This window comes from Populus nigra, chromosome 8 (genome assembly GCF_951802175.1).
Source record: "Populus nigra chromosome 8, ddPopNigr1.1, whole genome shotgun sequence".
Lineage (NCBI taxonomy): Eukaryota > Viridiplantae > Streptophyta > Magnoliopsida > Malpighiales > Salicaceae > Populus > Populus nigra.
In genome coordinates, this window is record NC_084859.1 from 1,622,419 (window position 1) to 1,910,776 (window position 288,358).

The 288,358-nt window shown below is 33.0% G+C and overlaps 21 protein-coding genes and 7 long non-coding RNA genes across 42 annotated transcripts; 13 read left to right on the forward strand and 15 right to left on the reverse strand.

The window, feature by feature from the left end:
- Positions 1-11,296: 11,296 nt before the first annotated feature.
- Positions 11,297-14,846, reverse strand: LOC133700331 (uncharacterized). The gene is made up of 3 exons (XR_009843381.1): positions 14,610-14,846; positions 14,414-14,482; positions 11,297-11,524 (listed from the first exon to the last, which is right to left on the reverse strand). It is a non-coding gene; the product is annotated as an uncharacterized LOC133700331 (long non-coding RNA).
- LOC133700329 (uncharacterized) lies at positions 12,382-13,171 on the forward strand. Its single transcript, XM_062123824.1, has one exon. It carries the CDS (start codon positions 12,423-12,425, stop codon positions 12,777-12,779), a length of 357 nt encoding a protein of 118 aa, XP_061979808.1. The 5' UTR covers positions 12,382-12,422; the 3' UTR covers positions 12,780-13,171.
- An 11,369-nt stretch (positions 14,847-26,215) lies between the features above and the next one.
- On the forward strand, positions 26,216-26,613 carry LOC133700932 (uncharacterized). The gene has a single exon (XM_062124664.1). It carries the CDS (start codon positions 26,216-26,218, stop codon positions 26,573-26,575), a length of 360 nt encoding a protein of 119 aa, XP_061980648.1. The 3' UTR covers positions 26,576-26,613.
- A 1,408-nt stretch (positions 26,614-28,021) lies between these two features.
- On the reverse strand, positions 28,022-29,468 carry LOC133701493 (uncharacterized). Of its 2 annotated transcripts, XR_009843583.1 has the most exons (3): positions 28,610-29,468; positions 28,348-28,483; positions 28,022-28,224 (listed from the first exon to the last, which is right to left on the reverse strand). It is a non-coding gene; the product is annotated as an uncharacterized LOC133701493 (long non-coding RNA). The 2 variants fall into 2 exon arrangements; XR_009843582.1 differs by lacking the exon at positions 28,610-29,468 and having other exon boundaries at positions 28,348-28,559.
- An 8,313-nt stretch (positions 29,469-37,781) lies between these two features.
- On the reverse strand, positions 37,782-60,714 carry LOC133701494 (uncharacterized). Of its 2 annotated transcripts, none has more exons than XR_009843585.1 (3): positions 59,843-60,714; positions 49,746-49,815; positions 37,782-37,910 (listed from the first exon to the last, which is right to left on the reverse strand). It is a non-coding gene; the product is annotated as an uncharacterized LOC133701494 (long non-coding RNA). The 2 variants fall into 2 exon arrangements; XR_009843584.1 differs by lacking the exon at positions 59,843-60,714 and adding an exon at positions 49,939-50,865.
- On the forward strand, positions 38,326-38,723 carry LOC133700917 (uncharacterized). The gene has a single exon (XM_062124648.1). The coding sequence runs from the start codon at positions 38,326-38,328 to the stop codon at positions 38,683-38,685; it is 360 nt and encodes a 119-aa protein (XP_061980632.1). The 3' UTR covers positions 38,686-38,723.
- On the forward strand, positions 48,270-48,757 carry LOC133700859 (uncharacterized). Its single transcript, XM_062124559.1, has one exon. The coding sequence runs from the start codon at positions 48,270-48,272 to the stop codon at positions 48,627-48,629; it is 360 nt and encodes a 119-aa protein (XP_061980543.1). The 3' UTR covers positions 48,630-48,757.
- On the forward strand, positions 57,805-58,326 carry LOC133700523 (uncharacterized). The gene has a single exon (XM_062124087.1). The coding sequence runs from the start codon at positions 57,820-57,822 to the stop codon at positions 58,177-58,179; it is 360 nt and encodes a 119-aa protein (XP_061980071.1). The 5' UTR covers positions 57,805-57,819; the 3' UTR covers positions 58,180-58,326.
- Positions 60,715-67,695: 6,981 nt separating the features above from the next.
- On the reverse strand, positions 67,696-71,641 carry LOC133701489 (uncharacterized). Of its 2 annotated transcripts, XR_009843580.1 has the most exons (4): positions 70,763-71,641; positions 70,501-70,636; positions 70,308-70,377; positions 67,696-67,924 (listed from the first exon to the last, which is right to left on the reverse strand). It is a non-coding gene; the product is annotated as an uncharacterized LOC133701489 (long non-coding RNA). The 2 variants fall into 2 exon arrangements; XR_009843579.1 differs by lacking the exon at positions 70,763-71,641 and having other exon boundaries at positions 70,501-70,726.
- Positions 68,753-69,504, forward strand: LOC133701487 (uncharacterized). Its single transcript, XM_062125422.1, has one exon. It carries the CDS (start codon positions 68,815-68,817, stop codon positions 69,172-69,174), a length of 360 nt encoding a protein of 119 aa, XP_061981406.1. The 5' UTR covers positions 68,753-68,814; the 3' UTR covers positions 69,175-69,504.
- A 7,743-nt stretch (positions 71,642-79,384) lies between the features above and the next one.
- LOC133700609 (uncharacterized) lies at positions 79,385-82,557 on the reverse strand. The gene is made up of 3 exons (XR_009843445.1): positions 82,422-82,557; positions 82,229-82,298; positions 79,385-80,064 (listed from the first exon to the last, which is right to left on the reverse strand). It is a non-coding gene; the product is annotated as an uncharacterized LOC133700609 (long non-coding RNA).
- On the forward strand, positions 80,578-81,170 carry LOC133700608 (uncharacterized). Its single transcript, XM_062124183.1, has one exon. The coding sequence runs from the start codon at positions 80,603-80,605 to the stop codon at positions 80,960-80,962; it is 360 nt and encodes a 119-aa protein (XP_061980167.1). The 5' UTR covers positions 80,578-80,602; the 3' UTR covers positions 80,963-81,170.
- A 40-nt stretch (positions 82,558-82,597) lies between the features above and the next one.
- On the forward strand, positions 82,598-84,464 carry LOC133700610 (uncharacterized). Its single transcript, XR_009843446.1, has 2 exons — positions 82,598-82,723; positions 82,875-84,464. It is a non-coding gene; the product is annotated as an uncharacterized LOC133700610 (long non-coding RNA).
- On the reverse strand, positions 84,049-91,587 carry LOC133700607 (uncharacterized). Of its 3 annotated transcripts, none has more exons than XM_062124181.1 (11): positions 91,132-91,586; positions 90,037-90,161; positions 88,917-89,361; positions 88,675-88,790; positions 87,752-88,538; positions 86,952-87,410; positions 86,415-86,603; positions 86,109-86,336; positions 85,311-85,647; positions 84,937-85,111; positions 84,049-84,736 (listed from the first exon to the last, which is right to left on the reverse strand). In XM_062124181.1, exons 1-11 carry the CDS (start codon positions 91,357-91,359, stop codon positions 84,253-84,255), a joined length of 3,573 nt encoding a protein of 1,190 aa, XP_061980165.1. In that variant the 5' UTR covers positions 91,360-91,586; the 3' UTR covers positions 84,049-84,252. The 3 variants fall into 3 exon arrangements, with proteins under 3 accessions (XP_061980165.1, XP_061980164.1, XP_061980166.1); XM_062124180.1 differs by having other exon boundaries at positions 84,937-85,126; XM_062124182.1 differs by lacking the exon at positions 84,049-84,736 and having other exon boundaries at positions 84,987-85,126; positions 85,252-85,647; positions 91,132-91,587.
- Positions 91,588-102,367: 10,780 nt separating this feature from the next.
- On the reverse strand, positions 102,368-103,903 carry LOC133702304 (uncharacterized). Its single transcript, XM_062126619.1, has 2 exons — positions 103,348-103,903; positions 102,368-103,216 (listed from the first exon to the last, which is right to left on the reverse strand). Exons 1-2 carry the CDS (start codon positions 103,714-103,716, stop codon positions 102,578-102,580), a joined length of 1,008 nt encoding a protein of 335 aa, XP_061982603.1. The 5' UTR covers positions 103,717-103,903; the 3' UTR covers positions 102,368-102,577.
- A 2,502-nt stretch (positions 103,904-106,405) lies between these two features.
- On the reverse strand, positions 106,406-112,592 carry LOC133701775 (potassium channel AKT2/3). Of its 2 annotated transcripts, XM_062125858.1 has the most exons (12): positions 112,544-112,559; positions 112,145-112,442; positions 111,331-111,549; positions 110,385-110,543; positions 110,236-110,293; positions 109,759-110,076; positions 109,252-109,491; positions 108,280-108,600; positions 107,916-108,104; positions 107,427-107,502; positions 106,751-107,332; positions 106,406-106,656 (listed from the first exon to the last, which is right to left on the reverse strand). In XM_062125858.1, exons 2-12 carry the CDS (start codon positions 112,387-112,389, stop codon positions 106,511-106,513), a joined length of 2,553 nt encoding a protein of 850 aa, XP_061981842.1. In that variant the 5' UTR covers positions 112,390-112,442; positions 112,544-112,559; the 3' UTR covers positions 106,406-106,510. The 2 variants fall into 2 exon arrangements, with proteins under 2 accessions (XP_061981842.1, XP_061981841.1); XM_062125857.1 differs by having other exon boundaries at positions 112,145-112,592.
- A 5,220-nt stretch (positions 112,593-117,812) lies between these two features.
- Positions 117,813-142,360, reverse strand: LOC133701821 (UDP-glucose:glycoprotein glucosyltransferase). Its single transcript, XM_062125933.1, has 37 exons — positions 141,991-142,360; positions 140,075-140,524; positions 139,813-139,966; positions 139,198-139,369; positions 138,995-139,068; positions 137,667-137,763; positions 137,479-137,591; positions 137,237-137,352; positions 135,050-135,107; positions 133,707-133,859; positions 133,523-133,621; positions 133,272-133,430; positions 133,034-133,102; positions 131,625-131,710; positions 131,301-131,463; positions 130,889-131,023; positions 130,674-130,779; positions 130,489-130,583; positions 130,251-130,363; positions 129,954-130,164; positions 129,599-129,667; positions 129,273-129,418; positions 127,823-127,924; positions 126,968-127,115; positions 124,323-124,379; positions 124,118-124,248; positions 123,856-123,944; positions 123,397-123,743; positions 123,186-123,284; positions 122,247-122,311; positions 121,246-121,348; positions 120,990-121,148; positions 120,727-120,867; positions 120,548-120,591; positions 120,343-120,457; positions 118,752-118,904; positions 117,813-118,620 (listed from the first exon to the last, which is right to left on the reverse strand). The coding sequence occupies exons 1-37, from the start codon at positions 142,155-142,157 to the stop codon at positions 118,384-118,386; spliced, it is 4,995 nt and encodes a 1,664-aa protein (XP_061981917.1). The 5' UTR covers positions 142,158-142,360; the 3' UTR covers positions 117,813-118,383.
- Positions 142,361-145,398: 3,038 nt separating this feature from the next.
- Positions 145,399-157,967, reverse strand: LOC133702236 (pentatricopeptide repeat-containing protein At1g10910, chloroplastic-like). Of its 5 annotated transcripts, none has more exons than XM_062126528.1 (12): positions 157,594-157,733; positions 156,570-156,675; positions 156,362-156,446; positions 154,594-154,857; positions 153,740-154,042; positions 152,984-153,088; positions 152,334-152,433; positions 151,083-151,402; positions 148,728-148,904; positions 148,515-148,643; positions 147,227-147,479; positions 145,399-145,608 (listed from the first exon to the last, which is right to left on the reverse strand). In XM_062126528.1, exons 4-11 carry the CDS (start codon positions 154,843-154,845, stop codon positions 147,249-147,251), a joined length of 1,617 nt encoding a protein of 538 aa, XP_061982512.1. In that variant the 5' UTR covers positions 154,846-154,857; positions 156,362-156,446; positions 156,570-156,675; positions 157,594-157,733; the 3' UTR covers positions 145,399-145,608; positions 147,227-147,248. The 5 variants fall into 5 exon arrangements, with proteins under 5 accessions (XP_061982512.1, XP_061982513.1, XP_061982510.1 ...); XM_062126529.1 differs by lacking the exon at positions 157,594-157,733 and adding an exon at positions 157,472-157,582; XM_062126526.1 differs by lacking the exon at positions 156,570-156,675 and having other exon boundaries at positions 145,399-145,531; positions 157,594-157,967.
- Positions 157,968-161,896: 3,929 nt separating this feature from the next.
- Positions 161,897-173,140, forward strand: LOC133701825 (phosphatidylinositol 4-phosphate 5-kinase 7-like). Of its 4 annotated transcripts, none has more exons than XM_062125940.1 (10): positions 161,897-162,259; positions 162,797-162,854; positions 163,021-164,103; positions 164,995-165,162; positions 166,410-166,575; positions 169,201-169,300; positions 169,440-169,590; positions 170,683-170,858; positions 171,821-171,989; positions 172,752-173,140. In XM_062125940.1, exons 2-10 carry the CDS (start codon positions 162,811-162,813, stop codon positions 173,029-173,031), a joined length of 2,337 nt encoding a protein of 778 aa, XP_061981924.1. In that variant the 5' UTR covers positions 161,897-162,259; positions 162,797-162,810; the 3' UTR covers positions 173,032-173,140. The 4 variants fall into 4 exon arrangements, with proteins under 4 accessions (XP_061981924.1, XP_061981920.1, XP_061981921.1 ...); XM_062125936.1 differs by having other exon boundaries at positions 161,900-162,259; positions 169,201-169,311; positions 169,403-169,590; XM_062125937.1 differs by having other exon boundaries at positions 161,900-162,248; positions 169,201-169,311; positions 169,403-169,590.
- A 229-nt stretch (positions 173,141-173,369) lies between these two features.
- Positions 173,370-174,365, reverse strand: LOC133701826 (uncharacterized). The gene is made up of 2 exons (XR_009843625.1): positions 174,146-174,365; positions 173,370-174,023 (listed from the first exon to the last, which is right to left on the reverse strand). It is a non-coding gene; the product is annotated as an uncharacterized LOC133701826 (long non-coding RNA).
- An 11,812-nt stretch (positions 174,366-186,177) lies between these two features.
- LOC133702396 (transmembrane emp24 domain-containing protein p24delta3-like) lies at positions 186,178-189,070 on the forward strand. Its single transcript, XM_062126733.1, has 5 exons — positions 186,178-186,515; positions 187,408-187,614; positions 188,164-188,240; positions 188,341-188,490; positions 188,758-189,070. Exons 1-4 carry the CDS (start codon positions 186,303-186,305, stop codon positions 188,483-188,485), a joined length of 642 nt encoding a protein of 213 aa, XP_061982717.1. The 5' UTR covers positions 186,178-186,302; the 3' UTR covers positions 188,486-188,490; positions 188,758-189,070.
- Positions 189,071-189,252: 182 nt separating this feature from the next.
- On the reverse strand, positions 189,253-191,612 carry LOC133702395 (F-box protein At1g10780-like). Of its 2 annotated transcripts, none has more exons than XM_062126731.1 (4): positions 191,477-191,612; positions 190,195-191,208; positions 189,811-190,091; positions 189,253-189,697 (listed from the first exon to the last, which is right to left on the reverse strand). In XM_062126731.1, exons 2-4 carry the CDS (start codon positions 190,934-190,936, stop codon positions 189,461-189,463), a joined length of 1,260 nt encoding a protein of 419 aa, XP_061982715.1. In that variant the 5' UTR covers positions 190,937-191,208; positions 191,477-191,612; the 3' UTR covers positions 189,253-189,460. The 2 variants fall into 2 exon arrangements, with proteins under 2 accessions (XP_061982715.1, XP_061982716.1); XM_062126732.1 differs by having other exon boundaries at positions 190,195-190,946; positions 191,477-191,601.
- Positions 191,613-194,409: 2,797 nt separating this feature from the next.
- Positions 194,410-197,552, reverse strand: LOC133700832 (RHOMBOID-like protein 10, chloroplastic). The gene is made up of 9 exons (XM_062124523.1): positions 197,289-197,552; positions 196,472-196,728; positions 196,291-196,345; positions 196,125-196,205; positions 195,942-196,038; positions 195,792-195,859; positions 195,163-195,261; positions 194,902-194,943; positions 194,410-194,820 (listed from the first exon to the last, which is right to left on the reverse strand). The coding sequence occupies exons 1-9, from the start codon at positions 197,409-197,411 to the stop codon at positions 194,665-194,667; spliced, it is 978 nt and encodes a 325-aa protein (XP_061980507.1). The 5' UTR covers positions 197,412-197,552; the 3' UTR covers positions 194,410-194,664.
- A 2,853-nt stretch (positions 197,553-200,405) lies between these two features.
- LOC133702053 (protein RETICULATA-RELATED 1, chloroplastic-like) lies at positions 200,406-205,272 on the forward strand. The gene is made up of 8 exons (XM_062126229.1): positions 200,406-200,968; positions 202,441-202,605; positions 202,718-202,810; positions 202,886-203,001; positions 203,675-203,773; positions 203,869-204,171; positions 204,315-204,479; positions 204,657-205,272. The coding sequence occupies exons 1-8, from the start codon at positions 200,621-200,623 to the stop codon at positions 204,943-204,945; spliced, it is 1,578 nt and encodes a 525-aa protein (XP_061982213.1). The 5' UTR covers positions 200,406-200,620; the 3' UTR covers positions 204,946-205,272.
- A 562-nt stretch (positions 205,273-205,834) lies between these two features.
- LOC133700977 (elongation of fatty acids protein 3-like) lies at positions 205,835-206,855 on the forward strand. Its single transcript, XM_062124722.1, has one exon. The coding sequence runs from the start codon at positions 205,963-205,965 to the stop codon at positions 206,785-206,787; it is 825 nt and encodes a 274-aa protein (XP_061980706.1). The 5' UTR covers positions 205,835-205,962; the 3' UTR covers positions 206,788-206,855.
- Positions 206,856-214,519: 7,664 nt separating this feature from the next.
- Positions 214,520-215,572, forward strand: LOC133700801 (uncharacterized). The gene has a single exon (XM_062124459.1). The coding sequence runs from the start codon at positions 214,603-214,605 to the stop codon at positions 215,455-215,457; it is 855 nt and encodes a 284-aa protein (XP_061980443.1). The 5' UTR covers positions 214,520-214,602; the 3' UTR covers positions 215,458-215,572.
- Positions 215,573-264,227: 48,655 nt separating this feature from the next.
- Positions 264,228-265,897, reverse strand: LOC133702397 (methanol O-anthraniloyltransferase-like). The gene is made up of 2 exons (XM_062126734.1): positions 265,402-265,897; positions 264,228-265,300 (listed from the first exon to the last, which is right to left on the reverse strand). The coding sequence occupies exons 1-2, from the start codon at positions 265,849-265,851 to the stop codon at positions 264,386-264,388; spliced, it is 1,365 nt and encodes a 454-aa protein (XP_061982718.1). The 5' UTR covers positions 265,852-265,897; the 3' UTR covers positions 264,228-264,385.
- Positions 265,898-274,680: 8,783 nt separating this feature from the next.
- Positions 274,681-276,332, reverse strand: LOC133700338 (methanol O-anthraniloyltransferase-like). Its single transcript, XM_062123836.1, has 2 exons — positions 275,861-276,332; positions 274,681-275,759 (listed from the first exon to the last, which is right to left on the reverse strand). Exons 1-2 carry the CDS (start codon positions 276,308-276,310, stop codon positions 274,845-274,847), a joined length of 1,365 nt encoding a protein of 454 aa, XP_061979820.1. The 5' UTR covers positions 276,311-276,332; the 3' UTR covers positions 274,681-274,844.
- Positions 276,333-288,358: the final 12,026 nt, after the last annotated feature.

Sequence of the window (288,358 nt, forward strand, 5' to 3'; positions counted from 1 at the left end):
AACATATTACAAATAATGCATGAATCAAAAGGTCTTATTTTCTTGTTGTAATGGGGCTAAGGTTAAGGTGAGGTAAAAGAGAGTAAAAGAAAAGGTTCAAACCAAAGAAAGTAGAGCATTCTGAAAAATAATATTTCAAACAAGATATTCCATCAAAGCACATAAATTTTTCATCTTTAATCACCAATGCTTAACTTCTTTTGATTTCTAGCTTTTTCAACGTAAAATCTTAAGAATATAAAGGAACACCTTTTTTTTTTTTTTTTTTAACCTTTGGCAACTTTGCCCATCTTTTCATCAAGCATCACTTCTTCTTCTTTCTTTTCATATAATTTCCAACCATAATTCTATGAAATATCACTAGTATATGCTCTACTAATCCTTGGCCAAGGGAAAAGGAAAACATATATAAAGTTAAGGCTTATACATGGATAAAGCAAAGAAAAGATAAACAAGCTCAAAAGGGGTTTACTAAGGATAATTTACTTTAGGTTGGCTTTTTGGCTCAAATGGTTAAAATTTCTAATGCCTTTATCATCTTCATGTATATATGTAATGTGAATGTAATCTTAACAAGATATGAAGCAAGTTCTAGAGATACATATCATTGAAAGAAGGCATAATCAAAGAATATGATGTTGAAGGCTCAAAAGCTTACATTGGTATAACACTATAAAGTCAACATGACATATTCTAAAAGTCAATCCATAAACCAATTAAACATTAAAACTTGCATGGACACTCATTCATTTGATTTATATCTTTATCTATCTCAACTAATTCTCATACATAATACTCATATTCTTAAAAACCAATGGGAGTTCAAAAGATCGAACATAATTTTTTTTTTTGAAAAATAACAAAGAAAACCAAAATTAGAAAACCAACATTCTCCCAATACCCCCACATTTAAAACACAACATTGTCCTCAATGTTGAAATAAAAGAAAAGGAATATTGGAAAATGACAAAAATAAAGTAAAATGTGAAAAATAAAAGATAAAGGAAAAAGAAAGCAAATCTGTTTTTTTTGTGCTGGGTTGCCTCCCAGTAAGCGCTTTTATTTTATGTCTTGGCTCAACATGTTGCATGCTCATTCTTCATAGATTGGTTCAGCTAACTCCACAGAAGCGGTGAGTTCTGTCGTCCAACCTTCATAGAAAGGTTTCAAGCGATGCCCATTGACCTTTAGTACTTTGTTGGTTTCTAAACTTGTAATTTTAACTGTAATCATTCGGTCATGAAGACTCTTAGTCTTTTCTTTGTAAATCCTTGCATTCTCATAAGCATCATTTTGTATTTCTTCCAACGTAATTCCAATCTTTAGAGGCACCAAAAGGATGGGCACCACCCATTCACTGTCCGTGATGAGGTAAATGACTCCTGCATCATGGAGGACAATTTGCAAAGCTTGCAAATCCAATGTCGAGTCATGCACGTTTTGGGGAACACATACATGCCTCTCCATCTTTTCTATCTTGGTAAAATCATAGCTATAGCTCAAAGCTACGCTTAATCCATCCTCACAATCAAAATCAAAAACTTGCTGCACACACTTATCAACTTGGTCATAGCATGTGATAGAATAAACATTACTATAAGGATATTTCATTGCATCATGAAAATTAAATTCAATCTTTTCATCTCCTACTTCCATAGATGAAGTATCCTTACCACAATCAATCTTTGTATTGGCAGTTTTCAAGAATGGTCTTCCAAACAATAAGGGAGTGTTGTTTGATGAATCACAAGAATCATGTTCCATATCAAGAATATAAAAGTCGCATGGAATGACCAAACTATCAATCTTGACTAGGACATCTTCTATCACACCAAGTGGGTAAACAAAACTATGATCCGCAAGTTGAATTACAATGCTAGTTTTATTCAAAGGCTTAAGACTAAGAGAATCATAAACATGTTTGGGCATAACACTAAGAGATGCACCTAAATCACACAAGGCCCTTTTGAAACTAGCATTACCAATAACACATGGGATAGTAAACGCACTTGGGTTTTTTTGCTTCAAAGACATATTCTTTTGAACAACAACAGATACAACTTCACCCATACTTACCATTTCATGACCTTTCAGTTTGAAAGCTCTCTTAGTGGTACACAACTCCTTCAAGAATTTGGCATACTTAGGAATTTGCTTGATAACATCAAGCAAAGGAATGTTGAGTTCTAATTTCTTGAAAACCTCTAAAATCTCTTTTTCTGTGTCCTTTTTCTTTGAACTACAAGAACTCACAGAAAAGAGTGGAATTGTTTTAAAACTGGAATTCATTGAATAAGGAGTTACCTTTGGAGTGTTGGTTGATGGCTCAGTTTGTAAAGGAGGAGGATGTTCCTTCTTTGTACTCAATTCGTTTTGACCTTTTCTCTTCAAGTTCTTTCCCACTTCGTAGCATGATCACACTAACATTCTCTATTGGATTCAATGCTTGGGAGGGCAATTTTCCATTCATTTGTGCTTTAATTTCCCCACACTTGAAGCTACTTGCCCTATTTGCTTCTCTAAGTTGTGAATACTTGACCTTGTTTCCTATTGAAAAGACATGACATTTTGTTGCAAGGTCACAGTGTTAGAAGCCAAAGTTTTCATCATCTCACGAAGATCATCACTGGATGACAACCCCATAACATTGGAGTTTGTGAATGGAGGGGGTTGTCTTGCTTGATAATTCTGTTGGGGCTGAAATCCATGGGCATGGAATTATCGGCCTTGATTGCCTTGTTGAGGCTGGTTCCCATACCGTAGGTTAGGATGATCTCTCCATTCAGGATTGTACGTGTGGGAAAAGGATTTTACTTACGCTGAGGTTGTCCATTGAATGCTCCATCAACTGCATTAGCTTGTTCAATATAATCTTCTTGCATTGTTGGGCACATATCTGAAGCATGTCCTTGTAAGCAGCATATGCTACAAACTTTCACCTGCTGTACATTACCACAAGCCAAAGAACGCACAAGAGAAGTAAGATCATTAACTTTATTCTCAAGGTTAGAAATACTTACCTTATTTACTCGTTTATTTGTGAAGTCTCCATAAGTGCCAAACTATTTCAAGTTGGCTGCCATGTTTGAGATCAATTGGCGTGCAGCCTCGGGTGTCTTATCTACCAATGCCCCTCCACTTGCAGCATCAATGATACTACGGTTAGTAGGCATCAATCCTTCATAGAAATATTGAATGAGCAGCTGATCGAGTATTTGATGATGAGGGCATTGAATGCACAGTTGCTCAAATCTTTCCTAATACTCGGAAAGTGTCTCTCCATGAGATTGTCGAATCCCACACATTTCTTTCCTTATGTTGGCAACTCGAGATGCTGGGAAATACTTCTCAAGGAAGATCTTCTTCATGCCATTCCACGTTCCAATTGAACCTGGGAGAATGGAGAAAAGACATGCCTTTGCTGCCCCTTTTAAAGAGAAAGGGAAAGCTTTCAACTTAACTTATTCTTTGTCAACTCCATTCGGTTCATGCCAACGCAAACCATATGGAATTCCTTGAGATGAGTGTGAGGATCTTCTCCTGGAAGACCATTGAAAGTTGGTAGCAAATGTATAAAACCATATTTGAGCTCAAAGTTTACATTATTTTCGATGTTTATGCACAATGGTTGATTTTTCACATTAGGAGCAACAAGCTCCTTGAGTGTTTGTTGTCGTGCAACAACCATGGTGTTAAGGCGAGCTTCCTTTCGTAACCTGTGTAAAGTTTTTTTTCTATTTCGAGATCCAACTGCACTTGACTTTGATTAGTAGAACGGGTTACTGGCATAAATCATCAAGAAAACTCAAAAGAAACCAACCACACAAGAGATCAAAAACAATGCAAATTGTATGAAAATCCTATGGTAGAAAACAAAAACTGCCTAAAAACCCTAGAAAACAGTAGAATTTGGCCTCGATAGGGTGGCGCCAATGTTTTAACACTAGTCCTGTTTAGAACGTCGTTTCCCTTCAGGAAACAAAAGGCCGATACCTAATTCCACCAAAAAATCTATTTTGAACAGTACCGCTGCTGTAATGAATAGTACTGCAGCAAGCAAAAATTCTGTTTTTTTTCAGAAAAAGAAATAACAATCACAGCAAATAAAAATAATAGCACAAGAATAAACTAAAATTTCCTCCCCGGCAACGGTGCCAAAATTTGTTGCGATGTCGCGGTCGAACAAATTAATTACCCTAGCTTTAAACATAACACACAAGATAGTATAGAGCAAGCAAGGGGTCGATCCCACAAGGAAGATTCAAGTCAGATTTTTATGCTAGATGATATGCAATTTGGGGGGGGTTTGGATGTTATCTAGGCCAAAGCAAAAGAAAACAGAAAACTATCAAACAAAATTTAATAAAATCAGAAAATTATCAAGAGAACAAACCTTGATCACAATCACACATCCACCTACAAAAATCAGAACTGATCATGGAAACGAAACATCAATTTATATTCTGAATATTTATCTCTTCTTAACATTGGTTAGTTAACGGATCTGCCGTATAACTAACCCTAACCATCAAACAACCACAGTGTCCGCACTAGTAATTTAATTCAATGGCAGCCTTAAAAACTAGATAAGTTGATTAATCAAGAAAACATAACTGTCCGCAGTCTACGTTTGATTTGATTGAATGTTCTTCCTAAGATTAATAACGTAGATCCACCACAATTATTAAACTCAATTGCTTCACAAGTTCATATACCACAACTCCGGTTTTGATATCAAACTTAGCAATAGATTGTCTACAATAATAGCTTAGAGTCCGCTCTGGCAATTAAAATAAACAATCATAGGAAAAATAAGCTTAGGAGAACAAACATATTCATCGCATAAACTGAAAAGAAAAGATAAAATAAATCTCACAGTTCTTGAGGAAGGGGGCATTTTTCTCTTCTTGGCTGGCTGCCCCCCTTCTCTTCTCTCATTCTTTTTATATCCTAGGAAACCCTAGGTCTCTATTTTACAAAATAATCCACCATTAAGTAGACTGTTTACATTTAAGTACTTCAATAACTATTTTCCTAAAAAAAAGGAGAAATAGCCTTGCATGAAATCTTCAAGCTTTGACTTAGAGGAGCTAAATTGCTGAAATAAAAACTTAGATATCGGTTTAGATGCTTCAGAACGTAATTTGGACTCATTTCTTCACAAAACCTGTTTGCTGGTAGAATTTAGATGTCATCTTTGAAAACTCATATCTCCCTCATATGACATTTTTGTTGGCTGAAATTTGGATCGTTTATAGATCTTTGAGTCATGAATCCAAAACAATTGAGTTTTCATCAATTGGACTTCTGTAGCCCCAGATATTCAAGTTGGAATGGCCGAAGGTCAACACTGGCAGATTTCAAGATTTGACTTTGAAGGCTGTGATTTCCATGCTCTTCCTTATTTTATTTTCTTGCCTTAGATTTCCAGAAAGGTATGGATGTTAGCTTTTTAATGCCACTGGAATCACTTCATTTCAACCTTTCGAGCTCACGCTTTGCACAAAACATCGACTAAAGGTCAAATCTGCCAATTATCTCCAATTTACTCCTTTTTGCATCTTTCATCCAAAAGTGCCTTCAAAACATAAAACAAAAAATATCAAGGAATTTTATATATAAAAAAATAGGGAAAACACTAGTTAAATGTGGGTGAAACTATCGAATAATATGGTTACATCAATCCACACTATGGTCTGGTCGAAATCAACTCAAAAGCTAGACTCCGCAACATAAACGATGTCTTTGTTTTCGCAAAGCAATGTCAACAAGTTTATTACACATACACCCCTTCATTTAGAAAGGATCAATCAAAAGTGGATTGGTTGTCCGTTTTAAAAATGAAACCCCGGGGTCGTGTCGAGGTTGTTCAGGATGAGAACGAAGACACAAGTGTGCAAGATGAAGTCTTTCAAGTTAGTGAGTTGGTTGAACCATATCGAGTTGCTCCTTCGATTGAATTGAAAGAAAATTCAAATTTTCATGTTTTCGATGATAGTCTTGTTAATGTTGACGTAGAGGAGTTGAATTTTGTTTTGAGCTCTAGCGGACAAGCAAATGTCGATGAAGAAGATGATATCCATATTGAAGATTGCGATGAAGGTGATGACAATTCAATTGATGATGAAGAAGAAGAAAATTTTGACTAACTACCAAAATGAAGCCCTATGTAAAACCCTTTTTTTCATGTAATTTAGCTTATGGATGATATATTTTGAAACACAAAATATTTATTACTTGAAATGCCACAATTACCAAATAATTACTTGAAATAATTATTGATCATGGATGATATATTTTGTAACACGAAATAATTACTTGAAATGCCACATTCACCGACGTCCATACCGATGGACTAAGTCCGTCGGCATTTCACAGAGTTCAAAAATAATTACTTGAAATGCCACATTCACCGACGCCCATACCGACGGATTTATATCTGTCGGCATTTCACAAAGAGTTCGAAAATAATTACTTGAAATGCCACATTCACCGACGCCTATACCGACGGATTTATATCCGTCGGCATTTCACAGAGAGTTCGAAAATAATTACTTGAAATGCCATAATCATCGACGTTGTCCGTCGGTACGTTGTCGGCGGGTCAAGTTTATCGACAAAATTACCGACGGACCGCGTGAATTCCAAAGGATTGTGCATTAAATGCATCTCTGACCGCGTCAGCTTGCTGACAGAATTACCGACGGACCACCAAAAATATGGAGGGTCATTAAAAATTTTGGTGAGAAATTCAAAAGTTACCAACGGAGATTTGACACCTCACCGATGGAATAAATTAAAATAATAATTAATTTTATATCCGTCGGTGAAGCCGTCGGTAAAACTAGCATATAAGTTCCCCGATTGCCGCTTCAGTTCATTTTTTCTTCTCCTCAGTTTTTCACCGATTCTTTTCCTCTCCGTTCTTCAAAGGTTTCACCAGCAATCTCTAGCAACTTTTCTCGTGAATCTCCATTAGTTAAGGTATGTATTTCTTCTATTTCATTTTACTTTAAGGGTTTTTTTTGTGTTATGTTTTTTGTTTTGGTGTATTTTTTGTAATGTAGATAAAGTCTATAGTTTTTTTTGCATAATTCATTGCTAAAGTCTATAGTTTTTTTTTTGAATTTTTTGAATATTTTTTATTGTTGTATTGGCATAATTATTATTAGTTAATTTGTTGAATATTTATTGTTAATGTTGAATTTAATATGTTGGAATAATTATTAATTTTACTCTAGTATTGCATGATTTGTGTTTAATTTTTTCCATTTATTTTGATTGTTATTCTAGAGTTTTTTTTTAATTTATTGTTTTGTTGTATTGGCATAATTATTGAATAATTTTTTGAATTGTAATTGTTAATGTTGAATTTACCTTAGTATTAGTAATTGAATATTTTGGAATAATTGTTAATTTTACTCTATTATTGCATGATTTATGTTTAATTTTTCCATTAATTTTAATTGTTAGTCTATAGTTTTTTTTATTTATTGAATATATTTTATTGTTGTATTGGCATAATTATTATTAGTTAATTTGTTGAATATTTATTGTTAATGTTGAATTTAATATGTTGGAATAATTATTAATTTTACTCTATTATTGCATGATTTGTGTTTAATTTTTTCCATTTATTTTGATTGTTATTCTAGAGTTTTTTTTAATTTATTGTTTTGTTGTATTGACATAATTATTGAATAATTTGTTGAATTGTAATTCTTAATGTTGAATTTACTTTAGGATTAGTAATTGAATATGTTGGAATAATTAGTATAGTAGATGGGTCAATTGGTTGTGGCTTTTGTTAATATGTGCAGGTTTGTGGATTTGGGTAGTATCCAGTATAGGAGAGGTGCTGTCGAATTTTTTTTTAACATTTGAATTTAATTATATAATTATTTGTATAAAATTATGTAGATGCGTATAATGAAAATCAGAGCTGGTCGCTCACGTACGGTCGCAACTAGTTCGTATAGCAGTGATGATGATATTTCCTTAGGTACCTCTCAAGAAGAGGCACCTATACCACCTGCGCCGTCAACCGATGCTGCCTCTTACAGCGCTATTTCACAGAACAGAGGCGGGCTGCCTTCGCAGCGGAATCAATTTTCCTGCAAGTACGAGGCACAGTGGAAGGACGACCTTTCAATATAAGTTTGTTAAGGATTTATTTTTCTTTAAAAAAATTACAACATAATTTATGAAGTAATCACTATTTAATTTATTTCATTTCTTTTTAGGTTCACAAACATTGAGGCCGCTCGAGTAATATCATCGGCGTTTAAATCGTCGATGGAGATTCCAATGTTTCAATGGAGTCAGATATCCAAGCATCCTGAATGGATGCCTCAAATCAATGCATGGTTTGACAGATTTCAGGTTGGTGTTAATTTATAATTTTCAGCTTATTTCTAATAAATTATTAATATAATTGTAAATAAATTATTATTTTTATTTAAATTTGTTTATTTATACACAGCACAAATTCTGTTGGGATAGTGAGCATAACACTGTTGTGAGGAGGGTGTGGAAAAATCATACGGCAACTAGGTAAGATAAAAAACAATACAAGATTTTTTTTAGATAAAAATTTATGTTTCAAAATGTAATTTTTGGTTGCGTGAAGTAGGTTGCGTGATTTTTGGTATGAAGCACAAAAACGAGCAAAAAAAACCGCGAGGGATAGGGGTTTCCGAGGCTAGAACAATGTTGTGATTTGGAGGGATTTCAAACCGATATACATCCCGGAAGATATATGGTCACACTATTTTGAGCACGTGACATCTGAGCGATTCACACGACGCTCACAGTCCGGTTCTGGCAACCAGAATCGGCCAATTCATGGCTTGGTGACAACGCACACTGGCGGCTCCGTTCTGTTTGCTGCACATGCGAAACGGATGGTAAGATTAATTTAAATGAAATATATCGTTAAATTAAGTTATTGTTAATATATCTTTTTTCATTATAGGCTACGTCTCTTGGACGTGAGCCGAGCGCAATGGAGCTGTTTGTGGAGACACACGTGCGGAGTCAAGACCGCCAAAACGGGGCACAACAGTTCATTGATAACAGTGCTCAACATTTCGTGGTATGTTTGTTCAACCATTTTATTTTGTAAGTTATTATGTTTATTGAATTGAATATGATGATTACATTTTTTATTTTTAGGAGACCTATAATGATCGGTTGAAGGAGAGATACGGGGACGATATTTTGACCCATCCGGAATTCGATCCGGATTTGTGGATGGAGGTTGGATCGTCAGGTGGACCCAATAAAAATCGGGTTTACGGGCTCTCCAACACTACGGCCGACAACTTGCGGTCGACCCGTAGTGTTTCAACCGTTGGGAGCTCCCAATCAATATCGAGCTCCCAATTTAAGGAGTTCGTGGCCTTGCAGCAACACACGGCTCAGCTCACCGACAAATACGACCACCTATCAACGGAGTACGCACAACTCAAAGCATCTCATGCACAACAAAAAGCGGAGTTTGAGCAAATCAAAGCGTCTCAAGCACAACAAACAGCGGAGTATGAACAACAAAAAGCGGCTTATGAACAACAAAAAATGGCTTATGAACAGCTTCGCGAAATGGTCATGAACATGGCAACACATAGTGGAACATGTGCACCTAATCCTTTTTGGCCGTATAACCACCAGCCTCCTCCTCCAGGATCTCCTCCTCCTCCTCCAGCTCCACCTTTATATTAATTTGTAATAAACATTATTTACCTTTAAAACTTCATTTAATATTTTTTTTGAAACATATTCAGTTTGTAATGAATATTATTTAACTTTGATTTTTTTTATGTTTAATATAAATTTTATTTGCATAATTGGTTTTTATTACCATTAATTTATATAGTTTTATATTATATATTCTAAATAATTTTTTACAAACAAATTTAGAAAAAACTATTACCAAGGATTTTACTGACGGAATTAATCCGTCGGCATTTGACAGTAGCATTCACCGACAGTCTTACCGACGGAATTAATCTGTCGGCATTTGACAGTAGCTGCCACACTTACTGACGAATTTGCAGACAGATATATTCGGTCAGTATTTCATACACCCACTGACAGATTTACCAACGGTACGTAGCCGTCGGTAAAGCACGATATCACCGACGGAATAAAAATCTGTCAGTATATTTCAAGCGGGAATCTTTTTTTTGGCGCGCAAATTCCATCTGTAAAACCATTGGCAAACGATTTTTTTGTTTTTCCGACCAATATAGCGACGGAATAGGGAATCACCGATGAAAGGAAAGCCGACGGAAGTAATCCGTCGGTGAGGACGTCGGTAAATAAATCACCAACGAACTTCTAATCACACACCGATGGAATATATCCGTCGGTAAAACTGTGAAATCTTGTAGTGAAAAAACATGAGGCAATTATAGTTAACTTGACTAACCTATGACCCAAAATATGAAATCGAGATAACTCAATAAAAAGAAAAGAGTAAAACAATGAAGTTAAGGGTTTAATAACTGAATGTCAAAGGATAAATTAAAAAAAAAATTAATTTTCAACAAAGACCTGCCTTGTTGGGAGACAACTATAAAAAAATAGCAAAGTAAAATATGCAAGAGGATGATCATAGCATTAACGGTGAAGCACTTCCAGATGGAAGTCAAGAGTGAGTTAGAAGGTTTCAGCAGTTGCGTTTGAAGCTTAAGATGGCCAATAACTGGGCTGGTGTTTCAAGATTCAGCCGTGTAAATTGTGAAACTAATTCTGATTGGATAGTAATTGTCCGTCTAATTAATGCACTGATTATTGTTTTTAAAATAGAAAGTTGAAATATAAATATAAAACGAACAAACATGTTTCGGATTACAAGATAAGTATGCCTTTTTTTTTTTTTTGTGTCTAAACTATCTATCCTCGGAGTAAAACGTCATTGCACTCCCATAGTGCTGACGGTCTCGGTCAATGGCACAGACACCATTTATTCTTTGGGCTACCGAGCATTTCAAATCATTCGAACTCGAAATCCAAACGCGATTACTCGATGCATGCTGAGGAGATCGAGCGTAAAGAACAAGGATAAGAAACCGCTGCCTGTCAAAAAGAAATCGTATACCCTCCTCCGAGTAGAAACGTCATTGCCCACAGCGCTGACGGTCTCGGTCGGTGGTACAGACGTGATCCGGTGTGGCAAATTTTTCAAACCTCGCAAAAATCTTTGGATTACATGTATGCAACACAGACACCGAGCATTTCAAATCAGTGGAACTCGAAATCCAAAAGCGATTACTCGATGCATGCTGAGGAGATCGAGCGTAATTCTAGCATTATTATATTATAAAAAATATATCGTGGACCTTGAATTGAAAATGACTTCGAATTTTGGACACGCATGGAAGGATTTGCCCTTCAACAATATCGTGCATCTTGTTGCTTATTCGAACAAAAACCTCGCAGAAATCTCAAGAAAACGCAGGATGTAGCTCTCCCTCTCTGTGGACCTTATTGATGAAACTTTGGGCGGACTTAGAGCACACGCCTGCAAGATCAAGAACCAGCTTTATCACAAGAGCCAATAATAATGGTAAAATACAATTAACTGATAACAAATCTTATGCAATGTATTATATAAATCTCCATTTTCATTTTCAAGTCACACACTGTCAAAATTATTGAGCATGAATAATAACTCCATAAACATGTAATTATTTTATTTTATTTTGTTAATGCTCAATATTATACTGATCCTAGATAATTGAAGTGAGGGGTGAAAGCCTCGTCTCTTAAGAGGGGACATTATCCCAAGTTCATGACCAGACTTAGACTTGAAATTAATAAATAGGGATCCTAGATAAAATTATAAATTAATGAAACCTTTTAAAATATAATTTTTAAGAAATATATTTTAATTTATTATTATTCATGTATGTCTAATAATAAAAAGAACAATTTTCATTTCATAAAATATAATTGAAAAATAAACCTTATTTATTCTTGTAGTTTTTTTATTAAATGGGGTCCTTGGCCATTGCCCATGTTGCCCAAAATGCTGAAGCTCACTAAACACTTAGACAAGCATGCATGCAAGATCTTCAGCAAGTGTTTGGTTTTCGCAAGTTAGAACGAACGAGGTGCACGAGAGGCAATACGAGCGTACCTCCCGACTCATTTAGTCTTTGAAAAAGCGTAGTCATAAGCCTGCGTCTCTCTAGTTCTATCTACAAATAACCCATCAAGATTTAAATAACGCCATGCGAAATCGATCAAATGAACAAGATTTCCGAAATCTCTCGCTCGATGTCTTTCTACCGTGAATACAGTAGCTGGCTAGTTTTGATTTATTATAAATTAACAAGCTCCCCAAGAAACCATATCAATCCCAGCAGATAGCTTAAACATAACAATTTCTCTCTTTTTTCACGACCCTTGAGAAAAAAATGCAGATCTTCAGCAAAGTGTTGAGAGATACTGATGTCCATGTTCGGTTCTCGTTCCCAACTCATTGCTTACAGCATTTAGATTTTGCTGGAAATAATTATGTTGATTTGCATGTTAAAGATAGCTATGGTGAGCTTCGAGTTATTCGTTGCCTGAAGAGAAACGGAGTTTATGACAAGCCAGTGCTTTCTATGGGCTGGCTTAAATTTGTTGATGATTATGGACTGACAGTTGGTGACAAGGTTGTTCTTCATCGTGAGGATGACCATAACCTGGGGTCACAGTTCAGGATTGAAGCTAAGAGGAGAATCATGCTGCTTGGTGAGGAGGCTTGGGGTGATGTGACAAAGAGCTAACTAGCTATTATTTGCATGGAGCGTGGATGTTCGGCCAGATCCAGATATATATAGAAGAATGGATTTCCTAAGTTTGTTTGTTTTTTTTTGTGTGCGTAAATTTATGTACGTGTTTATGTTTGAGTGTTTGTAGTGATCATAATCAATGTTATCTGCATGTAATTCTCAGCAATAATGGATTTAATTATTTATATATGATCAGATTCTGTCTCTAATAGTATGAGTTATATACTATATATGTACTGATCTCAAATTCCGTTTCCAAGAGTTTTTTTTTTTTCCAGGTTTTTACATTTCCAGGTTTTTCAATTTTGTGCGCTTTTCAAGTGTCTGAAAATGAAGATTTCCATTGATTTGATGGATAAATAAATCGAAATGGATAAAAAAGAAATAGATTTAACACATATATTGTTCTTTAAATCATGGGAACTAACACATTGGTGATGCTATGAAACAAAGATCGATTGATTCAAATCCATCAATAACATATCGTAATATAATTATGTTTCTAAGACTTTGATGATATTTTGGAGACTTTTGGAAAAACTGTTATTTATAAAACTTTCGACTGATGAAATAAAATGGGATATCTAAAAATAAAAAAAGAGAGGCAATAGTTTTTTTAAAAAAATATATTGTCTAATTTTATGAAATTAATCATATCTCTTAATTCGATCATTGGATAAGATTTTATAAGAAATCTCTAGATATATTGTGATTTTTCATGTTAAATAAAACTTTAGAAAGGCATTACCAAATTGCCAATAGCATTTTTATAATTTTATTTTGAAAAGTCATCTTTTTATGTCCCTTCGAATTCTTTTTCAATTTCATTATTTAATAATAGCATAATTTATTTTCATTTGAAGTTATTATAGTCTCATGATTCAGATCAAAGATTTAAAAAGTTAACTTAGATTGACCCAGGTCGATCTAATATATTATCGTCTTAATATTTTTTTAAAAAATATATTACCTTGAATTTTTTTAGTCAAATTATATTTTTCTTAATAGTTGAAGTTGTATTTGAATTTATCAAATTAATTACATCATACCAGTTTAACTCTTAACTTTTTTTTTTACTAGAGATAGAAAATTTAAATTGAGGTTATACGTGGATTTGAGTTGAAATTACATTTGTTGAATTAATATTTTTACTTACATATAACATTTCAATCTCAAAACGATTTGTTGAAACGCTATGAAACTGAAACATTTAGTTCTAATTGAAAAAACAGAACGAAAACCGGACTGAAGCAATTGTAACATGGACTCCACCATTAGCCTGTGAACTCAAGAGTCCAACTTCCTCTGTCCTTCCTAGTTTATGTGAAGTTTGCTTACTCATTCACATGTCCTTAAAAACTTTTAGAGGTATTACGGATTGGTTTTGTGATGTCTCAAGAGTTTTTTTTTGTTTCTTTTGTAAAGAAGTTTGAAGCAAGCAACCATCAAGAAACTAGCTCAGTATTGAATTGAAACATGTCTTGTCCTTCAAAATTCACAGAATGTAATGGGAATAGTGAGAGTAATTCAATAAAGAAGCACTGAAACAAAACCCCATGTTTGGGAATCAAAATAAGTCCAGATGGAGGGATTCACAAAAGGCATCAAAATTGAGAAGAGAAACTTACTCCTTTTCTCCTCCTCTTTTGATAAGCCCAGATGGAGGGATTCACAAAGGCATCAAAATTGGCCCAAACCTGGAGCAAAACGCAAAGAAATGAAGTTGGTAGCTATACAAAACTCCTGCTTAGGAACTGGAAGAAAGAAAGCGATTTGGCATCGCTGCAGCAGCTAGAGAGATCTTCAAAGAGATGCTTAGCTTACCTCTTTACATGTATCAAAAACAAGAACACCCAATATTCCAGGCCTGGTTCACATCCAAGAGATTGAAGAGGTCAATGCTTCGGTCAATGCAGACGAGAGTGTTGAGGTCAACAGCCAAGTCTCCATGATTTGCTTATTAATTGGATCCTCAAAAACAAAGAGCAATACCATGAGAATATTCGAAAGCAATAATTGAAGGAGCTTAAGCAAAGATGCCATTCATATATATATTAAGAGATTAGGTAAAAAGATTCCCTGGAACGTAGGACGAGATTGCGTTTGAAGGAAAAGAAGCGGTATTATTTTGACTCAAAGTCTTGGAAAAGTACAAATAAGTCCTTCTCCTTTATAATCTGGCTAATCTACCCCCAGGCTTTCTTTCCAGTATAAATCATGCTCGTCTTCTGGTTTCGCAGATACAAGGCCCCAGTACTTATATTTGGAATACCATGATTAGAGGCTACTCTAAAGCCAAAATGGGCCATAGTGGCTTCTTGTTTTTCTGCCAAATGCTTCAAAATGGCGCTGAAATGGACTGTAGGAGCTTTGTTCTTGCGCTCAAAGCGTGCGAGCAGTTTTTGAGAGTTTTAGGAGGAGAAATCAGTTCAATGTGTTATTCGAAAGATGGGTTTTGCTTATGCTATGTTGTTTCAAGATGGATTGGCTCGTTTTTATGAACTGCGTGGTTGTTTGGGTTTTGCTTGACACTTGTTTGATGGAATTCCTGCTAGAGATGGACTTTCTGTCTCTGACTGATGGGTATTCTAAGCGTAACTGTTGGGATGAGACTTGGAAGCTTTTTGACTCGATGTCAGTGGAGGGCAATGTAGAGCCAGAAGAGGTCACTATGATAGCCGCTCGGTCAGCTTGCCCGCAGAAGGGGGGGTTTGAGATTAGGGAAGAGTTTTCACGAATATGTAAAACTAGAAATGTAAATCACCATGTATGTGAGATGTGGCTGCTTGGATTCTGCAAGGGGGATCTTTGATACCATGGGAGTTAGAGATGTGTTCTCTTGGACGAGTATGGTTAATGGGTATGCTAAAAGCGGTGAGCTAGTGCTGGCAAGGATGTCGTTTAATGAGATGCCGGAGAGGAATGTGGTTTCCTGGAGTGCCATGATTGCTGGGTAACCACCCAAAGGAAGCTTTAGAATGGTTTGTAACATGCTGGAGGCGGCGTTTGTTCCAATGGAGAACATTAGTTCGTGTGCTCTCTGCTTGTGGTCAATTGGATTGCTTGGAATTTGGTCAGTGAATCCATTGAAACTACATCATCGTTACAAAACACAACGAATCAGTGTGATCAGATCCATCATCAAACGCGTTCATTGACATGTATGCTAAATGTGGTGTCATACATGAAGCTGAAAAAAGGGAGTGTCAGCAGTTGAAGTCTCTTCTTGCCGAAGCAGAGAGGAATTTATCTATTTCTGATTCATCTGGGAGAAGGGTGTGGCAGTTAGAGAAGAATGAGATATTCACAGTTAAATTAGCTTGTGCTCTCATTGATGGTATTCACTAGTATCTGAGAATTTTGGTACTTCACTCTGGCAAGCTATATTTCCTCCTAAAATTGAGATGTTTTTGTGGTTGTTGTTCCAGGGTAGTAGTACCAGGGTATTTTTTTCCTACTAAAGAATTATTAGTTATGATGATGCTTGTTGTTCTTTTTATGATATGGAAACTGGGACCATTGATCACCTTTGTATTCATTTCTGTGTGACTTGGAGATTCTGGAATTGTTTTATGCAATGGGTGTATGCCAAAGACTGTCCAGCTTCTTTTGCTGGAATGGAATCATTTGTTACATGGAAAATTTCAGCGCAAAGCCATCTATATGCTTTGCTATGGTATCTTGCAGTCTATTTGGATTATCCGTAACAAATTAGTTTTTAATGTTGGCGATCCTGATTGAGATAAAGTTTATTCTCTAACAAAAATTATTGTTAGAGAAAATATAAATCATATCTTAGAACTTTATCTAATAACTTAAACTTTTAGGTTAATTTAATTCTTTGACAATTATCAATTGATATTGCCTTCCAATTATAAATTTGAAGCTTCACATTTTATGAAATTTAGGGCATCTTAAGAATTGGTTTCATGTTTTCTGGTTTGATATATTGTCAGAATGGGTTCACACAATGCAAAATAGTTTCTCTGGTGGAACTTATGGGATGGTGGCATGGTGCTGTCGACCTTGTGTACAGTTAATCCAATTTGTTGCTGTATGTTTTGTAATGGTGGAAAAATTTTGTTGGGAAAGATTTAAATTCTAGTAGGCTACCAGCTCTTTTTTTTTTTGGAATCCAGTGTACTTGTTAATTCTGCATGCAATTGAGTATAGCATTTGTGACATACTCCCTGTCTTTTACAACTGTTCACATTACAACTGTTGATTGTTCAGAATTGAGGTGCAAGTATTTGGTTCAATGATGACCACAAGCTACTAACGATTTCACCAAATTTTCCAGGAGTGTGGTCGTGCTGGCAGAGACGGTCAACACTCATCCTGTGTGTTGTATTACAGTTACAGTGACTATGTAAGCTAATGTCGCAGAATTCATGTATCTTCTCATTTCTTGTAGACCTTTTTTTTCTTTTTTTCTTTTTGCCATGTTGTCATAATAAACGTGATTTATTGACCTTTCCTGTTAATTGTTATCTTTGGTTCAATTATTTATCTATTTTCTCATCCTTTCTGGATACGAGTCAAGCACATGATTATACAAGGACAAGCAGAGCAAAGTCCCTGGACATCTGGATGCGGTCGCAATAATATGAAAAATTTAGATAGGATACTTGATAAAAACACTGAAAATCTGCTGCGAATGGTAACTGTTATGAAACTTTTTTCTGTTGTACTGTGGCTGCTGTTAGCATATCCATCTTTTTCTAACTTATAAATATGACTATTCCTGCTTCAGGTCAGTTATTCTGAAAATGGTGTTGATTGCAGACGTCTCTTACAACTTCTGCATTTTGGAGACAAGTTTGATTCTGGAAACTGTGGGAATACATGTGATAATTGCTCTGAGATCAAAACTATAGTGGAGAAGGATGTCAATGAGAGTGCAAAGCAATTGGTTTGAAACCGTTTGTTTCTTTTGAAAAAGCGTAGTCATAAGCCTGCGTTTCTCTTGTTCTATCTACAAATAATCCATCAAGATTTAAAAAACGCCATGCGAAATCGATCAAATGAACAAGATTTCCGAAATCTCTCGCTCGATGTCTTTCTACAGTGAATACACTAGCTAGCTAGTTTTGATTTATTATAAATGAACAAGCTCACTGCAAGAAACGATATCAATCCAGCAGATAGCTTAAACATAACCATTTCTAAACACCAAGCATGGTTGCTACAATTTCTTATAAAGTTACATCTATTCACATAAAAACATGAGTGCATTGCTTTAATGAGATTAGCAACATCTAATTAACTAAGATAAATCATCCATTATAGTCACAAGCAGCTTGTTAAACTACCATTCTCTATCAAAAAGTAAGAGCAAAGAACAAGTGAAATGACCTTGTCGATTTGTGTTTGTCGTGCAAAGGGTGCAACATAGTTCCATTCATTTCAATGATGGTTCGAATTACAAGCACAAAAAATTGTAATTGTAAATGGCAATGCTTAAGTACCTGGCAAAAATGAAGCAAACTCATCAAACAAATCCTAGTGGTTCTGAAAAAAGAGTTCAAACCTATAAGATGGTGAGAAGAGAACAACTAAGAATATGGAAATATTTGTACAATAAAGTTACATGAGAGTACATTAAGAAGCATAGTGTAAAAGGATAAAAAAACATATGTATTTTTCTCTTATCAAATCCCCCTACACTTATCTTTTGCACGTCCTCGGGTAAAATTTCAATTTTACTTTTTCAATGTCAAAAATAGAGACGGCAGCTGTGGTTGTCTTGGCAACAGAGAAGGAAGTAAGGGGGCTGTGGGCGTCTAGAAGTGAGTCTGGTGGAGGAGATGGTGTGTGACTTGATAGGCTAGTAATGGTCTCAAGGCTAGAAGAATAGGGTGTTGGTCGACAACGATGAAGGAACATAGATTGTCTTTAAGAAACATTGCTCTTAGTTGATTTAAATGTGTTCGTTCTTCTGTCTATAAAAAAGAGGCATTTGTTATTGCCAAATGCTAAGCATAATTTCGATCGATTTCATTGAATCATTATTTGATTATGTTTATTTGCTCTCTAACTAATCTAAATATTGTTTACATTCCCTTCTAGGATCCGCCCTATTGCCCTAACCGGTCAATTGTTCAAGGAGTGTTGAGAAATGTTGATGTCATTTTCGTTTAGGACTTTGCAAACTCGGTCCATGATTTCTTTGTTCGAGAATTTTTTCTTGTTCTAGAATCAACTCGTTCCTTTCAAAGATCATGTATATTTTGAAATGAAATTAGAGAGATGTCAACATTGAAGGTATTTTTGAAAATCAAGCTTTTTTGGTCAAAGACCCAACACACGCCACTTAACACATGCAATCATTTGATTGTCTTGTATTGTAAAAATAAAAATTAGCCCATTGTAAGATTAAAATAGTTTTCTTATAGTTTTTTGTGTCAATTTTAATATCTCATTTTGAGTATGATATTTGATGGTATGTGACAAGGTAACCTTATGTGGATTTCAACTGGTAAGAGGTTTTGAGTAAAGATTTGAGGTTCTGTTGAAAATTTATCTCTCATGAGTATCTATTTTATCAGTATGCATAATAACCGGTAACTTATTTCATGAAGCTACAACTTTTATGGAAAAACTCTTCAAGTTTTAAGAGCACCATTTATCAGTTTAAATCGCTTACTTGATTAAAAAGGGCTTTTAAAAGCACATAATGCAGGCTTATGGTTCATAACTAAGAAAGAAAGGGAAATTCATAAGCTCAAAAGTGTTTGAGGGTTTTAAATACCTAGGATCACCATCAACTATTTATTAACTCTCTTTCTTTTGTTGTCTTTGTAGAAAAGAGTGATATGTCGTATATTTCATCAATAAATCTTGTTTCCTAAAACTGGATAGGAAACTCCATCATAATTAAACAATAATCATGCCTTACTCTTAACAAGATTTTTGATCAGTCAAAAAATTTCGGTGTTATTAGTTAAGGTCAAATCTTGACATATCATTATACCACTCTTTTCATTATCAATCTTAAACTTAAAGAGAATACCAAAGCCATTGCCCATTTCTTATCTCCATATTACTCTTTTGTCTCAAATTTCAATTCATAAGAAAGGTGAAGATTCTCGTCATTTCCTTATTTGTATTTCACTATCTTTGTAGAAGAATGAAATATAACCATGTTTACCTATACGATCAAAATTCTCTTAACAGGAGCCAAAAGCAAATCCAACTATTTCTTTGATGGATACCGAAGACATGCTTTTGGTTTAATATATTTTTCTTTTTTGTTTGTTTCTTTTCTTTTCCTTTCCTTTTTTTTTGAACTCTCGCCCTCGACATCGACTTTTGGCATTTGTTGTGCCCTTCCTCAATTAAAAACCTTTTTTGCTCTTTCCATACTTGATTGGAATTTTTCCTACCTTTAGCCTTAACTTGCTTTTAAATGCGGGTGATTTTTATTTTTTTGGCTTTCACATAGCTTCCCTCAAAGTTTTCTTGGATGCCTCTCCAGTCTAGGGCTTTTTCATTTTTAGCGATTTCTCAATCTTTGGTATTCCATCAAATGATATACCTAAGATCAAAGATTGAAATTGACACAAAGAACCATAGAAAAAGCCATTTCAGTCTTACAACGAGTCAATTTCTGTTTTTAAAATACAAGACAATCAAATGACTGCATATATTGAATGGCATGTGTTTGGTCTTTGACCAAAGAAGTTTGATTTTAAAAAATACTTAAAAAAACACTTACATCTCTTTGATTTCATTTCAACAATTAGACTTGAAAAGACATGACCTTTGACATGTGAGAGTTGATTCCAGAAAAAGAAAGATTGCCAAATAAGAAGAACATCGATAAAGTTTGCGACAGAAATGACACTGACACTTCTTGATCATCCTTGAAAAGTTAAGCATTTAAGGGCAATACATTGGACCCTAGAAAGGAAATTAAACAATATTTAGATCAGCTAGGGGCAAAGAAAGAATCAAATGATGCCTTAGCAAAGTCCATCAAAGTTATGTTTAGCATCTGGCACTGACAAAAGCCTCTTGATGATAGATAGAAGAACGAGCATGTTCAGATCAACTAAAGGTGTATTGTTCAAAGGCAGTCCATGATTTAATAAACTCTAGTAGCATTTGAGAGAAATGTTGCACGTGAAGGACATCTTCAGTTGGGTTTATCCTCTAAACATGGCTACAAATCCTGGCAAATGTTATTGCACAATTGAATTTAAATAAATATCGTAAGGATGCATACCACCAAGGCTGACTGTGGGACCATTTGTTTTGAAGCTCAAGGTGCACTTCACCGCATGAATGTGAGTGATAAAATGAACATCATTGATAATGCCAATGCATTTCTTTTTCATAATCTGATTAGATTAGCTAAGAGGAATCCATTGAGAAGAACACTAAGCATACAACAAAGAACCTTTTACCGCATGCTATGAGATGCATGTTTGGATGACTTGATAGTTCCTTGACGGTTCCATGATAACATATACTTAAAGAGTATTGTTCAACTGAAGGCAAGTTTGTGGCTAATTAACAATTTATAATAGGTGTTGGCAAGATGCACACAACTAATCAAAGAAGATTTTTTGAGAGAATCCATAAGATGAATGATTGGTTAAGCTCCTTCATGATGAACCCTACAACATCACACTTAAGGGCATGGTCATGCTTGATAATCAATGAAAGCAGTAATCATCATGGACAATCTAGGATGAACACTACACTTACATTTGAGTAAAGGGCTAGCACACAAATGAGACTGTCAATCAGAAGAATAAAAAAGGCTTTGGATATCAAACAAAGGCATCCTATGACAATGGAACATCAAATTTCAAACCAGGTAAGGATATATGCATGTCATTTGACCTAGTCCAAAAAAGAAAAGAAAAATACATTTGGGCCGACACCAGCCCAACACTCTTCTAGGTCGATGTTGGCCTAACACCTTTGGACCAACCTCGACCTAATTTCTTTTGAGCCGATCTCGGCCCAACAAGAATGGGCTCAGCCTATATATTTGGGCCAGCCCATCCCAATATATATTATTAATATATAATATTTTTTGTTGTATTTTTTTGTTTAATATATAATATTATATCTTAAACAAGAAAATACAACAAAAAATTCAAAAATCCTTTCAAAAAAAATTGTGATTTTCTCGTAGAATATTCTATCAATTTTGATTAATATTGGATTGTATTTTTATACTATAAAGATACAAATCCGGTATTAAAATATCTATTTTTTTAAAAAAAAATTTTAAAATTATATAAAAAACTATCTTATTTTCATACATATGACCAAGCTTCTAAAAAATATAGAAATTTTCATATCATATTTTCATACAACAAAAATTAAAAAAAATATATGTACTAATATGCATTTTTTGTTTTAATAACCAGTTTATTAAATACACGAGAGAAGACCACTATTTCAAAAAAAAATTGTTTTCTTTTAATATTTGGGATTACAAATTTATATGTATGACGTATTTCTAATATTAAATAAGAGTTGGTTCTTCTTTTGTTGATGTTAGAATGGTTAGGTTTTACCCAAAAAGATAAGGATCTCATTACCGAGAAGGACTTTTCTTAAACCTTATCACCAACAATTAGAAAACACAATAACACCTTAGCATATATCAGAAAATTAAACAATGCAGCTTACCTTATGTAGAGCGTATTTGGGGTGTTAATACCTTCCCTATAGATAACCAGTCCTCGTACCATATCTCTAAGACCAGTTAAGGTTCCTAGTAACCAAAATACTAGGTGGAGACTCTTATTTTCTCTTTCCACTAATAAAAAATAAGAAATCCTAGTCTACCCATTTCCTGATTACTCAGATACAAGAGTGGATGCATTCACCGTGATGTTGCACCACTTGCGACACTAAACTATAAACAGACCACTAGTTAGGAACCATCAAAATCTTAAAACCACTTTTAGTCCACACAATACAGTTTACCTCATGTAGGGTGCGCAAGAGGTGTTAATACCTTCCCTTGCCATAACCAGTTCCTTACTCTTAAAATTTCTGATAAGATCAGTATACCCGGATTTTCTAGTGACCCTGAACCAAACAACTAGGTGGTGAATCTCATACCTCCCGACGCAAATGAGTACGAATTTTTAGGTCCATTAAATGATGAAATATATCATTTGCTAGATTTTCAGCGAGTGATATATACAATGTTGTTTTACACATTATTAATTATGGTGTAGTATAATCATAAGATTCCTATTGCATTAAAGCATTGTTCCTAAAATATTCTTGGTTGATGCCCTCTTAAATACTGGATATTTATTAGAGCTGTTGAGACTGATACATATTATGTTCTTTACTTTATGAAATGAAGTAGCTGTTATAACATATGTACACTGAACTGACCTGTGTGAGAATTCCATATGGAGAGATCACCAATGTCTATGGAAAGGTTCACATGATGGTTGTGTAAGTGATCTTTAAACTTGAGACCACTAAGTTATCTTATATAAAGAATGTTATACTTTTATCCTGTTACATGTTATCTTAATCGAGGTAATGAAAGGGTAGACTTTGAGTATAGCATGGACTATATGAAAGTATTTGAGTGATCAAGAGAGGATTCATTACCCTAGGTGAATTAGAGAAAATATTTCATATGTTCTCAAATAATATTGACTGAGAAATCCTTGGCCACGGTGGAATGATATTTGAAAAGAGTTTTACATCTTATTCAAACGATCAATGACTATTATATAGAGAACAAACATGATTTGATATGGCAGACATACTTCATGCTTTAATGCTAAGTCGGAACATTATTGATGAAAGGATATTAATTACACTGCAAAACCAGTCACTCAAAGGTTAAGTCAAACCACTAATGACTTTTCTAATATTTAAAGGATCATGACATGTTATTAAACGATGCACTTGATCTTTAAATATAAATTAATCATTATTCAATTGATAATAAATTAAATTATTAAATTTATTAAATTATATTTAATTAAAATTAAAATTTATATTTGGGTCAACATATTAGGAACCTAATGGGTCATATACATTAAGAACCAATAGTCAAAAATTAAAGTGGTATAATTTAATTAGGTATGACTTAATTAAAATATATTTTAGAAATTAAAGACTAGAATATAATTAATACAAATATTATATTTCTAGACTTATAAAAATCAAGAAAGGACTCAATTAAGTTAATTTTAAAAATTAAGTTAATTTTATAAATATCAAGAAAGGACTCGATTAAGTTAATTTTAAAAATTATCCTGAATTAATATATGAATATTATTCAAAGAAAAAATTGAAATGTTTTACGGTTTTAAAAGCATGTGGGCAACAAGGGTAAAGTGCCCTACTGGCGCACATGGAAGAAGAAGGGGGAGATAGAGATAGTTTTAGGGTTTTGGGTTATTTTACCTCTTTACCCCTTCCCTTTTGTGTTATGACCATATGATTTATTTTAATATAAAATACCCTTTTACCCTCCTCTTTATGCCTTTTCTAACCCCTCAAATAAAATTTTGATTTTTTTTAATTGAAACCCAAATTAAATTAATTATAGAACTATTTTTCATAATATGATTATAATTTAATTAAAAAAAATTTTAATTAAAAAAATTTTGAATTTTATACCTTATATTATTTTAATTAAATTGTTTGACCATCTAATTTCCTTCAATGACTCGAGGGAATTAGCTTAAACATGTCTATAATTATCTAATTAGAATGGCATGCTAGATGCCTATGTTTATTTATGAATTGTTATGTATGGAATATATATTTGTTATGTCTTATTTTGAATGACATGTTTAATTATTAAATCTCTCATTAAAATAATAAGTGCATGTGAAGAATATGAAAAGTTTCCTTGCAATTTTATATGCATAAAACTAGAGTTTTATTCATAGATAATTAACTTGTTAAGTCAGTCAAGGTTACCGCTAATCGAATATTTTTAATGTTATAAAATTATGTTATACTTAATCAACCTATATGATTTGGACGAGCCACTCATAAATATATAAGATTATAGACATGAATAGATGAAACATATAAGACATCTTTAGATAAAGAGTTCTTATATAATTGATAAAGAAGTTATATGGAGATGGATTGATAAACCATATTAATTTATTTTATTTTAATTTGTTGAGTCAATTGGATAAATTAGATACGATCTTAACGCACTAAAAAAAATTAAATGAGATTTCTCAAATTAAAAAAAAAAAAAAACTGAGAGATTTCCTCTACAATAATAAAGAACAAAGAAAAGAAACCGCTGCCTGTCAAGAAGATATCACATAGCCTCCTCCGAGTAGAAACGTCATTGCACGCCCGCAGTTCAAATATGATCCCGTGTGGCAAATTTATTCAAAGCCTCTTGATTTATTCTTTGGGCTACATGCACACAACACAGAAAGCAGTCAAACTCGAAATCCAAAAGCGATTACTCGATGCATGCTGCAGAGATCGAGCGTAATTCTAGAGATTATATTATAAAAAATATAGTGTGGACCCAGAATTGAAAATGACTTCAAATTTTGGACAGGCAGGGAAGGACTTGCCCTTCAACAATATCGTGCACCTTGTTGCTTATTCGAACAAAAACCTCGCAGAAATCTCCAGAAAATGCAGAATGTAGCTCTCCCTCTCTGCGGACCTTATTGATGAAACTTTGGGCGGATTTAGAGCACATGCCTGCAAGGTCAAGAAACAACCTTTTCCAAAATCACAAGAGCCAATAATAATGGGAAGGATGGCCTAGGTAAAATACGGTTAACTGATAGCAAATCTTATGCAATGTATTATATAAATCTCCATTTTCATTTTCAAGTCACACACTGTCAAAATTATTGGGCATGAATAATAACTCCATAAACATGTAATTATTTCTTTTGTTAATGCTCAATATTATACTGATCAAATTATAAGTGAAGTGAAGAGTGATATTGTCCCGAGTTCTCCCAAAGCTAGCCAGCTTAAGATGAATAAGCATTTTGGACACAATTATAAATAAGACTTTTTAAAATATTTAAGAAATATATTTTTATTATTATTTATGTATGTGGGGGGGTAATTTTCATTTCATAAAATATAATAAAAAAATATACTTGCTTATTTTTATAGTTTTGTTATTAAGTGGGGGCCTGAGCCACTATCCAAGTTGACCAAATGCTATAGTTCACTAAACACCTAAACAAGCATGCAAGATCAAGAACCGACTTTATCTTGGTTCTCGCAAGTTAGAACGAACGAGGTGCGAAATCGATCAAATGAACAAGATTTCCGAAATCTCTCGCTCGATGTCTTTCTACCGTGAATACAGTAGCTAGCTAGTTATAAATTAACAACAAGCCCCCTGCAAGAAACCATATCAATCCAGAAGATAGCTTAAACATAAGTACCATTTCTCTCTTTTTTCACGACCCTTGAGAAAAAAAATGCAGATCTTCAGCAAAGTGTTGACAGATACTGATGTCCGTGTTCGGTTCTCGTTCCCAACTCATTGCTTGCAGCATTTAGATTTTGCTGGAAATAATTATGTTGATTTGCATGTTAAAGATAGCTGTGGTGAGCTTCGAGTTATTCGTTGCCTGAAGAGAAATGGAGTTTATGACAAGCCAGTGCTTTCTGAGAGCTGGCTTAAATTTGTTGCTGATTATGGACTGAGAGTTGGTGACAAGGTTGTTCTTCATCGTGAGGATGACCATAACCTGGAGTCACAGTTCAGGATTGAAGCCAAGAGGAGTATCAAGCTGTTTGGTGAGGAGGATTGGGGTGAAGTGACAAGAGCTAACTAGCTATTATTTGCATGGAGCGCGGATGTTCGGCCATATCCAGATATATATAGAAGAACGAATTTCCCAAGTTTGGAGTTTTTTTGCGTGTAAATTTATGTATGTTTGAGTCTAATTAAATAAATATGTTGCTGTTCTTAGTTTCTTGAATATGTATTTAATTATATGTGATCAGATTCTGTTCTTAAGGTGTCATCGAGATATAAGTAAGCCTATTATTGCGGGTTTGAAAAGCGCGAAGAAGAAAGTTGGTTGCTATACAAAACTCCTGCTAAGGAACTAGAAGAAAGAAAGCGATTTGCCATTGCTGCAGCAGCAGCAAGAGAGATTTTAAAAGAGATGCTTAGCTTACCTCTTTACATGTATCAAAAACAAGAACACCCAATATTCCAAGCCTGGTGCACATCCAAGATACTGAAGAGGTCAATAACATGATTAAAACATAATGGATTTAATTAATTATATGTGATCAGATTCTGTCTCTAATTACGTTTCCAAGAGTTATGTTTTCTTTTTCTTTCAGGTTTTTCAACTTTGTAGGTTTTTTATTTTTATTTTTATTTTTTTCTATTTTGTGCGCTTTTCAAGTGTCTGAAAATGAAGATTTCCATTGATTTAAAACCTATCGTAATAACATATCATCTATAATATTATGTTCCTAAAACTTTGATGACATTTTGGAGATTTCGGGTATTTATAAAACTTCGACAGATAAAATAAAATGGGATATCTTACAATTAAAAGAGGGGCAATAATAATAATAATAATAATAGGTTGGAGGGACTGTGTAAACCTAAAAGAGGGGCAATATTTTTTTTCTTTTTTTAAAAAAAATATTATCTGTTTTTATAATATCAAATATTATATATCCCAATCTGACTATCAGATCAGATCAGGTTGAAATTTTACGAGATGTCTCCTAATTAGATATCTCAGGTTAAAAGTTTAGAAAGGACTTGTAAAATTATCAATTGCATTTTTATAATTTTGTTTTGAAAGGTCATCCTTTTATTTATTTATTTTTAGATTTGATTTTTTTTTTAATTTTTTTATTTAATAATAAATTTATTGAAAATTAAACTACATAATAATTATAGTTAAATTATATTTTTATTAATTCTTCATGTTGTCTTTAAATTTATCAAATTAATTAGGTCATACTAATTAAAACCCAACTTTTGAATTTGCGGGTATATATAGATTTGAGTTGTTCATTAAATTAATATTTTGAAATATAAACAGTTTGGAACGATACGTGAAAACGCTATGAAACTAAAACATGAAAAAACAGAACACTAACTGGAACGGATTTGTTTAAACAGAGCAATTGTAACTCAAGATTCCAACTTCCCCTTTCCTTCCTAGTTTATGTGAAGTATGCTTACTCATTCACATCAGAGGACAGTTTTCTTTTCTTTATTTTTCTTTTGTAAAGAAGTTCGAAGCATCAAGAAACTAGCTCAGTATTGAATTGAAACATGTCTAGTCCTTTAAAATTCACAGAACGTAACAGGGATAGTGAGAGTAATTCAATAAAGAAGCACTCAAACCATATCATACATAACTGAGAAGAGAAACTTACTTCGTTCCTCCTCCTCTTTTGATAAGCCCAGATGGAGGGATTCACAGAAGGCATCATAAGTGCCCCAAACCTGTAGCAAAACGCAAAGAAAGTTGGGTGGTATACAATACTCCTGCTAAGGAACTTGAAGAAAGAAAGCGATTTGGCATCGCTGCAGCAGCTAGAGAGATCTTGAAAGAGATGCTTAGCCTACCTCTTTACATGTATCAAAAACAAGAACACCCAATATTCCAATTCTGGTTCACATCCAAGATATTGAAGAGTTCAATGCTTCGGTCAATGCAGACGAGAGTGTTGAGGTCAACAGCCAAGTCTCCATGATTTGCTTACTAATTGGATCCTCAAAAACAAAGAGCAAATACCATGAGAATATTCGAAAGCAATAATTGAAGGGGCTTAAGCAAAGATGCCGTTCATATATATTCAGAGATTAGGTAAAAAGATTGGGGAACTACCTGGAACGTAGGACGAGATTGCGTTTGAAGGAAAAGAAGCGGTATTATTTTGACTCACAATCTTGGAACAAGTACAAATAAGTCCTTCTCCTTTATAGTCTGGCTAATCTACCCCTAAGCTTTGTCTTGCCTTGGCCTTTTGCCCTCTCTCACATTGCAGCTATAAATCATGCTCGTCTTCTGTTTTCGCAGATACAAAACCCCAGCACTTATATTTGGAATACCATGATTAGAGGCTACTCTGAAGCCAAAATGGGCCATAGTGGCTTCTTGTTTTTCTGCCAAATGCTTCAGAATGGCGCTGAAATGGACTGTAGGAGCTTTGTTCTTGCGCTCAAAGATGGGTTTTGCTTCTGCTATGTTGTTTCAAGATGGGTTGGCCCGGTTTTATGATCTGCTGCGTGGTTGTTTGGGTTTTGCTTGACACTTGTTTGATGGAATTCCTGCTAGAGATGGATTTTCTGTCTATGACTGATGGGTATTCTAAGCGTAAGTGTTGGGATGAGACTGGAAGCTTTTTGACTCGATGTCAGTGGAGGGCAATGTAGAGCCAGAAGAGGTCACTATGATAGCCGCTCGTTCAGCTTGCTCGCAGAAGGGGGGTTTGAGATTAGGGAAGAGTTTTCACGAATATGTAAAACTAGAAATGTAAATCACCATGAATGTGAAATGTGGCTGCTTGGATTCTGCAAGAGGGATCTTGGATACCATGGGAGTTAGATATGTGTTCTCTTGGACGATAGAAGAAGAGTGTGGCAGTTGGAGAAGAATGAGATTTTCACAGTTAAATCAGGTTGTGCTCTCATTGATGATATTTGGCATCGAGCATCTAAGAATTTAAGGGATGCTTATGTGGTTGTTGTTGCCTACAGAAAAATTATTAGTTATGATGATGATTGTTGTTCTTTTGTGATATGGAAATTGAGACTATTGATCACCTTTTTATTCATTGCTATGTTACTTAGAGGTATACTGAAGACTATTCAGCTTGAATGAAATCATTTGTTACATGGCTTAATTAGTTGCTGAAGGTTGAGAATATTTTCAAAACATGAAAAGAAATTATTTATATATGAATCATTAAGGTTTTATCTTGTTTTAAATATAAATCAACTCAAAATTTTATGAAAAATCAATAGCTAAAAAATGAGATTCAAGATTTAATAATCAAGAAAGAAATTGAAAATAAGAAAAAGGAAATAAAGAACAGATCACAAGAGGACATATTGAGGCTCTGTTTTCGACACCTCCTTTATATTTAGAAAGATCTCAAAGTGAGATGATTAATTACACGTGGAATAACACCAAACAAGGTCGTAATTAACCCCAAACAAAACACCTAATTAATTATAACCTCGTTTGGTGGACTTCCAAGGTGTGACTGAATTGTATCATCAAGATCTTTCTAACGGTACCAGATGTGTAAAAAACAAAGCTCCGGTGTGTCCCCAGTTACTCATTCCTTCTTTACTTTGTTTCTATTGTAAATAATGGATACTATTTCAAAAGGTTTTTATCTAGTGTTTATATAGTGAACTCTGATATAGGTATAGCGACCTCGATAGGCACAGGACCCTTAGGTTTGACAATTATGCTAGACCTAAAGAAATATGAGTCTGGCGAACATGCCAGATTCAAAATACGTGCGTTTGGCTATCATGTCACGCCCAAGGTAATATGGATTTGGCGAACATGCCAGATCCAAAATACTTGGGTTTGACAATCAACCTAACCCAAGGCAAACATGTTAGCACTCTATAAATACCATGCGCTCTTACAAGGTGCTAAAAAAACCGTGGTATTATTTTTCTGTGTTTGCAAGGCTTGTTGGTATTTCCTTTCTATCTTGGTCGTTGTTTTTGTAACCCTTATCTTTAGATGAGGAACTTGTTGGATCTTGGAGGATAGCCTTGTGTTGAGAAAATATCCTTAAGGACAGTGTATGTACACGCTTCAAGCTATAGTTTGTTTATGTTTGATGTATCTTGTTTTTACACCAATCTTAAGGATATTTTAGTAACATGGACGAGAACACTACTGTCGACAACGTTGTTGCCCTAAACAATGTTGTTGTTGAGAACTCAGCTGCTGCCATCTCTCATGTCGCCAGCTCTGCTGTTGTTGCCGTTATATCATTAGCTAAACCATTACTCATGTTTTACCATAGACGACATTGTTCACTTTTTTTGTTTTAGGTTTGCTATAAATTTAAGGGGGGAATATTAAACCCAGTTGAATTCATAGTCTGGGTTTACCCTAAATAAACTAAAGCATATGGGGTGAACGATATGCAGATGCACTGCTCACCCCCTCATGTTTTATTATGGACGACACTAGTTTTGTTTTTTTAAGGTTTTGCTATAAATTTAAAGGGAAAATGTGTGAGGTGAACATCGTGCAGCTGCATTATTCACTCCTTTATGTTTTACCGTGGACGACATTGTTTACTTTTTTTATGTTTATTATAAATTTAAGGGGGGGAAATATTAAACCTGGTTGAGCTCATGGTCCAGGTTCACCCCTCAAGTTTTACTATGGACGACGTTGTTCTTTTTTTTTTGTTTAGGAAAAAATATTTTCTTTTTTTTTGTTTCTATTTTTTAAAATTAATCTTATTTTTATTTTTATTTTTATTTTTAATTAGATTAATATTCTTTCTCTCTTTTATGCTTTTCAGAAAGCTTATTTGAAATGACAATTATATTTTAATTATACATTTAATATTTTAGGAGGTATTACTTATGAATCTATATTTTTTAATCTTTTATATACATGAACTTTAATTTTGAAAATAAAAAGGATATTTATTTTCAAATAATATTTCTAATATGTGCAATCTTGCATATTATTTTTTACCTTTTATTTTATTCAATTAATTTAATATGTGTGTCTATTTTTATTATCGTTTAATTGAATAAAATAATTATTTTAATTAACAAATTTAGTAAACACAGCCACGTAAATGTCACGTCTTGCAAAATTAAATATTTTAATTTACACTTGTCTCTCGAATTTTTCAGTATTTATTTTTAGTCATTGTTTATGGTTTTTTTTCACTTATTAAGACATACAGTTCTCATTGTTTTGATTGTATGTATGTATAATTTTTTTTATTTTCACTTGGAATTTTTTTAAATACAAAAAAGTATTGAAAAAGTCTATATATAAATTTTTTTGTTATCTAGTATAAACTAAAAGAGGTGGTGCTTTTATTATGCACTATCTTGTAAAATACTATTCATTTCAATAGCATTTTTTTGTCTTTTTTTTTTCTAAATATATATTTTTTCTAATTTTATACTTCAATATTTTGTTTATTGGAAATTAGGTTTTATGATTTATTGTGGTTTGCTTTATACGTGGTTAGCTCGATCTTGTAATCCGTGTCACAGGTTTGGTGGGTTGACTCCAATTTTATTTGTCTTTTTTAATTGATAATTTTTTTTTTTCAATTTCATCATTCAACAATAGGTTGATTGGAAATTAGGTTTCATGATTTATTTTGATTTGCTTGATATAAGATTATCTCGGTCTCATTACTTGAGTCGCGGGTTTGACGGGTTAACTTTGTTAATTCGAGTTTTTATTGACTTTTTTTATTGGAATTTTTTCTATTTCATCCTTCACATTTAGTTGATTATGAATTAGGCCTCATGAATTATTTTGGTTTTCTTTCAATGAGGTTATCTCGGTCTTATGCTCGGGTCACATGTTTCGTGGGTTAACCCGGATAAACTCTTATTGTTTTGTTGTATCCTATTTTTAAATTTAATTTTCTTTATTTTCAACCTTTACAATGAGCTTATTGAAAATGAGACTTCATAATTATTTTTTTATTTGCTTTTAACAGGGTTGTCATAGTCTCATGACCTTGGTCGCAAGTTTGACAGATTAATTCAGGTTGACTCCGGTCTTTTTTTTTTTATTTACTTTCTATGAGATTATCCTGAATATTTTTTTCTAATTTCATACATCAATACTTAGTTTATTAGAGATTAGGATTCATAATTTATTATGATTTGCTTTATACATGGTTAGCTCGGACTTATAACCTGTGTTGTAGGTTTGGCGGGTTACCTCGCATTTGTTTTATCTCTTTTTAATTGACCATTTTTTTTCAATTTAATCATTCAACATCAAGTTGACTGGGAATTAGACTTCATGATTTATTTTGGTTTGTTTTTTATGAGATTCTCTCGGTCTCATGACTCGAGTCGCGGGTTTGGCGAGTTAACCCTGTTGACTCGAGTTTTTTTTTAAACTTTGTCATTGGCATTTTTTATATTTCATGATTCAGCATTGGTTTTATTGTGAATTAGGCTTCATGATTTATTTTGTTTTGCTTTCTATGAGGTTATCCAGTCTTATGCTTGGGTCACTTGTTTTGTGGGTTAACCCAGGTAGACTCAAGTTGTTTCACTGTGTTCTATTTTTAAATTGATTTTTTTTAATTTGCAACCTTTAACAATGAGTTTATTAAAAATTAAGTTTCATAATTTATTTCGATTTTCTTTTAATAGGGTTATCACAATATCATGACCTTCGTCGCAGGTTCGACATATTAATCCGAGTTAAATTAAGTAATTTTTTTGTCTATTTTTCATGAGGTTATCTTGATATGATGACCCGAATCACAGGTTTGGCAGTTAACCTAGATAATTTTTTTTATTTTTTAATTAATTGTTTTCATTTACATTCTTCAACAATGAGTTGATTGGGAATTGAGCTTTGTAATTTGTTTTGATTTACTTTTTATAGGGTTATCATGGTCTTATAATCTAGGTCGTGGATTTGACAGATTAACCTGTGTTAGCCCGAATCGACTCAATATGTTGTCCTTCTAATATTATTTAAAAAAAAAAAAAGATGTTGTCTTGAATTTTTGTTAATCAAACAACATTTTTACAGGTTGTCTAGGGTTACTTATATCCATCAGGTCGATCAGCTCACATCGGCTCAACCTCCACGCAGTTTTAAAAATTATTTACTTGAAAAATATTAGCAATGTCTGGATGTTTCTTTTGTTTGCTAAAAAAAATTTATCTGACACGAAGCGTAGAGGAGTTCAACGATCTAGTCTATCAACAAAAACTAATGGAGGGAAATCATTATTCCTCTCCTTGAACGGTACTATTTAAGTACAATGTGGCCCGTGCCACACCGAGGGTGGGACCAAACTTTTTCCAACACTAAAAAAGGATATTCAACCGATGATAATCTAAGACAACTAAGTTAAATTAACTAAAACACAGCCTCGAATATGAGACCGAAAGAACCAGTAAAAAAAAAGAAAAAAGAAAATTAGAAAGTTCAAGGCCTGATAACCTAATGTCAAAGATGAAAACAAAAAAAAAACCTTCAAAAAATACAATGCCAAAAAAGAAAACCCGAGTCAACTCGAGTTAACCCTGTTGACTTGAGTTTTTTTTTTTACTTTTTCATTGGCATTTTTTATATTTCATGATTCGGCATTGGTTTGATTGTGAATTAGGCTTCATGATTTATTTTGTTTTGCTTTCTATAAGGTTATCTAGTCTTATGCTTGAGTCACGTGTTTTGCAAGTTAACCCGGGTAGACTCAAGTTGGTTTACTGTGTTCTATTTTAAAATTGATTTTTTTTTCATTTTCAACCTTTAATAATGAGTTTATTAAAAATTAGGCTTCATAATTTATTTTCTTTTCTTTTAATGGGGTTATCACAATATCATGACCTTGGTCGCAGGTTTGATAGATTAATCCGGGTTAAATCAAGTCATTTTTTGTCTACTTTTCATGAGGTTATTTTGATATCATGACCCGGGTCATAGGTTTGGCGGGTTAACCTAGACAGTTTTTTGTTATTTTTTAATTAATTGTTTTTGTTTACATTCTTCAACATTGAGTTGATTAAGATTTGAACTTCATACTTTGTTTCGATTTACTTTTTATGGGGTTACCATGGTCTTATAATCTAGGTCGTGGGTTTGATAGGTTAACCTGAGTTAGCCCGAATCAATTAATATGTTGTCATTCTAATATTATTTATATATATAAAAAAAGATGTCTTGAATTTTTGTTAATCAAACAACATTTTTACAAGTTGTCTGGGGTTACATATGGATCCATCAGGTCGATCACGTCACATCGGCTCAACTTCCATGCAGTTTTAATAAAATATTTACTAGAAAGATATTAGCAATGCCTAGATGTTTATTTTGTATGCTAAAAAAAATTGATATGACTCGAGGCGTAGCGCAGGTCAACGATCTAGTCTATCAACAAAAAATAATAGAGGGAAATCATTGTTCCTTTCCTTGAACGCTACTATTTATGTGTTTTTCATTAGAAAGAAGGTGGCATGCGCCATACCAACGGTCGGACCAAACGTTTTCCAACACTAAAAAGGAAATTCAAAAGGGAAAAAAACACAAGGCAATAAAGGACTTGACTAACCTATTACCCGGGATATGAGGCAATCATGATTAACTTGACTAACCTATTATCCGGGATATGAGATCGAGATAACTCAACAAAAAGAAAAGAGCAAAACAATGAAGTTAAGGGCTTAATAACCAAATGTCAAAGGACAAATTTTAAAAAAAAAACATTTTTCAATAAACGACTACCCTGCTAGGAGGCAACCATGAAAAAATAACAAGGTAAAATATTCAACATAATTTAAAACCCGAACAATGTAGACCAGACATGGTATAAAAAATGAAAGAAAATAATTGGGGGCTAAATTGGAAAACAAAAAAACCAAGAAAGGGATAAAAAAATTTATTGAAAGAATGAGGACCAAAACTGGATAAAAAACCAAATGAAATTAAATGTCAAGAGACAAAATTAAAAAAGAAATAAATCAAGAAAATGATAAAATATATAACAATCAAAAGAATGAGGACAAAAAATAATTTAAAAAACAAATACAATAAAATTAAAAGGGATGGAATTGCAAAAAAAAATAGTAATCAAGAAAAGTATAAAGCATAGAAATAGAGCAATTAAAAGTAGAGTTATCAAATCGGATAAAAAAATCAAATTAAAAAAATATTTATGAATGAAATTGAAAAAAATCCAAACTTCAAAAAGCATCAAAAGCCAAATAAACAGTAATTAAAAGTATGACAAAAATAAATAAGATTACAAACTAGAGGACATAATTGTTTTTTTGAAAGTTTAAACGCATTTTTCTAAGAAATGAGAGACAAAGGATAGAAGAAAGAAAAACCTCTCACCGCAACTCAATCAGACCTCCTCTTCAAGCACACGCCACACCATCGAAAAGAGGATGATGCGTCACTCCCAACGTCGTGGCGGTAGCAAGACTTTGGTCATCACACGATCCCTCACACACCACTTAAATGGCGAGGAGGCCATGACGCGCTAACGAGTGCATGAGCAATTGTTTTTAATAATATTTAAACACTTAGGATTACCTACCCACACTTGACAAAGCCTAAGAATAACAGCAAAACCAATCAAAAATGACCAAAATACCCTCGTAAGTAGCCTTTGTTTTTTTTCAAATTGCAAGGTTAGTTTCGCCTTTCTACTGTTTTTAAAAAAGGAAAAGACGAAGAAACCCTTCTATACATGTATATTGTTTTCTCTTCCAAGAGCATAATCGTAACTCCATTATTCTTTAAAAAATGACAAAAAGACCCTCACAACAAAGATTTTGTTTTTTTTTTAAGGCAAGATAGTCATTACACTAAAAAAAACATCTCCAAACTATTTTGTCCTCGATCAATTTTGTAATGACGAGTGTATCCCATGGAAAAGACATTTCTACCCTAAATTACAGGTCTAATAAGTTTTTTTGGCGAGAGCAAAATTGTATTTATGTTATTCCAATCTATGATTTTTGTGTCTAGGGCCATAATACAAAACTGAGCTCATTTAGTTTTTTTTTTTTGGTAATTTTATTTTATTTTTCATTTTCATTTTCTTGTGTTGAGTTTATTAAGAACCAAACTTTGTTATTTATCTTGTTTTTTTTTATATGAGATTATTGTGGTATCTGAAAAATGTCTCGTACTAGGTAAGTTTTGATTTTAGGTTGTGTGGTGATTATTCAGGGCTGAAAGGACATTTTTCCAATATTCAGGGCCAAGGTCAGGAAGTATGGAGATCGATTGCTTGAAACCATTGAATCTACCATTAGGGAATACAATAAGGGAGACAGAAATAGTAGCCGTAGCAACGAAAGTACTGATTCAATAAAGAGGAGAAGAGATGCAAGGAAGGCTCTGAATAGGAACATGGAAGAAGATGATGAATTCACCAGAAGCACTGGTCGGTCAAAGAAAAGGACAGCGACAAGGCAGAACAAAGGTTCCGAGGTTCATAATTCTATGGAGCCTCTTAGCTGCAACCAGTTCCTAGACGAGGACCTGGATTTCAAAGATTCCTATCATGATCTGGAAGCTGATGCTTAGAAGTAAAGGATGATCAAAGATTCCGAGGTTCATAATTCTATGGAGCCTCTTAGCTGCAACCAGTTCCTAGACGATGACCTGGATTTCAAAGATTCCTATCATGATCTGGAAGCTGATGCTTAGAAGTAAAGGATGATCAAAGATTCCGAGGTTCAGCGGCTGGTGTTTCAAGATTCAGCCGTGTAAATTGTGAAACTAATTGTGATTGGATAGTAATTGTCTGTTTAATTAATGCACTGATTATTGTTTTAAAATAGAAAGTACAAATATAAATATAAAAAGAACAAACATGTTTCGGGTTAGAGAGATAAATACAAAATATAAAAATAAATGTGATTAAGGATAAATATGTTTTTTTTTCTTTCTAAACTATCTATCCTTTCTAATATCAATAGGAACCCTTTGGGAAAAATTAAGGGATAAAAACCCGCTGCCTGTGAAAAAGAAATCACATAGCCTCCGAGTCGAAACGTCGTTGCACGCCCACGGTGCTGACGCTCTCGGTCGATCGTACAGACATGATCCCGTGTGGCAAATTTCTTCAAAACCCTTTTAATTTATTATTTGGGCTACATGTATACAACACAGACACCGAAGCATTTCAAATCAGTCGAACTCGAAATCCAAACGCGATTACTCGATGCATGCTGCAGAGATCGAGCGTAATTCTAGCATTATTATATTATAAAAAATATACTGTTGACCTTGAATTAAAAATGACTTCACAGGCATGGAAGGACTTGCCCTGATCCAACAATATCGTGCACCTTGTTGCTTATTCGAACAAAAACCTAGCAGAAATCTCAAGAAAATGCAGGATGTAGCTCTCCCTCTCTGCGGACCTTATTGATGAAACTTTGGGTGGACTTAGAGCACATGCCTGCAATATCAAGAAACAACATTAATTTTCTAAAATCACAAGAGCCAACAGGATGGACTAGAACCGACTTTATCAAGTGTTTGGTTTTCTCAAGTTAGAACGAACGAGGTGCACGAGAGGCAATATGAGCGTACCTCCCGACTCATTTAGTCTTTGAAAAAGCGTAGTCATAAGCCTGAGTTTCTCTTGTTCTATCTACAAATAATCCATCAAGATTTAAATAACGCCATGCGAAATCGATCAAATGAACAAGATTTCCGAAATCTCTCGCTCGATGTCTTTCTACCGTGAATACACTAGCTAGCTAGTTTTGATTTATTATAAATGAACAAGCCTCACTGCAAGAAACCATATCAATCCAGCAGATAGCTTAAACATACCATTTCTCTCTTTTTTCACGACCCTTGAGAAAAAAATGCAGATCTTCAGCAAAGTGTTGACAGATACTGATGTCCGTGTTCGGTTCTCGTTCCCAACTCATTGCTTGCAGCATTTAGATTTTGCTGGAAATAATTATGTTGATTTGCATGTTAAAGATAGCTGTGGTGAGCTTCGAGTTATTCGTTGCCTGAAGAGAAATGGAGTTTATGACAAGCCAGTGCTTTCTGAGAGCTGGCTTAAATTTGTTGCTGATTATGGACTGAGAGTTGGTGACAAGGTTGTTCTTCATCGTGAGGATGACCATAACCTGGAGTCACAGTTCAGGATTGAAGCCAAGAGGAGTATCAAGCTGTTTGGTGAGGAGGATTGGGGTGAAGTGACAAGAGCTAACTAGCTATTATTTGCATGGAGCGCGGATGTTCGGCCATATCCAGATATATATAGAAGAACGAATTTCCCAAGTTTGGAGTTTTTTTGCGTGTAAATTTATGTATGTTTGAGTCTAATTAAATAAATATGTTGCTGTTCTTAGTTTCTTGAATATGTATTTAATTATATGTGATCAGATTCTGTTCTTAAGGTGTCATCGAGATATAAGTAAGCCTATTATTGCGGGTTTGAAAAGCGCGAAGAAGAAAGTTGGTTGCTATACAAAACTCCTGCTAAGGAACTAGAAGAAAGAAAGCGATTTGCCATTGCTGCAGCGAGATCTTAACTCTTTACATGTATCAAAAACAAGAACACCCAATATTCCAAGCCTTTGAAGAGGTCAATAACATGATTAAAACATATGCTCAAGTGATGCAAATATTTTTAAAGAAAAAAGAAAAAAATTGAGACTTTGATCATTGATCTGACTATATTCATTATAAAAACTACTTAAACATAAACTTGAAGCAAAATAAATACATTAAAACTAAATAAAAGCTTGAAGGAAACAGATTACCTGCAATACACAAAAGTTTCAAAACAATCCATGAAGTAGTATGAATCATCGAAGAAAATATACCATGATACTTAGAATTTAGTTTTCTTCATTTTGATTTATCAATAAAAAGTACAACCTTATACTATTCAAAAACACAAATCTTTATGCATCTTTAATCAATATATATTCACTTTTAGTATTTAGCTAAATAGAATGTTTGAAGTTCCTTATGATTCACTATAAATCAAAAAATATATATAAACAATAGAGGTAGCTCAGTTGATGTGCACATGAATAAGCAAACATAAGCTTTTAGGTTCAAGTCCAAATATACACAACACATAATTCCTAGTAATGGGCTTCTGAATTCTTTATTAATATGAATATAAATCGATACATAAAAATCATACTTGAACAACAAAACCCTAAACACCAAGCATGGTTGCTATAATTTCTTATAAAGTTACATCTCTTTACACAAAAACATGAGTGCATTGCTTTAATAAGATTAGCAACATCTAATTAACTAAGATAAATCATGCATTATAGTCACAAGCAGCTTGTTAGACTACCATTGTCTATCAAAAAGTAAGAGCAAAGAACAAGTGAAATTACCTTGTTGATTTGTGTTTGTGGTGCAAAGGGTGCAACATAGTTCCATTCATTTCAATGATGGTTTGAATTCCAAGCACACAAAATTATTATCGTAAAGGGCAATGCTTAAGCACCAGGCAAAAATGAAGCAAACTCATCAAACAAATCCTAGTGGTTCTGAAAAAAGAGTTAGAACCTATAAGATGGTGAGAAGAGAACAACTAAGAATATGGAAATATTTGTACAATAAAGTTTTTCATGAGAATACATTAAGAAACATAGTGTAAAAGGAAAAAAAAATATGTTTATTTTTCTCTTATCAAATTCCCCCATACTTATCTTTTGCACGTCCTCGGGAAAAATTTCAATTTTACTTTTCCAGTGTCAAAAATGAAGACAGCAGTTGTGGTTGTCTTGACAATAAAAAAGGAAGTGAAGGGGTTGTGAGCGTCTAGAAGTGAGTCTGGTGGAGGAGATGGTGTGTGGCATGATAGGCTAGTAATGGTCTCAAGGCCAGAAGAATGGGGTGTTGGTCGGTGATGATGAAGGAGATGATGGGAACGAATGGTTCTGAAAGGTTGGAGATTTGATGGTGGGTCTGGACAAGGAATGACTCTAGAGGTTAAGGTTTGTTTTTCTTGTGTGGGGGTTGGAGTTCTTGGTGCCAGTGTTGATGGCGTGAAGGAGAAAGAAAAGGAAGTGAGGGTGAATGTTGTGGTTAGGGAGAATGGTGGATGTTATGTAGATGGAGGCCTGTGGGTAGAGAATTAAGGGGGTCCATGGTTTGTACGGTTGACTCGGGAGGAAGAAGAAAGAAAGAAAAAAATGGGAAGGGCGGCGGCTAGGCTAAAAAAAAGGTTAGTTTTTTTTTAAGTTCCCCTAATTTCTGTCCCCTTTCAAGTGTATAACCATCACCTATTTATAGGTAAAAAAGTTATTTTTAATTGCTTGGTCCCCAAGCAAACTTGATGACCAAGCAACTTGAAAAACAAATTGGTCCCTCAACTTTTTTCTTTTCATATTTGGTTCCTTGCAAATTTTGATTTTTCTTATTTATTATATTTTGAATTTTTTTGAAAAAGAGTAACTTCAACATTGACTTAAAAAGAACCTTGACAACTGAACGCATAGGAAAAAGACGCTGCAGGTGACGCAAAGACATCAAAAACATATTTTTTGGGATTTTTATTGTTTTTTTTTGCTATTTTTGGTTTTTTTTCAAAAAAAATTCAAAAATTAGGTAAAACATTTTCTATCTAAAACCTTCTTAGTTTTTTTTCTTTAATTCACTAGCTCGTCTGAGTCTTCTGTATGTCAGGCCTCTACTCAAATGCAAGTGCAGTGCCCATCCCGGGCTGTCTACGCTGATTACTACTCTCGTTGTTCATCAAGCCTGACCTTGCCCCCAGGTGTGGTGTTTTTTGATTCATCATAAAGAAGTTTGAAATAATCATTCTGCTTTTTTTATTCTTGCAAGAACTGTCCTCTAATTGGTTGTGTGCATCCTGCCAACAAATCATTAAAAAGGTTTTCTAGTGTTAGCCTCATCTTAGATTGTTAATTAGTCATGATGTTGCCTTGAGTTGAACCACCATACTCTTCAAGCATATCAAACTTTATGGAATTGTTAAGTCATCTAGACATGCATAAAAGTTCATTGATGTATGCTCAATGTTCTTTTCTATAAATTCCTCTCAATCTATCTAATCAGATTATGGAAAGAAATGCATTGGCATCATCACCGATATTCCCTTTTATCACCCACATTCATGTGCTAAATGCCACTTGAATCAATGGTCTTCAAAACAGATTATTTTACAGTCAGTCTTTGTGGCATGTAGTTATCCAAATGCACCCATGCGATCAACATCTTTCAGATGTCATAACCATACTTCAGAGGGTAAACCAAGATTTCAGACATGAATATGCCTTTTAAGTGCATCGTTACTCTCAACTACCGCTAGAGTTCACTCAATCATAGTTTTTTGTGTCAATTTTAATATCCGATTTTGGGTATTATATTTGATGGTACGTGATGAGGTAACCTTCTGTGGATTTCAACTGGTAAGAGGTTTTGAGTAAAGATTCGAGATTCTGTCGAAAATTTATCTCTCTTGAGTATCTATTTTATCAGCATGCATAATAATTAGTAACTTAGTTCATGAAGCTACGACTTTTATGGAAAAGCTCTTCAAGTTTTGAGAGTGCCATTTATCGATTCAAATCGCTTACTTGATTAAAAAGGGCTTTTAAAAGCATGTAATGCAAGCTTATGGTTCATAACTAAGAAAGAAAGGGAAATTCATAGGCTCAAAAGTGTTTGAGGGTTTTAAAGACCTAGGATCATCATCAATTATTTATTAACTCTCTTTCTCTTGTTGTCTTTGTAGAAGAGAGTGACATGCCGTATATTTCATCAATAAATCTTGTTTCTTAAAACTGGATAGGAACTCTATCATAATCAAGCAATAATCATGCCTTACTCTTAACAAGATTTTTGATCAGTCAAAAACTTTCGGTGTTCTTAATTAAGGTCAAATGTTGACATATCATCATACCACTCTTTTCATTGTCAATCTTAAACTTAAAGAGAATACCAAAGCCATTGCCCATTTCTTATCTCCATGATACTCTTTTGTCTCAAATTTCAATTCAAAAGAAAGGTCAAGATTCTCGTCATTTCCTTATTTATATTTCACTATCTTTTAGAAGAATGACATATAACCATGTTTACCTAAACGATCAAAATTTTCTTAACAGGGGCTATAAAGCAAATCCAACTATTTATTTGATGGATAACCAATCTAAACATTTTGAAGACGGGAGAGGTTTTATTACAGATACCAAAGACATGTTCATGGTTGAATATATATATTTTTTTGTTTCTTTTCCTTTCATTTCCTTTCCTTTCCTTTTTTTTTGAACTCTCACCCTCGACATCGACTTTTGGCATTAGTTGTGCCCTTCCTCAATTAAAAATCTTTTTTGCTCTTTCCAGACTCGATAGGAATTTTTCCTACCTTTAGCTTTAACTTGCTTTTAAATGCGGGTGATTTTTTTTTTTGGCTTTCACATAGCTTTCCTCAAAGTTTTCTTGGATGCCCCTCCAGTCTAGGGCTTTTTCATTTTTAGCAATTTCTTAATCGATGGTATTCTATCAAATGATATACCTAAGATCAAAGATTGAAATTGACACAAAAAACCATAGAAAAAGCCATTTTAATCTTACAACGAGTCAATTTCTGTTTTCAAAATACAAGACAATCAAATGACTGCATATATTAAATGGCATGTGTTTGGTCTTTGACCAAAGAAGTTTGATTTTCAAAAATACTTAAAAAAACACTTCCATCTCTCTGATTTCATTTCAATAATTAGACTTGAAAAGACATGATCTTTGACATGTGAGAGTTGATTCCAGAAAAAGAAAGATTGTCAAACAAGAAGAGCATCGATCAAGTTTGCAAAATCCTCGACAGAAATGACAGTGACACTTCTTGATCATCCTTGAAAAGTTGAGCATTTAAGGGCAATACATTGTACCCTGGAAAGGAAATTAAACAATATTCATATCATCTAGGGGCAAAGAAAGAATCAAATGATGAGTTAGCAAAGTCCATCAAAGTTATGTTTAGCATTTGGCACTAACTAAAGCCTCTTGATGATAGATAGAAAAACGAGCATGTTCAGATCAACGTAAGGGTGATATTGTTCAAAGATAGTCCATGGTTTAGCAAACTCCAGTAGCATTTGAGAGCAACGCTGCACTTGAAGGACATCTTCATCTGGGTTTACCCTCTGAAACATGGCTACGAATCCTGGCAGATGTTATTGCACAATTGAATTTAAATAAATATCGTAAGGATGCATACCACTAAGGCTGACTATGGGACCATCTGTTTTGAAGCTCAAGGTGCACTTCACCGCATGAATATAAGTGATAAAATGAACATCATTGATAATGCCAATGCATTTCTTTTCATAATCTGATTAGATTAGCTGAGAGGAATCCATTGAGAAGAACACTAAACATACAACAAAAAACCTTTTACCGCATGCTATGAGATGCATGTTTGGATGACTTGATAGTTCCTTGACGGTTCCATGATAACATATACTTAAAGAGTATTGTTTCAACTAAAGGCAAGTTTGTGGCTAATTAACAATTTATGATGGGTGTTGGCAAGATGGACACAACTAATCAAAGAAGAATTTTTGAGAGAATCCATAAGATGAATGATTGGTTAAGCTCCTTCATGATGAACCCATCAACATCGCACTTGGGGGCATGGTCATGCTTGATAAACAATGAAATTAGTAATCGTCGTAGATAGCTTATGATGGACACTATACTTACATTTGAGTAAAGGGCTAGCACACAAATGAGCTTGTCAATCAGAAGAATAAAAAAGGCTTTGGATATCAAACAAAGGCACCCTATGATAATGGAACATCAAAAGAGGGGGGCTATATTTCAAACGAGGTAAGGATGCATGCATGTCATATGACCTAGTCCAAAAAAAAAAAAGAAAAATACATTTTGGCCGACACCAGCCTAACACTCTTCTAGGTCGATGCTGGCCTAACACCTTTGGACCAACCTCGACCTAATTTCTTTTGAGCCGATCTCGACCTAACAAGGATGGGCTCAGCCCATATATTTGGGCTAGCCCATCCCAATATATATTATTATATTATAATATTATATATTAAACAAAAAAATACAACAAAAAAATTCAAAAATCCTTTCAAAAAAATTTATGATTTTCTCGTAGAATATTCTATCAATTTTGATTAATATTGGATTGTATTTTTATACTATAAAGATACAAATCCGGTATTAAAATACTCGTTTTTTTCAGAAATGTTTTTTTTTTAAATTATATAAAAAACTATCTTATTTTCATACATACAACCAAGTTTCTAAAAAATATAGAAATTTTCATATCATATTTTCATACAACAAAAATTAAAAAAAATATGTATTAGTATGTATTTTTTGTTTTAATAACCAGTTTATTAAATGCATGAGAGCAGTCTAAAATTTCAAAAAATACAAAAAAATATTTTATTTTCTTTTAATATTTGGGATTACAAATTTATATGTATGAGGTATTCCTAATATTAAATAAGAGTTAGTTCTTCTTTTGTTGATGTTAGAATGGTTAGGTTTTATCCAAAAAGATAAGGATCTCCTTACTAAGGAGGACTTTTCTTAAACCTTTTCACCAATTATTAGAAAATACAATAACACCTTAGCATATATCAGACAATTATACAATACAACTTAATTTATGTAGGGTGTATTTGGGGTGCTAATACCTTCCCTTTACACAACCAGTCCTCGTACCATATCTCTGTGACTAGTTAGGGTTCCTAGTAACCAAAATACTAGGTGGAGACTCTCATTTTCTCTTCCACTGATAAAAGACAAGAAATCCTAGTCTACCCATTTCTCGATTACTCAGATACAAGAGTGGACGCATTCACCGTGATGCTGCACCACTTGCGACATTAAGCTATAGACAGACCACTACTTAGGAACCCATTAAAATCTTAAAACCACTTTTAGTCCACACAATACAACTTACCTCATGTAGGGTGTCCCAGGAGTGTTAATACCTTCCCTAGCTACAACCAGTTCCTTACCCTTAAAATTTCTGATAAGACCAGTATACCCAGGTTTCCTAGTGACACTGAAGCAAATAACTAGGTGGTGACTCTCATACCTCTCGACGCAAATAACTGCAGATTTTTTGGTCCATTAAATGATGAAATATATCACTTGCTAGATTTTCAGCAAGTGATATATACAATGTTGTTTTACACATTATTAATTATGGTGTAGCATAATTATGAGATTCCTATTGCATTAAAGCATTGTTCCTAAAATATTGTTGGTTGATGCCCTTTTAAATATAAGATATTTATTAGAATTGTTGACATTGATACATATTATGTTCTTTCCTTTATGAAATGAAGCAGTTGTTATAAGACATGTACACTGAACTGACCTGCGTGAGAATTCTATATGGAAAGATTACCAATGTCTATGGAAAGGCTCACGTGATGGTTGTGTAAGTGATCTTTAAACTTGAGATCACTAAGTTATCTTATATAAAAAATGTTATGCTTTGATCCTATTACATGTTATCTTAATCGAGGTAATAAAAGGGTAAACATTGAGTATAACATGAACTATATGAAAGTATTTGAGTGATCAAGGGAGGATTCATTACCCTAGGTGAATTAGATAAAATATTTCATATGTTCTCAAATAGTATTGACTGAGAAATCCTTGGCCAAGGTGGAAAGAGATTTGAAAAAAGTTTTACATCTTATTCAAACGATCAATGACTATTATGTAGAGAACAAACATAAATTGATATGATAGACATGCTTCATGTTTTAATGCTAAATCAGAATATTATTGATGAAAGGATATTAATTACACTGCAAAACCAGTCACTCAAGGATTAAATCAAACCACTAATGACTTTTCTAATATTTAGGGGATCATGACATGTTGTTAGACGATGCACTTGATCTTTAAATATAAATTAATCATTATTAAATTGATAATAAATTAAATTATTTAATTTATTTAATTATATTTAATTAAAATTAAAATTTATATTTGGATCAACATATTAGAAACCTAATGGGTTACACACATTAAGAACCAATAGTAAAAAATTAAAGTGGTATAATTTAATTAGGTATGTCTTAATTAAAATATATTTTAGATATTAAGGACTGGAATATAATTAATATAAATATTATATTTTTAGACTTAGAAAAATCAAGAAAGGACTCGATTAAGTTAATTTTGAAAATTATCCTGAATTAATATGTAGATATTATTGAAGGAAAAAATTAAAATGTTTCAGGGTTTTAAAAGCATGTGGGCAACATGGGTACAGTGCCCTAGTGGTGGCACATGGAAGAAGAAGAAGGGGAGATAGAGATAGTTTTAGGGTTTTGGGATATTTTACATCTTTGCCCCTTTCCTTTTGTGTTATGACCATATGGTTTATTTTAATATAAAATACCCTTTTACCCTCCTCTTTATGCCTTTTTTAACCCCTCAAATAAAATTTTGATTTTATTTTAATTGAAACCCAAATTAAATTAATTATAGAATTATTTTTCGTAATATGATTATAATTTAATTAAAATTGTTTTTAATTAAATAAAATTTGGATTTTATACCTTATATTATTTTAATTAAATTATTTTGATTTATGGATAAATTAGATACAATCTTAACCCACTAAAAAGATTTAAATGAGATTTCTCGAATTTAATGAGAGATTTCCTCTACAATAAGAAAGAACAAGGATAAGAAACCGCTGCCTGTCAAAAAGAAATCACATAGCCTCCTCCGAGTAGAAACGTCATTGCACGCCCACAGTTCAAGTATGATCCCGTGTGGCAAATTTTTTCAAAGCCTCTTGATTTATTCTTTGGGCTACATGCACACAACACAGAAATCAGTCGAACTCGAAATCCAAAAGCGATTACTCGATGCATGCTGCAGAGATCGTGCTCCTTGTTGCTTATTCGAACAAAAACTATAGTGTGGACCCAGAATTGAAAATGACTTCAAATTTTGGACAGGCATGGAAGGACTTGCCCTTCAACGATATCGTGCACCTTGTTGCTTATTTGAACAAAAACCTCGCAGAAATCTCAAGAAAATGCAGGATGTAGCTCTCCCTCTGCGGAAAATGCAAGATCAAGAACCAGCTTTATCTAAAATCACAAGAGCCAATATAATAATGGGAAGGATGGCCTAGGTAAAATACGGTTAACTGATAGCAAATCTTATGCAATGTATTAAATAAATCTCCATTTTCATTTTCAAGTTACACACTGTAAAAATTATTGGGAAGAATGGGAATAATAACTCCATAAACATGTAATTATTTCTTTTTTTAATGCTCAATATTATACTGATCAAATTATAAGTGAAGTGAAGAGTGATAGCCTCATCTCTTAAGAGGGGATATTGTCCCGAGTTCTCCCAAAGCTAGCCAGCTTAAGATGAATAAGACTTTTTAAAATATTTAAGAAATATATTTTTATTATTATTTATGTATGTGAGGGGGTAATTTTCATTTCATAAAATATAATAAAAAAATATATCTTACTTATTTTTATAGTTTTGTTATTAAGTGGGGGCTATAGTTCACTAAACACCTAAACAAGCATGCAAGATCAAGAACCGACTTTATCAAGTGTTTGGTTTTCGCAAGTTAGAACGAACGAGGTGCGATATCGATCAAATGAACAAGATTTTCGGAATCTCTCGCTCAATGTCTTTCTGTGAATACAGTAGCTAGCTAGTTTTGATTTATTATAAATGAACAAGCCTCACTGCAAGAAACCATATCAATCCACCAGATAGCTTAAACATAACCATTTCTCTCTTTTTTCACGACCCTTGAGAAAAAATGCAGATCTTCAGCAAAGTGTTGAGAGATACTGATGTCCGTGTTCGGTTCTCGTTCCCAACTCATTGCTTAGAGCATTTAGATTTTGCTGGAAATAATTATGTTGATTTGCTTGTCAAAGATAGCTATGGTGAGCTTCGAGTTATTCGTTGCCTGAAGAGGAAAGAAGATTATGACAAGCCAGTGCTTTCTAAGGGCTGGCGTCAATTTGTTGCTGATTATGGACTGAGAGTTGGTGACAAGGTTGTTCTTCATCGTGAGGATGACCATAACCTGGGGTCACAGTTCAGGATTGAAGCTAAGAGGAGAATCAATCTGTTTGGTGAGGAGGTTTGGGGTGAAGTGACAAGAGCTAACTAGCTATTATTTGCATGGAGCGTGGATGTTCGGCCAGATCCAGATATATATAGAAGAATGAATTTCCTAAGTTTGGTGTTTTTTTGTGTGTAAATTTATGTATGTTTGAGTCTAATTGAATAAATATGTTGCTGTTCTTAGTCACTTGAATATGTATTACGTGCATGTAATTCTCAGCAATAATGGATTTAATTAATTATATATAGAAGAATGTTGCTGTTCTTAGTTTCTTCAGGTTTTTACATTTCCAGGTTTTTCAATTTTGTTGGTTTTTTTCATTTTATTTTGTGCGCTTTTCAAGTGTCTGAAAATAAAAATTTAGCTTTATAATTTATTTAGAAAGTTTAGAAAGGCCTTGAAGCATTTTTATAATTTTGTTTTGAAATTTCATCTTTTTATGCTTCTTTTTTAGATCGGATTTTTTTTAATTTTATTATTTAATAATAGGTTTATTGAGAATTGAACCGCATAATTTGTTTTATTTGAGATTATTATAATCTCATAACTCGAGTCATAGATTTGAAAAGTTAATCTAGGTCGATCTTATATGTTGTCGTTTTAATATTTTTTTTTTAAATATATAATTTTACAGACTATATTTTTATCAATCATCCAAATTGTTTTTAAACTTATTAAATTGATTGAGTTATATTGGTTGAACTCTAATTTTTTTATTAATGTTTGAAATTTGAATTGTATAATTTAAATTGAGGTTATACATTTCTTTAAGTTAAAATTATAATGGTTGAATTAATATTTTAAATTATATATATAAAAACAATACACTCTTAAAATAATATATTAAAATGCAGTGAAACTAAAACATTTTATTTGAATTGAAAAAACAGAACGCTAACTGGAACGGATTTGTTTAAACAGAGCAATTGTAACATGGACTCCACCATTAGCCTGTGAACTCAAGATTCCAACTTCCCCTTTCCTTCCTAGTTTATGTGAAGTTTGCTTACTCATTCACATCAGAGGACAGTTTTCTTTTCTTTATTTTTCTTTTGTAAAGAAGTTTGAAGCATCAAGAAACTAGCTCAGTATTGATATTGAGAGTAATTCAATAAAGAAGCACTCAAACCATATCATACATAACTGAGAAGAGAAACTTACTTCGTTCCTCCTCCTCTTTTGGTAAGCCCAGATGGAGGGATTCGCAGAAGGCATCAAAATTGCCCCAAACCTGTAGCAAAACGCAAAGAAAGTTGGTTGGCATACAATACTCCTGCTATGGAAATTGAAGAAAGAAAGCGATTTGGCATCGCTGCAGCAGCTAGAGAGATCTTGAAAGAGATGCTTAGCCTACCTCTTTACATTTATCAAAAACAAGAACACCCAATATTCCAAGCCTGGTTCACATCCAAGATATTGAAGAGGTCAATGCAGACGAGAGTGTTGAGGTCAACAGCCAAGTCTCCATGATTTGCTTATTAATTGGATCCTCAAAAACAAAGAGCAAATACCATGAGAATATTCGAAAGCAATAATTGAAGGGGCTTAAGCAAAGATGCCGTTCATATATATTAAGAGATTAGGTAAAAAGAATGGGGAACTACCTGGAACGTAGGACGAGATTGCGTTTGAAGGAAAAGAAGCGGTATTATTTTGACTCACAATCTTGGAACAAGTACAAATAAGTCCTTCTCCTTTATAGTCTGGCTAATCTACCCCCAAGCTTTGTCTTGCCTTGGCCTTTTGCCCTCTCTCACACTGCAGGTATAAATCATGCTCGTCTTCTGTTTTCGCAGATACCAAACCCCAGCACTTATATTTGGAATACCATGATTAGAGGCTACTCTGAAGCCAAAATGGGCTATAGTGGCTTCTTGTTTTTCTGCCAAATGCTTCAGAATGGCGCTGAAATGGACTGTAGGAGCTTTGTTCTTGCGCTCAAAGCGTGCGAGCAGTTTTTGAGAGTTTTAGGAGGGAAATCAGTTCATTGTGGTATTCGAAAGATGGGTTTTGTTTATGCTATGTTGTTTCAAGATGGGTTGGCTCGTTTTTATGATCTGCGTGGTTGTTTGGGTTTTGCTTGACACTTGTTTGATGGAATTCCTGCTAGAGATGGATTTTCTGTCTATGACTGATGGGTATTCTAAGCGTAACTGTTGGGATGAGACTGGAAGCTATTTGACTCGATGTCAGTGGAGGGCAATGTAGAGCCAGAAGAGGTCACTATGATAGCCGCTCGTTCAGCTTGCTCGCAGAAGGGGGGTTTGAGATTAGGGAAGAGTTTTCACGAATAAGTAAAACTAGAAATGTAAATCACCATGAATGAGATTTTCACAGTTAAATCAGGTTGTGCTCTCATTGATGATATTTGGCATCCAGCATCTAAGAATTTTGGTACTTTACTCTGGCAAAGTATATTTGCTCCTAGAATTAAGATGATTATGTGGTTGTTGTTGCAGGGTAGTTTGAGTATTAAGGGATTTCTTGCCTACAGAAAAATTATTAGTTATACGGAAATTGAGACCATTGATCACCTTTTTATTCATTGCTATGTTACTTAGAGGTTCTAGAATCTTTTTATGCAATGGATTGGGTATGCTGAAGACTATTCAGCTTTTTTTACAGGAATGGAATCATTTGTTACATGGCTTAATTAGTTGCTGAAGGTTGAGAATATTTTCAAAACATGAAAAGAAATTATTTATATATGAATCATTAAGGTTTGATCTTGATTTAAATATAAATCAACTCAAAATTTTATGAAAATTCAATAGCTAAAAAATGAAATTCAAATTTAATAATCAAGAAAGAAATTGAAAATAAGAAAAAGGACATAAAGAACGGATCACAAGAGGACATATTAAGGCTCTGTTTTCGACACCTCCTTTATATTTAGAAAGATCTCAAAGCGAGATGATTGTAATTACACCTGGAATAACACCAAACAAGGTCGTAATTAACCCCAAACAAAACACCTAACTAATTACAACCTCGTTTGGTGGACTTCCAAGGTGTGACTGAATTGTATCGTCAAGAACTTTCTAACGGTACCAGATGTGTAAAAAACAAAGCTCCGGTGTGTCCCCGGTTACTCATTCCTTCTTTACTTTGTTTCTGTTGTAAATAATGGATACTATTTCAAAAGGTGTTTATCTAGTGTTTATATAGTGAACTCTGATATAGGTATAGCGACCTCGATAGGCACAGGACCTTTAGGTTTGACAATCATGCTAAACCCAAAGAAATATGAGTTTGGCGAACATGCTAGATTCAAAATACTTGCGTTTGGCTATCATGTCAGGCCCAAGGTAATATGGATCTGGCGAACATGCCAGATCCAAAATACTTGGGTTTGACAATCAACCTAACCCAAGGCAAACATGTTAGCACTCTATAAATACCATGCGCTCTTACAAGGTGCTAAAAAAACCGTGGTATTATTTTTCTGTGTTTGCAAGGCTTGTTGGTATTTCCTTTCTATCTTGGTCGTTGTTTTCGTAACCCTTATCTTTAGACGAGGAACTTGTTGGATCTTGGAGGATAGCCTTGTGTTGAGGAAATATCCTTAAGGACAGTGTATGTACACGCCTCAAGTTATAGTTTGTTTATGTTCGATGTATCTAGTTTTTACACTAATCTTAAGGATATTTTATTAACATGGACGAGAACACTACTGCCGACAACGTTGTTGCCCTAAACAATGTTGTTGTTGAGAACTCAGCTGCTGCCATCTCTCATGTCACCAGCTCTGCTGTTGTTGCCGCTATATCATTAGCTAAACCATTTCTCGTGTTTTACCGTAGACGACATTGTTCACTTTTTTTTTAGGTTTGCTATAAATTTAAGGGGGGGGATATTAAACCCAGTTGAATTCATGGTCTGCGTTTACCCTAAATAAACTAAAGCATATGGGGTAAACGATATGCAGATGCACTGCTCACCCCCTCACGTTTTATTATGGACGACACTAGTTTTGTTTTTTTTTAAGGTTTTGCTATAAATTTAAAGGGAAAATGTGTGAGGTGAACATCGTGCAACTGCATTATTCACCCCTTTATGTTTTACTATGGACGACATTGTTTACTTTTTTTATGTTTACTATAAATTTAAGGGGAAAAAAATATTAAACCTGGTTGAGCTCATGGTCCGGGTTCACCCCTCAAGTTTTACTATGGACGACATTGTTCAATTTTTTTTTGTTTAGGAAAAAATATTTTCTTTTTTTTTGGTTTCTATTTTTTTAAATTAATCTTAGTTTTATTTTTATTTTTATTTTTATTTAGATTAATATTCTTTCTCTCTTTTATGCTTTTCAGAAAGCTTATTTGAAATGACAATTATATTTTAATTATGCATTTAATATTTTATTCAGAAGGTATTCCTTATGAATCTATATTTTTTAATCTTTTATATACATGAACTTTAATTTTGAAAATAAAAAGATATTTATTTTCAAATAATATTTCTAATATGTGCAACCTTGCATATTATTTTTTACCTTTTATTTTATTCAATTAATTTAATGTGTGTGTCTATTTTTATTATCATTTAATTGAATAAAACAATTATTTTAATTAACAAATTTAGTAAACACAGCCGCGTAAATGTCACGTCTTGCAAAATTAAATATTTTAATCTACACTTATCTCTCGAGTTTTTCAGTATTTATTTTTAGTCATCGTTTATGGTTTTTTTTCACTTATTAAGACATACAGTTCTCATTGTTTTGATTGTATGTATGTATAATTTTTTTTTTATTTTCACTTGGAATTTTTTTAAATACAAAAAAGTATTGAAAAAGTCTATATATAAATTTTTTTGTTATCTAGTATAAACTAAAAGAGGTGGTGCTTTTATTGTGCACTATCTTGTAAAATACTATTCATTTCAATAGCATTTTTTTTGTCTTTTTTTTCTTCTAAATATATATTTTTTTCTAATTTTATACTTCAATATTTTATTTATTGAAAATTAGGTTTTATGATTTATTGTGGTTTGCTTTATACGTGGTTAGCTCGATCTTGTAACCCATGTCACGGGTTTAGCGGGTTGACTCCAATTTTATTTGTCTTTTTTAATTGACATTTTTTTTTCAATTTCATCATTCAACATTAGGTTGATTGGAAATTAGGTTTCATGATTTATTTTGGTTTGCTTGATATAAGATTATCTCGGTCTCATTACTTGAGTCGCGGGTTTGACGGGTTAACTTTGTTAATTCGAGTTTTTATTGATTTTTTTTATTGGAATTTTTTCTATTTCATCCTTCACATTTAGTTGATTATGAATTAGGCCTCATTAATTATTTTGGTTTGCTTTCTATGAGGTTATCTCGGTCTTATGCTCGGGTCATGTGTTTCGTGGGTTAACCCGGATAAACTCTTATTGTTTTGTTGTATCCTATTTTGAAATTTAATTTTCTTTATTTTCAACCTTTAACAATGAGCTTATTGAAAATTAGGCTTCATAATTTTTTTTATTTGCTTTTAACAGGGCTATCACAGTCTCATGACCTTGATCGCGAGTTTGACAGATTAATTCAGTTTGACTCAGGTCTTTTTTTTTATTTACTTTCTATGAGATTATCCTGAATTTTTTTTTCTAATTTCATACATCAATACTTAGTTTATTGGAGATTATGATTCATAATTTATTGTGGTTTGCTTTATACATAGTTAGCTCGAACTTATAACCTGTGTTGCAGGTTTGGCGGGTTACCTCGAGTTTGTTTTATCTCTTTTTAATTGACAATGTTTTTTCAATTTAATCATTCAACATTAAGTTGACAGGGAATTAGACTTCATGATTTATTTTGGTTTATTTTTTATGAGGTTCTCTCGGCCTCATGACTCGAGTCGCGAGTTTGGCGAGTTAACCATGTTGACTTGAGTTTTTTTTTAACTTTTTCATTGCAATTTTTATATTTCATGATTCGGCATTGGTTTGATTGTGAACTAGGCTTCATGATTTATTTGGTTTTGCTATCTATGAAGTTATCCAGTCTTATGCTCGGGTCACGCGTTTTGTGAGTTAACCCAGGTAGACTCAAGTTGTTTCATTGTGTTTTATTTTGAAATTTATTTTTTTTCATTTTCAATGTTTAACAATGAGTTTATTAAAAATTAAGCTTCATAATTTATTTTGATTTTTTTAATAGGGTTATCACAATATCATGACCTTGGTCGCAGGTTCGACATATTAATCCGGGTTAAATTAAGTAATTTTTTTGTCTACTTTTCATGAGGTTATCTTGATATGATAACTCAGATCACAGGTTTGGCAGGCTAACCTAGATAATTTTTTTTATTTTTTAATTAATTGTTTTCATTTACATTCTTCAACAACGAGTTGATTAGGATTTGAGCTTCGTGGTTTATTTCGATTTACTTTTTATAGGGTTATCATGGTCTCATAATCTAGGTTGTGGATTTGATAGGTTAACCTGGGTTAGCCCGAATCAATTCAATATGTTGTCCTTCTAATACTATTTTTTATTCAAAAAAAGATGTTGTCATGAATTTTTATTAATCAAGCAACGTTATTACAGGTTGTTTGAGGTTACTTATATCCATCAGGTGGATCAGGTCACATCGGCTCAACCTCCACGCAGTTTTAAAAAAAAATGTACTTGAAAAATATTAGCAATGTCTGGATGTTTCTTTTGTATGCTAAAAAAAATTGATCTGACCCGAGACGTAGAGCAAGTCAACGATCTAGTCTATCAACAAAAACTAATGGAGAGAAATCATTGTTCCTCTCCTTGAACGCTACTATTTAAGTGTTGTTCATTGGAAAGAATGTGGCTTGTGCCACACCGAGGGTCGGACCAAACTTTTTCCAACACTAAAAAAGGATATTCAAGTGATGGTAATCTGAGACAACCAGGTTAAATTAACTAAAACGCAGTTTGATATATGAGACCGAAAGGACTAGTAAAAAGAAAAAAAAAATTAGAAAGTTCAAGGCCTAATAACCTTAGCTCGGGTAACTTGACAAACCAACAACCCATGATATGATTTTGGGATTAAAAAAAAAAGAATTTCAAAAGGATGACCTAGTAAAAAAAACCAAAGTTTGATGAAAAAAAAGTCAAAAAAACTTGATTCAATGCTGGTTAACTTACCAACCCGCTATCGAAATAACCAAACAATAAGAAAAGTGAAAAAATAAAAAAGCTCAAGGGCAAATAATTTAATGTAAAATGATGAAATTGAAAAAAAAAAGTCATAAAAAAATTCAAGGGAAAAAAATCCTAGTCAACCTGGGTTAACTTAACTAACCCATCACACACGACATGAGATATTGATGGAAAAAAAATTAGACCTCCAAAAAAGGGCTAGGCAAAAAAGGTCTAAGTTAAATAAAAAAACATTGTGAACAAAAAAGGAAGTTGACCCTAGTTAACTTGATCAACCCACTCTTGAAATAATGAAATAGAAAGAGAAGCAAGAAAATAACAAAGCTTTGGGCAAATAATTTAATGCAAAATGATAAAATTAAAAATTAAAAACAAAGACATATAAATATTAGGGAACAACGAGTCAACTCGGGTTACCTCGACTGACCCGCCACTCGCGGCATGAGATCAGGATGAAAAAAATTAGACTTCAAAAAGAAGGACCTAGCGAAAAAGACCGAAGTTAAATAAAAAGATATCGAGTAACAAAATGCAAGATAACTCGGGTTAACTTGATTAACATGTACTCGGGATAACCCAAAATAAAAAAAAAAGTGAAAAAATCACTTAGCTGAAGGACCAATAATTTAACACCAAAGTATAAAATTGTTAAAAAAAATTCATTTTCATAAAAAAATCAAGAGGAGAAAACATGAGGCAATCATGGTTAACTTGACTAATCTATTACCCGAAATATGAGATCAAGATAACTCAATAAAAAAAAAAGAGTAAAACAATGAAGTTAAGGGTTTAATAGCCAAAAGTCAAAGATAAATTAAAAAAAAAATTCAATAAAAACCTGCCATGTTGGGAGATAATTATAAAAAATTAACAAAGTAAAATATTCAAGAGAATGATCATAGCATTAACGGTGAAGCACTTCCAGAAGGAAGTCAAGAGTGAGTTAGAAGGTTTCAGCAGTTGCGTTTGAAGCTTAAGATGGCCAACAACTGGGCTGGTGTTTCAAGATTCAACCGTGTAAATTGTAAAACTAATTGTGATTGGATAGTAATTGTCCGTCTAATTAATGCACTGATTATTGTTTTTAAAATAGAAAGTTGAAATATAAATATAAATATAAAACGAACAAACATGTTTCGGATTACAAGATAAGTATGTTTTTTTTTTTTGGTGTCTAAACTATCTATCCTCGGAGTAAACGTCATTGCACGCCCCTAGTGCTGACGGTCTCGGTCGATGGCACAGACACCATTTATTCTTTGGGCTACCGAGCATTTCAAATCATTCGAACTCGAAATCCAAACGCGATTACTCGATGCATGCTGAGGAGATCGAGCGTAATTCTAGCATTATTATATTATAAAAAATATATCGTGGAGCTTGAATTGAAAATGACTTTAAATTTGGACAGGCATGGAAGGATTTGCCCTTCAACAATATCGTGCACCTTGTTGCTTATTCGAACAAAAACTTCGCAGAAATCTCAAGAAAATGCAGGATGTAGCTCTCCCTCTCTGTGGACCTTATTGATCAAACTTTGGGTGGACTTAGAGCACATGCCAGCAATATCAAGAAACAACATTTTCTAAAATCACAAGTGCCAAAAATAATGGGAAGGATGGGCTAGGTAAAATACAATTAACTGATAACAAACCTTATTTATTCTTGTAGTTTTTTTATTAAATGGGGTCCTTGGCCATTGCCCATGTTGCCCAAAATGCTCTAGCTCACTAAACACTTAGACAAGCATGCAAGATCTTCAGCAAGTGTTTGGTTTTCGCAAGTTAGAACGAACGAGGTGCACGAGAGGCAATACGAGCGTACCTCCCGACTCATTTAGTCTTTGAAAAAGCGTAGTCATATGCCTGCGTTTCTCTTGTTCTATCTACAAATAATCCATCAAGATTTAAATAACGCCATGCGAAATCGATCAAATGAACAAGATTTCCGAAATCTCTCGCTCGATGTCTTTCTACCATGAATACACTAGCTAGCTAGTATAAATTAGCAAGCTCCTTGCAAGAAACCATATCAATCCAGCTGCAGATAGCTTAAACATAACCATTTCTCTCTTTTTTCACGACCCTTGAGAAAAAAATGCAGATCTTCAGCAAAGTGTTGAGAGATACTGATGTCCATGTTCGGTTCTCGTTCCCAACTCATTGCTTAGAGCATTTAGATTTTGCTGGAAATAATTATGTTGATTTGTATGTTAAAGATAGCTGTGGTGAGCTTCGAGTTATTCGTTGCCTGAAGAGAAATGGAGTTTATGACAAGCCAGTGCTTTCTATGGGCTGGCTTAAATTTGCTGCTGATTATGGACTGAGAGTTGGTGACAAGGTTGTTCTTCATCGTGAGGATGACCAGAACCTGGGGTCACAGTTCATGATTGAAGCTAAGAGGAGAATCATGCTGCTTGGTGAGGAGGCTTGGGGTGATGTGACAAGAGCTAACTAGCTATTATTTGGATGTTCGGCCATATCCAGATATATATAGAAGAATGAATTTATGTATGTGTTTATGTTTGAGTGTTTGTAGTGATCATAATCAATGTTATCTGCGTCAGTCGAATTAAATAAATAGAAGAATGAATTCCGTTTCCAACAGTTTTTTTTTTCCACGTTTTTCAATTTTGTTGGTTTTTTATTTTTATTTTTTCTATTTTGTGCGCATTTCAAGTGTCTGAAAACGAGGATTTCCATTGATTTGATGGATAAATAAATTGAAATGGATAAAAAAGAAATATAGTTCTTTAAATCATGGGAACTAACACATGCATTGGTGATGCTATGAAACAAATATCGATTGATTCATATCCATCAATAACATATCGTAATAAAATTATGTTTCTAAAACTTCGATGACATTTTGGAGATTTTTGGAAACTCTGGTATTTATAAAACTTTCAACCGATAAAATAAAATGGGATATCTAAAAATTAAAAGAGGGGTAATACTTTTTTTAAAAAAAAAGATATTGTCTGGTTTTACGATATTAATCATATCTCTTACTTTAATCATTTTGATCATTGGATAAGACTGAAATTTTACAAGTAGTCTCCTCACATATTGTAATTTCTGAAGTTAAATTAAAGTTTGGAAAGGCCTTACAAAATTGCAAATAGCATTTTTATAATTTTATTTTGAAAGGTCATCTTTTTGTGTCCCTTTTAAATTGATTTTTTTTTAATTTTATCATTTAACAATAGATTTATTGAGAATTGAACTGCATAATTTATTTTGATTAGCTTTGTTTGAGGTTATTATAGTCTCATGATCTGAGTCAAGGATTTGAAAAGTTAACTTAGGTTGACCCGGGTCGATCTAATATGTTGTCGTCTCAATATTTTTAAAAAAAATATATCATCTTGAATTTTTTTAGTCAAATTATTTCTTATTAATTATCCAAGTTGTATTTAGATTCATCGAATTGATTAGTTCATACCCGTTTAACTCTAACTTTTTTTTTATTAGAGTTAGAAAATTTAAATTGAGGTTATATGTGGATTCGAGTTGAAATGACATTTGTTGAATTAATATTTTGAATTATATATATATATATATATATATATACACTAAAACATTTAGTTTTAATTGAAAAAACAGAACGAAAACCGGACTGAAGCAATTGTAACATGGACTCCACCATTAGCCTGTGAACTCAAGAGTCCAACTTCCTCTGTCCTTCCTAGTTTATGTGTAGTTTGCTTACTCATTCACATGTCCTTAAAAACTTTTAGAGGTATTACGGATTGGTTTTGTGATGTCTCAAGAGTTTTTTTTTGTTTCTTTTGTAAAGAAGTTTGAAGCAAGCAACCATCAAGAAACTAGCTCAGTATTGAATTGAAACATGTCTAGTCCTTCAAAATTCACAGAATGTAATGGGAATAGTGAGAATAATTCAATAAAGAAGCACTGAAACAAAACCCCATGATTGGCATCAAGATAAGTCCAGATGGAGGGATTCACAAAAGGCATCAAAATTGGCCCAAACCTGGAGCAAAACGCAAAGAAATGAAGTTGGTAGCTATACAAAACTCCTGCTTAGGAACTGGAAGAAAGAAAGCGATTTGGCATCGCTGCAGCAGCTAGAGAGATCTTCAAAGAGATGCTTAGCTTACCTCTTTACATGTATCAAAAACAAGAACACCCAATATTCCAAGCCTGGTTCACATCCAAGAGATTGAAGAGGTCAATGCTTCGGTCAATGCAGACGAGAGTGTTGAGGTCAACAGCCAAGTCTCCATGATTTGCTTATTAATTGGATCCTCAACAACAAAGAGCAATACCATGAGAATATTCGAAAGCAATAATTGAAGGAGCTTAAGCAAAGATGCCATTCATATATATTAAGAGATTAGGTAAAAAGATTCCCTAGAACGTAGGACGAGATTGCGTTTGAAGGGAAAGAAGCGGTATTATTTTGACTCACAATCTTCGAACAAGTACAAATAAGTCCTTCTCCTTTATAGTCTGGCTAATCTACCCCCATGCTTTCTTTCCATGTTAGTCTTGCCTTGGCCTTTTGCCCTCTCTCACACTGCAGAGATAAATCATGCTCGTCTTCTGTTTTCGCAGATACAAAACCCTAGTACTTATATTTGGAATACCATGATTAGAGGCTACTCTGAAGCCAAAATGGGCCATAGTGGCTTCTTGTTTTTCTGCCAAATGGTTCCAAATGGCGCTGAAATGGACTGTGGGAGCTTTGTTCTTGCGCTCAAAGCGTGCGGCGAGCAGTATTTGAGAGTTTTAGGAAGGAAATCAGTTCATTGTGGTATTCGAAAGATGGGTTTTGTTTCTGCTATGTTGTTTCAAGATGGGTTGGCTCGTTTTTAGGATCTGCTGCGTGGTTGTTTGGGTTTTGCTTGACACTTGTTTGATGGAATTCCCGCTAGAGATGGACTTTGTGTCTATGACTGATGGGTATTCTAAGCGTAACTGTTGGGATGAGACCTGGAAGCTTTTTGACTCGATGTCAGTGGAAGGCAATGTAGAGCCAGAAGAGGTCACTATGATAGCCGCTCGTTCAGCGTGCTCGCAGAAGGGGGGGTTTGAGATTAGGGAAGAGTTTTCACGAATATGTATAACTAGAAACGTAAATCACTATGTATGTGAAATGTGGCTGATTGGATTCTGCAAGAGGGATCTTTGATACCATGGGAGTTAGAGATGTTTTCTCTTGGACGAGCATGTTAATGGGTATGCTAAAAGCGGTGAGCTAGAGCTGGCAAGGATGTCGTTTAATGAGATGCCGGAGAGGAATGTGGTTTCCTGGAGTGCCATGATTGCTGGGAAACCACCCAAAGGAAGCTTTAGAATGTTTGAAGTTCCTCATGAGTTACTAAAAGTCAAAATACATGTATAAACAATAAAGGTAGCTCAATTGATGTGCACATGAATAAGCAAGCATAAGCTTTTAGGTTCGAGTCCAAATATACACAATGCATAATTCCTAGTAATGGGCTTGTGAATTCTTTATTATTATGAATATAAATCGATACATAAAAATCATACTTAAACAACAAAACTCTAAACACCAAGCATGGTTGCTATAATTTCTTATAAAGTTACATCTCTTCACATAAAAACATGAGTGCATTGCTTTAATATGATTAGCAACATCTAATTAACTAAGATAAATCATGCATTATAGTCACAAGCAGCTTGTTAAACCACCATTCTCTATCAAAAAGTAAGAGCAAAGAACAAGTGAAATTACCTTGTTGATTTGTGTTTGTCGTGCAAAGGGTGCAACATAGTTCCATTCATTTCAATGTTGGTTCAAATTCCAAGCACACAAAATTGTAATTGTAAAGGGCAATGCTTAAGTACCCGGTAAAAATGAAACAAACTCATCAAACAAATCCGAAAGAGTTAAAACCTATAAGATGGTGAGAAGAGAACAACTAAGAATACGGAAATATTTGTACAATAAAGTTTTACATTAGAATACATTAAAAAGCATAGTGTAAAAGGAAAAAAACATGTGTATTTTTCTCTTATCAAATTCCCCCACACTTATCTTTTGCACGTCCTTGGGCAAAATTTCAATTTTACTTTTCTTGAAATTTGTCAAAAATAGAGACGACAGCTATGGTTGTCTTGGCAACAGATAAGGAAGTGAGGGGGGCTGTGGGCGTTTAGAAGTGAGTCTGGTGGAGGAGATGGTGTGTGGCCTAATAGGCTAGTAATGGTCTCAAGGCCGGAAGAATGGGGTGTTGGTCGGCGACGATGAAGAAGATGATGGGAACAGATGGTTCTAAAAGGCCGGAGATTTGATGGTGGGTCTGGACAAGGAACGACTCTAGAGGTTAAGGTTTGTTTTTCTTGTGTGTGGGTTGGAGTTTTGGGTGCCGGTGTTGATGGCGTGAAGGAGAAAGAAAAGGAAGTGAGGGTGAATGTTGTGGTTAGGGAGAATGGTGGATGTTATGTAGATGGAGGCCTGTGGGTAGAGAATTAAAGGGGTCCACGGTTTGTAGGGTTGACTCGGGAGGAAGAAGAAAGAAAGAAAAAATAGGAAGGGCGGCGGCTGGGTTAAAAAAAAGGTTAGGTTTTTTTCAGTTCCCCTAATTTCTGCCCCCTTTAAGTGTGTAACCATCACCTATTTATAGGTAAAAAAGTTTGTTATTTTTAATTGCTTGGTCCCCAAGCAAACTTGATGACCAAGCAACCTAAAAAACAAATTGGTCCCTCAACTTCTTTCTTTTCATATTCGGTTCCTTGCAAATTTTGATTTTTCTTATTTTTTGTATTTTGAATTTTTTTAAAAAGAGTAACTTCAACATTGACTTAAAAAGAACCCTAACAACTGTACGCGTACGAAAAAGACGTTGCAGGTGACGCAAAAACATCAAAAACATATTTTTTTAGGGATTTTTATTGGTTTTTTTTTTTTGCTATTTTGGTTTTTTTCAAAAAATTATCAAAAATTGGGTAAAAAATTTTCTATCTAAAGCCTTCTTAGTTTTTTTCTTTAATTCACTAGCTCGTCCGAGTCTTCCGTATGTCAGCCCTCTACTCAAATGCAAGTGCAATGTCCATCCCGGGCTGTTTACGCTGATTACTACTCTCGTTGTTCATCAAGCCTGACCTTGCCCCCAGATGTGGTGTTGTTTGATTCATCATAAAGATGTTTGAAATAATCATTTTAACATCAACAAAATCATTAAAAGGTGCATCCTGCCAACAAATCATTAAAAGGTTTTATAGTGTTAACCTTATCTTAGATTGTTAATCAGCCATGATATTGCCTTCAGTTGAACCATACTCTTCAAGCATATCAAACTTTATGGAACTGTTAAGTCATCTAAACATGCATAAAAGCTCATCAATGTATGCTCAATGTTCTTGTCTATAAATTCCTCTCAATCCGTCTAATCAGATTATGGAAAGAAATGCATTATCATCATCACTGATATTCCCTTTTATCACCCACATTCATGTGGTGAGATGCCACTTAAATCAATGGGCTTTTAAACAGATTATTTTACAGTCAGTCTTTATGGCATGTAGTTATCCAAATGCACCCATGCGATCAACATCTTTCAGGTGTCATAACCATACTTCAGAGGGTAAACCAAGATTTCAGACATGAATATGCCTATTAAGTGCATCGTTACTCTCAACTGCCGCTGGAGTTCACTCAATCATAGATTGTCTTTGAGCAACATTGCTCTTAGTTAATCTGAATGTGTTCATTCTTTTGTCTATAAAAAAGAGGCGTTTGTTATTGCCAGATGCTAAATATAATTTCGATGGATTTCATTGAATCATTATTTGATTATGTTTATTTTCTCTCCAACTAATTTGAATATCGTTTACATTCCCTTATAGGATCCGCCGTATTGCCCTTGACCGGTCAACTGTTCAAGGAGTGTTGAGAAATGTTGATGTCATTTTCGTTTAGGACTTTGCAAACTCAATCCATGATTTTTTTGTTCTAGAATTTTTTCTTGTTCTAGAATCAACTCGTTCCTTTCAAAGATCATGTATATTTTGAAATGAAATTAGAGAGATGTCAACGTTGAAAGTATTTTTGAAAATCAAGCTTATTTGGTTAAAGACCCAAACACACGCCACTTAACACATGCAATCATTTGATTGTCTTGTATTTTAAAAACAAAAATTGGCCTATTGTAAGATTAAAATAGTTTTCTTATAGTTTTTTGTATCAATTTTAATATCTGATTTTAGGTATGATATTTGATGGTACGTGACGAGGTGACCTTCTGTGGATTTCAACTAGTAAGAGGTTTTGAGTAAAGATTCGAGGTTCTGTTGAAATTTTATCTCTCTTGAGTATCTATTTTATCAGTATGTATAATAATTGATAACTTAGTTCATGAAGCTATGACTTTTATGGAAAAGCTCTTGAAGTTTTGAGAGCTCCATTTATCGGTTCAAATCGCTTACTTGATTAAAAAAGGCTTTTAAAAGCACATAATGCAGGCTTATGGTTCATAACTAAGAAAGAAAGGGAAATTCATAGGCTCAAAAGTGTTTGAGGGTTTTCAAGACCTAGGATCACCATCAATTATTTATTAACTCTCTTTCTCTTGTTGTCTTTGTACAAGAGAATGACATGCCATATATTTCATCAATAAATCTTGTTTCCTAAAACTGGATAGGAAACTCCATCATAATCAAGCAATAATTATGCCCTACTCTTAACAAGATTTTTTATCATTCAAAAACTTTCGGTGTTATTAATTAAGGTCAAATGTTGACATATCATCATACCACTCTTTTCATTGTCAGTCTTAAACTTAAAGAGAATACCAAAGCTATTGCCCATTTCTTATCTCCATGATAATCTTTTGTCTTAATTTTCAATTCAAAAGAAAGGTCAAGATTCTCGTCATTTCCTTATTTATATTTCACTATCTTTATAGTAGAATGACATATAACCATGTTTACCTAAACGATCAAAATTCTCTTAACAGGAGCCATAAAGCAAATCCAACTATTTTAACCAATCTAAACATTTTGAAGACGTGGGAGGTTTTATTACAGATACCAAAGACATGTTCATGGTTTAATATATTTTTCTTTTTTTTGTTTCTTTTCTTTTCCTTCCCTTTTTTTTTGAACTCTCGCCCTCGACATCGACTTTTGGCATTTGTTGTGCCCTTCCTCAATTAAAAACCTTTTTCGCCCTTTCCAGAGTCGATATGAATTTTTCCTACCTTTAGCCTTAACTTGCTTTTAAATGCAAGTAATTTTCATTTATTTGGCTTTCACATAGCTTTCCTTAAAGTTTTCTTGGATGCCCCTTCAGTCTAGGGCTTTTTCATTTTGAGCGATTTCTTAATCGTTGGTATTCCATCAAATGATTTACCTAAGATCAAAAATTGAAATTGACACAAAGAACCATAGAAAAAGCCATTTTAATCTTACAACGAGTCAATTTTTGTTTTCAAAATACAAGACAATTAAATGACTGCATATATTGAATGGCATGTGTTTGGTCTTTGACCAAAGAAGTTTGATTTTCAAAATACTTAAAAAAACACTTACATCTCTTTGATTTCATTTCAACAATTAGACTTGAAAAGACATGATCTTTGACATGTGAGAGTTGATTCTAGAAAAAGAAAGATTGTCAAACAAGAAGAACATCAATCAAGTTTGCAAAATCCTGGACAAAAATGACACTGTCACTTCTTGATCATCCTTGAAAAGTTGAGCATTTAAGGGCAATACATTGGACCATGGAAAGGAAATTAAACAATATTCAGATGAGCTGGGGGCAAAGAAAGAATCAAATGATGAGTTATCGAAGTCCATCAAAGTTATGTTTAGCTTCTGGCACTGACAAAAACCTCTTGATGATAGATAGAAGAACGAGCATGTTCAGATCAACTAAGGATGATATTGTTCAAAGACAATCCATGATTTAGTAAACTCCAATAGCATTTGAGAGCAATGCTGCACTTGAAGGACATCTTCATCTGGGTTTACCCTCTGAAACATGGCTACGAATCCTGGCAGATGTTATTGCACAATTGAAATTAAATAAACATCATAAGGATGCATACCACCAAAGCTGACTGTGGGACCATCTATTTTGAAGCTCAAGGTGCACTTCACCGCATGAATATGAGTGATAAAATGAACATCATTGATAATGCCAATGCATTTCTTTTCATAATCTAATTAGATTACCTGAGAGAAATCCATTGAAAAGAACACTAAGCATACAACAAAGAACCTTTTACCGCATGCTATGAGATGCATGTTTGGATGACTTGATAGTTCCTTGACGGTTCCATGATAACATATACTTAAAGAGTATTGTTTCAACTGAAGGCAAGTTTGTGGCTAATTAACAATTTATGATGGGTGTTGGCAAGACACACATAACTAATCAAAGAAATTTTTTTGAGAGAATTCATAAGATGAATGATTGGTTAAGCTCCTTCATGATGAACCCAACAACATTACACTTGGGGGCATGGTCATGCTTGATAAACAATGAAAGCAGTAATCATCGTGGACAGCCTAAGATGGACACTACACATACATTTGAGTAAAGGGCTAGCACACAAATGAGCCCGTCAATCAGAAGAATAAAAAAAGGCTTTGGATATCAAACAAAGGCAGTCTATGACAATGGAACATCAAAAAGGGAGGGACCTATATTTTAAACCAAGTAAGGATGCATGCATGTCATTTGACCTAGTCCAAAAAAAAAATACATTTGGGCTGACACCAGCCTAACACTCTTCTAGGCCGATGCTGGCCTAACACCTTTGGACCAACCTCGACCTAATTTATTTTGAGCCGATCTCGGCCCAGCAAGGATGGGCTCAGCCCATATATTTGGGCCAACCCATCCCAATATATATTATTATAATATAATATTATATATTAAACAAAAAAAATTCAAAAATCCTTTCAAAACAATTTGTGATTTTCTTGTAGAATATTCTATCAATTTTGATTAATATTGGATTGTATTTTTATACTATAAAGATACAAATCTGGTATTCAAATACCTGTTTTTTCCAAAATGTTTTTTTAAAATTATATAAAAAACTATCTTAATTTCATACATGCGACCAAGCTTCTAAAAAATATAGAAATTTTCATATTACATTTTCATACAACAAAAATTAAAAAAATATGTATTAGCATGCATTTTTTGTTTTAATAACTTGTTTATTAAATGCATGAGAGCAAGCCAATATTTCAAAAAATACAAAAAAAACTATTTTGTTTTTTTAATATTTGGGATTACAAATTTATATGTATGACGTATTCATAATATTAAATAAGAGTTCGTTCTTCTTTTGTTCATGTTAGAATTGTTAGGTTTTTCCTAAAAAGATAAGGATCTCCTTGCTAAGGAGAACTTTTCTTAAACCTTATCACCAACAATTAGAAAACACAATAACATCTTAGCATATATCAGACATATTAGGAACCTAATGGGTCATACACATTAAGAACTAATAGTAAAAAAAATAAAGTGGTATAATTTAATTAGGTATGATGTAATTAAATATATTTTGGAAATTAAAAACTAAAATATAATTAATACAAATATTATATTTCTAGATTTAGAAAAATCAAGAAAGGACTCGATTAAATTAATTTTAAAAATTATCCTGAATTAATATATGAATATTATTCAAGAAAAAAATTGAAATGTTTTAGGGTTTTAAAAGCACGTGCGCAACAAGGGTAAAGTGCCCTACCGGCGACGTATGGAAGAAGAAGGGGAGATAGAGATAGTTTTAGGGTTTTGGGGTATTTTACCTCTTTACCCCTTCCCTTTTGTGTTATGACCATACGGTTTATTTTAATATAAAATACCCTTTTACCCTCCTCTTTATGCTTTTTTTAACCCCTCAAATAAAATTTTGATTTTATTTTAATTGAAACTCAAATTAAATTAATTATTAAAAGCGAACTGGAAATCAGTCGAACTCGAAATTCAAAAGCGATTACTCGATGCTTGCTGCAGAGATCGAGCGTAATTCTAGAGATTATATTATAAAAAATATAGTGTGGACCCAGGAATTGAAAATGACTTCAAATTTTGGACAGTCATGGAAGGACTTGCCCTTCAACAATATCGTGCATCTTGTTGCTTATTCGAACAAAAACCTCGCAGAAATCTCAAGAAAATGCAGGATGTAGCTCTCCCTCTCTGCGGACCTTATTGATGAAACTTTGGGCGGACTTAGAGCACATGCCTGCAAGATCAAGAACCAGCTTTATCTAAAATCACAAGAGCCAATATAATAATGGTAAAATACAATTAACTGATAACAAATCTTATGCAATGTATTATATAAATCTCCATTTTTATATTTAACTTACCCACTGTAAAAATTATTGAGCATGAATAATAACTACATAAACATGTAATTAATTTTTTTTTGTTAATGCTCAATATTATACTGATCCTAGAATAATTGAAGTGAGGAGTGAAAGCCTCGTCTCTTAAGAGGGGATATTATCCCAAGTTTATGACCCAGACTTAAAATGAATAGGGAACCTAGATAAAATTATAAATGAAACCTTTTAAAATATAATTTTTAAGAAATATATTTTAATTTATTATTATTCACGTATGTCTAATAATAAAAAGAACAATTTTCATTTCATAAAATATAATTGAAAAATAAACCTTATTTATTCTTGTAGTTTTTTATTAAATGGGGTCCTTGGCCATTGTCCAAGTTGCCCAAAATGCTCTAGCTCACTAAACACTTAGACAAGCATGCAAGATCTTCAGCAAGTGTTTGGTTTTCGCAAGTTAGAACGAACGAGGTGCACGAGAGGCAATACGAGCGTACCTCCTGGCTCATTTAGTCTTTGAAAAAGCGTAGTCATAAGCCTGCGTTTCTCTTGTTCTATCTACAAATAATCCATCAAGATTTAAATAACGCCATGCGAAATCGATCAAATGAACAAGATTTCCGAAATCTCTCGCTCAATGTCTTTCTACCATGAATACAGTAGCTAGCTAGTTTTGATTTATTATAAATCAACAACCTCCCTGCAAGCAACCATATCAATCCAGCAGCAGATAGTTTAAACATAACCATTTCTCTCTTTTTTCACGACCCTTGAGAAAAAAATGCAGATCTTCAGCAAAGTGTTGACAGATACTGATGTTCGTTTTCGGTTCTCGCTCCCAACTCATTGCTTGCAGCATTTAGATTTTGCTGGAAATAATTCTGTTGATTTGCATGTTAAAGATAGCTCTGGTGAGCTTCGAGTTATTCGTTGCCTGAAGAGAAAAGAAGATTATGACAAGCCAGTGCTTTCTAAGGGCTGGCTTAAATTTGTTGCTGATTATGGACTGAGAGTTGGTGACAAGGTTGTTCTTCATCGTGAGGATGACCAGAACCTGGGGTCACAGTTCAGGATTGAAGCTAAGAGGAGAATCAATCTGTTTGGTGAGGAAGTTTGGGGTGATGTGACAAGAGCTAACTAGCTGTTATTTGCATGGAGCGTCAATCTGTTTGTGTTTGAGTGTTTGTAGTGATAATCAATGTTCTTAGCATCAGTCTAAATAAATAAATATGTTGCTGTTCTTGGTTTCTTGAATATGTATTACGTGCATGTAATTCCCATCATTAATATATGTACTGATCTCAAATTACGTTTCCAAGAGTTATGTTTTTTTTCTTCTTCAGGTTTTTACGTACTTTTCCAGGTTTTTCAACTTTGTAGGTTTTTTGTTTTTATTTTAATTTTTTTTTCAATTTTTTGCGCTTTTCAAGTGTCTGAAAATGAAGATTTCCATTGATTTAAAACCATTTAGACTCCATATATATAGTTTTTGAAATCACGGGAACTAACTCATTGGTGATGCTAAGAAACAAAGATCGATTGATTCAAATCCTATGGCGTCAATATTGAGATATAATCCTATTGTAATAACATATCATTTATAAAATTATATTTTTTAATCTGATTATTAAATTCTGCTGAAATTTTACAAGGAATCTCCTAATATATTATGATACCTCATGTTAAAAATTTAAAAAGACCTTGCAAAACTGTCAATTCCATTTATAATTTTGTTTTGAAAGTGTATCCTTTTATCTTCTTTTTTTTTAGATTTGATTATTTTTTAATTTTTTTATTTAACAATAAATTTATTAAAAATTTATCTATATAATATTTTTAATCAAATTATATTTTTATTAGTTGTATAAAAATTATGTTCTTTAAATTAATATTTTGAATTATAAACAGTTTGGAACGATATGTGAAAACGCTATGAAACTAAAACGTGAAAAAACAGAACACTAACTGGAACGGATTTGTTTAAACAGAGCAATTGAAACATGGACTCCACCATTAGCCTGTGAACTCAAGATTCCAACTTCCCCTTTCCTTCCTAGTTTATGTGAAGTTTGCTTACTCATTCACATCAAAGGACAGTTTTCTTTTCTTTATTTTTCTTTTGTAAAGAAGTTTGAAGCATCAGGAAACTAGCTCAGTATTGAATTGAAACATGTCTAGTCCTTTAAAATTCACAGAACGTAACAGGGATATTGAGAGTAATTCAATAAAGAAGCACTCAAACCATATCATACATAACTGAGAAGAGAAACTTACTTCGTTCCTCCTCCTCTTTTGATAAGCCCAGATGGAGGGATTCACAGAAGGCATCATAAGTGCCCCAAACCTGTAGCAAAACGCAAAGAAAGTTGGTTGGTATACAATACTCCTGCTAAGGAACTTGAAGAAAGAAAGCGATTTGGCATCGCTGCAGCAGCTAGAGAGATCTTGAAAGAGATGCTTAGCCTACCTCTTTACATGTATCAAAAACAAGAACACCCAATATTCCAATTCTGGTTCACATCCAAGATATTGAAGAGTTCAATGCTTCGGTCAATGCAGACGAGAGTGTTGAGGTCAACAGCCAAGTCTCCATGATTTGCTTACTAATTGGATCCTCAAAAACAAAGAGCAAATACCATGAGAATATTCGAAAGCAATAATTGAAGGGGCTTAAGCAAAGATGCCGTTCATATATATTAAGAGATTAGGTAAAAAGATTGGGGAACTACCTGGAACGTAGGACGAGATTGCGTTTGAAGGAAAAGAAGCGGTATTATTTTGACTCACAATCTTGGAACAAGTACAAATAAGTCCTTCTCCTTTATAGTCTGGCTAATCTACCCCTAAGCTTTGTCTTGCCTTGGCCTTTTGCCCTCTCTCACATTGCAGCTATAAATCATGCTCGTCTTCTGTTTTCGCAGATACAAAACCCCAGCACTTATATTTGGAATACCATGATTAGAGGCTACTCTGAAGCCAAAATGGGCCATAGTGGCTTCTTGTTTTTCTGCCAAATGCTTCAGAATGGCGCTGAAATGGACTGTAGGAGCTTTGTTCTTGCGCTCAAAGATGGGTTTTGCTTCTGCTATGTTGTTTCAAGATGGGTTGGCTCGGTTTTATGATCTGCTGCGTGGTTGTTTGGGTTTTGCTTGACACTTGTTTGATGGAATTCCCGCTAGAGATGGATTTTCTGTCTATGACTGATGGGTATTCTAAGCGTAAGTGTTGGGATGAGACTGGAAGCTTTTTGACTCGATGTCAGTGGAGGGCAATGTAGAGCCAGAAGAGGTCACTATGATAGCCGCTCGTTCAGCTTGCTCGCAGAAGGGGGGTTTGAGATTAGGGAAGAGTTTTCACGAATATGTAAAACTAGAAATGTAAATCACCATGAATGTGAAATGTGGCTGCTTGGATTCTGCAAGAGGGACCTTGGATACCATGGGAGTTAGATATGTGTTCTCTTGGACGATAGAAGAAGAGTGTGGCAGTTGGAGAAGAATGAGATTTTCACAGTTAAATCAGGTTGTGCTCTCATTGATGATATTTGGCATCGAGCATCTAAGAATTTAAGGGATGCTTATGTGGTTGTTGTTGCCTACAGAAAAATTATTAGTTATGATGATGATTGTTGTTCTTTTGTGATATGGAAATTGAGACTATTGATCACCTTTTTATTCATTGCTATGTTACTTAGAGGTATACTGAAGACTATTCAGCTTGAATGGAATCATTTGTTACATGGCTTAATTAGTTGCTGAAGGTTGAGAATATTTTCAAAACATGAAAAGAAATTATTTATATATGAATCATTAAGGTTTTATCTTGTTTTAAATATAAATCAACTCAAAATTTTATGAAAAATCAATAGCTAAAAAATGAGATTCAAGATTTAATAATCAAGAAAGAAATTGAAAATAAGAAAAAGGAAATAAAGAACAGATCACAAGAGGACATATTGAGGCTCTGTTTTCGACACCTCCTTTATATTTAGAAAGATCTCAAAGTGAGATGATTAATTACACGTGGAATAACACCAAACAAGGTCGTAATTAACCCCAAACAAAACACCTAATTAATTACAACCTCGTTTGGTGGACTTCCAAGGTGTGACTGAATTGTATCATCAAGATCTTTCTAACGGTACCAGATGTGTAAAAAACAAAGCTCCGGTGTGTCCCCAGTTACTCATTCCTTCTTTACTTTGTTTCTATTGTAAATAATGGATACTATTTCAAAAGGTTTTTATCTAGTGTTTATATAGTGAACTCTGATATAGGTATAGCGACCTCGATAGGCACAGGACCCTTAGGTTTGACAATCATGCTAGACCTAAAGAAATATGAGTCTGGCGAACATGCCAGATTCAAAATACGTGCGTTTGGCTATCATGTCACGCCCAAGGTAATATGGATTTGGCGAACATGCCAGATCCAAAATACTTGGGTTTGACAATCAACCTAACCCAAGGCAAACATGTTAGCACTCTATAAATACCATGCGCTCTTACAAGGTGCTAAAAAAACCGTGGTATTATTTTTCTGTGTTTGCAAGGCTTGTTGGTATTTCCTTTCTATCTTGGTCGTTGTTTTTGTAACCCTTATCTTTAGATGAGGAACTTGTTGGATCTTGGAGGATAGCCTTGTGTTGAGAAAATATCCTTAAGGACAGTGTATGTACACGCTTCAAGCTATAGTTTGTTTATGTTTGATGTATCTTGTTTTTACACCAATCTTAAGGATATTTTAGTAACATGGACGAGAACACTACTGTCGACAACGTTGTTGCCCTAAACAATGTTGTTGTTGAGAACTCAGCTGCTGCCATCTCTCATGTCGCCAGCTCTGCTGTTGTTGCCGTTATATCATTAGCTAAACCATTACTCATGTTTTACCATAGACGACATTGTTCACTTTTTTTGTTTTAGGTTTGCTATAAATTTAAGGGGGGAATATTAAACCCAGTTGAATTCATAGTCTGGGTTTACCCTAAATAAACTAAAGCATATGGGGTGAACGATATGCAGATGCACTGCTCACCCCCTCATGTTTTATTATGGACGACACTAGTTTTGTTTTTTTTAAGGTTTTGCTATAAATTTAAAGGGAAAATGTGTGAGGTGAACATCGTGCAGCTGCATTATTCACTCCTTTACGTTTTACCGTGGACGACATTGTTTACTTTTTTTATGTTTATTATAAATTTAAGGGGGGGAAATATTAAACCTGGTTGAGCTCATGGTCCAGGTTCACCCCTCAAGTTTTACTATGGACGACGTTGTTCTTTTTTTTTTGTTTAGGAAAAAATATTTTCTTTTTTTTTGTTTCTATTTTTTAAAATTAATCTTATTTTTATTTTTATTTTTATTTTTAATTAGATTAATATTCTTTCTCTCTTTTATGCTTTTCAGAAAGCTTATTTGAAATGACAATTATATTTTAATTATACATTTAATATTTTAGGAGGTATTTCTTATGAATCTATATTTTTTAATCTTTTATATACATGAACTTTAATTTTGAAAATAAAAAGGATATTTATTTTCAAATAATATTTCTAATATGTGCAATCTTGCATATTATTTTTTACCTTTTATTTTATTCAATTAATTTAATGTGTGTGTCTATTTTTATTATCGTTTAATTGAATAAAATAATTATTTTAATTAACAAATTTAGTAAACACAGCCACGTAAATGTCACGTCTTGCAAAATTAAATATTTTAATTTACACTTGTCTCTCGAATTTTTCAGTATTTATTTTTAGTCATTGTTTATGGTTTTTTTTCACTTATTAAGACATACAGTTCTCATTGTTTTGATTGTATGTATGTATAATTTTTTTTATTTTCACTTGGAATTTTTTTAAATACAAAAAAGTATTGAAAAAGTCTATATATAAATTTTTTTGTTATCTAGTATAAACTAAAAGAGGTGGTGCTTTTATTATGCACTATCTTGTAAAATACTATTCATTTCAATAGCATTTTTTTGTCTTTTTTTTTCTAAATATATATTTTTTCTAATTTTATACTTCAATATTTTGTTTATTGGAAATTAGGTTTTATGATTTATTGTGGTTTGCTTTATACGTGGTTAGCTCGATCTTGTAATCCGTGTCACAGGTTTGGTGGGTTGACTCCAATTTTATTTGTCTTTTTTAATTGATAATTTTTTTTTTCAATTTCATCATTCAACAATAGGTTGATTGGAAATTAGGTTTCATGATTTATTTTGATTTACTTGATATAAGATTATCTCGGTCTCATTACTTGAGTCGCGGGTTTGACGGGTTAACTTTGTTAATTCGAGTTTTTATTGACTTTTTTTATTGGATTTTTTTCTATTTCATCCTTCACATTTAGTTGATTATGAATTAGGCCTCATGAATTATTTTGGTTTTCTTTCAATGAGGTTATTTCGGTCTTATGCTCGGGTCACATGTTTCGTGGGTTAACCCGGATAAACTCTTATTGTTTTGTTGTATCCTATTTTTAAATTTAATTTTCTTTATTTTCAACCTTTACAATGAGCTTATTGAAAATTAGACTTCATAATTATTTTTTTATTTGCTTTTAACAGGGTTATCATAGTCTCATGACCTTGGTCGCAAGTTTGACAGATTAATTCAGGTTGACTCCGGTCTTTTTTTTTTATTTACTTTCTATGAGATTATCCTGAATATTTTTTTCTAATTTCATACATCAATACTTAGTTTATTAGAGATTAGGATTCATAATTTATTATGATTTGCTTTATACATGGTTAGCTCGGACTTATAACCTGTGTTGTAGGTTTGGCGGGTTACCTCGCGTTTGTTTTATCTCTTTTTAATTGACCATTTTTTTTCAATTTAATCATTCAACATCAAGTTGACTGGGAATTAGACTTCATGATTTATTTTGGTTTGTTTTTTATGAGATTCTCTCGGTCTCATGACTCGAGTCGCGGGTTTGGCGAGTTAACCCTGTTGACTCGAGTTTTTTTTTAAACTTTTTCATTGGCATTTTTTATATTTCATGATTCAGCATTGGTTTTATTGTGAATTAGGCTTCATGATTTATTTTGTTTTGCTTTCTATGAAGTTTTCCAGTCTTATGCTTGGGTCACTTGTTTTGCGGGTTAACCCAGGTAGACTCAAGTTGTTTCACTGTGTTCTATTTTTAAATTGATTTTTTTTAATTTGCAACCTTTAACAATGAGTTTATTAAAAATTAAGTTTCATAATTTATTTCGATTTTCTTTTAATAGGGTTATCACAATATCATGACCTTCGTCGCAGGTTCGACATATTAATCCGAGTTAAATTAAGTAATTTTTTTGTCTATTTTTCATGAGGTTATCTTGATATGATGACCCGAATCACAGGTTTGGCAGTTAACCTAGATAATTTTTTTTATTTTTTAATTAATTGTTTTCATTTACATTCTTCAACAATGAGTTGATTGGGAATTGAGCTTTGTAATTTGTTTTGATTTACTTTTTATAGGGTTATCATGGTCTTATAATCTAGGTCGTGGATTTGACAGATTAACCTGTGTTAGCCCGAATCGACTCAATATGTTGTCATTCTAATATTATTTATAAAAAAAAAGATGTTGTCTTGAATTTTTGTTAATCAAACAACATTTTTACAGGTTGTCTAGGGTTACTTATATCCATCAGGTCGATCAGCTCACATCGGCTCAACCTCCACGCAGTTTTAAAAATTATTTACTTGAAAAATATTAGCAATGTCTGGATGTTTCTTTTGTTTGCTAAAAAAAATTTATCTGACACGAAGCGTAGAGGAGTTCAACGATCTAGTCTATCAACAAAAACTAATGGAGGGAAATCATTATTCCTCTCCTTGAACGGTACTATTTAAGTACAATGTGGCCCGTGCCACACCGAGGGTGGGACCAAACTTTTTCCAACACTAAAAAAGGATATTCAACCGATGATAATCTAAGACAACTAAGTTAAATTAACTAAAACACAGCCTCGAATATGAGACCGAAAGAACCAGTAAAAAAAAAGAAAAAAGAAAATTAGAAAGTTCAAGGCCTGATAACCTAATGTCAAAGATGAAAACAAAAAAAAAACCTTCAAAAAATACAATGCCAAAAAAGAAAACCTGAGTCAACTCGAGTTAACCCTGTTGACTTGAGTTTTTTTTTTTACTTTTTCATTGGCATTTTTTATATTTCATGATTCGGCATTGGTTTGATTGTGAATTAGGCTTCATGATTTATTTTGTTTTGCTTTCTATAAGGTTATCTAGTCTTATGCTTGAGTCACGTGTTTTGCAAGTTAACCCGGGTAGACTCAAGTTGGTTTACTGTGTTCTATTTTAAAATTGATTTTTTTTTCATTTTCAACCTTTAATAATGAGTTTATTAAAAATTAGGCTTCATAATTTATTTTCTTTTCTTTTAATGGGGTTATCACAATATCATGACCTTGGTCGCAGGTTTGATAGATTAATCCGGGTTAAATCAAGTCATTTTTTGTCTACTTTTCATGAGGTTATTTTGATATCATGACCCGGATCACAGGTTTGGCGGGTTAACCTAGACAGTTTTTTGTTATTTTTTAATTAATTGTTTTTGTTTACATTCTTCAACATTGAGTTGATTAAGATTTGAACTTCATACTTTGTTTCGATTTACTTTTTATGGGGTTACCATGGTCTTATAATCTAGGTCGTGGGTTTGATAGGTTAACCTGAGTTAGCCCGAATCAATTAATATGTTGTCATTCTAATATTATTTATATATATAAAAAAAGATGTCTTGAATTTTTGTTAATCAAACAACATTTTTACAAGTTGTCTGGGGTTACATATGGATCCATCAGGTCGATCACGTCACATCGGCTCAACTTCCATGCAGTTTTAATAAAATATTTACTAGAAAGATATTAGCAATGCCTAGATGTTTATTTTGTATGCTAAAAAAAATTGATATGACTCAAGGCGTAGCGCAGGTCAACGATCTAGTCTATCAACAAAAACTAATAGAGGGAAATCATTGTTCCTTTCCTTGAACGCTACTATTTATGTGTTTTTCATTAGAAAGAAGGTGGCATGCGCCATACCAACGGTCGGACCAAACGTTTTCCAACACTAAAAAGGAAATTCAAAAGGGAAAAAAACACAAGGCAATAAAGGACTTGACTAACCTATTACCCGGGATATGAGGCAATCATGATTAACTTGACTAACCTATTATCCGGGATATGAGATCGAGATAACTCAACAAAAAGAAAAGAGCAAAACAATGAAGTTAAGGGCTTAATAACCAAATGTCAAAGGACAAATTTAAAAAAAAAAACATTTTTCAATAAACGACTACCCTGCTAGGAGGCAACCATGAAAAAATAACAAGGTAAAATATTCAACATAATTTAAAACCCGAACAATGTAGACCAGACATGGTATAAAAAATGAAAGAAAATAATTGGGGGCTAAATTGGAAAACAAAAAAACCAAGAAAGGGATAAAAATATTTATTGAAAGAATGAGGACCAAAACTGGATAAAAAACCAAATGAAATTAAATGTCAAGAGACAAAATTAAAAAAGAAATAAATCAAGAAAATGATAAAATATATAACAATCAAAAGAATGAGGACAAAAAATAATTTAAAAAACAAATACAATAAAATTAAAAGGGATGGAATTGCAAAAAAAAATAGAAATCAAGAAAAGTATAAAGCATAGAAATAGAGCAATTAAAAGTAGAGTTATCAAATCGGATAAAAAAATCAAATTAAAAAAATATCTATGAATGAAATTGAAAAAAATCCAAACTTCAAAAAGCATCAAAAGCCAAATAAACAGTAATTAAAAGTATGACAAAAATAAATAAGATTACAAACTAGAGGACATAATTGTTTTTTTGAAAGTTTAAACGCATTTTTCTAAGAAATGAGAGACAAAGGATAGAAGAAAGAAAAACCTCTCACCGCAACTCAATCAGACCTCCTCTTCAAGCACACGCCACACCATCGAAAAGAGGATGATGCGTCACTCCCAACGTCGTGGCGGTAGCAAGACTTTGGTCATCACACGATCCCTCACACACCACTTAAATGGCGAGGAGGCCATGACGCGCTAACGAGTGCATGAGCAATTGTTTTTAATAATATTTAAACACTTAGGATTACCTACCCACACTTGACAAAGCCTAAGAATAACAGTAAAACCAATCAAAAATGACCAAAATACCCTCGTAAGTAGCCTTTGTTTTTTTTCAAATTGCAAGGTTAGTTTCGCCTTTCTACTGTTTTTAAAAAAGGAAAAGACGAAGAAACCCTTCTATACATGTATATTGTTTTCTCTTCCAAGAGCATAATCGTAACTCCATTATTCTTTAAAAAATGACAAAAAGACCCTCACAACAAAGATTTTGTTTTTTTTTAAGGCAAGATAGTCATTACACTATAAAAAACATCTCCAAACTATTTTGTTCTCGATCAATTTTGTAATGACGAGTGTATCCCATGGAAAAGACATTTCTACCCTAAATTACAGGTCTAATAAGTTTTTTTGGCGAGAGCAAAATTGTATTTATGTTATTCCAATCTATGATTTTTGTGTCTAGGGCCATAATACAAAACTGAGCTCATTTAGTTTTTTTTTTTTTGGTAATTTTATTTTATTTTTCATTTTCATTTTCTTGTGTTGAGTTTATTAAGAACCAAACTTTGTTATTTATCTTGTTTTTTTTTATATGAGATTATTGTGGTATCTGAAAAATGTCTCGTACTAGGTAAGTTTTGATTTTAGGTTGTGTGGTGATTATTCAGGGCTGAAAGGACATTTTTCCAATATTCAGGGCCAAGGTCAGGAAGTATGGAGATCGATTGCTTGAAACCATTGAATCTACCATTAGGGAATACAATAAGGGAGACAGAAATAGTAGCCGTAGCAACGAAAGTACTGATTCAATAAAGAGGAGAAGAGATGCAAGGAAGGCTCTGAATAGGAACATGGAAGAAGATGATGAATTCACCAGAAGCACTGGTCGGTCAAAGAAAAGGACAGCGACAAGGCAGAACAAAGGTTCCGAGGTTCATAATTCTATGGAGCCTCTTAGCTGCAACCAGTTCCTAGACGAGGACCTGGATTTCAAAGATTCCTATCATGATCTGGAAGCTGATGCTTAGAAGTAAAGGATGATCAAAGATTCCGAGGTTCATAATTCTATGGAGCCTCTTAGCTGCAACCAGTTCTTAGACGATGACCTGGATTTCAAAGATTCCTATCATGATCTGGAAGCTGATGCTTAGAAGTAAAGGATGATCAAAGATTCCGAGGTTCAGCGGCTGGTGTTTCAAGATTCAGCCGTGTAAATTGTGAAACTAATTGTGATTGGATAGTAATTGTCTGTTTAATTAATGCACTGATTATTGTTTTAAAATAGAAAGTACAAATATAAATATAAAAAGAACAAACATGTTTCGGGTTAGAGAGATAAATACAAAATATAAAAATAAATGTGATTAAGGATAAATATGTTTTTTTTTCTTTCTAAACTATCTATCCTTTCTAATATCAATAGGAACCCTTTGGGAAAAATTAAGGGATAAAAACCCGCTGCCTGTGAAAAAGAAATCACATAGCCTCCGAGTCGAAACGTCGTTGCACGCCCACGGTGCTGACGCTCTCGGTCGATCGTACAGACATGATCCCGTGTGGCAAATTTCTTCAAAACCCTTTTAATTTATTCTTTGGGCTACATGTATACAACACAGACACCGAACCATTTCAAATCAGTCGAACTCGGAATCCAAACGCGATTACTCGATGCATGCTGCAGAGGTCGAGCGTAATTCTAGCATTATTATATTATAAAAAATATATCGTGGAGCTTGAATTGAAAATGACTTCAAATTTGGACAGGCATGGAAGGACTTGCCCTTCAACAATATCGTGCACCTTGTTGCTTATTCGAACAAAAACCTCGCAGAAATCTCAAGAAAATGCAGGATGTAGCTCTCCCTCTCTGTGGACCTTATTGATGAAACTTTGGGTGGACTTAGAGCACATGCCTGCAATATCAAGAAACAACATTTTCTAAAATCACAAGTGCCAAAAATAATGGGAAGGATGGGCTAGGTAAAATACAATTAACTGATAACAAACCTTATTTATTCTTGTAGTTTTTTTATTAAATGGGGTCCTTGGCCATTGCCCATGTTGCCCAAAATGCTCTAGCTCACTAAACACTTAGACAAGCATGCAAGATCTTCAGCAAGTGTTTGGTTTTCGCAAGTTAGAACGAACGAGGTGCACGAGAGGCAATACGAGCGTACCTCCCGACTCATTTAGTCTTTGAAAAAGCGTAGTCATAAGCCTGCGTTTCTCTTGTTCTATCTACAAATAATCCATCAAGATTTAACTAACGCCATGCGAAATCGATCAAATGAACAAGATTTCCGAAATCTCTCGCTCGATGTCTTTCTACCGTGAATACACTAGCTAGCTAGTATAAATTAATTAACAAGCTCCTTGCAAGAAACCATATTAATCCAGCAGATAGCTTAAACATAACCATTTCTCTCTTTTTTCACGACCCTTGAGAAAAAAATGCAGATCTTCAGCAAAGTGTTGAGAGATACTGATGTCCATGTTCGGTTCTCGTTCCCAACTCATTGCTTAGAGCATTTAGATTTTGCTGGAAATAATTATGTTGATTTGTATGTTAAAGATAGCTGTGGTGAGCTTCGAGTTATTCGTTGCCTGAAGAGAAATGGAGTTTATGACAAGCCAGTGCTTTCTAAGGGCTGGCTTAAATTTGTTGCTGATTATGGACTGAGAGTTGGTGACAAGGTTGTTCTTCATCGTGATGATGACCAGAACCTGGGGTCACAGTTCATGATTGAAGCTAAGAGGAGAATCATGCTGCTTGGTGAGGAGGCTTGGGGTGATGTGACAAGAGATAACTAGCTATTATTTGGATGTTCGGCCATATCCAGATATATATAGAAGAATGAATTTATGTGTGTGTTTATGTTTGAGTGTTTGTAGTGATCATAATCAATGTCATCTGCGTCAGTCTAATTAAATAAATGTGTTGCTGTTCTTGGTTTCTTGAATATGTATTACGTGCATGTAATTCTCAGCAATAATGGATTTAATTAATTATATATGATCAGATTCTGTCTCTAATAAATAGTATGATTTATATAGTATATCTGTACTGATCTCAAATTACGTTTCCAAGAGTTTTTTTTTTTTTTTTTTTGTTTCTTCAAGTTTTTACATTTCCAGGATTTTCAATTTTGTTGGTTTAAATCATGGGAAATTCATTGGTGATGCTAAGAAACAAAGATAGTTGTTTCAAATCCTATGTGTCAACTCTTTTCTGTTTTGTTTGGAATGACTGATATATTTCATTTTAATTTAAAAAACAAAAAGAATTGGAATAGATTTTATTTTGTTTAAAAAAATGTTATCTAGTTTTATATTATCAATTATATCTCTCAATCCGACTATTGAATAAGACTAAAATTATATGAGGAGTCTCCAGATATATTAGATTTTTTTAAAATTTCATCATTTAACAATGAATTTATTAAGAATTGAACTGTATAATTTGTTTTGATTTGTTTTATTTGAAGTTATTATAGTCTTATGATTTGAGTCATGGATTTCAAAAGTTAATCCAGGTTGATCTAATATGTTGTCGTCTCAATATTTTTTTTTTAAATATGACATCTTGAATTTTTTTCATGTCATATTGTTCAACTCTAACTTTTTTATTAGTGTTTGGAATTTGAATTGTATAATTTGAATTATGATTATACGTGGATTTGAGTTGAAATTAAGTTTGTTGAATTATATATATATATATATATATATATATATATATATATATATATATATATATATATAAACAGTATATCCTCAAAAGGATATGTTAAAATGCTGTGAAAGTAAAACAGAACGCTAACTCATTCAAGTTTATGTGAAGTTTGCTTACTCATTCACATGTCAGTATTACGGATTGGTTTTGTGATCCTCAAAAGGACAGTTTTTTTTTTTTTCTTTTGTAAAGAAGTTTGAAGCAAGCAACCATCAAGAAACTAGCTCAGTATTGAATTGAAACATGTCTAGTCCTTTAAAATTCACAGAACGTAACAGGGATATTGAGAGTAATTCAATACAGAAGCACTCAAACCATATCATAAATAACTGAGAAGAGAAACTTACTTCGTTCCTCCTCCTCTTTTGATAAGCCCAGATGGAGGGATTCACAGAAGGCATCATAATTGCCCCAAACCTGTAGCAAAACGCAAAGAAAGCTGGTTGGTATACAACAATCCTGCTAAGGAACTCGAAGAAAGAAAGCGATTTGGCATCGCTGCAGCAGCTAGAGAGATCTTGATAGAGATGCTTAGCCTACCTCTTTACATGTATCAAAAACAAGAACACCCAATATTCCAATTCTGGTTCACATCCAAGATATTGAAGAGGTCAAGGCTGCGGTCAATGCAGACGAGAGTGTTGAGGTCAACAGCCAAGTCTCCATGATTTGCTTACTAATTGGATCCTCAAAAACAAAGAGCAAATACCATGAGAATATTCGAAAGCAATAATTGAAGGGGCTAAGCAAAGATGCCGTTCATATATATTAAGAGATCAGGTAAAAAGAATGGGGAACTACCCGGAACGGAGGACGAGATTGCGTTTGAAGGAAAAGAAGCGGTATTATTTTGACTCAAAATCTTGGAACAAGTACAAATAAGTCCTTCTCCTTTATAGTCTGGCTAATCTGCCCCCAAGCTTTGTCTTGCCTTGGCCTTTTGCCCTCTCTCACACTGCAGCTATAAATCATGCTCGTCTTCTGTTTTCGCAGATACAAAACCCCAGCACTTATATTTGGAATACCATGATTAGAGGCTACTCTAAAGCCAAAATGGGCCATAGTGGCTTCTTGTTTTTCTGCCAAATGCTTCAGAATGGCGCTGAAATGGACTGTAGGAGCTTTGTTCTTGCGCTCAAAGATGGGTTTTGCTTCTGCTATGTTGTTTCAAGATGGGTTGGCTCGGTTTTATGATCTGCTGCGTGGTTGTTTGGGTTTTGCTTGACACTTGTTTGATGGAATTCCCGCTAGAGATGGACTTTCTGTCTATGACTGATGGGTATTCTAAGCGTAAGTGTTGGGATGAGACTGGAAGCTTTTTGACTCGATGTCAGTGGAGGGCAATGTAGAGCCAGAAGAGGTCACTATGATAGCCGCTCGTTCAGCATGCTCGCAGAAGGTTGGCAAGGATGTCGTTTAATGAGATGCCGGAGAGGAATGTGGTTTCCTGGAGTGCCATGACTGCTGGGTAACCACCCAAAGGAAGCTTTAGAATGGTTTGTAACATGCTGGAGGCTGCGTTTGTTCCAATGGAGAACATGAGTTCGTGTGCTCTCTGCTTGTGTTCAATTGGATTGCTCGGAATTTGGTCAGTGAATCTCTGAAGTAGAGAGGAATTTATACATTTCTGATTCAGCTGGGAGAAGGGTGCTGCAGTCAGAGAAGAATGAGATTTTCATAGTTAAATTAAATTAGCTTGTGCTCTCATTGATGATATTCAGGATTTGAGAATTTTGGTACTTTACTCTGGCAAGGTATATTTCCTTCTAAAATTGAGATGTATTTGTGGAAGTCCGAGTACAGGATTTCTTGCCTATAAAAGTATTAGTTATGATGAGACGTGTGGTTTTTCTTTTTTATAGTGTTTTTTTTATTTGAAATTACAATTTCCGTTATTTTTTAAAATATTTTTTATTTTGAAATATAAAAAATTAAAAAACCTTATTTTTAAATTGTTTTTTCTTTGAGTAATTTTATTTTTCATTATAAGAGATGTGAACAGAACCTAACCATAGGTTTGGACAGACTTCATTACTAATTAGCCTTTGACTAGGGCTGAAGCTGGTGGCCGGCAACAGGTTCACCGGAGCAACAAACTATCTTGAAAAATAGTTGCAGTAGGACAGCGTTTTCTTACAAGCAAATACATCCATATACAGGGAAGACATCCTAAGCATACCTTTCCCATGCAGATCTTTGATATCATCTTAAATATTATTTACAGCTTCTTGTTCCCATTAAATCAAAGAATTCTCAAATTACAACGATCTACAGGCATCTACGACTGCAATTAATCATAAGCTTTACACGCATTTCTCTGTACAGTGTGCATGTATTTATTTATTCTCTTCTTACGGCATGCACAAATATATCACAGGTTATCAGTCAGATTTACATACCATGGCCTGTGAATGCCAGTGGATACGGTGGCTGCCACCACTAATACTTCAGCAGCTGCCACCACTCTTTTAGTCAGCATGACAGCTCCAATCTGCCTGAGTGCCATTTCTACTAATTTTCTTCCCCAGAGTCCACTGCCCCCAAGCACAATTCCTCTTAGAGCCAAATAGACAGCACGGGAAACTTTTTCAAAAATCGGATCCCCAGCCTGCAAGCTCTTTGCTAGCATCCTAGCCATGACTATCTTTCTTGGCTTAAGCTTCTCCTCATCAACTACCTTGTCATCACCTTGCAACAACCCACTAACTACTTCAACTATTTCTTCAATACCAGCGTCATCAACACGGTCCAGGACTTCCGACAGTTTATTGCTGCACTCTAACAGAATGCTTTCCATTTCTGCACTGCTGGTTACTGCTTGCTCCATTAGGAGTGTTTGCCGGCAAACCAGAATGCTGCAAATTGTGGAGTTTCAGATCAATTAGCAACCCACTTGCATCAAATAAAGATGCAAAGATGTCAATCACCCCCAAACAATGGAAATATGAAAATAATAATGAAGAGAAAGCATCTTTCAAACCAGTCCATCTAGTCTCCAAAGACCATTGAGTTTTTAGAAAATTAAGAAGTGGCATTCCAAAGGTGGATCACTTGCCTGGTAGAAATTACAATGATTTTCTGAATTTGAGCCTGCACAGCCCTCAACCGTAACAGGTTTAGCATAAAAGTTTCAGGCAGAGCTTCTTTTGTTAGACCAGAAACTCCACTCACTAACTTCAACAATCCTAGCCTCACCAACAAATCAACTCTTTCACCAGTGCATTCCGGTTCTGGTTGTTGGTTATCTGATTGAAACAGGAAACCAAATGAGGACATTGGGAAAAATGTAATTACTATAGAAGATAACTGAATCTTTTCTTTTTCAAGCAACTAAACAAGCATACATCATGACAAAAAAATTCCTGTCAACCTTGTAAAGAGCTTGATGTTGTGTAAAGTTTTACAGTTTTTAAGAAGTAGCTCCCATACCTGTCTCAGAAGCAACAGAAGAAGCAATTACACTTTCATTTGTTTTGACCAGAAAGCTTCCACCAGTTCTAAGGGAGGTGAGAGGTACAAAAACCCGTGATGAACTGTCATGGCTCTTCAAAGCCAAGAGAGAATTCTTGTGTTCTTCCCACTCTTGATCTTCACTACTCTTTACAGATGAAAGCCACTGCATTGTCAGTGGTAGAGAGTTACAGGCATCCGAATCAGACCCATAATGGTTGGCAAAAGCTTTCCTAAGATAATCCAATGCAGCAGGACCTGTTAACAAAGGCTCCATCATTCTTATGCGTGCTTTACTAATCTCTTGCTTAAGAGCCTGTCGAATAGGTAGATCATTCAGATAACTCTCAAAAGCTTAATAAGTTCAGCAAGAAAAGAAAATGATGGCCAAACAAGCACCAAGCAGCGAACAGGAAAAAAAACAATATAATGAATGTCAAGCAGTTGATTTTTAGCCTTTGAGCTAGTAGTGTACTTAACAAACATAAGCTATAACTTGCATTTGATGAAATGGGATAGAAAAGCTTATTAATCAACTAAATGAACAGTTTCTGCAGGGAAGTTCTTAAGAAATCACATACAGTACAGAAATAGGCAGTGGAGAGGTGCTCATATTCTTTTATATGGACATTCCAGCAGATTTTATCCACAAGATACATGCTAAATAGGAAAATTTTCATTGTCTGAAATGACCAGAATTATGTTCCGCAAAGTTGAATCAGAATAGACATACGTGAGCCAAGAGCAAGACAAAAGAGAAGGCATGAATATGCACACCTGTATCTGCTGCAGCACAAAGCGCAGACCTTTGATCATTGTGGCAATATGTGAATACTTTGATTCATCTTCGGTTTGACGAGTCTGAGCCAACTCTTTTAACATTTTCTGATGCAGGGCCTTCATTTCATCCTCATGGGCTGGAGAGGAGAGTTTCTGCAAAGTAACTAATGCGAACTCTAGAATTTTCCCACAGTAACCAACGTCCAGGTTACCTGACCTTAGAACCTAATAATAAGTGAAGGAAACTTAGTATAACAACAGAAACAAGATCCTATATTAGTAGTAGTTGAAAAAGATACCCACCTGAGCAAGAAGATCTGGATCGATACTTTCAACAATCTCTTGTTTCCAGCTCTCAGGAGCCAGCTCCTGAATTTCATCCCTCACCTCCCCCACAAGCTGAACTACCCACTCATACTTGGGCTCATCCTGTTTCATGGATTCCAGAACACTATCCCAGAAAGCTGCCTCCATTGTCTCTCTCACCTTTTCCTGAAAGTAATGAGGTAAGAAGGGAAAATTAGTTTCTAAACTCTATCTCAACTCATAACCAGCTTGGTGGAAAACTAAGAGACAGTAGTTTAGTTTTATTATCACCAGCCTATGGGTAGCATTTTCAGTGAAATCTGGACAGGGTACAAAAAAAAATTTAACAAACTTTCATAAAGCAGCATATTCCATAAAGCAACCATTATTCCCTCGGCAAGGCATGCAACTGGAAACAAAATAATTAAATAAAAAATAAGTAATGAAATCAATGGAGATATATTTATGGTAATTTCATTATCTTCAAATAGAATGATTATTGGTTAATGATCATAGTTGTGTTAATACACTAACCTTGAGGCTGTTTTCATCTTTGTCAGCAAGATTGAACCTATCCATAAAACCATGGCGTTGCTCATGGAGAAATTCATTTATGATCAATTCATTCTCTGTTGTTGGTTTCCCAACAGCAGAACCTGACTGGCCATCGAAGTGGCTGCTGCTGGTTGCAGAGGAAGCAGGTTCTTTTGCTGAGGAGGTATCTTCTCTGAATAAGGAGCGAACTACACGGCTTGGCCTCTCAATACCATCACTCATATTATTTCTATTAGTCGAGCCAGTAGCAGAAGGAGAAGATGGGGGCATGCTAGGAGATAGAAAGTGTATGATTGGAGACCCTACTGGACTTCCATTTTCCTTAGCTTGAAAGTACCTAGATCGTGTTTCAGATAGTGCAATTTCCATACGCTCAATACCAGCATCTCCACTCAGGTGTTGAACCTTTTCCCTTAATAGTTTTTGATCTTCTGTAACCTGTATCGAAACAATTAAAAGATAATTATCCAATGAAAATACCAATACACATAGGGCAGAATGCCTTATCAAAAGGCTTCACAAAAATGAATCTAAATTCAGATAATCGTTCGTTCAATTATGCAACACCCCTTTTCAATACCAAATCCAAAGGCAGTTATGGCTTGTTTCAAGACTTGAAAACACAGTGATTAATCAAAAGTATGACAAGACTGCAAAACTCCAAAAACTGAACTTTATTTTACTTCGAAAAAGTTCAAATCATTTTTAATGTGCTTGAGTTCACAAGATTTGTTCATGTCATACGTATCAGATTATATTTCCATGGATGATGGTAAGACCTGTTTCTGAATGGCTTTCATATCATGAGTAAGAGCATCAGTACTCCCTTCTAGGGTGAGCTTGCATTTTTGGATCATAGAGAGTTCAAGCTGGCACGCAGCTCTCACCAAGTCCTCCTCCAATGACTGAGCATCCTTAACCTTCCACACCACAAAGCAATTCAAGTAGGAGCACCATTCTTTATCAAAAGCTGCAAGTTGAGACCTGAACGTACAACGTTTTGGTGACATGGACTCAGAATCCTCATCAGAACTGTGCATGGGCCCATCCAGTATAATCCTTATCAACAACTCAAACTCTCGAATGAAATCTTCAGCAGACTTGGCCAGAGCAATCTCACGCTGCCCTTGACCACTGAAAACAGCATCTGGATGTCCTAAAATCATGTAGGCACAAAGAACAATTCTCACTGGATACCTTGACAATGTAGCAGCACTTCTGGCAGACTCCCTGGTGGTACCTACTCGTTTTGCCTCTCTGCTCCTCATAGAGGACCTAGGAGTAGTCCTCCTTTTCTTAGGGGTGGCAACTCTTTTGAGAAGGTGATCAATGTTTTCCAAGCTGGAGGGATGATCCATAGTAGCAACAGCCATGGAGACTCTAAAGCGGCTCTCCACACGATCAAGTAGAGCCTTCACAGTCTGAAGAGTACCTGTTGATTCAATCAGACGAGCAAGCTGTTCAAATGGCATCGACTTCACACAGTTTTCATTGATTTTCAGGGCATCATAGTCTTTTGCCAGGTCTATGGTAGTCCTCCTTGACCTCAGGAACTGCCTCCAGCACCTAAAAAAATGTAAGCAAGTATACATTGCTCAGGTAAAATTTATACTGAAGAGCAAGCCAGATGTTTTCACACAGGGCTAATGACTTGACAGATTAACCAATTTTTTTAAAAAAAAATAGCAAATGCAGATTATACCTTGCTAATTTTCTAGAAAGGAGATCAGCCTGCTTGTGCATCTTATTCCAGTTCACTCGAACAGAGCTATGCTGCCGTCCTCTCTGCCTCAAATATTCTGCTCTTTGTCTCTTTGCCTAGTTATCATAAAATTCAATGAGAAAACAAAGACATGAACAGCAACACAAAGGTTACCAATTTACAATTGAATATGAGGAAGATGCTATTAATTATTAATTTCTGGGTTCAGACAATATCTGTACCCTTTGCAGTCGATCTTCCAGCTTGTCCCTCATTCTCCTCCTCTCAATCTCACGTTGGTGAGAGACAGACCTGGCTACTCGCTGAACTTGCAACACCCTAGCACATGCCCTCCTCTTTTCAGCTTCCAGCAATCCCATACGCTTCTTTTCAGCGGCTGCACGTTTTTGGTTAATTGCAGCACGTACACGCTCCTTGTACTTACTTTCCCGAGCCATTCTTCGTGACAATGATTGGGATGTTCTCTCCTTAAGCGTGGCCCTTCTTTGTCTGTATGCCTTGAGCATGAGCATTCTATTTGCTTCAGCCTGCTGAACCCGTAACTCCACTTTTGTTCCAAGCCTCTCCCTTTCTCTCTCAAAACGCATCTCCACCCCAGTTTTAGCCGCCTGCCGCAACTCATCCAACCTAGCCAAGCGCATCTGAGCTTTTTCCAGGATGCTTAACCTGTAATATCAGAATGTGTGCTCAAACATGCAGCTTTACTAATATTTATGAATTTCAAAATAGTGTGGTTTGAAAGGAATGTATTTGCAACTTGTTTCTAATGGACAAATCTAAAACATTGCATCAACAAATGGGAAACTGAATCAGAATAAAAAAATCAAAGGAACATATGCAGAGCCATAAGCCACAGAATAGGTCTGGGGTGCAGCCAGATGGCAGCATAGAGCCAGCCAATTCCAAGATATGGAAGAAATCAAGAAATGCAAAATCTGTTTTTAATGTTAAACATTTTCAGAAAAAATTGTGAGATACAGTAGAGAAAAAAGAATAATCATTTTTAACAAGTGACAGCAATACGGATAAGTGAAAAACCTGTAAGAAAAATGTGGTGTATAACCCATGTTAAAACCTAAAGGGGATAAGGACGGAGAAATTCACAAGATATTTAATAAGTGGAAAAGAAAAACAAATAAAAAATCATAGCTAAAAAAGCAGCATCATGATCCATCATTGAAGTATATGAGGAATCAACACAATCAGGGTAAAGCTTGGACAGTAATGATAAAGCATGGCGATGCTTAAAGGTCACATGGATAGCATTCAAACCACCAGGCTTTAATACAAAAACTATTCAATTAAACATCAAGAACCCAATCAGTAACCAATAAAGACTACCTTTTTTGCTCCGCGGCATGAAGCTTTGCTTCAAGGCGTTGGGCAAGGTCTTCTTCATGAGATGAACATTGTGAGGGGCTTCTTGGCTTTGGTCTAGCCTTGCTTGACAACTTCTCATAGAATTGCTGTACTCAAAGGATTAGCCAAAATAATGTTAAAAATAAATTCCCATGAAATGAGCTGTGTGATCAAATTTTTAAAAAATAAAAGTATTCTAAAAATGAATTAATTAACCAAAAAGAAAAGGAAAAACTTTTCCAAGAAAAGAAAAAACGCGTGATGTGATTATTATCCAAAATAATTAACACACATGTTAGATAAGCAAGTGAAAGAAAATCCCATATGCTTAAAAACAAAAATCCAACAGGAAAACAAAGATATCCCCACCACCACCTACCTAACACCGGCAAAAAATAAATCAATATAAAAACCTCTTCAAATTTTGATGAAATAAAAGATATTAATCCCAATAAAAGAAAAGGAAACTATAAATTGTAATAGAAAAGTGATGAACTTTTCACAAATCAACAAAAAAAAAAACCAGAAAAAAGAAATAAAATAAAACATGGTGCCTAAAACAAGAAAAGCATAACAATTCTTGGTTACTAAGAAAGAAATTATTTCATTTCATTGCAGAATAAAATTAAAATAATTCCTTGACACCAATCAACAGTCAAAGATGATTGCTTTTTTTATTTTATTTTATTAAAAAAATTTCTTTAGTTCAGAATTCTGGCACCCAAAAAAGAATATACATTCAACACCGATTGTTAATATTCCTTCTCTAATTCAGTAGTAAAAAATCTAAATTGAAAATTAAAAAAAAAAAAAAAAACGGTAACCAAGTGCTTCTTCGTGACTTGAAAAATAACCAGAAAGAACCGAAAAAATTAATTCCGAAAATAAAAACAAATCAAAAACAGTAAAAATTACGGCAATCAATTAAAAGAGGAAAAAACAATAATTATCAATACGATTTTAAGAAAAAAAAATTAAAAAATTAGTTTTGGAATTTCAATTAAAAAAATTGATAATTAATCTTCGTTCTCTTTGAAAAGAAACGGAAAGAGTTGAGTTATAATAATAATAAAGAACCTGTCGACGGAGATGAGCGTGTCGAAGTTTAGCTTCGATTTCTTCAACACTACTAGTTGTAGGAGTCTTCGCTTCCAATAGTCTTTTTTGCAGGTTCTTCGGTATTCTCCTCGGAGACGAGAACGATACCTTATCACTCACAGGAAAATCAATAACAACTCCACCACCCACTACCCCAGTCTCCGGCGACGGCGACGACGGTGATGACGACTCCGGTCCAATATCCATAATTCACACCCAAAGCAACAGCAGGAGGAGGAGGAAGACACCAAAACGATACCGTATCTCTCTCACACAAACACTTTCTTTCTCTGTTGATGAATCTCTGGTGTTTTTTATATACATGTACAAGAAAATTCAAAGGGAAAGGCTGCGTCGATTCCTTCTTGAATTGTTTTTAAAAGAATTCTGTTAGAGAGAAAGAGAGAACAAAAAGCGTGTGTGTAAAGTGTTTATGTTGTGTTGTGTGAGATTTACTTATCTTCGTCATCTGACTCATCTCCTCTCAGTATTTTCTGCCACGTCATCTCATCACAACGGCTCTCTCTCTCTCTCTCTCTTCGGTTTTTAATTTCACATAGATTATGAACTATAGGTTAACCTCAGATCTTATAATTGTAATTAAATAATATTTATAATATAAAAAAATAAATACAAGGAAAATAAAGAGTGAGGTGAAGAGGAATTCTTATTATTTTTTAAAGAGAATGGAGAAATAAAAAAAGATAAATTATTATCACTTTTTAGTATATCCGATATAATTTATAAAAATGATTTTTAATTAAAATAATATTTTAAATTTATTTTAAATATCAATATATTAAAGAAAATAATAATTTAAACTGCATATTTAATAAGAAAAAACCTCTCGTAATATAATGAATAATAATATCTGTAATTGATAAGAATATATTCAATAACAATTCGATTATCGATGAATAATGCTTTGTAAGAGATTCAACTCCATAAGAAAAGGATATAGACTCGTCGTGCTTTGTGCAATGCCATCATAATAATCATTGCAATTAAAATCAATCAATATAATACTATTTCTTTTCAAAAAGCAAAAGTCTTTTTAAAGATTAATATTTTTTATTAAAATTATATATTTTTTTATTTTAAACACTAAAAGATATATTTGTTTTGATGTTAAAAGGTGTTTTTATAAATTTTTAATTATTTTTTTATAATTTTAAATTATTTTAATGAGCTAATATCAAAATTAATTTTAAAAAATAAAATAAAAATTATTTTGATATATTTTTAAATTAAAAATAAATATTATCACTGTATTAAACACTATTTTAATATTGGTTTGATTAAACTTGTCTAAATAAAATAAATAGCTAAAAATTCAGTTATATCAATTAAATTTTATTAAATTAATATTTTTTCAGTTAAATTTTAAACATTAGGTTTTAAACCATAATTTTTTTAAATTAACAAATCACCTAAATCAGTTTAATAAACATATTTTTTTTATCTCAAATAGTGAAGGCAACAAACTAAGAGTTTTTGTGTTCAATAGAGTGATTAATGGGATGGTTGAAGATTGGATGGATGGCATCAGCCTACTTATTTTCCACTTTCAATTATTTAAAAGAAAGTCAAATTTGTAACTTTTTCCTTACCTATACTTTACTTGCTTTCAAAACCTAACCCCCCTGTTTATGGCTTTGCAAGTAAGTAACCTCCTTGATTCTTGCTTGCCTTTTCAGTTCTAGTTCGGAAGGAAACAGAGTAAACTAGGTTTTTTTTCTTACAGGTTACATTAATTTTTTAAAATATAAAAAAATATTCAAATAACATGAGTGAGCTTGAATTAACTTTATTAACGGGCTATTTAGGATAATCTCGAAGAAAAAAATAAAAAACTCAAGGTTTAATAGCTTTATGTCAAAGGATTAATTAATTTTTTAAAAAAAATACTAAAATTAAATTGAGTTATGACATCAAGATGACTATCTAGGAGACCAAAAAAATATTGAATAAAATTCTTAACCATCAAAAAACCGAAAAGAAAAATGAATGGTAATCAAAATAATAAGAACTACATATAATATAAAAACTAATGAAATAAAATAGTGAGGAACTTAATCGAAAAATAGAATAAAAAAATTATAAAAAAAATAACAATTAAAAGAATGAAAACCAAAATTAGATGAAAATAAATAAAATAAAATGTTGAGGGAAAAAATTGAAAGATAAAACAAATCAAGAAAATAAAAAAAACAACAATCAAGAAAATAAATACCATATTTAATATAAAAACAAAACAAAATCAAATGGAAATGGATGAAACTGGAAAAAAAACAATCTAAAAAAGAATTCAAAACAAAGAAAAACAAAAAAAATCATAATTGAATTTTTTTTCATTAATTTTTTATCAAAATAATATTATTTTACTTTTTAGTAGAATAAAAAATCAATAATAGAGATTGACTCTCACACTCGGTTTAAAAGCATGATAAACAAAAATAAACATAAAATATAATATGAAAATTTAATGAAATTAAATAATAAAGAACAAAATTACACACAAAAAAGTAATTAAGAAAAGAACTCATAATAAAATAAATTACAATCATAAAAATAAAAATTAAATTCAAAAATAAATAAAATTAAAAAAATAAATAACAATCAATCCAGTATTTTAATTTTATTATTATTATTATTAACTGCCAGTCGGTCCAGGTTTCAAAGCAATAATAATATATCCTCGCAGTAAAATATTACTCAAGTGTAAAATGCACGCTGTTGCTGTCAGCCTTTATTGCTGATCAGAATGAACAAATTGTTTGGAAGACTCAAACAAGAGCATGTTGGCCTCTCCTTTCTTGGTGGAAGATGCGGTGCTGGCTCATGGCTGCTGGCTCATGGCTGATGGCTGCTGGCTGCTGGCTGATGGCTGATGGCTGCTGATCTTTTTGCCGCTTGGAATAGTTTGGTCTTCTGCTCAAAAAATAAAATAAAAAACGGTGGACGCCTTAAAATCTCAGTGTACCCACACACATATAATATATATATTATTTTCAATTAAAATATACATTGGGACCGTCCCTCTTGTCATATAGATAAAAAAAAAAAATTATAAAATTAATACCAAGTTGGAAAAGATAAAATATGAAAAAAGAATTAAGCAAAAACTTATGATAATATAGAAGTTGAATTGTGTATTATTTTCAATTAGATCTTTTTTTTAGTATTTTACTAAAATTATGAAATTTATATATTTGATATTTTTTAAAATTTTATTATTTTAGTTTTAGAATATAAATTCTCTAAATTCATCTTTGATCAATAAAAAAACCAAACATTGATGCCTGCTTGGATTTAAACTTGATATATTGCTTGTGCCACATATGTATGCAAAAGAAGAAAAAAAATCCAAGCAAGTTCTTAAGAGAGAGAAAATATAGAAACTTTTTTAAACCAAAAGTTTTAAATTTATATTTATATTTATTACAATATGCTTTTTTTTCTTGTGATGGACTATAACAATTTCAATGAAATAAAATCAAAACAACTAACAAAAATGGTAAAAAAATTATGATCTTTCAGAATTTTCTAAGAAATAAAAATATATATTTCAATGTGTTTCCAAAAAGAAAAACTCTTAATTTCGGTGTTCCCTAACATTAATTAATACGAGTTTGAATCATAGTTTGAAAATAATGTCTTGCTTGACAGGTTAACTGTAATAGCCCGGTCTAATCTGTTGTATATTGTTTGTTTTGGATCTTGCCCAGTACGAATTAAGGTTTTGATCTTCAACCAGTTGAAGATTTTCAACTCCATTCTTTTGGTATCAGACAATATATAACAGGATGGGTCAGCCTATTACGTTTAGTATTAGAGTCGAGGACGACTCGTCTTAAGGTGGGGGATTGTGATATTCCACATCAGAAGCGAGCGTCCAGAGCCAAGGCTTTATGAGTAGTACTAGTTGCTGACTTATTGTACGTGTTTTGGGGCGTCAGGCTCAGAAATAAGTTTGCGTCACCAAGAACAAAATCATAAAGACAATAAAGCCCAAAACGAATAATATACAATAGATTAGGCCATGCTATTACATTAACTTAAGACTTGAATTGGATAAAAAAAAAATTTAAAAAAAGAAAAGATGAAATTTCAAGTGATTTGGCTAAAACCTCTGTTGACATGGCAAGACACAGAAAAAAAAATTAATTGCAACTCATTAACTATTGTTTCTAACAAATATAATATTATTTTATTTTATAAAAAAATAAAAATTGATCTAATAATTCATTCAAAACTGGATAACTTAATCAAAACTTATGATCTTGGTCTTGTACCGAGTCTAACACTTTAAAAGATAATTTAAGAGTATGCTTGGTATTGTGGTAGTAGTTATTTTTTAAAGTGTTTTTTTGTTTAAAAATATATCAAAATAATATTCTTTTAAAAAAATTATTTTTGATATCAGCACATTAAAATGATCTGAAAACAAAAAAAATATTAATTTGAAGAAAAAAATAAAATAAAAATTAATTGTTTTATAAATACTCTTAAAATATAAAAATAAACAGGCTATACGTATTTTTCTATTTAACATGGAACCCACAGAAGAAACTTGTGGCAATAGAAGTAGATCGAATCACACCCAGGGAGGAAACAATATTCCACTGCTTAAATTAATTTCTGTAGGATTGTTGCTCAAGCAAGATTCTGTTCAGCCTAAAGATAATGTTGTCAACTGTACAGTTGGCAAATTAGAAAATGGATTCATGAAGCATAGAATGGCTTGCGTGGACTGGGGAAGCTTGATCCGGACGTGTGAAATTTTGTCAGCATTTTCTACAGATCTAATTTTATAATGAATTAGCTTGCCACAACTTGTTGAGGTCGGGTTGTCTCCAAATTAGCATAGTTTTTAAATCCAGTGTGGTAGCTGCCCGGTTCAAGGTTCGAGTTCAAGATTTTGATCGGGTTAATCTCTTTTTTTAAAAAATTCAAAATTGCATTGTTTTAGTAAAAAAAAATCAATGGGTTGCAACCGGGTTTTACCGGGTCACCGGGCTAACCTGCCGGATCGGTCGGGTCATGACTTTTCCTATATTTTCATCAACCTGGCTTGGTTCCAGCTCCGAGTCGACCTGTCAGGCAGGACTAGGTTTCAAAACTATACCTATTAGTATTAAAAGATATTGTTTCATAACAGGTCATTTGTTTCAGATTTTTTTTTCTAGTTATTTTTTATTTTTTTTTCCTAGGTGGGTTCCATAATTTTATTTAATTTGAGTTTCTTTCTAAGTGGTCGATTTAAGTTGTACATCTAAACAATTTATATGTTATTTTTCAGAGGAGATTATTAAAACAAAATTAAAAATTATTGATATTTGTAATTTATCAAACATAAAATTCATAATTTGATTAGTTAATTTAGATTGATCTATGTAAATTTAAATCGATCCAATACATTGTTTAAATATTAAAAAAAAAAATTCATCGATCTTTCTCTCTATTTATTACAGGATTAAGAGTATGATTATTATTGTGATAACTGTGATAACAATTATTTTTTAAAAAATATTTTTCAGTTAAAAATTTATTAAAATAATATTTTTTTATTTTTGATATCAATTTATTATAATAATTTCAAAATATATAAAAAAATAATTTCAAAAAATATTATTTTAATATATGTTAAAATTAAAAACATGTTTATTTTTTAACCTGTTTTTCAGGAGACACCTAGGACCAATAGAAGTAGACCGAATCACACCAAGGGAGGGAGCAATATCTGTCGGCCTGTTGCTCACACAATTCTTACAACAGTTCAGCCTGAAGATAATGTTGTCAACTGTTGATCTGGACGTGTAATGACAAATTCAAATCCAAGAAAACAATCAAGACAAGCTAAACAATTTTCGAAGAAAAAAAAATGAATAATTTTTAATCCTTTAAAAAACTATGGCTTGAATGCGAATCAGCTGAAAAAGTGGTGGAAGGAGTAGGGAATAATAAATCTTTAATTAAATAAAATACAGGGACAGTATATTTTAATATTTTCAAAAACTTTGGGAGGCTGCAAAAAGCAGAAGATGTGACGCTTGGTCGTGACGGCTACTCCTCCTTTCACGGGACTTGCTACGTCTTTCAAATGAGGCGTCTTCCCCCACACGCGAGCAAAAATAGGAGCATCCTCCCTCACGCTCGCGAGTACGTAAGCCAATCCCCAGTCCCTCAGATAAACACTCACGTGTCTATCAATCGATTCAGCACCGAACTTATGATTCAGACCTCCGAGAATAGTCTCAGCTCTCGTGATGCCATGTTTCAGAAAATGGTCACTCAAGCCTGATATCCATTATGGGAAGGCACGTGAATTTCATCCGATTTATATTTTATAGTGTCTGTTTTGCAAAGTGGTGTGATATATTCTTTAATAATAATTTTTAAATAAAATAATTGTATTTTTATCATTATAAAATAATAATCTCATTTTTTAAAAAAATATTAATTTTATATTTTCAATAAAAACAAATTTAAAAAGCAAAATTAATTGCAAAATCAAATGAACATCTAAAAGTTGTTTAATCTTGTAGTTGTTTTTGCTTTTTGCACAGCCACTTAAAAATTTATTTGGATAGAGTTGATTTGTGAGTACGATAGAGATTGTTTTTTAAGTATTTTTTATTTAAAATAATATTTTTTATATTAACACATCAAAACAATTTAAAAACACAAAAAAATATTAATTTGAAGTTAAAAAAATAATTAAAAAATCTTCAAAAATATGGTTAAACTAGGATCTCAAATAGAGCCTTAGTCAAATAATTTCTGCCTTTTGCACTCGATTCCACATATAGAACCTGTTTGGTATTGTTTGGTATTGTGGTTGCAGTTATTTTTCAAATTGTTTTTCATTTCAAAATACATCAAAATAATTTTTTTATTTTTTAAAATTTATTTTTGATATCAGTACATCAAAACAATAAAAGAAACACATAAAAATAATTTAAAACAAAAAAATATAAATTTTTTTAATTTTTTTAAAACAAAAACAACAGACTTCTAATTGCGTTTCAAACTTTAGTTTTATAAAAGCTAAAATAACATATTTTTCCTTCACATAAATCTGCTTTTCATTTATTTTGAAAACAAAAATATGTCCATAACAATTTTATCTAAATACATATTTTTTTTTAAATCACAGCTAAAATTATTTTTAAAAAATCTATTTTTTAAAAAAAAACCTGCAACGATAAAAGCCACACACACTTATATCCTTACATTTCTTTGTGTGGTTCAAATTTCGTTTAGTTTGAAAAAATATAAAAAGTCAAATGGCAATTTGACCTGAAAAAAATAATCAAATACAGTTTAAAACGTGATATTACAACATAGACAAACTTGCACTAAATTAAACTAATTTTCATTTTATTTGATTAAAACCAAATGCAATGGCAAGAGAGAGTCCATCCAAATTGCCCAGCACTCGGTTATTTAACACCTATGTTTTATTTTATTATTATAATTTTATTTCTTATTGTAATGTCACGCATCTCTTGATCACAATCTTTAACGTCTTCGGTTTGATTCATGAAGAAATTTTTAGTTTTAGATGTTTACTCTATGTTTTTATAGTTTTATGATTTATAAATGAAATATAATTTGACTTTTAAATATAGATTTTATTTTAAAAAATTAATCCAAAAAAATATTATAAACTCAAATATTTAATGGGTGCTCATCATGCATATTCATCAACATGGTTTGAAGATTCATTGATTTGGAATCTAATTCGAACTAGGTTTTGTTATTAAACTAGTTTAGAAGTTGATTTAATCAAATTAAAATTACAGGGCAAACTAATTTATAATTTAAATAAATTTGAGTGAGATCTACTAAAGTTAATAATAATTTTTTTTAATCATCTAGTAGGTATCTCAGTGATAAAAGCTTGAAACTAAGGGGTTTGTTCTCTTATAATCTCATGTTCGAGCCATGTGGTTGCTAATATGATAACCACTAGAGATTTATATGGTCGTTAATTTCAGATCTCGTGAAATTAGTCGAAGTACATACAAGCTGACCCGGACACTCATGTTAATAAAAAAAATATTTTTTTAAATTAATATTCTTTTAGAATAGATTCAAATAGATATATCGAGTTATAAGTTTACCCAACTAATTAATTACTCAGTCTTAAATATAATCGGATATTAGATAAGTGGTGAAATTAAATATTTAGAGTGGGAAATATGTACACAGAAAAATACGGCTCCAATTTGTGTAGCTGTGGGTTCCATCCGCCTAAAAAACGTACCTGCTTAACTGGCCCGGAGACGCGGAATGCAGGCATACCAAAAAAGAGTCAAAGTGGGGCCCAGTAGGCAGCGGCTTTTGCTGATGGTGGGCCCGTCCAGTTTATGAAAAGTGGGGCGTATTGTCGTTAAAAGATACCTGGCCCAATGTATATTTAACCTCCACGTGTGAGCAAAAATAGAGATGACAATTGTTAACCGTGGTACACTTTTAGACGCTAATCATGACCATAATCAAAATAGAGATCAATAATTATAGTCTCAACTATAATTTATGAAAATCAATAATTATAATCACAGCCATGGTAATAGTTAGGTATGAATTTTGCATAAATAGTTATCTATTCAGCAAATCGTTAACTATCTATTTTATTTTAAAAAAGTTGAAATTAATAAATAAATAAAATCATAGATATTATTCTTATTCTAGCTTTCAAATCGCAGATCATTGAGTCAATTTTAAGTTTGTTGTTTTTTTATATCAAAATAACATTATTTCATTCATTTTTTTAATAAAAAATTCCGTAATGTTGACCTAACCAGATTTGAATTGAATTTGGTCCGGAGAGAGATCTACTCCTTGAGTCACCTGGTTTAGCCAGGTTAATGTTTTTTCTTATTTGAATTGAAATCCACTCTAGATTAGGCTTATAGGTTATAAATTTTCTATATCAACTTGAAAAATCCGCGATCTATGACATGACATGAGACTGTAATTATCTCATGGAATCCAAATCAAAACAAAACAAGATAGAAAGTCCAATTCTATTCAACCAAATATTCAAGGCTGAAAATAAATAAACAATATTCAATTAAAAAAAATTATTTTACAAATATCTAAATTTAATAAAGAACATCAAATAAAAAAAACCCTGAAATAACCTAAATCATTTTTAAAATTAGTAAAAAATCCTATATAAATAAAATAAAATAATAAAAAAATCCAATCTCCAATTAAATCAAATAATGAAGGATAAAACTTAAAAAATATGAGTTTTTTTTTTAAATAAATCAAGGTGAATCTCCTAAACCTAGTCTAACCTCCCAAATTTGCAACTCGTTAAATTTTAAACTTAGACTTAATTAAGAAACTCGATGTAATCTTGAAGGGTAAAATAAAAAAATATATCAATTTAAAAAATCAATCAAAGTAAAAAAAATAGCATTAAGAAAATAGAGGATGAAATCGTAAAAATAATAAATTTTAAAAATGATATAAAATAAAAATAAATAGTGATCAAAATAATAGGGACCAAATTTAACATATTAAAAAACTTAAGGATGATGGAATTGAAAACAAATTTTAATTTTATAAAATATTTTAAATAAAAAAATATCAATTAAAAAAACATAGATAAAATTTGAAAGAAAAATATAATGAAGGGATGTTGTGAAATTTGAAAGGTTCGGTGTGAAAATTAAAAAAAAAAAACTAACTAACACTAAACTAAAACATAGATGAAATTTGAGAGAAAAATAAAATAAAGAGATGTTGTGAAATTTGAAAGGCTCGATGTGAAATTTGTGAATTATATTACACGTGCCATCTGGAGAGGTAAGCCATCATACCACATTATAGCCATTAACAAACCAAAATGAAAGTATGAATAATTAAGTCCCGGGGGCAAGGTAAGAAAATTTTAATTTTAACAGTAATAAAGTTATTTTACTGTGTAGGAAAAAGTAAAATAAAATAAAAAACCTTTAGACCTAGTTTTTTTTTTTTCTTTTATGAGCAATTAAGTAATTATACTTAACAATAATAATACCCAAAGCCCAGGCAATTGAGTATTTTTTTAAAGAGTACGAAAACATTATTTTACAATTTCAATTTATGGTAAAATCATAGTTTTGAAACTTGGCCTGTTCCGGCGGGTCAATTCAGGATTCGGTTGATTAGAAACTAGAACCGGATCGGGTGAAGAAAAAATAAAAAAAGTCATGACTCGGTGTGACCCGACCACCCAATAGGTTGACCCAGCAAAACTCTGTTGTAACCCGTTGATTTTTGTTTTATTTTTTTTATTAAAACAATGTTATTTTGAATTTTTTTAAAAATATAGATTGATCCGACCGACCTGGTGACCTGATCAAAACCCGATGACCCGGTCAAAACTTGAAATCTGGGCCAGGTTTAAAAACTAGGGGTAAAACACATCCTTTGGTTTTTTTTTTTATAATAGCCTAGTGTATTTGCTATGTATTTTTATTTTACAGACTTCTATCGTTTCATTCTCATCTAAACGGCAATTATAGACAAGAACACAAAAAAAAATGAAGGAAACCTCCCCTTTTGAGACACGTGTTCGTTTCAACGGGCACATGAGACCATATTGATTAAAGTTAGGACCAAAATTTTGGGTGTGAAATTTAACGCCAAGTTCTAGTCAAATTTGGGCCAATTGATAATAGAAGTCAAAGCTACACCGTTGGATTGAATAAGGACCATATCTGGATGGAGGAGGTTTTTGCTTGGCACTATCATGTTTTGGGTTTCTGCTTAGAGAAGAAAGCCCAACTTTACTATTAAATGAAAAGGTTTTTGATTTTTTTTTATTATTAGGGTTGATTTAGCTGAATTGAACAAAATTTAGTCATTGAGTTTTCTCATATCAATATATTTTTTAAAATTTTATTAAAAAATAATATAAATTATATCTTGAAATTCCACTAACAGTTTAACCTTTTAGGTTGAATTGATTATTTGATTTGATATCAGAGTTTTGATAACTAAGTGGTTATGAGTTCAAATCTTACTATCTTCATATTATGAAACTATGCAAGTTCCAAGCCCAAAAAACTTTTACTCGAGAAAGTCTTCACTTAGCTACTTAAGTTTTTAAATTGAATTTGTTTTTTTGACAAGTTTAAACCTAATATCTAGAAATTTACTAGACTCCAACTAATCCGGTTAAACTGGAATGATCCACTCAGAGGTAAACAACTTGAACCAACCATAATATTTTATATTATTTGATATAACTAAAAACACAACTCGAATTAATAAAGCAAAGGCTTGAAAAGAGAAAATCAAAGGAACGTGCAAGAAGAAGGTTGCCCTAATTAATGCCACAATGGAAATGATTCACACAGTTGTTGATTTTCATCATTTTAATCCCTTCGTACCTAAAAGTTGCTTCACCGACGTAGTTTGCTTACGTGCGGGGCTGACGAGAGCACATGCCCAAAAGCTTCTTCCTCCCTTCAACTATTTCATCAAAGAAATCATCAAGCTGTCCAATTATGGTCTCTACCCCACATCTCAGCAACCCAAAGCAACTCTTCAAGCTGTCAACCTTGTCTTGGATGTCCATGCCTGATTCACACTCCACAGCGCCACCACTCTCCAGCTCTGCCTTGAGCTCCTCCATTGCAATTCTTGCCTGCCTGAACTCATAAAGCATGATACCAGCTGATGAAGCCGATTGCCCACCAATTTGATCCATTCCGTTTTCCACTCTTCGCTGCAGTCTTGCTATTGAATCCATGAAGGCTGAACCAAACGTCATCTGCTCCCCCTCCCGAAACGCAGCTGCTCTTTGCCAAAAAGGTGGCCAACAATACACTAGCCCAGCAAGCAATATCAATAGAAGCAACGAGTTAACATTCCTCATTGCGTGTAGAACACCTCGAAATCCATTGAATGCATTGAACCAGCTCGACTCAATCATTACACTATTAAAAGTTCCTTCGAACTTCAGTGACAACGCTTCTACTCTTGTTTCCATCAACCTCTTGTTCTCCTCTTCCAGCACTATAACTTCCCTTTGACAACCTACGATTGCACGGATAACCTACACCATTATGATCACAACCATGCATAAATTAATACGTAAGTAATTAATCAAGCTAGCTTGAAACATCTTGTATATATCCTTCATGAGACACACACACCCACACAGAGATCAGATAGAGAGAGACTAACCTGACGTGAAACTTGTGCATTCGAATGGCGACGATAACCATCGAGAGAGGAAACTATATTGGCACCGGAGGAGTGGTGGTTTTCCATAGCTAGAACACCTGATTTGAGTACGAGACAGGCTTCCCAGAGCCTGGAGCTTTCATCCATGTACTCGTCAAGCCACTTTTCTCCCACGGGAAGGTGAAGTTCTTGAACCAGAGTGGTTAGCTGAGAATGGAAAGATTGGAGAGAGGATAGAACTTTGGAAAGGAACTGAACAGAGATGAAGTTGTGAGATAGGAAGCTCTGATCGAGGTCATCAAGTTCTCTTGAAAGCATGCTGTAGAAACCACTGACAGGAGCAAGGTTGCATGGAGGATCCATAAACATCAATATTCAAGGATATATGGTATATGGTGGTGAGAAGAAAAGATGCTGGAGATTAACTGGTTTATATTGCAAGATTGAAGACAACAAAGAAATAAAAGTACTGAATTTCAGTAGCTTTTTGTGAGCAGCACAGTACAGGCTTCTTTCTACAAGCTGGAATAGGATTATCGCTGGGTGCAATAATGTGTGTTTCCTCATGGAGTGGAGGGGATGATTAGGAATCTATTGTTATCATTGTCTAATTGGCAGAAAAGGTACAGAGAGAGAGATGACCGGGGGAGATTTCTAGCTATACAATAATAGATATCTCATAATAGTAGTTTGACAGGTCAACTTTACAAGTTATTAATTTAAAATTTAATTTAATTTAAATTTTATTTAGAATTAATGTGAAAGTTGATAGCATCATTAATTTAAAACAATATTATTAAATTTTTTTTATTGAAAACAACATTATTTTATATAAAACACCAAACATCTTGATTTTAAAATTGACTTAGAGTGTGTTTGGCATTCCATTTCAAAAGTATTTTTAAAATAATTTAATTTTTTTTGTTTTAAATTAATATTTTTTAAATGTATTTAGATTATTTTTATATGCTGATGTCAAAAATAATTTTTTAAAATAAAAAGATATTATTTTGATGTGTTTTGGAATAAAAAATATTTTAAAAAACAACTATTACCATACTTTCAAACACACTTTTAACAAACCTGTAACCTGACGCTTTTGAGTCAAATATGAGTTTGATATATATAGTCTGACATGATTTAAAATGATTTAAAAGGATCAAATTCTGGATTTGATAAGATTTGTTTTTAAAAGTATGATAATAAACTTGAAATGACTCAAAAGGATCAAGTTTTGGATTTGATAAAATTATTTTTGAATATATAATAATAATTATTTTTCAAAATTATTTTCATTTCAAAACATATCAAAATAATATATATGAAAGTATGAAACAACATGACACAATCTTTATTGAGCCTCCTCCATGTTAATGTATTATTGAAGGTATGATAAACAAGGTTGCAGCTCTTTATTCAATGAGAGGCTAGATTATGTTTCATGGGCCCTAATTAAGAGTTTGACTACTACTTTGACTGGGATTAATTCCTTTTCTCATTAATGAGAGGCTAGATTATGTTTCATGGGCCCTGATTAAGAGTTTGACTACAACTTTGACTGGGATTAATTCCTTTTCTCATTAATTCTCCTACTTCGATTTGGTTTCTCTTCTTAAGATTGTGGAGGCTCTGTCTTCTTCAGCTTTTCTATTTCAATTCTCTTGTTACAAGCTTTTGTGTTCCCATATATATATATATATATATATATATATATATATATATATATATATATGAGCATCGTCTTCTTCTAGTTATAGACTATTTTAATCAAGCAGATCGGCCATGGATGGTGAGCTTAGGATAAATTTATATATGCTGAATTGCTACAACGTAGATTCTTTTACTTTGGGACCCAACATGCATTCTATTTTAAGCATTAAATTTAGCTATCAATGTTCCTCTTGGAATATAATATTTGAATGTCCCTAGACAATCTTCACGACATGATGAATGGACGTACCATTCCCAAAAACCAAGATGTTCCTATGATATTTACGGGGTAATGTCGTTGTAGTGATTATTTTTAAAATTTTTTTTATTTTTAAAATTTTATTTTTGATATTGAAACGCTAAAATAATATAAAAATACCAAAAAATAATTTAAATTAAAAAAAATAAAAAATTTAATTTTTTTAAAACACTTTTGAAATATAAAAACAAACAAATTCTAGATCATGGAGTAAAAGGGACAAATATGCTATAGTTTTTCATCAAGTGAAAATTAACAATTAATCTCTTAACATGATGATAGGGTTCTGCAAGATTGATATCTTTTATAACATGCATGGTTGATTTTGATAGTGTTTGAGAGTGTAATAACGCGATTGATTTTTAAAATATTTTTCGCTCAGAAATGCATGAAAATATATTTTTTAAAAAATTATTTTTAATATCAACACATCAAAATGATAAAAAAAACACTAAAACAATTAACTTCAAGTAATTTTTTTTAAAAAATCACAAAACACAGTTTCAACCGTAAAAACTAGTAGCCCTTTGTAAATCAGGGATTGTCGATAATATTGACAAATGAAAACTTACCCGGTTTGAAAAACATATTTTTAGAGATTTTTTAATCATTTTTTAAAACAAGTAAAAATATAATCTTTTTTATTTTTTCAAATAAAATGAAAAATTATATGAACAACATAATTTGTTTTTATTTTATATACAAGCACTTTTTAACAACATATAATATTAAGATTATATTTTTATATTTAGCTAATGTTGTAAATTTATTTTTTACTTTAAATGTAATATAAATTTTATTAGTTAACAATATAACTTTTTTCATGGTAATTACTAATTAGATTATCAAAAACATAAAATATTAAAATATCTATGGTTTTGATTTATTTTTTTAATGAAAAACAGTTACATTATCTATTGTATATTTCTTATTTTTTATTTAGTTTGAAAAAAATCACTTGAGTTTTCAACAAATGATTAAGTTTTCTAGTTTTTGTTATCATTTTATTTCTTAAGAAGAAAAGAGGGCAAACTAACTCACAAAACGTGTTGGGCTGAATCTGATATAATATTAAACGAAGCATATATATAAACATTTGCATATATGCTAATTATTAAGTGAGATCGATCTAAGTACACTTGTCTATAAAATTATGTATGCCTGATGATCAGTATTGATTGCAACCTTAACTAGCTAGTTTCCCTCCAAATGGATTAAGCAAGTTGGATCTTCAACTATGAAAAGCTTGTCCTTGTCTCTAATCACTTCAATGGAGTCAATCTCTGAACCTTCTTCATCTGTCACCATAGCATTTCTTGCATCGAATCCAAACTTTTCACCTATTGTAGGAAGAACACGATTTTAAATACTCTAAAGGGGAAGAGGTTAGCAAAAGCGACTTGATCTGGGGGTGTGTAGAGTAGATCAATATACCTGCAATGCTCTTTAGCTCCTCTAGGGAATTTGGCAACTTGATCAATCTCCCGGCTTCCACACAGCAAGTTTGTCTCCTAACCATGGGATGTCCTCTGTATATGCTCACCCTAATACAATCTGATGACGATCCTTTGGATTTACCAGTACATGAGGTGCATTCTTGTTCCCCTTCACACCTCTTTAAAAGCAATTCATTAGCTGTCAAGACATCAGGCACCGTAATTCGGTGTCCGATCTCTCTCTTTTGAAGCATTTCATTGAGGCTCGTGGAAGAGAAGTCATGAGTGTTTGCTTCAGCAACTTCCGCGCCGTTCATTACTAGCAAGTTTACCATGTCCCCATGATTCTCTGCCATGGCTACTTGGAGTGCTGTTTTTCCATGGCGATCCTTTGAATCGACATTTAATCCTTGTTTCAGTAGTTCCTTCATCACCATCAGATCGTTTTGTTTTGCAGCGGTGCATAAGAGATCACCCGCGGCGTGAGGGTCAGAAACGGAAGCATAGTGAAAGAGAATCCTAAATATGGAATGATGCTTCGATGATATGGCTTCCCACAAAGCAGTATTACCATTAATATCTGTCAGTGATCACGGTGTTATGTTATCTACGTTAAACCTAGGAAGATCAAGCGATGTCTAGGACCACAAGAAGCTATGAAATTGTGCACTTACCTCTCAGGTGTATATCGCATCCATGCCTAAGGAGCACCACCACACACTCTTCATGTCCTTTTGATGCTGCTATGTGCTGTTGCACCACAAAACATTGAACAGAGAAATTAGCAAAAACCATGCATCTGTTGCATCTTCTACCCTTCTTTTCTAAATTAGATTATCATTCAGTACTATCTTTGGAGAGTCGACGACGAATCAGTAGGTGGGAATCAGTAGGCCATCATCTATTTCCTTTGACAGTGCAATGTTGAAGAATGAAATGGAGATGATACTCAGATAATGATAATAAACAAGATCCATCAGGCCAATGGACAGGCCCAGGAATGTCATTTCTTCTTGAAGAAAGATCCAGTTAATGCTTAAGAAAACGTTTGGAAATTCCCATACATGTTCTGATTATATAATGACATTTGAGTTCAACAAGCACGTAGATTCTGATAAAACCAATGAAGACATGGGAATTTTCTAGGCTAAGTAGGAGCATACCAATGGGGTTCTTCCTTTGGAGTCTCCAATATCAGGATCCAATTTTGCCTTGAGAAGTTCTTCAAGAAAAGCAGCATTGCCTGTGCTTGCTGTAGCTAGCAAGTTGGAAGCCATGTTTGGATCATCCTCTTCTTCTCCATTCTCAACAGTTAAATCTCCAATCTTCAAATCCTTAAGCCCTTTGTGATGCTGCGGTGTAACATATTATTTAAGTATCAAGTCCCGAGCCCATCGTGTGATATCATAAGCAGAGATATAAATATGGTATAAAAGGTCTGGCAAAAGATAGAAGAAGCATCAAGCCTTTCAAAGAATCAACATCAGAGTAGAGGATCGATTAAATCCGAACCCATGACAAACAAACCTGAAGAAAGTTCTTTATAATAGCTATGTAATCGTCTTGATTGGTATGCATTGCTTCTATAAGAGCTGTGGTTTTGATCCTCAGGAGCTGTGAGAGTGTTCTCGTTCGACATATATGGCTCTGAGGTCTGCAACAAAGCGCACCCACTTCTCCAAACATGTCCCCTGCAGAGCGCAAAGTCCCAACAACTCGTTCTTTCTCTAGATAGGATTCGATGATCTCAACCTCTCCTGATACAATTATGTAAACATCATCTGGAGCCTCATTTTGCATGACAACATCTTCTCTTGGTGGGATGTACTCAGCTTTGATCTTCGCAACCTAGTTATTTTAGTTACATTGTTTGGAATTTTAGATCTCTAATCCTGTCCTGATCTCAAAAAACCCACCAATCTAAATATTTATATGACGAAATTACTACAATCTCGTTAGGCACATAAGATCACATGCAGCTCTGATTAGGAAAACAAGAAATGCCATCAAGGGGTCACAGAATTAAAGATCTAGAAGCTATTGTCAAACAAGAAATGCACAGTTATAAACCTGTGACCCGTCGGGTAACCTGGCCAAGCTGAGTTTGACTCACCCGTTTAGAAAGTTGATTCCATCAAATTCAAGTGACATAAATAAATCAACTCGTGATGTGACACGATTGACTCGGATAAATCCAAGCGAAACTTGATAAAGTCAACTCCAAGAGTTTTTGAATTTTTGACCAAAACAACATCATTTTATTTTTTTTACTTATCTTTTTTAAACGACGTTCGCTTCTATTTGTTTTGTAAATAAAAATTATGTTGTTTTTGGATAGATTTGAGTTGACTCATTGATCCATGGACTGACATAGCTGACCTGCAATCCAGCCCTATTCAGACCCCGGACAAGATCTGATAACTATGAAGTAATGCAGGCATGGCACTAAATCATCCAGTGCTACATATTACATTGGAAAAAAAGATTACAGTTCCTTACCAGGTGCAAGAGTGTTTCCCTTGAGATACCCTTGAAAAGATAGACCTTCTTCACTGTAGGCAGAAACAAATGCTGGCAAATGCTTTTGCAGATGGATTTTGGTAGCTGTTCAATCAATTGATGCTGGTTCAAGTTCTCAGCCTTGAATCTCAAGCACATATATGCCAATATCTGATCCTTTAATCTTGGAGGCAAACGGTTTCTGCTCACAAAATTTGATGCTGCTTCAATGCTGTTCCTCTGCACCAATACGTAGCCACTAATTTCATTAAGCACATCACAACAACAACAAAATCTGCATGTATTGATATTTTTCTTGAAATCTTTTTTTAGAGGTGGTGAAAAATCGAATTTTTGAGTCGAGGGACTAACTTGGTTTTGAGAATTGTAGTTGAAGGATGGGTCATCATGGATTTTAGCAGCAAAATTTACTAGTAAAATGACAATTCTAGAGAACAAATTGAAGAGTAGAAAAACTAAGAATAAGTTGTGAACATGAACACTTACAAATTCCATGGTACGTCGAGTTCCTTCAACGACTAGATTTGTCATGTTACCGATCAAATAAGCAGTTAGACCAAGGTTGAAGAGCATGTAGAAGATGATGAAAATCATTTCCATGGAGTTTTGAGCATGGAGATCACCATAACCAACTGTAGTCATGGTGGTGACTGACCAATACATAGCTGAAATATATCTGATCCAAAGGCTTGTCTCTCTGAAATTTGGTATCACAGCACCTATCCATGTCTTCCCTTTGTGCGGGTATCTGTCAGCTAGCAAATAGTAGAGGCAACCAGCACAGTGCACAAGAAATAGTGTCACCTAAACCAAAAAAAAAAAAACATAAATAAAACAACACTTTATTACATTTAATTTTTTCCCATTATAGATTTTATATCATTTCATACATGAAACATTATGATAATATAGTTATTAAATTTGGTTCCACCCGATTCAAGATCCGGAATACATAACACTTACACATAGTAACCTAGCACACCGGACCCAAAAATAGCTAAATCTGATATCCTTCTCAAGTCTGCAAAATCCCCCAATTCAAAAGGTTAGATGCAAAGATAATTTACATGAGTTTTCTTCAATAGTTAAAAAGGAAGAGTCCTCTACTATACCTAGTGAAGAGCTGCTTAACTCTTCGAAGTCTCCAAAATCTGAGCAGGCCCAAGAGGGAATAAGAGAGCCCTACTTTTTCATTGCCTGTGAACAAGTAGGCCAGTAGTTCAAATGGGACAGTGGATGCCACATCCATCAAAAACCATGTTGAAAGGTACCTGTCACACACGCAATAGCACCACCACCACCACCACTGGCTTTAGCATCACATCTATTCCAGAATTCAACCACTTTTTTTAAAAATTAAATTCAGAAAAAGAAAGGGTGGAAAATTCTAGCCAGCATTCTTTGTGTGTAAAAGTTTTTAAGCCAGACATATATTAAAAAATTAAGAAAAAGAAGAAAGAAAAAACAAAAAAAGTTGGGACGCTTTCACGAGTCATTCCAGGGGTCTACTAAAAAAGCTAAAGAGGTGTTGGTGATGGTGAAAAAGCATGGAAGAGGCTGCCATGCCTAAAGAAAGGGACTAGCAGCACCTTATGGGCTATGGTGATGTTGCAAAAGCATGGAAGAGTCTGCCATTATTGACTCATCTCCATTTGATTCGCATTTGATTCATTTCCCATATACCAAAACAGAGACAGTACCAAGACATCAGTATCTCACTCGGCTTGATTCGATGGATTAATTCGATGATTTACTGAGTTAAATCAGATTTTAAATTAAATTAGATGGATTGATTTGATAACTCGACTTGACTCTTTTTTTTAAATAATAATAATGTTTAATTATTATTTTTTTTATTGACTTGAGTAAACCTTATCAACTTTGGCTAATAACTTGGATCAGTCAAAGTGGTTTATGATTATAAAGGAAAAGAAAAGAGCCAAGTGTTAAACGCAACGTTTTTGTAGTTTTGCCTTTGATGCATGCAGTTTTCCTTCTTTAGGGTTCAAAATACGAAGATTAATCGGGCATGCAGCGGGGTAATTAAGGATTAATTACCTCCGAGCAATCTTTCTTCTGTCACGAACAAGTAGTTGTGTTCTTGAGTCGATGTAAGCAACGAAGAATGTTAGAACGATGTCCACAGCAAAAAAGAGGTCGACAACGTTGTCGGCGATGTATAGTGCTCTATACGGCGAGGACTTCAGAAATGCAACTTCAAAAGGGTATACCCACAGAGAATAAGCTACCAAAACCGCCATAATTGTCCCCCAGCACCTGCAAACACACGATTTCTTGAGATTAATCAAGATTTGCTGCATTTAGGCAGCCCTAACAAAGCTGGAGGAGTGATCAAGGGATCAAAATCTAGAAAAAAAAAAGATAAAAAAACATAAACCCAGATTGAATTAACAGAATTTCTCGAGAGAAGTTTCGACACCCTGTCAAAAATATAGTTAAATAATATTATAAAATATAATTTATATTATTCATTACCCACCACACCACGTAGTAATAAGTCTTTTATATCACAAGAAGCATATATTATAAAATAAAGCAAATGACATCATGATTCAATCCCAAACTAATTGGAGCTAGCCAAATGATTATTTTTTGTTTATATATGTTCATATCCTAAACCTATTTTTAATTAATATCGATCGAGAGATGTTTTTCTAGTCCTGTCACATTGGCTGAGGTCTCCATCTCCCCTGGTTTTTTTTTTTCTTTGACACCACCATACCTTATCATTTCATCTCTATATATAGTATGATCATCATGCAGGATTAAAATAAAAAAAACTACAACATCGATCATAGGAGATATATATATATATATATATATATATATATATAGTAATTTGTATAATTACCTGTATCTTGAGTCCACAGGAGAGATTATCCACCCCTTGGACTGTATAGGATTCTGGTTAAAGCTGGAAACACCCAGAGGAGGAAGAATAATCTTTGACAAGCTTGAGAGAGAAAGAGGAGAGTCATCTTCTTCTTCTTCTTGGCGTGGAGTTTCAGAATCATGTTCTTGGTAGTTCTTCGAACTCCTCCTCATGCTAGAGGTACTGAGGTGAAGATTGTATGGAGTGAACTTCGTTTCCGCCATTCTCTATCCACAAATGAAGCCCTCTCTAACTTATAAATGTAAAGAGATGGTGTCTAGGTAGAAGAGAATAAAGAGACTATTAATTAGAGAAGCATTGTTGGCTTGAAGCCAAGGGAGGGCAAAGGTAGGCCAAAAAGGAGATGAGAGTACTTGCCTCATTGTTAGTGTCCAATGGTAGGTAGTCATCATATGCATGGTATTGCCTCCGGAAATACATGGATATGTCTGGAAACACGGTTTAAATTTTATTCTTTTATATTTTCAGATTATTTTAAAATATTAAAATTATTATTTTAATATATTTTTAAAAAATTATTTATTTTAAATCATAATCACTACCACATACTCAATCAGCTCGAAAACGTGGGGGGGTGTGTAGGATGGCAATTAGGCCTAATGGAAACACATGCATCGATCGATTGATTGATTGCATTTTGAGATAAGAGCATGGGTAGAGATTGTGGGGTGTGCAAATACTTGGCCTCGTGTGTGGGCAAGGATGATTGTGGCCTTTCCCTGCAATTTAATTCCAATAATAATTAATAACTTGATCATGCACGCCACCCTCAATTTGTCTACTAATTTGCAAGTGACATGGAATGCAAATATGTGGATCCAAAAGGATATGGCCCATCTTCTGCTGCCCATCTATGGCCACAAAGACTTTCCATTGACGTCCGTCCAGCATTAATAATTATTTTAATTATTGGAATTGGAATTTCTTGTGGTTATTTATTAGTTTTAGCCTAGGTATAATATAATATACAGGAAAATTAAACCCTCTAAATTAATCTGAGTCACTATTTTGTGATCTAATCTTTTTGACATATATTTTGAGATTTAATCTTTTTATTTTATTAAGGAGACGAGATTAAAAACAAAACCAAACATAAAAAAACAATACTATTTAAATAAATATTATTTTGTTAGTACGATTGTAGTGATTTGTTGAAGGGATGAAATTAAAAATAAAAATAAATACAAAAAAACAACATTATTTAAATAAATATTATGTTGTTAGTATGATTGTAGTGATTTAGCAATACACGATTTAATATTTTGTTAATAAATTAAACCTTCTAAATTAATTTGAGTCACTATTTTGTGATCTAATATTTTTGTATTTATTTATATATATTTTGTGATTTAATCTTTTTATTTTACTATGGGAACGAAACTAAAAATAAAAACAAATACAAAAAAACAACATTATTTAAATAAATATTATGTTGTTAGTACGATTGTAGTGATTTAACGATACACGATTTAATGTTTTGTTAATAAATTAAACCCTCTAAATTAATTTGAGTCACTATTTTGTTATCTAATCTTTTTGCATTTATTTACATATATTTTATGATTTAATCTTTTTATTTTATTGAGGGGACGAAACTAAAAACAAAACAAACATTAAAAAACCAAAATTATTTAAATAAATATTATTTTGTTAACAAGATTATAGTGATTTAGCGATACACAAATTAATGTTTTGTTAATAAATTTATTTTTAATATGTTGTATTGATAAAAAGTGTATATCCCAATATGATGGTTTTTTTATAGTTTTGAATTTATATTAAATCTATTGATTCGGAACTATAAAAAAAACCAAAATAATTTATACATTTTTCATAACTAATAATTTTTATTACATGAAAATAACTTTTATGAGTTGAAGATGCAGTGGTTATCATCCATGCATGCATCCAAAATAAATTGCTCCGATGGCCCACAGGAATGGCCCACAGGAATGGCCCACCTCATCGTCCTCTTCATCTGGATTCTTCTTCTTCATCAATACAACTCCCGGATTCCATTCCCCAATTATTCTTGAGGTCATGATTTTGTTTTTTAAATAAATTATAAATTATATATTTTTATAAAAGAGTTTTTTTACAAGATTTATATAAAACTATAATTTACGTTGATTAATTGAATATTTTTAAAATTATAACTAGAATAAAATATAATTTTAACCACACTGCTTTAATAAATTGTTTTTGGAGGATTTGATTTGTGGGCCTCAGTTTTTCTTTTTTCTTTTTCCTTCTTTATATAAAATAGAAATTAAAAAGAAAAAGAAAAAGAAAAAGAAGAGAGAAACTCCCATTTCTTTAATTTCTGATCACCAATGTGGAGAAAATTATTATTAATTAGTATTAAATTTAGACCCAAACATGGATGGATTTTAGATGTTCGAAGGCTTGAATATATTCTAGAATTAAATACTAAAAATTTATGTTTGATTTGGATTTGAAAATCCTTTTTAATGTCTTCCTGTTGTTTGGGAGGTGAGAATAATTGTTTGATGATTTGCTAGCCATTGAGGGGAGCCAAAAGTTATGTTCCGGTCCTTATAGTTTCAATATAGCTTAACTTGGTAGTTTTAGTTTCACTAATTTCATTTCAGTCCCTTTCAAAAAATTTAAAAAACATTTCCCACGTCACATAATCAAAATAAAACCAAGAAAAATTGTAATTTGAAATATCGTGGAGTAAAAATAAGAACCTATCACTAAAATACCGTCGAGAAAGATAAGGCTAAGCGGAACGAAAAAAGTTTTTCATGAGATGAGAAATGAAAACTATTCGCTCCACACGAGATTTCTGAATAAATGATTGTCTGATAATGATAAAGAAATACTTATCTTTCTATTAAACAGGGTGTATTGAACTCATAATTCATTAGATACTTTTAACTTGTTTGTAATGGTAATAAATTCTTGTAAATATTATTGTTATATTCAGGTTAAACTTGCACTTGTCATTGAGTTTTGAGATATTACAATTTGCATCGAGATTGAAATCAACTACCTTATCAAAATGATAAAAAATTATTCTTGATATCTTCCCTAATATCATATAGTTTAGTTGATTTTACACCTGATTTTCTTGTTTTAGGAAATTAAGATACAAACAATAATATAATAGAAGTGAAATCCATGTTTTTTTTCATTAAAAAATGCACTATAATATAACGAGTACATGCACAATTAATTCAACAAGTGAAAAACAAGAATGTATGGGAACAACATGATATCCACGCCAACAAAAAGGCATTGATTTTTCTTTTGGTCAAATTATATGCACTTTCAAGCACATCTAGGGCAAACCAGCCAAGAACAAAAGGCAAAGAAGCTTGGCCCCATAGCTTTGACTGCGACAAGCAAGTTTGTGTTACATGATGGGTACAAAGCTTGGTTCCTAGAAATGAACACATAGAGAGCTATTTCAGAACGCGTTTGAAAGGATTGTTTTTAAAATTTTAATTTTTTTTATTTAATTTTTTTTATATTATTAGATCGTTTTGATTTATTAATATAACAAATAAAAAAAATATTATTTTAATATATTTTTAAATAAAAAATACTTTAAAAAACAACTCTGGCAACATTTCCCAACTCTCGTAATTTACACGACCAACTAGCAAAAGTTGATAATTTTTCTCCAAACGTTTTTTGCAAAAGAAACGAAGCTTAAATTTGAATTTAATATTCTAAATGGGAAATTGAGCACGAATTAAAAACCAGATGGGTAATTTCTACGAGGTTTTCATGATTATTCTTTGAAATTAATGCGGTTTTCCACTTTCCCCTGTTTTCTTCAATAAAAAGCACCCACCGACAATCTTTTTAGTCATGGATACTATACAATTTGCATTATTTAGAGGACAACTCTAATTATCATTGGCATGTCAGTTCTGAGTTTGATAAATCAAATTTTTTTTCCAGATTTTTTGGTGTTTTATTTATGTTAGAATATATTTTTTTGGGAGGTCATAACTATATTCCTAGCTCGCAATTAGAATTAGATTAGCTTATGTATTTCTTGATTAATTTTACGGGTCCAAAAATAAATTATTATATAAATTTTTAGTAATTATTATATTAACAACTATAAAGCTTGAATCTAAAATCATAAAAGAAATAAATTTTTTAATTTAATATATATATATTTTTTATTTTTTAAAATTTATTTTAAATATCAGCATGTTAAAATAATATAAAAACATACAAAAACAATTTTAAACAAAGAATAACTTAAAATAAAAAAATAATTTTTTTAAAACACCTAAAAAAACACACAAACAAATCACCTATATATTCTAAAATGCATGTATCATTGGTTGCTTTTTTCACTGAATCATCAGCCTGAGGCACATTTGTTTTTACTTTTTTCTTGCTTTTCTAGGTGGGACTATTTCCGTATGTTATTTAATGGAATTTCTCTGTCGGCCACCCAGAAATTTCTGTCCTGGGAACCATTGTTTTCTGTGTGCTTTAGCTTTATAATAGAATTTTAAATTAATTTTTAATATATAAAAAGATGTTGATATTATAGGTACATTTTTAGATACCATAATCCTTTTCAATTGAGAAACTGAAGGATATTGACATAATACAATAAATCAAAAAATATATAAACTAATTAATTAAAAACAAAGTTGTTGAAGTCAATTAAATAATAAGGCAAAAACCTAATTTTTCTAGTAAAAATAAAAACAAATATGTACGTCGATTGTTTTTTTTATTTTATCTTAGAGGCAAGCTATTTTCATTTTTTTATAGATGAATCATGAAAATATAATTTAATTATAAAAAATATAAAAGAAATTATAAATACCAATTATAATAATTCTTGAAGCAATATGAAATTAAAGAAATAAAAATTTTAATTAATATTTAAAAAAAGGTGAACTAAACAATTTAAAAAAACAAGAAAGAGAGTATTAATTAAAATTTGAATAAAAAATTAATGAAAAGTAAAAAAAAAATAGAAAATTAAATATAATTTGAATAAAACCAGAAATTATTTTATCTTTTTATATAGTTTTTGAATGTCCGCTCCACATAAAAATAAAATATAGATGACATAACTCATGAACATAAAATAAAATATAGATAATTTTATATTTTATATAAAATATGAAAAGAAACAATTTAAATATAAATTGCTATAATCCATGAAAATAATCAAAAAACTTAATTACTATTTAAAAAAAACTAAACAATTTAAAAAATAAGAGAAAGGATATTAATAGGAATTTAAATAAAATAATTAATGAAAAGTAAAAAAACAAAAAAAGAGAAGAGAGAGGGCATTAATTAAAATAAAAAAAAAAATAAAAACAAAAAGAGACAAGTCTAGGTCTTGTAGGCCAGATCCATGCACCTAGTTAATTTATTTTGTGAAGGTCTACTCCACTTTATAGATGACCTCTAGTCCACTAATTTAGACAAAAACATTCTCCAGTCACTCTCTCTCTATCTCTTAATATTTAGGGACTCAAATGTAAAAAAATAAAATTTTGAATCAAAATGTAAAATTTAAAACAAGCAGGGATTACACAATAGATAATTGAAACTACCAAGACCAAATTGAAGCTTTTCATGCCTATAGAACAGATTCAAATTGTTCAATTGATTTCAAGAAAAGATTATTGAACTATTAAAAGAGAAGCCTTTAAAGCACTGTGCATGCATGATACCCTGATCAAGACTGCATGTTTACTTTTCCAGGCAAGAATTGAAGGTGAGTTGGGGTTTTGACTACAAGCTGAAATATCAAAGTAAAGCGCTAATTCTAGGCTAACATGATTCATGGCGAAGAAAATCCAGCGCTTGCTGCCATTAAAAATTGTACACCATCAAAATTCTTGGTTTACAGTGGATTAGCTATGAAACCATTTCCCACATCAAAACAGGTAAAACCTAAAGAAAACAACTCCGGCACTTACTCTTCCTTTGCGTTGAGATTATAGAACCAGGTGCAGATGGTAATGTGCTTATTCAGTTTGGGAGAAGAATAAGTAGTACATCCCTAACATGGTGCCCGTAGTTGTTGCTAGAGCTTGGGTCTCATTAAGGCATCAAGCAGACAAAACACGCTGCTAACAATTTTTGTCAAGACTTCCATGTATAAAGCAACTGCACCAGCTAGCTAGGTCCTCCAAAAAGTGATCACATGAACCGGATTCAAATTGCAAGAATAATGTTCATAATTCAGACTTGGATTCAGCGTCTTCCTCCAGTGAATTATCAGTTTGATAGTCCTGTGATTGGTTGGGGGACACAAGTTCTTGAGGATTTACTTCATCACCTAAGATTTTTGCCTGTGATTGGTTAGGGGACACAAGTTCTTGAGGATTTACTTCATCCCCTAAGATTTTTGCAGTGAATTGTCTCGCCTCAGAGTCAAGATTAACCCATTCCGAAACTATTCTTTTTGCGCCCTGAAAAAAACCGAGAAATGAATAGATTCTTGAAAACATAGAAAGTGTTGTGAGCAAATGAATGATGAAACGTGGTGTTGGTTATAGAACAAGTCATATTTGTAGAATCATGGCTCCAAAGGAAGAATCACCTGAAGCTTGGGTTCCTTTGTCATGGGATTGTTGCAAAGATCAATAGTTTTTGCTCTGGATTTCGTAGCATTACCACACCATGATTCGCACCACAACCATTCTTGAGGCAGTGAAAAGATGGGTACTGTATGCTGAGCATAGTTTGGAAGATCCTGAACAAGGAAAAGGAAGCAACCTTTTAACACAATCTAGTACGTGAAAGAATATCAGACACACAAATAAAACAGTACCCAACAGGATCCAATACTGTGTGACGATATCCATTCCAATTGCAAACTCTCATATAATTATGTATACAGCACATATACTGCCTGTTATACTACACAGGCATTAAGCAACAACTTGAATGGATATCCAAGTATTTAATGGATATACTGCCTGTTGTACTACACAGGCAATAAGTAATTAGCAACACATAAACCTGGAAGACTGTCTCTGGTAGTCAACGGTGGATAATTGAATGCTTTTGGTGATAATACAAAAACTTTTTCAAGCAGTCAACAACAATCATTAGAGTTCCAAGTATTTAATGAAGATTATAGATAATGTACCAAGTGACAATACATACAGGCAAAATTTAATAAAGCAAATTTGATGATGATTCCTCCACTAAATGGCAAGATAAAGTTTCCTCCTTGGAAAGTGGAACCCAGTAAATGGACCCATGTCCAGAAATAACAGCCTGCTAATGAATTATAGCAAAAACTGTCCATGCATAATTGCAGCCAGCTACCTCCCACGCAGCATTGCTGCCAGCAAGCAGTCAATTTTCTAAACTTGATTAGAATATATAAAATTGAGCAGCACTCCATCACCTGAAGGGTGGGCATGGACCAATTGCATGAAGTTTTATAGCCATTAGACCCACAAATCTCATGGCTAAAAACCTTCATATGACATTCATGTACCATATTTTAGGAAACCATGAGTACATTGTTTGTTTATTCCCGAATTCTCTTTTTCCTTTTTTTTCTTGTTTTATGTAGAGCAGGCTCATGCAAATGTAATGCAGGAGCAATGAAAGAACTTCAAAAAAACAATTGTTTCAGAAAAATTACATTTATTTTACTAGAGATACAATTTTATCTTATTTATAAGTTAGGTACTTAGATTTACTGTGACATTAATTAATTAGAAAGTTTACTATTTTAGGAGTTTATTCTATTTCCTACTTCGTTTTGGTCTATTTTTCTTAGATGCGTGTAAGTTGTAACTCATACCTAGGAAGATGAAGATGATGTCATGAATTGCAGAAATATTATGATGAATAACTTTAAAATGATGAATTTGCCAGAAAATCTTCTCTCCATTCTTGTCCTCTAGTGCTCCAGGTGATCTCTTATCACTCTCCCACTCAAAGCAAAATAAAGATAATTTGTGTGTGAAGTTTGAATTTGTTTACTCTTAACATTTTCTCTTCATATCCGATCAACTAAGCCAAACGAAATCATTCAAATTCAGAGAGAACAGTGACACTGGAAATTCTATACACAACAACAATTTTGACAGATCACTGAAATAGTATGGTATGCGAACTAAGTGAGCACATCAAACACAGTGATTATAAGAAAAATCAGGTTGACTAGTTACCTGATCCAAATTTGAAAGACTATTTGGATCCTTGCTCAGTGTTTCATAGAAAACCCTTAGATTATCTCCTGCAGCTGTCTCTCGAAATTTAACCAGATCAACAATGTACAAAGCACTGGATAAGGAAGAGCACATGTCAAGCTCATGGCTGGGTTTAAGAACTGAACCAACTCTGAAGAATAAATTAACAAAAAAGATTGCTTACCTGATATGATATGGTCTTCCCCGCAAATGTTCTTTCCAGAATCCCTGTACCACACAAAAGAATGGGAAAAGATAAGGAAACAGTGATTAGATGGCAAGTTGCCTAGGCCTTCCATGGCACAAAATGAATTTATGGCAAACTATCTTTAAAAGGGGGGGAGACTAATCAGTGAAGTATACTTGGCTCCAAAATCGATATCCATCCATATCCCTGTTGTTATCACAGAATGGTGTATAAGCAAGAGGTCTTCCTTTTATATCCATGTCATACAGTTCTCCCATGTCTGCTCGCACAACCTGATCAGCATCAACAAATATAACCTGCATATGGAAACATTGATGCGTTTTTAAGAAAATGTTTAGTAAATATGGAGTCAATAGCAAGAGAATACAACCAAGTTTTGACAAAAAAGAAAGAAAGAATGAAAGAAAAACTGCTATACCCTCTCCAAAGAAAGTGGAAAGATAACATCAAGGAACAAAATCTTATATGCCCAAATAATTCGCTGCTTTTCTGTCTGCTTATGCAACCATGATGGCCATTTATAAGTGACCAGTTCGTACTCAAAACCATACTCTTGTGCCATATGTGGAATCACATCCTGCGCGATTCATTAACAACCAGAGAATGCACACAAGTCAGACAATAAAATTAGAAAACAATATGCAAGTGACAACTATAGATGAAATAAATACAACCTTAAATTGCGGAGAGAGATAGTTCTTTATAAACCAAAATTTCACTGGACGCTGGGTGTTCTTCCAGACACTTAGAATCATGATTTTAAGGAAACGTTCATATCTGCCACGCCCAAAACACATAATGAAATCATTATGATATTACATTAACCAAGCATTATGAGGTGTACAAGCAGATGAGTGTGATAGTGAGACCCAGAGTGAATAGGTCCAATAAATGGGCTGCTGCAGCTCACACTTTTTTTGCTAATACAGCAATTGCATTGAACAAACAGCAAGTATGTGTGTGTGTGTTACCAGGAAGAAAACTGACAGCTATACAGGTTTATCTATGAAGCGCACAAATGAAAGTTCCTCAGTTCCACATACAAGTTCTCATTCAAAACTTTCAGCACATGGCTGTTTGAGCTTTGCTGTTTGCATTGAACAAACAGCAAAGTGTGTGTGTGTGTGTGTGTGTAGGTTTCTTTATGAAGCGCACAAATAAAAGTTCCTCAGTTCCACATAAAACTTCTCATTCAAAACTTTCAGCACATGGCTGTTTGAGCTTGTTGCTTACATTGTGATCACAGAACAGAAAACAATCTCAGAAAAGATTCACAGGGGCTAATTTTATTAAATCCAGAACAGTTAATCCTCTAAAATTTCGCTTAGCTCACTTTGGTTTTTCAAATTTCTAGAAATAAAAAAGATAAAAGTACATAATGCAGAATACATTAAGGTTCTGTTTGGATACCAGGCAGGATTGAGAATCAAGGATTCATAATCTGTTCATTTAGCAAAATTGGAAGGGAAATTGGAATTGAAATGGCTAAATGGGAACCCGAAAGAACTTTCAATACAATTCTATATCCAGGTGTTAAGCATTTCTACTATTTATAATCCCATTCCTGCATTTTCATGCTGGTAACCAAAAAGCACTAACATCACATCAGACAGCAGAAGACAACAAATAGAATAGAAAACAAGCACAAATACGGAGAGAATAAGAAAAGACTTACAGATGCCCAGAAGCAATAGAGAAGATATTAATAGTTTTTCCATGCCGTCCACGCTTCTCATGCTCCTAAAGGAATAATTTTTAAACAATCACCATCTAAAAGAATAATGAAAGCAGATGTGCACCACTGAATTTGTTTTCCAGTGCTGGTAGATGTAATAGTCAGTTTTCCATTAAACAAAGCAACTCAAGAGCTAGTTCTCATAGCCAAAGATAAAATTTTAACAGCACTCTAAAACATCAGAAAATGACTTGAGAAAATGATTGACAAAGAAGAGAACTTGGATTTTCATGACAGCAACCATTCTGATACCCTATAGACTGTAAAAAACAAAATTATCCAGTCTTCAAACAAAATTAGCTAATATTCCATCTGGACTGGAAAAACAGTCCACTATTTGATTTTTTCCCATCCCTAAATGTCAGCCCGTACTATAAAGTTGATGAATGGTTGTTTACTGCCCCATTGTATGATGCATCAACAATCTAAATATATCATTGAATCAAAAGGTGCATCTTTATTATTAGGGGCAAATTTGACACTGTGCAACACTTAACTACATTTTGAATAATTGCTGAACACAATGTGCAATACTCAAAATAAACTATTATTAGAACCAGAGGTAGTATAAAACCAGAAAGAAATGACAGGGAACCATAAAGATGCCCTTACTTGGTTGGAAAAACAATTCATTAAGAACCAAACAGAAAGCAGCAAAGAATAGCAGGGAAACAAACAATTGTCCACTGAGTACATTAAACAACCAGAAAAAGACGATGAAAGATCATATTTCTAAAATCAGCGCACTATGAATCCACAAACGCTATAGAGAGGACTATAAGTATAAAATCAGAGAGCCAGTGCAATCCACCAAGGCACTGTGAAAATCTGAATAATTTAAGTATAACAGCAGAAACAAGTGAACAAAAATTAACTCACCATTAAAGCACTCTCATTCTTCTTGGAAAGCCCGCTGCCGCCGCCAATAAAGCCAGAAGCCCATTTAAACAAATTGGAGTTCCAGCTATCATGAGTTCCCTGTAAAAATTTCCCCAAAACCATTCTAAGGATGCAAGACTTAACCAAATTATCCAGCTGTGGTTGTCCTTGAAATAAGTAATAATTATAAGCCAATATAACAAGAACTGACCTTCCTTTGTGAATTCTTATCATCATCACTTGAAATGAGCAGTTTCTCATGCTCCATGCCCTTTTTCTTCACCACTTCTAGATGAACTACCTTGCCTCGCAAATCATTAATAGTGATAAGTTTCGACAGATGCTTTTCCTGACTTCCATCACCACCTTCCCTAAAAGCATAAAGCTCAGAGCTTCGACCTGGAGCAAGTTGAAGATACCACACCCCAGGAGAGACTTTCATTTGCCAATAACCCAAATTGGCCATCACAAGTGTATCAACCAAGTGAGGATTACTCTTAGTTCCAAGAATTAGCTGAAGTCCTCGGGGGGGTTCATGATCTTTCTCTGAACAATGACCTAAATAAAACAGTGCCCAAATAAGTATGAAAGAATTGGTAGTCATATGATGAAACTTACAGGGAAACACCAAATTAGAATAAGAAATTACTCAAAAGAAACAGAATCTAACCAGTAAGAACAAGTGCTTCAAGTTCAAAAACTGCTTGCAATGTTCTAGTGTCACCCAGGTTCTCAAGCAAAATATTATCCAAATCATGGCTGAAACATTTAAAACATTCAGCAGCGACAAGAATAATAATAAGCCACTGAGACAGTAAGATTATGTTTGCAAAACTAAAATTAATCCCCTACGCTTTAGTAGAATATATACAATAAAGATGGCGACAGTATAAAGATGATTTAAAATGTATTTGACTAGGAAAGGAACATACACAGCAATAACAGGCTCAACAAGCCAGGGCTCAGGAACATCAAGGTTCATGGTAAGAGTCTTCGATAATGGCATATTTGCAAAAAATGCTTTAGGGCCATTTACTGTTAAATCAGTGCTGCTGAAATCATCCTGAAAAGTCATAGCACAACTAAGATACAATGCATTGGAACCTGAAATTACCATTCATAATCAAACATATATACCATGGTTGGGACCACATATCTATAGTAATTCTTCAGCGGAAGATCAACAAGAGAACTCTGCAAGAAACCAAAAATGTTAGTTCCTCGACATGTAGAAAGAGACAACAAAATGTTGATAAAAAGCTCATAATGAAGAAGTTCAGCTAAAAAGCATATCCCATGTAAGGCAATGTCTCAGCTAGCAGTGCAGATGCAAGCTAAGGCACTAAGCACCTAAGAAAAATGTAAAGTACATAGAAGAAAACAGCATACATGCCTTACAAATCCATCATATGTTTAGGCAATTTTGCAATTCATGATACAGAATAAAAACTAAGAAAAAGTGAGAAAAAAATAATTAGAAGCAATCTAGGAACATGAATCCAAAAAGAAAACGAGAGAGAGAGGTCATTTGCTGGCATTGTTTCTGCCATAACAAGGCCCAGCTAAGCATAATATGGAAAATTAGTCCTAATCTTTCACCAGAAAATAAAGACACAGAGGTCAATGCCTGTAAAGAAGTGGCTGCTCCCAGCCAGATGGCAATCCAAACAAACTTCTCAAGGTGCCTGTTTATATGGCAGCATCTTTCTAATAAAAGAGTGTCAGAGAGGCAAAAACCTTACTATATTGTTTGAGAAAAGAAAACCTATTTGGCCTACTTAGATCAGGTTGTCATAGCATCTATAAAGCAGACACCAATGGATTGTGATCAAATCCCAGCTTCCAAGTTAGCAGCTACTAATTTCAAAAGATTAAAAATATTCAGGGAATTAATTCAACTTGTCCTTTTTATTTTAGACTCAATCTCCAATTTGTCCCTAAATATAGAGTCCATCAATCTATCCTTCTATTAGAAATTCTATCCAAACTAACAGAAATGCACATACATGAAAAACTCAAAAGTCCAACCTGATTTACTAAAAGAAATTGAACAGAGAAAAAAGAGGAGGAATTTTAACACCATGCAACAATTCATTATTTTTCAAATTAATTTTATAAATAAATCAGGTTAGGTTTGGGTTTCTCATATAAGGGTATTTCCATCAATTTGCATGAGGACATCCACTGAAACGATAGATTGAAAAATGACCTAGAATATAAGGACAAATTAGGAGCAATTTGACTTTGAGAACAGATTGGAGGCTAGACTTAGAATATAAGGTGACTAGACTTAAACTATAAGTATAGATTAAGCTAATATCCCAAAATATTCAAATACTTTTCCACAAATCTCTAATCAGCCACAGTAATCTTCATCTACCTTCAGATGTTCACATACCACCATTTAGAGCATGTCATGCTTCAGATGTTAACATACCAACATTTATGGCATGCCATACTATTCCTTTTCTTTTCATGGTTCTTTCAGATATTATATCTCGTTGTCTACCCACAAACTGCATGCAAGATCATTCATGTGGACTTTCATAATGTGCTAGAGAGGACTATAAAAAGTCAATCAAAGCATGACTATAAAAGAGAATTTTATTCGAATTCTACAGCCACCATATCAATAATACATTCAACAAAAATAGCTTCAATTTTGCAGAATGCAATGCATGTTGTGTGGAATAGAGTTGGATAAATAATTTTATTTTGATACATGAAATCCATCATGCATATAATTAAAAAAAAAATACAGTGCTTTTTTATCTTGTAAATTCGTTCACTTCATGCAATTGCAGTAAATCACATATCATCCAACAGGTCGCCAATCAGGCCAACTGAACCATTGTTTGCATGGATTTGAATATACATGTCAGAAAACTAGCAAAACCTAAATGCCCCAATCCCAGTAATAGCACTCTCTAATTTTTACTGCTAAATACATAAACCACTAGGATTTAAAAAAAAAATATTATTATGAACTATTACTGGGTTTACATAGATACTGATGCAAACTTGCTCTTTCAATTACTTTTCCAAGTCGATTGCCTAGAAAAAACTTGGTCTGCGCTTTTATGAGTGCAATAGAGGTTTAAAGAGATATATGATATTCCTAATTCTCAAGCTTCTACAGGTTTCCTTCAATTTCTTAGTTGAACTATTGTGACGGGAGTTTAATTTTTGTCAAAATCATAAAACTTTTGGCTTTAATAGGATAAAAACAGAATCTAAACTATTCAACTATACTTTGTAGGTATAGAAATCAAAGCCCACGTTTCCAACATCCAAGTCATTGTTTCACCTTTGGCCCTTCCTACATATACAATAGAACTAATCAACATCCCCAGAAGTTGATGCAACAACTTTTTCTAACATCAGAGAACATTCATCAGTTTTCATTCACAACACCAAAACAGATCCATACACATTGGTGCAGAGGACTGGTCAGACAAGGGGTACATAAAGTCAAACTCTAAAGTGGCAGTGAAAATTCTTCATTTCATTTAAATGAGATCAAAATTGCCAATTCGAAGGGAAAAGGCCATGTCAGGTTGATCTGTGCTTAAAGCAGCAAACCACCATATGGATCCATTGGCCTCCAAATTGTATCATCTTGGTTTAATGGCTTTCAGAAACCACCAGATATGTTACAAGAAGGTATTCAAGTTATATGGTTGTAGTGGCCCAAGGCTTTCAAAACTGCAGGTTGCCAAACCAGTGTAACAAAATAAGAAATAAGAAAAGAAAAATGTACAATTTGGTAAATTTTAGCTCACCATAGGGTTTAGCACGATTCTCATGCTTGGTTGAACATATGTCCTTAGAACTCTAAGAAGTGAAGAAACCTTCTGACCAGCTGCGCTTAAAGGATCAACAACAGCATCAATATGAACACTGGAATTTTCATTATCTATAATAACAGCACTGCAAACAAGAAATGATTGTATTAGATTTCAAGAGCAATCCATTGTCGAGAAATTAAAAGATGACAATCTGTAGGAAATTACAGAATGATATATGAGAATAAACTATTACCATCATGGTGGTCTTCCATGAATCCATTACTTTCTTTTTTATTTTATCTTGAACATGCCTTTTGCATTTGAATAAGAAATCTCAGTAATTACTAATTTTGTCCATAAACTTGGGGATCCAAGAAGCAGGTGATAATCATTGCAATGTTGATGAGGCAACTCAACCAAATAGGATTTTCAAAGGTAGGTTCACAGTGATAAATTGTCAGAATTAAACATACAATTACCAAATATGAGAACAATGTTGACTGAATTATTTATCAGAAGCAAAAGAAAAAAAAACATGACAAAAAAAAAGTGTGAAATACTACAGTCTGAGAAAAGAGATGAGATAAAATTTGTGATCTAGCATTAAGTGGGATGGTGGCGAATGTACTAAGCAGAGCAATTTCTCTTTCATATTTGTCAGATACATCAGATATTTGACAAAATTTGTAATTAATGTTGAATATCACCCAATTATATATACATGGGTCACCATATATTCACCATAACAGTCATTGTCATTGCTACACAGCTCAAACAGATAACAGCGGAAGTCTTCTCCCAAAAACAGGTGGGAAAAAAACAATCTATGGGATGGCAAATAATTCTTACCTATGTTCAGCATTCAAAATCTCAAAGCGTGCACTTTCTGAACTTCTTTCCCGCATTGCCATTGCAGATGACACATACATTATAATATCACTGACAAATTTGCTGCAAGTCGCATGAGAAAAATTAACATAAAATCCCCAATGGGAATGGATAGGATATGAAATGTTTTGAGAAGGAATGTCATCTATTAAACTTCACAAATTAAAAACTAATCTTTGTTGAACAGAAACTACCAGCAATGGCATAATTGGAAGTACAGGAGAGAGCAAAAAACTTGAAGAAAAAAAGATTCAAAACATTAGTCACCAACAGTGAATGCATACCAAAATTGCCAAAGAGCTTCAGCCTCAGATATTTACTATTTTCTTCAATTTTCACCTAAATTTACAGGATCTTTTGTAGGGAGAGTTAGCTTAGTGAGTTTACATCACATTGAGTAGGGTCACACTTATCTGGACCTTATTAAGGGATGATCAACTTGTAGTCAATTGGTCAACCACAAAGCTTTCTACTAGTGGAAGCGACCTCCTTTCACTTTTCAATGAAACTTTATTCCAGTTCTCTAATACTACCTAATAAATCACTAGCTAAACCACTACATTCCTAACCCTCAAACAACGGCTGCATCACATTCTACCCTCATTCACTTGTGCATACTCCCTATACACTATCTGATATTCTCACCTACAATGATGTTGGAGCTCCTTAAGTGTTGTCTACATTTCCTCCCTCAACACTCTGTATACAATTATCGATAATACATCTCCAAATACATTGATTAATTCCATTAAAAGAACCCTACATTATCACCTATTTTAAGATCCATAAACAAGGGGGTAAAGTGTATGAAATTAAACCAGTTGGCTAGTCAAGCTGAGAGCCTAGTCACTCCAACCTTCTGCAAATGTCAAGGCAGCAGAAACACTATCTGAAGAAACTAGAATGATATGTTCTTGGAAATGCTTTAACCCGGTGTGCTGGATCAATTAGATAAATAAGATAAAAGGGGAAAAAATGTGTGGAATTTCAAATCAAAGATGTGAATTCAGCTCAACAAAACATTGTGCCAAGAATGAACACAAATGAAAAGAAAATGAAGCGAGCAAGGAAAAAAAATTCTAAAGTGTTCTAGGATACAGAACAATGGTATGTAAACAATTATAGCAACTTTCTAAAATAGCCATGGGCCATGGCAATAACTTCAATATTCCATCTAACCATTCACTAACTTCATTTTAACAACTTCCCCACCACATGCCCAACACCTCCACGCCCTAGCCATTAAAAAAAGTTTGTTCCCCTCTTGCTTTATGATGGGCAGGTATTGTTAGAAAATATATATAAGAATCTCAGCTACAATTAGAATTCTCTGAAGGGAAAAACTCAGAGACTGTGGTAGTTGGGTATGGAAGTGGGTGAAGATCCAGGAGCATAAAACAAACAAACAAACCTTGTTAGCATGTCAGGGTCTACATCCTGCCACTGCACTTCTTCAATAATTTCTCCAATGTGCTTTACTCTTTGCTTGAACTCCATCGTCTCTAGAAGATGAAAATCATGACTCAAAAAGGTGCCTTCATCACCAGGAAACATCACCTATCCAATGTTGAAGAAAAGTTAAAAACATGAAACTGCACAAAATTGACTGAAATTAAACAAATTTTGAAAAACATTGTGTGAAAAAAAATAAAACAACAGAAAGAAAAAAAGAAAAGGATGAGAAATTAAACCCATTAAACAACTTTCTGGTTATGTTTGAGAGTCTAATTAACTCACCCTTCCATTGGTAATGACCGCATTCACACCAGATTCAAGCCCAAGAAGCAGGTAAAAAAATTGTGACACCTGCATATCATTGGAAAAATTGATGATATTTTCTCTTGCTTATGGCAACAAATGCAAAATACCAACATCGGGCAAACTCAAACATAAAAAACTAAGAAATGTTAGGGAAAAAAAGATAGCAAGAATTAGTAGAAGCTAGGACTACATTTATAAAAGATCATATCTAGCAAGACCAAAATCTTCATTTAAAAGATCTATCCATTTTAGACAAACAGAAGAAGAAAATTAAGACAATTTCATGCATGCAACAAATACCAATTAGCACAAATAACAGAAATATATATACCTTATTCAATTGTTTTTTCACTTTGTCAGCAGAAAATTCAGAAAGGATGGACTTGTAGGTTTTCCGTGGTAGCTCATTTGCATCAACCAGATCATACACCTTGTCTATAAACGTTTGAGTGCTTTCAGCTGCTACAGATGATGCCAGGATGTACTTTTGCTCATAAAATGAACATAAATGCTCCAAAAAGTTCAACACATTTTTCTTATGACTGCATGACACCATAAAGAAAACAATTAGGGCTAATATCAAACAAAGTTTTATTCATGCTGTCAAAATAATTTTGACTTAACAAACCTGTAAGAGGCAGTGGTGATTTCAAAAACCTTCACAAGAAGGAGACCAGGTAAATCAGAATCTTGACTGGAACTAAAGAGAACACCCAAGCGAGCACCCTTAGACCCTTCTATCTGCATCATAATGTGAACATTAAAAGATAACCAATGGTTGTTATGGAGATTTCCAACGAAGATAAAGATAAATGACAATAAAGAAAATGAACAAATAGAAATTCGATTGTAATAAAAAGCGCAACCAGATAGCGTATTCCTTCATGAAGCAAGTTTATCCCCTTCTTTGATGTGATGTCAACAGCAAGGAGATGAGTTACAGGTTTCACATCATCTACAGCTAGAATATTAGGGTTAGAAAGAAGTTAGATTACAATAACCATTAGTGATTCAGTAAAATTTCACTGTTCTCAGCATAGATTCTGCTTACTTCCAGGGGAATGCAAGAAGTTAATATCATTCACCACAGATTTCCCTCCAAGAACTCCCGAAGTCAGAGAAATAAACCTTGGTTTGGCCTTGCCTTCAGCAATGATCTGCACAGAAACATCAGTAACAAAGTATAGAAATATGATGTATGCATAACATCATCAACAACCAAAGCAAAACAGATGAATATGCAATAGCAGTGTTTGAATGATTCACCTGTGGATTGTAGCGGCCAATACCACTTTCTGACAGGAATTTGTCCAGCACATCAGTGTGAGAATTTATTTGCCCATAATAAACTTGCTCTTGTATTCTGGGAAGCTCATCATTCATGGCGTTCATAAGAACCTCCTAATGAAAATAAAACCAAAGTTTCTTAGCAGGGAAAATAATTTCCATTACCAGAGGTCAGCATTACCACAACAACCATCTTTAACTAAACAAAAGGAGGTCAAAGAAAAATTTCCTTTAGTATTACAGATTTGCTTCTCCTCAAATAATTTTTTTTCATTCAAGCACATTTCACAATAAGATTTGGCAATGAAAACTGTGAAGCAGCATCTTATGATAATGTATTAAAAGCTGCCCGAGTGCAGGTATGCAATGCAACAGAAAATATTAGAATTACCTCACTAGAATCAAAGACAAGACCGTTCATTAAGAGGCAACACTGCAACTTGTTCAAACCCAGCTTAAACACGAACATGGAGCTTTCTTGTGACAGTTCCTTATAGGTTTGCTCCTTCGCCAGTTTTAGCAATATATCTTGAGGAGGGGTTTTTACCTTTGGTCTACACACATGGAATAATAACATGCAGTAAGGAGGTCATTGATTGAAGGAAAAGGAAGCCCAGATCTTCTAAAAGAATTTGTAATGCACATGGAGAGACATCATGATAGTGCAAAAAAGTTGAAATTGCTCCGTTAACCAGAAAAACCCATTAAAACTCACAATATGGTATCCACAAATGCTCCGTCCACATGGTGTGTTTCAGGAACATCATCTTCAGAATCTGACTCCATGCGTAATCTGTTTACCTGCCACACATATATGAAATTGCTTGTTAACAAAAATCAAAATGTACTGAATAAAAGCAACGCGCATACAACAACATGAAATATGTTTACCATCCAACAAAGACCATATGCTTCTACACTTAAAAGAATGGCAGTGAGGGAGGGAACTGTTCCGATTTAAGCTAGCAAAAAAGGAGGGTCTATTGAAACCTAAAAGAAATTAAGTAATAAGGTGGCTTGATTATTTGACTTCATCAATCAAAGTGTCTTTTGGGTCAAGCATAAGCATCCACAGTAGATTTCTTTGTTTATAGTTTAATGTATTAACTTAAGGGTAATTTTGTAAGAAGGGGCAGAATTGCAACTTCTGCAAGTTCCTGGAAAGCAGAAAGTTTTGGTCATTTTCAGGTTTAGTATAAGATTTGATGTTTATCAGAATGTGGTTTCTTAGCCTTCAATAATTTATTCCAATTCAGTTGTTTTCCTAGTCATGTTAGGATTAGCTATGCCAATTCTGTTTAGAAGTATTGGTGTGATAAGCCGTCCTAATTGTCGGGCCATTCTGTTGCACCCGACACTAATCACTATAAATAGAGATGCAATGTCTTATTTTTACTAGAGCAGAGTTATAAAATAAATTGAGTTATGTTATTTTGGAGGCTTGGTGCCTTGGGTTTTCCGTTTTGATTCTTCCTTCTTCTTATTCCTGCAGTACTTCGGGTACTTAGCCATGATTTGACCCCAAAAATCTTCTAAAACACACCAGCCATTAATCTCAAATCCGCATATGTCAAACCCTAACCTTAACACTGATCAAAAACACTAAAACTTCAACATATTCAGGGCTGTTCTGCATCAGGAAGCTAATGTTAAGTTGAAGAAGAAGAGGAAAAGGAAGAGGAAGAAGGTTGAACTATCACACTTGCATATGGACATCACCAGTGTCAAGGATTACTTAGAGAGGGGGCTGGACCCTGTCCAAAACGCTATCATTTTTTAGGGATGCGTGTGCACTCAATACTCAAACTAACTCACGTGCATTTGGCTCAAGGGTTTACTCATTACATAAACTAATAGACCCTCCCATCACTTCTTCATGTGGAAAAAACTATCCCTCACATTCTTTCTCCTTTGATTGATATTTTATCAAACTGCTCCTCGTTAGGCAAAATTGCAAAACTTTCCAACTAAAACAAACCAAGTGTATACTTCAAAAAACTAGGAAAAATACAAACCTAGTACATAGTAACCATATGAGCAGAAGGCATGTTTCTATTGCAGGAAGTTACGGTCCAGAGAAGTGCTAAAAATTGATAATATGCCAAAGTACAGAGCAAGTCTTACATTGCTCAGAAACTGGAAAGCTGTTGGTGTCCCATAGCTTTCCTTAATATATATGAAAAGACGTATGATCTGCAAAACATGTCAACAAAATTCATATGCTTATTCCATGAATCACCAATCCAAAAGTTAGAATGAAATCAGCCTGGCAAGCAGACAGCACACCATTTGTAAGGCTAGCAATAAGAGTTAATGGGAAAAGAAATGAGAAAAAGAAATGGAAACTAAAGAAAGAAAATACCAAACTGGATATATCCTCCTCAGTTTCACCATCATTCTCCTCAGCAGATAAATGTAGGCCACGACTAGTTGCTTTTTTGATAAACTTTGAAGAATATAGAATCAATCCAAATCTCATTGGGAAGTTGTTCTCATACAAAGACAAAATCATGTCGACAGACTGCAAGTATACAAAACTCAACATATGAACAGTTCAACAGGGCAGGACAGCGATGGGAGCTGTTAATCATAGACATCAGAATAAAAACTTGCCTCAAGACCACAACTAGTGGCTGGATCAAGAACATAAACAGCATGAAACAGGTTCTTGCGGATATAACGTAGCTGTCCAGGGAAGACAGGCATCAAAATCTGCACAAAAAACAAAAAATTCAAGAGATTTGAGTTTACAAAACCATCACTCTTAAAAGAAAAATGTTGAAAATAGTATATCCACCTCATTTATATTGTTCCTCCACCGCTTATACATGGCATCCTCCTCTAAGTTATTAAGATAATGAACATGACTTGAACGAAAATCAACACGGATCATACTGGATTCAGGAGGAGACGCTGTCGAAAGAAGTTTCCTTATTGTGCTGTGAGGAACCTGCAAAAATTAGCACTAGTAACTTTTTAATACAATTTGTGCTATTTTTGAAATTCACTTCATGAAATCACAGTCCAATTTGATATATTAACCTGAATTGCATGGAATGACATATATTTGCATCTACATATATGAATGTACATGCGTGCAAGCGTGTGAAGCAAATTAGATAGAACATGTTATTAAAGCAAAGACAAAATTATAATCAATGTTATTGCTAATAAGAGCACAACATGGTGGAAGTAAAACAGAGAAAAAGAGCTTCATTAACAGATGCAAATCTAAAACAATAAAGCAGAAACAATATATTGTTCCCTATACCATATTTTAGACTTTTAATTCATCTAGAGTTATAGAAAGAAGCAACTCCTCTCCCTCAAAGCCATGTTCTCTCATTACTGAAACAAAAAAGTATTGTAGGGCCTAAGAAGAGGTTGGCTGTTCTCTCAAAAGTTGAAGGATAGCTTTCCAAAATAAACTACAGCAAATTGATTAAGATGTGGAGAAAAGTTCCTTAATTATCTGGAGTATTTCTACAACTTTGCAATAAAGGGTCCTGTAGAATTCAACTGTTAGTAAATGCCAATCCATTTAGTTTTCAACTTAAATGGCTAATACAAAACCCTTTTCTTAGGACTTTGAAATTCACTTTACTTATGCTTTTGCAATAAGCACCAAAAAGCTAAGTAGGCGAATAATCCTCCCATGTTCTCCAGCAACATATACACCCTTGGATTGTGTTATTTCCTGGCTATTTGGGAGCAATTACAAATGATGTTTCCAAAACACTATGGTTGTGAGAAGTTTGTTCAACAGATTGAGCCCAGTTTCACATAGGTAATGTCAGAAACTAGGAAGTAACCAGGTGTACTTCTTACAATTTTGTCACCTCTATGCCAGTTTACTTCTCATCCAGCCATGTAACTTCGCCTTTTTTTTTCTTCTTTCTTCTCCAACAAAAAATGCTCAAAAAGAAAATCAAATATTTCCTTCTCTTCCTCTCCGACAAAATGCTCAAAAAGTAAACCAATTATTTAACCATGCTTATCAAGGTCATGCTAGTAATTTTGCTAGTCCAGAAGGGAAATGTTTAGGGGGGGGGGGGGGAGAGGAAGGGATTAAGGGTGCTCATCACCTATAGTCCTTGCTATGCAAACAGAATAAAGCAAGAGAGAATTAGCAACATTCACCTTCAATTTAGAAAATTGATCGGCCAATGATAATTCCTGCTGGACCATGTCTACCAACCTATAAAAGAATAAGAGGAAAGAAATATTAAAAGTACAATAAACTCAGTCACAAAGAACTGAAATGCTTCACTGAAGAGATCCAAATTATATTAATGTCAGGTGACAGTATATATATATATAGTGGTATTCAGAAATGAAAAAAAGTGAAATGAAGACTGTCTGGTTGTTAAAAAGTCTAAAAAGAAATATCCCTTTGAATTACATGTGCATATTTGGCTGTAACAATAAGTCTCTTGTTTACATCGGCAGAATGCTTGGCCCGCAAAGTACAAAGATTGGGTACTCTTAAGATAACAAAGTCAACTCACTAAAGCTGTTTTAAATCACAAACATCTCTTCTTTTTTTACAATAGGTTGCAGAGCAGCAAATGAAATTTAGGATATTACACTCTAAAAGTACAAATGAAATTTGGTTTAATTCTAAAAACCAGACAGCACAGTTTGTCCAGTTATCCGAAATATTTAATTTAATGTCCAGCAAATGAAAAGTCTAAACCTAAAGCTGTGTTAACCTAGAAGTTCCCCAACTAAATAAATGCTGGAACGCACTAGTAACTAGCATTAGTTTGGAGCAATTATACATCTAATTTCAGATTCTCCATTTCCAAAAAACATAGGAATAAATAATCACATGAAAAGAAAAAAAAAATTGCACCACATCAAAAATAGCACATGCATGTCAAAGTACGAATTCCAAAATGGTTGTTACAACTTACTATTCAACACAAATCTTATAATCTGTCTTGATCACATACGAAACAATGCAAATCATGGAGTGAATAGCTGACTTAAATAAATCATGCTCAGTCACAATTCAATTCGATTCATTGAATCATACAAGTCAACTCAAATAGAAAATAGAAGTAAAATGCATAATTTTAAAAGAGATAAGAATACAAATGCGATGTCTTAAAGGTCATGGATGGAAACAGCGTATAAACAATTTTCTGTGGTAAATCTTTCTATTTGAAACTTAAATAGGTTATTATTAATTCAAGTTTCACAAAGAAAGAGAAGAGTGCAAGAAAGCAAGAGTGCCAAAGACAACAAGAATGACAATGGTGATACTGACATCAATATTGAGAAAATTATTACTGTTTGTTAAAAGACTAATTATATACAAACAAATTTCTCATATAAATAAGTGCTGGTGACATTTTAATGGAAGGCCAATCATTTAAAATTTATGAGACATGCACTTTACCAATTATCAGTTGACACATCTGTTTGCAAGGAAATTTCGTATGAAGGGTTTGTAAATCATTTTCCTTATTAAAACTAGGACATTCAGTAATTTAACTAGCTAGAAGATGGCTTTTGGATATATCATAAGTTATTGAGTCATTATAATGATCAAAGTACCAAAATAATATGTTGAATTTTGAGACTTCAGGTTCAATTACCGACTTAGAACTAGAAAATTAAAATGATTTGCAGCTAGAAAATTAAAATGATTTGCAGTGCATTTGTTTAGTAAATGATCATTTATCCTTTATTTAGAAATATGTAGTATGTTATTTATATTTTATAATGTTGCTTTCATTTGTGACTGAATGTTGCAATTCTCAAACTCAAAAAGGGATGTTACAATTTTTGAACTCAAAAAGTGCTTTCTGATTCCCAATTCAAATCTCAATTTGACAACAATCTTCAGATAAGTAAACATGCACCCCAGACCAATGGTTAATGAAGATAAGCAGATGCCTGAAGCACAACCCTCCATTTTTTTCAACAATTAATGAAGCCAAAGTAAATTATGTAATATTCACCATAAATCAATATTAATATGCTCGTCGGAAACAGACAAACTACTTATGCCAATCCTCAAAAATTAACATGGAGAAGCCCAGTCCTTTAAGTTTGCAAGTTGCAGAAGTTTACAAGCATCGAAGCTAACAATAAACCATACAACTGCCAAAATTTTGCTTTGGATGGAATAAAGATATTGAATTCAAATGATTGTGTCAGGAAAGCTTTCAGAAAATAACTTCATGAACCATCACCCTAACTAGTTTGTGTATTAAAGCTTGATTGAGTTGAGCTAAATATGAGATTCAAGAACTCAAAACAGGTAGACAAAATGATCAGCAAGAGAGGGAAAAAGTTCACTGAGAGCAGAAGCATTACAGATAAAGGTCAATATCCTCAATATTGATTAAAGCACCATTCAGAGCCATTAAGGACTTGCCGGGAGGGATCATTCGCTGGTTTGCAGTTATCTCATCTTTAACAGAATCCTTGAGCTGCACGAGGCAACATTCGCGCAATTACATCAGAACAACCAACATCACAAATTTCCTTTGTAAAGATATTAACTATGAATATTTATTTCAAAATTTGTCAAATCCAAACATCATATGACAAGTTACCTTCATGCGAGACAAAGAAGAAACTACACTAGGAAAATTTTGGTTGATTTCATGCATTGATTGTAGAGGGTCAGAGGCATGAACTATTCTTTGTGCTGTTTGATGTCCTAGATCTGTTGAAAGGAAAAGAGATCAGAAAACTGCAGTTTATCTAAGCAATCATGAAGAAAGGCTTAAATTATAGATACCCTTTAGTTCCCAAACATCAAGTGTATCAGATATTGTTGACGACAATAAATAGTCTCGGAAAGCCATAATCTCTGATGTAAGCTCAGGTTTACGTTCCTGCACGTGAAAAACATAGCAATCATGATCCCTACAGTGAGCGGATAGGTGTCTTGTACTTCAAAGTATAGTCTAAAATACAAAAGTTCCATGAGGATCATCCCAATTTTAAACATCTTTGGCTTCAACAATTAGCCTTTACAGCTCATGTTTACATCTTCCATCATACAGGAAAAATGATTCATGTTATTGCATTTTACAGCTCATGTTCAGATTTAAAGATGATAAACTACTCAACAATTTATATTTTAAAATAAGAAAAAGATAATGAATTTAGAAATTTCCGAAAGAAAAAACAGAAGATGAGCATTATGGGAGGAGACAGAAACTAAACAGACACCAAAATAGGAAGCAACGGATCATGTGGTAATTTTGAGCAATAGGCCACGCCAAACTATTGAAGAACAGAAGCCAGGGAAAGAATTTTTCTAATTAACTCTTCCTTCTGGCCTCTTCCCAAGTGTTTACCGCTTTACTTTCTGGTCAGTAAGATTTTAACTTAAGCATGTCCCTCCCTACATTGCACCTGATCTTCTACTTCTTTCTTTTCTTGTAAATTCTTGTTTATACTTCAAACAGTATTTACAAATCAAGAACAGTATGAGATTTTAGCTACACTTAAAAGTTCAGAAGTTGTATGTGGTCTATTAACATTAGTGCTAATCATTGTTTCCCAAAGAGGGATTACAGTACAGAAACATATATGTAGGGCTTTCTTAATTAATTTAGTAAGCTTGGGGATATTATTACAGAGATCTCAGCACACTTATCCTGATCTTGATGAGCAGAGTTTTTCAATTGAATTGGAGTTTCTATACACTTTCCAATTACTCACTTCCATTTTAATCAACCAGCTGGAATTGTGTCAGGACTCTATTTGCATTAAGCATTTCCTAATCAATGGAAGACACACCCAAACAGCTAGCACTAGAAAAATTAAAAATCTGTGCATGCGTGCGTGCAGGAGTGTGTGTGGACGCGTGAGCACACTGCATGTGTGAGGGAGGGAGGGAGATGAATGGTTGGCAGCACGCAAGGCGGTTTCTTGTCAAGCCAAAATGAAGACAACATGCAACGTACAACCCCACCAGATTTCATTATTATAATAAGACAAAGTGCAGGTACATGCATGAACACGCACAGAAAGAGAAATAGTCAAAGACTTGTCTAAAATAAGACAAATAAGTGAAAAGAAAAGGAAGTACAGGGGCAAGTTTCAAGTATAACAAACCAGTATTTTGGAAAAAATGAACCCTCTAACTTCTTGGCTAAGATCTTCAGTCCGAGGATCCTCCAAAGTGACACCTGAAACTTACATCGTCAGTCAAAAAGAGTGTAACAAAAAAGGTAGTTTGGCTCATTCAGAATAACACTGCTCTTATAGAATTTCATCTTGGCTTTAAATTATGTACATAGAATGATTATCATTCTAACCTTTCTTTATTGCACTATCATCCATGGCCTTATATTCCATATTCTTCAGAGCAAGTTCTACACCATAACCACCTAAATTTAAGGAGTCACTCGCCCCAAGAGCAACACACCGCCCAACTTTTGATTCACAGCCAGAAGGTAAAACAGGTCTAACTACATATTTTACCTTCCCCTGAAAATTTTAGCCAACTCGTCAGCAAAAAAAAGTGAAAATAAATATTGAATATACATATCATACTCATAGTATGAGAGAAAAATAGTACCATAAATGTACACAAGTGAAACAGTAATCTCTCGAACAGCAAAACTATGGTTTGTTTTTTTCTCCAACTAAACTAAAACATTTTTCGTTCAGCTTTTAATAAAAGAAGACATTTATACTATTGTAGTTCTGGCAAACAGAGTATTTATGTCTGTAAGTGTGTTTCATATATTTTATTGTAGTTAATATACGAAATAAAGAATCCGTATCTTCTGGCCAATCTAAGAAAAAGGAGAATATATGGTTTGTTTTGGAGGGGTTTGATTGCATTAGATTTAACTGTTTGAAGTGAACGGCAAACACCCCTAGATTCCACGGCATAATAAGATCCTCTAAAACACCAAGTAACATACCTGTTTGGCAGCTTCCACCAAGGCGGAATGAAACTCCTTAAAGCAATCAGTTCCAAGAGCTCCATACAGAATAGTAACTGGACTTCCAGAAAGTGATTCAAAATGAACATGATCAAAATCAAATAGTTCGGGTTGCTGAAACGAGTCCTCTGCCCTGGCAACCATGAAAAAATATAACCAAGGTAAACCATGCAGTGTATTGGTGATACCAGATTTAGATGTACATACCAATTTATCAACCAAGAAACAAGGAAACACTCACATTCCAGTAGGGCTATGAAGCCACAATAGCAAATCCGCAACATCATAGAACAATGCCGCACCAGTATCCACCCAACAGCATTTCCCACCAGGAATTTCAGGATTTCTTCCCACAAGCAAGGGATCTGACTTTTTCATTTCACTGGTATCATTTGTTTTGGCAAGGCCCCCACTAGCATTGTTTGAGAAACTATCATCCAAAAGCGGAAAAGAAGAAAGAGACTCCTCTGCCAGCTGTCTGTAAAGCACCAATCTTGGGGATGCAGATCTTAGAATAAGAGAAAAATCAAATAGTGAGGCCAATGTGTCACTTAAAACAGCATGTCCATGTTTCATAATTTTTTTGAGGCAATCTTTAGCGGTATAAGAATCATTGTCTTCCTTCTTTGAATGAAGCCAGCTATCAATGAACTCCCAATAAATGTCTTTCCTTTCCTTAGATAGTAATTCCCTGCGCCCAGAAGTGAAACAAAAGAAGAAAAAAGTTTCACAGATTCAAGAATAATGACTTAATGTATAAAACTTGACAGGAAAAAAAAAAGAATGCCATAAAAACTCATTCTTATATTAAGGAGAGAAACTTTCATTTTTCAGGAAGGAATGCTAATGTATATGGAACTGCTAAATGAGTAAGGCCAATGACTCGTGAATGGGCAGCCCAATTTGTCCAGGGGCATTCAACACCGGTACTTACTAGTTAAAGAATCTAGATTGTCAGGGAAATAGCTGAAAAGAACATGAGTTTCCACAAGAAATTGCCTCTCAACACAGAATTTTCACACAGATTCTTGAATTTAGCTCATTCAAGCACACAAACGACCAAACAGAGTTAGATAATAGGCACCTACACATTATCTTACAATTCTATCGCTTCTTGAAACCCACTCAACAATATATCAATGAGAAATCCTCCAGCCTACGAGAGGCTACAAATTAACATATGGAGAGGACCTCGCCACAACATCCTGACTTCCAACAAGTTATTGGTGTTTCAAGACCACCATCCACTTCCTTTCTTAGAAGAGGCCTTGATGTCATTTCAAATTTCTCACTAAAAGAAAACAACAAGAAATGGTATTTAACCTAGAGACCATAGAAGGTCAATATAAATTCATCATCAAGTAATGAACTTCCCACACAAACTTAAGACACTGTTCATATTCTCCACAAGACACTCCAACATAATTAAACGATTATTGGTTCTTTTATTCCCATTTTCTTCCAAGAAAGAACCCTTATGAAGAAGCATCCTCTTTCAGCCATCCCTGATCACACCATTCGCCCATATGTTCTACCTCTATCAATGACATTCTCGCATCATTAACCTGCTTCGTATCTAGGACCGAATTCTGCCTACAGAAGCGGTTCCTTAGCGTGAAGCCTCAGTTACGCACTTCCAATCAAGAAAATTCAAGAAACCAATCAAGAAAACATGAAAACAAAAAAGAAAAGAAAAGAAATTAAATACTAATAAAAGAAACACAAGATCAACAGATAAAAACCCACATAAAAAAAAACATCCTCGAATACAAACAACGGCATCCTTGCATTTATGTATGTACGACGAACTTCTGCCTACAAAACCCCAATTATGCACTTCTATACAAACAAGAAAATTCAAGAAACTAATCAAAAAAAACATGAAAAGAAACAAAGAAAAGAAAGGAAATTTTTTACCAACAAAAGAAACACGTGATCAAAATACAAAAACCCACTTCAAAAAACCTCAAAGAAACATATGACCAACTTCTGCCTAGTTCCTTTAAACATGAAAAAAACAAAGAAAAGAACTCTCGTACAAATAAAAGAAACACAAGATCAACAGACAAAAACCCAATTCAAAAAACCTCAAAAAAAAACATTAACTCCAAATTCCCAAGACAAAACAATAGTTCAAGAAAGAAAGAGCAGATATACCCAGCTTCCAATAAAATTGGAGTGCCCTCCCATTTAGCCCGAACAGCAACCTGAACGTTTTTGGGCCTTCGATTCTCCCCACAAGAAACCGAACCAAACCCACAAAATCCTACAACACAAACTAGAATGACAAGAACACAAGAACCGGATCTAAAACGGGTCCCCATTGACAGATCTTCTAAACATATACGGGTTCAACAAGATCCAACATTACTAGTACAGAGCTCTCTCTGTGTCCCTGTGTTGTACTGATATATAAATGATAGTTATAATTGTTGGGTTTTCAAGGCAGGCGAGGCAAAGAAAGAGGGAGAGTGAGACCGCAAGAATCAACAAGGAGGAGGAGGAGACAGACGACTTCGGCAGGAAACAGTGGACTGGACTTACTTATGGCTCTTTTGGTCTTTGAGTTAATTATACTTTAGTCCCTCTAGTTTATCAAATCATATTAATTAAGGATTATAGTGTGAAAAAGAAATTAAACAATTTATTGACGAGTGTTATTCATGATTATTAGTAATATTTTTAATTTAAAAATATTATTTATTTTATAGCCAATATTTTCATCTTAGATATCTAGTTTTTCTTGTTAAAATATAATAAATTGGGAAATAAAGGATTAAGTTATAAGTGATTTAAAATTATAGGATTGCATATATAGTTTCTGAAATCATGAGTACTAGTTAAGTAATATACAATTGCTGAAATTAGGACTAATTAATTTATTATACTATAAATTTAAACGCGTTGGATTTTTATTATGTAAAATTTTATTTTTTTTAATTTGATTTTTAAATTTTTATTTTTAACAATTTAATCTTATTTAATAAGTAATTAATTTCATTTTTTTTTGAAATAGTGGGATTGGAAGAAGAAGAATCGAAATAAAAAAATGCAGCAGACATGAATAGCATACCATAAGTTTTGAAAAAAATTACTTTAAACCTCCAACTTAAATAATCACATAGATTATATAATTTCAGTTCCTCAAAATTATTTCAATTCTATTTTGATACATGAGTTTATTTTTGTTATTGTTTGATTTCTAGTTGAGAGAGAGAAAAAAAAAATCGTCAAATTCCAACGATAGAGATAGAAACTTATCATTAGTGTCGATTTAAGCTACTAAAATTAGGGATTTTTGTGTCAAATTGTTACATTCGATGAGGAGAGTTCATATTAGGTATTTCTATATCTTAAAAATTTGTGAAAAAATAGATATGAGCTTGGATTGATTTTTTGAGGGGTTTTTTTGAAGCCATATATAGGTTTGTCATGATTTCTAAGGTGTTTTATAAATATTTTGGGCCAAGAACAAGTTTTTCTATCGAAAGAATATAAGGCTCGATTTTCAAATCTGGGCAAAACAGGCGACGCATCATTTGTTTTTTATATATAAAAAAAAGGGGTAGACGACATGCCCCAGGCACAGATTAAAAAAAAAAAGGCTTGTTCATGCGGGTTTGCCTTAGTGGCCTGCACATGAGCCTTAGTTAAATAGGTTAGGTGGGCTGGCTTGGCTTTCTAGACATCACAACACCAGCACCTTACCCTTTTTTCCCCTACTTTTGTTTATTTCAATTCATGTTTTTTTTTTAAAAAAAACTTAATTATATTTACATTGATACATATTTTCTTTTTTGTTTTGTTTAGAGAGCCTTTTTTAAATAATATTGATTTTCTAGTTATGCATTTAATTTTTATAAGAGGTTTTTTTATTCATCTATTGTTTTGTTTTTATCTTTTTGAATAAACAAGCTATGTTTTTTAAAATAACAAATATTTATTTTCAAGTGATATTTTTAATATGTGTAACTTTACATATAATTTTTTTATTCAATTAATTTAATATGTTTGTCTATTTCTCTTATTGTTTGATTAATTAACAAACATGATTAGGTAAATATTGTATTTTTCAAGATTAAATATCCTGATCTATATATGTTTCTTGGTTTTTTAAATTTTATTTTTAGGTTTCATTAATGATTTTTTATTTATTTATTAGCGCATATAATTATTAGTTTATTTAATTATATGAGTGCATAAAATTTTTAATTTGTTAAATTTTTGAACTACAAAAATACGTTGAAAAAACCTGTATATATAATTTTTCATGAAAAATAAAAATATTTAACCCGCAACAAAACACGGGTCACTTAGCTAGTATTATTATGCTATAAGGACGAGGTTCTAATATTTTGATTTTGTTTGTTCTTTATTATATACGCAATTATATGATATGATGTGGTGATTTGCTATTGGATCATTTTTTTCACTAAATACATGAGTTTTATTTTTTAATGGGTGTTTTCTTTGGTATATTATAACATTTTTTAGATAATTTTCTTAAGGTCTATTACATAAAATATCTTATAAATAACAATAAATTCATTATATATATTATCATCGAATTATTTCAATTAATCCATTATATACAATATCTATTTATTTAAATTAAAGTTTTATATAAAAATCATTTTATTAAACCTTTTTATTTTCAAATATTAATTAATTTTAACTCTTTTATCCAAGTATTTTATGATGATATTTAATTTTGATTAAAAATTTTGGTTTGATGAAAAGGTGTTGATAAATTATAACAAATTAGCTAAAATTATTTTTTAAAAGATAGTAAAACTAAAATGATATAAACTCGAACTATAATGACAAGATTATAACATTATCTTTTTGGGCTAGAATTGGCAAGGACCCTCCTTTGCCACCGTGGACGATCTTGTCCATTGGAAGCTGCGGGGGAAAGATTTCAACGTTTTAAAAACATTTTTTAAATTTTTTATTTATTTCATATTAATATATATTTTTAATATTTTTAAATTATTTTAATATACTGATATCAAAAATAATTTTTAAAAAATAAATAAAAATATTATTTTAATATACTTATAAATAAAAAATAATTTAAAAAACCGTTACCATGATCTAAACACCGATAAAAAGGACAAGACTTGGCAAATTATATTTGGAAGCGGTTTTATAGGTGTAATTGTGCAGTTTGGAATGTCTCAATTCAAAGGGGAAAAAATGGTTAATTTGGTTATTATTTTACGACAGAAGAGATTACGAAAACAGTTGAGATAGAAGACTCTTCTTATCCTTCTTGTTCTATATTTTCATCTTTACCTCTCTAACCAAACACGTCTGTATCTCCTTCCGTATCCATATCACATACACTAATCAAACACATCCTTAAACATTCCTATTTATACCCTATAGTATAGTATTCGAAACCAGCCTCTATTTTATCCATTGTTAATGTCACTAGTATCATAGTAGTTATTTTTTAAATAATTTTTTATGTTAAAATATATATTAATAATATTTTTTTATTTTTAAAAAAATATTTTTAATTTCAGCACATCAAAACGATCTAAAACATACAAATTATATTAAATTTTAGTTAATTATCTAACTTAATTGTGTTCCTTATGATGGTTGTGTTCCTTCTGATGGCATTGCTTCAATTCCAGCTAGTGAAAAGACCATGTATCTTGTCCTCGTCAGCCATTTCCTCCGAAGTTCTCTAAGATATTTAGAATGGGAATCGAATCAATAAAAGAGGGAAAAGTGCCCAGTCCAAGTTCTTTGTCTAACAGTTTCCTATGAAGAGAAAGAGGTAGAAATCAATATAATGTAAAAATCAACAGTGGGACGACATGTTAGACAAAATTCAAGATAACAGAACATACATTGGAGTATACAAAGAAACTCATGAAAAATAAACTTGAAAAAAATAATACGGTGGTTCTAGAACTCAACAACATTTTGACCTGTCAAGAATACACGTAAACCCATAAACTTACAGAATCTACCTACAAGCATTAATATGCAAGACTCCTTAAGGAGATCTAACTTTGCTGACAGCTGATGTTTCTGGACCAAGCTAAGTTCCTAAATAACGAAGCTTTATTTGACACCTTAGATGCACATTTTTTTATGCAAATCCATGAATAGCAACACCACCAGGGAGGGGGGCAAAGATGGAATACTGGGTTCCACCAAAATGCTCTAGCTAGGGAAAATGCCATATCACAATAAGGTGGGATGTTGTAGAGATGTGTAAGGTAATGGATGTGCGGTAACATAAGAATGGATAAGATTAGAAGTAAATTGTGATCATATCACAAAACAGTGGGTTTATGATGGATAAGATCATATTTAAAATGTGATCCTCCATATCACAATACGGTGGGATTATGAGGAATTTTAAAAAAAAATATAAGGAATGGTTTAATGACCTATGTGGGATAATGAACCTTTTAGACAATGAAGATAAGAAGCTCAACTCAATGTTGCAATTGTAGGCAACTAATCCCCCAAGCCTAGGGTGTGACACAATGGTATCTAAGCCAATCCTAGCAAAGTGTGGAAACTAAATGCTATGTGGGCAAAATGCTACATCCTCCGAGGGGGTGAGGACCATCTCTAGAATCCCCCACTCCTGTGGTTGATCTTTGAGACCTAAATATTCCACATGGGTGGATTATGAAGAAATTGAATAAAATATAAAAATGACTCAAGGACCTATGTGTTATAAGAAGTTACTTTTAGACACCGTGGACAATAAATCCAAATCAGTGTTGTGCTTTTTGTGCAACTCTTCAGGTCTCACAACAAACCCTACCCTTAGACTTAGGGCATGGCATAAACACATCTGCCAAAAGGTGGTTTGACCATGTCTGACAAAGGACATTATAGGCCTTGGCTTCCAAGAAGTTGCCAGTGGAATGATATAGGCAAGAGGAAAAGGAAGACCAGAGATAACGTTGAAGGAAGTGGTATTGAAAAATCTGAAGTCTCTTGCTATTGTGATGGATTTGATTTAGGATTAAACTAAATGCCGCATAAGGATCCATATAGTTGACCCAGCTAGTTCGAATTAAGGCTTCATTGTTATTCTTGTACATGTACTTTAATTGCAAGATCGAGAGGTCATAACAATGGATTGTTAGGCAACTTCAATGCTTTAATAAAGTGTTGTCATCAAATATTATCGTGAACACTAATTACCTCTTTTTTTTATTTGATGGTGATGATTACTTGTCACATTACAACAGAAAAAAAATTAATCAAGTCCCATCCATGTATAGCCAGAACCAAGTGTTCAATCTAAAAGATATTCATGAAGTAAGAACAGTTCTAAACAAAATTTGGAGAGACAAATAAAATCCAATGGGTTAAACTACTAGAAAAGGATAAACTCCAAAAGTTGTATTACCTTCATCTCCTTTAGTTCTAGACTAGCCTTTTGTCATCCAATGAGATTTCAAGGCTTTTGACATCATGTGCTTCTTGGACAAGATCTCAGCAATGAGTTGCTGACCAAATAAGTGTGCACTCTTAAGGATCAGGTTTCTTGTTGATGAATCAACAACATAACCTTGGCCTCGCATCCATTGTAGCAATTGTAGAAGCAAGTCCTTCTTTTCAGGTTGAGCAATGTAACGTGACACGGCCATCTGAAATAGTCGCTGAGAAACAGAAGACAACTGATTATGCTGAAAAGTGACTTATATTATAGGATAAGAAATGGAAAAGGAGCAAGGGAAATTGGATTCTGAATTGGCATGCACATATCTACTCTAGTTATATTCCTGAAGAGTTAATGCAATTGCTGACTTTGGGAAATTGCAAGCTCTAATGTGTGCATGCCCAACTTTTGTAGTGATTCATTCTTTTACAAGTCTTTTTCTTGTAATATGTGGGATACTTAGGATATTATTGTTATTTATTAGGATATATTTCCTATTTGGCAAATTTATACATTCTATTAGGAAGGCAGTTTTAGGCTTTGATGGTCACTTTGTGAGGACCTCATCATGTTTCTCTTTGTTTTTTTTGTGGATCTTAGAAACTTGTTTCTTGTGGATTCAGAAAACACCCACTTGAGGAATTAAGGGTTTCCTAATGCATTGAAAACCTCCTCGAATTCTCTCCATCTTGTTCTACAGCACTTGGTATAAGAGCCTTTAATTTCATTGCTATAAAATTTGAGAAAACCCAATTTCTTAGCTGCTATTGGAAAGCCTTCTTTACCACTTTCTACATCATCTAGTGGAATTGACAAAAGTTTCGACCTCCTCAATTACCCAAATTAATGCCTGCCTTTTGCTTACAGATTGGACTATATTTGAAGCATGCATGGATTTACATATTTATTCATGGCATGGATTTTGTTACACACATGATTGGACTTTTGTGTGCGAGTTGTTAAAAAAACAATCTGGTTATACTATATGTATTATGTTCCGTTGGAAAAATAAAATTTAGGGAGGGAAGGAAAAAACAGATGAATTGGAATTTTGATCATGTTGAAAAGCCAACTAGCATTTACAATTCCCGAGATGCATTCATCTGTATCATAGATTCCCCACAGCCTAACATGCATCATGAGTTCAGCATAGTAATATGAATTAGAAGTAATGAACAAAACTGCAAGCTTCCCCTCAAACAAAAACAAACAAAATATTTACTGATATAATTTCGTACAAGTCCATCATAGTTACCTGATCTATCTTGTATCCAGAACCATGAATAACCTTCAGAACATCATTTATCAAATTGATGTTACCAAGCTTCACAAATGATTTTGCAAACTTCTTAATTGCAGCTGAAGAGATAAATTTTGCATTATCCTGAGAAGAAGGTTTTAAGAAAACAATCAACACAAGGACAGATCGTGCATGTATCCAATTTACTTCCAAGACAGTATAGCATACCTTAACTACTACATAAGCGTCTTTGAGAAGCTTTCCAGCAATAAGAATGTGTAAAATTTTCTCATGAAAGGCTTTACACATTGTTCTTTTGCTATACTTCAACATGCTATAAACTGAAAAGGCTTCTGAATGGGCTTTAATCTTACCAAGATGGAAAAGCAATGAAGAACAAAGCTCCTGGAAAAGAATAGATGTTAAAAGTTTCAGAGTCGCAATCCTTCACTTAAATTTATTGATTCTAAATTACAATTTGCAGCCCATTTCCGGAGGTCACTAGGAAGTATGGGATCAATTTCAAGCTCATTATAGCAATCTCTTATGTATATGTATGTATGTATGTATATGAAAGAAGAATAAGCATAACAAGATACATATACATTAAGTTCAGATCAGTTAAGATTGGAGTGGCTGTATCATACCAAAAGAAAAACTCACCTCTCTGGAAACTCAAGGCGTGTTTAATTGTTTTTTGGTCAAGGAACATGTGTCTATGATAGTCTTAGATGGATGTTTTTTGGTAAGCATGGGCAGGACAGTAATTCTGGCATGCTGCTGCAAACAGCAGTATTTTGGAAATTTTATGATTTTGTAGAAGGCCAAGGTTTTATTTTGGAAATTCACGTCTTAGTCATCAATGCATTATTATTCCCATTTAACTGTTTTTCTGATCAAGGAAATGTAGATACATTCCTCTTCAGAAGTCCTAGAGTTGCATTCTCTATAAATAGAAATACAATGTCCTATTTTTCATTATTCATAAAATAAAATTGAGTTTTTATAGTTAAGGCTTAATGATGCAGATGAAAAAAAGAAGCTGAATTTGTGTTTTCTATTGTGATTTCCATAAACAAGTTGTTTCTGTGATTTCTAGATTTTCTGGAAAATCTGGAAAGTTTTCTAGTTCTAGCTTCTATTTTCTATATAGTATTTTATTAGTGCTGAAGCAATTCGCTTTATCAAGTTTAATAGATGATTAGTATTTTCTTATACAGGAATAAGAATCCTTGTTGGACTTGAGCTATTAGTAACTTTATATTAAGGTTATGCAATGTTCAACAGAGAATCGATATATGAGTAAATTCCAACAATTTGTTGAGATTGTGGGACTCGATCTTTCCCTTAGGGTGACTCGTAAGAACCCTAGATGTGAAGCTTAGGTTTTCCACCCTCTAGGTGTGGCTTCTAGAAACACTACTAGTGTGGCTCTATTAGTTTATACAATTTTCAGAAAACAAAGTAACAAACCCCATCAATCTAACCTTAAAACACCCATCAATATTAGTCCTAACCAACCTCTGAAAGTTAGATCTAGAACAGCCCCCAAAAGCTGTCTTGCATCACTTAGTGCCTAGAGTTTTCTTCCTTCTCTTATTATCTAACTAGGAGTTAAATAGAGATGCAATGTCCTACTTTTCATATCGATGAGTTACGGAATAAAATTGAGATTTTAAAGATATTTTGAAGGCTCAATGCCTAGAGTTGTTCTTCCTCTCTTACTCTTCTATTTTACTCTTCTTCCTTCTTGCTTAAAAATCACCAGATACAATACCCCTAGTTAGTATGTTAACAGCCTTATTCCAAACCAATTTCTTCCAAAATAAGTCATAATCGACCCTAATTCCACATATAACAAACCCCAACTCACCATGAATCTTTTGTGGGACACAATGCCAAAGCTATCCTACATCCAATTCGTAAGAACTAAAGCAACCCCTTCCCTCCCCACCCCACTCACGTAATTTTCTTTCTAGCATGCACTATTTTTCCAAGTTATCATCATGGTTCCCAATACTTAGATTTTCTCAAAATTTAAGAAATTTCAAAAAAAAAATTGGAATCCTAAAAGCAAGGTTGCATCAATGGAATCAAAGATGGATGGGTTAAAAACAAAATTGGCAATGATAGATAATATAAAAACATTGGATAATCTATCTAGTCCAATTTTTGGTAAAAGAAACCTGTGGAAACTGACACTGTTCAACAGCTAGTTCTCCCTCACATATGTAAATAACATCGTTTTACCTTGTCCACAGCAGCTGCAGATTGATTTTCATATTGCTGTCCCAAGAGATAACTTTCAGCCTTATAATTCTTTGCAACTACAATGTTTTAATCGAGAGAGTGGAAGCATGATCACTGATTCAATAGTCAATAATATCAAAGACTTTTTTCGGTGCTGCATCTTTATCATTTCTATCTTGCAAGACAAGAAAGGGTAATTAATGAAGTAAACTTATGCTTTTGCATGATTATGTCTAATTCGATATCACCAACATTAAAGCCTTCCAATTGTATTAGAAAGAGACCAAATGGATAAATAGATGAAAGTTGGTTAAAAATAAAAAACAAACATACCTCTGCAGGTTGATGGCCTTTCCTATGCATGTCTTCCATGGTCTGGTAAGCAAGCATATATAACTTCTCCTTACAGAAATATTTGATCAGAATATGAAAAGTATTATAGTCAGGACTGATTGCCAATTCATCCATTTTCCTCATTGTTCGCATCACTCTCTCCATTTCACCTGCTCTACAGTAGGCACATAGAATTGCATTCGATATAGCTACATCATATTTATCATACTTGGCTTCAAACTCCTCTGCCAACTCCTTTGCCTCTTCAAAAAGCCCACCTCGGCAAAATGATGAAATCATTATACTGTAGGAATAGCCACCTGAAGGTAGGGAAAAGGATTAATGTTCACAAAGTGTAATAAAACAGCAGAATGTATAGCTTGTAGAAGCATGCACAAAATGTTCTAGCAATCTTAGAATGTAACAAAATGTAGTCATGAACAAACACAGTTCAGACAGCTTATAAAAAAAACCAAATGGTCAAACAAAGTCACACTTTAACAGTGGTGCAGGTTAATATAAACCATGCACCAAGCATCATATTGTAGTGAACTGCTTGTAGTAACCTTGGCTACTGTTAGAAAATAATATAAATCATATCTTGAGACCTTATCTAACAGCTTAAGCTATTGGGTTGAGATGGTTCTTTGACTTGGTATCAAAGTCTTGATCACCAAGTAGTCACGGGTTTGAATCTCACCACTCCCATTTATTTGATAAAATCAAGCACAAGATAATGTGGGTTTGTGCAAGTTTCAAGCACAAAGGGATTTAACTTGAGGGGGTGTGTTAGAAAATAATATAAATCATATCTTGAGACCTTACCTAACAGTTTGAGCTATTGGGTTGAGATGGTTCTTTGACAGCTACCAATCTCTAAACAGCTCAGAACTTTAGACGCTAGGGTAAAACATAAAATCAAATCCTAAAAGAATAAACCAAAAAAAAAGTAAAGTCTTTCCTGAATCCATTGCCAAATAATCTCAATCCCAAAATGATGAAACAAAATTAACCAAGATTGTCAGGATGAAAAAAACACACTCAACGAAGACCATATATATTAAGCTAAATATGATTCCACTTAGTTTAAGCCAAAACACTTACAAATTAACCCTATGGGTAAATAAATGACATTTAAGCTTTTCATTCAAACTAACATAACCAGCATGCCAAATTCATAATCACAGACGTTTTGGGTATGTAACTGATAAGAATTGTAAAATGCCCAACAATATCACATAGATTATATACCAGGTTTAACACATTTTTCCTTCATTTCATTGAAAACTGATCTTGCTTCATCTATACACCCAGTCTTGGCAAGGCCATCCATCAATAAACAGTAGGGCATCTGCAAATATATTTTCACGTATTGAGATAATGAAGCATAGTAAAAAGAAATAAAAAAAAAGGATGGCTGTAGCTAAAGAAGCATATTTTACTGCAGCTTGTAATTGAGGCAGTTTTAACAAGTACAGAGCATATAAAAATCATCCGGAACAAATTTCTGATAATAAATCTTGAATTCAATATCCTCTTAAGAACATTAAATAGTGGCACCAGCGACACGGGCATTCTTTGAAATGCAACATATGTATCTTTCTCTTGGAAATAAACCTAAAGAAAAACTTTTCCCCATAGATAATTAATGATTTCTGTGATGAATGCTTGGGATTTAAAATGAAAAAAAATATTAACAATTTCATCAAGCAAACATTAAAAAATTACATAAGAGATGTGCAGAAGAAAAAACTAATGAAAAGCATAGAATCTGGAAATTATTGAACCTGAACACAACTTGTTGATACAATTTCTTCACTCTAAATTTCCATCTAAAAAATAAGAGATAGAAAATACAGCTTTGATGAGACATAAAACATGTCAGTTTGAGCTTTATTTACCTCATCTTTCGCAAAGCCCAAAGTTTCCAGTTCTACTAGAAGGTCTCTAGATTTTTCAAACAAGCGTCCTCTTACATATACCTTTAGCTGAGTTGTCAGCATTACCTGCAAGCATTTTCAGAATGAAAAACACGGATGCCAAAGGTTTAGTGAGTAATTTATTTGTTGACAAAAAAAGAAAACCATATAAGAAAAATAGTCCAAGGAAAAAAAGGGCAGAAAACAAGATCAAGATAAGGTCCTTGATGTTCATCTTTTATTTGAAAAATAAAGAAAATATATCAAATCAAAAGTTATAAGCAACACAATATACCAAATAAATATTAAAAAAAAAATTGAATATGCAACAAGAAGAAAATGAAAGAAGCTATGAAGTATTGTTCAACAACAAGAATACCATTGACCTCAATTAGATATTTTATGGTCAAATTTCCTCTTAACTACAACAAAGGCATCATGTTAAGGAAAAAAGTGTTTGTCCATTACTGCTTCCACAAGTATAACCATTGAAATCTAGCATTAGAATTAAATCTAGAAAATGGTGTTTGATAAATGTAATATTTTTTGATGATCTATTTAGGAAAGGCTATATATTACTTTTTCTGATTTTCTATAATTATTGTTATTATTTGAAACAACATCATTTCAGAACAACTGGAACCAATGAGTATATGATTCTATTATATTTATTGCAATGGAAACAAGCACGGATATGCCACCACTAAAAACTCATGGCAAGAAAAAATTGAAACAAACCTTATTTGGTACTAACCCTGAAGATTTCATGTCCTGCACCAACTCCTCAGCCTTCTTGTAGTTTCCACCAGAAGCGTAAGCATTGAGTAACGAGCTATAATGATATATATTAGGTGAATGACCCTCATCCTTCATCTGGTTAAAATAGCTTTGTGCTTCTTCGCACCGATTATTTGAAGCACAAACCGCCAAAAGTGTCCCATACATTACACTGTCCATCTGCAGTCCATTGTAATTCAGTTCCTGAACCAGATCCAATGCTTTAGGATACCCATCTTTGACTTTCATGCACCCTGCTAGCAGCTAAGATACAAAAAATAAAAAAAGTGGTGGTGGTGAAAGAAAGATATCAGAAAAATTAGAATGCAAGAAAATCTTAAATTGCCCAATAGATTAAAAGCTGCCATCTAGCTGAGCCTATATAGAGTAAATATTTAACCATATCAATTATCAGTCAGCACGTTATCTCTTTCTGCAGTGGGATTGGGTCATGGCTCAACCAACTTAAAAAAAATGAAAACGAAATTTTGACAGATGCAGTTTTAGTCTAAATCATACATCCGCACATGCATATATAAAGTTGCATATAACTGATCACATTCCCATGTACACATACAGGCACATTATTATGCATGGGTTTGTTATGTGGTACCAGATAAACCATTAAATAATGTTTTTCTTAAAGATATGAAGATTATGTGTCTAACTCTAGCTCTAAAACAGGAGGAATGTTTTGAGACCCATACTTATATAATTAGAGTGATAGTGTCCTCCATAACAAGGAATTCTATCTTCATTTATTTAGCTGTAGTTGCAAACTTAAATGACAAATGGTGTTTTTAAATTTTACATACCGTACTATATGTAATAGCATCTGGTATTAGACCATTGTGCTTCATCTTACGAAACAATTTCATACTGCTATCAAACTTGCCATTCCTGACCAGGCATCTAAGAACTGAATTACATATGAAGACATTATTTTTTGTCGATTCATCAGAAATGCTGTTGTATATTTCTAATGCCTTCGCAGGGTTTAGACTTGTCCCCGTGAACTTTATATAACTGCTATAAGATGAAGCACTGATTTTGCTGTGCTGTTGCATCCAATCAAAGAGCTGCAATTGTCACAAAAGTAAAACAAAACAAGAATAATTTCAACTAGAGGGAAAGAGAAATGACTGAAGTTATTGATTGTGTTAAAAAACAATATAAAAACTCAATTTGGCATGCATGTGCACGCACATAGGGGAAGAGAGAGAGAGAGTTACAGTAGCACACAAGTCCTTTAGGCAAATGAAATAAATTCTAAATGGAAAATTCTCAGCACAAAATTAGTAGAAATTAGATTGAAGAGCTGTAAAAACAATCAACCAATAAATCTAGCTAAAATCCTTTTGTGGTGAAGACAAAAATGACTGATCAAAAAGGGAAAGGGGGGGGGGGCATGTTTCTAATGATGGTTAAAGTACAATGCTATTCGTGAATACTGGTATCATGACAGAAGAAAACGGTTTGACACCTGAGAACTAAAGCATTCTGCTGCATTCGAATGAAAGAGGGACCAATTAATTATATGATTCCATGCATTCTTAATAGGTAACAATAGTGCAAAATTTTGAATCATTTAAAACTGGATTGACTGGATCCCTTTCTCAGTTTCAACAAATTGGAGATGTGCACCTATTAGTTACTGTGTTTTTATCTTCAATTATTTCTTTTGGACATTTACCTTTAAGTATTCAATTAAATTATATGCAATGAAAGATATGAAGTTGGATACACTATAATTCCCCACTATGGCACAACTCATCTCATTTCCACTTTCTTAAAGTTATTTTTAATTGACAAACCTTTAGAAAGTTTGAGCAATGGTGGCAGTCATCCTCCTATGCCAACTGGCTATGATTCAAAATAATGGGAAACTGCAATAAAAACTTAGAGCAAATTGAGTTGTTGATGATTATTATGCCCCAATTAGTCTGATTTCATGTAAGCCTTAACTGTGCCCTTACATGCAGCTCTCAACGCATCATGTTGAATGAAAATTACCCGTTTATTTAAAAAAAAGAAGGTACAATAGGAAGCGAAATAATAAAGATAACGTACGGTGTCAATTATTGTACTTGTTATTAGACACCATAATTTCATCACTTTTTCTGTGTTTCTAGAATATTTAACAAGTCTATAATAGGTGCTGACACCATTGGAAGGGAAAAAATGTACCAAAAGAGTTCTAGGGTTAGGACAATAAATCTACAGAAAATTTTCTTCTAATCCAGGACTGGTAGTCCAAGGGGACTCAACTTATTATTGAAATCATATCATGGAAGAATCCAATATAAGAATATGACAAAAATGATAAAAAATGTACTTCACCTTGAGAGGAGCTGCACTAGTGAAAAGTTATGATTTAAAGTACATGAGAAAAGACTAAACCAAGAAACAAATAGATGACACATTAACAGCATAATGAAGGTAGTCATGTGGAAGCATGTATACATACAAGAAACATGAGAATCAGAATAATTGAAACAGAAGAAATTTCGATGTATAAACCCATGCAAAGCAGCAATAGTTAGCATATTAAAACCAAGTGTTGCAGTGTTCAGGTAGCCATACCTGAGAAAGATCCTGCCATCTGCTTTGCTGCCCAAAATTCCGCAAAATGACATTCAAGTCTTGCACCTTCAACACCCCTCCTAATCTGTACAATGAGTAATATACAGACTGTTTCATTTACATCAAACAAATCTAGTAACAAATCAAAGAAATAAAAGGAATAATTTAAGATGGAACTAATCAGAAATAAATTCGAGTGAAAAACAACCAGATTTCTTTGAGTCCTCGTTTTGAGAGGAAGAGGGACCATGTTGAAGTACCGATTGTGAGAAGAGTATATGCAGAAAGGTGGAAACAGAACACGTTGAGGAGGGCTGTCCACAATAGTTGTAAGTTAAAATAAGGACTGTCCAAGATATTATGATCATGTCCAGTGTGGGCATTAGGAGAGCAATAATGAGCATATTGAAGAGATGAGAGAGAAAAAGGGGAAAGCAGACCAAAACTGATGTGTGTTGAAGTGATAAGGAATGATTTACCATCACAACAGGTTGCAAGAAGTTTAGCTAAAAACAGAAATGAATGAGGGAAATGGATTCATACTAGAAGCTTAATTTAGTTACATTGATTTTATGATCAATGTATCACCAATATAACAGATGCATAACACCAATTTACAGAAGTTTTCTTTTTTTATTAGAATCATTTAAAATTATGATTTCAAGGGAAATTAACAAACAATTCCCATTATCATAGTTTCATCAAAATCTGTCTGCACCGAGACAACCTCCAGCACATACCATCTCTAAGAATCTTAGCTAAGTTTCAAATAATTGGACAAAAAACAGTTCATATTCATAGGTTCTAGCTCTCAATCTTGATCTCCACGGCAAATATCACCCCAAGCCCAATACCTACCACTAAAAAGAAACTGTTTAATGAATTAACACGCGACCCCTTGCCTAATTTCAACCTTAAGGAACAATTCCCACAAAAGGGTTAATTTCTTAGATTATAAGTTCCATGTATCATTCAGAGAATCCTTTTTTGTGTAATATCAAACAAGTAAAATCAAATACCACACAAAAGAAAGAAAGAAAAGGCATGACAGCAAAATTCCAGAACCCACAAAACCAGGCAAGTAGATAAAAAATTGCATTCAAAAGTTACCTTGGAAGGGTAAAGAACGATTAAAACCTAGTTCACATTTTCACTGAAAAGTAAAATCTTGGCACTCGCACTGCATTTTTACGGCATATTATCATTCAAGAATAAAAAAACAAAGGCAGGACCTTTGGAGAGCAGAATCCAAATGGGGTGATTGTTGAACTTGAAGAATGGCATTTTTTCTAGCCAAGTATGGCTTTGAGTGACGCCTTTGGGCGTCAACTGCACAGCCGTTTTGTGGGTCATTACAAGAGATATCGACAAGTGTTGGTGTTGGTGTTGCTGCTGCTGCAGAACTGCGTTGGCTGCCTCTGCCTCTGCCGCTGCTGCTGGTGGTGGATACACGAAGAGTTGATGGGAAAGATAAGGGAGTTGGGCGGGGGTGGATATGGTGAAACCCTGTGCAAGTGCTTATAGGTGATAACTCCATTCTTCTGGGTTGGCACCAGCGAAGGAAGATTTTTTATTTTTATTTCTTCTGTGAAAGTAATTATAAAATATTCGTCCTTTAAAGAAGGGAAAATTGCAACTTTGGCAGACTTCCACCTTTTCAATTGCGCCAAGTACTTCATTTTCATTTTTTCTTTTTCTTTTTTCTTTGGCTATTTTTTCCTATTAGCACGGTATTTTTAAAAAATCGATAAGATAATATAACTTTAAAAAATCAGTGAGATAATATAGTTTATACATGTCATTGTTGGATCCATAACGCAATATTTAACTTTATTGATATTTAAAATTATGACATTTTGAATAAATTATGAAATAAATTGTATAAATTATGATAAAAAGAGATGAAAAAAAAAAAGAAATTGCAGAGACATACTGAAACTCCAATTATAACTTTATTAATACAACCATAAAGATCTTGATAATTCAAATTCAAAAATATTAAAAATATCATCAATCATAACGGGAGTGGAGCCACACTTGTCGTGAAAGGAAAATGGGCCCCCACCACCTTCAAACTACAAGTATAGCACACTTCGGTCATCATTGATTTTTTTTTTTTAGTGTCGTTGAATTTATCTTATTAAGTACTTTCTAATTATATTGGTGGTGTTGTAATTAAGATTTTGATGTTCATTTAAAGGTTTTTTATTCCTTTTTCTCTCTCCTTTACATTCTTTTTATTATAATTTGTGCAATTCATTTTACAGTTATTTTGAAATGTTGCAAGGTTTCATGTTGTGTTTTCCAATAGTGATAGTACTAGTTATATTATTTTGATAGTTTGAAGAAGAAGTACTTATTTTACCTTCTAATTGTATTTGTTGATATGGCCAACTATCTAAATAAACAGACTGTCCTATTTTAGTAATTATTTACCCATTTCAAATTAGCCCTCAAGTTTATAAATTTTTGATCCAATAACCTAAAAAATTATTTTGATCAAGTTATGGGTATTTTTTTTCTTTAAACTTATAAATTATCATTGTGCTCGAATGACTTAATTATAATTATCAAAACTATAAGGATGAAAATGCACTATTTCAAACTATAAGAAGTGGTCACTACTTTTTTAACCACCCAGTCACTCAAATGATCATTAAAACAATTATTTTATCGTCCAAACAAATACTAATCGTCAAGAAATATATTCATACTCAATTAAAATATAAAATTTTAAAATTTCAACTTTTTATCTAAAACTTTTAAATTATAGCACAATCAATCCTACAATGTTTGGTTTCTAATTTGTTATTAAGAAATTACTAGCTAGGAAACTTTTCATTTGGTGGTTTTTCCACCTTTAAATGATAATTGGAAAATGAATATCTTTTTCTTTATCGTGATTTGTGTTTAAATTTCTTATTATAATTTCTCTCTCTTTTATTTTTTAATTTAATAAATGTTGATTTTTCACACAGATTGTTATTACTTGTTAGCATGCTCTGTTAACAAAAATTTTTCAAGAAAAACAAACAGGGTGAGGAAAAAAACCAATTAAATTGAGAGAAATGAACAAAAAAAACTAAATTAATTCATTAAAAATTAATGAAAAAATTTCACTTCGGTTCGGTTTTAAAAGTTTAAAACTAATTGAACCAAACTAGTTCAACAAAACCAACACTTAAAAAAAAGTATAAATATAATGTTTTTTCGCATTCCTTAAATACAAAACCAGTCATCGCCCCTCTATTTGCTTTGCTCTCTGCATCTCTCCTTCTCTGATCTTAACTAGCAAGATACAGGCACAAGCACAAGCAACTGCTGAAATAGAAGGGAGAGCGGGCACTGAGTTTAACAATCCACCTTTTCTATTCACTCTAACCAGGCTTTCATCCGCTTCTACTTCAACCGAAGAGGGGAGGAAAATCAGTTTTTTAGATACGATCTCCCTGTCTCACTGCACCGACATAGAGGAAAACTTTAGAACGGGGTAGTGGGCTCGCGAAGTAGACAACAAACCTTCTCAGCCCCCCTTATTGCATGCGTGCCCCTCGGAAGCTAGAATAAGAGGTCAAAATGGATTGTTAGCGTACTCAATCAAACATGTGATTTTCTCCTCGACTACGGATCGCCAAATCGTGATTTCGTTTTCCTTCTCCCAGTCGTTGAAAGCTCAAAGCTACTAGTTTTGTTCCGTCATACTCTATTCTAGTTCTTTCTTCTCTCGAGTTACCTTTCACGCAAACTCAGAAAAAAGAAGAAGCCCACGAAGCAGTAGCAGCTACTTCTTCTGCTTCGTCTTGAAGCTAGAATCAATCCCTAGATTTCATACTTTTTAGGGAGAAAGTTGTGTACATATTCTTGACAAGGTTTGGGCTGCTAAAAGCAAACCCCTGTTTTGGCACGTACAGAAACAACATCATTTTATAGATTTTCAAGATAGTGAATTGAACAGATTGGGTTGGAAGGGAAAAAACCCGAACCGAACCGAAATTGGTTTTCGGTTCGGTTCAAAAATTTGAAAAAAAATAATTTTGATTTGGTTATTTATTTTGATCCAGAACCGGATCGAACCGAAAATACTTACCTCTAAAAAAAACCCACCTTACCAAATGTAGATTCGACAAGCCAAATAAGTTAACTTGTGACTTAACCAACCCGGATTTAAATCAATTCAAATTAAAAAATAATAATTTAAAAGATGTTTGAGAATACGTAGTAATTGTTTTCTAAAATGCCTTTTACTTTAAAATATATTAAAATAATATATATATTTTTTATTTTTTTTGAAAATTTTTTAATATTACTATGCCAAAATAATTTAAAAATATAAAAAAATAATTTTTTTTAAAAAATTCTAAAAACTTTTTGAAACGTGGGAAATTTCAAACGCCTGTTAACCTATGAAAAACATAAATTGAGTTTTACAGCAGTGGACCAAACTTAAGAACATAAAAGATAAAAGACAGAAGAATTTGACATGTAAGAGTTGTGAGCTATGCGATTTATGCCTTTCTTTTTCAGCACTTCTTTTAACAATTTTAAAATACACTTATTTATTATTTATATAAATAAATTAATAATACAATACTCATAAAAAAAGAAAGAAAATCAGGTACAGCTCATGTACACCCTATTTCCACCTGCTCCATCATCCATTCACCAACACCGTAGCCGACTGGGACCCATGAAATCTGTAAGGGGGACCCAAGGCGTCTGTTTGACAAACACACGTAGGTCCCACTAATGTGTCTGACACGTGGCAATATTCTCGCGAGTGGATGGATGGATGCTTATGCTCCCAACCTCTCCCTTTCTCCTTTGTCTTTTCAGAAGGGAGGTGGAGGGGTGAACGTATAAGGGCAAACCTAACAAAAGTCCCCAACTCTTGAGGACAATATCAATTAAGTTTCCAATTTATGTTTTTATCTCAATTAGGTCCTCAATGAATTCTCAATCAAACGCATCCTTAAATTTTCTCCATACAAAATCAAAGAATTCTTTAAGAGCTTATACAATAGACCTGTGACTGTTTGAGAGTGTAGTTGCGGTTGTTTTTGAAAGTATTTTTCGTGTTGAAATGCAACAAAATAATATATTTTTTTTAAAAAATTATTTTTGAGATCAACATGTCAAAACGATCAAAAACTTATAAAAAAATTAATTTTTAACAATTTTTTTAAAATTTTTATGAAACGTGATTTGCATCGCGTTCTCAAATAGTGTCTAATTATATAAGAAAACACAAAGCTTTTATGTTTTAATGTAACATGACGTGAAAGATTTTAGTAAATTTATAAATTTATTATGGACTAAATTTAACTATTCCAATTAATTTAATCTAGCAAGGATTCGACTGAAAATTTATTTACTATTGAGGACTCAGTCAAGATAAAAAAAAACTGAAGATTTAGCATGTGTTTGGCTATACAAACAAACAGGCCCTTAATTGATATTAACTTTACAGATGGGACTTGTTTTCAGGTTTGTCCAAAAAAAGAAAAAAAGAATGAAAGAGAAAGTGAAAGTAGGCGTAAGGAAAAGGAGGGAACTTGATGCCTGGGCAATTGACAGACAACTGACACCACAACACAACGGAACACTTGAAAAGGAAAGGAAAGGAAAGCAAGAAAGACGCATTTTTTAATAGTTGAAGAAAGAAGCAAACAAAGAAAGAAGTTAATGTTTTTAGAGAGATAAAAGAGGTGAAGTGTCCGTTGTAGCAGCAGCAGAGGATCTGGAGGCTCGACAGGACAAGATACAACCTTTTTTTGTATGTTTTGCTCCTTCGAGCTAAAAAGTTCTGGGTTTTGTTTTTTAGAGAGAAAGAGAGAGATTCATCATCGTGTTGCTTAAATGCTTGGACGATGCTTGGATTGATTTTCTTGTATGGTTCAGGTGACTTTATGATTTCTTTTAGTGCCTGTTTCTCTCTCTGTGTGCTTGTGTAATTTGGTTATTTCCATTTTCTTATGATTTTCCTCGCTCTTTTTTCTTTTGATGCTCTGAAAGATTACGGCTTTTTCTTTTTTGCTGGCCTTTTGTGTTCAATTACCTCGATGATGATTTTGGAATTGAGTAGGTTCATTAACCTTTTGTGGGATAGCAAGAATTTTTTTTTCTATAATAATTCATGTTTAGTTTCAATTCATTGTGGTAAACCTAATGCATGATGTTTTGAAAGATTATGGCTTTTTTTTTTCCTGGCATTTTGTGTCCATTCACCTTAATGATGATGGGGTCATCAACCTTTTCTGGGATAGCAAAAATGTTTTTTTCTATGTGATAATTTCTTGTTTAGTTTCAATTCATCGTGGTAAACCAATGGATGAATTTAGATGATTAATTTTAATATTGAGATAATATGAAATGCTTGAAGTGGAGGAATCTTGTGGTCCCATCATTTAAATATGATAAACTGCATCTTATTTTCAGAACCAAAATAGCAAATGGTGCTCCTTCGTCACTTATTAGATATTGAAGACAGTGAAAGGTACTAATCTTGTTACCAAATCTTCCATTTGTTGAACCATAACCTTCTTCTTCCTCCTTTTCTTTACAGCTAAGAATATCGTTTTGCACATACAAAAAATCATAATGTCACCCTCAATAATTACGATGATGATGAAAATTTCCTGACTTTTACTATCATGTCCTAGTATTGACAAGAAGGCCTTATCAAATGGAGAAGTCTATATTGGTATTTTCAAGGCAACACTTCCTCATGGCAAGGGTAAATATATATGGTGTGATGGAACAGTCTACAAGGGTGACTGGGAAGAAGGTAAAATGACTGGGAAAGGACAGATAGTTTGGTCTTCAGGAGGAAAATATGAAGGTGATTTCTCTGGCGGTTACCTTCATGGAATCGGCACCTTGATAGGACATGATGGGTCCGAATACAGAGGGGCCTGGAGAATGAATGTACGGCATGGGCTTGGAAGGAAACAGTATTCTAATTTAGATGTTTATGAGGGTTCTTGGAAGGAAGGGATGCGTGAAGGCTGTGGTAGGTACTCTTGGAATAGTGGAAATACATACATAGGGAATTGGAAAGGTGGAAAAATATGTGGCAGGGGGGTTATGAAATGGGAAAACGGTGATCTTTTTGATGGCTTTTGGATAAATGGTCTTAGACATGGATCTGGAGTTTATAGGTTTGCAGACGGGGGATACTACTTTGGAATGTGGAGTATGGGACTTAAGGATGGAAAAGGGACATTTTACCCAGCTGGAACCAAGCATCCATCTCTAAGGAGGTGGTGCAGCTCCTTAGGCTGTTATGAAAGTGGAAGAAATTTGTTGTCTCATAGTTCATCTTTAAATTCAGAGAAAACCAGGGTTCTTATACCAAATGACATGCGCAGTCTATCTGAGAGAATGTCAATCAATGGAATCTTCAGAGATTCTGGCCGATTCTCACAAGGAACTGTCTCACTAGATGAAAATTCGAGCCGTTGTAACCCTGGCAGTGAATTTATATGCCGTGAACCATCATGTATGTTGTCCCAAACCTCTGATGAGGGTCAAAGTGGTGTGCAGGATAACTGTACAGTAGTTTATGAGAGGGAATACATGCAGGGAGTTTTGAAAAACGAGAAAGTTAAAAATACCGAACCATCCCGCAAAACTAAACAGAGAAACAAATTTCACGTGAAAGAAACAAAAAGGAAGTCATATGTGGACATTTTCCAAGGCCATTGGAGCTATTATCTAATGCTTAGTTTGCAACTTGGTATAAGGTAAATGGATAGACATTGAAGTCTACCTTTCCTGCTTTATCCGTTTTTCCCCTTATTCTTGTTTGTTTTTAGTGTATGTTTTCTGCTTTCAAATTGTTCATCTTTTCTTTTCCAAATAGTAGTCCTTATGAAAGTGTTATTGGTGTTCACAATTCCATCATTGTTTGGTTACAATACCAATCTTTAAGCCCTTTTGTCGAACTGGACTAGAACTGATTGTATCAACACTTTCATCAGTAATGTGCTGCTGCATGCATGATAATGCTTATTGTACTGTACCTTATCTTTAGTCTCATATGTGCTACTGAAAACTAGCAAAATCTGATAGGCTATTGGGGTTTGGAATATCTGAGCATTTGATCCCAACTGATCACACTACCCAAGCAAGGCTACAACCATATGGGTTTGTACCATATAAAACTCTTAGTATTAATTAAAAAATCCTTATACTTGTTAGCTTGTAGAAAATGTTGATTTGGCTGCCAATATCATAACATGTTCGACAACATGTGGAGTTTTCTTTTTCTTTCTCTTTGTTTTGTTATGTTGTTTTTTTTTTGAGATGGACCATATGTGAAGTTATTTTTGGTATGATCTCTTTGAGAGCATCTTCAACTATTAAAATCTAAGTTACTTGGTGTGTGCATGCATGCTATCATGTCTAAGGAGGAATCAGACATCTATTATTTTTTCTTTTATTCCATCTTATGCTATAAGTTTGCACCCGTAGGAAGTTGATCATCCTAGTTTAAGTGGACCCAATTGGTATTTTAATATTTCGGTTTTTCACCAGGTTAATAGCTCGTTTAGGCATGTGCAAGTTTATTTTATTTCATTAACATATTCTTGTACATTAGCACACTTGCAAAATATCTGATCTTAAGTTCACAGGTACACTGTTGGCAAGATTACACCAGTGCCTATGCGTGGAGCTCGAGATTCTGATTTTGGAGATCGAGCTAGAATAAGGATGTATTTCCCCAGAAAGGGTTCCCAGTTTACACCTCCACACTATTCTATTGATTTCTATTGGAAAGACTACTGCCCTATGGTCTTCAGGTATTTATTGTCAGATGTTTGCTTAACTCACGAAAAGAGACATTACAAGCAGCACACCTTAAATATTTGAAAAATGAGAATAGTGCTGTAGATTTTTAATCTATCCCAAGTGACTTCCAGCTGTAAACTGGGGAGATTATGTGTTCTGTTTTTTCCCAGCTGAAATGATATCATATAACTGTCATTAAAAACAAAAGTAGCTCTTAATAGAGCAGAAAGCTATGGCTGAATTCAAATAGGTTGCTTCTCTGATTATTAGAAAGAAGTGGATGCTGTGATTTTTTTCTCATGGTCTTCTGTTTGCATTTTCAAGCAGATATATTATGTCAATGCCTGTAGGAACATAAAACCTAGGTCTTGTCAGGCCTCCTAGAATTTTGCTGGGAGTCACCTGCCATTAGGCCTTTGAGGCTATTGATCATATTTGATGAGTGTTGTGTTGTGTTTTGAATGAGAAGTGTGTAAATTTGGAGAGATCTTATAACTTTCAGCACTGTTCTATTCTCATAGGCAGGTGAATGCCCTTTTCAATGAAGCACAAGGCTTGAACAGGTTTCAGCTTGGATGTGTTGGTATTCACTGGTTGAGGATTCTTTGTTTTCCTTTTCTTTTTTTAATTCTGATCACCCTATTAAACTAAACAAATATCGACTTTGCCACGGGTTGCCAAGATATTTATGACTATTTGTTGCTTATGGTGGATTGCTGGTCTCCAGGCATTCTAAAACCTAAAACAAGGACTTTTTTCCTATGTGACATTTATTTTAAGGGAGACTATAAGAGTTTGGGACTTCTAGCATGAAATTAACACTCCTATGTATCAGAAACTGTTATGCAAGGGAGTGGTTGCATGGAATGCAATAATTTCCTTGTTATTTCACTTTCCCGCTTACTTTACTCTCAAATGCGGACATCAGCATTTGATCTTCTCTCAGTATGATTCTGTCTACTACTTATTGAAGCCTTTATGTCGAGAAGGTTTCTCTTCTTTTTGCTAATTGCAGTTTTTTCGATCATATTTTCTCTATGATGGTTATTGTAGCGCATGTTTAAACTTGTATGAGTAGGTCTGTCAAGGTAAATTAAAATAACCGCCCAGAAGATTTCCATTTTAAACTTTTTATCAAACATGAAATTATAATCTTCACATATATATTAATGTAAGCTTGAATGTGAAGAAGAGAGCTTGATATTCAATACTTTTACATATGTTAGACATCTCAATTTTTGTGGGATTGTTATTTCAGGAATTTAAGGGAGATGTTTAAGCTCGATGCAGCTGAGTACATGATGTCCATCTGTGGTGATGATGGTCTAACGGAGCTTCCTTCCTCTGGAAAAAGCGGCAGTATCTTCTTTCTTTCACATGATGATAGATTTGTGATTAAGACATTAAAAAAGTTCGAACTCAAGGTTTGAATCCAGATAAACATTCATACTGACTATAACCTGATTCTTAGCATACTCAAAATTCCCAGTGTTTCTTTGGCAACTTGTGTATTTAAATCTAAAATTCATGAAACTATACTGTTTCATGACATGGCCTTAGGTATCTTATTGCTATTATTTTAGTAGGATTGAATATGTGTACGCGTCTATTTTTGCTTTTTTTTTTTGTTTCCTTTTAAATTTTTTATTTCATAATGGATCTGTAGATCCTTTATAGTTGAGGTTTTAAATTGATTGTTCACATTGAAACCCACCTAGGAAATGGAGATGCCAAACAAATCCTATTTGATTCTGCAGCAACTTTCAAGCAATTGTCACTGGTATTTGCCGTGCCTTTGAAGGAAAATCCTCCTGCTAGATAGATGTCATAAATCATGCTTTAAAAGGGTTTAAAATATGGAAAAAAGCATGAAATATCCAGTTAGATTTTGAGATTTTATTCACAATCATGCTTAAAGATTTTTCTTGCGTAGATGCCACTCATTTCAACATGATTCTTAAACTTAATTTTTTTTAAATATCTTTCTTGGGGTTGGAAGATGAAATGTGGAGGTTGGCTATCGACTTTGTTTGATATTTACTTTGATGAAGTTTGGTTCTTGAGGTTTTTGCCTTTATAGTCTTTTTAAATTGGAATGAGAGGTCTTTGTGCAGATGGTGAAGAGAATGTTATGACCATCTTAGTTAGAAGTCCATTTGTCAAAGAAACCCAACTGCATGGAGTTGCTTGTAGTTATTTAGGGCCTGAAGAGGGTATCTTCTCTTTGTGTCGGCATAATAGAAGTAGAGAGGAAAATGAATGATGGCTCTGGAGATGCTTTCATGGTTTTGATTCATATATTAGTAGTACTGGATAATTCATATGGCTCTGATCCAATTAGATGTGAGGTTTTTCAGAGGATGAGGTGCACATGACTGTTGCTGCTTCTCACCACGTGCTTTCTTCTATTGGAGAGTAGAGTCCAGTTTCACATGGATTAGCAACAAGTTCAAAATGGACTCCACTAGTAAATAAATGCATTTGTGCAAATAACAGCGATGTAAGCTAGAAAAGAAGATAGGAAAGCTTTGTTAGTATGTTTATGTTTTACTATCAATAGTTTCACCATTAGAGAGTTATATATGGTTTTGTTTTCAGATGTTATGATTTAAGGGGAGAACAAAAGGGATACTGCATGAAAAATCTTGAAAAACAATTATCCGAATAATTAATGATAAAGGGTCTTTGTCTAGTCGAGTTCATCATTGCAAGTGTTGCATTTGTATTGACCTAAAGTTTCATATTGTGCATTTATCACTGGGTTAGGTTTATGTGTGTGTTCTTTGATATTTTATTGAGTTATTTGCTATGGGTTAGTCTAGTGTGTGTTTCCAATGAGTTTCTTAAATTTATTTAAAGCAAAAGGTAGCAGATAATAAAAGCCTTGAGGCGTGTCTCTAATGGACAGTAATTTCCGCTTATCTGGATTGGAAGAACTTCCTCTTGCCCAAAGGTGTCATAATATTAGGATGCTTAGGTTGCCATGTGCTAGCAATATTAATTTTGCCTTAAAAATTTCTTGCAAACCCATATTCTTCTAAACAGAATTAAAGAAAAGAGAGCAAGATTTGTGCGGAAGAGAAGATAGTAAAAAAATAAAAAATAAAAATTCAAAGCACAATTAATATTGTCAACACATGGAAGAGTAATATCAAGACACCAATGGACATGAGAAAATTTCCTCCAACCTGAATATGAGGAAACTATTGTTTGTCTATAATTACTTGCGAGGGAGAAATTGTTAGGTAGACTTGCCAACTTTCCTGTAGACCAGGCTTGTAAAGGCATAGGACATGGATGGATTCATACATCATCATGTAGGGTCTATTCACTTCTTATACATGTACATGTCACTATTGCATTCTTTATAGGTAGTTGATTGACTGCGTAACAACTTCTTCTTAGGACTTCTATTTTGAAAACAATTTAGTGTGCACCCTAAGCTATTATTTTAGTTACATAAGGTACTTGGTGGTGAACAATGCTAATCAAAATTTTTATCTTCATGATAAATTGCTTGTTTATTAGCCTCAATATCAAGCTCGAAGAGGTCGGTTGTGTATATTTCATAGACTTATCTTTGTGTATAGATAAAAACTTTGACAAAACATTGAAACTTGCTTTATGACAAAACATTGCATATAAAAATGGGATACATTTTGCAGATATATCTGAACAAAACTAAAGGCTCACGTAGAAAGTATGATTCTATTCTCTTTAAAAAGTGGTCCACTTACCAATAGTTGCAATGTAAATATCTTGGAGAAAAAAAATGCTTAATTGACACAGGGAGTTGCACTTTAACCATTTCATCCAAAGTACTTCACTAGGCTAATTTAATCATGTTGAAAGTTTTGCTTGCAAAGTCAGGTTTGGTTCTAAAGGATCTCAGAATCCTAAACTATAAAATACTAGGACACTGGCGGTTATCAAAATAGAGGTCCTATCCGAATGTACTCTCTAGGTGTTTTTCTGAAATGGCAAATTGTAATTTTCTCTTAATCAACATAGCATTGTAAATGACTGTATGTTCTTCTTCGTCTGTGCAGACCCTTCTTAAGATGCTTCCAAAATATTACATACATGTAGGGAAGCATGAAAATACTCTCATCACAAAAATTTTTGGGGTCCACCGAATAACATTGAGAGGTGGGAAAAAGGTATCTGCAGCTTTCATACGCCCATATATTACTTTCTTCCATTCATGTCACTTGTGTTTAGTGAGGATTTTGGGTTTCCTATTCTTTATAGGTACGCTTTGTAGTCATGGGAAATATGTTTTGCACAGAATTAAGAATTCATGGTCGCTATGACCTGAAGGGGTCAACTCAAGGGAGATACACAGATAAAGACAAGGTTGGAGAAAATACCACATTAAAAGATCTTGATCTAGCATACGAGTTTCATATGGATAAGTTGTTGCGCGAATCTCTTTTCAAGTAAGTTCTTTTGATTTTCTATTATCCATATGCAACCTGTAACAGTCTAATGGTATCACACCCAATGGCAGATATCAAAGGATCTAGTTTATGCTCTGTTGCATGCGTAGAATAAGATTACAATATCCTGTAGTGGCCGAGGTTTAGTAACTACTCAATTGATGAAGTTGTTTTGTTAATTAATCAGTGGCTTTTTGTTTACTAACACAACTGTCCAAGATATCATTTGTATTCTTATCTCTACCTTTGGGTTAAGATGTTGCACTATGTGAACTCTTCGTTGTTAAATTTGCTTTCCTTTTCCATTGGTTGTTCAATACAGTGCAATCATTTGCTTTTGCTTTTTTTTTTGTCCTTTCACCTGCAGAACTAATTTTTTCTTTAAAATTTTTTCTTAAAAAAGACAAAAACAAGTTACTGGAAAAATAAGATTGGGTAACATAAAGAATGTTTGCGGGAAAAAAAAACTTAAAATCTTTATTATTCTCGCCATCTTTCATGTGTAGATTTTGAAATATTTGAGCTGCATAATTCAAGGTCAGAAAGTGTTGTCGAATCTACACTATTTGGACATTAAACTCCATTACATTATGGCACACTTTTTTTATCAGACACAAAGATGTCCTTGTGTCTCCTAGTTAATGACATAATTGCTACAAATATCACTGGAAGTCATTGAAAAGCATTTCTTGCCTTCAAAGATAGATGTTCAGAGTCAAGCATCCACAACACTGCTTTCTGTTGTTGCCTTTCTCGACATTGATTTGTTTACTGTAGGATTTTGTAGTGTACCCAGACAAAGCATCAAATATGGGGAACAGCATGATCCCAACTGCAACCTAGGTGGAAGGATATTCCCCAACACAATATTTAGATTGAGATAAAAATGGAAGAAGTATGCTTCTTCATGTATTGATTTTTTGTGGCATTCTCATCATGAAGTTCGGTGATTATGTGTGAATATTAGTTCTCTTCAGAAAATGTTTGTTTGTACTACAGGTTGTATCTCTTTCAGAAAGAATCCATAAGAATATCATTCTTTAGTAGTTATTGATTGTCTGATCAAGTCTCCTACCTTCTAATTGTTCGTAGAAATATTTTCCTCCTGTGCAGGCAACTCTCTTTGGACTGCAGTTTTTTAGAATCTCAACAGATAATTGATTATAGTCTTCTATTGGGAATACATTTTAGAGCACCTGAACAGTTGAGAGCCATCTTAGAACCTCCTGCTACAATGCCGAATCATGCTACTTTGGCTACTTCTGATGGTAGGTATCCTCCCAACACAAACATCTTTTTTTAATTAGGTACCTAACTGAATTTTAAGTTCTAATCACCTCTCGATTTTTTCAGTAGTTTCTAATGGTTCATTTAAGAGTTAAATTGTGCAGTGAGTATCAGATCTCCTTTGCTAGATATATTTCTGAATTCACGATAACTTTAACTGTACAGTTTCACCATAATAAAGTAAAAAACGGAGTCATCTGCAGCATATGTTGTGGAAAGTATTGGGAGACTCCAACAAAGTTTATGCAAGATGGTTTAGGGATCTGCAATATCTAGAAAGTGAGGATGAGAAAAATGATCTTGACATGAATTCTTAAGTTTATGCTTTGGTTCTTACACTGAAACTCATTCAGAGAGGAGTGGATATTGTTAAAGTTTTGAGGTTATACTTTTCGAGGGGTGACATGGCTCAAAACTTGCTGGGTTATATTTTGCAGTTAAGCTGCTTTGATTAGTGGTGGCAAAAATGCTTCCAGTAAATCAAGCTGATGGCAGTTAGTTTGGAAAAGCAAGCATGAGTGTTCAGACTGGGATAATAGGTCCGCAAGTGAGAAATTTCACGAGGGTTACCCTGGTTAGCCAGGCCTTCATCCTCTTGTTGACTCCTCTACATGGATTGGAAAGTGAACTTTTAGCGGTGTCTTTAGGGATGGTGAATTTGGGTATGCCTTTTAAAAATGCTCTATCAGATAAATATATCAGTTCCAGTTAAACAATTCATGTAGTCTTGGTGTGTATCCTTTATATCATTTTAAATTAGATTAGGGCTATCTGGTAGTTTCAAGATTTGAAATCGATTAACAACAATTTCATACCAACATCACTGTGGCAACAAACTATGCATATTCTAGTTAGGAGGAATGTCACCTATCTTCTTTCTTACAGTGTCTGCGCATGTGGTCATGTTTATTCAGTATATGGCACCTCATTTTGCATCCACCAGGTATAAACTCACAAGGGCCGCTCGTGATTCCTCCGAAAGGCCTTCTCCTAGTAACCCATGAACCTAGCTCAGTGAGCACTGCACCAGGACCTCACAGCAGAGGAGATACATTGAAAGCAAATTCTCTTGGTGAGAAGGAGGTGGATCTCTTGCTGCCTGGCACTGGAAGGTACCTTTTCTTATTACAACTTTTTAATGCCACTAGAAGGAGGTTTTCTGATGCTAAGGGTGACAATTGCTAATACCACCTGGCCGAACGTGCCTGGTATTATGAAGGGGATCCTATAAGTCAATATCCATATAGAATCTAATATAACCAGCACCAACATAAGCAAAATCCTCTGAGAATTTCCCAAACATATTTGGCTGGGAAATCCCAGTGTTAGATATTATCACACCATATATAAATAATTAACTTGAAAATCAAGCTGAAATTTGAAGTCATTTTCAGCAAAAGAATGAGGTTGGACTGATGATTTATGCTCATAAAACATATTTTTGTTGAGCATCCCCCCTTTTTATTTCTATCAGTTCATGCCAAACAGTATTTGAATACTCTGATTCTGAAGTTATACTGCTGATATTTGGTTTCACCATTTAACTCTGCATATGGTTCCTCCTTCCTCCCTTTCTCAAACCCACATTCTTCCTCTGACTTGTTTCATTTTTTTCTTAAACCTTGACCAGTTTGGCTTGTCTTTCAAATCACCGGTATCATCTTTCTTTGATATGGTCCCCAACCCCTAGGAATGAATCCAAGGAAGCCCTCGTAGATCTATTTAAACTCCTGTAAATTTATATTCTAGCGATCTCAACATGAAAATTCCAGCTGTGCTTAGTTTATGACGTTTCCAGATGCTGTGAGTTGCTACATTCACTTACATATCAAACAGTAGTTAAGGTAACTGTTGATCAACTGCCATATGATTAGGTTGCGGGTGCAGCTCGGAGTGAACATGCCAGCGCAGGCTAGCCACAAGCTTATGCAGGACGAGGTTGATTCTGCAGAGATTGAACTTTTCGAGGTTTATGATGTTGTTCTCTACATGGGCGTAATTGATATACTACAGGAATACAAAGTGAAAAAGAAAGTTGAGCATGCATGCAAATCATTAAAATTTGACCCTCAGTCGATTTCTATTGTTGAGCCCAAATTGTACGCAAAACGTTTTATCAATTTCTTGCACAAAGTTTTCCCTCAGCAACCATGAAATTGCCAAGAGCTTGGTCTTGCATTCCTCATGTTTATTAATTACCATAGATGTTCTGGCAAAGTTTTCCCTTTCCTATTTTATTTATTTACTCTTTTTTATGCACTTATTTCGGTGAATGCTTGCTTCATTGCAGAAATCATATTATTTGTGAAGTTTTGCAGGTAGGAGCGCACAGAATTAAGCTAGAATTTCTTGTTCCTTTTGTTCACTGCTTCTACCACTGGCAGCATATTTGTTTCTTTGTTTTTCACAAATAAATTGTTCGATTGGCATCTGTGCAATCATTATTTTTTATCTGTGAAAAAAAAATTAATATATCACACAATAAAGGAAAATCCAAAGAATTTCATGTTGGTAATTTGTTGTCATTTCTTTCCTGCAACACAGACACTCGGACTAATGCAATTGAAGATGTAGAATTTCATGTTTCATGCAGACCACTGGTTAAGATATCTCCCGGTCATTTTCTTTGACTTCCATGGACCAGGCTGCACAGAGCTGGAATCTCTCAATTAGATGGCATTAACTTACAATTCGCCTCGTGGATACGGTACAACTTCTCTGATTCATTAAGCAACACATATATGCCTAATAGACTAACATTTTCTATCTCCAGATCAAATATAACAACGTATATGCAATCAATAAAGCAATCCTGAAAAAACTTGCACGAATATGCCAAAAGTTCAAATGATAAGTTTAGAGTGCTGAAACTTAGGAATGGTAATAGAAACTTGATGACAGACACAGCCAAGATGCATGATAGTCGATATACCTCTTCTTCTCCTCCTCTTTTCTCATTTTTTCACTAAGAATTTTGCACTCCACTAACCCAAGACTTGGACTAGAAGGCTTACGAGTAGGAGATACTGAGGAACTCCTAATTCTTTGCCTCTTATAACACCTTGGAGTCGAAGAGAATGACTTTTACGACGTCTTGGAGTTAGAGAACGGCTCGTGTGCCAGCGAGGAGAAATGGAGCGACTTCTCTGTATGATACAGAAACATGATTAGTGAGCAAAAATCGCAGAATGCTCGTCACTAATGTGCAAAGCGGTCATGGGTCCCTTCCGCCATCTAAGACAATAGACATAGAAGCATATACAGTTACCTCTTACACCATGGTGTGCTCCATCTTTTATCACATGAAGAAGCTACTATCACAACCGAGCAATGAAAAAGGACACCCATCAGCACTCATCACCTGCTCACTTCCCACCCAATACAACGGGAAGAAACTAGGTTTTTGTAACTTTATTATAGATCACGTGAATCCTATGGCGCGCCCTAACAGCCATCCATATGATTTTACTCAAATGATTATATTTGATCTCTCTCCTGGAAGAAGGATGAGTGTGGTAGAATATTAAAAACAGTAATGTAAAGTTAAAAATTTAAAAACAAAAAAAAGATTGAGAGAAATATATATTCTTATTAAGTGTTTTTCTCTAAGTTTTCAAAGTTATTCTATTTCTTTTGTGTTGTTTCATAATGTTGAATTACAAGCCTTTTATAGGTATAAAGTATAACTCCCAACACATTTCTCATCTTGATAAAAACATTATATTTGCGTGGTTTTGTGAATATATTCATAACTTGGTCTTGTGTCTTCACATACTTGATTTTAATTTTCTTGTTTGTAATGCAATCTCGTTGGTAGTGAAATCTTGTGTCAATATGCTTACTTCTATCATGAAATACTAGATTCTTTGCTAAAGCAATGACTGATGGGTTGTCCATATAAATTTTAGCAAGCTTCAATTGTGGCATTCACAATTCTTTTAATAATCTCTTTAATCATATGGAATGACAAACATATAATGTAATAACTACATATTTAGCTTCACATGTTGATAAAGTGACTATATTGCTTCTTTGAACTCCATGTGAATGTTGTCTTCTATGTAGAAAACAAAACCCGTAGTGTTATTTCTATCATTCATATCTCCAGCCCAATCACTATCACTATAACCCACAAGTTCAAAGCTATTAGAATATTCATAGAACAAGCCAAAATAAACAATACCTTTGATATATTAAAGAATTCGCTTCAATGTTTTGAAGTGTCATGATTGGTGTCCCTATAAATTTATTCACAAGTTCTACTCTAAAAAGAATATTTAGACGAGTGCATATCAAATATCTTGAACTCCTAACTAAGCTCTTAAATATTGTAGAGTTTATCCTTTCTCCTTAATCATTCTTTGATATCTTTACTCCATACTCAACCGGAGTATTTACTCTTGCACAATCCTCTATTATGAACTTTTTGAGAACATCCCTTATAAACTTCTCTTGATTCATAAAGATTTTATCTTCTTCTTGTTTGATCTCAATCCCTAACTAGTAGGACATGAGATCAATATTCATCATCTCAAAATCCTTGTTTATTTTTTACTTGAAATCTCCAAACATCTTTGGATTATTTTATGTAAAGATCAAATCATCCACATACAAACATAAAATAAGAGTATTACAACTCTTTTTGATCTTTACATAAATAACATATTCATAAGGGTATTTAACAAATTCATTCTTTAAGATATAATCATCAATGCGACTATACCAAGCCCTTAGTGCTTGCTTCAATCCATTCAAGGCTTTGTTCAACTTGAATACCTTGTTTTCATGTCTTTTCACTTCATATCCCACAGATTGCTCAATGAAGACGACCCTTTTTTCAAGAAAACCATTAGGAATGATTGATTTGATATCCATTTGATAGATTCTACATCTATGTTGGACAACGGTGATAATGATTAATCGAATTGTCTCTAATCTAGCAACTGGAGCAAATACTTCATCATAGTTAAGCCCATGCTTTTGACTATAGTCTTTTGCCACTAACTTTGCCTTGTATCTCTTCATTGGTATTCTTCTTTTCTTTGTAGATCCATTTGACACCTATTAGTTTTTTTTCTATTTGGTCTAGGAACCAATCTTCATATGTCATTCTTCTCAGTTGATGTAATCTCATTTATAGCAACTCTCCATTTTGCATCCTTTATTGCTTCTTCAAACATTATAGTATACTATGTAGCAAGGTGACAATATAGTGTTACATCATCATCAATGTGATTAGTTATCTCATATAAGTAATCAAGGCTTCATATCTTTCTTGGAGGACTTGATGGAGTGTCATTATTTAAGCTTCAATTAGAAGAAAAAAAAGAAGTTAAGCTCATTGATGTTTGTGGAGGTGTAACTTAAGTTCTTAATGATCTTTATATTTTTCATCCTTTTCATTAAAAATCGGTAGAAAGTCATATTTCTTACCATCATCTACCTTCCAATCTTATGCTCCTTCTTCATTGAACTCGACAACTTTACTAATCATCATCTTTTATTTATTAGGGTTGTAAAGCTTGTATCATTTGGAATTTTGATCATAACCCATAAAGATAATCTTTTTGCTCTTGTTATTTAGCTTTGTCCTTACTTGATCATCTACATGCACATAACCAATGCTCTAAAAAACTTTCAAGTGAGAAACTTGGCTTTCTTCTACTCTATGTTTCTTGTGGAGTCATGCCATTCAAGCCTTTAGTAGGACACCTATTTGACAAGTAGATAGCACAATCTACAGCTTCAGCCCAAAACTCTTTAGGCATCTTCTTGGTTTTAAGCATGCTTTTTGCCATATTGAGGAAACTTCTATTCTTTCTCTCCACCATGTCATTTTGTTGTGGGGATCTAGGCACTGTTAGAATTTTTTTATACCATAATATTCATAAAACTCATTAAAATCATTAGAACAACATTTACTCTCTATTGTCTTAAGTAATTTTATAGAATAACCACTTTCTTTTTCAACTAATGCCTTAAACTTCTTAAAATAACTAAACACTTTAGACTTTTGTTTTAAGAAGTATACCCAAGTTTTTCTACTATAATCATTAATAAAAAGTAAAAAATACAGATTTTTACCAAATGAACATGGTTTGATAGGACCACAACCATTGGTATGTTTTTCTTATAGGGGTTGACTTACTCTTAATGTAGACTCATTCGGAAAGCTCTTGTGAAATTGATTGGCCACTAAACATCCTTTACACAACTGATTTGGATGTATAATAGATGGTAGACCCATTAACGTCTCTTTTTATGCCATCATCTTCATACTATCAAAGTTTACATGCCCAAGTCTCATCCTTCACACATGTATTTAGGCATTTAGACACATCTGTCTCTATGTTTAGCAATAACATTCTATTCTTTGTCATGTCTACCTTTGTAATCATAGCTTTTTTAATGTCAAGTAATGTTAAAATACGATCTTTCATTTTAATCTCATACTCTTTCTTTAATAATTATCCTAAGCTCAATATGTTACTTTTCACCGTTGGTATATAATAGACATCACCAATATATTGATGACTTCCATCTTTCAATTGAATCAAAATCATATATTTTTATTTGATGGAAACTTTTGAATGAACTGCAAAGATGACATTACCTCTAATTGCTTCATAAAACTCTATGAACTTTTTTTTATCTCCACACATGTGGTTATTGGCTCCATTATCTAGATACCATATGTTCTTTTTGTCTTGCATTCTCTATCATACACTAATAATAGGGTAGCTTTCTTCTCCTATTCTATCACTAGATTTGCATTCTACTCAACCCTCTTAGTTGGACTCCAATAATCCCTAGCATAATGACCAACCTTTTAAAAATTATAGCATTTAACTTTTGATTTGTCAAACTTGGATTTCAGATTGCTACTATTAGTGTAACCGGTCAATTGGTTTGCTTCATGCTATCGAATGGATGACCTGTTAAGGCTGCCATGACCTTCTCTTCCAAATCTGTCTCTTTCTTTGCTTTGTCAATGTCCTTTACCCCCTTGAAAATATCTAGAACCATCCTGCTTTGAAAAAAGTGCTTGTGCACTCACATCCTCTTGAATCTCATTGACTCTTTTCTCATGGGCTTGTAATTTTCCTATGAGATCTTTGATTGAAAGAACATTTAAATTTTGCAACACCTCTATCGTGACCACCACATAATGAAACTTCTTTTGGAGTGAGTGTAGGATCTTCTATACCACACGTATCTTTTCCATCTTCTTCTAATATCTCTTCATTTTATTGTATATGACCAATAATCTTGTAAAGTATTCTAAATTATTCTTCAATTTAAGCATATGTAACTTTTCAAAGTCACTATGTAGCTTTTATAGATGTACCTTTTTCACATTGTCAGCTTCTTGGTTTGATTTTTACAAAACTTCACATGTTTGCTTGACAATGGTTGTGTTAGCCATTATCTCAAAAGTGGCATCATTCAAACATCGGTGAATGATTGTGAGTTCTTGTTGATCATTTCTTCATGTCTTTTGCACGACCTCCTTATAGGATGAAGTCAATGTTGCTCCATCTATAGGCTCATCAAAGCTTTTTTCTACAGTCTCTCATACATCTTGGGAACTTAGCCAAGCTTTTACTCGAATACACCAAGTTTTATAGTTGTCATTTATCAACCTAGGACATTGAAGTGGGAAGTTTGGATTGGCCATGTCAAATAATCAAACCTAAGCTCTGATATCACTTGTTAGAAAAAGGATGGGTGTGGTAGAAGATCAAAAACAATAATGCAAAGTAAAAAACTTAAGAATAAGAAAAAGATTGAGGAAGATATACTTTTATTAATTGTTTCTCTCTTAGCTATTCTTTCTCTTTTGTGTTGCTTCATAATGCTAAATTACAAGTCATTATAGGTATAAAATCCTAGACAATTAATGAACTAAACTAATATAAGAAAATCCTAACAAGAATTATATTCTGTTGATTGAATCGATTGACCATTTCTGAATTGGTCAATTGATTCAATTTATTCTAGTCAGTTGATCGGTTCTCAACCGGTAGGCTGGTTTCTCTGTTTTTCAGAACCAGAATCTGGTTTACTTTCCACACTCTCCACCTTACACGCAATATTTGGTAGTGGCAGCGGCGGTGGTGAGATGGAGGAGATGGTGGTGAGGTGGTCATGGTGGTGGCAAAAGAGGAGGAGGTGGTGGGAGACGACGATAATGGTGAAGGAGGTGGCACAAAAGGAGGAGATAATAGTGGTAGTGAAATTGTGAAAGAGGAGGAGGTGGTGGTGGTGGTGAAATAAAGGTGATGATTGAAATAATTGGATGATATTAGAAGTTGATTACTATTCATAAAATATTTTATGGAACTTCATGAGTTGAAAATATTTTTCAGTAAATGAAATAAGTTTGAAAGTTGACTATAAAATATTTTATATTGACTAATTTTTTCATAAAATGTTTAACGGAAAACAAACACCATAAAATATTTTTTAAAAATAAACAGAAAAATCTGAAAAACATTTTCACGTATCTTTTTTCGCTTTGTTAAAGTATCAATGAAGTGCCATTATTTTAGAACTAACATTTTGCATAGAAAATACGCTAAATCTAAGCAAACATGCATCCCAGGTTTTTGGAATTGAATCCAATCAATATATGCAACGAGGGTTGGACAATCAAGTGTTGAATTTCAGGTTCAAATACCCTTCTAAAAAAAACTTTTAACAAATAACTTGGGTCTGTGTGAAAGCAAAGGCTAGTTGAAGTGTGCATGGCTTAATTATTCACATGAATAAATTTTAATTTAAAAGAGAAAATCAACATAAAAGAGCCACAACATCCTATCCTAATATAAAAAAAGAAATTTACAAAATTTAATTTTAAAAAATAAATTAACATAATTTTAATTTTAATTTAATCGAGTGTGCGCAAGTTGGTTCGAACACTCACTTTAAAATAAAACATAAAAAGAGAAACATTTAGTTTAGTTGTAACTTGTAAGAAAAATAATAAATTACATATATAACAAGGCGAATGCCTCATTTGATGCCGCAATGGTGATCAACACTGGCGTTATATTACTTTTTAATCCATGGAAATCACAGGAAGATTTTGAGACTGAAATATATATTAAATCCTATAAACAACACATTATAACCCATATCAGTCATTCAACGCCAATTTCTTTGCTTGCGAAGGAATTTAAATACAAAGAATTTGCATGTTTTACGTTGAACTTGAACCGAAGCTATAAACTCTAGATGAACCTTGGAACAATAGCCCTTGAGTCTTGTGTAATTCATGGTGATAAGTCTTGCTGTCTAGTATATATGTTCAACAATGCGTATGCTGATTGACTATATAGTAGTAACAGTAGAGGAGCAAGTTGGAGTTGTTTGTGGTCTGACAGCTTTGGCACGGGCGTATCTCCATAACCTGCAAACACAAGAAATTCAAACTTTGTCCACGTATAAGATCAGACGCTTTTCAATTTCCATTAACAAATCTGGTGGAAGATTATTCTCTCATTGCTCCATCACACTAAAAGCACGTCAAATCATTATGCTAAGACACCGAAACAAGGTAATTAAAGACAATCCTTATTCGTTCCAGTATTTCCAACCCTTTTCAAATGTTTAGTGGAGGTCTCTGGGTTGTCTGTGATGACTGGCGGCTGAGTTTAGTGGAGAAGGAAGGTTGCGTGGTGATGTTTTGGTGGCTGAGGCTGCTGGTATGTTTTAGCGGTAATGTTGGTGATGGTGGAGTTGCTATTTATGAGGAGCTGCTGGTCGGAAAGAAAGGAGGGGCAGTGGCTTGGCTGGTGTGTTGGTTAGGTCATAGGTGAGAGACATGGACGCTGCAATTGTGGTTGCTGCTGCGTGAATTCCAAACAGATCTAATTGGTTTAAAAGGGCTAAGTCTTAGAAAATTCATCCAAGAATCCAGTCTATTTTAGGTTTCTAAGCCACTGCATGAGATTTAATAATACTATAGGTTTCTTTATCGTGTTTTTAAGATAAAATTATTTTTATATATAATATATGAGAAGAGAAAAAGCACACCCACACTCTTATTTGTTTTTTTTTTCAAAATTCACTATCTCTCCCCGCAACCTTACCTGTTTGGGAGTGTGGTTATGTTTGTTTTTCAAAGTGTTTTTCGTGCTGAAATGCATCAAAATGATGTTTTTTTATTTTTTTAAAATTATTTTTGAGATCAGTGCATTAAAATGATCTAAAATATACAAAAAATAAATTATTTTTTAACAAAACAAAAAAGTTGAATTTTTAAGGAATGCGGCTTATATAAACCATAAACTTAATTGAATCTCATATAAATCTTTCAAAGTTCTCGCCATGAATATAAGAACCCTCAAGTTCTTACCCCTCAAGCCTTCAACAAAAAGGTATTACAGTGGAAGAACTACTAGATTCACATGATAATGTTAAGAGAAGCGTGAAAATTATTGAAGAACAACAATTTTAACAACTAAACCAAATATAAAGGTGGATTTCGATGGTAGAAGTTATTATAACTAAAATTAACAAACTGCAATGAGATGATTCTTAAGAAATTAAAAAAATTGTCTTGAAAGTTATTGTTCCATGAATTACAAGTCAAGCAAGCTCGTTACCATTGCTAAAAATCAATATCTATTATTGTGCATACTGGACAGAAAGCAAATACAAAAAAATACAAACAAGCAGATTCACGTGGTTCTCTAAATCGAGTACGTCCACGAAGACATCATACTGTATATTATTGAAAAAAATGATACAAACACTTAACTTAACCCTAATACAATCCCAAAAACCTAGTGTTTCACTCTTACACTTAGTGTTTTTCTCAAATATCCTTTTTCTCTCACTCTCGACTCACTCACACTCGATGCACATTTTTTTTTTTGCACTCTATACACTCTCTTCCTCTTTCTTATCAACACACTTCCATAGCATTCCCTTTAGTGTCTTTTTATAGTTGAATAATAGAGGGGGGGGGGTTAAACTTCCCCATTTTTAGCCTTGAATCAAGGGAGAAAATTAAGCCACAAATTAAGGAGTAAAAGTTATCATGATTTGAGGAGGGTGGTTGGATCTGCTACAAATATCCATCTTGGCGAGATTTTTTCATCAATCTTAGTAATCAATCAATGCTTCCTCTGATGTGCCATATGGCATTGCCCCTCAAAGGTACTTAACATCACGCAGTGCCAATCTTCTATAGAAGTGTTAAGTTAGTTTGATAACTTTTATCAAATAGTACATTAACCACTTTGCTGCATGACATTAAAGCACACCTAAAATAAGAAAAAAAAAGATGGAAACTCTAAATAAGAAACAGATATTCTTTAAATACTCAACCAAGACAATGTTCAACTAATTTAAACATGAAAAATCTGATCTTTAGAATGTGAGAATTTTTTAACCAGTTAAAATTACAGAAGGAAGTCATTATGTTCCAATTCTGCCAAGCCAAGTAGGACACTGGGAAGGATTGAGGGACAATGTTCCATGTTCTCAGTTCTACTTAGAAAAGGAAGGGAGGTGGTGTATGATTATGCTTTTTTAGGTCAAATTTTGCATACCAAAAAGTTGGGGAAAGAAGCAATCCACCATTAAAACTTTATTACTGATCTTACTACTCTTAGGTCCTCGTGATTCTTAGTAGATAGCTCGGTCAAAAAAAGAACTAAACTCAATAATTTGATACCTAAAGAAGCACCTGAGATATCTGTAATCATGACATGTGAAATGGAGAATGGAAGTAACATTAGCTTGTAGTTTGAGCCCCAAAAATCCTCAATTAAAATGGGGTTCAAGTATAAAAGAAACTCGTTAAAATATCAATTAGCAAAAGCAATTAAACAACAAGATTTTGCTTTCATTTCTTTCCTGTAACATATAGACAAGCAGACTAATGCAATTAAAGATGTAAAATTTCATGTTTCATGCAAAAAAGGTGTGCTTACGGGATCAATCTTGCCATATACCTCAAATCTCTATAGAATTTTCTTCAAGTATTCGGTTTGTGTCAAATAGATTGTGCCTTTCCTTCTGTCTCTTTGAATCTTCATCCATTGCCTTATTCTATTTTTCACTATATGTACCTTGAACTGCTTCTTTATAGGTGTATGAGATTCCATCATCAATCACATGAAGTGCATAAGCCACCATGTTACAATACTGAATAGGTTTCTTGATAACTCTTTTTGGTTTACTTGTTGCAATGAATTCTTGTTATTGTGTGGTTGCTAGAGTTAAACATCCTTTTCATTTGAACTTTCATATGAATTTCCTTCAGCAGGGATTGTCTGAACAGTCTTTACAGGAATGACTGAAGTCTCAGACTCTACCTGTTATGCATCACTCGACTCTTTCTCCTATGATTTTTCTTGTTGTAACATGTAAGACTTGTTAAAAGTGACATTTCTTCTTAAAATCATTTTCTTTGATTCGGAACACTAAAGTTTGTAGCTCTTTACTCCTTCACTAAAGCCCAAATAAATAGTTGTATTGGTTCTAGGATCTAGCTTGGACTCAGTAATATGATAATAAGTTGAGTATCTAAATACACACATAGAGTCATAATTATTTGTAGGAGAGTTTAACCATACCTCTAAGAAGGTTCTTCCATTTAATGATGTTGAAGGCAACCAATTAAAAATATGATAAGCATAACTTAACACCTCACCCATAATGTTTTGCTTAGTCTCGAATGTGATAATATACATTGGACTTTCTCCACCAATATACAGTTCATACATTCTGCCACTCCATTTTGCTGTGGTGTTTTTTGAATAGTAAAATGTCATTTGATCATTTTGTTATGGTGTAGCTAGAAAATATGATGATTTCCCCCCTGCACTTATTACTATCAGTAAAATATGGTTAATTTAGATTATGCAAATGAAGTGTTTGATAAAAGCCTAAAAAGGATTAAATACTAATTACTATTTTTTTAATATGAAGTTATATTACTTATTTAACAACAAAGTTGGAATATTAGTATTTTAAGGCTCTTTAGTCAATAAATGAAAAATTAACTAATCAGATATTTTTTTGTTATTTTTTGTTTACTCTTTTTTTAGAATGTTAAGTGTTATCTCATGTATAAAGTTCAAGAAGTAAATGTAATTTCTCAATGTACAACAAGAAAGTGAAAAAACTATCAAACTTTATGAGTTTTTTTTTGTGTAATTATCCCAATTTTTTTTATTGAATATTCATGAGAAATTTCTTATTTCTAATTTTTGCATATAAGGTGGATAATAATTGAAAAAGAAGTTCTTAAATTTTTTTATAACAACTTATAATATTATTTAAGAACCAAGAAAAATTGAATAATAATTAAAATATCATATCCAACATTTTTTTTATATTGCATTCCAATAAATGAAAACTTAAAATAATAGAAAAGGTCCAAAGAGATAAGGCTTAAGTGTCTGGCCCAACAAAAAAAAGACAGACGCAATTGGCTTTCTATTTCTTACACGTTTTTTATTTTTTATTTTTTTTTAAAAAAGTAGATGATGTATAGTTTGCTTATCCATATTCTTACTATCACAAAGGTAGTCGACAAATTGAGTAATGATTTTTTTATACAAAAATCTATTTTTCAACCTATTTATTAGCTTAAAACACTCCTAAATCGGTTAAAAGGTTAAATTAAAAAAAAAACTTTCTCTACCCTAATCTATTTTTTCAACAACATAAAAGTTCAAAAATACCTCAACATCACTCTTCTTGTCCAGTGAAACACATTGACACAAAATTTGGTTCTTTTTGTTAATGAAAACTTGACAATTGACCACTTTCTCCCATTGTTTTTCATCAACTCTCATCTCTTAAACTCAAAGATTGGAATGTGAAAACAATGAAGTTTGGATCAAAATATATAATTATCAAACTAAATGGACCAAAAATTATATTTCAAAAAATTTGAAGGCATATATTTCTAAAAAGGAGTTGAATGAATAGTATAACAAAAAAAACTTGAATTTTTGCCTCAATATCACTTTTGGTGCTCTCATTTTAATTTTTTCACAAACAATAAAATGAATTTATTTGTTTTTTTTTAAATTGAGCATCAACCCAATGTCAAAAAATTTTTTGACACCATAATAACCCTTAGAAATCAATTTGAAGCAAATTATTAAGCTTAATCTCCAACTATTTGAAAAAATAAAATTGAAACAAAAAAGTTCAATGAGATGAGATGAGCGAAAAAATAAAAGGAAATAAAGAAAAAATAATATTAAATTCACATTGCTTGTGAGATAATACATAGTAAAATCACCATCTATTTCATGTTTTTTTTTAATTAAAGATTAAGATTATTTATATCTTATGTAAAATATAACTCATTTTATTTGAACATTAACCTTCCATAACAAATATTAAGCTTGGTTCTTTCTTTATTTTACCAAAAATTTCAACTAATATCATCATTTTCTTCACTATTATCTTACCACCATCATTATATTATTCTTATTATATCTACCATGCTATCACTTCACTATTATTGTTGTCGTCATCTCACCACCACCTTTGTTTTTATCATTAATGACAACCTGTATCATTAGAATTATCATCATCATCATCATAAAGGAAACACCAAATTTACTATCTTATTAATATAATATTTTATCATCATTTCACTGTTACTGTGTTTTTCTTATTATCACTTATCAAATATTATAAAAAAATTATATGAAAAAAAATTTCATATGATATTTTTCATTCATAAAATTTTATGTAAAGTGTAGATACTTTTATCTTAGGATTGAAAAAATGTTAACAAACATAGTTGTAATTTAAAATCAAAATAATATCAACCATAAATATTAAATCTAACTTAGTGGTCAATTTAGTGACCGATCCTAATCGAGTCTGCTTTTAAAACGTCTAAAAAGTTCACTCGGTTAATCTATAATAACTCATATGGATTAACCTGCAACTTGAGTAATCGATTAAAACCCAGATGAGACTTGATCAACAAATATTTTGAAAAAATTAATCCAAAAATAATGTAATTTTAATTTTTTTTAAATCATAAATTTTTTATATATAAAATGACAAACCTGGATGAATCTAAACTTTAAACCAGGTGATGGACCGGGCCATTGATACCGACACGGGCACAAAATGACTAGTCATTTTCCACTTTCTAGAAAGAGATAGATAACAAGAACGTGGCTCAATAAGTTCTCGAAGCCCAAAATGCTCTCCTTTAAATGAACCGAAATGTCAATATAGTCCAACTGAGAATTAATCAATTTATTTATAAATTCAATATATATATATATATATATATATATATATATAAAAATGCAAAATCAAAGAGAACCGAAACTGGGCGTCGTTTACCGTACCGGAGAAAAAGAGAGAGATCCCCTCCTCTTCCTTGGACATACTGTAACGTAAAATCTGAGAGAGGCAGAGAGACAGAGATGGCGGCCCGTGGGAAGATGGTGCTGGGTTGCATTTTAGGAGTATTGATTTGTGGCAGCAATCTTTTCACGGTTAGCCAAGGGGTGTGGTTGAATCTGCCTCCTACCGGTACCAAGTGCGTGTCCGAGGAAATCCACAATAACGTCGTCGTTTTGTCTGATTACGTTGTCGTTTCCGATGACCATTCCCATATCCCCACCATCTCTGTTAAGGTAACCCAATTTTTCTTTTTTCTTTTTAATTGATACACTTTGATATGAATCTCTTACGATGAGTCTTAAATTAAATATTTTACTAGAATCAATTTTTCCCCTTGTTTTGGTTCCCTATGTGCAAGATTTGTTATTCTTAGAAATTCGTAGGTATTACTGGAGTAGAACCTCGTATAAAAGTGGTGCCCATCACAATGGCAAACTCCTTCGCTCGCCCATTGTAATAAACATGCATTAGTCTCGATGAGGTTGATAATAATCATACAGCATATCCTCGATAAGCTAATAACTTTGATTAAATAATATTTTTGTTCGTCCCCACTTAAATTTAAATTTTAAATAATATATTGATCAACTAATGTCTCTATTAATTAATAAATTTTCATGACCCCAATGGTATTAATTTATAGAGGTTTAACTGTATATGGATCGTGCTTTCTCTACGTGAGGGAGAGAGTGATGTTAGATATTAAGAAAGTATGATAAAAAAATTTAAGAATACACTTGAGTTGTTGGATTATGATTTTAAAGTAGGATTCACTTGTAGGGCTGTTGTGTTAGTGGGACTATGTGTGTTTTTGAAGTATTTTCTTGTTTTTTTTCTTAACATTTAGCATTACTTGGGAGTTAGTATTTAATAATTCTTGTTTTATAACTTAAACTTGCACTTGTGCTTACATTTTTTTTTAAAAAAAAAAAATTAGGTCCATGAATAATTTTACAGTAGGTGCTGCATTTATGTGACGTATGAGAGTATTAATTAACTCTTGGTATATCTAATAATTTCTCTTTCATGGAGGTCTTAATTGTTCGAACTTGTATGGCTAAATATCCATTATTCCCTTGTTAAGTTTGCTTAAGCATTGCTCTCAATTGTTTGTTTCTTCTTTAGGTGACATCACCATATGGGAACACCCTTCACCAAACAGAGAATGTGACTCATGGTCAGTTTGCATTCACGACTCATGAGGCTGGCAATTACCTGGCATGTTTTTGGGTGGATGGTCATGTTCAAGGAGATGTGAGTGTGAACATTGATTGGAAAACTGGAATTGCTGCTAAGGATTGGGATTCAGTTGCTAGAAAAGAGAAGATAGAGGTAAGAGCATGTTAAAGATAATACCGTTGGTTGTCTAGTGATGAGTTTCTCTGTGAGTCAAAAGCTTCCACAGCTTTATTCGCCTGTGAATTGGATCGCACTTCTTTATCTTGTTTCGATACCATATATCCAAAGTTTTGCAGTGTTGACAAAGTGGAGATTGGGTGCTGGGTTTGATTTGTGCTAGAGTTCTTCTAACTTAGATCATCGTGCACATGGTATTAATAAGAGAGAACAGAAAGGTGTTTTTATGATTCTCTACCTTTCCTTGAACTAGCCGGAAAACATAAGACATTGGTGAAGTGCATAGTTGCAGGCCCTAGGATGAGAACTTATCTTATATATAATCTTGGAAGTGCTTCTGATGTTAGATTGTAGTTTCATGAACATTGATTATTGATTATGGAATAAGCTTATAGTGCTTTCACCTAGGCAATTAAAAAGTCCCCCACGAAGATACACGCGTAATTCATCCGTGTCTGTGTAGTTTTGTTTCTCATTTTCTTAATATTCATATGCATGAATATGTTTTAATTTGTCCACCTATAGGGTGTTGAACTTGAGCTGAGGAAACTTGAAGGAGCGGTGGAGGCCATCCATGAGAATCTACTCTATCTCAAAACAAGGTATATTCTTCTCTACTTTGCAATCTATTCTTTTCTTTCTATCTAGCAATTTCTCTTTTATTCAACTAAACAGTTTTTTTTTATTGGATAATACTGACAGGGAAGCAGAGATGAGGTCCGTGAGCGAAACAACAAATACCAGAATAGCATTATTTAGTGTCATGTCATTGGGTGTCTGCATTGCTGTTTCAGCACTGCAAGTGTGGCACTTGAAACACTACTTCCAAAAGAAGAAGCTCATTTAGTATTGGTAATCAAGTTTATGTGTCTTTGTGAAAGAAAGTTTGCTACTCTTTCTTTTCCTTGCATGTTGTAGAGGAAAATTTTAATATATGAATATAGCAATGTTTACTGTCTCACAGCTGAAATTTTTTTTATGTTTTTTGAACATTTAAGTTGAATGTTTGTTTTAATTTTAGTTTCAAGTGATATAGACTAACACCTCGTGGTTCCTTTCTTGACATTTGCCTTTTACATCTGACTGAGGTTGGTTTTTTATGGTCGGTCCTGTGATTAGGAAGAGGAGACTCGCATTTTACTTGATTGGCTGGACAACTAGTTTTTTATGGTTCAAAGCTAAAAGCAACAGTGAGTGGCAAGCTAGAGGTCAAGAAGGCTTTGAGGTTTGTTACTATTCAATGTCTCAAACGACTGAGAAATTGTGGCATCGTTAAAACTAGCTGTTCTTCTTGATTAGTGGTGTCAGAGCCTGTTTATCTGTGTTTTAAAAGTAAATTTTTTTTCTTTAATTTTTTGTTTTTTGTATTTGTAAATTGTTTTGATGTGATAATGTTAAATATAAATTTTTTAAAAAATATTATTTTGATGTATTTCCAAACAAAAAACACTTTAAAAAACAACTGGATGATAATATTAAACATGCTATTAAAGCCTTTAAATTTGTATCATATCTTGAGTAGCTCCCAACAACTCAGCTGTTCAATGCGAGCATGCCTAATGCCTAGTTTTCTAGTTGGGAGACATTCAACAGAGCTCTAATTTAACCATGAAATGCAAAATCTACGTGATTAATTCAAAAAGATTATGAAATACAACAATTTGTCAACATTCAAGTAAAAAATTGCAGAATGTGTGAAACTAACGGTTGAAGAATGATTAAAGTTTCAAGCATGTCCGCAGTTAAAACTGTTGACTAGTGAACCGAAGGATCAATGTGAACCTAATCAGTGTAAATAAGGGAGTGACTCGCCGAGGGGTGTTTATTCTATTCTAACAGTTTTGTGATTCATGCGTTGAAACCTGCAAATCTCATCAAAGAAATCATCTGCACTGCTATGGCTGCTCCTCATCTGAAGAATCCTTATTGCCATTGACTTTATAACCTTCCCGTACTTCAAGAGCGACTCAAGGGTGCTTATCTTCTGCTCGGCATTCAACGGTGATCTGACCGTTATCACCACCTCCTCCAGACAAGGAATCACAAACCCAGACTGCACCTGCAAAGCCAAAAAACGCAGCTCCATTAACATGTGCAGTCTTAAAGCTCCATTACAGCAGTACTGAAACAAAAGCATAGACTTGTTCATTCATTGTGGATTTTCTAACTCACATTTTTCAAGCTGTTCTTTTGACAGAGAGCAGCGAACATTGCTCCATGGATATCGAATTTTTGAAGCTTGGGATGGCTATTAAAAAAATCAACGAAGTCAATCTCTGGAAAGGGTTGGAGGTTGTCAAAGTCCCCGGTAAATTCAACCTTCATGTACAGATGCTTCACCTCACTTGCCAACTGAAGCATTTTACTTATTGCATTCCAACACCATTGGACTCCCCTAATAGACAGGAACTCCAGGGCCGCGAGTTTTCCAAAATCTACCATATAAACTCTCCCTGAAACAAATTACAAGAAGGAGGTTTTGAAGGTGCAAAATAAGAGCAACAGCATTTCCAAACTTCTTAGATAAGTAGCTGAACTGAAAAATCAAAATATTACCAGCATTATTTGAAATTGAAAGACTCCTCAGGCAAGCAGTTTCACGAACACTGATCCAACTACAGCCTTGAACCTCGAGGAATTCAATTTTAGGTGAAGTCAAGGTTAGTGAATAATTACCCACGCCATAAAAGTCCAGCTTGCATTGCTCCAAGCTAGGCAACTCGATCAAAACTGACCTAACCCCTTCACACCCGAGTAGCAACAAGTTTTTCAAATTCGGGCATGCCTGAAGGGCGGCAGTTAATGCGGGATCTTCCAATTTAGCGCCGACAATCTCAAGGCTTTGAAGTTTTGGAAAGGCATCCCACTTGGGAGAGTTCATCATTAGGACACCCCAAAGCTTTAAAGACTCCAAATTCTTTGCAGTGCTAATGCATTCTAGTTTCGACGGGCTCTCAGTACAGTTCTGGTATTCAGCAAGATTGTCCATTCTAAGCTCAAGATGTTTGAGCGATGACCCCACAAGCAGCATCCATGAGGCAAGACCTATGCTCGAGAAGGGGCTGTATACAACAAGCTCTTCTAATTTAACAACTGATGATATCATCTTCCACACAGTGGTATCAGGATGGTCGATGCCAGAGTGGTTGTCAAAAGAGTTCCTGGGGAAGTAGAGGCTTTTGATGTAAGGCAAAGAGTCCTTCCATCGCTTCGATACGCAATTACAGACGGCAACATCCCTTGCATTGTTCATGAATGAGAAGATGTATTGAACAACAGCATCCGGGAGGGATTCCATTCTGTGAGGACTTCAATCAAACATGTGTTAGGCAACCGATGATATTACTCAAAATTAATACAGAGCCATTGAGATTTCAAAAAGAAACAGTATTCATTGATGCGTGCACCCACTTCGCATTCGCTATTAAATTTAATAATTAAAGTATTATTATTTACTGATTCCAATATTCTAAAATTTAGAGCGGACAAAGACATCGTTTGATATTAAATAAATAAAGAACATCTCCGTTTCATTTCACTTGAATTCTTGGCTAATCCATTCAAAGCCGCCTGTTTCAGAAAAGAAAAACACTAGAATTCAACACAGATTAAACATAAACATTTCTCATTTAGCCATATTTGCATATGCTCAAATGAAATGAATTTAATTAAAAAAAATAAAAAGAAAATGAAAATACACAAAAGGGAGCTCAAGAATTTCAAAACCCAGATAGGAATTAACATTTCAAGATGAATCCAGGTGAAACTTTGAACATTGATTAAAGATTTCAAATAATTATTATAAAAAGAAAAGGAGAAGATTTAGGAGCTTGCTTACTTTGAGTGAGGGAATTTGAAAGAGAGGAAGTTACAGAGAGAGATCTGTGTGAGCAGGGAGAGCCTGACTGAGAGAGAGGGGGGGAGAGAGAAGAGGGCGCTTGTACATGAAAACTTTTTGGCATTTGAGGGTTTTTCAAATTTTGAAAACCTGTAGATGGTGGGGTCCTGCTCCCTCCTTCCCTTTTTTTTTTGTCCTTTTCTTTTCTTCACTATTATTTAGTGGTTCTATTAGTTATAATGCTTTAATTATTGAATTAATCTATGAATCATCAGATTATTTGTTACTATTAAATTAATATTTTGATTTTTTTCCTTACTTGGTGCTCAGCTATCGAGTTTATTAAGGTTAATTGAGTAATTAAAAATATAATTAAAAAATTAAATTTTATTGAATCAATATATTTTCTGGTTCTACTAAAATTTTATCCGATTTAAAATTTATATTCTAAATTTCTTGGATCTTGACAAGTTGGGATTGATTTAATAACTATGCTACTAATATTTGATATTATTTTGAAAGTAACTAGGAAGGTTAATGGGATTTTTATTTTTAGAAGGTGTTTGAGAGTGTGGTAGTGGTAATTTTTTAAAGTATTTTTTACTCGAAAATGTATCAAAATAATTTATTTTTTAAAATTATTTTTGACATTAGCATATCAAAATAATCTGAAAACATAAAAAAATAATTGTAAGCAAAAAAAAATCAAAATGTAGCCTCTTAATCTACTATAGTCAAGATCTCATGTCAGATTATATGAAATAAAATGTTAACAAATCTCTTAATCTTATATTTTGGATTAGATAGGAAAATAGGTTTACATTTGACAAGTAAAAGCTTGCCAGTTAAGGTCAGTTTAAAAATATGGTTGCGATTGCTTTTCAAAGTATTTTTTACTTAAAAAACATCAAAATATTATTATTTTTTATTTTTTAAAAAATTATTTTTGATGTTACTGTATCAAAATGATCTAAAAACACTAAAAAATTATTAATTTGAAGCAAAGAAAAAAATAAAAAAAAAATATTTTTTTAAAAAATATTTTTGAAACACAAAAACAAATAGGACGGTAGTTATATATACAAAAATAGGATTAAAATAAAACAATTGCCCTTCTTGTTTTCAAAATTTTGAATTTTTTTGACCGTTATAGCTACACACGCCATTGCATGATCCAAATCCTTTCTGTTTCTGAGTATTATTCATAGATCCTTGCTAATGATTTTTTGAAACCCAGACACAGATTAAATGCTAAATGACAGAACATAAATTGTAAGTTTCTCCGTTGCCGATTTTTCATGGAGACATGCCCTCTTTACCAATCAAAAGTTTTAGAAAGCATTTGGGATTCACAAGTTAATGTTTCAGGCAAACATGTTAAACGTGGCTCAGCTCGAGTAATGGGTTGGAAGCATTAACTTGGATTAATATAAAACAATATTATTTGTTTTAATTATCAATTTTTAAATTAAATTGAGTTTTTATAATGTTATAGGTTGTGTTAAAAATTAATCCAAATTAATATGAACATATCAAAATGATCTGGAAACATTTAAAAAAAATATTATAGGTTGGATTAAAAATTAATTATTAATTTTTCATTGAGACATGCCCTCTTTACCAATCAAAAAATCATTCTTGATATGAACATATCAAAATGATCTGGAAACACTTAAAAAAAATTAATTTGAAACAAAAACAAATCAATTTCTTACAAAAATATTTTCCAACCATAAAAACAAATGGGGCCTTCCAACCTGATTTACTTTGAAGGCCTTGTTTGTTTGTGTTTCAAAAATATTTTTTTAAAAAATTAAATTTTATTTTTAATTTTTTATTTGCTTCAAATTAATTTTTTTTTAATATTTTCAGATCTTTTTGATGTGCTGATGTTAAAAATAATATTTTAAAAATAAAAAAACTTTATTTTGATGTATTTTAAGTGAAAATCATTTTGAAAAGTAACCGCTATCGTACTCTCAAACACCTCTGAAATCTAATCCGATCAGGAGCAGGGTCAATGAATCACGAAGTTGATCCATCAAATTAAACGGGTTTAATAACAATATTATTATTATTCAGGACACTGGATTTATTGCAGATCTATAATTAAGTTTATTCGAAAAGGAGAAGAATTTGGTATGTTAAGGGCTTGGACATTGTCGTTCTTTGTCGTTTAAGTTTTGCTCCAAATCTTTCATACCAAGTAATCTAGCATATCCTGTGATTTATTAATAATCGCACGAATATTTTACGTGATTAATGACATTCATCACTTTACCATGAAATTCATACTCATATTATATTAAGATTTGTGACATGAATATTGGTTTTATTGACATCACTTCCATTATATTCTACCCATTTTTTTGTTAAATAAATCATGAATTGCATATATTTTCATACAAAATACCATGAAAAAACATTAAACTAATAAATCCCAGTAGCATTATAATAAAAACATCATTAACAATATGATAAAATTACTATATAAAAAATAAACTCTCAATGGTTTTATGATTTTTTGTTTTATTTTAGTATATTGAAAAAAAATATGTGACATGGAATGTGATCTTTGACAATTAAAGTACTGTTTTGGGAACCGCGAATGCGGTGTAAATCACGTTTCTAAAAATTTTAAATTTTTTTTATTAAAAATTAATTTTTTTATGTATTTTGAATTATTTTAATGTATTGATCTAAAAAATAATTTTAAAAAAATAAAAAAAATATTATTTTAATATATTTCAACATGAAAAACACTTTGAAAAATAACCATAACTATATTTCTAAACAGGCTAGGCTATAGATTAGATAACACTTCCAAACAGGCTATAGATTAGATAGAATATAATCAGTTAAATTGCAACATTACTAATTATAACGTTGGGAGTATTGTAAATACGAAAAAGGCACTGTAATCATAACGTTGATTTTGCTAAGCAAGAACATATATATTCTGAATAAAATTAGAAATCCAGTTTCCCTTTCAGCTCTTCATATTTGGTTTTTCATCTATTTTAAAGATTTTAATGGTATCCCACCAGAAAACTAGTTCTATCACCAGAGAAAATTAAAGCCACTGCACAAAAAGCATAATGCAAGGCATAGCCAATTTGCATTCAATTCAATTGAACAGGGCCTTTCTTATTTACAGTCCACCGGAGCTCCACAGCAAAATCAACAATTTAACCAAAGTTCTTCGGTTCTGTCTTTCTGTTGGTCAGATACCTGATTGGTGCCTTGTCTACGAAAACTCTTCGACCATCATGCGACTGGGTGCCATACTGCCATGCAGGTCCAACAAACCAAGATGTGGCAACTCCACCAAGCAAGCCTCCCAGCTGAAATTTTCGACATCAAATGGAAAATAGTTGGTGGGCAAATAATAAGAAATAAAACATCAGAAATAATGCTATACTCACATGTCCCCAGTTATCGATGCCTTTTGTTAATAAACCGATCATCTGCATAAAAGATACACGTTACCACGGTTTTGAATTAAAATGACTCAACACTGAAATGATAGATAGACCAAGAACAGGTCGTACATCTGAATTCACTTAAACATAAAAGTTTCTATGAAACCAGAGAACTTTATTCAGTATTTTGAGATGTATAGAGCGTGATTCGAACTATATTGCTATGCAACTCCTCTGGTTTCTTAGGAACCTTGGATCACATACCATATTGAGGAATATCACTTTAGCTATGTTCTGTAGATCTTCTTTGCCACCTCCGATCATTCTTCTATGTCTTATGACAAACACTGCAAGAGATCCAACCTAAATCGAACATACAGATACAGAATAGCAAGTTGTGAGGGACATAAATAGCTTGAAGGGACTGTAAATGGCGACATGATAGATTCAAGGATCTAAAGATTTGAGAGCAACAGGACAGTAAATTCTTTTATATAGGAAGGCAAGGTCTGCCGGGGCTTTTTTTTTCCTGTTTCTTTTCCTTTTTATATGCTTTTCCCTTTTCTTTCTTCATTGGGAGGATAAATAAAACAAGTCAAAATTGATATGAAGATGGTTTTGGATTTGATTTAAAATTCTCTCTAGCTGCAAACTTCCATGATATTCTACAAGCCTAGAACCATCAGTTAATGCTCCCACTTCAGAGTAAAGACCAGTCTTAACAGTGAGAAATATAATAATATCATATTGCAGGCATAAATTTTCAAGATAGAAATGCAGGGACCAAGAAAAAGAAATGAAAATCTCATGTGCAATCATATTTTCTTCTCCTTCAAGTAGATCATGTAAAAAATTCAGTAGTTTTTTATAGGATAGAGTTCAGGATGACTTACTAATCCAAAGATGGCTCCTGAGGCCCCGACTGCAGGTGCTCTGCAGAACCAGTAACTCATTGCTGAACCTGATTTTCATGAAAGAATTGAACATGGAAACTAGGGAGGAAGCATTTTCATTTATATTGCAGAGAGTTTATGAGCTGTTACTTGCAATTGCAGAGGTGAGGTAAACTGCAATAAATCTCCTTGGGCCACTAAGATTCTCAATGGTAGGACCAACAGAATTCAAAGAATAGCAATTAACCTGGAAAGTAAAGATTTCTTTTCAGATAGATAAAGAAAAATCAGCAACAGCGCATAAGATGCAAAGGCATAAGATGTAGAATTGACCATGAGGTGCCCAATATTTGCATGCAGAACAGAAGAAGTGGCCAGCCTCCAAAATTGTCCCTTGTCAATAAGACTGTTAACCTGTGTGAATTATAAATTAACTCACAGGTAAAGAGCCCTCATAGAATAAGTTTCAATGCCAAATTATCACTCTTAATTGTCTAACCTTAGCACCCCAGAATAACAGCTTTCCTCGGGTAGCAATTTGCGCAAAATAAACTCTGCACACATGACATAACTAAAAAAATTAGAGGAGAAGGAGCACAAAAATAAATGCTAAATAGCTGTTGCTTGATCAATAAAGAAAATTAAAATATGTTATTTGTCCATATTGTTATAATACTTGCAAGATATTGATAGCGAGAAGAATATTAGTCCATTGTCTTCCATTAAATGAACTTCTCCCGTATGTCTCCAAGTTTGGCGATCCCTCATTTCTAAAGCCCTTTCTAGTCCCTCCTCCATTGAAGAAACACAAGCAAGATGAACATGTGGATGCAAAGACATCATTTGAAAATTGAAGAACGTCAATTCCCTGCAACTGGGAGGCCTTTTCATGCCACACATCCTTCAATCTAGGAACATGATAGAGATGAGAGATATTCTGTTCAAAACGAGAAATCAAATGGCATTAATAACTTTTGGAAACGACAAGACCACTATGTTTTGCATACCAGTACACAAACAAGCGAGTACCCAAAAATGTTCAACAGTAATATTTTTGTTGCAGGTTAGGAAAACTGTGATTTCACAGCACTTGTACAGCTTCAACCAAGTAAAAGAAAAACAAAAGGGAAGACATAGTCTTGAACCATATTCAATTGACCGAAATCGAAAGCGAAAGTTACAATCTCTCAGGCAAGGCAACAATCACCCAGGAAGGCATGGTGATAAATGTTATATGTGTAGTAGTGTAGGACGAGCATGGATTATATCTTTTTCTACCAAGAAGAATCTGTCTATATCAACATAAAACAGCTCTCCAATCATTCACAGAACAAGAAGTGCTTAAAAAAGTTAACCCCAAATTCACTAAGTACAAGTTGTACAAGAATTTTCCAGGAAGAATAACATTCCACTGGACACCCATCAAAGTCTAAACCACAAACAACAGATGCAAGAATGCATAAAAGAGAGAGAAGGAAGGGGGCATGGTGGGGGTACCTTGAAGGAGGAGTGCACAAGGAAGCCAAAGCGGAGAGAAGCGACGGTTGTAATGAGATTCAAGGGTTGTATCGGGACCCGCCACATCGGCTGCGGAGAAGCTGATAGTGATGACCCCATCATTCCCTATCTCTTTCCCGATTGCCTCCTTCGCTGCTTCTTGCTCTTGGAGAAAACCACATGTTCTGTTCTCTGGCCAGTGGACTAATCTTGGGTTGATCCAACTGGATCACGTTACTTAGGCAGTGTTTGGTTTGCCTTTTAGGATAAAAGATACCAGTTGAAAAAACACCTAAAGGAGGATGTTTAGTAAAAAAATATCTGACTCTGAACAAACAATCTCTAGTTTGCATGTGTTGGCTCCACATTGCGGGATCATTTCTTTTTAATATAAAAAATACTTTCAAATGTAAAAAAATTATTTAGTATTTTTATTAAATTAAAAAATAATTTGTTTTAAAAAATTATAAAAATAAATCTTTTTATTTATATAGCTCTTGTTTATTTTTACTAACACAATGTTTTTAACTAAAAACAAATTAAAAAAATGATGAATATAATAAAATTATGTTTCAAATCTATTTAAACATTTAAAAAAATAATTTCAATTAATTTTCATAAATAATTTATTATTATTATTACTATTATATTTAGATAAAAAACATAGTAATTGAAAAAAGTATTAAAATTCAAATAAAAATTTATAATAATACTTAAAAACCATGTCAAAGTTGAAGAGTAAGTAAATCCAATAAAAAAATCTTGAAGTGTAAAAAAAAAAACATAATTTTTTAATAACCCATAAAATAACATAATTTATTTTTATCTTATGAACTGGATTTATCATTCTCTTTCATTCTCCTATCGAGTTCATAAAAGATTGAGTAAGATTTCTTGAAATTTGATGGAAAATTCTTATTGATCTCATTAGTGTAAACTATAAAAACCCTAAAAATAAAATTGCTTCAACAAAAGAGAGCAATAACAGGTAATTTCTAAAAAAATTTGCCTTCACAACTATGAAAACTTTAATAATTAATTTCACTAGTTGATAGGAAAAAAAAGAGGGAAAAGATTAATCAACTATGATACTTTAGATTATATATATATATGTTAGCATATAACTTGAGGATTTTTTTGTGTTTTTTTTTAGTGGAAAAATATGATAACCTAGCAAGTGGGAAGCTTTATATATTTGTGCATTTATGCAATTTCTAGCTACTCCATATCTCTAATGTATTTATATTGTAGTTTTGAAACCCGGCCCAGCCCGGCTGGTTGACTCGGGACCCGGCCGACCTGGAGCTGGAACGGGTCGGGTTGAAGAAAAAATAGAGGAAGGAAAAACCCGGTGTGACTCAGCTGACCTAACAACTCGGTTGACTTGACAAGACCCAGTCAAAAACCCGGTTGCGACTTGTTGACTTTTGTTTTTTTTTTTACTAAAACGACGTTGTTTTGATTTTACTAAAAAATTTGACCTGGACGACCCGGTGACCCGGTCAAAACCCGGGATCCAGGCCTTCGACCAGGCCAGCCACTGAGTCGAGTCTGAAAACTATGATTTCTCCAGCATATCCTATGAAACATTTAAAAGCATTTAAAATTGAATAAAATCATGTCTTCTTGACATATAAAACTTGAACTTTATTCTCTAGTTTTTAAACATAAAACTTCAATTTTATACATCTCTCGAGCCTCTTAATGAAATTCTATAATCTTTGTGGGTATGAATTCCTTGCAAGCGAGAGCTTTTCACGAATAATATACCCTAGAAAAACCCTAAAAGCAAGCATACTGCTTTCTATAGTATAAAGCTCTAACAATTCACAAAAGGAATATTTTGTTTATGATAAAGATTTATGTACTAAGTATTGTTTGGGTTCTAAATCAATGGTGACAATTCTTATGTCCAAAACTTGGTTTGAGGTGATGAGAGATATCTGCAAACATGACGACTATATGAACAATGTATTGTAGAGAGTGATCTTTTCAAGCATTTTGCTATGGTAGATGGGTTTTTTTTTTTTAATTTCATGTGCTCACACTAATTTTAATAATGGTTAAATATAAGGGGTGAGTAAAAAAATCAAAAAATAGATTAAACCAAGAAAATAAAAAAAAAATAATTGAAAAAACCAAATTGTGAAAAAAAAATAGATTAGAATTTTGAAAAAACCGACTGGTTCGGTTCGGTTTTGGTTTTACAAGCATGAAACTGAAAAAACCGAACCGAATCGGAAAAAAACCGAACCAAACCGAAAAAACCAAGGCAAACTGGAAAAAACCAAGCCAAACCGGTTTTTGTTTTAAAAAACCAAACCAAACCGAAACCAGTCGGTTTGAACCGGTTTTGGTTTTTTTAAAATTCCGGTTTGGTTATTTTTTTAATAAAAACTGAACCAAACTGAAAATAATCACCCTTATTAAATACTATCAAACACACAAAGTGAACAAATGGTTAGTTCATAATTATTAAATTTTATTAGACAAATCATAATCCAGTTTATATTTTATTTTAAATTAAAAAAACATTAATTTAGTAAAACTACGTTGATAGAGATGTAATTTTGTTGATCTGGTCAAATATAACCAGATTAATACCAAGTAAAAAAATAAATAAAATTTTAATAAATAATAATTTTTTCAAATTGATGATTGATTCTTAAATTGCCTCAATAATTTAATAACTTAAATCTATTTTTCAATAACTTAAAAATCTATTTTCAAGTTAGATGCAAATGTTTACAAATAAATATCAAGCATTAGCATATCCCATCTTACAATGAGAAACTCACATCTAATCTTAAAAAATATTTTTAACCAACCAATCAATAGGCTTGAGTTTTTGTAGTGTTTAGAATTTTTTTTTTCAATGATTTTAATATATTAATATTAAAAAAACTATTATAATATATTTTTAAATAAAAAATACTTTTTTAAAAAATATTATTTACTACAACATCAAATACGCTATGCTTATCCCTTCTTGCAATGATAACGATAAAAAGACAAACCTCAAAAGAAGTCCTTCAACTATGAACCTCCTCTCGATTGAGTCTCCAAACTATCATTCCATTCATTTGGGTCCCTAAATGTTCTTGAAGGGGCTGATAGTCGACTGGCTGGCTAATCCAATCCATCCATCCACCCACTCACCCAAAAAAAATCCCACCCATCCTCCCTCCTCTCTTTCCTTCGTCTCCGTCGAGAAATGAAACAAAACCCGTCCACCACCACCTCCTCCTCCTCCTAAACTAACCAAACCAAACCCTAAAAGAACAAGAACTGTCTATCATCCAAACAAGGAATAAAAAAAAGTAAGAAGAGCAATGCCTCACTTTGTGTTACAAACAGCACAAATCCCTACTCCCACCACCAAAACAACCTTGTCGTTAAAACCCACCTTTCCGATTCCTCAGTTATGTCACCTGCGGAGGAGGGTTCGTAGCAATCGTAATCTTGACTTAAAGTGTTCTTCTTCTTCTTCTTCTTGTCCGATGATTGATGGTGGCGGAGATTCCGTGGTTGCGTTGGAGAGATGCTTTTCATCCCCGCCTGCCCCCGTCGTGGGAGAGTTTGGTCCGGTTATGAAAGGAAAATTCGGCTCCTTAGGTGCTGTTACTTTGGAGAAAGGCAAACTTGATATGTCCCAGAAACAATCCCAGTCCACTCCTGAGGTATATTGTTCTTTCCCTAGCGGAAACTAGCTCTTCTTAAGCACCTTGGACCTTTTGAACTATAGGGGCAAGAATAGCTGTTAGCAAGGATGCCATGGATTATTGATTTAGTGCTATATATGATGTAACTCGAGCGAGGGAGGATGGGAGAGTAGGGGAAAAATAAGGGGCAAAATCTTATACTAGAAATTTGAAATCTTGTTGGAAGTTATAGCTATATTCAAAGGCTAAGGCTATTGTTTTGTAGAGAGGAAGTGTTAGTGAATGACAGTACATTATAGAAAAATATTCTAGGAGTATTAGATGGGTTCATAAACATCTTACAGTGTTGTTATTCTAGTGTCTATATTTAATTCCATGCCTTTATTTTTTCTTTCTAAAATACAGAGGACTGTTTTGAATCTTTATAAATGTGATAAATCTTTAAGATCCTCTGTGCTTCTTCCTCTGAAGTTTCACTGGACGTGATTCTGTATAGCACTGAATTTCACCATGCAGATGGTACATTTTCAGTGGTATATTAAGGGATAGTTCTTTGGAGTTTAGACAATGCGTGAAGGTAAATGAAATGAAAAAAAGAAAAGAAGAAGCATTGGCCTGCTAGTAGTGCCTCTAGCTGTTGACTGGGCTGTATTTTGTGGTTTCAAGATAATTTGAGTAACCAATGAACAAAGGGATGTGCTTGGTATTCAGAGTATTTTCTTATGAGGTAACGAGGGTTAAAGGTTGTCTGACTGTTGTTTTAGAAATACGAAACTAGATCAACCAGTTAAGAGAGATATGTTTGAGTTTCTGGTAATGCTAATTACAATTGTTACGTTGAATCTCTGATTGCTGAAATTATGAAATTTAAAAGATTTAATGACTAAAAGACACGTTATTCTCAATTACTGAGATGATGCATGATCAGCCTCAGACCAGCATTAGATCCTTATTTTATAAAGCTAACGTCAGAACATGTGCTGTTAATATGGTCCATGGCACAATCAAACACAATCCCCCTCGCTTGGTGAACTTGACAAACCTTAGTACAACAGAACCATCATACGGCCCTCAGTAAATTTCTTTCCACTTGCTTTCCCTACCTGCATGACTGTTTTGCTTTTAGCAGTGAAGTGCCTGTAATGGTTTCTAAATTTATAAGAAATTTTGTTGATTTTCTTTTTAAACTAATAGCACATGCTGAGAAATTTAGATTGAGCATGTTTTATTCATCATGCCAAGAGCACAATGACAAAACTTGTACTTGTACATGCTTTTTATTTAATGACTTATCATTTTGGATTTGCAATCTGTCCTACAACATGTAGAAAAAAAATTAAGCTTACTTTCTTCTCTGAATTGCATCACTCACCTCTCAGTAATTATCCATGTGCCGGTCAAATTGGTTTTGGATATGCCTTCTAAGAATAATCAGCCGCTAAGGTTTGAAGGGTCTATGACAAGGTCCTTAAATTTTTTGAAAATTTCAGGTTGCTCTTGGGGGAGGTGGTGGAGACATTGGAAAGCATATCAATCATGGTGGTGGTGATGGAGGTGATGATGATGGTGATGATGATGATTACTTTGATGACTTCGACGATGGTGATGAGGGTGATGAGGGAGGATTATTTAGGAAAAGGATATTTCTTGAAGAGGTTGGAATGCTGTCAAAGAGACTACTTATTAACACCTTTTATGATGATGCAAATATTTTCTGTGCAAATGCTTTGATGTGACCTTAATTTCCATTTTTTTTTCTATTGGCAGCTTTACGATCGAAAATTTGTTGATGCAGTGTTGAATGAGTGGCACAAAACAATGATGGATCTGCCTGCTGGGTTCCGACAAGCTTATGAAATGGTGTAGTACCTGTCTTATTATTTTCTTTTGACTGGTTGCTCTGTGGCTAGGTACTTACTGTAGTATTGCTTTCAGGGTTTGGTCAGCTCTGCTCAAATGGTAAAATTCCTAGCAATAAATGCCAGACCAACGACTACTAGGTTTATATCCAGAGCACTTCCTCAAGCAATTTCTAGGGCATTTATTGGCAGGTAACTTGGATATGGTGCTCAGTTCTACACTTTTCAGTCGCTGGGCTGGGCTGCAAATTCTGGACAACTGATATTAAAAATTTATTGTAAACAATAAATTTTGCATTCCTCTATATTTATCTCACCCAATCAGGCTGCTTCATACTGTTGATAGTTTGTTTCATAATCTAAGTTTGCAGATTCTGCTGTTCAATTTGCTAGGCACTCGTTTCTGTTCCATCTTAAGATATATTATTCCTTTACCCAATATATTAGAAGTTTGGTACAGAGCCACGCATTGATTTATTGCAAAGCTTAGACCTTTTCTTGTAAATGATGTCATGCTATACATCCTTCATGAGGCTGCAACTTTGTATTCTATTGTATAGAGAACATATCTTGAAAACTTAAAGCTCTGGAAAGCTGGTGCAGTCTTGCCATAGTATAGGAGTGTCAAGCATGGGTGGATTAACATTCTATCTTAACTTTTGATGCCAAAAGAAATTTTGCATCAATCTTTTTTCTGCTTTTCTTATTTGTCGCACCATTTGATACTTTGTGTGTGTGTGAATATAGCATGACTCCCTCATTATATTACCTTCCATATGTATATCAGATTACCATTTGAACACGTGGTTGGGAAGATAGCCATCATGTTTTCTGATTTTTAAAGATCTGATTTTCTGTTTTACAGGATGATTGCAGACCCTGCCTTTTTATATAGGCTTCTTTTGGAGCAGGCTGCTACAATTGGTTGCTCTGTTTGGTGGGAGTTGAAAAATCGCAAGGATAGGTATTTGTTTCTTACTCTAGTATTGGAATTCAAAGATCAGCTAATTTTGTCTTCTGGTATTGAATTGATAAATATTTTCTTTATTCTGATTACAGGATAAAACAAGAATGGGATCTGGCTCTTATAAATGTCCTAACAGTAACAGCATGCAATGCCCTTGTTGTTTGGTCGCTTGCTCCTTGTCGTTCTTATGGAAACACATTCCAGTTTGATTTGCAAAATACATTGCAGAAGCTTCCAAACAATATCTTTGAAAAGAGTTACCCTCTTAGAGAATTTGACTTGCAGAAGAGAATCCACTCGTTCTTCTATAAGGCTGCAGAGTTATGTATGGTTGGATTAACTGCCGGAGCAATGCAAGGTTCCTTGACAAATCTTTTGGCCCGTAAAAAGGATAGGTAAACAATGCCTCAAAACTTTAGCCTAACCTTTTTAATGTAAAGAATAGAAAAAGAACCGACTCTTTGCGGCTAAACTGACTCTTATCTGTAAATCAGTTTAATTATGACGACTCTGGGCTTTTTTTTTGCTTGTTTGGCAGGTTATCTGTGACAATCCCACCCGCGAGTACCTATGCTCTTGGTTATGGTGCTTTCCTTGGACTTTATGCAAACCTGAGATACCAGGTATTATGTGGAATTGATAGAGCAGTGGTCAATCATTTTGATGTCATTGGAGTGGCATTGGTTTTCAGCACAGCTTTGAGGTTTGCTTCTTCCTGCTTAAAAAAGCCATGAATTTTCCATACCTTTCTACATGATTCTTGAGATTTATTGTGATATATTTTCTATGCTTTTGAAATAGTATTGATAGCACATGTCTCAATAAAACATGTGAAATCGTTCAGTTGCTGATATTTTCTTTTGTTTTGCATCTGCCACAGGATTTTAAATGCCCAAGTAGGAGAGACATCAAGGCTAGCTTGGCTAGGGTTAGAGCCAGATCCTTTGGTTCAGTCAGATGACCTTTTGAAGGCTTACAACAGGTCGTCTTCAGGGGATGCTACCAAGTCATCTTCTAAATGGTTTATCTCTAAGAAAGCTCTAGTTTCCGGGCTCGGGCTCCTTGGCATAAAACAAGGCAATGCTGATTCCATTAACGGGGAATCACCAGCACCAAAGGTCCGTAGAAAGAGGGTTGTGCGGAAGAAGGTGTCTGCAGGTGAAGCCTAACGTAGATTGATTGAATTACTGTTGCCTTCCAATTTTGCTCCCTTCAGGCTTTAGAAACTCGGGCATGGTTTTGGCCGTAAAAAATAAGCCAATAGAAGTTTCACCATGACTCCCATATGCCACTGCAGAGAGACAGAGAGGTGTTTCCAAATGACACCAGCATAAGAACCTTTGCGAGGATTAATATTTAGGGGGAAAGGATGTGTTATAGATTCATGTACTCATTGTTTTGTTTTTGATGGCACAGCTTACACTTGTAACACAGCATTCCAAGCTGTGTAGGCCTGCACTGGTGATTTCAATAAATTGGAAGTTTGATTCTGAGCCTTTTCTTTTAGCAGTCTTCAAATGCAATCACTAAAATATAGTTTCAGTTTGATCATTGCTGTTCTTGCATTTATAGCGAAATACGGGTTAACCTGGATTTTTTAAAATTTTAATTTTTTTTTACTTAAAATTATTAGTTTTTATATTTTTTAGATTGTTTGATATATTGATTTTAAAAATAATTTTTAAAAATAAAACATATTATTTTAATATATTTCAACACAAAAAAACTATTTTAAAAATAATTTTAAATAAAATTTTAAACATGATTTTAATCTGCTGAAAAACTCATAGGCATGTATTGAATTTTCCAACAAATGTACCCTGTTAAATTGAATTAAATCTAATATTATTTTGAATTTAAATTAGATTTTTAACTGAATTAAATCAAATACTATTTCATTCAAGTTTTAAATTAAATTAGATTTTCTATGAGATTTAAACTTGATATAAACCTATAAATTAAAAAAAATATGGATGGCATTTTTTTTAAATACAGGTGGTTAATTTATTAATAATAATAATAATATCTCCATCAAAACAGGAGGCTAGCCTGCCTGTCAACATCTAAAAGATAAGCCTCTGTACGAAACCACCACACATCATCCACTTCCACAAACCTAGACTCTTCCCATTCCCATCTCCGTCGCCCATCCACAACACTGAAGGCGGCGCGTGAGATTCCTCAAGATGAATCCAGTACTCTCTACCCTTCAGTACTGGCTAGTGAACCACCCAAAAATCCTGCACTTTTCCTGGACCCCAGGCCAAACCTTTGGCTCCTCCTACCAATTCCTCGCTCTCACAGTTGCCGCTTACCTCTTCCTCACATTCCTTCTCTCCCGAATCCCTCTCCCTTCTTCCCTCCGAAGACCTCACATCCTCAAACCAATCACAGCCCTCCACAGCTTCGTCCTCTTCCTTCTCTCCTTCATCATGGCCCTTGGCTGCACCCTCTCCATCATCTCCCCCACCGCCCGCCCTCACTTCCACCACATCATTTGCTTCCCTCCCCACACCCCTCAATCCGGGCCTCTCTTTTTCTGGGCCTACATATTCTACCTCTCCAAGATTCTTGAATTTGTCGACACCCTTTTGATCATCTTGAGCAATTCGATCCAACGCCTCACATTCCTCCACGTCTACCACCACGCAACGGTGGTGGTCATGTGCTACTTGTGGCTGATGACTTCACAGTCATTGTTTCCAGTGGCCTTAATCACCAATTCTTTGGTACATGTGGTAATGTACTACTATTACCTGTGGAGTGCAATGGGTGTGAGGCCAAAGTGGAAAAGACTGGTCACTGATTGCCAGATTGTGCAGTTTGTTTTTAGCTTTGCCATATCGGGCTTGATGCTGTACTACCATTTTACAGGATCAGGTTGCTCAGGAATCTGGGGTTGGTGCTTCAATGCTGTTTTCAATGCTTCACTCTTGGCTCTTTTTCTTGATTTTCATGGTAAGAGCTATGCCAACAAAAAGGCAGCTGCTCATAAAGATAAAGGGCTATGATTTACTTATTAATCATACATGATTGCCTTTGCTTTTGCTTTTAATTTGAATTCTTTGCTATTCCATCACATTGTGAGCTTCCCTTTTGTTAATGTCTTTTGGTTATACGAGGATGATGCTGATGAGTATTGATTTCTGTTCCTTTTCACATTGCAATTGCAATGGTTGAGTATGATTTATTAGGCTATTGTCTATGCGGTTCAAACTTGGCTTGAAAAAGCATAAAAAAATATGTTTTTTTACAAGATAAACACAGTTTGAAATGCTGCATTACTTCTATGATTATCAAGTTGAGAATTAGGAGGTTGACTGTGAGAAATCCTACCATGTTTAAGTTATAACTAACAATACAGGATAGAAACATTGGGGAGGGAATTAAAAAAAATAATTCTTTGAGAAAGAGATATGTTTCTGTCATTTTTCATAGATTCGGATGAGATATTTTCTTTAATCTTTTATGTTTCTCTCTTTCTTATTATGCTGATAGATACAGCTTAAGCATCATGAGTTTTAGGGTTAAATCCTATAGATGGTGAAAGAAACCAAGCAAGCCAAACCAAGAGCACCACAAGTTCTAGGGTATCTGACAGGGCTCAGGATTTGCACTCCATTGATGGTCCTGGAATTTAAACTCTTGTGATCATTAGGCTCATGATATAGAACAGGAGATGATACAGAACACGAGGAAAGGCTTTCAAGGAACAAGCTAAACTCAACCTATGCAGATACCTCAAAATGGAGTCACGAGAACGAACAGCAGCCAATGTTGTAAGCAAATTCTCCCGTCCACACGCCCCATCATCTCGATTCAGGCCACCAGCTGATACCATTCCTCTAGCAGCAGGAAAAAAACCATCGGCCTTAACCTTAACCTTAACCGCATCTCTAGCAGGCAAACTTCAAGAAATCAAAGTCTACAATAAGGAAGCTCAGTGCACTATATTAGCCGCAACGGGCTTGGGCTTGAGAGATGGTGCAGAGGATTAGATGGTGGAAAGAGGGAAGGATTAAGTAGTAGTTTTTGTTCGGTTCGGTTTTTACCTCTGAAAGCAATCAAATTAAAATTTTATGTAGTTTTGATTTGATTATTTTATATTAAAAATTAAAATCCAACCTCCCAGGTCATTTGGGCATTTGTAAGCAGCCTATCATGAAGAGCAACTTGTGTAAGCAGCAGGCCATAAAAAAGATCGAATTCATTGCAAACCAGCCCACTGCCAAACAATTCTTAAGTTGAGAAATAGGAGGTTGAATAACTGGCCGCCACCGCGGACTAGTTGCTGTAACATAAATAATCCACGGCGGTCTTCGTCAAATCATTTGGAATACGCATAGTGACGTTGAGACTTAAAACCATGGCACCGTGGTATCCGCAGGTTATGATACCTCTGGAAATGATTAGCAGGCTTTGCGCCATTGGATTGTCCTTCATTAATCGTAGCTCTTAAGTCCTTGATTGGTGATGCTCTGCATGGTTATCAAATCCGGGTTGACTTGGTGGCTCTTCGGTCCAAAACTTGGCTTGGGTTTGATTTGATTTTAAACTATTTGAGCAGTTTATCTAGTTAAAACTGACATTGATAGACACCTTTTATTTTATTTAAAATTATATCGTTTTTCTTTTTAAGATCAAGAAATAAATTTTATTTTCTCTCTTATTTACTACATCGACCAAAAATTAAATTATTACTATATTTTTTTTCTACCTTTCTTTCATGATAACCCCAAAAGGTTGCGAGTTTTTTTACTAATTGGGCCCTCCCCTCAACACCCACATGGGGATGGTCTACAAAATTCATAACTATATTTTTTATTTTATTATAGAACGTTTACTTGGCTAACATTTAGATTACTTTGAGGGATTTATTTTATCGGGATTATGTCTACAATAATATATGGCATTTCATGTAATTTTTTTAACTCTTTAGAACTTTCCGGCGAACTTAGTCCGCCAATAAGTTGTTTTTTTTTATTTTAAAAATTCAAATAAATAAATTAGAAAAAATTCAAATAAAATTTATCAGTTTGAATACAAGTCATCTAGAAAAGAAGGGCTAAAAGAGGAGGAGGAGGAGGGTCTTCGAAGGGACCAGGAGGGCAATGAGGTGGACCACATGTACCACCGATGTTTGACAACAGTTGCATGTGCAATCTCCTAAATTCGATCGTCTTAGCACTAATATGTTTTGTTTCAGCAACAAGCCGGGCCGTCTGAGCTTGAACTTGTTATAGAATTGTCTAAAACTTTGGAGATTGAGTGCTTAAAACTTGTAGCGAGCATCCAATAATTGATACATTATGACCTGTCCACAAATCCTCGGTCGTAGTTTTTGAAATACCGTAAACTTGATTTTTATCGGGTCCACCAGATGATCTTGTCTCTAACCACAAATCCAGATTGAGTTCTGGATGGATCGAAGGATTGCCCTCGTATCTCTCCTGCAATTAAGTAGTTTGTATTTCCTGGAAAAAAGAAGCCAGTAAGCTAATTTTAAAAAAATTTAATAAAAAAACTGTTGAAATCCAACTTACTACGAACTTCCAAGTTTGACTATCCACGAGCTATTGCACCCCTTTTCGATGGTCATCATTTCTCATGTGAGTTTCTACAAAAAGCTCCATCGATCTTGATTCGTGTTTAAGAATGGTAGCCTATAAAAAAAACTACTGCCAGTTAAATATTTTCATACAAAACAACAATTAAAAACAAATGGATGTAATAAAAAAGAATTTTACCATCCACTTCGCATGCAAAACAAATAGAATGGATCCATTAGTCTGCGTAGTAATTGAACAATGAATCTCCTTGTTCTGGTTCTTCGCACCGGACTACGACCGTTGCATGAAATGCTCAGACATCACGTTCTGGATATAATTTGCCCAGATAGCTTTTGAGATGTGCAGAGGTTTGAAATCCCTCCAAACCATCATGTCTTCCCAGCCTAGAAAACCCTTTTCTTTAACGTATTTGTTTTTGCATATCATACCAAAAATCACGCAACTTATATGGTAGAAATAAATTGTCGGTTAAGATAATGAAAAATAAAATTTTAACATTTAAATAAAAATATAACATTTTGAATTCAATCTTACCTAGTCACGCTGTGATTCTCCCAAACCCTTATGACAACAACGTTGTTAGCCCTATCCCAGTAAAATTTTTCCTTGCACGTCAAATTTGTAAAAAAACTAATTCATTGAAATTAAAAAAAAACTAACTGAATTAACATAATAAAAAAGTTTCAGTATATACTAACTTGGAACTTTCAGAACCATGCATCAATCATAGGTTTCCATTCAAGATTTTTGAAAACCTGACTGCATTGAAACAATGGCACTTTCATCGATGATCTCATTACCAATGTTATCATACGAGCAGCCTCTACATTTGTAAACCTGAAATTCTATTCGTTAATTAAAACTATTTTTTCACAAATTATTTACTGTTTAATCATGCAAGTAAGAAAAACAAACTTACATTGAAAGGTCAGGTTTCTACTAGGAAATATACTTCCTGCTCAGAATGGACCCTCCATCTGTGAGGCGACATTGCAATTAACAAGCCTGCATCGAGAAAGGGTGCCTGTGCCTTATGTCCTTGTTCATAGTCAGCACTTAACGACTCATGGTCATCAGAAGCGCTGCTAGAAGAATTAGTAGCGCTCCTGTCTATATTACACACTACTAAATTTCTCATTGTCATCTAAACAAATTAAAGCATGAAAAAAGGTAGTAACATCCCTATTTTTTTAAAAATTTCTTTTTTCTTCACATTTGGTCCCCATCCTTTTGATTATTATTTTTTATTTTAGAATAAATTATGAAATTACAATATTTTCCAATTCACCCCTGTCATTTTTTAATCTATATATAATCTATTAAATTACAATTTTTTTTCCAGTTTCGTCACCTATCATTTTTAAATATATAGATAATCTATCAAATTACAAATGTTTTTCAGTTTCACCCCTTGCTATTTTTTTAATCTATGAATAATCTATCAAATTAAAAATATTTTTTAATTTCACCCCCTATAATTATTTTATCTTTCAAATTTGATCCTCATTCTTTTAGATGCTATTTATTTTGTTTGGAATCATTTTTCTAATTGCCTTTTGTTTTATATAAATTTCATCCTCCTTAGGTTTTTTTTTCCTATCAAATTTTATCTCCATTGTTTTTGTTGCTTTTTTCATTTGTAAGTTTTTTTATTAATATTTTATTCACGATTTCATTCTTCAAAATTAAATTTGTAAAGAGTTAAAATTCTTGATTGAGTCCAGGTTCGGGATTTCACAAATTGTAGGTTTTAGAGATTAAATGAAGTTTAGAAGGTTTGTTTGGGTTTGCTTTATTTTTTTTCTCTTTTTTTAAGCTAATATTTTCTTATTTTTTTCTTATTTTTTTGGGTTTTTTATTTTTATTTTTTATGGTTTGATTATTTTTATAGTTTTGTTTTTCAATTTCACCCTTACCATTTTTTAATATATAAATAATCTATCAAATTAAAAACATTTTTCAATTTCACCCCTATAATTTTTAATTTTTCAAATTTTATTCTCATTCTTTTAATTGCTATTTATTTTGTTTTGAATCATTTTTAAAATTGTTTTATTTTTCAAATTTCATCCTTAGATTTTTTTCCTCAAATTTTATCCTCATTCTTTTTGTTACTATTTTTTTTTATGTTTTGAAAGTTTTTTAAATTAATAATTTTAATGATTTTATCGCTCAAAATTAAATTGGTTGAGAGTTAAGTTTCTTGATTGAAGCTAGGTCTAGAATTTAACGAGTTACAAGTTTTATAGATTAGACCAGGTTTAAGAGGTTCACCTGAGTTTGCTTGTTTTTTTTAAGCTTATGTTTTTTTTTTGGTATTTTTTTAGATTTGTCTTTAATTAGGTTAACATTAAGTTCTTTGATAATCCAAAAAGTCTTAGGTCTGTTCTTTTTACTTTTTTTTATTACTTTATTTATTATTGTTGTATTTTTTTTATATTGTATAAATTACTAGAATTAATGATTTGAGACTTATATATTTTTTTTAGACTAACATTTTTTATGTCAATTTGTTTTAGCTTTGCTATACCCACGATGAAGGATGAAGGACGGGTAACAAATCTAGTTATTAGTTACTAAATAGGCTGTAAATAATCATTTTATGAAGGCGATTTTGGTGACCGAGGTCTCCCATTCAAAGTACATTTACCGAAGCTTTATACCATTATCATAAAAAAAAACATAAGCAAACCAATAAATTTTTTTATTTTTATTCCTCTTATATTAATATCTAATATCATCTCTGATTTATATAATATATAATTAATAAAACTCTTAATCCTATTATAATAATTCATTTTACATAACTTTTTGGATGAAACTCGATACATCTAATAACGATAATCCATTACTTATATCAAACATATATAGAATATTAATGACAAAATGTATTAAATAATTATGTGAAAAATAAATTAGCTAATATTGATTTAACTCAAACTTATTTAATTTATTTTAATAGTATCCTTAAATCATCATAAATTTTCTAAAATTCATATTCCTCTATATTTACTGAAATTCTCAACTTCAGAATAAAATTGACAAAATAAAAAATATATCTATTAAATAAGCCATTATTTATTTCATTACAAAACACATAAGTCACAAAATCAAAATCAATTTCATAAAATTACAAACAAAATTTCAATCAAACCCTAACATGAATAAATCATACATTCATGCAACAACTTTCTATGAAAAAAAACTATAAAACAAGTAAACACACAAACAAACTATATATACTACATCAAAATACAAAAAAATTAACATTTTAAAAAATGAGTTAAAACAAAAATCAACATTTTTTTTTTGTAATATGCATTTTTTAACCTAAAAGATTTAAGATTTTTTTTTAAAACAATTTGTGACCTCTTTATAAATATATAAAGTTTTTTATAAAGAAAATATTACCTGAACTTCTATAAATCAAATGATAATCTTAATTACCACCTAATATAAGTGAGCAAAACCTGTTCTACAATTTGATCTTTTCAATGGAAAAGATACCATAATAAACACTGACATTAATTCAATTATATGATGCTGGACCCAATTTATAAATTAGTTCCTTTTCCTCCGTTGAGCTCCAAATTGTTTTTGGAGTTAATTATAATTTAGTTTTTGTAGTTTATCGGTATAAATTAATTAATCCATGTTGTATAAAAACCAATGAAATAGTTCTTTAACTAACATTGATCGTACTTAATTAATTTAATAGTATTCTGGTCAAAAATGCTTTTTTTTTCTTGTCAATCTTGTCTTCCTATACCTTTTTTTACTTCTTAAAATAAAATATCAAAAAAAATTGAAAAAAAATCATGAAATAGACAAGTCATAGATTAATTTAAAAATAAAGGGATTAAATATATAGTTTTCTAAAACTACAAAGACTAATTAACTACCTTTTGTTTTTCTAAATTACAAGGACTCAAATTTTTTGTTTAAAATAGTTTTCCTTTTTTTTTATTATTTTCAAAAAATATTAGTTTATTGGCCAACTCTACAACGCAGGTCAGATCAAAATTTTCTTGAACGTGAAAATATGTTTAAGTCACAAGGAATTATTTGATATTATTATTAAACCCGATCCAATAAGTTAGTTTTGAAATCTCCCAATCCGACTCCTTGCTTCACCCAAGTTTAAAATTAACTCATATAGTTGTCTTGACATGAATTAATCGACTTAACTGATTTAAAAGCAATTTAGATGATTGTTAAAAAGCGTGGTTTGACTTTTAAAAAAAATCAAAGAAGATGTCTTTGTTATTTTAATATTGAGACAATAAGATATTAGATTGATTCGGGGTTCGCGACTTAACCTGTTAAACCTGCGACCAGGATCATGGACTCTACTGGGTTTAACAACTTTGTTTTTTGTTTTTTATATAAAAAACCTTTTTTTTTACTTAATGATATAATAATAAAAATAGACACTTATAAAATTAAGCACCAATCAAATACCGAGATATTTCTTTGAGACTGCGATAATCTCATAGAAAACAAATAAAAAGAAGAGCAATTTAAAAAAAAAAAGCAAACAAAGATTCAATTGTAAGAAAAAAATTTGGAAGATGGAATGAAAAAAATAGAAAAGGAAAAAATGTTTGGGGCTAGCGGGTGAACTTTAAAACTTCTCAATTCAACTCATTATATACCTAGTATGGATTTAAAATTAACATGCATATGAGTTGCCTTGACATGGGTCTGATTTGATGAGTTGAAAGACAATCTGGACGACCGATAAAAAACATGATCTCGCTTAATAAATATTTCAAGATGATATTTTTCTTTTAATATTAAGATGGTAACATATTGGATCAACCCAAGTTTAATGGCTTAACCGCCCCCCACAAAATCCACAATTCAGATCATGGACTTCATTGAGTTTAACTATTTTTTTTAAACTATTTTTTACTTACTGTTATAATAAATGTTATAATAAGAAAAATAAGTATTTATAAAATTGAATATCAACAAAATATTAGGATATTAATTTATAATATTAAAAAATAAAATTAAAAAAAATAGTACAGTTCCTTCATTGTTTATACTGTGGGACACATTTAGCAGGTAATGGTTAGAATAGTGAAAATAACATAAATAGGTAGATAGCGTAGCAGACCTTTAAATATTCCTTGCGGACATTTGCTTAGTCTTGCATTTCGCAAGAACTGCAGCCCTCCAAAACCCTCATCTCCACCCTTCTCTCTCCCCACTCCCCCGTTTCCATCTCTACATTAGCAAGCCACTGCTGCCATGGAATTCCTTTTCCAAACAGTTAAACACTGTGTTATGAACCATCTAGCCAAGAAGCCAGTTTTCTCGACCCTCCAATACTGGCTTGTGAACAACCCTCATATCCTCAACTTTTCATGGAACCAAGGCCAGACACTAGGAGCCTCTCCACTCTTCCTCACCCTCACTGTCCTCTTCTATCTCTCCCTTACTTTCATCCTTTTTCATGTCACTCTTCCCTCAGTTGGGCCTCGCATCCTCAGGTTTCTCACAGCCATTCATAACATTATCCTCCTCACTCTCTCCTTCACCATGGCCATCGGTTGCGCCCTCTCCATTATTTTCCACTCACCTAATGTGGACTGCATCGTTTGTTACCCTATAAACACCCCACCAAGAGGGCCTCTCTTCTTCTGGTCGCATATTTTCTATCTCTCAAAGATTTTTGAATTCATGGACACCCTCTTGATCATCTTGAGCAACTCCATCAGAAGGCTGACTTTTCTCCACGTGTATCACCATGCAACCGTTGTGGTCATGTGTTACATATCTTTACACACTTCACAGTCTTTGTTTCCTGGGGTGATTGTCATAAACTCTTCGGTGCACGTGATAATGTATTTCTACTACTTCCTGTGTGCATTAGGGATACGTCCCAAGTGGAAAAAGTTTGTCACAGATTGCCAGATTGTGCAGTTCTTTTCAAGCTTTGGGATCATGGCCTGGATTTTTTACTACCATTTCACAGGGTTGGGCTGCTCTGGCATCTGGGGTTGGTGTTTTGATGCTGTTTTCATCACTTCTCTTTTGGTTTTGTTCCTCGATTTCCGTTCAAAGAATTACTCCAACAAAAACGAGGCAAAGAAGAATATATAAATTAATGGTCATGCATGATTTGATTGACCTGCAGGGCCTTTTTATTTCCATAATTTGTCAGTTCATGTTAATTAACTCAGTTCAAGTGTTCATCTAGTGATACAAGTGTGTGAGATGTGGGTGGCACAGGAGCCTTGTACAACATTTGTATGTTGTATTTATAATTTTAATGCAATTCATAATTCAATAAGAAAAAGGTGTTAATTACTTACTGTTCAACACATTAATTCGATTTTATGACATCGCACACACATCTAGGCATAGTTAACAGTTGTACTGTCTGCATATGATTCCTTTTTAATGCTAAAAATACATGAAAATCATTGCTTTTCATTTTATATAATTTGCAATTTTTTAAATTAATCAATTTTGATATGTTTGGGACATGTTTATCGGACAACATATACACTTTTTTACCGGAAAGATACAGGGTGCAATATCTTTTTTAACTTTGCCAACAAAAAATCCTTTATGTTCTTTCTATATCTGTGATCCGTTGGCAAAAAACGCAGGTGATAGTAAAAAAAGACGCTCTATCCTCATTTGTTAGCGTGAATGCCTTGTTATTTTCCATACATCAATTCATTAATCAATGGTTGAAGACAAACATTCATTTTCCGGTCTGGATTATTAGGACCGGGTATGACTGTAGATAAAAATATGAACTCCGATCTCATACACATCCCAGGTGGCAAGTTGTAAACCGTTAGTATAATCGGCCAACAAGAATAAGGAGCAAGAAATGACCTAAATGGATTGAATCCGACTGTACATAGCCCAAGACAAACATTTCTTAATTCAACTGAAAAGTAAGGATGCATACTGTTAAAGTGTTTCCATGTTCCACCGTCAGAAAGGTGTACCATCACTTCATCAATCACATCATGTGATTGATGCATGTCATGTGCTCAACAGTATTTGGTGATATAAATAACTTCTGTAATCTAGGTGTGATTGAGAAGTATCTAAGTTTTTTATGTGCTACAAGAGTCTTTCCCGTGCCAGTTCTGAGTTTATAACTGGAATGCTCACATGTCCTGCACTCGGTCAGCTTAGCATTTTCAAGGTAGTACAACATGTAAAAGTTTGGACACATGTCAATTTTCTGGTATCCTAGACCGAGGGGTTTCATCATGGACTTAGCAACATAGAAGTTCTCTTTCAGCCTGTTCCCTTAAAGTAAAATGCTTCTCGCCCATTCAACAATTCTATCATAACCGACCTCACTCAACCCATAATTTGAATTGATGGTAAACACTTGTGTAACAACCGATAATTTATTGTGATTTGTCTAACCATCCCATAATGGTTTGTTAGAATCTTTCAAAAGATAAAAAAAACCTGGCCACGTTTGCATTAGGTTCTTTATTTATGATCTGACATTGACTGGCATGACCCTGATTCATTCTCATCGCATCCATAACCATAGTTCTATAAGGATTATTGTTGTCAATTTCAACTCTATACACGTTGCTAGCACTAGAAGTTGACCTAACCATCCTTTCTACCATAATCTCGTGAGGAACAAATGGTTTTCTGTGTGCATACCAACACAGGTTTCCTCCATGAACCCTTTATGTAAAAGATGCATTGTTACAATATCTGGATGAAGAAACTTTTTTATTTTGACACCTCTTGCATGGACATCTAATACCGCCTTCACTAATATTTCTCGAAATAGATGTTGCATAATTAATAAAACCCTGAAACCCATTACAATAATCCATCCTCCGCAATCCTTAGGGTGAATCCTTATACATCCATGAACGATCATCCATGACTTCTATTGAACCTATATATATCAAATAATGATGACAATAATATGTATTAATTGATAAGGATAACGTTCACAATACTAAGATTGTGGATAAACACTGATATTTGTCACACAGTGTTTCATTGTTTCCAGTTCTCTGTTCGTTCCTGTCTCTGCATTGTTCCTATCTCTGCAGATGAATCCTTTTGTAACTACAACTCTTATAAAGAGTTTCCATTGTAACAGACTTTACGTATATATATATATGGCTGAGAAAACACTGTTTTACTTAAGCAATTTCAGTTGTAATTTAATTCTTTCATGGTATCAGAGCGTCTCATAGCTAACGCTTCCAACGATCCTATGGCTACTGCTTCAGATTTTTCTCCTTCCGCTGCATTTCATCTTCCAGCTCATGTTATTTCCATCAAACTCGATGGAACTAATTTCCTTGCCTGGAGTGCTCAATTGCTTCCTCTGTTTCGGAGTTATGGACTCATGGGAATTGTTGATAGTTCTGATCTTTGTCCTCCTCAATTTTCCAGCGAAGAACATAAAATCCAAGGTATTACTAATTCTGCTTATATGGCTTGGCAGTATAAGGACCAAACAATACTTGGATGGATTATCTCCTCATTATCTCCTTCGGTGGTTTCCACCATTTATGGCCTTGAAACTTCTCGTCTTGCTTGGCAAGCCCTTGGTGCACGTTTTGCTGCACCATCAACTTCTCGAATTTCTCTTATCAAGCGAAAGTTGCAATCTTTGCAACAAGGCTCCTTGTCTTGTCAGAAATTTCTGGATGAAGTCAAAACTCTTGCAGATGAACTCACTGCCGTTGGCAAACCTATTGATGATTCTGATCTAATATTATATGTTCTCAATGGTCTCAACTCTTCATTTCATTCATTTGTCACAACGTATATGCTCCTCTCCAAAGAGAAATCCATGTCATTTTCAGATTTTCATGCAAAACTACTGAACCATGACCTTATGCAACAATTTCATAGTTAGTCTCTTCACCATGAGGCAGGTTCCTATGCTCTTTACTCACATAAACCTGCAGCCAAAATAGGTTCTCGTCACAGCAGTAATAAATCTCGCTTCTCAGGGGCATCTAAAGGATCAGGTAGTGCTTCCTCTCAGTTTCGGCAGCCCCTACCTCACCTCTCACGCCCATCTTCATTAGCTTTTTCTGACTCTCGTTCCCGATCTCCATGCCAAATCTGCAAACGAGAGGGACATCAGGCCTTGGATTGCTTTAACCGCATGAATTACTCTTTTCAAGGATGCCATCCTCCCACTGACTTAGCTGCCATGGTTGCAGAAGCCAATACAACTTATTTAAATCAACATCAATGGTATGCATACAGTGGTGCTAATATTCATGTTACCTCAGATATTGCTAATCTTGCAACTTCTCACCCTTATGAAGGTGATGCTTCCGTGGGCGTAGGTAACGGTACAGGTTTGCACATTTCTCATACTGGCAATGCTTCTATTAAAACCCTCTCTTCTACTACTCTTGCCTTAAATAATGTTGCTTATTGTCCTCAAGCATTAACTCATCTCCTTTCTATCAATAAATTCTGTCAGGATAATAATGTTCTTTTTGAACTCACTGGTTCTGATTTTTCTGTTAAGGATATCCTGACGGGGAACACGCTCCTGACGGGACCAAGTGATAATGGATTGTATCCAATCAACCTTCGTCAACTATCTGCTTCACCATATCATGCTCTCACAATGACTGTTGGCGTCAAGGCTCCTACTTCCATCTGGCACTGTCGCCTGGGCCATCCTTCCCCAGAAATTCTTCGTCATGTTATTTCCAAATTTTCTCTTCCAGTCAGTGATTCAATCAATAAAACATCAATTTGTGCACCTTGCCAACTAGGCAAGTCTAAACAATTGCCCTTTTCTGATTCATCAAGAGAATCCACTACTCCCTTAGAAATAATTCACTCTGATGTCTGGTCCACTTCCACACCTTCCTTGAGTGGTTGTCGATATTATGTTATTTTTATTAATGATTTTTCTCATTTTTGTTGGATGTTTCCTATTTCAAATAAGTCTGATGTTTATTCTACATTTGTTAAATTCAAACTTTTAGTAGAAAAACAATTTCAATTCACAATTCGACAATTTCAAAGTGATAATGGTGGTGAATACTGTTCCACCATTTTTAAACAGTTTTTAAGGGATAATGGAATTTTTCATCAACTATCATGTCCTCACACTTCTCAACAAAATGGCCTCGTTGAGAGGAAACATCGTCATGTTATGGATATGGGACTTACTCTTCTAGCTCAATCAAGCTTATCTAAGAAATTTTGGGTTGATGCTTTTCTCACCGCTATCTTTATCATTAATCGACTACCGACTAAAATTCTTGATTATGTTTCACCATATGAACGTCCTTTTCATCTTCCTCCAGACTTCACATATTTTCGAGCATTTGGATGTCAATGTTTTCCATGTCTTCGTCCTTACACAAATGATAAATTATCATATCGTAGCATGCCTTGTATTTTCATTGGTTATAGCTCCAATCACAAAGGATTTCGGTGTTTAGATCCTTCGTCCAGACATGTCTATATCTCTTGAAATGTGATTTTTGACGAAGAGCAATTTCCTGCACACTCCATTATCACAGGTCTTGCCAATTGTGTCTCCTCCTCAGGTAAGTCTCCAGGTCTGTTCTTCACTCCTCCTTCACATATTTTCTCCTCATCCTCTGATTTTTCTCCTCCCACAGCAACTTCCTCACCTACCCAGGCTCTTGCTGACCTTACCTTACATGATATTCATACTGCTCCAGCTGTTAATTCAAATGAATACCATCTCCACTCCTCTCTCCCATCTGTCCATTCTGGCCAACCCGAATCTTCTGAATCCGTTCCCATACCTAGTGCACCAGCTCTTAGTCCTTCTTCTGACCACCACCACAATGCCATCCTTAACCTCCAAAATGGTGCCCTGTCTGCTCATGAGCCTTCCACAAAAATAATCACTGGATCACAAACTGGTCATCATAAGCCTCGTAGGTTCCCTGATTTTCATTTATATTCCACTCGTCACCCCCTTCAAGCTTTGCATGCAGGTTTGGTTTGTGTTGAGCCCAGTTCCTACGCTCAAGAAGCATCCATACCTGAGTGGCGTGCGACAATGGACAGTGAATTTCAGTCCTTGTTACAGAATGACACATGGTTACTATGTTATCGTCCCCCTGGTAATAATTTGGTTCCATGTAAATGGGTTTTTAAACTCAAACGGCGACCTGGCGGCAGTGTTGAACGTCATAAGGCCAGATTAGTCGTTGTGGGATATCTACAGAGAAGTGGGGTTGATTTTCTTGACACATTGAGCCCAGTCATCAAGCCTTCTACTATCCAAATGGTTCTTACCATCGCTGTGTCTTTCAACTGGGATATTCGTCAACTTGATGTCTCTAACGCCTTCCTTCATGGTGTGTTAGAAGAGGAAGTTTATATTACACAACTCAAAGGATTTGTTGATCCTGCACACCCTGAATTCGTTTGTAAGCTTCATAAATCTCTTTACGGGTTGAAACAAGCTCCTCGTGCCTGGTTTAATCGACTGTCCACTGCTCTTTTGGCTCTTGATTTTCAAAGTTCACAAGTTGATCCCTCACTATTTGTCTGTCATCGTGGCAATGTCCATGCATTCTTCTTAGTTTACGTGGATGATATTCTGGTTACCTCAAATGATCAGGATTTTATTACCACTCTTATATCTCAATTACAACTTGAGTTTGCTATGAAAGATCTTGGCCAGTTGACATATTTTCTCGGAATTGAGGCCATACGCAATTCATCAGGGTTACATCTTCGACAAACCAGGTATATCATTGATCTTCTGGACCGTGTGCAACTCACTGGTATCCGCCCATACCGTGCACCTTGTGTCTCCGGGTCTAAGCTATCCAAGTTTGATGGAGAAAGTATTCCAGACCCATCTGAATATAGGCAAACAGTGGGGGCTTTACAGTATGTAACTCTTACACGCCCTGACATTGCATATTTAGTAAATCAACTCTGTCAACACATGCAAGCGCCTACTTCTACTCACTGGACAGCAGCCAAACGTGTGCTACGATACTTAAAACACACACTTGATTATGGTCTCTTCTACAGACCGGTTCCTTTGCAATCAATGCCTATTGTGATTCTGATTGGGTCGGTGATCCTGACGACAGACGCTCCACCTGTGGCTATGGTGTTTTTGTTGAGTCCAATCTCATATCTTGGTCTGCTAAGAAACAACCTGTAGTGTCAAAATCCAGTACTGAAGCTGAATACAGGTGTTTGGCTCTAGTGACAGTTGAGGTGTATTGGCTGAGAATGTTGTTGCATGAGTTGCATGTTTCTCTTGCTTCTGCTCCAGTCGTATGGTGTGACAATATAAGTGCCTTAGCTCTTGCCTCCAATCCTATTTTCCATGCCCGATCAAAACACATTGAAGTGGATTACCACTTTGTCAGAGAAAAGGTGGCCAACAAAGATATACTACTTCAACACGTTCCCACCTCTCTACAACCTGCAGATATTTTTACCAAGGGACACACGGCTGATCGGTTCTATTACCTCCAGGATAAACTTTCTATGACAGATATCCCTGCCAGTTTACGGGGGAATGATAAGGATAACGTTCACAATACTAAGATTGTGGATAAACACTGATATTTGTCACACAGTGTTTCATTGTTTCCAGTTCTCTGTTCATTCTTGTCTCTGCATTGTTCCTATCTCTGCAGATGAATCCTTTTGTAACTACAACTCTTATAAAGAGTTTCCATTGTAATAGACTTTACGTATATATATATATGGCTGAGAAAACACTATTTTACTCAAGCAATTTCAGTTGTAATTTAATTCTTTCATTAATTAACTATGTTAAGTAAATAATTAACCTACTTTCATATTTTTCTTAATTCATTATCAATCATCTACGTACTTATAAATTTATACACATTAATTTATGGAAATTACAACTTGGCAAAAACAATTGACAAAATATAAAACGAACCCGTTAAACAAACCATTATTTATATCATCACAACACACTTAAGTCGGTAATTCGACACCAGTTTTAATAATTTACAAACAAATACAATTTTATAAAATCTAAAACAAACCATAACATGTATCCATACAACAAGTTTGTTTGAGAAAAAATAATAAAACAAGTAAACACCTAATCAAAATACATATACTACAAAAAATATGCAATAAAAAAATTGACATTTCAAAATTATTTTCAATTAATTTTTTTTGAAATAAGGGGTGATATTGGGGGGGGGGGGCTGTTAATTGCAATATTTTTTTTTTTAAGGGGGTGATTTTGTTTAGTTGTAGAGGGGAAAAAGGAGAAATAGGGGAGGGGAGGGGAGATGACCAGTTCATATATTAACTATTACCAATGGATTTACCGACAAAATGTTTCCATCTATCAATCCGTCGACAATTCTGTTGGTAAAATTGACATGTCACTATATGACTTTCCGTGTTTGAATCCAACTGTAATTCCGTCGGTAAAAACATCCACAAACAATTATACGTTATCATGCTTTTTGTTTTTTTAAATTCCTTTTATTCTGACTGTAATTCCCTTGGTATTTACGAACAGAATATTTCTGTCGGTAAATACCGACAGAGTTAGCGATGAAATAAAATCAGTCGGTAAATATCACTTTAAAATACCAATGAAATTTTTCTATAGGTGATTTTGTTTGTATTCGTAGATTTTCTGATAGTGTTAAAGAAAGTCAAAAACACGGTATAACTAGCGTTTCAAAAAACTAGAAGCATGCTTATACTGTTTTTTGTTTTTGAAAATGCGAGGGATATTTAATAATTATTTTTCTTAAAAATTAAAATTTACTAGCATCTTATACAAATAAAATTACGAATACAATATGCATGGGATATTGTAAGGGAGTTTTCCTTTGTCATAATCTCTATGTGGTTTGGAGAAGTCAGAAAAGGAGAAATCAGCCTGAGTTCAACTAGTTCTAGAGTTATTGGTGCAAGTAGCTGAAGGACTGTGCCGAGGGAGGGGAGGAGAAGGGGGGAGAAGGAGCAGTCTCAACACAACAACACAATAAAGAAGATCATCTGCTTGCTCAGAAGGAGTTGACAAGACAACAAACACTTCCTTTTCTACAGTGAGAAATGTCTTTACTATTTTTTCAACTAATCTTTGTGTGGTTAAGATTGTTTTAAATTAACTTTTACCGCAATAAAAAAAACTATACCAAGTCAACTATACGAAGATATAATAGAATCACTGAAGATTTCCACTATATATGCAATTGCTTGTCTACTTATAATCACTAACCTCATCAACTTGAGGATATGATTAAGAAACTGGACAACCCTTTTGATCAAGCCCATCATTGTTCCAAGCAAGCTTGAAATTCTTAATCACATGGCCTGGCAATTGAGCTGATCTGTATACCTTTCCCTTGGTTTTCATGCATTATATAAGTATGGTTGTGGTCTTCCATACAAGGTAGTAGATGAACAACCAATGGTGAATCAGGAGGACTCTCAATGAACAAGTCAAAATGCAATGAAGACAAATTTCACACAATGAAATCTTGAAAAATTGTCAACATATTACTAATATTAAGAGAATATACCAAGAAATAACCTCCAGAATACACATAAATCGTTGAATTAGTGTTTAGCATTTGTTTACTCATGACATTTAACAAGAAATCTTGGATGGATTCACCTGGTGACTGTAGTATTTCCTTACCTGTATGCATTTATAGACAAATAGACAATAATAGTTACTATCATTAAAATATCTTCTCACAGGAAAATTACATTTCGAAGATATGTGTGTATTGAATTATTTCATAAGGACCACTGGTGATTCTAATGGTTAAAACACGTTGGAAGCGCTATGACCACTTAAGTAAGAAATAGTGCAATGAATGTTAGAAGGGAGTGGAAGATAGATCCAGAGACAACATATGTAAATGAGCATTTAAGGTGGGCATTTCTCAAGGATGTACGTAGTCATTGTCAGTAGCAGATGCTAAAGTCGATGGCAGGCAATGAAGTGGAAGACACTGGTCCTCTCGCGACAGGTTTTCAAGCTAAAAATAAAGAGGATTGAGGGATCTTGGACTGCTTGAGTGTGGATTACGTAATTAGAAAAAAAGAAAGAAAGATGAAGTATTAAAAGCTATCGACGACAAGCCTGGGGACCAACTTTCAGTTCAATTCCACATCATTTTAGTACATGGAAATTAAGCCTATCGATCACACATGGATTTAAAGTCAAAATGTTATCTTCCTAGGTTCTGCAAAAAGTTATGACTGATTTAGCTTAAATGTGAAAGCTTTTGCAGATTTAAACTTTTTAGGTCGTTGTTCGCATTCCATATTAGTAAAACACGTGTATTAGGCTCTTAAGATCCCTATGATATCTCAAAATATTCAAGCAATTTAAGAAAAAAAATCAGTTAATCCTACAGTCACTAGGTGAATCCATTAATTTTTTAATTCTAACCATTCGATCTATTCTCCTTGATTAAGATGACTAGTAACTCATATTCATTGTCTGATAAACTTAAGTGACAAGTGACTCATACTTGCTAAAAATCATTTTTGATGGTTTTGAGGACTCTCAAATGATAAAATAAGTATCTTTTTAGAGAAAAAGAAAAAAAATAATGATATCTTAGAGAGAAAATATATGAAAATATATATGCTAAAAAATGTTGAGAATGAAGAGATTGTCCACCTTGCATTTGAAGGATTCACGAAGGTATTTATAGTCCATGTGTCTTGTCTTGTCTTTTCATGGAGATGAGGGGTTGTAGTATAAACCTCGGGAAAAATAAAGATTGCTTAAATTGCAAACTAACTACATGAGAAATAAAAGTAAAGAAATTCATGCATATGATTAAATAAAAACAAGAATTCAAATATTTTTTGAATATAAATTTCTAAGCAAAATAATTCGAGACATTATAAATAAACCTGGTAATGTTGAGGGTTGGATTTAATTGAAGAGATTAATACACTTAAAGGAAATGAAGCCTAAATGCAAATAAGAGAAATTATAGAGTATAAATACTCTTCTCCTCACCAAAAATGTGCAGCAACCTTAAGGAAAGAAAAGATGGAGTTTTGTATTCATTCTTGCAAAATCAAGAGTGAAACACCAAAATTTCAAAAACCCATCCAAGATTAAAGGTTTATAGATGGAATAAACACTTATGGGCAAGAGATTAACAAGAAAATTGAACAAGAAAAGAAGAAGGAGGGCCAACTGTTATTAGAAAAGAAAGGAAGGAGTTGAAAATCTTCAACTGGTTGAATATCAAAACCTTAATTTGAACCACGTAAGGTGTTCTAAACATGATATTAAAATTCATTTCAAATTCAATAATGAATTGATGCCTTGATATGAATTATAGGTTAGGGTTCTTAGACATGAATTGGAAAAAAATGTATTTGTTGTTAAAATTAAGTTAATTCATGTGTGGTATGTGACGGGGGACGTGAAACCATAATAATTTACCCAGAAAATGTAGTTTGTGAAAGTATTGTGTGAAGGGAAGGGGGTGACGAATCTAGACAGACTTGTCTCCTAACTTTTGGTGAGATTTCGGGTAGGAGGATGAGGTAATTATGATCGGATTCCTTTATAGAAATTGTAGTTTTGGATGTTAGCTAACCAAGGAAACTAGTCTTGCTCAATTTGAAGCTGTAGAACTCTAATTATGGGTCACTAACTGAGATTGAGTTATGACCGACTCTGTAGAGCAGTAAGACTGATTAGTTGATGAGCAATTTTTACTATCTTGGAGGCAGAATTGGGTTCTCCTTCCTTCAGAGAACTTGTAGCCTCGTGTCTTAGCTTTCCAACAAGACCAATCTTGCTTGAAACAGAGTTCTAGAACTCTGGATATAGTTAAAAATATGAGGAGGGTTCAAGAGAGTAACAGTTAGACATTAACAATTCAATGTCTAGACAGTAACGATTCAAAATAGTAACAGTTCAATGTCTAGATAGTAACTATTCAATGTCTAAGACAGTAACAGATCAAACAGTAACAATTAAGGTTTAAGACAATAACATTTAGACTTTTATATAGTTAAAAATACAGTTAAAAATATGAGGAGGGTTCAAGAGAGTAACAGTTAGACATTAACAGTTCAATGTCTAGACAGTAACGATTCAAAATAGTAACAGTTCAATGTCTAGATAGTAACTATTCAATGTCTAAGACAGTAACAGATCAAACAGTAACAATTAAGGTTTAAGACAATAACAGTTAGACTTTTATATAGTTAAAAATACAGTTAAAAATATGAGGAGGGTTCAAGAGAGTAACAGTTAGACATTAACAGTTCAATGTCTAGACAGTAACGATTCAAAATAGTAACAGTTCAATGTCTAGATAGTAACTATTCAATGTCTAAGACAGTAACAGATCAAACAGTAACAATTAAGGTTTAAGACAATAACAGTTAGACTTTTATATGAATACTATATGTAAGTATATAAAAGAACTGAGTCATGCAGACACTTACACGTTGAGATACTAAGTCTGAAAATATACATGATATATGTATGTATGTTATGATGAGGAAATGAACATGCGTAGAAAGTAACATATGTGTAATGAATGAATATGGATTCTCTATAACATTCAGCTTGAAGGAATTGTGATCCAAAACTTCCTTGTAACTCAGGAGGAGCGACCAGGATTGGATTTGCTGATAGGGGAGGTCATGAGACAGGTAGAGCAAGTGCATGATTTTCCCTCCTATTTGTACTTATACAATTTAAAGTTCTTCTGGTGAATGCGATTACAATAAATACCATGTTCAATGTAAATAAAATGGCATCCGTGATAGGATTGCCGGGAAATGAATTACAAGATTAGCTACGGCTAATGACATCCGTGATAGGATTAGCTTAAGCTAGTGATGTTCGCGTTGGGATGCCCAGGAACGATTGATAAAACTCGATTTGTAAAGGGTATCCGTGTTTGAATGACCTGGGAAAATTGATAAATATAATTGCCTAGAAATATCCAGGTTGGACTTTGCAAAGTCACCCGGTTCATACAAGTAAATAAGAGTATTCAAATTAAGGATATGCAAATGAGTGTTAAATTGGGTTTAAATGATTTACAAGCAAAATATAAGTTGACTGTTAGAATTCTTATAGATCCGATAGAAAATTTATACTTCATTCGTGTGTGTGTGTGTGTTATATATATATATATATATATATATATATATATATATATATATATATTTCTTTTATCAACATAATGGTATGTTTATTTATGTAACAGGTCCATCAAATATCTAGGGAGATCATTAGTTTAGGACTCTACTTTGTCAAGCTTATGTAAATATTTAACTTAAGCATAATGGAATTAACGTGTTTATGCAGTATGCTTTTTGTAAACGTTGATGTATTTGTAAAAGTCTAGCTTAACATGTAGTACTTTAGTTATCTTATAATTAACCCTTTTGAAATGTTTAAGAACACTTATTATGTTGTAAATGCTCTCTTTGCATGTTAGTGTGTGTGTGTGTGTGTGTATTGTGTGGATTGTATGAGGTGTTAAATATTGATGATTGAAATAAGGTCTGGAATTATAGGACCTTGTGATGATGGGTTGATTGAGTAAATTGGTAGTAGTCGATAACTAGGGATGCCCTAAATTCATTTATATCGGTTTTGAAAACAATGTTTAGTTATTTCTAATTATATTTAAAGGATTGTTACAAGTATATATTGAACTTCTAACCATATCATGAGTTTGAATGAAAAATATATGACTTCGATCATTTGCCTTTCTAATAAGTTTTGTAACTCCTTTATGAGTGGTAAGATTTTATCCTTAACTCTTTATCTTTTAAGTAGGGGTGTTCAAAAAAACCGATTAACCGAGAAAACCGAAAAAACCGATGAAAAATTAACTGAGAAAACTGACCGAGATGGAAAACTGATTAAACCAATTTTTAAAACCATAAAATCTTGTCGGTTCGATTCGGTTCCGGTTTTACAGCAGAAACCGGTGAACCGAACTGAACCAAGTCACCAACCATAAAATACTATAAATACTAGTCTACAGTTAACCTAACCCTAATAACATTACATTTGCCGCCGCCCAGACAAGAGACTGGTTTTCCCTTCTTCATTTCCCTTTTAATTTTCATCTACTCTGCGTCTCTACCCCCTGCATCTGTCTCTTCTCTAGCCGAACAAAAACCCACATCTCCATCTCCTTGGTTTCTCTCTTCACTTCACATTTCGGTCTCTGTTCTATTTCTTGCTCGCACGCCTGTCTTTCACCATTTGCAAATTTGCAGAGCCAAACAAGCAGGCAAGCGTGAGCGGTCATAATTCAATTTTAACTACCAATAACTATGATTTTGATGTCTATGGATTCATATTTAAGAGGGGAACTCAATAAAGATGATTTCTACCATCAATAATATAAAAAAAGTAGATTAGTGCTGTTTTTTTTTTAATTTTATTTGATTACGAGTTTTTAGTTTAGTTAAAATGTGTTTTTGGTTGGAAATAGAGATTTAGAGATCAATATGATGTTGTTTCAATGTTTTTATATTAAAAAAAGTTTAAATTTGAATTTTTTGTGATCCAATACTTTTACCTTGATTTTTTGGTCATATTAGCTATCTCCTGCCATAAAATATGTTGCAAATTAGTAATAATATACTAGCCTTGATGCCTACACTTTGCCACGAGTCTGAACTATTTTTTGTAAAAAGACAATGTTTAGGTATTGAAACGGGGTTAAAAAAGAACATAACAAACATTCATGACAAATGTATAACAATGCTAATTAAATCTAAAGCCAACACGAGATATTCCGCCAAACCTGCGGGCCAAATTATGTGACTGGAACAATCCGATAAAAACATAAAGAGAATAATAAAGCCTTTTTTTTAAAAAAAAAAATTATGTTAACTTTAACCGAAGTCACTAGACCTGAAGCACCTAATCTAGAAAAACTATGAAATCCAATTTCAAAAAAATTAATTATTAAAGGGTGAAAAAAAATAGAATTTTAATCATACAAAAAGATTGAAAAAAAATAGCAATTCAAAGAATGAAGATCAAAATTATTATTACTACTATTATTAATAAGTAATATCATCACTATTACTACTACTACTACTACTACTACTAAAATTACTATTATTATTGCTCCTCCTCCTCCTCCTCCTCCTACTAGTATTGTTGTTGTTGTTATTGTTACTATTATTATCACAATTATTACTATCATCAATATTATCATCACAACTATTAATATCATAACCATCATCATCATTCTTCTTCGTCTTCTTCTTATTATTATTATTGAAAAAAAACCTTGAACTTAATTTGAAGGATAGAATTGAAAAATATAAAAACTTTGACAAAAGAGCCAAGAAAAACAACAAGAAATCAAAAGAAGAGGGATCAAATTGAAATCATTGAAAAAACAAAAAAAATCATAAACTTGATTTGAAGGATAAAATTGAAAGCAATAAAAACTTTGACAAAAGGACAAAAAAAAAAGAAATTCAAAGTAGAAGGAAGAAATCAAAACATATTGTATATACAAATTAGAAACCAAGGGTTAAATTGAAAACAAATAAACTTTTAACAAAAAGAAAAATGACAAAATTATTAAAATCAAAACTAAAAAGATCAAATTTAAAATATCAATAACAATAAGGACTATAATGATTTTCTAGTGGTAGGAGAGAGAACCAAAGGTAAAAAGAAAAGGTCACTGACAATAAACTGCCCACATCTTGACCACACGCGCCATCAATTATGGATGAGGAGACGATAAGGAATAAAATAATATAGTGAAAGCCCAATTTTTTACCACTGGAAGCTGTTGTGCTCGTCACTCAAAATGTTCAGCAGACCCCACACGCTTGTGTGTGATGTGAACGTGCCATAACCTTTTTCCCATTAAAAAGTATTATATATTTTAATGTTAAATTACAACACTGCCCTCAACAAAATCAACTATTAAAAAAAAAACCAAAACCAAAAGATCCTAGTACCCATGATTCCTACGAATTATATCTCTTTGATTTAAGGGTACAAGTGAAATTACATTGTGTATTAAAAAACAAAAATACCTAATATCCCTACCCAAAACAATTGGTTTTTTTTTACTCTTAGGATATTTTGGTATATTAACTAGTCATTAAAATGATGAATAGACAAAAACACCCCAAATCAAATCAATTGTAACAAATAAATCATGCAAAAATACTAAATCATCCCTAGTTCAAAAACAATTATTGTTTTTAATCAAGACCATAGATGTCACTGCACTATTATAACAATAAATAATAAAGTATATCTATGGCCACATGAGAAACCTTTTAATATATTTGTTATATCTTGAACTTCTGAAACACGTATCAATGATCTGCTTACAAGGCATGTGAGCATTAAAATCTTACCAACTTTTCCGTAGTCGAAGAAAAATAAATTCTACAGCAACCAGCTGTAGCTAGCAAGGACACCATGATATGGTTCCTCTTCAATGTCTGCAAGTCGCTCTCTCTCTCTAACCTGTGTGGTTCTTTATTGAACTTGTAAATTCACGCATTGTAAGCTTGAAAATAATCTTCTTCTCTTGGAGTTTGGTAGTTTTTGCTGCACTTTATTTATTAATTCTTGTTTAAAAAACCCTATATTCTTTGTAACATTATCCATTAATTTGATTTAATTACTCCGATATATAATGATTCAATTACTCCGATGTATTTATCGATCCCAGGATTGAAATTCATCAAATACCATGGAAATGGTATATAGAATGAATACTCTCCTTGAATATCAATGACCTACCCATCCTCCATGAAGCGACTGCTGCCAGGATTCACCTACTTGAGGACAAATTATGTATACTCGACCGACGTATATTAGTTGGTGGCACATTAATTTAAATAGCTAATTAATTGCTAAACCAGCCTCTTCAGTACGTAGGCCAATCTAGTAATCTTCGATTCAATTCAATAATTTGGCAATTCAGAATTTGACTCAGGTTGGATTTCACTTCAAGTTGATTTTATAGTTCACCCAGTTAAACCATCAAATCAATTCAAAATAAAACTCAGCTGATTTATTATATATTAGCTGATTTATTATATATTAGCGGCACATGTAACTCACTCTAGTGTCTTAACTCTATATTTTTCGTAACATTTAATTTATTTTGATATTGTTTTTAAAATGATATGTACATGATGGTTCGATCCAGTTTGACATGAATTCACTTTTTTATTTTTTATTCTATCTCTCAGTCTATGAAGTGTCCCTTCAAAAAGTTTTCAAGTCATTAAATAATGGTATTTATATGCTATCTAATAAATTCCACTAATTATAAGCAAGGAGAAAAAAATAAGATTTTAAAATATACACAATTTATCATATCAGAGAGACTCATAAATGAGTGTTGTGTTTACATGATTAATGGCAATGATACATGATAATTTTGCAAAAATATTTTTTAATTAAAAATATATTAAAATGATTTTTTTAATATTAATATATCAAAATCATCAAAACAAATTAAAAAAATTAATTTATATTTTTTTCAAGTAAAACACACACAAAAAACAAAACAAACATTTACTAAATGCCTAAAATTCTCACAATCTTTGTCATGTAAATTCATGATTTTAACCTTTTATTAAAATGAAATTGTCAAGTCTACATGTCATTAAAGCGGATCAATATATTGTAAAGTAATGACATTTAATTTTAAAATAATGGATAGCAGACGACAGTTTTCGTATGCTGTTTTTAAATAATATTAATTTTTTAATTAATAAGCAAATTTGATAATGATATATTCATTACAACAATATCTAAATCCAGGGGGATCATTGTTCCCCATACACTATTCACTATGTATTACGGTTGTAATCTATTGTATTTCCCTCTCTTTTTTTTCTAACTTTTTTCTTTTTTTTTTCTAAATAATTTTTTTTAAATTATTTTTTTTTCAACTTTCCTATTTTTTCTTTTTTTCATATTTTTTAATTTTAAAAAAAAATTATTTTTTTTATTTTACTTTTTAAATATTGACATGATTAAAATTTTTGTTTTGTAATTTTTTTCTTTAAAATACTGTAGATTGCTGCAATGTTTTTTCACATAGTTTTTCTATTTTATTTCTTTATTTTTTTAAATTATATTTGTCTGTTTTTTTTAATATGGAGCTGATTGAGAATTTAGTTTGTAATTTTTTTTCCTTTAAAACATTGTTGATTGCTACAGTGTTTCTCCGCATGGTTTTTTTTATGATTTTCTCTGAAATTATCTTTTTTATTTTATTTTTTAATATTGAGCTGGTTAAAAATTACAGTTACAATATGTGAGGAAAGCACTGTAACTTTTCTCGAAAATTACTGTTGATTGCTACAGTGTTTTTTCCCACATGGTTTTTTTCTGTTTTGTTATGTTTTTTCCTAAAATTATCTTTATCAATTTTATTTTTTAAATATTAAGCTGGCTAAGAATTGCAATTACAAGTAAATACAAGTTTTTCCTTACAAAACACTATGGATTGATACAGTTTTTCCTCACATAGTTTTTTTCCAGTTTCTTTTGTGTTTTCTTTTTTTGTAATATTTTTTCTAAAATTATCTTCGTTGATTTTTTTTTAATATTAAGTTGGTTTGAATTTAACTTTGTAATAAAACTTAATTATGTGGGGAAAGCATTGTAGCTTTGCTCATAAAACATTGTGAATTGCTACAGTGTCTCTCTACATGGTTTTTTTTTGTTATAATTTTTTTCAAATTATCTTTTTTAATTTTTTTTTAATATTGAGTTGTTTATAAATTACAATTACAAGTCATTACAAATAAGGCTAAATCATGTAGGGAAGCACTGTAGCTTTCATCACAAAACACTATGAATTGCTATAGTGTTTCCAACATGATTTTTTTTCTTTTTTTTGGTGTTTGTTTTGTTATTTTTTGTTTTCTAAAATTGTCTTTGTCAATATTTTTTTTTAATATTGAGCTGATTAATAATTTATCTTTGTAATTGTTTTTCTTTAAAACACTGTGAATTGTTGCAGTGTTTTCCCATGTAATTTTTTTATGATTTTTTCCAAAATTATCTTTGTCGATTTGTTTTTTAATATTGAATTGGTTAATAATTATAATTATAATAAAACTAAATCATATGAGGAAAGCGTTGTAGTTTTTCTCATAAAACACTGTGGATTGCTATAATATTTCTCTAAATGGTTTTTTATTTTGTTTTATTGGGAAAAGCACTATAGTTTTCCTCACAAAACATTGTCAATTATTGCAACGTTTTTTCTCATGGGTTTTTTTCCTTCCAAAATTATCTTTGTTTGTTTTTTTTTTCATATTAAGTTGGTAGAGAATTTAGCTTTGTAATTTTTTTTGCTTTTTATTAACTGAAAAGCTAAATCATGTGGCGAAAGCACTGTATCTTTCCTCACAAAACACTGTAGATTGCTACAAATCATTTTGTTCAGTCTCTAAGTTTTTTATCACCAACACAACTTTTGTTTTCATCATAAAATATTTGCTCCATCATACCTTTAATTTCTATTACTTATTTAGTGCTGGTTCACAATTATAACACTATCAAGTGCATTTATTTTATAAGCCCACGGCAGCGCGCGGACATGTCATCTCGTTAGTTATTAAACTGCATCGAGAAATAGCAGAAGGCTTATTACATTTAATCCTGCCAGCTTTATAAACATAAAATAGGATTGACATGAATATTCTTTTGCATTTTGTTTCTGTAACTTTTTTTGAGCATGTGGTAATAAAATTATTTTCAATTTCATTATTCTTTAGTTTTTTCATTTCTTAGATTTAGTTCTTTTTTTAATTGTTATTTTTTAAGATGATTTATATAATTACTTTGTTTTTTTATTTCCACCCTTTTAATTGCTATTTTTATACTTTGACGAGTTTTTTAGATTAACTTTTTTTATTTTATCATTTAACATTAATGTAACGTCCTTATTTTTCTGGAATACTTTCGAACAATTAATTGTAAAATGCGAGAATATATATATATATATATATATATATATATATATATATATATATATATACACACACTATTAAAAATCCTTCTTACTTAGCTAGGTTTCATACTTCTATAGAATATAAATTCATTGATTTCCAAGACAGTTCATTGTTAGTTGTATCGGTTGACTGGTACCCTTCAATCGTTCGACTGGTTTGATCAACCAAATTTAACGGTAACCAGTTTTACTGTTCAATCAATTGACCAATACATTTGGGTAGTTTAAACGGTCGACTGGTTAAATTGTATGATTTTAGCAATAGCCAAATTCACTATTCAATTCTTTTAAGTGATCCCTTAGAACCCTTATAATTCGTCAAATCTAGCTTTCTTTAGTGATTTCTCTCAAGGATTTATTGAAAAGCTTCAAAACCCTCCTTTCATTTCTCTTTTTTTCCTCTTTCTCTGCCCATAGTTGAGTGTTTAAAGAAGAAGAGGAGAATTCCCGTGAAGTTCTTATTTTTCCCTCAATTATGTCCCACTGCTAGTTGAATCGGTCGACTGGTTCAGATAGAACCTTATATATCAATTTCATTCTTCCTTCTATTGTCCATATTGTATCAATCCCACACTAATTTTATTCATCATTCAAATTCAAATTAGTTTTCAAAATTTTCGAGGGTTTATAATTAAATTGGTTGGAAATTGGCCTTCTTGAATAAGCCTAAGTCTAAAATTTCATGAGTTATAATTTTGAAATATTAACTCAAGTTTAGGAGATTCACTTGGGTTTACTTTGTTTTTTCACATGTTATTAAATTAGGGTTGTTTTTTTATATTATTAAATTGATCGAAATTATCTTTTAGTTCTGTAAAAACCCTAGTATCGCTTTAATATTTTTCTTCTATGTCCAAAAACATTTGCCCTAACTGGCATTGTTGTGCCTGTCGCCTATATAGGTTTACCTAAGTAACTTTTTTTGGGTCCTATTGTTTTAATTATAACTTCTTTAAACCTTTAATGATTAGTTCATTATAACTGGACTTTCAAAATTGTTTTTGTATGGGTTTCATGGTTTTATCACGATCTCATATCTCAAATTATATGTTTCGCTTGTTAACCATTGTTGGCCTTGGTCAATCCGATGTGTCGACGTCTTAATATTTTTTTTTAATAAAAAATATTTCATCAAACGTGTCACCATTTAAATATTTTAAAAGTATTTTGGCTAGCATGCATCAATTTTCTTACTTCCTGATATCTTTATAATTTCTTTTAAGGTTGAAAAAAATTATTTGACCCATTATATAAAGTGGGTAAAAAAAACCAGTATCATTCTAGTTAGCGTTTTTCTTAACATCTCCTCATCACACAAGTATATAAAGAAGTTAATGATGTTTAAATCATATTGAATAGTTCAAACTTGTTGCACGCACCATAGTTATTAAATCCAATCTGACTTCATCAGATGAGTTGACTCAAAAAATTTGTAACCTAGAATCTAATTTGGACCGGAATCAAGTTGAATGAAAAAAAAACATTAACCTAGTTAACCTCGGTTGAATTGATTGTATTTTTAATGATTTGGTTGACATGATCAAACACTATTAAAAAATTATCAAACACAAACATAAATACAAAAAAAAAAACCTCGTAAATTATAGTGACATTTATCAACAAAATATTTCCTCGCTATTTACATTGGTATTCACCGACAGAAAATTTATGTAGGTGAATACCGAAAGAATTACATTTAGAAATGAAGGAATATATATATATATATATTGGTTGTAACCCATTTTTAAAACTACATATCAAAACTACCTCTTGATCATGTGGTCAAGCCACCCTCAACAAAGTAGATAATAGCCCAAAAAGCCAAAAATCAGGTTTGATAAAAAACTAAACCCCAGAGGTAACCCTGTACCTAAGAACTAAATGTATTGGAAAAAGACTTGAACCTAAAAATAACCTTGTATCTAAGAACCTTGCGTATGCAAATGGCACCGCGAACCTAGTTAATCTTCGATAAATCAGTGTATGATCTTTATCCTTGCGAAGGAAGGTTATTTTGCCATAAACAAACAAAAAAAAATCACGTTTATTCTTTAATTTGTTGCCCAAATTTGCAGCTAAAAAAAAACATAATATAGTCTCCTTTAACTAAGCCTAATGGACTCGTTTTGGGTTACAAACTAATAGGCTTAAACTAGTAATTAACTAACATAAGTCAAATAATAAAATAAACCCTTAAACAATTCTAATGGGCCATAACAAACCCAAATTATGAATAATTATTCAAAATTAAATAAATAAATCAAATAGGATAATAAAAACAAAGTCTTCATGCTAAAATTCCTTTATGTAGCCCGAATCTCCAATTTTTGCACATTTTTGACAGATTTTAGTCTTCATTTCAATCACATCATTCTCTCTCTTCTAAATGAATTATTAAACCTACAGAAAGGTTTCCATATAGCTTTAGATATGTCCTAAATAGTACATGAAGGTCTAGTTTGATAGATTTGACAAGATTTATCTATTAAATTCTATCCTCTAAAAAAATATGTTTCCAAACTCAATTTAACCTGAAAATTTACCATAATATAGTTCAATGTATCTAGCATCTTCCTGTAAAATTTCAGCTTCATCCGATATATGATTTGAGAGATATGCTTGATCTTGCACAACTGGTCAGCTGACTTTTTAAGATCAAATTCAGACTTGACTTGATTTGCATCATTATGTAGTTTGTTTGTGAATTTACTTATTTTATAACTTTCTTCTATATAAATTTGTTGTATGAATGTATGATTTGTACATGTTAGGGTTTTTTTGTGATTATGAAAACTATATTTGTTTGTCATTTAATGAAATTAAGTTTGATTATGTAACTTAGGTGTTTTATAATAAAATAAATGATGGCTTATAATTTAATGGGTACATTTCACATTTTATCAATTTTATTATTAAGTTGAAATTTTCAGTAAATTTGGAAGAATTTGAATTCTTGGAGAAAATTAATAATGATTTGGGTTAAACCAATGATAGCTAATTTATTGGGTATCGATAATGTTTTTAGTTCACATTAGTAATTGATACATGTTGTCATCAATATTTTATATAGGTTTCATATAAGTAATGGATGATCATTCTTAGATATATCAAGTTTCACCCGAAGGGTTATGCATGATAGATTATTGTAATAGGATTTAGGATTTTATTAATTACACACTATTTATTCTGAAAATACTAATGTAGGCGGTATTAGATATCCATGTAAGAGGTGTAAAAATAAAAAAAGTTTCTATCCAAATATTACGATGCATCTTCTATATAAAAAAAGATAGAAATGATGAGTGGATGAACTTCTAGTTCTGGCAACATGCATGAAGTTGTAGATGATAACAATAATCATTATAGGAGTATGGTTATAGATGCAATGAGAATAAATTAGGGTGATGCAAGTGAATGTTCAATCGTAGGTGAAGAACCAAATGTAGACATAACCAATTTTTGTGATTTTTCAAAAGATTCTGATAAACCATTATAGGATGGGTGCATAAATCATAGTAAATTATCGATTGTTGCACAGTTGTTCACCATGAAGTCAGATAATGGGTTGAGTGAGGCTGGTTACGACAAAATCATCAAATGCATGATAAGCATTTTACCTGTAGGGAATAGACTAAAAGAGAACTTCTATGCTGCTAAATTCATGATGAAACCCATTGACCTATGATACTAAAAAATTGACTTGTGTCCAAACTTTTATATGTTGTACTACCTAAAAAATACAGATTTGACCGAGTGAAAAACTTGTGGGCATGCTCAATATAAAACAAGAACTGGCAAGGAAAGGACTCTTGTCACACATAGAAATCTAGGATACTTTCCAATCACTCATAGACTGCAAAAATTATTCATGTCTTTAAAGATTGGTGACCACATGACATGAAATTATTCACATAATGTGATGTATGGAGTTATGATGCACCCTTCCGATAGTCCTGTAAATAGTTTAATAGGGTGCATCCTTATTTTTAAATGGAACCGTAAAATGTACATGTTGGGTTATGTACAGACAGATTCAATCCATTCAGTTCATTTACTACACCATATTTTTATTGGCTGGTGATACTCACAACTTATAACTTACCACCATAGATGTGTATAGGGTTGGAGTTCATGTTCTTATCTACGATCATACTCGATCCTAATAGTCCTGGTAGGAATATTGATGCTTATCTTTGACCATTGATTGATGAGTTGAAACAGTTGTGGTCATCCAAGACTTTGACATGTGATGTCTAGAGGAAACAAAATTTTCAGATAAAGTCAGATTTAATATGGACTATCAATGATTTTCCTGTGTATACGATGGTTTGTGATTGGAACACACATGAGAAATAAGTATGTCCATACATATGGAAAATAACAAAGCCTTTACCTTAACAAATGATGGTAAAACTTTTTTTTTTATGTACTACTGGAGATTCTTGCCAACTAATCACAAATACAAAAAAAAAATTTAAGACTTCTTTATAGGTAAAGTTGTTGTACCACCAGTACCATTAGGTGAATAATTATATGATGTGGTCTCGTAGTACAAAGACATTGTGTTTAGTTTTCAATTCGGTAAACATAAGTTTCCTGGTTATGATGTGACCCACAATTGGGTTAAGCGAAGTATTTTTTGGGAGCTTTCATATTAGAAAACTAATCTTATCTGCTATAATCTGGATGTCATGCATATTAAAAATAACATGTTTGAAAATATTTTCAACACAACGATGAACGTGGAAGGAAAGACAAAGGACAACATAAAATCTATAATGGAAATAACTTTGTTTTGTCACCATAAGAATATGGAGTTGGTTTATAATGGGTCACGAGTTGCGAAGCATAAAGCCAGCTTTGCCTTAGATAAGAATGCACAATTACTTTTCTATTAATGACTTAAGAGTCTGTGTTCTCCTGATGGATATGCTTCGAACACCTCTAGATTGGTGAATTTGAAGGATGGCAGATTGTATAAAATGATGAGTCATGACTATCACATGTTTATGAAAATACTCGTTTTATTTGCTTACCAGGATTTATTGCCAAAAATGATATGGGATGCATTAATGAAGATTAGTCATTTTTTTTAGAGATATATGCTCTAAGAAATTGCAAACCCAACATATGGAGAAGTTTGAAACGAATATCGTCGAGACAATCTACAAACTTAAGATGATATTCCCTCAATCTTTCTTTAACTCAATGTAGCATCTATCCATACATCTACCATTTGAGGCAAAAATTGGAGGCCTTGTTCAGTACAAATGTATGTATCCATTCAAGAAGGTAGGGATTACACATTCATCATAATTAAATTTCTATTTTCTTTCTATTTTTAAAAATTTAAAACATTCATTTAATTTCATACAAATACTTGTTCAACATAAAAAAAAAAAGTTAAAAATAAGGTGCATGTTGAGGCATCGATATGCAAGGCATATATGTTGAAAAGATCTCAATATTTTTCTCGTACTATTTTGAGCCTCACTTGAGAATAAGAATCAACCGCATTCCAAGACATGATAATGGTGGGAAAGTTCCTTAAAATGAGAATTTGTCAATATTTTCTCATCCTAGATGACATTTACTATAAAATGCAATTAGAGGAAGATATTTGACAAAAATTGAATTCAGCCATGCTCATAATTATATGTTATTTAATTGCAATGAATTAAGAAATTTTATTAAATAAATACAATAATAACATCATGTTATTTTTAAATATTTTTTTATTTTATACTCTTATAAATTGATAGATTGAAAAATTCTTTGTAGGCAACATTGTAAAATTTTACTATTTTAAAATTCATATTTGACTGAATCTAAAATCTTACAATTACAAGATAAATAATTTTTCATGTGGTTCAGAATATATATAAACACTACTTAATTATTCTTATCTCTCGTAATACTTAATTTCATTAAACCTTTCTCTTTAACTATTAATGGTTGTAATCTTATACGAGGCTTATTAATTGGGAAAGAATGCTAGTGGTAGTTTGAATTTACTATGTTTAGGTCTTAAAAGAAATGTCAAGTGTTATAATAAGTATTTCATCAATGGATATATCTTTCATACTGAAGAGTATGGTCAAGGTAAAAAGACCACTAATAGTGGAGTTTATGTTAAGAGATCAACTTCTAATGAGTTTGAAGTTGATTATTATGAGAAGTTAAAAAAGGTGGTTGAACTACAACATTATAAGCCAACAAAATAGAGTTTTTTTTAATTCAAATGCTATTGGTATGATCCGACTGATAGAGAAACCAAAGTAGACCCTCACCATGGTTTGATCGAAATTAAAACAAAGGCTAAACCTCGCAACATCGACAATGTTTTTGTTTTTGCTAAGCAATACCAACAAGTTTATTACACATACAATTCTTCCTTTAAAAAGAATCATTTAAAGGTGATTTTTTATCCTTAGTGAAAACCAAACTCAGGAGTCATATCCAAGTTGTTTAGGACGGTAAAGATAAAGTAATTGTGGAAGACGATGTCTTTCAAAGTGATGAGTTAGTTGATGTATATTGAGTTGTTTCGTCTACAGACTTAGAAGAAAATCTAAATTCTCTTGTTACTAAGAATGTTTTTTGTTGATGTTGAGAAGTTAAATGATATATTGAGAACCAGTGGAAATACAGAAGTCGATGAAGATGATGATATCGATGAACATCAATTCATTGAAGAAGATTGTCATAACCTAATTTTTTACCCTAATTTTCTTACTGTTTTTGAAAAAAATCCAAAAAAATAAAAAAACAAATAATCTAAAATATATATTTTCAATGTATTTGTGTTGTTATTTGCATGTTCAACGTCCTTCCAAAAGAATTAAAAATTTAAAAATTTACTTTCGATGCATTTAGTTTTTAACACGTTTTTTTAAAAAGTTATTGATTAATTTTATTAAGTCGATGTTGACATTGTATTTGTTTTTATAAATATAAAAATATAAAAAATAAGAAAAATAAAAACGAAATATTTGGATAAAAGGACTAAATATACAAAGAAAGAAAAATAAGAAATCAAAGTGATTTTTTTATTTACTTGGAGATTAAATAATTGGGAGGAAAATAATAAATTATTTTGTCTCATGATAAATTTTGGGGGGAAGTTTTCAAGGGAGTGAATCAGTTAGAGAAAATCCAACAAAATATCAACATAAACAAACCCTCAATTTGTCAACTTATTCTCTCTACCTTCACTTTAATCTTTCTTCCACTCTCCTTGCATCCTCATCATCATCCTCTATGCCTCCATTCTAGGTAAGTCCATGCTTTTCCTCTCATTTTTTCATGAAATAAAATTTTATTTAGAATAGTTTGTTAACATGCTCAGGAACAAGTTTGTTTATTGATGATAATAAACATGTATTTATGTTTGTATTAGGTATTTTTTGTGATTTTGCAATTTCTAGGGTTAAGGTTTCTTCAATTATAGTGTTTCCAACTTCTGTTTTAGTTTTTTTTGTTAGGTTTTACAGTTTTGCATTGGGTTTGTACGTGGAGGGAGTTTTAATGAGTTTAATGTGAATGCAATTAAAAGAAAAGTTGAAGACGAGTTTTTTATGGTTTCTAAAAATCATGCATGACTCAAAAAGTTTAAGGTTAATATATACATAAACAATTTTTTATTATTATTTCAATTTGGTTAGTTTTTTAATTTTAATAAACTAATTATTTTACAAAATTAGCGTGTAAGGAAATATTTTACTATAATAGGGCTGCAAACGCTGATGTTAGGAAGGTATGGGAGAATCACAACATCATTGAGTAAGATTGAATTTAAAATGTTATATATATTTTTTTAAGTTCAAAATTTATCTTTCATTATCTAAACTGATAACTTATTTCTACCATATAGGTTGCAGATTTCTAGTATGAGGTACAAAGAAATAAAAGAAATATGCACAAGAAAGAGGTTTTTCAAGCTAGAAGGACGTGTCCGTATGGAGGGATTCCAGACCTCTGCATGTCTTAGAAGCTATCTAGGAAGCTTGTATACAACACGTGACATCTAAGCATTTCATGCGGCGGTTGTAGTGTGGTTCACAAAACCAGAATATGGAGATTCATAGTTCACTTACCATGGACATCAATGAATCCATTTCGTTCTTTTCGCATTCGAAGCAAATGGTAAACTTCTGTTTTATTACATATATTTTTTTTAAAAAAAATTGTTGTTTTATATGAAAATATTTAATTAACAGTAGCTTTCTTTCACAGGCTATGGTTCTTAGACGCAAACCAAGACAAATAAAGATGAAGCTTTCTATAGAAACTCACATGCAAAATAAAGACCGCTAGAAAGGCATGCAACAACTCGTGGATAACTAATTTTAAAAGTTCATGGTAAGTTGGATTTTAACAATTTTTTTCTTTAGTTATTTTTTTGAAAAACAATCATGACTAGTTTTTTTCCTCAAAAAAACAAATAAACTCAATTGCAAGAAAGATATAGAAACAATCATTTGACTCACCTAGAACTCGATTTGGATTTACGGCTAGAGGCTAGATCGTCCAATAGACCCAATGGAAATCGAGTTTATGGTTTCTCAAACATTACAGCCGAGGATATGCGAACGAGTTGTAGTGTATTAACAGTTGGTTCCTATCAATCGGGTTTGAGCTCCTAAATTCCAGGCATCTAGGAGATTGTATGAGAACAAGTTAAAGCTCAGACGGTTCGACTTAATGCTAAGATGACTCAACTTAGGTCCAAGATGGCCGAACTTAGGCGATTGTACGATGAGTTGTTGTCAAACCTCACCGGTACATGTAGTCTACCTCATTTCTCACTGGTCCTAGTGAAGATCCGTCTCTGCCTCTTCCTCCTCCTTCAGATTTTGTTCTCAAGATAAATTATATTCAAATTGATATTTTTTCAATTAGTAATAAGTATTTATTTTAATTTCTTTTTTTTTGTTTGGTATATTTTAATATTTTTTTTAAGAAAACATTAAATATAATACTAATGGAATTACCTATGAAATAAGTTTCTCAGAAAGTTCCTGTGTTATGAAACAATTACAGGACTTTGCCACGAACAATTACAGACAGAATTACTGACAAACTAAGTCTTAAAAAGTTCTAAAGAGTTCAAAAACATTATAGTAATTGACACTGACATTATATGATTCATCGACAGGTTAATTCTGTCGGTAATATGAATTCAATCATTGATGAAATTACAAATCTTCTATTCTATCAGTGATATGTCATATTCATTAATGAAATTACCGACGAAATGATGTTGGTAAAATTATTTTTCTTTAGCGCATTTATTTCGTTTGTAAATCCATTGATGATTATATTATTGGCGGAATGACTGACATTATAGAAATCACCAACAATAAGTTTTTCGACAATTAGTTATTGTTCATGATTTTATCGGTAAATATTTTTCCAACAGAATCAATGTTTAAATATCAACAGATTATTTCATTGATATTATGCAAAATTCTGGTTGTGCTTATTAATGTCATGTCAAATATATATCTAAAATACTAGTAGCAACTGGTTCAAGTTTTTTTTTAAAAAAATTATTATTATTTGCAATCGTTGTGTGCAATAGAAAAAGGACTTGAAACAGTTGCAAACCAATCAATTTAAAATGGAACATAGAGAAGTGCAAATTTGAGGCAGTAAACCAAAGGACAGTTGCAAATTATGAAGGACAGTTGCAAATTATGATGAGAGTTCTTGCATGTAGTTGATATGTGTTGAAGAATAGTATAAAATTATTTATAAGATCTTGTTTAATAATTTAAAATTTTATTTTAAGTTGATTTTTTAATAATTTGTTTCATGATTGAAATTCAATTTATAAATAATTATTTTTTTTGGAAAAAAATCGGTTGCAAATAGTTTTCTTTTAGTTTTTTTTATTACTATAATGTGTCAGCAATTCCAAAATTAATGTTAAAAATGAACCAAGTTTAAATAAATTAGAAAATCACTTTCAAATATTATTTTAATTATTATCAAAAAAAATATGAAAATTAGTTTTAATGATCCAATTTAATAAACAAACATAGGTTAATCATAAAGTCGAGAACTACAAACACTTTTATTCTCCAATAGAAATATATTTTTTAAGACAAGTCAGTCAATTCTAAAATAAAATCAAAATCAAATTAAATGAGTTATAAATAGTATTCGATTGAGACACGCTAAATGAAAAATAGGAAAAAAATAAAAATTGAACAATGCATTGCCTTGTGAAATTAACTCAACATGTTCCTATAAAACATAAGCTCATGAGGTTTAGATCCCTATTTATCATTATAATGGTAGATAATCAAGACATTTCAAGGATAAGATGTGTAACTAATCTCCCTACCACAACAGATACTCCTCAACAACTTACTGATCGAGTGAAACTCCTCACCCAAACAGTTTTGGCAAATTAGTAAGCAAAAGAAAATATACCTCAACAAGTTGTTGTATCTTCCCTACTACCTCCACAACAACAAGTTGCACCCAGTATTTGTAGATGGTTATATTCCCTAGAGAAATATGGGCAGAATGAGTCCATGGAAAGTTTTCAACTTCAGAGGTCATCCAACCATTCCAAAGAGCATACATGCCCTCATGATGCTCGAGCACATATCATATATTCTAGGCATCTATCTAGCCATCGCAAGAATGAGGCAACCCATAAATCCCTCTATTCCATGAAAGAAACCTCAAGTTCCCCAAAACCTTATAAGTATAGGAGAGGAAAATAACCTAAAAAGATACATGCAAGAGGATGCCTACACCCTCAATCAAATTCGGGATTCTTCCCAATCTAGATATGTGTTGCATACTTATATACCCAAAAACTAAATTTCTACTAAAATAACCTTGGACAATTATGATGGTCTTGTAGACCCAAGAGAGCATCTTTAGAATGTTAAGAGCAGCCTAGAACTGGTCATCTAAGATAAATATGCCATGTGCAAGATTCTCCCCACAACCTTCAAAGGATCAACTTGTGTGTGGTACAATGACTTAGAGCCAGGTTCCATTATAAGCTCTAGTGACCTTTGTGCCAAGCTGGTGACGTGATTCAACACAAGCACCTGAGCTAAAAGGGGTTCCATATAACTCTTTAGGATCATTTAAACGAGTGATAAGTCTATACAAGCATACTTTAAAACATAGTTATTAATCCGAACCGACCCGGCAGGTCGACTCGGGACCTGGTCGACCTGGTGGCTGGACCGGTACGGGTTTGTCAAAAGACCTGTCGGTGCAACAACCTGGTCAACCCGGAGGGTCGACCCATGACCCGGGTGACTCTCCATGGCAGATTTGAGATCTTATCTCTATTTGGATCTATGAAGGTTGAAAAATTAACAGTGGTTTGGTTGTGAGCAATGGCTTAAGCTTCAAATTCGTGTCTTTTCAGAAGAAAGAGAGGGTTTTGGAGCGCAGATCTATCATGAATCAAAAAAGAAAAAAAAATCGCAAACAACAAAAAATCAAAAGAAAGAGCATGAGGAAGAGAGGGGGGAGATTTACCTGGAGATTGAAAACTTGTTGATCTCTCTTCACTGATTAGAATTTGAGCCCAAGGCATAAGAGAGGAGAGGCAGCGAAAAGGAAAGGTGCAGACAGAGCGATATATATATTTTTTTGTTTTACGTTAAGAGTGATTCAGAAAATACTTAACGCACTCTTCTCAGCGTCAAATATTTTCAACCCTTATTCGTTGAAGACGAGTTAACTAAAAATATTATACTTTTAACTTAATTTTTTTTTTAATAAACGTAGGAAAATATTTTTAGAACTTTATTTCGCACTTAGAGTTTTTGTCAAACGGAGATAAATTTTATTTTATAAAAAATAAGTAATAAGTATATTTTATTTATTTTTGAGATTTTTTATTAAATATAAATCTTGAACTATTACTCTACTGATCTTTAAATTTTTGTTCCATGTATTTTTCTCTCGCTCTCAAATAAAAAAAAACCATGTTCACTTCTTTTTCTTTTATTCTTCTTAAATTTACTATTTACTATTATGAGAAAATTGTTTTATTATAAAACATAACCGAGTTAGAAGCATATATTTTCTAGTTAAATACCATTAAGAAAATCTATTCCCTGTTTTAATATTTTTTATGTAATATTAAAACTTTAAATATATTTTTAAAAAATATTTCGGGTTGATCCGAGTTGACCCATGAAACCCCGGATCCGGCTTCTTGGCCGGTTCAACACCCGGGCCAGGTTTAATAACTATGCTTTAAAAGGTTCAATGAGGAAATGCTCAAGGTTGAGGAATTGCTTAAGCATGTGGCTTCTAAGGCCTTAATAAGTGGAGTTAAGGGAAGATCTTTATAAAACGAATTGTATGTTTTATTGAATAGAAGCTTGTTGAAAATGAAGCAATCCATAGAGAACCATATTCAGGTAAAGGAGGCAAGTGTGCTGCATCATGGTCCTCCTCGTTTATCTAAGGAAAATATGCCTAAAAAGTCTCTTAAGCGAGATCATTCTTCTAGAAGAGATAATAACCATAGAAAAAGACAGAAAAGGCTGATAAGGGAACGCCTAAGCTACCTTAAAATGCATACCACTCCACTGAACGTTACCTTTACAGAGGTCCTCATGGTCATCCATAGTAAGAAGTTCATTTGCTACTCTTCACCCATGAAATCTCCACTCAATACCCACACATCTAAGAAATACTACATGCTCCACAAGAATAAGGGACATGACACAAAGGACTATGATGTCCTGAAAAAGGAAGTAGAAATGTTGATAGCTAAAGGCTGTCTTTGCCAATTCTTGAACTCCTACTTCTAGCAAAGTAGGGAAGAGCCCGGTCAGTCTACACTAGAATTACCTGAAATTAATGTGATCTTGGGTGGCATCTTTACAGGAGGTGATTCTAATACAATGAAAAAGAAGTATAGGAAACAAGTTCTTACAACTACTTATCTCTAAAACCATTGGCATAAGCCCATCATCTTCACCCTATAAGATAAAGAGGGAATAACTTTCTCACATGAAGATGCCCTGGTCATATCTACAATCCTTTCCAATCATCGAGTACATTAAGTGTTGGTAGATGTTAAGAGTGCAGTTAAAACCCTTTCTTGAGAAGTAATGGAACATATGGGGATATACCCCTCAAGACTAACCCTAGTGAAAACTCCTCTCATTAGGATAGAAGGCTTAGGCGTACTAGTGAAAGGTGCTTTATAAATCCCAATCACCATTGCCATTCCGCCAAAGTGTGTCTCCTTTCAACAAACTTTGATGGTTATAGACATGACCTTTGCTTACAACACCATCTAGGGTAGGCCTCTCATGCATCAAATTAATGCAGTTATTAACACTAGACATTTAGTACTGAGATTCCCAATTCAGGAGAGAGTGGCCACGGTGTAGGGGAATCAAATAACCTCGAGGAAATGCACCTTTACTTGTCTGAAAAGGAAAAGAGCCTTGGTATTGGACCATTAATCATCATTAAAGGAAAGAGTGAAGGTTGAGGCTGTTGAAGAATTAAGGGATGTACCTCTAAAAAAAATAAGCCAGCCATCACAAAAGTGGGTTCCACTTTGACACTAACACAATAACAATCACTGACAAAGCCCCTTCATATCCAAATATCCAATTTTACAAGAGGCACTTTTGACATGCCAAGAATCAGTTCTAAAATTACAACTCATTAATTGAAAGTTGACCTAAATGGTCATCCAATCTACCAAAAAAAGAGGAAATTTAGGGGTGAAAGATAGAAAGTAATAACATAAGAGGTGGATAAGGTCCTAGTTGGTAGCTTTATTAGGGAAATGATATACCCTGCCTAGTTAGGGAATGTGGTGATGTTCTAGAAGAGCAATGACAAATCACAAATATGTGTGGACTTTATAGATTTGAACAAAGCTTGCCTAAAAGATACATATCCTCTCTCCAAGATCAACTGTTGGTTGACTCCACTACAGGATTTGAATACTAGAGCTATTTGAATGCCAACTTTGGATATTATTAGATTCTCATATACCTAGATGATGAGGAAAAAAGAACTTTCATAACTGAGGGAGAATATATATTTTTTACAGAGTCATGCCCTTTAGGTTGAAGAATGTTAGAGCTGCTTACTAATAGATGGTGAATAAAATATTCAAGAATCAACCTGGAAGGATTATGGAGGGATATGTTGACAATATGCTAGTGAAAAGCATGAACTTTCAACAATATCTCCTGGACCTAGAAGAAGTCTTCTATATGTTGAACCACCACCAGATAAAACTTAACCCTTCCAAGTGTGTCTTTGCCATCAAAGGAAGAAATTTTCTGGGTTTTCTAGTATGCAGCAATGAAATTAAGCCTAACTTGAAAAAAGGTTCAAGCCATATTAAGCATGACTTCTATTCGGTTAGTAAATGAAGTTCAACGTCTTATAAAGAGATTGATTGCTCTCAATCAGTTTATAACTTATCAGGGGAGCGTACCCTACCATTTTTTAAGACCTTGAGAAACATAACCAACTTTAAATGAACTTTAGATTTCTAGAAGGCTTTTGAGGAGCTCAAAACTCATTTTTCATCTCCCAAGATCTTGCTCAATTAAGGAGAATAAAAACCTTTTTTGTTTCTTTACTTGAGAGTGGAAGATTCAATTGTAAGCCCTGTTCTAGTAAAAGAATATAAAGGAATATAACGTCAAGTTTACTATTCCAACCATACTCTTCATAATATTGAAAAAAGATATATAAAAGTGAAAAAGGTAGCCATTGCTCTAGTAAGCTCCTCTAAGAAGTTGAAACCATATTTCCAAGCTCATCAAGTCATATTTTTTACAAATAATCCTTTATGATAGATAGTTCATAAGCCAGAGATGTCTAGGCACCTAATTGAATAGGCTATCAAATTAGGATAGTTTGGTCTTTAATCCAGGCCCTAACCATTTATAGAGGGTCTAGCCTTTGCAAACTTCATTGTTGAATGTTCTTTCAAAGGTAATATACAAACATTTAAATCCCCATCTTCAACCACAACTTCTTCTGCTAAACTAGAGGCTTTAGTAAAACAACTTAAAAAATAAGTAATTGAATATGGAGTCTATTTTGAGTCCCCGCCTATGAATAATGTATCAAAGTATACATCTTTTTTTATAGGATTACACCTTATAGAGGCCTTGAATGCATACCCACTTCAAGTTCAAAATGACTCACAGTTAGTGGTTGGTCAATGCCAAAGAGTGTATGAAGTTAGAGAGCCAATCATGCAATAGTATCTTCAGAAAGTTCAACTCTAATTAAAAGTTGGAGGCAAGAATATTTCAATCACTTGTATTCTAAGGGAAGACAATCATCGGGAAAATATCCTATCCAAGTTAGCAAGTTCAAGTCCTATCAACCTACCTTTAGAAGTCTGGGTTAAAGTTCTGGAAAAACTAAATGTGAATGAAGAAGAGTTAGTAGCTCCTACCATCAACACTGAGGAAGATTGAAGGACCCTAATTATATGATTACCAAAGAGTTACCCTTAAAGAGAAACGTAACCATTCATTTGATTGGGTAAGTAGTAGGGTATTGTATAATTGACAATGTCTTGTATTGTAGATCTGTCTAAACTCAACTATTAAAATGCTTATCCCTAGAAGAAAGCACTTGTGGTTTGAAAAAGTTACATGAAGGTATATGTAGTCTACACACAAGCTCTAGAGCCCTAGCTGCTCAGGCTATATAAACAAGTTTTTATTAGCTAAGTATACTCTATAATGTCATGGATTTAATGAAGACACATTATTAGTATTAGAGGCTTATCTTAGTCTCCCGTCAGCCATCTATAAAAATGACCACCACAACCTTCCCCTGACTTTTTGCACAATAGAGGATGGATAGCCTAGCTTCGTTCCTTAAAGCCACGAGTAAAAAAGAGTTTCTTCTAGTAACTATTACTTATTTTACTAAATAGGTTGAAGTAGAGGCCCTAGTAGAGATAACCACCAATAAAATATTGTTATTCTTCTAAAAGAATATCATTTTTAGTTTTGGCTTCCTAAAGTCTTGATTGTAGATAACGGAATATATGTTGACAACCATAATATGAGAGAGCATTGTCAAATGCTTCATATTGATCATTGTTTCTCTATCATATTGCATCCTCAGACTAATGCTCAAGTTAATTTACTAATAGAGTTTTGCTTAATGGACTCAAGAAAAAGAAAGAAAAAAAGTCAATTTAGAATAGGCAAAGCTGCTGAATGAAATCTTACGAGCCTACAGAAAAACTCAAAAGATGTCCACTGGTGAAACTCCTTTTCACCTCACATATGGGACTAAAGTCATGATCCCCACTGAGATTGGATGTTCAAGCCACCGGATGGTTCATTATACCTTAGAAAGCAATGAATAAGGTCTTAGGACCAATCTTGATTTCTTAAAAGAATCTTGCTTGACTGTTGTAGTTAGAAATGAAACTTACCATCTCAAAACTACCCATTATCATAATGCCAAAGTCAAAAATAAAAGATTTAAGTTTGTAGATTTTCTAAGCATGGGTGTTAGACTTATACAAAATATTTTCTACGTATAAGCGTTGGATCTATACAAAATATTTCTGAAGTATAACCTTTGGACCCATACAACTTATTTTCTAAGTATGCATGATGGACCTATACCAATTATGTTTTCTAAGAATAGGCGTTAGACCCATACTGTTTGCTTGAAAAGGTTTACCAAAAGACTTAGAAAATATAGCAATTCAAAAGACTTGGAAAATATAGTAATTAAAAAAAATAAAAATTTCAAGGCTTGAAAGCCAAAATAAAACATTACAAATAAAACAAGCAAAAAAGAAGATTACATATTCATCCCAGGCTCCTGTGCAAGATAGACCCCTTCCTTTGTTGAGGTGGCCCTAGTGGTGAAGACGTCAACAAAGTTAGGAACTTGACCATTAGGGAAGGACTCACTAAAATCAACTTATATTCCTCTTAAAATGTTGAAGAAATACAAGTTGGACATAGACAAGAAAAGCATATCCCTTATGACCTCTTTCAGACAAACAAACTCCCTAAACTTAACATAGAACTCCTGTGAGGGATTTTTCCGTGTCTCTACCCTTAACTAGGAACTTTGAGCCTCCTCATTGGCCATCCTCAACTCCTTTCTCAAGCCTCCTTAGACTCTTTGATTTCAACCACCTTCTTCTTTAGAGAATCTATCTAGCTATATGCCTCTCCAAGTTTCTTCTCAGTAGATTTCAGAATGAAGGTATATGCCCTAAGCTTCCTTTGAAGTTGAGCATAAGTAGCCTTAAGGGCTTTAATTCAGCATGTTAAGCATCTTTATCATCCCTTAGTTTTCACAATTCTATCTTGTTAGCATGATATTGTTATATTGCTTCCTTCATGACCCTCATTTCCTCAGCCCATCAACTTTTCAAGTGGGCACACATCATGAAGGTCTAAGAAATTAAGAGGACTAAATGAGTTCACATCCTTAAAACTACTTAATACATTAGAAGAATGAGAGGACTTAAGGATCTCTTATACCTGGATGGTTATGTGCCTATGTCATAAGAAAAGGTGAGGAGCATGTTTAAGGTGTCTATCACCTTTAGTTCTCTAGGCCCAAGATAAACCTTCCTTAAAGAATAGTCTCCATTATCCTTTTTTTTTCTCACTTAGTATGGGGAAATAGATAGGGGTGCAATCCAAGTTGGGTTTAGAAAATAAATCCTCTACCCAAATGGATTGGGGTATCTAGTTGGTAAAGGGATCACTTGTACATTAGAATATGAGGTGACTGAGACCCTTATTCTTTTCTATTGCGAGGCAGCCTCCATGATAACCCTTGTGACATGCAATTGATCTCACTTGGTGTGGAGATCATGTAATTTGTTGCATATCCCCTCTTCCTCCTTGTAGAGGAAAGGCTTATCATTAACCCTAGTAAGGAGAGATCTTCAGAAATAGGTACAACCTTATATGGCATTGTTCTCATCATAAGGTCTAGTTATGCCCTCGTACTTCACTATAACCCATTTTCCCCTCCACTTCTTTGACCAAGAGAGCTTACTCTTAAAGGTGTCTTTTATAGGCCTTCTTGACATACTAGAGAAGTTATAGAACCAAAGGAAAAAAGGTCTCCCTTCAACACTACCTGGTGCAAACCCTAGCAGAATTGAATAGAATTCATGAACCCAAGATTTGTTTAATCTAAGTTTGCTGAAAATAGAATGAGCTTATCACAATGGAAGACCTGCTCCAAGGCAACAAGACTACAAAACAACTCAATCACAACGTCTACACCTAGAGACGAGCAAAAGGAGTATAAATTCACAACAAAGATTGGTCAATTCTTTGAAGAGTTAAAAGTTCAATCAAGAACCAAAATTGACAACTAAAGGTCGGCAAAAATCAGAATCTTATTAGCTAAAAAAAAGTGTGCTGAAAATTATTCTCAAGAGTATTTATACCCAAGCCAAAAACCTTTATTTCCCTAATAGGTCACATATAAACCCAATTTAAATAATAATCAATCCAAGCTAAAACTAGCTAAAAATAATTAAAATAAAAAATTCTGAAACCCAAACAAGTGTTTCCTCATAAAATAAAGAAAGTTTAATAGCCCAACAAATTTAATAAGATACGTTCGGTTATTTTTGCATTTTGTCTGGTAGTAGCAAATCCCAACTTTAAACAGATGGTTCTCTCTCGTCTTAAAGAATTAGAAGGTGTGACATATGCCTTTGAAAATGTATGAAAGTCTAGTTTCCAGCCTAACTAGAATTACCTCAAAATTCAACCTATAACTCCAGTTATGAAAAAAAAAAAGGTAGTGAGAGGTCAAACTAATCAAATCTAGTCTTCTTCTCCCAATCCTTGTGTAATGGTCTTGGTTCCACCAACAAGCCCCTCTTGAACATGAATAAGATTAATCACGGCTTGCTTCTTATTTTTCAATATCCTTTTGAAGTCCACCTTAACCCATGTATTTTGAAGAAGTCCATTGAAAGCCTCTTTGAACCTCTTAGCTCTAAGCCTTGTAACTAGACCAACTAGAACCTCTAATGGATCCTTTGGTGTTTGGATCGCATCATCCCCTCTCTCCTCAAAATAATTTGACCTCGAATCATCACTTATATCAAAAAAAAAAAAGATCACCAACATTGAATGTAGCACTAACACCATACTCACCTGGTAGGTCCACTTTATAAGCATTATCATTAATCATTTCTATGATTTGAAAAGGACCATCTCCTTGAGGCATCAACTTTGATCCTTTTTGTTTATGGAACCTTTCCTTCCTCATATACACTCAAACCCAATCACCTGGTTCAAACCTCACCAATTTCCATCTTCTATTAGCCTTGTGTGCATATTGTTTATTTATTTTCTCTATTTGTTGTTGAATATTTGCATGTAAATCCTTCACCACCTGTGCTTTTTTAGTACCATTAAAACTAACCCTTTCATCCACAGGTAAAGGAATCAAATCTGATGGTGTCAAAGGATTAAAATCATAAACAATCTCAAATGATGAATAATTAGTAGTAGAATGCACACTACGATTATATGCAAATTCAATAAATGGCAAACAACCTTCCTAATTTTTAAGATTCTTTTGAATGATAGCCCTTAACAACTGAATTAAAGTTCGGTTAACAACTTTAGTTTGGCCATCTGTTTGTGGATAACAAGTAGTAGATTATAAAAGCTTAGTCCCTAACTTACCCCATAAAACCTTCTAGAAGTATAACATCTTGATCTGACACAATGCTTCTAGGAACACCATGTAGCCAAATGACCTCTCTAAAAAACAATTCAGCTATATTTATTACATCATCAGTTTAATGGCAAGCGATGAAATGTGTCATCTTAAAAAATCTATCAACAACAACAAATATAGAGTCTCTTCCTTTCCTAGACCTGGGTAGACCCAAAATAAAATCCATAGAAACATCAACCCAAGATTCCTTAGGAACAAGTAAAGGTATATATAACCCATGAGGCACTACTCTAGACTTAACTTGTCTACGTGTTATGCACCTATCATAAATTCTTTGCACATCTCTTTTCAAGTTAGACCAATAAAAATGTTCATGTAAAATATCCAAAGTCTTAGCAATTCCAAAATGCCCCATTAAACCACCCTCATGAGCTTCCCTTACAAGCAATTCATGCAAAGAACAATTAGGCACACACAATTTATTTTCCTTAAACAAAAATCCATCATGCCTAAAAAATTATCCTTGGCCAAAACTTTGCACTCATCATATATAAAACCAAAATCATTATCATCAAGATACAATTCTTTAATATACTTAAATCCTAATAATTTAGTATTCAGAGTATTAAGAAGAACATACCTTCACGACAACGTATCTGTAATCACATTTTCCTGACCTTGCTTGTACTTAATCACATATGGGAAAGTTTCAATAAACTCAATCCACTTAGCATGTCACATATTTATCTTACCTTGACCCTTCAAATATTTTAATGACCGGTGATTGGTATGTATAACAAACTCTCGGGGCTATAGATAATGTTGTTAAGTTTCCAATGCTCTCACTAATGCATACAACTCTTTGTTATAAATGAGATAGTTAATAGTTGCACCATTGAGTTTCTCATTAAAATAAGCAATAGATCGTTTCTCTTACATTAGAATAGCTCCAATACCTATTCCTGAAGCATAACATTCAATCTCAAAAGCTTTATTAAAATTAGGTAAAGATAGTAATTGTGCTGAAATTAACTTTGATGTTAACAAACTAAAAGCACTTTCTTGTTCTTCACTCCACTTGAACCCTATATATTTCTTAATGATTTCAGTCAATGAAGAGGTTATCATACTAAAGTCTTTAACAAACCTTCTATAGAAACTAGCCAAACCGTGAAAACTTCTAACTTCTGTTATTGGTTTTGGTGTAGACCATTCTTGAATAGCCTTAACCTTAGCCTCATCTATCTCTATACCTTTTGCACTAACAACATATCTAAGAAAAATAATTATATCCATACAAAAGTCACACCTTTTCAAATTAGCATATAAGGACTTTTTTTTAAGCACATCAAGAACTTGTCTAAAATGATCCATATACTTATCAAACTCTTTACTATAAATCAAAATATCATCAAAGTAGACAACTACAAACTTACTAATGAAAGCACGCAAAATATGATTCATCAATCTCATAAAAATACTAGGTGCATTAGTAAATCCAAAAGACATAACCAACAACTCATACAAACCATATTTAGCTTTAAAAGCAGTTTTCCATTCATCCCCTTCTTTCATCCTAATTTGATGATAACCACTTTTTAAATTAATTTTTGAAAACATTTTAAAACCATGCAATTCATCCAATATATCATCTAATCTGGGAATATGATGTCGATACTTTACAGTGATGTTATTGATAGCCCTGCAATCGATATATATTCACAAAGTCTTGTCTTTTTTGGGACAAGAAGCACGGGAACTGCATAAGGACTCATGCTTTCACGAATGTATCCTTTCGACATCAACTCCTCCACTTGCTGTTGTATAAGTTCCTTGGACTCTTCAGGATTGCTCCTATATGCCGGCCTATTTGGTATAGATGCTCCTAGAACAAAGTTGATTTGATGTTCAATTCCCTCAATTGGTGGCAAGCCACTAGAAATCTCTTCTAGAAAGACATCTTCAAATTCCTGTAAAAGAACTTTAACAACACTAGGAACACAGGAATCCAAATTATCAGAGTTAAAGTATGCCTCTTTATACACAAGTAAAATCATAGGAAATTCAGAAAGATAAGCATGTTTAAGATCTTTAGATTTTGTAAAGAAATTAAGATTGTTCCCTACTTTTTCTCCACACTCTTCTTTTCTCACCCTTTCTTTCTTCACTCCACTCATTTTTTTTCTCCACTCTCGGCCTCCCTTCTATTTTTTTTTCTTTTTGGCCATGACCCTTTTCCTAAAGGCCGAAACTTTGTCTTCTTTTATTTTCAACTCATGGCTCATTTTATTTTCACTCTTCCTCACATTCTCACCATGTTGTTCGGCTAGTTCTTCCACTTTGGCCAAATCTGAGTGCTCCTTCTCATAGCTTTTCTTCAACTGAATTTGATCTTCATACACTTGCTTTGGTGTTAGTAGGGCAAGTGTATAAATTCTATCATCCTTCTCCCATGAATACTTGTTCTTAAACCTATCACGCTTGGCTTTTCTATCAAATTGCCAAGGCCTCTCTAATAATAGATAAGTAGCATGCATAGGCACAACATCACATAACACTTCATCCTTATACTTGCCTATTGAAAAAGAAATCATCACCTGTTTATTCACCCTAACAACACCACATTCATTCAACTATTGAAGTTGATAAGGCCTCTCATGCTTTATGGTATTCAATCCCAACTTTCTAACCAAAGTAACACTAGCAATATTTGTACAACTACCACTATCAATTATCATACTACATTGTAACACCCTCAAATTATAATATCATGAAATCTCCCAACATTTCTTTACCAATGTCAAGTATTGGGTAATATGTCTAAAATTATGGGATTTTTTTTCTTTTTTGAAAATTTCGGTAGAGTTTCCTCTATTTTTGTTGGTACCAAGTTATCAACAACACTTCTATTATATGTCATTATGACTTCCATCTTGATTCAATCATCCTGGATCACATTCCATTCATCAAACAATAACTCAATATTTATACTTATCAATATATGCAAGTCTCATAATATCAATTAGTAAATCAACATAAATGTACTACCAAAACAACTCACAAGATAAACAAATTCATCACTAAACGTAATAAATGCTAACTAACTACATAAATACAACATTAAGATTAAGAGTCATATTATATTTATAATAAATCTTATCTTATCATTTTGAAAATGATTTGGTCATACTAACAACTATACATATATATAATACATCCACTACATATTACACCTTCTACTTAATTTTTACAACACAAAAGGATTTACACTCAAAGTAAAGACATGAATATTACGTTTCAAAATGGTAATTCATAAACAGGAGAATTCCTACATCTAACGATCTGCATCACCTCGCGGTGTACCTGTTTCAACAATAACCATATTAATTAACTTACTCACTATATTAGTCTAATATTAGTTAATTACTCTTAACCTTTGAAATTTAATACTTCTACTTCAATCTAACTTAATCCCTTAAGTTACATAGTCTTTTCAAAACTTAAAAATCCAGCTAACTCATCTTAATTACCAAATAAATCTAACACTTCCATATAATTACTCAGAAATTTGGTTTCCTTCCTCGATCACCAATAGATCCAGTACTTCCATTCGAATTACTCATCATCCGACTAACCCCTTTTGTTAGCCAATCAATCTGGTAATTCCATATGAATTACTCCTTATCCGGTTAACCTCTTTGTTAACCAATAAACCCGGTAATTATCTTGATTACCCAAAAATTTGGCTAACCCATTTCGGTTACCAGAATCAATCCAGTAATTCTATATGAATTACCCAGTATCTGACTAATCTCTTTTGTTAGCCAAACAATCTGGTAATTCCATTCGAATTACCTAGCATCCAGCTAACCTTTTTTGTTAGTCAATCAATCTGGTAATTCCATTTAAATTACCAAGGATCCAGCTAACCTCTTTTATTAGCCAAACAATCCGCTAATTCCATACGAATAACCCCATATCCGGCTAACCTCTTTGTTAACCAATAAAACCGGTAATTTCACATAATTTACCGGTAATTCACATAAATCATAACTCAATTTATTCATTTGCTTCTTTCGTTTAGTATCAATTAAATAAGCAACATAGATTATTAGGGAAACTAAAAATTACAAAATAAGATGACGAATCACCTACAATCTGCTCGGGATGACCCAGCTCCTCCTGTCTAATAACCAGCTCTAGACACAACTCCTAAATCAATCAAGTGTCATTATATCATTAGTCCATCAATATTTTTCTTACGTGCCGAAACACAAAGCACACAATATTTTTATTTGTAATTTGTTCTTATAAAAATTCATTCTCAAATATAACATCATTATTTTACATACAACCTCATATTTAACTCAAGTTACTTCTTTGCTTACTTTATGTTCATAATTCCTCCATCAAATAATTCTTCTATTCTTTATACCCTCACATCATATTATTTATTTTATCTAAATACTATATTCAAACACAACCTAGACATCTTGTCTTCATATTTTCTTTTAACTAGTTTATTTCTCTTTTAATTTGAATTTACTTATTATTATTATTATTATTTTCTCAACTTAATTTACTTATTATTATTATTATTATTTTCTCAACTTAAATGCTATCTCTTCATTTAGTCTTTCTTACATTTTCAATTATCATGATTAAACATAGTTTTTTTTTTCTAAACATTAACATCAAAACTCATTCTCCCACTTTTTCCTTCATTTGGCCAAATGTGATGTTTCTTTTTCCTCCCCCAAATTTTCCTTTATTTTCTTGTTATTTCAACTTGTTTTCATTTTATTCCACTTCAATTTCATCATTTTTCCTTCCTCTCCTAATTCCCCCAAATTCATATAAGAACCCTAAGTTCAAAAATCTAGGATTTAAGGGAAACTAAGGTAAAATTCCATGAAATGACTTCCTAACTTAATCAAATAAGCTTAAGAAAACATCTAAATCAAACATTAAATCCAAACTTCTCATGCTTACCTGTTGCTTTTCTTCCAATTTCTCTTCTCTTCCAAAGTTAGCTGAATTCCCCTTCTCAAATCCTCCTTCTTTCACTTGATTTAGTGTTTTATAGGTTGAACTTGCAAGTTTATAAAGTTATTCCCTCAATTTCCTTACTGTTTTTCCTTACTTGTCTCTCTTTCTCTCACATTATGCTCTGTTTTTTCTTTTCATCTTTTTGTTTCTGCCCATTTGGCAGTTAATAAAAGAGAATGAGAGCTTATATGTTTTCTTTTCAATGGCAAATTACTATTATACCCTTAATGAATATTGTTGCCTCTATTTGACGGTCTTTTTTTGTTTGCTAACACTACCGAGCTCCGTTCATCTTAAAATTTTAACCAAATTATATTCAATATATTGTAAGGTTCCTTATAAAATTTCAGCTCAATCCGATGGTCGGATTGAAAATTACGTCCAATAACGTAAAACTAGTCGAATTGTGATTTTTCGTCAAATTTTCGAGCTTTTCTAAAAATTCTGAAATTTTAACCCAAACTAACGTATCATATTAGAAGGCTCCACACAAAATTTCAGAATTTTTTGATAAGCCAATCAAGAGTTATGAATTTTTTTGTTTTATATAAAACTAGTCAATTTATGATTTTTCGCCTAGAGGTTTTACAACATACCTTATCGTTGATTAGACATCTAGTATGGAAGATGTTCTCCCTATGCTGCTCCACATCATCCTTCTTAGTTTGAGCACTAAGCGACCTTCTAATCACCAACAACATACTCTAAATCACTAGCATCCTCAAGTGGTGGCATGTCATCCCAATCAGACTCCTCACTAGTGGACATAATCTCTCCATCATCCTTTAGAATCATAACTCGACGATTTGCACACTCTGATGCATAGTGTCCGAATCCTTAACACTTGAAACACTTTATATCACGATTACGTTTCGGTTGGACATCTCCCTTAAGTTTTTAATTTATCATTGGTCGAAACCTTCTTCTTCATGAAGGTAGGTTCGACAACTTTAAAAGTCACCAAGGGCTTCGATGACGCACTACCCTCTCTCCTATAATTCAACTTCCAACCCAAAGAAGACCCCGAATAAGCTCCAGATCGTGTATTACCCCTCATTTTCAACTGTCCTTCAATCTTAATGGCCAAATACACTAACTCTTCCAATTCAACATAAGATTGCAACTCCACAACATTAGTTATGTCTCTATTCAAGCCATTCAAAAATCTAGACATAGTAACTTCCTTATCTTCATTAACATTAGCTCTAATCATAACCACCTCTAATTCCTTCTAATACTCCTTCACACTCTTATTACCTTGTGTAATCATTTGTAAACGATTAAACTCCATATAATAGTGTTTAGGAACATACCTCTTTTTCATTATTGTCTTCAACTCTTCTCTTGTGCTAACTGGTCTTTCTATATTTCTTCTTTTTTCTACCACCAATCTCTCCCACCAAACCATGACATAATCAAAAAACTCCACTATAGCTAACTTAACCTTCTTTTCTTTAGAGTACCTATAGATATAGTTTTGAAACCCGGCCCAGCTCGACGGGTCGACGCGAGACCCAGCAGACTCAGGGCTGGAACCGGGCTGGGTTTAAGAAAAAATAGGAAAAGCCAAAACCCGGTGTGACCAGGCTGGTTGACCCAGCGACCCGGTTGACCCAGCAAAACCCGGTCAAAAACCCGGTTGCAACCCGTTGACTTTTGATTCTTTTTACTAAAACGATTTTGCTTTGATTTTTTTTAAAAAATCAGAATTGACCCGGGTGACCTAGTCAAAACCTGGAACCAGGGCTTTGGACCGGGCCGGGTTTAAAAACTTTGCCTATGGATGTTAAAAATCATCTTCACCTTTTTTTCTCAATCTAAGTAAGCTTCTGGATCAGTTTTTCCCTTAAAGGCTGGGATTTTTAACTTAATACTACCTAAATTTCGATCTACATCACCCAAATCATTGAAATACCCTCTATACTCAAAATCCCTATGTGGCCGAAAATATCCCCTCATTGGTCGATTCTCATACCTCTCTCCCCTATGTGGACGGAACCCACTACCATGGTTAAAATCATCATCGGCTTCATCTACAGAGTTTCTAACAACATTCTCCTCCTTCCTAGCTTCTCTACCCTTTTTACTATGTCCCCCATCATACGTAGTCTCGAACTTTTCAATCCTAGTCATCAGCTCACCAAACATAAATTTCATATGTTGTTGTATTCTTGAAAGCCCATCTTCTAGGATTTCACCCTTCTTCTACAGCACACTGTTAGAAGATATTATTTTAAAAAAACTGCACAAAAAGCATTAGCAATAAAAATAACACCTCACACACTCGTGTTTCACACAAATTTATAGCTTTTTCACTCTAATATGCTCCCTACGCCTTTTTCCACTCAAATTGCATTTTTTAGTTCTTGAAATCACTTGGCAACAATTCAGAAAAGCAACCAACCACGCAATGAATTTATAAATTTGATATAGACTCAAAAACCAAGAAATTTATGAAGCTAACAAAATAAAACTACGATGACAAATTCACGAGTAGCAATGCAAATTTGTGTTAGTAATATGATGATTCGACAACGCTAAATAAACTAAATGGAAGGAATAATACTAAAGAGATTTACTATCCAAACTGAAAATTAAATCAAATAATGATAGAACCTGAAAAAAGATAAAGAGCAACACAAATTCTCAATGACCAATTTTCTTTCCCTAGCTCTCAGCCAAACCCCAAAATGTTGATTTTCTTCTTTTTCTTTTTTTTTACGGCAACAATTAAAATTTTCAAGATTAAGCCCCCCCTTTTTTTGTATACCAATTCGGCAATCAAGAAAAAAAATTCAAGAACACACCTTTTTTATGTATATATTGCGGCAAGATCAAGAATTCAATAAGAACACTACCTTATGATTTTGTGTCTAACAATTCAAGAGGATGCAAAAACCGTAATGTTTTTTTAATATATGTGGCCAAAACTAATCAAGAAACAAAAGACACAAATTGAAGGATATAACTTGTGATTAGATCTGCTCTGATACCAACTGATACGAATCCTAGCAGAATTGAATGGAATTTACGAACCCAAGATCTATCTAATCTAAGTTTGTTGAAAATAGGATGAGCTTATCACAATGGCAGACTTGCTCCAAGGCAGACACTTGGTCAAAAGACACAATACTTCCAGCCTCATCTAGAGGCATCCTTTACAACCTTTCTTGTCCTCTGAGGTTTGAAACCTCATGAGGACTTCTATCTCTCCCTCTCCAGTAAAAAAGGAATGAACGACACCAATTTCAAATATTAGGCCAGTTCTAATGGTTATAGATCCCTAGCAAAAGCCACCAGTTTCAGTCCTAAATCTAAAATCTCCCCCAGGAGACATGATTTTCTTGCCTTTTCTAGACACCATTCTTAAAACAAAATAAAAATCAAAAAAGAAAAAGAAGAGGAGTTATTTGTTTACCTAGAAGTTTCTCCTTTGCAAAGGTTTTCAATCTTGTTTTAAGCTCTTATAATACGAAAGGCAGAGGAAACTTTCATAAAAGTTAAAAATAGAACTAAGGAAAAAGAAGGGTTTATATATAGGTCATTGCCATTTACTCCTAAAAATGAATAAAAAACATATGTCACCCCATTATAACCTTAGGAAGACTAAACACCTACTGTATTTATTGCACGCCATTGAGTGGTCTTCTCAAAAAATTTGTTTCGCCTCCCCCTAAAAGCACTTAAAATCATAATAGGAAGGTGCCCCTCCTCTAAAGGGCTTTTCAAGTATTTTCACATCAAATGTATAAGGACTTAGGGGGCAATTGATGAGTCAATATTTTCAACTGAATATTTTATGCTTGAAAAAGCCTAAATCCATAAATAGTGTGTTAGCCTAATCAAATATGGGGCTGGTATCTTACTAGACCCAACATACTTGGGTTCAACCATGAGCTGATACTAAGACACCATGGGTTTGGCAAGACGCCAAACCCAATATATTTAGGTTTGCCAAGAGTTGAGCACAAGTTATTGTGAATCTAGCATGACGCCACTTGGATTCAGTCATAAGTTGAGCTTAAATCACCTTAAGTCTACCAAGATGTCAAACCCAATATATTTAGGTTCGGCCATGAGCAGAGCCCAAGTCGTTGTAGGTCTGGTAACATATCACACTTAATATACTTGGGTTCAGAAATGAGCTGAGCCCAAGTCACTGCGAATATGATAATACACCAATCCCAAAATACTTAAGTTCAACTATGAGCTAGGCCCAAGTCGTTATGGGTCTAGCAAGATGTCATACCCAATATACTTGGATTCAGCTATCAGTAAAGCCCAAGTCACCATGCTTCTAGAAAGTGGCCAAATCCAATATATTTAGGATCAACCATAAGTTTAGATCGACAGTGACTTAAGCTTAGCTTATGGATAAACCCAAGTATATTGAGTTTGATATCTTGCCATACTCACAATGAATTGGGCTTAGTTTATGGATGAACCTAATTCATCGTGAGTCTGGCAAGATGTCAGACTCAATATACTTGGGTTGATCCATACGCTAAGCTCAAATCACTATTGGTCTGGCAGGACACCAGATCTACATTAGGACCATATGGTTATATCTTCGAATTATTTACATGAACTATTCATATCAAAAGTAATCATCTCCCTACATCTATAGATGTATAAAAGGTCTCGCAAGGGGCTTAATATTTTCCATCTCATTAGGGATATTTTTACCTCATTAATGATTTGTAAGAGATATTTATCTCTTGTTAATGTCATCAAAAGCAAAGGACTTTCTAGTCCTTCCTTTCCCTAAAGATGAAAGGTTTAGGAGTTATAAATGTCCCCTGAACCACCCAGGTAAATGATTCACTTTTTCCTACTCTAAATGATCATATATCTCAAAGAATTAATCACAAAATACCAAGAAAAAACACCCTTGTTATTGGAATTTAAAGCTCTTTGTTTCATTTATCATCATTTCCATTTAAAGTTACTGACTTTATCATCAGAGGGTTTTTAAGTCCCACCAAGTGAGACTTAAAAACCTAGATTACGAAGTTGTGTCAAAACTGTCCAGAATTATCCAATTAACTTTGTTTTGTCATTTACATCTCTATTTGCATTCTAAATTGAAATATAAAAATAATTAGTATATTTAGACATCAAATAAGTATAGAATACTAAATATTAAGGGAGAAAAACATAACATTTTGCATTAGTACAATATCACAAAACAGAAAGAAATAAGAACTAAGATCTTAATTTTATAGTTGACGCTGTAGAACATCATTTTAGAAAGCCAAACGGAAGGTATTTGATTTTCTTCTTAACACCTATTATGGATTCTAAAGCCTAGGTGCGATTTTTCTTGGGTACTCAATGCCATTGCTCAGGAGCTCTTGTTGAAATCTATTCATGATTGGCAATGGCAGCAATATAGGTACTAAAATACCCTCCTCCCCAAAACTATTTTTTAATCCACTGACATGGAAGCTAGTACAAGGTCGAGCTCCAATTGGACCCCCGTAAACAGCCTTTCCCCATCCAAAATCAATATCTCCAAGTCCAACACGAGTTGCATCAGCAATAAGGAAGCTCCAAACTGTCGTATAATGTGGTCTCCCTTTTAACACCATGAGGTCTGCAGCTGATTTAATGTATTCTTCATTCATCTGGGTCTTCAGTCTCCTCACTAGCTCAAGTGCATATCCCAATGGGCTCTGACACAAGAGTCCAGCCTTTGAAATGGCAGTTGGGTAAGCAAAAGCATTGCCATAGTATCCACTAGGAACTTTTAGGCCTTGCTTTCCACGTACGTTGATCATGACTGATAAACGAACAACCTCCTTGGGGTCAAGTTGAAGAGCAATTGTCCGAGATCTCCATAAAAATGAAGCCAGCACCTCAAAGTTTGAGCATTTTTGAAGGTGGGGTGGAATGTGCTTTCTTATTGATTTCAATTCACTAGGGCCAAAAAAGAAAGAGCGATGGGCCATATATTTCTCATGCTCCTGCAAAGTCATGACTATGGAGGTTTCTGTGTGTGTTAGCTGCTCGTACTCATGGTGCACACAAGTCACTCGAGGTGGGTTTCTAGCATTCAAGATCTCTCTTTCCCACACAGGCAATAGGGATGGTGTGCTTGCTCCTAGTGCCCCTTCTCCAACTGTGTTCAAGAATTTTGACAACCCAAGCGAATCACTCATAGTGTGGTTTAGGCGTATTGCAAAGATGAATCCCCCACAAGCCAAACGAGTCACCTGCACACACAAAAAAAGAAAAAAAAAAAAAGAGTAGATGTAAAGATAATTAGTTGAAGTAATTAGAACCGTATACAAAACTTGAAGTTAATTATAAATACCTGAATCAACAGCAACGGGCATCCAAGAATACCTGAAGATCCAGGAACATCATGCAGGAATTCTTCAATATAAGAAAAAGGAGGGTGTATGCTGTCACCTAGTTGGTCAATCGTTACACCTGCATCAGCTTCAACAAACAAGATCCCTTCGCCGGTACAATCAACTAGAAGTTTGCTACGAGGCCCTTCTATAATCCTACCGGCAAAGGGGTAGTAAAACACAAGTGCTTTGCCTAATGCCTCTTTGATAACCTTCACAGGGTCTTCTCTTTTCATGGAAGGATGGCTACGATAGAACATTACAAAAGGCAAATGGAAACGAAGACCTTGCTGGTCATCTATATCTGAGAGTTGTTTTATTTCATGAGGTGTTGGTTTTGATGGCACAATCAGCTGTGGCTCACGACGTTTGACTGAAAATCTTAGTGGAGACGACGAGGATGATGCCATGATATATGGACTGTAACCTAGGGCAATGAATTTGATTATGCATCACTTAGGGCATTAGGGGGCTCTTATATAATAGTAGTCTCGGCAATGCATGCTAATTTTACGTCTCAAACTCGTGAGTATTAATTTTATTTTTTATATACTGTTAGTTTTTATATTTTAAAAGTGTTTTTTGAAGAAATTAAATATTTTTTATTTTAAATAATTTTAATATATTGATATTGAAAATAAATTTTAAAAAAATAAAAAAAATATTATTTTAATTTACTTTTAAATAAAAAAACACTTTAAAAATAATCGTTAATTCTTCTTAAGCTGTTAGATTAGATCTTAAAATATGATTTATATTATTCTCTAACACATCCCCTTCAAGCGAAAGTCTTTTAGGCTTGAAACTTGTATAGACTCACATTACCTTGTGCTTAATTTTTATGAAATAAATAGATATGGTGAGATTTAAACTCGTGGCCGCCACTCTAATATCATATCAAAAAATTATCTTTCGTGACCGTCACTCTAATATCATATCAAAAAAATTATCTTTCATAACCGTCACTCTAATATCATATCAAAAAAATATCTTAATCTAATAAGTTAAACTATTAAATTAAATTTTAATATATAATTTATATTATTTTATAACAAGCATACAAGAATATCATGGTGTTTTAATACTCACCGGCCACGTACACAGAAATGGATTGAAACGTTTAGGGTCCAAAATGATTTCCGGAATATTTGGCGTGCAAAGATTGGATCCATCAAAATTCAGAAGGAAGCAACCAATTCAATTTTTAAAAAAAAAATTAAAAAATTGAAGTATGAATTCAAGAGAATCTTTGCACTCTATGCCCTTGCAGTGCTGTCTTTTTTCCCATCTCTCTTCCCGATCCAATGGCGACCAGAACCGACAAAACCAGTCGTTTCTAGTACGAGATAGCTTCACATCATCGCACGTTCTCCACGAACACTAACAATAATTGTTGTTCTTGTCGAGTGGTTCTAAGGCAAAGGTCGGAGCCTGAACAAAGGTCAATTCCCAACAATAATTGTACTAGTGCTATAAAATAGATCGAGGTCATGATCCCTCTTGCGGCCCATCTATTATTATAATGGTCGGAACGTCACTTTATTAATAAATAAAGATTGAATACTAAGGGTGTTCAAAAAATCAATAATTTTTTTTAATATTGAAGTGGTGGAAAATTTAGTTATGTAGTTTTTATTTTTTAAAATATTATGAATTGCTACAATATTTCCCTACATGATTTTTTTTGTTATGATTTTTTTCAAAATTGCCTTCATTGATTTTATTATTTTTAATATTGAGCTGGTTGAAAATTACAACTGTAGATTTTCTCATGAAACACTATAGGTTGCTACAGTATTTTCCTGCATGGTTTTTTCCTCTTTTTTGTGATATTTTCCAAAATTTTCTTTTTTGATCTTATTTTTTTAATATTGAGCTGGTTGAGAATTACAATTGTATATTTTCTCATGAAACACTATAAATTGCTACAGTATTTTTCTAAATGATTTTAATATTGAGCTGGTTGAGAATTTAGCTTTAACTTTCCCCACATATTTTTTTTTCATTTTTTTATATATTTTTTTGCTTTTTTTTTCCAAAATTGTCTTCTTTTTTTTTTCTTTTTTTTGTGTTGTTTTTTTTTAGAATTGTTTTTGTGAATTTTATTTTTTTAATATTGAGCTGGTTGAGAATTTAGCTTTGTAGTTTTTTCTTTTAAAACACTCTGGATTGCTATAATGTTTCCCCACATGGTTTTTTTCTATGATTTCTTTTTCTAAAATTATCTTCGTTGATTTTATTCTTTTAATATTAAGCTGGTTGAGAATTAGCTTCGTAGTTTTTTCTTTAAAACACTATAAATTGCTACGATGTTCTCCACAAAAACAATTTTATGATTTTTTTTACAAATTCATGATAATATACAAGCCCGCAGCATCACACGAGCATCATACCTAAGTGTCATTGCTAATCCAATTGGGATGCAGCTCATCACAAGAGTTGTTCAACCTTTTAATCCTACGATCCCTAATGAAAGGTGAACTGCGTTGCTTGCCTTTTCAATGAATACAATAACCACACTAAAACAAGAACACAAAGTATTATTTACGATCAAATTATAAAAGAGAATTTCATGAGATGATGAAAACCTTTTTTTTTATCTTACAATTTATGGTAATTCAGCAAAAGGAATACCTAAGATAGTTTACTCGCATTTTCATTGCATGTCATATAATATGACTTTTTTTAATGCAAAAGAAAAAAAACAATATAGAGGTGTTATCAACACGTTTTCTAGTATAAAAAAAACTTTAATTATGAAATGATAAGTTAATATATGCATTTAATAAAATAAATATTGAATTACATACATAAATAAATATTAAAGGGAATTCTTAACACTAACTACAAATTATATTAGAAAATTAAGAGATAGATGTATATTAATATATCTAATTTCATGTCATGTGAAGCTTTTTATCTAATTATATGGCATTAAATGTTTTTAATAGAATAGTAATAGATGTTTTTAATAAGAATAAAAAATGTATCTTTTTAATTAATAAATGAGAAATTAGCTGGAAAAAAAAAAATTAAGGCTAATCTACCTATTCTGACAAGATGGAGGATAAAAAACACCTTAATAGCACTCTCTTTTATCAAATAAAACTCACTGATATTAAGATCATGCTTTTTGTTGTTGGAAAGTCGTCAAACAATAACTTTCTCTCTTATTTTCTTTATCACTTCCTCTCTTATATTTCAAGTTAAGAGACTAACTAAATAAGCAAAATGAAATTTTAAATAAAAGTTGAAAACCCAAAAACCAAAAAGATCAAAAAATGAAAAATTCAGAAACTAGGGGGATTAAATTGCAAAAAATGTACCTAATGAACAGTAAAAAAAAAGGGGAACAAAGCCTAATGTCTTGTTTCAATATCAAATTTGGTCTTTAAAGTTTTAATATTTAGCAAACAATCAAATTGAGTATTGTTATGTCAAATTAACATTAAAATATTTTATTTGAGATTATGAGAACCCTATAAATAGGTAATTGAAATAAATTATCAGCCTAAAATCCCACTCAATGCAATGTGTAAGGACAAATTTGAAAAAAGAAATCAATGGCCAAAGTAAAAAAAAATGATTCATGGACAAAAAAAAAGAAATCATTGTTTCAATTCATAATGATTCCTCTTACACTGCATAGTGAAACACTGAGCAACTTTAGGTTTTTTTTTCAAGTTTTGTAATGTAAATTAAATAAAATCACAAAACATACAATATTTAATAAAATTTGCATTAAAAAACTTTTTAATATATAAAAATATTTATAGTTATGTAATGTTTTTTACCAATTTCAGATTTGGATAATTTTTTTATTGGTATAGTTTTTTCATCAAGTGTTAATTGTGATTTTCTTCTTTTTTATAATTTGGTGATAATTGGACAATTTATGTATAGTTATTTGTTCAAGGTGTAAAGTTCTTCAAATTTATGTTTGCATATAACATATTACTGTTTATTAGTAATAAACTGTCAAATTAATTAATCACCCTAGGAAATAAAGTTTAATAGTAATTTTATGATTAAATTGATATGTTATTGTTGTAGTTTATAGCTTAAGGGATATCAGGATGAAGCAGAGCATAAATTGATATGGTACGGTAAAGTGCTATTATTGAAAATTACTAATATCCCTTATATGGTTGGACTCTTGAGCGGTTTAAGGTTTACTATAAATATATATTATGTAACCCTATTCAATATATAGTGAAAATATAGTTTCTCACTCATGTGCATATAGATATATTGTCGAACCACGTTAAATCTTATATTTTCTAGTTTTCTCTCCTGTTGCAATATTCATCAATAATTTCTGCATGTTTTTTCACAACAATCATTGTGTTGGAATTTTTTTTAATTAACATGATTTAAAAAAATTATAGGTGAATGATAAATTAATCTAAAAAAAATCCTTGGTTTTTTATATTTAATTCTTAATTTATGATGGATAATCAAACATTGATAATGGTGAGAATTAATTCTAACTTTAACCTTTGAGCTTCCAAAACTCACTATAAAAAAAAAAAGCGTTTCTAACTTTAATTTTTTAGATTTTTTTCACTCTTTCTCGTCTTATTTTTAGTGTTTTCTTTCTCTTTTAAGCTTTGGTTTTTTCTTTCAAATCTAGAACTTAGATTTATCTTGTTGAAGATATTTGTATTTCATATTCTTTGGCAAGATGTCAGATTCAAATACTCGTATAAGCAGATGAGGGAAATAATAATGAAATTGCCCCCAACAGGCTTTCTGGTGACCTGGGTAACATGGTCACCAGGCTCCGATATCAAAACCATATAATATCTAGTTGTTTAGTGTTGGTCAGGGACACTTGGTCAAAAGACACAATGCTTCCAGCCTCATTTGGAGGCATCCTTAACAACATTTCTTGTCCTCTGAGGTTTGAAACCTCATGACTTCTATCTCTCCCTCTCCAATAAAAAAGGAATGAACAACGCCAATTTCAAATATTAGGCCAGTTCTAATGGTTATAGATCCCTAGCAAAAGCCACCAATTCCAGTCCTAAATCTAAAAACTCCCCTATGAGACATGATTTTCTTGCCTTTTCTAGACACCATTCTATAATAGGAAAGGCAGAGGAAACTTTCACAAAAGTTAAAAATAGAACTAAGGAAAAAGAAGGGTTTATATATAGGTTATTGCCCTTTACTCCTAAAAATGAATAAAAAACATGTCACCCCATTATAAGGAAGGCTAAACACCTATTGTATTTATTGCACGCTGTCGCGGGGTGCGCGACGTCACGACGATCGTCCACCCTCAGATGTGTAGTGGGGGGTATATATATCAGGTAAATATGGGGAGACAAGGAGTTCTTTGTCTCTTAGCAATGAAAAAATGGTGTGGGAGTCGCCACCTAGTATTTTGGTCACTAGGAACCCTAACTGGTCTCAGAGATCGGGCACGGAGACTGGTTGCGTAAAGGGAAGGTATTAGCACCCCAAATACGCCCTACCTAAGGTAAGCTGCTTTGTTTATTTGTCTGATAAAATCAAGGTCTCGTTGTGTTTCCTAGTTGTTGGTCCGTCTATGGTTCAAGAAAAGTCCTCCTCAATAAGGAGGTCCTTATCTTATCGGGTAAAACCTAACCGTTCTAATGTCTAAAAAAAACATATTTAATATCAGGACTACGTTTTATGCATAAATTAGTAATCCCATATACCAAAATAAAACAAAAATATTTTTTTAGAACTTTTGAAATATTGGCCTAGTTCTCATGGCTTAAATAAACCGATTATTAAAGCCAAAATGCATGCTAATACATATATTGTTTTTTTGAAATTTTCTTTTGTTGTGTGAAAATATGATGTTATGATATTTATATATATATATATATATATATATATATATATATATATATTGGAGAGACTAGGCCGTATTTTAAAACAAAACATTTTTTAATTATGTATACATTTATTTATTTTTTGATGTTTTGACGCAAATCGGGTACTTTAATACTGGGTTGGTATTCTTACGGTATAAAAATACAACCAAATATTAATCCACTTTGATAAAAATATGCAGAAAAATCAACAATATTTTTAAAGATATTTAGAAAATTTTTGGAAAGCAAAAGACACATTTTTTTTTTGAAAATCTTTGATGCTTTGACGAAAACCGGGTATTTTAATACCGGATTTGTATCTTTACAGTATAAAAATACAAACTGATATTAATCAAAATACAATAATAAAATTACAGAAAATCATATATTTTTTTGAAATAATTTTTGCAGAAATTTCCTAAATTTTATATATATATATATATATATATATATATATATATATATAAAATACAAAACAATATGTAATATAATATATAACATTAAATGGGCTGGGCTGGTCCGGCCCAACCAACTGGGCTGGGCCGGGCTCAGCTCCAAAGGTGTTGGGCCGATTTCGGCCCAACATGGATTGGCCAGACCCGGCCCAACACTATTATTCTCTTCTGGGCCAGACCCGGCCCAGCAGCTACGCTGGCGGGGGGAATTATTTCCCCCCCCCCCCGCCCTCCTGCATGCAGAACGTTATTCGTTCTGCATGCAGGACATGAAATAAAATGCAGTAATGAAGGGAGGAAGAAGAATTACCTGGCGTGGAGGAGGTTGTGCGTCGCTGGCGGTGCTGCAGCGGAGGCTGGTGGCGGTGTCAAGCGGTGGCGCTACCCTTTCGGACGGCGGTGCAGGGGCTGTTTCTTCTCCAGTTTTTTCTACCCGTTTCTAGCTTTCTCTTCTCAAATTTCGGTTCCTCTCCCTTTCGGTTCGTCCTCTCCTCCCTCTGGTTTTTTCTCTTCCTGCTTCGGGTCCTTTTTTTTCTTTTCTCTCCTTCATTCTCCCCTCTCCCTTTTCTCTTTCGGTCTTCTCTTTTTTCCCCCTCTGTTTTTTCGTTTTTTTTTCTCTCCCCGTTGCCTCCCCCCTTGTTGCTGCTGTGTTGGTGTTATTTATAGAGCCAAGTGAGTGGCTTTTCGCCGTGGATCATAGGGAGCAGCCGGCTGGTCGGCCATAGGCGCGACTGCCCAGGTTCGTTGGGTGGTGCGTGGTGGGTGGTCGGCCATTGTGTTCGGTCGGTGGGCTCCAGGCGAGAGAGAGGGGCCGGCCAAAAATTCAAACAAAAGGCATCCCTTTTTCCTTCTTCCCCGTTGCATGTTCGGGGGGGAAGAAGGAAGATGAACAGTGTCGTTCAAAACGACACCATTCTGCTCTTTTCCTTCTTTTTTTTTTGAACGCATGAAACGGCGTCGTTTTGGAGAAAACGCGTCGTTTCATTTAAATCCTGCAAGACGCCAAAACGCTTCAATTTGCAAAGCAGCTCTCAATTATCTTTTTTCCCTTCAATTGCATCCCTGTCGAATTCGAACCCCGTCCCTATATTTGGCCGTGTTTTTCACTTTGGTTCTTGGCCTCTGAATTATGCAATTGAGCCTTTAATTGATCAATAAACTTCCAATTTCTTTAATTAGGCCCCTGAATCAATTAATTCCAGCCCCTATACTTACGCGCCTTCTTCAATTTGGTCCTTGGTTTCGGATTCCTTCAATTAAGTCCCTAATTGGCCCTTAACCTTCAATATTTATGCAATTAAGCCCCTGATTTGACCTAATAAATTCCTAAAAAATATATTTTGGCCCCAGAAATTAAATTTCTTCTAATTAAAGCCCAAATTGACTTAAAAATCAACTTTTCTTGCAATCAAATCCCCTATAAATTCATTTAAAAATCCAATTAAGTCCATAATCATCCAAATTTGGGCTTTTCTCCTCAAATTTCAAATTTTCCTTCTCAACAGGGCTCTCCTCCTTCAAGAATATACTGTCAAAAATCCAATCTTTGTATTTTTAACCTCATTGACCAATTTTCCAACCATTTTCTGAACGCTTTTGCCTCCTGTTATTTTTTCTTAACCTCCTTTGGCTATATATATATTTTTTATATATATATTTTATGGAGGACCCAAAAATGGGTTACAACACATGCCATTGAGTGGTCTTCTCAAAAAATTTGTTTCGCCTCCCCCTAAAAGCACTTAAAATCATAATAGGAAGACACCCCTCCTCAAAGGGGCTTTTCAAGTATTTTCACATCAAATGTATAAAGACTTAGGGGATAATTGACGAGTCAATATTTTCAACTCAATATTTTATGCTTTGAAAAAGCCTAAATCCATAAATAGTGTGTTAACCTAATCAAATATGGATCTGGTATCTTACGAGACCCAACATACTTGGGTTCAGCCATTAGCTGATACCAAGTCACCATGGGTTTGGCAAGACGCCAAACCCAATATATTTAGGTTCGGCCAAGAGATGAGCGTAAGTCATCGTGAATCTAGCACGACACCAAACCCAATATACTTGGATTCGGTCATAAGTTGAGCCTAAATCACCTCAAGTCTAGTGAGATGCCAAACCCAATATATTTAGGTTCGGCCATGAGCGGAGCTCAAGTCATTGTGGGTCTGGTAAGACGTTACACTCAATATACTTGGGTTCAGAAATGAGCTGACCTCAAGTCACTACGAATATGGTAATACACCAATCCCAAAATACTTAAGTTTGACCATGAGCTGAGCCCAAGTTATTATGGGTCTAGTAAGACGTCATACTCAATATACTTGGATTCGGCCCTCAGTAAAGCCCAAGTCACCATGTTTCTAGAAAGTGGCCAAATCCAATATATTTAGGATCAACCATAAGTTTAGATCGACAATGACTTAAGCTTAGCTTATGGATAAACCCAAGTATATTGAGTGTGACATCTTGCCATACTCACAATGAATTGGGCTCAGTTTATGGATGAGCATATTCATCGTGAGTCTGGCAAGATGTCAGATTCAAATACTTTGGTTGATCCATATGCTGAGTTATAAATGTCCCCTGAACCACCCAGGTAAATGATTCACTTTTTCCTACTCTAAATGATCATATATCTCAAAGAATTAATCACAAAATACCAAGAAAAAACACCCTTGTTATTGGAATTTAAAACTCTTTGTTTCATTTATCTCCATTCCCATTTAAAGTTACTGACTTTATCATCAGAGGGTTTTTAAGTCCCACCAAGTGAGACTTAAAAACCTAGATTACGAAGTTGTGTCAAAACTGTCCAGAATCGTCCAATTAACTTTGTTTTGCCATTTACATCTCCATTTGCATCATAAATTGAAATATAAAAATAATTAGTATATTTAGATATCAAATAAGTATAGAATACTAAATATTAAGGGAGAAAAACATAACATTTTGCATTCTTTTTAGTACAATATCACAAAAGAGAATGAAATAAGAACTAAGATCTTAATTTTAAAGTTGAAGCTGTAGAACATCATTTTAGAAAGCCAAACGGAAAGTATTTGATTTTCTTCTTAACACCTATTTTGGATTCTAAAGCCTAGGTGCGATTTTTCTTGGGTACTCAATGCCATTGCTCAGGAGCTCTTGTTGAAATCTATTCATGATTGGCAATGGCAGCAATATAGGTACTAAAATACCCTCCTCCCCATAACTATTTTTTAATCCACTGACATGGAAGCTAGTACAAGGTCGAGCTCCAATTGGACCCCCGTAAACAGCCTTTCCCCATCCAAAATCAATATCTCCAAGTCCAACACGAGTTGCATCAGCAATAAGGAAGCTCCAAACTGTCGTATAATGTGGTCTCCCTTTTAACACCATGAGGTCTGCAGCTGATTTAATGTATTCTTCATTCATCTGGGTCTTCAGTCTCCTCACTAGCTCAAGTGCATATCCCAATGGGCTCTGACACAAGAGTCCAGCCTTTGAAATTGCAGTTGGGTAAGCAAAAGCATTGCCATAGTATCCACTAGGAACTTTTAGGCCTTGCTTTCCACGTACGTTGATCATGACTGATAAACGAACAACCTCCTTGGGGTCAAGTTGAAGAGCAATTGTCCGAGATCTCCATAAAAATGAAGCCAGCACCTCAAAGTTTGAGCATTTTTGAAGGTGGGGTGGAATGTGCTTTCTTATTGATTTCAATTCACTAGGGCCAAAAAAGAAAGAGCGATGGGCCATATATTTCTCATGCTCCTGCAAAGTCATGACTATGGAGGTTTCTGTGTGTGTTAGCTGCTCGTACTCACGGTGCACACAAGTCACTCGAGGTGGGTTTCTAGCATTCAAGATCTCTCTTTCCCACACGGGCAATAGGGATGGTGTGCTTGCTCCTAGTGCCACTTCTCCAGCTGTGTTCAAGAATTTTGACAACCCAAGCGAATCACTCATAGTGTGGTTTAGGCGTATTGCAAAGATGAATCCCCCACAAGCCAAACGAGTCACCTGCACACACAAAAAAATAAAAAAAAAGAGAGAGTAGATGTAAAGATAATTAGTTGAAGTAATTAGAACCATATATAAAACTTGAAGTTAATTATAAATACCTGAATCAACAGCAACGGGCATCCAAGAATACCTGAAGATCCAGGAACATCATGCAGGAATTCTTCAATATAAGAAAAAGGAGGGTGTATGCTGTCACCTAGTTGGTCAATCGTTACACCTGCATCAGCTTCAACAAACAAGATCCCTTCGCCGGTACAATCAACTAGAAGTTTGCTACGAGGCCCTTCTATAATCCTACCGGCAAAGGGGTAGTAAAACACAAGTGCTTTGCCTAATGCCTCTTTGATAACCTTCACAGGGTCTTCTCTTTTCATGGAAGGATGGCTACGATAGAACATTACAAAAGGCAAATGGAAACGAAGACCTTGCTGGTCATCTATATCTGAGAGTTGTTTTATTTCATGAGGTGTTGGTTTTGATGGCACAATCAGCTGTGGCTCACGACGTTTGACTGAAAATCTTAGTGGAGACGACGAGGATGATGCCATGATATATGGACTGTAACCTAGGGCAATGAATTTGATCATGCATCACTTAGGGCATTAGGGGGCTCTTATATAATAGTAGTCTCGGCAATGCATGCTAATTTTACGTCTCAAACTCGTGAGTATTAATTTTATTTTTTATATACTGTTAGTTTTTATATTTTAAAAGTGTTTTTGAAGAAAATAAATATTTTTTATTTTAAATTATTTTTTAAATAATTTTAATATATTGATGTTGAAAATAAATTTTAAAAAATAAAAAAAAAATTATTTTAATTTATTTTTAAATAAAAAACACTTTAAAAAATAATCGTTAATTCTTCTTAAACTGTTAGATTAGATCTTAAAATATAATTTATATTATTCTCTAACACATCTCCTCAAGTGAAAGTTTTTTAGGCTTGAAATTTGCACAGATTCATATTATCTTATGCTTAATTTTTATCAAATAAATAGATATGGTAAGATTTGAACTCGTGACCGCTACTCTAATATCATATAAAAAATTACCTTAACCTAATAAGTTAAACTATTAAATTAAATTTTAATATATAATTTATATTATTTTATAACAAGCATACAAGAATATCATGGTGTTTTAATACTCACCGGCCACGTACACAGAAATGGATTGAAACGTTTAGGGTCCAAAATGATTTCCGTAATATTTGGCGTGCAAAGATTGGATCCATCAAAATTCAGAAGGAAGCAAGCAATTCAATTTCAAAATAAAAATAAAAAATTGAAGTATGAATTCAAGAGAAACTTTGCACTCTATGCCCTTGCAGTGCTGTCTTTTTTCCCATCTCTCTTCCCGATCCAATGTCGACCAGAACCGACAAAACCAGTCGTTTCGTTTAGTACGAGAGATAGCTTCACATCGCACGTTTTCCATGAACACTGACAATAATTGTTGTTCTTGTCGAGTGGTTCCGAGGCAAAGGTCGGAGCCTGAATAAAGCTGAATTCCCAACAATAATTGTACCAGTGCTATAAAATAGAGGTCATGAATCACGATCCCCCTTGCGGGCCATCTATTAATAAATAAAGGTTGAATACTAAAAAAAGATTGAATACTAAGGGTGTTCAAAAAATCAACTGTCCCCACCTCCCGCAAGCCTTGCTATTACAACATACTCTTGTGTATGGAGGAATCACTCCATTTCATTTTAGATTAGAACAGTAATTTATAGTGATTTTTTTTTATTATTTTTTTTCAATTTTTTTTTTTAAAATTACTTTTGTTTTTTCAACTTTCTTAATTTTTCTTTTTTTCATTTATTTTTTCTTCTGTTTTTTTCAAAATTATTTTTGTTGATTTTACTTTTTAAATATTGACCTGGTTAAAATTTTTGCTTTATAATTTTTTTCTTGAAAATACTGTGGATTGCTGCAATGTTTTTCCACATAGTTTTTCTATTTTATTTCTTTATTTTTCAAAATTATATTTTTTGATTTTTTTTTAATATGAAGTTGATTGAGAATTTAGTTTTGTAATTTTTTTCTTTAAAACATTGTTTATTGCTACAGTGTTTCTCCGCATGGTTTTTTTTATGGTTTTCTCTGAAATTATCTTTTTTTTATTTTATTTTTTAATATTGAGCTGGTTAAAAATTACAGTTACAATATGTGAGGAAAGCACTTTAACTTTTCTCGAAAATTACTGTTGGTTGCTACAGTGTTTTTTCCCACATGGTTTTTTTCTGTTTTCGTTATGTTGTTTCCTAAAATTATCTTTGTCAGTTTTATTTTTTAAATATTAAGCTGGTTAAGAATTGTAATTACAAGTAAATACAAGTTTTTCCTCAAAAAACACTATGGATTGATACAATTTTTCTTCACATAGTTTTTTTCCAGTTTCTTTTGTTTTCCTTTTTTGTAATATTTTTTTTCAAAATCATTTTCGTCGATTTTATTTTTTAAAATATTGAGTTGATTAAAATTTAACTTTGTAATAAAGCTTAATCATGTAGGGAAAGTATTATAGCTTTGCTCATAAAACATTGTGGATTGCTACAGTGTCTCTCCGCATAGTTTTTTTTGTTATAATTTTTTTCAAATTATCTTTTTCAGTTTTATTTTTTTAATATTGAGTTGTTTTTGAATTACAATTACAAGTCATTACAAATAAGGCTAAATCATGTGGGGAAGCACTGTAACTTTCATCACAAAACACTGTGAATTGCTACAGTGTTTCCAACATGATTTTTTCCCCTTTTTTGGTGTTTGTTTTTTTTTTCTGAAATTATCTATGTTGATTTATTTTTTTAATATTGAGCCGATTAAGAATTTATCTTTGTTATTTTTTTTCTTTAAAACACTGTGAATTGTTGCAGTGTTTTCCTATGTGATTATTTTATGATTTTTTCCAAAATTATCTTTGTCGATTTTTTTTTTAATATTGAGCTGGTTAAGAATTATAATTACAATAAAGCTAAATCATATGAGGAAAGCGACGTGGTTTTTCTCACAAAACACTATGGATTGCTACAATATTTCTCTAAATAGTTTTTTAGTTTATTTTATTGGGAAAAACGCTATAGTTTTCCTCGCAAAACATTGTCAATTACTGCAATATTTTTTCTCATGGGTTTTTTTTCTTCCAAAATTATCTTTGTTGTTTTTTTTAATATTAAGTTGGTAGAGAATTTAGCTTTGTATTTTTTTTGCTTTTTATTAACTGAAAAGTTAAATCATGTGGCGAAATCACTGTATCTTTCCTCACAAAACACTGTAGATTGCTACAAATTATTTTGTTCAGTCTCTAAGTTTTTTATCACCAACACAACTTTTTTTTCCGTCATGAAATATTTACTCCATCATACCTTTAATTTCTATTACGTATCTAGCGCTGGTTCACAATTATAATACTATCAAGTGCATTTGTTTTATAAGCCTGCGGCAGCGTGCGGGCAAGTCATCTCGTTGACAATTAAAACGTGTGGGAAAAATACTGTTATTTTCTTATTATACATATAACTAAACTGTGTAGAGGATTTACTGTTCCCCCACACACAAAACACTGTGGATTACAACAGTAATCCACAGTGATTCTTCTCCCTCTTTCTTTCTTTTTTTTTTTGTTTTTACTTTTCCCTTTCTTTTTTTTTTGTTTTTTTTTTCAAATTTTTTTGTTCAACTTTCTTATTTTTTCTTTTTTTTATTTATTTTTTTTCAAAATTATTTTTGTTGATTTTACCTTTTAAATATTGACCTGGTTAAAATTTTTGTTTTGTAATTTTTTTCTTTAAAATACTGTGGATTGTTGTGATGTTTTTCCACTTAGTTTTTCTATTTTATTTCTTTATTTATAACTAAACCGTGTGGGGGATTTACTGTTCCCCCACACACAAAACACTGTGGATTACAACAGTAATCCACAGTGATTCTTCTCCCTTTTTTCTCTGTTTTTTTTTTTACTTTTCCCTTTGGTTTTTTTTGTTTTTTTTTCAAATTTTTTTGTTCAACTTTCTTATTTTTTTTTTCATTTATTTTTTTTCAAAATTATTTTTGTTGATTTTACCTTTTAAATATTGACCTGGTTAAAATTTTTGCTTTGTAATTTTTTTCTTTAAAATAATGTGGATTGCTATGATGTTTTTCAACTTAGTTTTTCTATTTTATTTCTTTATTTTTTAAAATTATATTTATCGATTTTTTTTAATATTGAGCTGATTGAGAATTTGGTTTTGTAATTTTTTTTCTTTAAAACATTGTTGATTGCTACAGTGTTTCTCCGCGTGATTTTTGGTTTTGAAAATTACTGTTCATTGCTAAAGTGTTTTTTCCCACATGGTTTTTTTTTATAATTTTTTTCAAATTATCCTTTTCAATTTTATTTTTTTAATATTAAGTTGTTTGTGAATTACAATTACAAGTCATTACAAATAAGGCTAAATCATGTGGGGAAGCACAGTAGCTTTTATCACAAAACACTGTGAATTGCTACAGTGTTTCCAACATGATTGTTTTTCCTTTTTTTGGTGTTTGTTTTGTTATTTTTTTTTCTTAAATTGTCTCTGTCGATATTTTTTTTAATATTGAGCTGATTAAGAATTTAGCTTTATAATTTTTTTCTTTAAAACACTGTGAATTGTTGCAGTGTTTTTCCATGTGATTTTTTTATGATTTTTTTCAAAATTATCTTTGTCGATTTTTTTTTAATATTGAGTTGGTTAAGAATTATAATTACAATAAAACTAAATCATATGAGAAAAGAGTTGTAGTTTTTCTCACAAAACACTGTGGATTGCTACAATATTTCTCTAAATGTTTTTTTATTTTATTTTATTGGGAAAAGCGTTATAGTTTTCCTCACAAAACATTGTCAATTGCTACAATGTTTTTTCTCATGGGTTTTTTTCCTTCCAAAATTATCTTTGTTGGTTTTTTTTTAATATTAAGTTGGTAGAGAATTTAGCTTTGTAATTTTTTTTCTTTTTATTAACTGAAAAGCTAAATCATGTGGCGAAAGCACTGTATCTTTCCTCACAAAACACTGTAAATTACTACAAATCATTTTGTTCGGACTCTAAGTTTTGGATCACCAACACAATTTTTTTTTTCGTCATGAAATATTTGCTCCATCATGCCTTTAATTTCTATTACTTATCTAGCGCTGGTTCACAATTATAACGCTATCAAATATATTTATTTTATAGCCCGCGACAGCGCGCGGGCATGTCATCCCGTCCTTTATTATATGGTGTCTACTGATCTGAGCTGTAATATTATAGGTTCAATCTCTCTGATCTGTCAAACTCCAATTTGTTCTTGGCTTTGTGGGTCTAACACTGTTTTTTGATTTGCTTTGTTCAGTTGTTGAGATGAGTTGTTCTAGAAGACAACACCTGGACAAACCAGATCAAATGCTTAAGAGTATTTTATTAGGATCCCACAACAATGATATTGTTTAAATCCAGTAGAGTTTTGTTTTTTTTTTCGTTTTTTTTTCTTTTTATTTTTGTTTTACATGTTTTTTTCCCTTTTTTTTTTCCTCCCCCTTTTTTTTGTTTTACATGTTTTATTTTCCCTTTTTTTCCAAGATTATTTTTTTTATTTTTTTTTATATTGAACTCGTCGAGAATTTAATTATGTAGTTTTTATTCTCTAAAACATTATGAATTGCTATAATGTTTCCCTATATATTTTTTAATTTTTTTTTTCAAAATGATCTTTGTCGATTCTATTTTTTTCATATTGAGCTGGTGGAGAATTTTTCTTTATATTTTTTTCTTTAAAATACTATGGATTGCTACAATGTTTTCCCACATGATTTTTATTTTGTTACAGTGTTTCCTCACGTGTTTTTCTTCAAAATTATTTTTGTCAAATGTTTTTTTTAATATTGAGCTGGTTGAGAATTTAGTTATGTAGTTTTTGTTCTTTAAAACATTATGAATTGCTACAATATTTTCCTACATGATTTTTTGTCTTTTCTTTTTTAATTTTTTTCAAAACGATTCGATTTTATTTTTTTCATATTAAGCTGGTGGAGAATTTTTCTTTGTAGTTTTTTTCTTTAAAACACTGTGGATTGCTACAATATTTTCTCACATGCTTTTTATTTTATTACAGTGTTTCCTCACGTGTTTTTCTTCATAATTATTTTTGTCAAATGTTTTTTTTAATATTAAGCTGGTTGAGAATGTAGTTTTAATTTTCCCCACATGTTTTTTTCTCCTTTTTTCCTTTTTTTCTGCTTTTTTTCCCCAAAATTGTCTTCTTCTTTTTTTTTGTGTTTTTTTTAGAATTGTTTGTGTTGATTTTATTTTTTTAATATTGAGCTGGTTGAGAGTTTAGCTTTGTAGTTTTTTTCTTTAAAACACTGTGAATTGCTACAGTGTTTTCCCACATGGTTTTTTTCCTATGATTTTTTTGTTTTTTTTTCCAGAATTGTCTTTGTAGATTTTATTATTTTTAATATTGAGCTGGTTGAGAATTACAACTGTAGATTTCCTCATGAAACACTATAGATTGCTACAATGTTTCACTACATGATTTTTTTTTCCTTTCGTTTTTTTTTATTATGATTTTTTTCAAAATTATCTTTGTCAATTTTATATTTTTAATATTAAGCTGGTTGAAAATTTAGCTTTGTAGTTTTTTCTTTGAAAACAATGTGGATTGCAATAATTTTTTTTATTTTTCTCACAAAAGCGTACAATCATGCCACAAGCCCGCAACATCACGCAGGCATGGCATCTAGTAAGAAACTCTAAAACGCGTGGGGAAAGCACTGTAGCTTTCCCCACATGTTTTTTTTTACTTTTGTTTTTTTTTTCAAAATTGACTTCTTTGTTTTTGTTTTTTTAATTTTTTTAATTTTTGTTTTTTTTCAAAATTATCTTCGCTAATTTTTTAAAATATTGGACTACTGGTTAAAAATTTAGCTATGTTGTTTTTTTCTTTAAAACATTGTGGATTGCTACAATATTTTCCTATATGGTTGTTTTTCTTTCTTTTTATGATTTTTTTTCAAACTGGTCTTTGTTGATTTTATTTTTTTTATATTGAGATGGTTGAGAATTTAGCTTCATAGTTTTTTCAAAAATAACACTGTAGATTGCTATAGTATTTCCCTACATGGTTTTTGTTTTGCTGCAGTGTTTCCCCACATGTTTTTTTTAAATTATCTTTGTCGAATTTATTTTTTCATTATTAAGCTGGTTGAGAATTGAGATTTAGCTTTCTCCATATGTTTTTTTTTCTGTTTTTTTGTTTTTTTTGTTTTTTTCCAAAATTATCTTCTTCTTTTTTTGTTTTATTTTCTTTTTTTGTTTTTTTTTAAATTATTTTTGTCAATTTTATTTTTTTACTGTTGAGCTGGTTGAGAATTTAGTTTTTTAGTTTTTTTCTTTAAAATACTGTTGATTGTTACAGTGTTCCCCACATGATTTTTGCCTTGCTACAGTGTTTTTCTCACATTTTTTTTATCGATTTTTTTTCACAATTGTCCTTATCAAATTTATTTTTTTATACTGAGCTGGTTGAAAATTTAATTTTATAGTTTTTCTTTCTTTAAAACACCGTTGATTGTTACAATGTTTCCCCACATGATTTTTTTTGTTATGATTTTTTTCAAAATTATCTTCATTGATTTATTATTTTTAATATTGAGCTGGTTGAAAATTACAACTGAAGATTTTCTCATGAAACACTATAGATTGCTACAGTATTTCTCTGCATGATTGTTTTCCCTTTTGTTTTTTTGTGATATTTTTCAAAATTTTCTTTTTTGATCTTTTTTTTTAATATTAAGCTGGTTGAGAATTACAATTGTATATTTCCTCATGAAACACTATAAATTACTACAGTATTTTTCTAAATGATTTTAATATTGAGCTGGTTGAGAATTTATCTTTAACTTTCCCCACATGTTTTTTTTCTATTTTTTTATTTTTTTATTTTTTGTTTTTTTTTCCAAAATTGTCTTCTTCTTCTTTTTGTGTTGTTTTTTTTAGAATTGTTTTTGTCAATTTTATTTTTTTAATATTGAGCTGGTTGAGAATTTAGCTTCGTAGTTTTTTCTTTAAAATACTGTGAATTGCTATAGTGTTTCCCCACATAATGTTTTTATGATTTTTTTAACAAACCCACAATAATATACAAACCCGCAGCATCGCGCAGGCATCATATATAGTGTCATTGCAAATCCAATTGGGATGCAGCTCATGACAAGAGTTGTTCAACCTTCTAATCCTAAGATCCCCAATGAAAGGTGAACTACGTTGCTTGCCTTTTCAATGAATACAATAATCACACTAAAACAAGAACACAAAGTATTATTTACGATCGAATTATAAAAGAGAACTTCATGACATGATGAAAATTCTTTCTTTTTATCTTACAATTTATGGTAGTTCAGTAAAAGGAATACCTAAGTTAGTTTACTCGCATTTTCATTGCATGTCATATAATATGACCTTTTTTTTATGCAAAAGAAAAAAAACAATATACATGTTTTCTAGTATAAAAAAAACTTTAATTGTGAAATGAAAAGTTGATATATGCATTTAATAGAATAAATATTGAATTACATACATAAATAAATATTAAAGGGAATTCTTAACACTAACTAAAAACTATGTTAGAAAATTAAGAGATAGATGTATATTAATATATCTCATTTCATGTCATGTGAAGCTTTTTATCTAATTATATGGCATTAAATGTTTTTAATAGAATAGTAATAGTTGAAATTTTATTTAAATATAATAATTTTATATTACAGTTTTCTTATTAATATTTCTTGCTAACCAAAAAGGTATGTTTTTCCGAAATATGTTGTTTACCCAATAAAAACTAAAAGCAACTAGAATGAATGTAAGAAAAAATTTGAATGATTTGAAATAAGAATAAAAAATGTATCTTTTTAATTAATAAATGAGAAATTAGCTGGAAAAAGAAATTAAAGGTTGATCTACCTATTCTAACAAGATGGAGGATAAAAAACACCTTAATATTATTCTCTTTTATCAAATAAAACTCATTGATATTCAAATCATCTTTTTTGTTGTTGGAAAGTGGTCAAACAATAACTTTCTCTTTTATTTTCTTTATCACTTCGTCTCTTATATTTCAAGTTGAGAGACTAAAAAATAAACAAAATGAAGTTTTAAATGAAAGTTGAAAACCCAAAAACCAAACAGATCAAAAATGAAAAATTCAAAAACTAGAGGGATTAAATTGCAAAAAGTGTGCCTAATGAACAGTTAAAAAAAAGGGGGGAACAAAGCCTAGTGTCTTGTTTCAATGTCAAATGTGGTCCTTAAAGTTTTAATGTTTAGCAAGTAATCAAATTGAATATTGTTATGCCAAATTAACATTAAAATATTTTATTTGAGATTATGAGAACCCTATAAATAGATAATTGAAATAAATTATCAGCCTAAAATCTCAGTCAATGCAATGTGTAAGGACAAATTTGAAAAAAGAATTCAATGGCCAAAGTAAAAAAATGATTCAAGGACCCAAAAAAAAAAGAAATCATTATTTCAATCCATAATGATTCCTCTCATACTGCATAGTGAAACACTGAGCAGCTTTAGGTGTTTTTTCAATTTGTGTAATGTAAATTAAGTAAAATCACAAAACATACAATATTTAATAAAATTTGCATTAAAAAATTTTTAATATATAAAAATATTTATAGTTATGTAACTTTTTTTTACCAATTTCAGATTTGGATAATTTTCTTATTGGTATAGTTTTTTTTATCGAGTGTTAATTGTGATTTTCTTCTTTTTTATAATTTGGTGATAATTGGACAATTTATGTATAGCTATTTGTTCAAGGTGTAAAGTTCTTCAAATTTATGTTTGCATATAATATATTACTATTTATTAGTAGTAAACTATCAAATTAATTAATCACCCTAAGAAATAAAGTTCAATAGTAATTTTATGATTAAATTGATATGTTATTATTGTAGTTTATAACTTATAGGCAGATATCAGGATGAAGCAGAGCATACCGTACTGAGCGAAGTGATATGGTAAAGTGCTATTATTGAAAATTACTAATGTCCCTTAGATGGTTGGACTCTTGAGCGATTTAAGGTTTACTATAAATATATATTATGTAACCCTATTCAATATATAGTGAAAATATAGCTAGCTCCTCACTCATGTGGATATATGCATATTGCTAGCTCCTCACTCATGTGGATATAGGTATATTGTCGAACCACGTTAAATCTTATATTTTCTAGTTTTCTCTCTTGTTGCAATATTCATCAATAATTTCTGCATGTTTTTTTTCACAACAATCATTGTGTTGGAAATTTGTTTTAATTAACATGATTTAAACAAATTATAGGTGAATGATAAATTAATTTAAAAAAACCCTTGGTTTTTCTATATTTAATTCTTAATTTATGGTGGATAATCAAACATTGATAATGGTGAGAATTAATTCTTCAACCTTTTAGCTTCCAAAACTCATTATAAAAAAAGGTAAAAAAAGAGTTTCTAACTTCAACTTTTTAGATTTTTTCACACTCTTTCTCACCTTATTTTTAGGTCACCTTATTTTTAGTGTTTTCTTTCTCTTTTATGCTTTGATTTTTTCTTCCAAATCTAGAACTTAGATTTATCTTGTTAAAGATATTTGTATTTCATATTCTTTGGCTCAAATACTTTGTTTAGAAGTGCATCTAAACAAAGTGGTGTTTTTCGAATCTTAAAAGGTATATTGTAAACATCTTAGTTGCACAAGTGAGGAGCGATAAAGCTTTAAGGATAAATAATTCATCATTAACAACAATAAAAATCTCATTACTTTAAAGTGCTTCAACAAGTAAGCATCTTTTTTTATTTTAATTTAAACATAGATTTTTTTTTATTACTAGTCTGCACGACATAATTTTGAGTTAATATCAATTGCAAGTTTGATTATATGCTTAGTATACATGCTAGAATTCTATTATTATTTTTGTGTTGAAAACATGTTTGACATTAGTTATGCTTTTACATGATTATGGTTTTAAACATGTACAAATTCTAGGCTTTTGTTTGATATTTTTTGTTTAGCATGCTTTTATGATGATAAACTAATTATTTTTTGTCATTAGTTTAATATATATTTACAAACTTTGATTTATATATAGTTCAATATACAATTACAAAAAGACACAAATATTTAAAGACCTAATAAAGGATCCGATTGAGAATTTGTATAAAAGTTGAGGACTTAGATAAAAACTATATTGTTCTTTTTTTTAATGACTAGGAGCTTAAGACCACACCCATGGACTTTATGCTAGATAAACTCTAGATAGGAGTATAGCCAATTTGATCCAACTTCAAGTTATAAGAGATTCATGGACTCAATCAATTATAAACCCCTAGATAAAATCCATAAAATTAATAAGAAAACTATTATGTTAAATGAGTAAATCGAGAACTGGAATTAAAAAAGTGACTTTGGATTTTGGGAATTTGAAATAAAATGTTCATGTGTTAGTTTAGAAAGTAAAAGTAGGAAAATAGTGGGAAAATAAAAACCAAATGGAAGGGATAAAAGGGGAAAGCGATGTTATGGGATAAGGTTTAATAAAATTCTATGTGGTCAACTTAAACTCGGTATTAAAAATACGTTTGAATCTAAAAAATATAACCCGGCAAACATAAAGAGTATTGTGTGAACCCGTAGCCTGAAAAATTAATAAACTAGTGATTAATGTGGAAATTTTTATAAAGGTGGGGTAAAATATTTAGAAAAGTAATTTGTAATTTTTAAACAAATTAATGTATAGTTTTACGCGCCAATAACTCTAACCGCCAGTATAAGCCTGCATATGATCGCACAATTTCAACCTCTAAATGGATGAAATTTAAGGAATAAATTTATTATAAACATGGATGCAAGTCCCTAATGAATTATTTTGGAAATATTGATTATTTTAATTGGTAAAATAATACATAGATTCATATTTTGGAGTAAAAAATTACATGTTGACTAGTTTTACATCATCAAGCATAACTCTCAATCCAATTGTTGGATTGGGCTGAGAATTTATTTTTCTTCTCTATTGAGAGATGGTGTGAAGGGAAAAAAATATCGGATGGGGAAGAGACATACATGGAGTCTGAAAAATAGGGAGAAAAGAAGACAGAGGGGGAGAGAGACTACAAGAGAAAGAGAAAGAGAAAGAGAAAGAGAAAGAGAGAGAGAGAGAGAGAAGCTTGGAGGAGGAATGAGAAATTGGAAACATTGGTTTGCAAAGGAAAGGTTTAAGCATCCATCTTGATTTGTAATGTATCTTTAAGCATTAATATTGTCATTAATTTAAGTAGTTAGCATGTTAGTGTTGAATTTTACTTAATTAGAGTTCTTGAGTGATTTTAGGAGATTTACAAATTACTTGTGAAATCATGTAAATGAGCTAGAATAACTTAAGAATTATGTGAAATCATTTGTTATTGAAATAGAAAACTTGGTGAATTAATGGTCAAAACTCAAAAGCGTTGGTTAAGTAAGAAAGAATGGAAGGATGAATTTAAGTGGGTTTAATATTTATAATTGTGTATAATTATACATTATATCATA

Excerpts from the sequence above, each read along its gene's own strand:
- LOC133700329 (XM_062123824.1), top strand. The coding sequence starts at position 12,423 with ATGCAGATCTTCAGCAAAGTGTTGAGAGATACTGATGTCCATGTTCGG.
- LOC133700932 (XM_062124664.1), top strand. The coding sequence starts at position 26,216 with ATGCAGATCTTCAGCAAAGTGTTGACAGATACTGATGTCCGTGTTCGG.
- LOC133700917 (XM_062124648.1), top strand. The coding sequence starts at position 38,326 with ATGCAGATCTTCAGCAAAGTGTTGACAGATACTGATGTCCGTGTTCGG.
- LOC133700859 (XM_062124559.1), top strand. The coding sequence starts at position 48,270 with ATGCAGATCTTCAGCAAAGTGTTGAGAGATACTGATGTCCGTGTTCGG.
- LOC133700523 (XM_062124087.1), top strand. The coding sequence starts at position 57,820 with ATGCAGATCTTCAGCAAAGTGTTGAGAGATACTGATGTCCATGTTCGG.
- LOC133701487 (XM_062125422.1), top strand. The coding sequence starts at position 68,815 with ATGCAGATCTTCAGCAAAGTGTTGACAGATACTGATGTTCGTTTTCGG.
- LOC133700608 (XM_062124183.1), top strand. The coding sequence starts at position 80,603 with ATGCAGATCTTCAGCAAAGTGTTGAGAGATACTGATGTCCATGTTCGG.
- LOC133700607 (XM_062124180.1), bottom strand. The coding sequence starts at position 91,359 with ATGGATATTGGACCGGAGTCGTCATCACCGTCGTCGCCGTCGCCGGAG. Across the intron at positions 88,539-88,674 it reads CTTTCTAGAAAATTAGCAAG|GTGCTGGAGGCAGTTCCTGA; the intron begins GTATAATCTGCA and ends ACATTTTTTTAG. Across the intron at positions 86,604-86,951 it reads AAGATGAAAACAGCCTCAAG|GAAAAGGTGAGAGAGACAAT; the intron begins GTTAGTGTATTA and ends CATTACTTTCAG.
- LOC133702304 (XM_062126619.1), bottom strand. The coding sequence starts at position 103,716 with ATGTTTATGGATCCTCCATGCAACCTTGCTCCTGTCAGTGGTTTCTAC. Across the intron at positions 103,217-103,347 it reads ATGCACAAGTTTCACGTCAG|GTTATCCGTGCAATCGTAGG; the intron begins GTTAGTCTCTCT and ends ATAATGGTGTAG.
- LOC133701775 (XM_062125857.1), bottom strand. The coding sequence starts at position 112,389 with ATGGCGGAAACGAAGTTCACTCCATACAATCTTCACCTCAGTACCTCT. Across the intron at positions 110,077-110,235 it reads GGTGTGCTAGGTTACTATGT|GTGACACTATTTCTTGTGCA; the intron begins GTAAGTGTTATG and ends TTTTTGGTTTAG. Across the intron at positions 106,657-106,750 it reads GGAGCTAAAGAGCATTGCAG|GTGAAAAGTTTGGATTCGAT; the intron begins GTATATTGATCT and ends TTCCTACAATAG.
- LOC133701821 (XM_062125933.1), bottom strand. The coding sequence starts at position 142,157 with ATGGGGACCCGTTTTAGATCCGGTTCTTGTGTTCTTGTCATTCTAGTT. Across the intron at positions 140,525-141,990 it reads CCAATTTTATTGGAAGCTGG|GGAATTACTATCTAAGGAAA; the intron begins GTATATCTGCTC and ends TTCTGGGCGCAG. Across the intron at positions 130,165-130,250 it reads ATCACCACTGCCTCTTACAG|TCATAAGAAAAATGTGTTGA; the intron begins GTTTGTTAAGTC and ends GGTGTCATGCAG.
- LOC133702236 (XM_062126526.1), bottom strand. The coding sequence starts at position 157,898 with ATGGAGTTATCACCTATAAGCACTTGCACAGGGTTTCACCATATCCAC. Across the intron at positions 152,434-152,983 it reads TGGGCTTTGCGAAAGATGAG|ATGCCCTACTGTTTATTGAT; the intron begins GTAAATAAAGCT and ends ATATATTTGCAG. Across the intron at positions 151,403-152,333 it reads GGAAAAATGTGTTAAACCTG|GTGGCTATTCCTACAGTATA; the intron begins GTATATAATCTA and ends CCCTACCTTCAG.
- LOC133701825 (XM_062125936.1), top strand. The coding sequence starts at position 162,811 with ATGGTGCTCCTTCGTCACTTATTAGATATTGAAGACAGTGAAAG. Across the intron at positions 165,163-166,409 it reads TACTGCCCTATGGTCTTCAG|GAATTTAAGGGAGATGTTTA; the intron begins GTATTTATTGTC and ends TTGTTATTTCAG. Across the intron at positions 169,312-169,402 it reads CATTGAGAGGTGGGAAAAAG|GTACGCTTTGTAGTCATGGG; the intron begins GTATCTGCAGCT and ends TATTCTTTATAG.
- LOC133702396 (XM_062126733.1), top strand. The coding sequence starts at position 186,303 with ATGGCGGCCCGTGGGAAGATGGTGCTGGGTTGCATTTTAGGAGTATTG. Across the intron at positions 187,615-188,163 it reads CTAGAAAAGAGAAGATAGAG|GGTGTTGAACTTGAGCTGAG; the intron begins GTAAGAGCATGT and ends GTCCACCTATAG. Across the intron at positions 188,241-188,340 it reads CTACTCTATCTCAAAACAAG|GGAAGCAGAGATGAGGTCCG; the intron begins GTATATTCTTCT and ends TAATACTGACAG.
- LOC133702395 (XM_062126731.1), bottom strand. The coding sequence starts at position 190,936 with ATGGAATCCCTCCCGGATGCTGTTGTTCAATACATCTTCTCATTCATG. Across the intron at positions 190,092-190,194 it reads TTCAATTTCAAATAATGCTG|GGAGAGTTTATATGGTAGAT; the intron begins GTAATATTTTGA and ends AATTTGTTTCAG. Across the intron at positions 189,698-189,810 it reads AAAAGAACAGCTTGAAAAAT|GTGCAGTCTGGGTTTGTGAT; the intron begins GTGAGTTAGAAA and ends TTGGCTTTGCAG.
- LOC133700832 (XM_062124523.1), bottom strand. The coding sequence starts at position 197,411 with ATGATGGGGTCATCACTATCAGCTTCTCCGCAGCCGATGTGGCGGGTC. Across the intron at positions 196,206-196,290 it reads TGTTATTCTGGGGTGCTAAG|GTTAACAGTCTTATTGACAA; the intron begins GTTAGACAATTA and ends TAATTCACACAG. Across the intron at positions 195,262-195,791 it reads CAGGAGCCATCTTTGGATTA|GTTGGATCTCTTGCAGTGTT; the intron begins GTAAGTCATCCT and ends TGTTCGATTTAG.
- LOC133702053 (XM_062126229.1), top strand. The coding sequence starts at position 200,621 with ATGCCTCACTTTGTGTTACAAACAGCACAAATCCCTACTCCCACCACC. Across the intron at positions 202,811-202,885 it reads TCCGACAAGCTTATGAAATG|GGTTTGGTCAGCTCTGCTCA; the intron begins GTGTAGTACCTG and ends TATTGCTTTCAG. Across the intron at positions 204,480-204,656 it reads GTTTTCAGCACAGCTTTGAG|GATTTTAAATGCCCAAGTAG; the intron begins GTTTGCTTCTTC and ends CATCTGCCACAG.
- LOC133700977 (XM_062124722.1), top strand. The coding sequence starts at position 205,963 with ATGAATCCAGTACTCTCTACCCTTCAGTACTGGCTAGTGAACCACCCA.
- LOC133700801 (XM_062124459.1), top strand. The coding sequence starts at position 214,603 with ATGGAATTCCTTTTCCAAACAGTTAAACACTGTGTTATGAACCATCTA.
- LOC133702397 (XM_062126734.1), bottom strand. The coding sequence starts at position 265,851 with ATGGCATCATCCTCGTCGTCTCCACTAAGATTTTCAGTCAAACGTCGT. Across the intron at positions 265,301-265,401 it reads GCCCGTTGCTGTTGATTCAG|GTGACTCGTTTGGCTTGTGG; the intron begins GTATTTATAATT and ends TTGTGTGTGCAG.
- LOC133700338 (XM_062123836.1), bottom strand. The coding sequence starts at position 276,310 with ATGGCATCATCCTCGTCGTCTCCACTAAGATTTTCAGTCAAACGTCGT. Across the intron at positions 275,760-275,860 it reads GCCCGTTGCTGTTGATTCAG|GTGACTCGTTTGGCTTGTGG; the intron begins GTATTTATAATT and ends TTGTGTGTGCAG.